This window comes from Lagenorhynchus albirostris, chromosome 16 (genome assembly GCF_949774975.1).
Source record: "Lagenorhynchus albirostris chromosome 16, mLagAlb1.1, whole genome shotgun sequence".
NCBI lineage: Eukaryota > Metazoa > Chordata > Mammalia > Artiodactyla > Delphinidae > Lagenorhynchus > Lagenorhynchus albirostris.
Window position 1 is genome coordinate 42,160,949 of NC_083110.1, and position 288,358 is coordinate 42,449,306.

A 288,358-nucleotide genomic window follows, 5' to 3' on the forward strand; every position below is an offset into this window, starting at 1 on the left:
TGCAAATATCTTCCAGACTTTCCTTTTTATTCAGTTTAAGGTGTCTTTTTTTTTTTTTTTTTTTTTTTGCGCTACGCGGGCCCCTCACTGCTGTGGCCTCTCCCGCCGCGGAGCATAGGCTCCGGACGCGCAGGCCCAGTAGCCATGGCTCACGGGCCCAGCCGCTCCGCGGCATGTGGGATCTTCCCAGACCGGGGCACGAACCCATGTTCCCTGCATCGGCAGGCGGACTCTCAACCACTGCGCCACCAGGGAAGCCCTAAGGTGTCTTTTAAAGAACAGGATTTCTAAATTTTCATAATTCCAAATTTTCATTTATCTCTTTTTGGGGGAAAAAAGACTACTGTTGTAGTCTTATTTATGAAATCATGACCTAACCCAAGGATTTTTTCTATGCTTTCTTCTAAGAGTTTTATTATTTTAAACTATACATTTAATTCAATGATCCATAAGAGTTAAGTTTTGTATATGATTCAAATGTAAACCATTTTTCTGCATATTGGTTACCATTTGCACTGTAAAAAAATTCCCTCAAAACTTAGCAGTTAAAACAGCAATTATTTATTATTTCATTTTCTGAAGGCTAGGAATTTGGGACTGGCTAGCATGATGGCTCTAGCTCAGGGTTTCTCATTGGGTTGTAATCAGGATATCCTCCAGGTTGCATTCATCCAAAAGCCTAACTGAGCAGGAGAATCCATTTCCAAGAGCCATACTCACAGGACTGTTGGAATGAGGCCTCAGTTTTGCCAAACAGAAATTTAGACTGTTTAGGACTGCTTTAGTGTCCTCATGACATGACAAGGGCATTTCCCAGACTAAGTGATCCAAGAGACTTGTCAAGGAGGAAGCAACAATGCCTTATGATGTAGTATCAGATAACACACACCTTCATTTCTGTCACATTTATTTGATAAAAATGAGTTTCTAAGTGCAGACCTCATTCAAGGGGAGAGGATTTAGACCCCAATATTTTCAAATAAGGAGTATCATTAAATTATTAGATATATATATATGATAACCATTACACAGAGGAATATTTATTTTTCTAGCATCATTTATTGAACAGACTACCACTTTTCCATTTAACTGCCTTTGGATTTGTACAGAAGTCATACATGTATGTATTTTAAAGGCATTCTATTCTTTTCCATTAATTTATATGTCAGTCCTTTATTCAATATGACACTCTTGATTACCGTAGGTTTGAAATCAGCTAGTTAGTGTCCTCCAGTTTTGTTTTTTCTTTTAAAAATGGATTTGGCTCTCCTTGTTCCTTTGCCTTTTTGTGTAAATTTTGTCAATTTCTACAAAAATCCTACTGGAATTCTTATTTGGGTGGCATTGAACTATAGGTTACTTTGAGCACAAGTGAGATTTTAGCAATATTGAGTCTTCCAATCTATAAGCACAATATGTGTATATGTTATATACATATATTCATCTAGTTCTTTATTTCTTTAGTTTGTTTTCAGCATATAGACAGTGTGTATATTTTAGAAGAGTTGTACTTAAGAATTTCATGTTTTATTATGCTATTATAAATGGTATTTTTTCAATATCAATTTCTAATTGCTCATTTGATTTCTGTTTAAATCAGTTTAAGCAATTGATTTTTTATATTGATCTTGTATCCAGCAAACTTGCTTAACTTGTGTATTAGTTCTATTAGCATTTTATTAGTTCTTTGGGATTTTCTTTCCAAATAATATGTGTCTTCAAAGAGTTATAATTTTGCTTCTTCCTTTCCGCTCTTTATGTCTATTATTTCCTTGCTTATAGTGCACTGGCTAGGATCTCCTCTGTGATGCTGAATAGGAATAGGAAGAGTGGATGAACATACTTGGCTTTTCCCAGACTTAGAGGGGAAACACCCAGTTTTTCACCACTAAGTATTATGTTAACCACAGTTTTTTGGTTTCTTTGTTTAAGATACCCTTTTTCAGATTGAGGAAGTTCCCTTCTATTCATGGTGTGCTGAAAGTTTGACATCATGAAAGAATGTTAGATTTTGTCAAAAGCTTTATCCAGGAAGGTCCAAGGGACACACTCTTCACCAAAGCACTGTAGAATTTACTAAGTAGAGGGGTACCAATATTGTTTATAAGGACAAAGCTGTCTTTCCTCTATAGGCTAGGGTTACTCTCCGGGGATGCTTCTATTGTCAATGGCAACAGTAGCATTCCAGAATAGCATAAGGCAAATAACAGTACTCACATGACAAAGGCAAAGTGACATAATTACTTTAGTGAGATAAGATGGCAGCTAAGAAGAGCATTGGTTGAATTACATACAGGAAAAACTTTAACAGTTGGTGAATAGAAGAACAAAAGTTATCCATCATAATAGAAGATCAAAATTTCTCTTTCAATTTTCCAGACGAGCAAGTTCTCAGACCTAGAGTCAGTCTATAGAAGGGAAGCCCAGTTATCTTAAGAAAAGTCCCAGCAATGCCACAGCAAGCATGTAAAATAACAAATTCATGAGTCCTTTTATCAAAGAGACCTATGGTCATTTTCCCAAAAAACTGTACACTGATGAAAAAATATATAGCTCTTGTGAGGCTTATGGCATACAGGTTCTGAGCTGACACTGGTACCAGTGGAAACACAGTACCATGATTGACCCCTTTAAAAAGTTGACTGCATCTTTATTATGAGGAGTAGATTAGAAGGAGGGGAACATGGATTAGATAGAGTAGTTAGGAATCTACACCTGTAGTTTATTAAAGATATGCATGTAACAGACAAAGTTGGTGATAATCAAAATGGAGAGGAGTAATTGGATTTGGTAGGAGGCAAAATTGACAGGAATATGTAGACTCAAAGTACTTTGAAGTATACCATGTATAGGGATAGATAAAATCAGATAAAACTATAGGTAGGAATATTTTCCCTTAGAAAGCTCATACGGTGCAAGCATGAACAAAGGTGAATGTATATTCAGGTAGGGCAGGGAGAATGGAATACAAAGGTCTTATATGAAATATTTCTAACCTGTAAATATTTAAAGGTAGAGAATACCCCTAACTGTCTTTGTAATACTTACATAAAGAGGACCCAGACCCACTGAATCAGACTTTTAAGGAGGGAAGTTAAGAAACATGTATTTGAATAAGCTATAAAGAAGAATCTCAGAGAGCACACTGCCATTGATCTACAGAAAAGACTCTGGAACACAGCCCTACATGACCTATGAAGTAAAAATACTAAATGAATATTACATTGAAATACACATTCTAAAGGAAATATTTAAGAGGAAATACATGTAAAATACATTACAGAAATAAACTCCTAATATTTATACTTAACGTTTGGGCCTTTAAATTTAATGTTTATATATATTAAACCATTTCCTCTGTAGTCTGATAATGCTTATATTCAAAATAATGAAAAAAATTTGCTCAGAATTATAATATGACCTTACCTTAGCAGAGCTTCCACTCAGAAAACATCTGCATTTATCGTGCTGTGGTGTATTCCCCTTGACACAGTACCCAAAATACTATTCACGGAGGAAGTAATTTCACACTAATTTGAGTACCTGGAGCGTAATGAGAACTATAAGTACAATTCAAAGGATTCTTTCTAGTGCCTATAAGGTTGGTTTGGAAAGAATGCTTCAATTTGTACAGTTGGGACACATACTATCAGCAAGCAAATCACTTCCTGGGACCTGCTTTTGTTAAGGCAGGAGAAACTTTCCAAAAGGAGATTTTATGTTTTCTTCTCTTGGGATTTTAAAGAGGAGGGGTGGGAACACTTGAAAGCATTTCTTTCTACAATCACACTCATCTTTGTAAGATATAAATCTGATCATATTTTCTTTCATATAGTTCCACAGATTCCGCATTGCCTGCAGGATAAATTCTGAAAATTAAAAAATTACTAGAGACTAAATTTACTAGTTACTAGACTAAACTAGTTACTGCACAGACTCAGAAAGAACAGATATGCAAAGAGAAGGGCCTCTTAGAATCCAGACCCTCTAGAGGCACAGCTTCACTTTCTGGGTGTTCCTCAATTCTATTCGATCATTCTGTCTCCTTATAATCAAATACCTGTTTTGATTAAATATCTTGAGTGAGTTTGCACTTTTTCTATCAATGTTAGTGTAACCATACAAAATGTTTGCCTTTGAGAATCCCAGTTACAGCTATAGTTCTGCATCCCATTCAATTCAGCATCAGCATCTCCTGGGTTTCCAGTTTGAAGAACATATTATTGTTCAAAAATTATGAAAATAACCTGTGATGGGTTCCACAGGACTCCACTTTGTACTTTCCGCTCTGCCCTTTCCACTCTGCTTTTGTCTAATTAAGCATTTTCAGTGAAGATGGCTGTCAAAAAAAAAAAAGATGGCTAATTGTGCAACTCTCTTTCCCTCAGCTGTTTTACATGCAGCATTACAAACTCCTTCCTTACAAAAAAACATTATGCAGGGTGAGCTCAAAAGGAAAACTAGAGAAGTATTGAATGCTGTTGAGCCTGATGGATGTTTGCTGGATGTTTGGCAATGCTGTCATGGCTTATCCTGTTCCTTTCAAAATGCCCTACCATTCTAGATTGCTAGTAGATAGGGTCAGGAAGAGATGTGAGAAATTGTACTTTAGGGTGTACACAAAATATGCTCACAAAATGGCTGAATAGTTCTACTATAGCACTTATAAAAATTATTATGAGCATTCTTGCTACTGAAGTTGATTTTGGTTTTTAGGAACACATTTTTATTCTGCAATAAACACTTTTAGAAATAATAAGTTGAAAATATGATTTTAATTACTGCATTTTAAATACTCAAAAAGGTACCAATTAAAGTATAATTTTCATAAAATATTCACTGACATGTAACACTTACCATTGGGACTGTAGTGATAATAGTGATATCACAGAAAAGATGAAAATAAGAATACATGAATCTTTTAACAGCAGTAATGCCCACACCAAAACTCAATAATCTAGAAGACTATACTTGAAAACAATGGAAACAGATTCAACTGCAAAATCTGGGTTTACCTGTCACAATGAGAAGCCTGACTTTTCATTGAGAAAAAATGACTGTCCTAGAGCACAAATATAAGTGGAATGATAGCATTTAATGTGTTAGCACTGTTAGCAGAACTACCTAAATATTTAAATTATGCTTGACTTACGTCAGTTTCAACAGATGTTTTGAATAGATTATCTCCAATTAAGGGTTCTTTTTTTATACAAATCTTGGCAACAGATAAACTTTTAGAAGTTGATTCCATAAAGGTAAAACACCTGACATAATTTTAATGCTATTGTAAATTCATTTAAAAGCTCAATATTTGGAGAAAATAGTTTTGTGACAAAATTTATTTTTGGGTGGAACACAATATTGTGGTTAAAAATGTTCATAGGAAATTAAGACATTCATGAACACAAATGTACTTGGAATTGGTTATGGAGACATAATTATATCAAGTAAGCTATGATATTTTATAAATCAAAATAGAAGTTATAGACTAAGTTATAAATGTTTTCAATATACAAAGATTAATTTTACTACCACATTTGTTAACAATTCTCATGTTAAAATAAAAACATACACCTTGGAATACACCCATTGACTATTGATCATCTACCATCAGGTAGACTTCAAAATTATTTGTACCTTTGCAGAGCTACTTTGTAAATCCACATAACTGTCCTAAGATGATGTTGAACTGTTTTTGTAAATGCTCTAATTTTAGTTGCAAAAGTTAGCTGAAAATTTAAATCAAGTATTCAATGTATACAGAGGTTTGCAATCTTTTTTAATCCAAAATCTGGCCCCTCTCAGACAGTTTCTGTTGCCTGTTTTTTATTTGTTTTTTCTTTGTTGTTGTTGTTTTTTGATTGTCTCCTTCCTGAATACATCCAGCTGTACTGGATGAGCAGTGCTCAAGTAATTGACAGGGGATTGCTCTATTGTTTGCAACCATGCCCTGCAGCATAAATTACTGCACAGACAGATCCAATGATATACTGGCTCCTTTAAAGGGGTTGTTTTTGAGGTTTGTTCTGATTCCAGGAAGGCTTTCTTAGCCAACTCTTTTCCTGTTTGTTTCTGGAAAACTTGCTGGGCTATGGTTTAGTTTATATCTCCCATAAAGCCACTATCCTCCACTTAAATGCTTTCCACTAAAACCACTGTTTTTGAGAGTGTCCTTAGGCCTGAACTTTCTCACATTCTCTTTCAAATTGGGGAGAGCTATAGAGCTTCCTATTAGCATATCTCGCACCCTGGGCAAAAACTCTGAGGTATGGCTCTGGAGCTGATCCTGGGATAGTGGCTTGTTTCTGAGTGGGCTGCTGCTTTAGAAGCAGAGCTCTGGGTAGGTGTGACAATCTGTGTTTTTTTGTTCGCTTGTTTTAATTTCCTTTTACCTTTACAAAGAGAAGAATGTAACCTCTGCTCTAAGAATCAGCTGGGGCAAAGGCAGTTGGTCACCAGTATTCTCAGTGTGTTGCACCTTTGCTGGAGCCTCCGATTCTGAGTGGTGGTCTGCCTAGAAGAATGGAGCCTCCAACTCACTTGGAATTTAGCCTCTACAAAAGGTAACTGGGTAGAGAGGATGAGAAATATCGTTGTCCCACACCCCTCTGGAACATGTCATAACCTTCAACTTGGAGGTGGGAGGACAATTTCTGTGTTCTAGTTGCACCCACCTGGAGTTGAGTTTCCATCTTACTGGGCTCAAGAAGGTATGTGGGAGGGAGGGAGTAGCTCATGGTTCAAATGCCAGTGACTCTGCCTTACTGAGTGACAGTAGGTTTTCTTGAATAAATGTTTCTTAGACTGCAGTTTGTTCTTAAGACCATTTCATAAGACTTTAAAATGTTCTTTTTTATTGTTTTTTCACCAGTCGCTATGGTCTAAATGTTTGTTCCCCTACTCCCCAAAATTCATATGTTGAAAACCTAACACCCTGTGTGATGGTATTAAGAGGTGAGGTCTTTGAGAGGTGCTTAGGTGATGAGCCTGCAGGAAGGTGATTAATTCCTCTATAAAAGAGGCCCTACAGAGCTTTCTTACTCCTTCCACCATGTGAGGGTGCAGGGAGAAGGCACTGGCTATAAACCAGGAAGAGGGCCCTCACCAGAATTCAACCATGCTGGTGCCTTGATCTTGGATTTCTGTTCTCCAGAACTGTGAGAAATAAATTTCTGTTGTTTATAAACTAGCCGGTCTATAGTATTTTGCTATAGCAGCCCAGACTACGAGACTAGTTATACCTGCATCAGTGGGGAGCATATCTTGACAAATTTTGCCTGGTACTATTAATTTATTGTGAATTATATAGAGTACAGTATGTATGGGGTTAAGATAACTGATTGGGCAGACCATAAAAGTGCAGAGAAATGAATGAAACCTGGATCACAGACCAAGAATGCTGGGTTTACAAGTTAGGTAGTCATTAACAGGTCAAAGTTATCCAAAATGTAGTAGAGAATACTACAGATGCCTTAAAATTAGATCTTTTAAAGTATTTTTGTGGGGAATTCCCTGGCTGTCCAGTGGTTAGGACTCTGTGCTTTCACTGCCAGAGCCCAGGTTCAATCCCTGGTCAGGGAACTAAGATCCCACAAGCCACATGGCACAGCTAAAAAAAAAAAATTGTGAAAAATTCATGTGTGTGTGTGTGTGTGTGTGTGTGTGTATATATATATATATATATTTATTTATTTATTTATATAAGAACATATATGTATGAAATTCATATATAAATGTATATAACAGATCTATAAAATACAAAACATAATTCATATATAATTCCTATAAACAGATTATTTTATATATTTATATATAAAATTTCATGCATATCATCTCCATTTTATATATAATAATGGAGATTATTTTAGTCAATCTAACAACCTATCATCAAGATTTAACAAATTTCAACATTTGCCATATTTACTTCTTTTACTTTTCATTTACTGAAGTATTTGAATCAAGTATGCAATCATGAAATGATAGTGTACATCTCTTAAAAGAAACAGTTATTTAATATAACAGAATTTAGAAGTCTCTGAATTCATCTAGTACCCAATCCACATTTAAATTTCTTTGATAGCTAAAGCAAAATAGTATTTTTATCATTGGATGATTGAATCAATATCAAAACAGGTTTGTTTTAAGAGAATTACCATTTGTGAATATTTCTTAATTTAAGACATTGGCTTGGAGAGAGGACATCCATTTTCCTTTACAATGTTCAGAATCCTAGAAATCTGATTGCTTCTTTGTGGTATGATTTAACTTGTTCTTATATTTCTTGTGAATTTAAAAATAGATGCAAAGGCTTCAGGAAATTTTGTTTACCATTTTTGCAAGACCATAAAAATAGGTAGCTGTATCTATTTAATTTTACCTTAGGTCATGCAGCACAGGATGCTGGAAATTCCACCTTGAGTGACTGATCATCTGGTTCAGATGGTGACAGCCTGATTCCTCCAGTGTAAATTTATCGTTTTCTCCTTACAATGAGCAGATAATTAGGATAGCAATGCTTTGATATCTTGTGAGTGTACAGTCCCCAAACAAGTTTTCAAGTACCTGTTTTAGCATCTGTTGATAATTATTACATCTTTAGGGAGTATAAAAAGGCAATTTACTGATATAATTATTTACCTACATTTTAAAAATCAGAATTATAATGTAGTAAAGCCTATTTACTCAATCATGGCCTTCTAGTTGTCCTTACAGACAGTTGGATCTGTAAAAGCTTAATTCTTTAATTTCTCAATTTTCAGAGTCAGTATTTGGTGAAGTAGCTATTTTCAATAGTGACAAATTTTTTTTGTTTGTTTTTTGAAAATCATTTTGAAAATCATTGTGAAATCATGGACTTTCAGATAATCTATATGTCTCAATCAGTTGCATACTTTGTTTTTTGTTTGTTGCTGAAATTATCACATCTTTGCCCTGCCCTGTGGGATCCTTTTCAGATGTACAGCATGCCTTTTTGTTACAACCATTAGTCTTTCGGTTTTTTTTGTTTCTTTGTTTTCTGTCACGAAAAATAATGTTCTGCTAATGCCCATCTTATGTTTCCTGCCTCAGACCTTAATTCAACCGTTTTTTCCAAGGAGCTCTAGTTCTTTCATTTGAAAAGGAAACTTAATGACAAAAATATATACATGATTAGAGTACATATCATTACTGGCAATTGCTTCCCAGTAATCTTTTCTTTTTGGTACTCAAAATTATGAAATATGCATTTAAAAATAAATAAAAATGAGTTCATACTGCTATTTCTAATTCTCATTTAACATTATAGAGTTGTACTCATTTCTTTTAGATTTTACTTGTGTATATATATATATATATATATATATTTTTTAACCAAGGACATTATTTCTAACAACATTTTGTAATTTTTAATTTAACACAATTTCTTACAGAATAAATGCAGTTGTTTAAAAATCACTTTGAGGGCTTCCCTGGTGGCGCAGTGGTTGAGAGTCCGCCTGCCAATGCAGGGGACACGGGTTTGTGCCCTGGTCTGGGACGATCCCACGTGCCGCGGAGCGGCTGGGCCCGTGGGCCACTGCCGCTTGGCCTGTGCGTCCGGAGCCTGTGCTCCGCAACGGGAGAGGCCACAACAGTGAGAGGCCCGCGTACCGCAAAAACAAAAACAAAAATCACTTTGATAGTTATTTTTTGACCTGAAACATTAAAATGTCTGTACCCTAGAAAATAAGTGAAAATTATAACATAGTACAGAGATCAGGGTAGGGAATTTTCTAGTGTTCAAAATTGAAATTCAGTAGGTAAAAATCACAGTATGAACAATCTACACACAGAAAAAAGTTTAAATCAGAATTTTTTTCCTCTAATGAGTAGTTGTTATCAACTTTACTTGCAATAGAGATAGTGGGTAACATGTTTAGAATAAACATTTTCTTGCCTCTACCCATAGTTTTTGTATCAGCAGTTACAGGAAATCAAAATTATAAGAAGCTTCTCAGGTAATTTTGAGGTACATGGTATACCAGACCATGCCTTGACCGATACTTATCTGAAAGCTTTTTGATACTGCTTCTTACAAAAATGAATTACCCTGTGTAGCTAGTGATAGGTAATTCTCATGTAAGCTCCAAATTGTTGTTGCTTGGAGAGCTGCAGGTGTGCTTGAGCCAAGACTAGAGTCAGTAAAAGGAAAGCGAGAACCAGAGAAAGAATCCTATGCAGAACTCCTTAATGAAACAAAGCATTCTGATTCTACAAAACATTGCATGTTTCAGTAGGCTGCATTTAAAAACAATTTTGGTTCAATAAATAACGGTTTTGTTATAGCACACTAAATCTTGTCATCCTTGGCAAGATTTAAATCAAACTTATGTTCCTTGAAAAAAAGTTTGTACATCTCCAAACAGATAAAGACCTATCATCTGGTGACAATGGGAACCAATATTCATAATGCAGGGTACCTTAATTACAAAGATAATGAAATGACCAGAGTCACAGCTAGCTGGCCTAGAGTTTGGGGATCTAATTACAAATTCACATCTGTCTAGGAACACTGCTATTTGGCCCTATCTACATATATATTTTTGTTTGCATTTTATATATATTTATATATATATATGTATGCATATATGTGTGTGTGTGTGTGTGTGTGTGTGTGTGTGTTCTGTTTGGCCCTACTTGCTAATACATATTTTACTTAGTATCAGTAAGGATAATTCTGTCTTATGGATGGATGGCACTTCCAAGACAGTGGCAGAGATTCCAAGAATGTCCCAATTCATTTGTTCCAATTGTATACTCCTGATCAGGAAACATGGAGCCAGAAGAATATGGAATGTAGGGGTAACATCTGACTCTTTCCCCTGGAACAACTCCTGCCCACCTGACAGAACAAGCCTCTATTTGACAACAGCAGTTGGGCAGAGGCTTGGAGTCAATCCCAATCGTATTTCTGTAATGCACATCAAAGAAGTTATATTATTATGGTCATCTGACTTTGTGAAAATAAAGTGGACTCTCAAACTTGAGAGAGATTGGTTTTAATACCAGTTGTATTAGAATATTTGCTTTTTTAAATCTTGAAATATTATTTTACTGAGCTATGAAGAAATTTAGAACTCATTCACTGCAACCTCCTATTTACAGATTAAATGTGTACATTATGTCAGTTGCTAGAGTGATTAAGTGACTTAACCCAAGCTAATTTGTAATGTGTAGAACTGGAACCCAAATATTTGTAGTTGTAATTCAGTGCAAACATTAGGGAAGTGCAATTTAATATAGCTGCTTTGTAATGCAAGTCAGCAGGTCAGCTCAGTTTGTAAGAATAACTCCCTGTCTCCCTAAAATTATGTCCTTTCTTACTTGTATAGGTAGGATTTTTAGCTCATACTTTTTGCACTGCTACTTTAGCTTATTAAAGGCAAAAAAATACCAAAACAGTTAAACTTATGGTAAATAACATAGCAGGATTTCAGATAAACATTGTTTTTCCCCCTTTCTCTGCAAAGATCTCATCTCCTCTGGGTAGCATGAGTAGAAAGGAGAGAAATGATTAGGAAGTAATTGATGGTGATCAAATGGGACTTCCTTAGTTCAGTTATAGACTGCTTGTTATCTTAATTTCATTCTTTTCTTGGTGACACTACAAACTGATTAAAATCTTGTGGGGTTGTTTCATAATAGTGTGAGCCTTTATTTTATATAATTAAATTTTTAAACTCAGTTTCTTACATGAAATTTCTAGGTAGACCAAGGCACCAACAGAGCTAATGCCACTTTGCTGATGATCAGCTAATCTACTGAGGCATTACACACTTCAAAGAAGGAAATAACTGGAACAATCAGAAGTATTAGTACTGAGAAACCATCTATGGGGGTAGTATGTGTCATATCAGCAAAACATTTAACATAAATGAGGGTAGCTAGGTAGAGACAGAGGTGAGTAGAGGAATGACTGAGGGAGAGAGGTCTTGTTTAAATGCTTATTTTTAAAACCCCCAGTTTTAAAGATACAATAATACAGAGATGGTTTCCAGAACTGAGTACATTCAGTGGAAATGAAACACAAAATGACCTCAAGTTTCCTGTACTTTCATAGTGCTGAGATTTTTTTAAATGTTATTTTGTTTTTTTCCCTACCATCTCATCTTAATTAAGCAAATCTTTAACTAATTTCTAGAATAATGAAAGTATAACCCATCATCATCCTCTTCAGTCAAGCAGAAAATATTTTTGCTCGACTTTTGTTTGCTTAAAAACTTATTTAGCATTTAAAATCATGCAAAGGTATGCAGACACACCATCAACAAGTCCACTCTCTTTATTTATTTATATTTTAAATTATTTTTGGCTGCATTGGGTCTTTGTTGCTGCGCGTGGGCTTTCTCTAGTTCTCTAGTTAGTGAGTGGGGGCTACTCTTTGTTGTGGTGTGCGGGCTTCTCATTGCGGCTTCTCTAGTTCTCTAGTTGGTGAGTGGGGGCTACTCATTGTTGTGGTGCGCGGGCTTCTCTTTGTTGAGGAGCACGTGCTCTGTGCACATGGGCTTCAGTAGTTGTGGCACATGGGCTCAGCAGTTGTGCCTTGTGGGCTCTAGAGCGCAGGCTCAGTAGTTGTGGTGCACGGGCTTATTTGCTCCGCGGCATGTGGGATCTTCCTGGACCAGGGCTTGAAACTGTGTCCCCTGCATTGGCAGGTGGATTCTTAACCACTTCACCACCAGGGAAGTCCAAGTGCGTGGTCTTTAAATGTCAAACTGACCTCAGTTTTTGAAATCGGAAAGCTGGTTTTGTATTGCCCTTTTTGAACAGTTTGTGATTGCCATTCAAGAAAGCAGTCATGCATACTGCACTGCCAAAGAAGTAGAAGCCTCAAACCAGTCTATCCATTGCCATCCAAATTATTACACAGTAAATGGAAGCAGTGAATGCAACCATAGTCCATTCAGGTATTGACACATAGCTTACAGAAAAACTTCTGAAATATGGACAACTCAAAATTACTCAGTTGAAAGTATTTTGTACAGAATTGTTTGGTACTTTTGGCACTCCTGTAGCCCAAATAGATGACTGTCATAATACCCATATCCATTTTATTCCTGATTTATGAGAGGATAGCTAAGGTATAAAGCACCTTTTTGAGCATATTTATCATCGGTTAAATGGAGAGTCTCAAGCTATTTGATAACTATTAGAGTAAGTAATTGAAGTTTGAAATCTTGAATCTCTCTTTCAATATTGGCCAATAGTTTATAAGCTGAGTAGCTCCCTGCCCTTAATAGTACCCCTGTCCTTTCTGGTATTAGAAAGATGGATTAGCTTTGTAAAGCACTAAAATAAAATGGACAAATTAAATAATTCCACATAGTATACATGATTGATAGTCTTTCATACATTTCACCCATTTGAACCCAATAATAACCCCATACAGTGGAAAGTGTATTATTTTGCAGCAGGAGCACAATGTGGGTCTAACCTGTTTGTACATCAGAATGTCAGTATGTCCAGATATGTCTGGTGCACTAGTAAAACAGGCCTAATAGGAATCTGTTTAACTGAAGGGTCAAAGAATTTCCTGAGAAAGATGTTTTTGGAGGGAAAAGAACAAAAGTTGCCAAGTTTATTTCAAAGACAATTAATCAGGATCAGTGGAGTAGCATATTTACAAGTGTAGAACTGTGTTTATTTCAGATTTTCCTGTGAGTCAGGAACTTTAAAAATATGTCCAAGTCATAGGGCAAGATGTTATATCTAAAGTTTCTCATTATCAAAAGTTTTCATGAGATGTTGACTTTGTAGGCTATCAGAAACATCAGTTGCATTAGCAGTGGAGTAAGCCAGCAACATCAGTGAAGACCTGATGGCAGGTGCTACTAAATAGTTTTTGCAAAGCTGACTTCTTGCTTATATTAGATAGCATCCTCCTTTGTTTCTTAATTTGCTTTTTATTCTGAACCTATCTGTAGAAGGACTTCATTTTTCCTGTATGACTGTCATGAACGTAGGGCCTGTTAGTGAGTTTTTTCCATACCAATGAAGTTTTCTTTTGCTTTGTCAAGTGCACTGGGATATCACCAGTCCAGATAATTTTAAAATTATTTTCTGAGTTTGCCTATTCCAGAACCTCAAGAATAATGTAAAGGGCTTCCCTGGTGGCGCAGTGGTTGGGAGTCCGCCTGCCGATGCAGGGGACGCGGGTTCGTGTCCCGGTCCAGTAGGATCCCACGTGCCGCGGAGCGGCTGGGCCCGTGGGCCGTGGCCACTGAGCCTGCGCGTCCGGAGCCTGTGCTCCGCAACGGGAGAGGCCACGGCAGTGAGAGGCCCGCGTACAGCAAAAAAAAAAAAAAAAAGAATAATGTAAAAAGTGATGCCTAAATCCACTCTAAGTGCAAGCCCTTAATTTTGAGTCTTCTGGGCTTTTATTCTCCTTTCATTTAACCTGGAGTCTTCAGAATAGATGTTTGTCATCTTTCTGGGCAAATAGGTGAATTTTCTGTCGTTTTACATTGATGGTATTGGGTCTTATAGGGGGTAAGTTCATACATAATATCCTTTTTTTGTCCTCCTTTCTTTACCTAGCATATCTGTTAATATAAAAGCCCTCATTTTGAGTGGAACCAACCAAGAACTCTGGATCTAACCCCAAGAGCAAATTCAGTGTCTTTTCTGAAGGTACTCTTTCAGAGCTCACTTCATTAATGGAAACTGAACACTTCCCTTTTATTTAACAAATGTAGATATGTATTGCATTCTTGTCATTGCTGTAGATATATGTTATGCAAAGTATGGTATGTAGTGTTTGTAGCCAGACACTTCATTAGTTCAGCTGTCTTCCACTTTTGGGAAATAGAAGTATTTGTATTTGTCTTCCCCCTTCCCATTCTTTAGTCCTCAGCCAGCAGCTATTTCAGGATATCACACCCTGAACTACTTCAATATTTCTCATTACTGTACGTTTTTCATTAAAGACTAAAATCCTTAATATGAACTGTAATGTTCAGCCATTTTTGTCCTTTACTTGCTCCTTCATCTTGCATCACACTCTTACTCACTCTTTGTACTTCTGCTCTACTGGTCATCTTTCAGTTTTTCTACCATGCCATGCTTTCTCCAGATGTAGAGACTTCACATGCATTATTTCTGTTGTCAGATTGCAGTACCCCTCTTTCTTAGCCTACTTAATGCTTTAAAATCTTTCAGGTTTTAGAAATGTATCACTTCTCAAAGAAACTTTCTTGATTTCTCTTCAATGTCAAGTCTCATAATCCTAGCTCTTGTCACAATTATCAGTGTTATAATTTTATATTTATTTTGATTGTTATTTGTTACATGTAAAACTTATCCTCCCCACAGCACCAGACTGGAAGTTCCAAAATGACAGAGGTTTTTGCTCACAATTTTATCCCCAGCACCTAGCACAGAGCTTGGCACAGAGTAGGTATTCTGTAAATATTTTTTGTATCAGTTAAATAATTTATTAGTTCAATATTCTCCAGATTTCACTCTTTTGTCAACACAATCCACATAACAAAAAATCAAGCGTTGAGATATTGCCTCCCCAGTGTCTTAACATTTTTTAAAAATCACTCAAATTTCCTGACTTTCCATTCCTTTTATACCTAAGTCTGATGTAATACTTAAAGATTCCTAGTCACAAAATATTTGCATATAAAGAGCAGAAGCTAGTTTAGCCCTGAATATGGAGGGAAAGCTGCATATATTAGAATAATACACTGAAAGTATAAATGAAAACAGAATAAGTTTATGAAAATACAGAGCCTTCTTACATTGTGAATATTCAGGCTCAGGAGAGAAATAATGAGGAAAAAAAATTTTAAATCCTCTCTGCTTCAGTAGAGAACACTTGGTTCTGATAGACCATTTTCCTTGGAGTCCCTCTTCTAACATATTTTACCTCTCCAAATCTTTCATCAAATCTTTAACAAGTTATATCAATTCTTACTTCACATTTTCTTAGGTATGTCTCTAAAGTTTTATTTCACAGTCAACAAGTCTTGTCAGGGACTTATTTTCTCACACATATCCCTGCAGTAGCCCCCTAACTCAATTGCCTTCATTTGATATCTGTAGCAATCTATTCTGCTTCCACTGCCAGATCAATCTTCCATTACACAGTTTTTGTAGCATCACTGTTCTGCAAACACAGGAGCCACACAAATACAATGTGATTACTTAAGAGATAAAGTAAAAATACTAAGATCATGCAACACAAATTTTTTCTGTAATTGCCCAGGCTTCTCAGAGACAAACACTTCCCCCAGCAAGATAGTCCATCAATTCAGTGTCCTGCGAATTGAATATTAGTTGCTTTTGTCTCTGCAGGAATCCTTTCCCTCTTTTGATAAAAGCAACCCTCTTTTTGGTGAAGAGCCTATTCCATGTGATTCATGTAGGTCTCTCCCCACTCAAGGCATGAAGGATGAACTCATAGTCTGGTCCATGGCAGACTATTTTATCTCTTAGATCACAGTGACTATTTCAGTGATTGTGTTAAGCAGTCTCAAAGATGACCACCAATGATCCCCACCTCCCAGTATCCAGATCCTGTATCATCCTCTGCCCGGACTTACTGACACTGACTTTCTTCCAATGACTAGAATAGGGTAGAGGTCATGGTATGTCACTTCCAAAATCAAGTAACAAAAGGATTATTATTTCTGTCTTGGTGTCTCTCTCTCTCTCTCTCTCTCTCTCCCCCCCCCCTTTCTCTTCCCCCTATCCCCACCCTCCCTTGGGAGGAAGCAAGCTATCATGTTGTGCTATCACATCTCCATGTTGTGGAGAGACCCATGGGCAAGTCTGAGACCAAGACTGTAAGTTAACAAGGGCCAGTAGTCTGCTGAAAACTATGTGAGTGAACTTGGAAGTACATCCTCCACAACCCAAGCCTTGAGATGACTTCAGGCCCTGTTGACTCCTATATTGCAGCCTTATGAGAGACCTGAACAAGAGGAGCCTAATGTGTGCTCCCAGATTCCTAGTCCATAGAAACTGTGAGAAAATAATTGTTTGCTGTTTTATGCCATCGAACTTTGGAGTAATTTGTTATGTAGCAGCAGATGATTAGTACATGTGCTTTCAAGAAGAGTAGCTCGGTCTTTTGAAAGTTGTTATATACAGTGGGCCCTTGGTATCCACGGACAGGGTAGACCAACTGTACTGCACCATTTTATATAAGAAACTTGAGTATCTGTGGATTTTGGTACCTGGGGAGGTTCTGGAAGCAATCCCCCACCCATACTGAGAGATGACTGTATTGGAGGGAATCTGTAAGGGAAATCTAGACCTGGGACTGACAGCAGCCATATTTTCTGCTGTTTAGAAATAGTCCATCTGAGAATTAAATCAGTATACGTAAAGAATCAGAGCCCAGAAATGGAAATACAGACAGACCCCTGACCTCATTTGAGTCCCTGGATTCAGCAGTGCCTCAGAATTCTTAATTATGTGAAGCACTTCTCTGCTTATGTTAAAGTTTGTTGTTTGCCCTTTGTAACCAAAACAATCTAGAATAATGCATCCTCCAAACTTACTTAAAGCCTTCACAGAGCTGCCTTTTTACTCAAATTTTACCTCTCATCTAAGATACCATCCTCTCTTCACTCTGATAAACCAATCACTAGTGATGGTTAATTTTATGTGTTAACTTGACTGGCCATGGGATGCCCAGATTAAACACTGTTTCTGAGTGTGTCTGTGAAAGTGTTTCCGGATAAGATTAACATTTGAATCTGTGTCTTCAGTAAAATAGATGGCTCTCCTCAAGGAGGGTGGGTAGCATTTAATCCATTGCGGGCCTGAGTAGAACAAAAGCAGAGGAGGGAGGAATTTGTCCCTTCTTGCCTGATTACTTGAGGTGAGATGTCAGTCTTCTCCCTACCATGGTGATACTGATTTTAAGTCCTTTGGGCTCAGTCAGTCAGAATTACCGCATTGACTTTTCTGGGATTCCAGCCTGCAGATAGCAGATCATGGGACTTCTCAGCCTCTGTAATTGCACGAGCCAATTCCTTGTAATAAACCTCTCCCTGTATATAAATCGTATCAGTTCTGTTTTTCTAGAGAACTCTAATATGCTAGTTATCCTTTAAGACTAATTAAAGATTTTTTTTTCGTCTGAAGACTTTTCCAATTATTTCAAACAAGTCCACTGATGTATCCCCATTGTTCAGACAGCCTATTTCATGAATTAAGCTCTTAGAATACTGTATTAGTTTAACTCTGTATGTGTGTCTGTTTTGGTGTAATGGCATATTTTTGTAACTATATTACAGATATTTGAGGAAATCAGTGATTTTATATACTCCTTTGTATTAGCCCTAGTGTCAAAAATACTGTCATGAAATAATATCAGTCAGTCATTCATTAGATAGTAGTTTCTCAACTATCCAAAAGAAGAAAAGCTCATATATGATCTGTTATTCAGGGAAATAATTATTCTTCTATATGGAACTATAACCCTTTGTCATCAGTAACTTAAAAGTACCATCATTTTAGGGGCTTCCCTGGTGGCGCAGTGGTTGAGAGTCCGCCTGCCGATGCAGGGGACACGGGTTCGTGCCCCGGTCCGGGAGGATCCTGCATGCCGTGGAGCGGCTCGGCCCATGAGCCATGGCTGCTGAGCCTGCGCGTCTGGAGCCTGTGCTCCGCAACGGGAGAGGCCACAGCAGTGAGAGGCCCGCGTACCGCAAAACAAAAAAAAAGTACCATTATTTTAAAGTCACTGGTGCCTACCAGGTAGAAATAATATGTTTTATTTGTGGGACATGTGATATGTATACAATTATTAAACGTGTTTTACAATTTTTAGACTATCATCATAATTAGTAATATATATATATATTTGCCAGATGTCTCTCAATGACATTCAAAATCATAGCTAGCTGGGTATTTACCTTTTTATGAGCACACTGAAAATAAAGATAGAATGTTCTCCTTTTATTCAAGCCTTATTGAAATAAATACTTCTTCAAAACTTAACAAATACCTGGCATCTTCCTTGAATTAAAACATGCATGCTTTGCTGCATGTGATAAGGACATAGAAGCAATAAACAGGTCAATTTTTTTCACATTTCATGTTCTAGATTTTAAATATGTGTCAAATGCTGATGGTAGGAAAGAGCAATAGAGCTCAATGATTCCAAAATAAAGAAAGCCTTTCTATAGATAGAGACTGTGAAAACTAGTATGCAGCTAAAATGGCATGGAAGCTACTCATCCCTACAGCATGTCTTACTGGGAAACTGGAGGAAAAATAGCACAATTTTTAACCTCCAAAACTGTCATCATGTCCCTCCAATTCCTCCAGTTTACTTCAAATAAAGGTATAATCTAACGAACATAATTGAGTAAATAAAATATTTGAGACTTCTAGAAAATTACTAGGTCTCTCTTCCAACAAAATCAATTCCCCCTATCCTTCCTACATAGAAATTGTGGGGCTTCCACTCATTTGGTAGAAATTTGGTCACAAGATATTTGTTAATTATCTCAATGAATAAAGGAATAAAAGAAGAGAGCCAACGGAGAAGGGAGGTAAGGAGAGAAGTTTGGAAGTTAAGAAAGCAAGCAAGATTATGCAAAAAGTACAGAGTATCAGAATCAAGTATTAGGAAATATCAGTTATGTATTCAGACTATATTGCCTAACTCTTTTACAAGGTAATTTATTTTTCCTCCTGGAAATACAGCAGTACTACATTTTTCAGCTTTCTTTCACGTTAGTTAGCTGTGGCCATGTTTCCAACTTCTGGCCAATGGGATGTTAGGAGAAGTAGTGGCACCTCATCCAAACTGGGAGACTGGGCTCATTAAAACATCCTGTACCTAATTTCTCATGGTCTTTTCCTCACTTAATATTGATGAACATGGGCACTGTGGAAGCTTTAAGTTAAAATAAATCTGTGTCTCTGATTCCTCACTTAGAACCACTTAAAAAACGGAGCAGGAACAATCACTGTATTTGGACTTCATATGATCAAAACATAAAATTCTCTATTTTGAGACATCTGGGGGTTAGTATGTTGAAGCAGCTAATGTTGCCTTAAGAAATATGCTTCTTCTGGTGAATATGCTTTTTTTATGTCTCATATAAAAGGCCAGAATTGCTTAGAACTTAGAGAAGAAATTCACAATAGAAATGTAAAAATTAAGCCAATTAAATCACACCTCTGCTTCTGTGAATCCATTTCCAATGTTCTGGGTTACCCTAATAGTTATTTTCTCCAGGACTATCTAAAACTAATCTAGGAATCGAATCTACTAGCATTTTATAGAAAATAATCTTTATCTTAAAATCACAGCAAAATCAAAGTAGTAATCAGCAAAACCCATTATTCACCCAGTTTTCATAGTTCTTCAGTACAGAAATCTTAGAGAAGAGCCTCTTGAAACTATAGTAATCTGCTGACTCAAGCAAGCAGATTACTTTTGTGTCATCAACAACTGTGTATATACCTCCAAAACTGAAAAGCTAACACAAGGTGGTGCTGACCCTGCTGTGATTATTTCAGGAAATGGATACTTCATTATTCATCTGTTATTGAAGATAGTTTAAGAAACTTAGGTTTATATATAAAGACCTGTAACAGAAACTTCCATAGGACAGGTAGTGTTCCCCATTTTGGGGTTTATACTACTTTTTTTTTTTTTTTTTTTGCGGTACACAGGCCTCTCACTGTTGTGGTCTCTCCCGTTGCGGAGCACAGGCTCCAGACGCGCAGGCTCAGCGGCCATGGCTCACGGGCCCAGCCACTCCGCGGCATGTGGGATCTTCCCAGACCGGGGCACGAGCCTGTGTCCCCTGCATCGGCAGGCGGACTCTCAGCCACTGTGCCACCAGGGAAGCCCGGGGTTTATACTACTTTTATTGAAAGTGAAGAAAGGGATGATGGAAGTGAGGGCTGTTTAAAATACATCATTTGTTCATTCATTCAACAAATATTTATTATGCACCTGCTCTGTGGCAAGCACTGTTGTAAGCACTGGTGATTGATGATTCAGCAGTAAAAAAAACAGTTCTCACAGAAGTGATCTTTGGATGGAAAATTTGGCTTCTGAAACTGCAAGTACTTACAGGTTTAACTCAGCTGTGAAAGCCTGAGCTCTCAGTTAAGCAATTGTGATTTCCAAGTTTATATCACAAAAGGTCTTACAGAAGCTTTCTCAATGGACCAATGTGATACGCCAATCACTCTATTCTAAGTGCAAGGATGGAAATATAAACATTTTAATTAAAATAGATATGTTTGCAGAGTATGAATCTGAGGGAACTTATTTATTGTAACGTAGAAACTCTAGTCTCCAACAGAACTTCGCTTGGGAGCTGGTTTGGTTAATGGAACAGAGGTAGGTGGGCCCACTTGAGAGTAGTTTTGAGAGGGAAGTATCTAGCTTGTGAAGAGCACAAGCCAGTATGTTAGGCAGAAGGGATGGAGAATATTGGTAGACTATTTAGGTGAGGTCTTAGAGCCCTACCTTTTTTTATGGGATATAATGAAGACAAATATGGTACACTAGAAATAGCAATGAGTTTATAATCAAAAGGTACCAGAACCAATCCTAGCCCCAACAGAAATGTTTTATGTGATCCTCAGACTTCTGAGTCTCTACTGCCTCAACTGTAAATAATGTTTTAAAATTCTGTGGCAATATGAATTACAACTCATATTGACCTGTATTATTTCTTACAAATGACTGCCTTCCTGCAATGTAACATGGTTGTTAAGCACATGACAGAAGGGGGTTTGATTCTTGGCTCTACCTCCTACTAATTGCATCACTTTGAACAAGGAATTTAACTCTTCAACATCTCAGTTTCCTCATCAGAGAAATGACTATGATATTGTTGCCCTTACTATAAGTTTTGTGACTATAATATGAAATAGGCATGTATAATAACCAAGGCATTTTAATTGCTGAAGAGCTGTGGCTTACTATGATTTTTCGCATGAAAAGCGAATCATGAAAAGCAAATTAAGATTATGTGAAGAAAAGCACTTTAACATCTGTACAGATATTTTACACATGCAAAATATAATCATTTAGTCTGGTTCCAGAAAACCAGGGTACCACATAATTAAAACGCATGTGAAAAACATACTTCAATGCAGTATTTAATGGGCTTCTGAAGTAGTATCCCCATTATCCAGGAAATTTCTCTTATTCTCCAGCTTCTAAGTCCATGCTTCCTTTGAGCATTCAATTGTTGAGTGTTGATCTAGTATTTATCAAAGTATTAATTGAAATATGTATTCTTTTCTTTACATTTGCATGTGGCTTTAGAGCCTATTAGCTAAGTTTGTTGATTAAAGAAAGGGATGAGTATTTCAGTTTGCTGCAAATGAATCTTAGAAGCTTCAATGATTACACATTTCAACTATAATTGCTTTTATTTCAGTGACTAATTAAGTTTTCTGAAACTCCCTATGAATCTATAATGATATACAGATTGGGGAACAAATGAATTTTCAATGCCTAAACACTATTTAAGTTAAATATTCTTAAAGTTATGGAAGTTTAGTTCTGGAAAGAACTATAAGAACTATCATCAACTTTTCCCCTTAGTTTAACCAGCTAGAAAGCTGAGGTAATGGAGGGAAGTTGATTTGCAACAGGACCTGATATTGAAACTAAGTTCATTTCTCTTTCCATGAAAATGTATGACCCCTATTATACCATATATTATTTGAAATCATAATACAGGAAAGATTTAGTGTGAAGTGAAGAAGAATAATTCACAGAAATATAGAAAATCCTGAGTTAGAATTTAATGTGATTAGGTAAATAATCAATAATTGGTCTGGTTTTATTGACACAAATATGATTTTCCCCAAATTAAATTATATTAGTCTCTTCCTCTCTGAATTACCTCCCAAATACCAATATTCTAGGATGAATTTTAAGATGAAAACTAATATAATTCTCCAGTTTAGTTACTACTAAGGATGTTATTAAGAATGTTTGGGAAACATATTTAAACTATTTTATGAGTGACTGATCACTACTCATAGAATTAGGGAAAGAAATAATGTCCTTCTACCTGGTAGAGTTCTTGGAATTTGGTAGATAATAAATGATTGTTGAATGAAAGACTAAATAAATGAGTAAATGAACTAATGGATGACCTAAGGTAATAATTTGTTGAATAATGCTTTCTTAATCTTATGTAGTTAAAGCACTTTTCAAAATTAGATGGGAAATCGCCAGGGAATCATTATATGCTCAGAATATTAATTTCCCATGCATCCTTCTAAAGCAACTACCAAAAAGGTTATCTTACAACTTAGCAAAATGAATATGAGAGAAGAGAAGGGGGAAGTAGAGAGAAACAGTAAGAGAGAGAGGGCAAGTGCTATCCTCTGCATTCTGTTTCTGAGGATGCTCATTATTGTGACTGGACCCATGTAAATACCTGTACACTAAGTAGAATTGTGAACAGCAGAATAGCTGAATGGATGGATACATTCTCTTAATATTATGGATAGATTCATTCCCAGAGGATAAATTATAATAGCTACCAGAAATTATATAATAGCTATGTAATAGTTGCATGAAATGCTCATGATAGTTGTTGACATGTAATAAAGTTACAGAAATTCCAAGTAATGAATGAATAGAATAAATTATGAAAGCACGTTACATACCTTAGCTTATTATGTTTCTTCCGAATTTTAATTCACTGTAGGGATCTTAAATGGTTGAATGGCTTCCACATATGCATTTCCTTTTACTTCATTCACTAACCCATTTAATCGTTAAGGCTATTACTGCTAGTTCACTACCTTCTTTGTACCCCATCTACTTCTCTTCTCCAGCCCCTTATTAATCTCACAGGGATTTAGATTCCTGCTGAATTGAGCTTGTTAAAGTTTGAGACAATTGAAATCTTTATAACCATTTCATACAGAATATACAACTCCAGAAAAGATCTACTTAAGCCCTCACTTCCTGTTATACTTTGGGGAGAAGTGGTTCCTCTGTTTCATACATACTTGTGCCAAATGTGCTGTTTTAAGATGAGTTTGAGAGGTCAAATTACTCTTCTGTGTGAAATCTCTTTACATCAGAATATAAAAGAATTTCCCAAATGACTGTAAATCTGTTTCGTCTTTGTCTTTTATTTTCTAGGTTACTCTTGGACACTTGGAGTTCTGGATAAAGAGTCTCTGGCTGTGTTAGTAAGTGATCATTCATTCTGGTCTCTACCTTCTTGTTGTAGGGTTTACAAAAATGCAAATACACAGAGTCTCAGCCACCTCAAACTTCACTTTTGAAAAGGCAAATATAGATCCAGTATCTGTCTCAGTCACAGTATCTGTGACTGTCAAAGTCCCATGGGATTTTACTGTCAATCCAATTGCTGACTGGCATATTTCAGAACAATCTCAGAGATCCACCAGCACAACTGTATATAGTTTAAGTCATTTTACTGATAGTATCTTATTAGATTCATGAAAATGAAATAAGTTGCAATTTAGAAATAACAATGCACTGAAGAATGGTATTGCTATTTTCTTTCTTAATTATAATTCTATTTATAGTCTTTTCATTCTTTTTATATACTAAAAATGTGTTTTCTATACTTATTTTAATAAAAATTTGATTTTTGCCCCTTACTAATGATTATAGACTCCATGAGAGTAGGGATCATATTTATTTTAGTAATTGCTGTATTCTTACTGCTGGATAAGTGTCTGACACATACTAGGGGCTCAATAAATATCCCAGAATGAAAAAATTATAACAGAAGTGGAAACATTTATACCACATGTTTGAGAATAAAACTGTTGAATTGCACTTGCTTAGAGGGGAGGTGTAGATCCAAATGTGTGTAAGACTTAGTTTCTAATCTGACAGTTTTCACATGTGGTGGGGAATATTGACATATACAAGACTCACTATAATATAAGGCAATCAGTACTCAATAAGATAGAGTTAAAATTGTTTTTAGACACACGTTTCAATACTATTTTACTAGCACTGTTACCTTTGGCACTTTATGTAACCTCTTGAACCCAGTTTTATTATCTGTAGTTAATATCTGTTTATACTGTAGGAATATTAAATGAGATAATGAAGATAAAACATCTAGTTTAATGCTTGGCTCAGAGTAGGCAATCAGTATAAATTTGATATATAAATTTACAATAAAATAATTTATTCAACAAATATATTTTTAAAACCTACTAAGAACAGCATACTGATAACTATGTCAAAGATCAAAAAGAAAAAAGACATGAGTTATGCAATTGAGCACCTCACATCTCTATGCTGTTACAGGTGTTGAATGCTGTAAATCCCTTTCATTCAGTCATTATATATAAATTGAATACCTACTCTGTGCAAAGCTCTTAGCTTGGAACTGAAAACAGTATGAAAATATAGTTAATTGTATGTGTTTATGTGTGTATGAGAGAGAAACAACATTCCTGGAAGGTGAGGAGCCAGCACTTAGAAAAGCCCTGAGTCATGGAAGTGTGGCATGAATGAAATGAAAGATCTGAGTTGCCAGATTATTGCAAGTAAGGCATAGTGGTGTGAGATAAGGTGGTATAGTTAGGCCAATTTATACAGAGCCTTTGATAATTGTGTCTCTGCCTCAAGAAAAATAAGTAACCATCCAATAATTTTATGTATGATTGAGGAGATGTGCATTGTATATGTATGCTAAATATTTCGTTTAGAGAAAAAAATGTTGCAGGGCGAACAACTTCTCTGAAATCTGGAGAGCTGGGTGAATATATAGAGAATCAGGCTGGGAACAGGAGCCATTGGAGCCATAAACTGGTCGAAAGAAATAAGTAGTAATTGTGAGGAATTGCTAGAGGCCAGGCATAGAGTACAGTGAGAGTGAGAAATTCCTAGGGACCACAGTATTATGGGGTGCCCACACTTTCATGAGTTTAACCTCCAGGAGCTCCACAAGAGTCTCATGATGAGGAATCAAAAAAAAAATCCCTTCAGGACTTCAGCAGGAGAAAGGGAAAATGACCAATTTACAAATATTTCTAGAGTGTTTTCCATAAGAAAGGCATATTCTCCAAAGGTAAGACTTTATTAAAACCTTATCTTACCAAGGGAAGGAACATTGACACAACTCTAACAACATCTAGCTTTCCTTTATCACCTAAGAGGAAAGGGGAGAGCTAAAAAACCTTGTGAATTTCATAGCCCCTGGACAAAAGACAACTAAATGACAAATATTTAATTGTAAGATTATAGAATGTTTTCACTCCACCATACTTTACCACCACAAAAACAGGACATCACTATAAAAACAGTAAATATCAGCTGAAAGAACTGGAAGGTACAGACTTTATTTAAGGAAGAGTTCTTAGGAAAACCCAAATACAGCAAGAACAATAAAAATTTTGAACTCTCTGACAATTGTAACTGCAGCAAAGGTGAACAAAGAAAAACTCCTAGCCAGATTAACATAAAACCTCACACTATAGGCCATTTACCTCAGTTCCTATTACTCAATACATCATGCCTGGCTTGAGCAACAACAAAAGTATTCAAAGCATTGGAAAAAAACAAAAAAAAACAAACAAATCAGTCTGAAGAGACAAAGCAAGCGTCAGACCCATACTCAGATATGGTTCTAATGGAAAAAGCAGACAGCATGAAAAAAAGGTTGCGTAAAGTAAACAGAAATGGAAACCCTATGACAGAATCAAAAGTAAAGGCTGGAAATCAAAACCAGTGCAACAGAAATGGAATATGCCTTTGATGGGCTCTTCACTAGATGGGAAATGGCTGAGGAAAGAATCAGTGACCAAGAAGATATGTCAATAGAAACTTCCCAAACTAAAACTGAGGAAGAAGAATCTAAAATCAAAACAAGACAAAAACAGAACAGAACATAATACCCCAAAACTATGGTGCAAGTTTGGATGGTAAAGGATGTATAGTAGAAATACCCAAATAGAAGAAGGAGATAGGGGAGGAAAATTTAAAAAGTTGAGAATTTTCCAAAATTGTTGAGTTGTACAAAACCACAGATCCAGTAATATTAGAGCACACCAACCAGTAAATACACTTTAAAAAATTACAATTAGTCGTATGATATTCAAGTTGCAGAAAACCAAATACAAGTAAAAATAAACCTTACTATAGAGGAATAAAAAAATAAAAAGAATTACATCAGACTTCTCATCAGAAACCTTGGAATCAAGAAGAGAGAAGAGTGGAATATATATTAGAACATTGAAGGGCAAAAACCCTACAATTCTGTACCCATTGAAATTACCCTTCAAAAATGAAGAAGAAATACTCTGACAACAAAACAAAACAAAAAAACCCAGAGTATTTATTACCAGCAGAACTGCCCCATTAGAAATACTGAAAGAATTTCTTTAGGGAGAAAAAAGTCATGTGGTCAGAACATTTACATAAAAAAGGAAGAGATACAAAAATAGAATAAATGAAGGTAAAATTAAATCTTTTAATTTACTTATTCTTAGTTGACCTAATAGATAATTGTGTGTTTAAAGTAATAACAGTAGCAATACCCCCAATAATAGTAACAAAAACTTACATGGAAAGGCAAAAGACCTGGAATTAAAACAAAATTGAAATTTCACACTGCTGGAAAAGAACAAAATTGGGGAAATAAACAATTCAATTAAAAATGGCCAAAAGATCTGACTAACCACTTAACCAAAGAAGATACAGAAATGGAAAATAAGCATAATAAAAAATGCGGATGCTTAACATAATTTTCATTTGGAAATTGCAAATTAAAACGGAAATGAGGTAATACTACACAACCCTCGGAAACGCTTAAAAAAAGAAAAGACAAACCAAATGCTGGTGAGGATGCAACACAAACCTTTTGTGGTAATACAAAATGGGGAAGGCCACTTTGGGGGATAGTTTATAGATTACTATGGAGCTAAATATAGAGTTACCATAAGATATAGCAACCACTATCCTGCATTTTCCCCATTCATCTGAAAACCTATGTTCATACAAAAACCTGCATGTGAATATTTATAGCAGCTATATTTATAGTCACCAAAACCAGGAAACAACTAAGATGCCTTTCAATAGATGAATGGATAACAAACTGTGGTACATTCATGTACTGGAATAGTAGTATATAAAAAGATGTAAAAATAATTTTTTAATTAAAAAGACATAAAGGGATCTTAAATGCATATGGATAAGTGAGAAAAGTCGTCCTGAAAAGACTAGATACTGTAGGATTCCAATTATATGACAATCTGAAAAAGTCAAAGCCATAGAACCATTAAAAAAATTCTGACTGTCAGGATTTGAGGAAGGGGAGAGGGAAAGAGAGTTGAATAGGTGAAGCACAGGGAGATTTTAGAGCAGGAAACTATTCTACATGATACTGGAATGATGGACACATGACATTATGCATTTGCCAAAACACATAGAATTTAAAGCAGTAAAAAGGAACCTTAATGTATGTAAAATTCAAACAATCATTTAGGACTCTGGGGGATTCTATAAAGAAATGCAGACTGTGACAAAAGTATCTAAGTACTTTATGAATATATGAAACAATGGTACTGAAGGTTGTTCTAAGGTGTTGAACTAAGTACCTTTGGAAATGAGTGGAATCTGAAAGACTCAAGGCATAAGGAACAGTACTTGATTTCCATGGGCTATGCCTTCACAATTCTGATACATGTACACATGTATACTGCAACTGAACAGTTAATTAAAGAGATGGTTGATGGTGGGGGTAAGATTTCTCACTGTTAGAGTCTGAATTTATGGATAAGCAAGGGGAAAAAGCTAGAATAATCTATTTGGTATGAATTAGAATTAGAGAAATCAGTATTAACTCATATTTAGCTTAACATATAGATGTTACATATATATAAATAAACATATATATGTATTTACGGATATGTGTGTATACAGATGGTTATATATATACATATAGTCTCTTTTTCAGTCAGCTGAGAAGACCTAAAAGCAACCACACCCCATTAGCAATGAGCACAGCTAATACCCAGATCTTTGTTCCCAATACCATTCTCCATTTAAAGAAACCAGGGCTCCTCAGAAAAAGGTCTCATTCTGGGACTGAGGCAATATCTATATTAGATGATACTGCAGCATCTTGTAGTATGAAAAAGTAAGAAAGTGCTAAAAAAAAATTAGATGTGCCGAAAGGGCACAGGAGTCAAACTAAAGGAGGTCTTAGTAGCCAGAGCTAGGACAATTTGAGCAACAAAATAAAGTAGTTTTGGATTATAACCCAAAGAGTAAAGTAAATACCCATAAGTCCATACTGGTATAAATAAATTATTTCTACACGCTTGAAAAAATAATATAATGTAGAAAAAATTTTAATATGGACCCAAATTCAAATTTCTTAAAATACCTAAGTTTCTCTACAAAAATAACAACTATTGCTTGCTAAAATTATTTTAGTGGAATAGTCTTATGACACATCAGAAATGTGCATTTTAAAAAGCAATAAAAATAAATTATTGAATACATAAATAAGTGGGGGAGAAATCACATCTCCCATATATAAGTATTTCAGAAAATTTCTGTAGATAATTCATCCTCAAAGAGGGGGAACATCACTCCCAATTCCATAAGTTTAAGCTACACATACTACCTTCCTTCTAATTCATACAGTAGGAAAAGAGGGAGAAAAAATAATGACTTTACAGTAGAAAAACCTGGCAAACACTGCCTTAGGCAGGTGATCAGGGTCAGCATCAGCAGTGATTATTAGGCAGGTTGATAGTAAGCATCCTTGATATGTGATGAAAATAGTACTTCCTCTCTGTAATCTTCTTCCCCAAAACCCATAACTACAGTTTAATCATAACAGAAACACCAAATTCCAATAGAGGGACATTCTACAAGTACTACTCAAAACTGTGAAGGCCGTAAAAAACAAGCCTGACAGCCAAAAGGAGCCTAAGGTGACATGATAACTTAATGAACTATAATATCGTGGATGGGATCCTGGAACAGAAAAAGGACATTACTTAAATATTAAGGAAATCTGAATAAAGGGTCAACTTTAACTCATAATAATGTATCAATATCAGTTCATTGATTTTAACAAATATATCAGACTAATGCAAGATGTTAAAAATAGGGGAAATTGGTTAAGGAGTATATGGTGCTACTTCTGTGCTATGTTTTCAATTTTTCTGTAAATCTAAAGCTAACATTTAAAAAAGATTTGAAAGATATCCATTCGGGCTCCTTAGGTCATCTTGACTCTACATTTTGAGATTTCTGTGTTGCCCATAAACCTCAACTAGGAATGCCCATCATATTTGCAATTCCTTCTCTATTTTATGCTGCCTTCACCCCTTTCACTGAAGGAAACCACCTTCTCTCTTCATAGTTTTTCTCTACTCTTCATCACTTTTGCTTCTAGTAAATCTTTTTTTTTTTAACATCTTTATTGGAGTATAATTTCTTTACAATGGTGTGATAGATTCTGCTTTATAACAAAGTGAATCAGCTATACATATACATATATCCCCATATCTCCACCCTCCCTATCCCACCCCTGTAGGTGATCACACAGCACCGAGCTGATCTCCCTGTGCTATGTGGCTGCTTCCCACTAGCTAGCTATTTTACATTTCGTAGTACATATATGTCAATGCCACTCTCTCACTTCGTCCCAGCTTACTCTTCCCCCTTCCTATGTCCTCAAGTCCATTCTCTGCGACTTTATTCCTTTCCTGCCCTAGGTTCTTCAGTACGACATTTTTTTTTGGATTCCATATTTATGTGTTAGCATACGGTATTTCTTTTTCTGAATGACTTCACTCTGTATGACAGACTCTAGGTCCATCCACCTCACTACAAATAAATCAATTTCATTTCTTTTTATGGCTGGGGAATATTCCATTGTATATATGTGCAACATCTTCTTTATCCATTCGTCTGCCGATGGACACTTAGGTTGCTTCCATATCCTGGCTATTGTAAATATAGCTGCAATGAACACTGTGGTACATGATACTTTTGGAATTATGATTTTGTCAGGGTATATGCCCAGTAGTGGGATTCCTGGGTTGTATGGCAGTTCTATTTTTAATTTGTTAAGGAACCTCCATACTGTTCTCCTAGGAGGTGGTATCAGTTTACATTCCCACCAACAGTGCAAGAGGGTTCCCTTTTCTCCACACCCTCTCCAGCATTTATTGTTTGTAGATTGTTTGATGATGGCCATTCTGACCAGTGTGAGGTGATACTTCATTGTAGTTTTGATTTGCATTTCTCTAATGATTAGTGATGTTGAGCATCCTTCCATGTGTTTGTTGGCAATCTGTATATCTTCTTTGGAAAAATGTCTGTTTAGGTCTTCTGACCATTTTTGGATAGGGTTGCTTGTTTTATTGATATTGAGCTGCATGGGCTGCTTGTAAATTTTGGAGATTAATCCTTTGTCAGTTGCTTCATTTGCAAATATTTTCTCCCATTCTGAGGGTTGTCTTTTTGTCTTGTTTATGGTTTCCTTTGCTGTGCAAAAGCTTAAGTCTTATTGTGTCCCATTTGTTTATTTTTGTTTTTATTTCCATTTCTCTAGGAGGTGGGTCAAAAAGGATCTTGCTGTGATTTATGTCATACACTGTTCTGCCTATGTTTTCTTCTAAGAGTTTTATAGTTTCTGGCCTTACATTTAGGTCTTTAATCCATTTTGAGTTTATTTTTGTGTATGGTGTTAGGGAGTGTTCTAATTTCATTCTTTTACATGTAGCTGTCCAGTTTTCCCAGCACCACTTATTGAAGGGGCTGTCTATTCTCCATTGTATATTCTTGCCTCCTTTATCAGAGCTAAGGTGACCATATGTGCATGGGTTTATCTCTGGGCTTTCTATCCTGTTCCATTGATCTATCTTTCTGTTTTTGTGCCAGTACCAAACTCTCTTGATTACTGTAGCTTCATAGTATAGTCTGAAGTCAGGGAGCCTGATTCCTCCAGCTCTGTTTTTCTTTCTCAAGATTGCTTTGGCTATTCGGGGTCTTTTGTGTTTCCATACAGATTGTGAAATTTTTTCTTCTAGTTCTGAGAAAAATGACTTTGGCAGTTTGATCGGGATTGCACTGAATCTGTAGATTGCTTTGGGTAGTAGAGTCATTTTCACAGTGTTGATTCTTCCAATCCAAGAACAGGGTATATCTCTCCATCTGTTTGTATCATCTTTAATTTCTTTCATCAGTGTCTTATAATTTTCTGCATACAGGTCTTTTGTCTCCTTAGGTAGGTTTATTCCTAGGTATTTTAGTCTTTTTGTTGCAATGGTAAATGGGACCGTTTCCTTAATTTCTCTTTCAGATTTTTCATCATTAGTGTATAGGAATGCAAGAGATTTCTGTGCATTAATTTTGTATCCTGCAACTTTACCAAATTCATTGATTAGCTCTAGTAGTTTTCTGGTAGCATCTTTAGGATGCTCTATGTATAGTATCATGTCATCTGCCAACAGTGACAGCTTTACTTCTTCTTTTCTGATTTGGATCCCTTTTATTTCCTTTTCTTCTCTGATTTCTGTGGCTAAAACTTCGAAAACTATGTTGAATAGTAGTGGTGAGAATGCACAACCTTGTCTTGTTCCTGATCTTAGAGAAAATGCTTTCAGTTTTTCACCATTGAGAACAATGTTGGCTGTGGGTTTCTCATATATGGCCTTTATTATGTTGAGGTAAGTTCCCTCTATGCCTACTTCTGGAGGGTTTTTATTATAAATGGGTGTTGAATTTTGTCCAAAGCTTTTTCTGCATCTATTCAGATGATCATATCTTTTTCTCCTTCAACTTGTTAACATGGTTTATCACATTGATTGATTTGCATATATTGAAGAATCCTTGCATTCCTGGGGTAAATCCCACTTGATCATGGTGTATGATCCTTTTAATGTGCTGTTGGATTCTGTTTGCTAGTATTTTGTTGAGGATTTTTGCATCTATGTTCATCAGTGATATTGTTTCTTTTTTTGTGACCTCTTTATCTTGTTTGGTTATCAGGGGGATTGTTGCCTCGTAGAATGAGTTTGGGAGTGTTCCTCCCTCTGCTATATTTTGATAGAGTTTGAGAAGGATAGATGTTGGCACTACTCTAAATGTTTGATAGAAGTCACCTGTGAAGCCATCTGGTCCTGGGCTTTTGTTGGTTGGAAGATTTTTAATCACAGTATCAATTTCAGGGCTTGTGATTGGTCTGTTCATATTTTCTATTTCTTCCTGGTTCAGTCTCAGAAGGTTGTGCTTTTCTAAGAATTTGTCCATTTCTTCCAGGTTGTCCATTTTTTCCAGGTTGTCCATTTTATTGGCATATAGTTGCTGATATTAATCTCTTATGATCCTTTGTATTTCTGCAGTGTCAATTGTTACTTCTTTTTCATTTCTAATTCTATTTATTTGAGTCTTCTCCCTTTTTTTCTTGATGAGTCTGGCTAATGGTTTATCAATTTTGTTTATCTTCTCAAAGAACCAGCTTTTAGTTTTATTGACCTTTGCTACAGTTTCCTTCATTTTCATTTCATTTATTTCTGATCTGATCTTTATGATTTCTTTCCTTCTGCTAACTTTGGGTTTCCTTTTGTTCTTCTTTCTCTAATTGCTTTAGGTGCGATGTTAGGTTGTTTATTTGAGATGTTTCTTGTTTCTTGAGGTAGGATTGTATTGCTATAAACTTCCCTCTTAGAACTGCTTTTGCTGTATCCCATAGGTTTTGGGTAATTTTGTTTTCATTGTCATTTGTTTCTAGGTATTTTTTGATTTCCTCTTTGATTTCTTCAGTGATCTCTTGGTTACTTAGTAGTGTATTGTTTCGCCTCCATATGTTTGTATTTTTTACAGAATTTTTCCTGTAATTGTTATCTAGTCTCATAGCATTATGGTCAGAAAGGATACTTGGTATGATTTCAATTTTCTTAAAATTGCCAAGGCTTGATTTGTGACCCAAGATATGATCTATCCTGGAGAATGTTCCATGAGCACTTGAGAAGAAAGTGTATTCTGTTGTTTTTGGATGGAATGTCCAATAAATATCAATTAAGTCCCTCTTGTTTAATGTATCGTTTAAAGCTTATGTTTCCTTATTTATTTTCATTTTGGATGATTTGTCCATTGGTGAAAGTTGGGTTTTAAAGTCCCCTATTATGATTGTGTTATTGTCACTTTCCCCTTTTATGGCTGTTAGCATTTACCTTATGTATGGAGCTGCTCCTATGTTGGGTGCATAAATATTTACAATTGTTATATCTTCATCTTGGATTGATCTCTTGATCATTATGTAGTGTCCTTCTTTGTCCCTTGTAATAGTCTTTATTTTAAAGTCAATTTTGCCTGATATTAGAATTGCTATTTGAGCTTTCTTTTGATTTCTATTTGCATGAAGTATCTTTTCCCATCCCCTCACTTTCAGTCTGTATGTGTCCATAGGTCTGAAGTGGGTCTCTTGTAGACAGCATTTATACTGTGGGTCTTGTTTTTGTATCCATTCAGCCAGTGTATGTCTTTTGGTTGCAACATTTAATCCATTTACATTTAAGGTAGTTATCGATATGTATGTTTCTATTATCATTTTCTTAATTGTTCGGGGTTTGTTATTGTAGGTCTTTTCCTTATCTTGTGTTTCCTGCCTATAGAAGTTCCTTTAGCATTTGTTATAAAGCTGGTTTTGTGGTGCTAAATTATCTTAGCTTTTGCTTGTCTGTAAAGGTTTTAATTTCTCCATCGAATCTGAATGAGATCCTTGCTGGTTAGAGTAATCTTGGTTTTGGGTATTTCCCTTTCATCACTTTAAATATGTCCTGCCACTCCCTTCTGGCTTGCAGAGTTTCTGCTGAAAGATCAGTTGTTAACATTATGGGGATTCCCTTGTCTGTTATTTGTTGTTTTCCCTTGCTGCTTTTAATATTTTTTTCTTTAGATTTAATTTTTGATAATTTGATATGTGTCTTGGCATGTTTCTCCTTGGATTTATCCTGTATGGGACTCTCTGCACTTCCTGGACTTTATTGACTATTTCCTTTCCCATATTAGGGAAGTTTTCAACTATAATCTCTTCAAATATTTTCTCAGTCAATTTCTTTTTCTCTTCTTCTTCTGTGACCCCTGTAATTCGAATGTTGGTGCGTTTAATGTTGTCCCAGAGATCTCTGACACTGTCCTCAATTCTTTTCATTGTTTTTTCTTTATTCTGCTCTGCGGTAATTATTTCCAGTATTTTATCTTCCAGGTCACTTATCCATTTTTCTGCCTCAGTTATTCTGCTATTGTTTCCTTCTAGAGAATTTATAATTTCATTTATTGTGTTGTTCATCATTGTTTGTTTAGTTCTTCTAGGTCTTTGTTAAACGTTTCTTGTATTTTCTCCATTCTATTTCCAAGATTTTGGATCATTTTTACTATCATTACTCTGAATTCTTTTTCAGGTAGACTCCCTATTTCCTCTTCAGTTGTTTGGTCTGATGGGTTTTTACCTTGCTCCTTCATCTGCTGTGTGTTTTGCTGTTTTCTCATTTTGCTTAACTTGCTGTGTTCAGGGTCTCCTTTTTGCAGGCTGCAGGGTCGTAGTTCGCATTGTTTTTGGTGTCTGCCCCCAGTGGCTGTTTGTTTCTGTGTGTTGTGTAGGCTTCCTGGTGGAAGGTACTGGTGCCTGTGTTCTGGTGGATGAGGCTGGATCTTGTGTTTCTGGTACGCAGGACTGTGTCCGGTGGTGTGTTTTGGGGTGTCTGTGACCTTATTATGATTTTAGGCAGCCTCTCTGCTAATGGGTGCGGTTGTTTTCCTGTCTTGTTAGTTTTTGGCATAGGGTGGCCAGAACTGTAGCTTGCTGGTCGTTGAGTGGAGCTAGGTCTTAGCATTGATATGGAGATCTCTGGGAGCGCTTTCGCTGTTTGATATTACATGGAGCTGGGAGGTCTCTGGTGGACCAATGTCCTGAACTCGGCTCTCCCACCTCAGAGGCACAGGCCTGACACCCCGCCGGGGCACCAAGACCTTGTTCACAACATGACTCAGAAGAAAAGGGAGGGAAAAAAAAAAAGAAAGAAAAAAAAATAAAATAAAGTTATTTAAAAAAATTATTAAAAATTTAAAAGTAAGTAAAAAGAAAAAGTACAGACAGAAGCCTTAGACAAACGGTAAAAACGAAGCTATACAGACAAAATCACAAAAGAAGCATCCACATGCACACTCACAAAAAGGGAAAAAGGAAAAATATAATATATCTATATATTAAAAAAAAGGAAGAGAGCATCCAAATCAATAAACAAATCTACCAATGATAATAAATTCTAAATATTAAACTAAGATAAACCTAAAACCAGAAACAAATTAGATGCAAAAAGCAAACCCCAAGTCTACAGTTGCTCCCAAAGTCCACTGCCTCAATTTTGGAATGATTCCTTTTCTATTCAGGTATTCCACAGCTGCAGGGTACATCAAGTTGATTGTGGAGATTTAATCTGCTGCTCCTGAGGCTCCTGGGAGAAATTTCCCTTTCTCCTCTTTGCTCGCACAGCTCCTGGGATTCAGCTTTGGATTTGGCCCGGCCTCTGCGTGTAGGTCGCCTGAGGGCGTCTGTTCTTTGCTCAGACAGGACGGGGTTAAAGGAGCCGCTGATTCGGGGGTTCTGGCTCACTCAGGCCAGGGGAGGGAGGGAGGGGTACAGAACGCAGGGCGAGCCTGCGGCGGCAGAGGCTGTCGTGACGTTGCAACATCCCGAGGCGCACCGTGCATCCTCCCGGGGAAGTTGTCCCTGGATCACAGGACCCTGGCAGTGGCGGCTGCACAGGCTCCCGGGAGGGGAGGTGTGGAGAGTGACCTGTGCGCGCACACAGGCTTCTTGGTGGCTGCAGTAGCAGCCTTAGCGTTTCATGCCTGTCTCTGGGGTTCGCACTGATAGCCGCGGCTCGCGCCCGGCTCTGGAGCTGGTTTAGGCGGTGCTCTGAATCCCCTCTCCTTGCACACCCCGAAACAATGGTCTCTTGCCTCTTAGGCAGGTCTAGACTTGTTCCGAGACTCCCTCCCGTGTAGCTGTGGAGCACTAGCCCCCTTCAGGCTGTGTTCACGCAGCCAACCCCAGTCCTCTCCCTGGGATCCGACCTCTGAAGCCCAAGCCTTAGCTCCCAGCCCGCTCCCGTTCTGGTGGGTGAGCAGACAAGCCTCTCGGGCTGGTGAATGCTGGTCAGCACTGATTCTCTGTGCAGGAATCTCTCCGCTTTGCCCTCTGCACCTGTTGCTGCGCTCTCCTCTGTATCTCCGAAGTTTCCCCTCTGCCCATCCCCTGTCTCTGCCAGTGAAGGGACTTCCTATTGTGTGGAAACTTTTTCTCCTTCACAACTCCCTCCCAGAGGTGCAGGTCCCCTTCCTATTCTTTTGTCTCTGCTTTTATTTTGCCCTACGAGGTACATGGGGAGTTTCTTGCCTTTTGCAAAGTCTAAGGTCTTCTGCCAGCATTCAGTAGGTGTTCTGTAGGAGTTGTTCCACGTGTAGATGTATTTCTGATGTATTTTTGGGGAGGAAGGTGATCTCCACGTCTTACTCCTCTGCCATCTTGAAGGTCTCTCTAGGAAATCTTGGACTGTTTTACTTTCAAAGTTTGTAAAATTATTTGTCATTTTAATAACCACAGTGGTTCAGCATTCTGGATACAAGAGGCCATGACAAAAAGTAATTAATACCTTAGAAAATAAGGAGAAATGCCAATAATTATCCTGACCAATCCTGAATTCCATGTTTTCTTGCCTACAAATGTAAATCTCACAGACAGTGTTGGACTCTTGAAGTGAGAAATTCATGATTGGCCTCACTCAATAAACTGAAAGGTAGCAGCATATAAAGAAAATGAGACTTGGGACCCAAGGAGTCAAGAGGCTTAAGCTCTGATTCAGTCTCTTCCACAGATGAGAGTAGTTCAATCTCTTCCACAGATGAGAGTAGGAAAATCAGTGTGCAGTGTTAATCTTTTTGGGCCTAGTATTTCCACCTATGAATTTGAGAGGGTAGGTCTATATTTACCACCTGTTTTTCTACCATTTATAGTGCTCCATGTATTTTATGGATCAACAAATAATAGTAGTGATGCTTTAAAAGTAAAAGAGAAAGGAAAGTGTAGAGATTAACAAAAGAGAGATTCTAATTTTCTGGGTTTTTGTTACTGCTTGTATTCTGTACCCACTCCCAACTATCCTTCTCACAGAAAAACAAGAAAAATCCACATTTAAAACCATTTAATGATTTAACACTGAACTTATAATATAACATCAACTCATTAAGTATCTTAAAAAGTCCTGCATGATCTGGCTCCAGCATCATTTTACTCATTAGTGGGAGTTTTTTTTGTGTGTGTGGTACGTGGGCCTCTCACTGTTGTGGCCTCTCCTGTTGCGGAGCACAGGCTTCTGACGCACAGGCTCAGTGGCCATGGCTCACAGGCCCAGCCACTCCGTGGCATGAGGGATCTTCCCGGACCGGGGCACGAACCCGTGTCCCCCGCATCAGCAGGCGGACTCTCAACCACTGCGCCACCAGGGAAGCCCATTAGTAGGAGTTTTGCCAGCTCCCCTTAATTTCTGCCACACTGGCCTTCCTCCAATATGTGGAGCTCTTTCCTGTTTCAGGTTTTACACACATTACTGGAAAACTCTTTTTCCAACTCTTTGCTTCTGTAGTTCCTGTTCATAATTCAGTAGTGTTTTAGGTCACCTTCTCTGAAAAGAATGCCCTTACCTTGAATCTAAACTAGTTCTCTTTGTTATTCTAGTTCATCATACCTTTTACCTTTCCTCCAGAGTACTGATCACATTTTTAATTAATATGTATGAAGGGGTTTTTAAATGTGTTTCCCAAAATCTTTGACATTCCTTCTATTGAGAAGTGAGTTAGCTGTTCACTTCTTCTTGAATACAGGTCAATTTTAGTGATTCACTTGTAACCAACAGAATGCATCTGAAGTGTTGAAAGATAATTTTGAGCTCAGAAAAGCCCTTTAAATGTAGTGCAGATTCTGACTCTTTAGATGTTGCTCTGGGGAAAGTCAAGCACTATGTAAGAAGTCTGACTAGCCTGAGAAAATCATGTGACAGAAACCACTGGTAGGAATTTCAGTCAGTAGCTGAGCTAAGTTTCCAGCTTCCAGCCATGTGGAAGAGTCATCCTGGAGGTTCAGCCCAGGAGAATCATGAGATGACTGGAGTCCAGCCAACATCTGCCTGTAACTGCATAAGAGACCCCAAGCAAGAACTGCTCATTCAAATCCCTCCTAAGACCATGACCCACAAAATAAAATGGTTATGCTAATTTTGGAGATAAAGTATTGTGCAGCAATAATAACCAAAACAATAGGTGTGTATGTGACTATGTGTTTGATATCTTCTCCTCTATGCTGCAATATGTGTATATGCAGAGAGGCTGTGCCTATTTGTTCACTGCTGTATACCCAGTACGTAGGATGGTGCACTTAATATATTAATGTTAAAAGAATGATACTAATGGGTAATAGTTTCACAAACATTTAAAATGCTTATAATAAGACATTCATATAGTACACTCAATATTAATCCTTTTATGAATATGCTAAAACATTTTCAGAGGGTTTTAATATAGAGTACCATTTAGAAACATGTTTGTTTTTCAGAATATATTTGAACTATATCACCATGGATTTTATTCTTTCAAATAGCTTCAACTACATTCTAACCTCATACATTGCTGGTTGGATTGTACATTGGTGCAGCCACTTGGGGAAAAAGCCTAGAAATTTCTTAAAATTTTAAACATAATTTGTTAAATTTATTACATGAGCCAGCAATATTACTCCAAGATATACAGAAAAATGAAAACATATATCCATACAAAGAGTTGTATATGAATGTTCATAGCAGCATTATTCATAATAGCAAAAAGCAGAAACAACCCCAATGCCCATCAACTGGTGAACAGATAAATGAAATGTTATATATCCATGCAATGGAATATTATTTGGAAGAAAAAAAGAATGGAGTACTGATGTATGATACAAGATTAATGAATTCCAAAATATACTAAGTGAAAGGATCCAGAAACAAAAAATCACATATGGCTTGCTTCCATTTATATGACATATTCTTAAAAAGCAAACCTGTGCATATAAAAAGTAGATTCATGGTTGTCTGCAAGTTGAGAGAAGAAAAAGGAGTGTCTACAATAGGAAAGAATGTTCTTCTTGGGGTCATAAAATGTTCTAAAATTTGATTGTGATGATGCTTCTACAACTCTATATTTTTAAAATATACATATATATATTGGATTGCAAAAATAAAATGAGTGAATTTTATGGTGTGTAAACTATCCCTTAGAGAAAAGAAAATGTGCCATTCTATAGCACCAAACTATTTCAGTTTTTGAACAAGACTTTGCAGACGTCCAATGCCACTAGTTTTGAAAGAAAGAGTTCTTAGAATTGTCTGAGTATTTGCAGAAACATATTTCTGAATGTGATTTGCCTCATGAAACAATTTATAAAACTTTTTTGGGGGGTTTCCCTGGTGGCGCAGTGGTTGAGAGTCTGCCTGCTGATGCAGGGGACACGGGTTTGTGCCCCGTTCCGGGAAGATCCCACATGCCGCGGAGCAGCTAGGCCCATGAGCCATGGCCGCTAGGCCTGTGCATCCAGAGCCTGTGCTCCACAACGGGAGAGGCCACAACAGTGAGAGGACCGCGTACCGCAAAAAAATAACAAACAAAAAACAAAAACGTTTTTTTGGTGAGTATACATAATGACATAAAACAGCAAGCTAAATACAAAAGAAGGAGCTAAAGCAAAGAGAGAAAGACAGAATGCAATGAGTTCACTGAAAAAAATAGAAGCATTTGTAGCAAATGGAGAGGAAAGGAAACTTAGAAAAATCAACAATATATCAAATGGTGCACAAACTAAAAGAGTAGCCAGAGTTTATTGTTGTATAAACTGATTTACGACACTTTCAAAAGTCCTGTGGTGAAAAATATATTAAGAAAGTGTGATCCACCAGAGTAGAAAAACAGATACCTGAGTACATCTTGAAACCAATGAAAATAAGAAAATTGATCGGAACAATGAAGTCTCGTCTATGTGATAGATCAGTGATACTATTTCTCTCCAATAACAACTAAAAATTAAACACATTAACAAATGCACCTGACAAAGTTAATTTCCTATTGTAAAACATGACTTCCCTTTCTGATACATATTATGGTATTGAACAAGATAAATTTAGAAAACAATAATAAAGTAACCAAGATTATAGACATTTTATGAATTGTAAGGAATTTGATTTTGAATGTATTCTAACTCATGAGTAATTTTTTAAGCCTTCTGTACAGACTGCTAAATTCAATACTAGCCAATTTTCACTTAAACAGAAAAACAATGCAGATTACACAAGCTGTTACTGTTTTGTAATGCTACAAGATTAGTACATTTAAAAAATGCAATTGAAATAATGAAATAAAACCTCTTTGGGAGCAAACATCACTGAGCAGTGATCTTCTTTGAATAGTGATCTTTCCATATCTGCTGAGGTCTTTAAAACTTGAAATTCATTTGAATGGAAATAGGCCTTCTTTAATAAACTTTATATTGGTCTGAAGTTACTGCTTCTTGATGTCTCTGGATCACCATTAAACCATATATAATTTTTCAGGCCAGGGATACAAGGATCCCTTGTATTCATGGGCAATTTGAAGTTTTTGAATTATACTAAATGGACTCATTTTCATCTTCCAGAAATTGCTGAATAACTTTTCCTTTAATATTGGTTTTTATTTCTTGTTTCTGTCATGTGGCTTATATGAAGACAACCACTCACATCCTGCCTCTAAACTGCCTTCTAATATGAGTTAGAGCTAAACAAAATATCAGGGTAATAGGAGAAGTAAGGATAATTTAATAATTAAGTGTAACATCATTTGGCATGAAATCAAGAGGGTATGGATGGATGGTCAGAGTAGCCTCTCCCCTTGCAATGCAATAAAATGCATAGGACTTAATCCAATATTCAGAAATTTTGTGTGACTTACTTTTATATTTTTATAGGTTGAGCTTGGTAGAGTCTGAATATTTGAGAAGTGTTACTTTGTCAATGCCCTAAAATTTTCAGAGGTGTAACCTATTTTCCATTCAATCTTTCAAAATACTTTTCTCAAATCAGATTAAATATGTGAAAAATGTACTGTAACTTCAATTATTTTCAAGTATTTACCCAGTTTCTATATTTTTATCTATTATATTCTGTCCTTCAATTTGTATTCTTTGTTATTTCCCCAGTTTGTATTTTCACTTTTCTCCTGAAACACAATTTTCTGAAGTCAAGAACAGTAATCAATAAGGACCTGAATGTCAAATTATTGGGAGTATTTTTCCCTTCCTCCTACTCATATAGCTTATGTTGAGTATCATTTAGAGTGTCCTGAATTGTCTTCCTAGTGTTTGAGAAGTTTTTTTTCTTACTCTATAAGAACGGGAAAAGATAATTCTCAGCCAGTAATTCAGAAACCTTGAGGTTGTTAGAACATAGGGAAACCCTGAACTGGAACCCCTGGCTGAGAATTGCCCACTGTGGACATTTTGAGACCAGGACTAGTGTCATAGTGTCAACGGTAGAGGAAGAATACTGCTCTCTGCTCGTTCATGTAAATCAACTGCAGTCAAAAATATGTCTCAATGAATCAATTTATTTTTTTATTCAGTTTCTCCATCCACCAAACCAACTTCCTCAAATGTCTTCTTAAAATCCCAGGATTAGACTATTTTAGACCATCTTGTCTAAACAAAGGAGACAATTTTGAAAGATAAAAGTATGAATGCATAAGTAAGAACATAAAGAAAAGATCTGAAGTAAACTTCTCATTGAGGACTCTCTAACTTTTAAATATGTATTATTTTAGGCATCCTTTTTAGAAAAAAAGTAGTTCAAGAGTTTCCTATTTATTGTGTTATGAGGAAATAGTCTAGAAAACTTCCTGAAACATCAATTTAACATGCTAATTGAGAAACAAAAATCCAGATATTCAAAAGAGCAAGAGCTACTATCAAGTAACATTTTTGTTTCCTCTTCTCACTAATGAATCTAAAGTTATTATAGAAATGAGAAGAGCTTGCATATTTTGTGCTTAAATTTTTGTCATCCAGATTGTAATAGAGCTCTTAAAATGGAAACCAGGGGATCTACCTTAAACCCTGAAAGTGGAAATTAGGTGAATTTAAGTCATGTCCTCCATAGCACATAGAAGAAATAACTGTACATAGTAGAAAGACTGGAAAAATTAGCCTTTTTACTGTCTTCTCAAAAGCTGTACAAAGTGTTAATGCCTGTGAATAAATGCTCTGAACTAGCCAGTTGGTATTAAAAAGAACATTTTAAATGAGAACTTGCATGGAAGTTGAGGCCCAACATTTGTTCTCTCTAATTTTTATGAGTCACATAACAAATGACAGTTCTTTAAGTGAACTTAGCAAGAAGAAAAAGACAGTTCAGGAAAGAAATGCCATAGAATTTGATTCTCTTAGGTCCAGGTCTTTTCATTTGCTACACTGGATTTGGAAAACTGTAAGTGACAACAATATCAGTGTGAAAAATTTGTAAATGCTTGAAGTTCCTGTGGCAGAGACTATGACGCGTTCATCAGAACCTATTTCATTTTCCTACCACATACTCTGTTAGGCTATATTTTATCATTTTCCTTGCACTTAAATGAGGTAATTTCCTGAGTTCTGGCCAATAAAATGTAAGAATTGTTATCTATGTCTATTTCAGGACAAGTAGTTAACATAGGCATGTTCTTTCCCAACAGTCTTTCTCCCTATCTTCTGGGAGAATGATGAAAACATTGAGGACCTAAAGAATAGTGGCATCACAAGAAAGGAGTCCAAGTCCCAGAGTAGTCAGATGGAAGGCGAGAACGCCTACATTGCACTGTGACATGAATGAATAATAAGCTCTTATTTTCTTAAGCCATGGATAAGTCAAGATGTATTTACAGCAGTGAGTGATAACTAAGCTAATAGAGAAATTAGTTCTTTCGAGTGGGATGCTACAATAAAAACCTATAAAATGTTTGACATTGGTTTTGCAATTGGGCTTTTAGCAATGAGATAGCATTACTGGAAAACTAGAAATCCACATTGTAAAACGCAAAATATTTAATGAAATCTTATCTATGATAACCTGGAAGGCAGAGCAGGTGACTGTGAAGCAGGTGGTCGAGGAAAGTGGTAGGAAAGGGTAGGCATGTTTGTGTGTTTTTGACATTCTTTGCCTTCCACGAAGTACAACAACAAAGAGCTCAGGCAGAAAGGGGCTGGTTCTCAAAATATTAAAGGCAATATAGACAGACTAGAGAGCAAGAACCTTTAACAAACAGAAAATTGTTTTAACATTCACCTACTCATACTAACATTTTGCCTCTACTCCACAGTTACTTAAATACTTCTATTTATACAGTGCCCTTTTCCCTGGCAATATTAGTTACATGCGGATATTTTTTAATCAAATAATAGATATCAGGATCTGGCACATAATAGCTCCTTAACTAAAGTGCAAGAACATTGTTTGTATTGCTTTCTCAAGTGTTGCCAAGTGCACAGATGAGGGTCCAGCATATAATAGGCACTCAGAAAATATATTTGCTGAATATATTTACATGTTTAATGTACTAAATTAAAATAGGTTAATTAAGGAGAAATGAAAGTTTAAGTTTCTATTCTGATAGTCTCACATAAACACAAATCTCAAAAAGAAAGGAAAAGTCACAAATAAGTCAGTGGATTACAAAGGAGCCTTGTATGTTTACAAAGTGTCATATATGTACAGTTTCATATATGTGCAAAATCACTACTTTGCAAAGTCATGCAACTGCCCTTTAGTCAAAGATCATTAGGAGCACCTATATGGGCAAAGGAGGTTTAGTTTATAGGTTCATTGCAACAAGGAAGATAGCCTACCATGGGGAAAGAGGAAGCATCTCAGCAAGAGGGTATTAGTAGGACGTTGTTATAAGATATTAGCTTCTGTTAGATGATTTTGGAGACAGTTCAGGAAGGCAGTGTTTTGCTTTGCATTGAATGCTGTTGGAAAGCAAGGGTAATTCTAGGATTGGATAGGTTGACATGTTTTATTTAGATGATGGCTGAATTGGAGCAGATCTAAAGCCATAATTGATAAAGAAGCATCATTAACTCATGTTATCATGAAAAAGGGAATGCTTGGTCATTTTTGTGGTTTGGACAGAGTTCTTATTTTTGTCTGTGCTTAAACATGATTAAAGAGTGGTTTTGCTTTTGTGTCTCATGACCTCTGAAATTGTTTATGTTCAACAGGAGAAAACCATGGCTTACCTCTTAAAGCCAAACCCACTCCTACCTAATAGCTATCAGGGACTACCTTTCTCGAACACATGTTTGCAAATGAAAAATGATGATTGATTAGGTAAACTACAAATATAAAAATCATAAAATCATTGTCATTTTCAAATAAGGTGGGAAAATATCCATATGTTCTGGTCAGGAGAGAAGATAGGGGTTCTAATATATTAATCATAACTTTAAAATATCCATAGGTTTCAGTTTGTCTTTTTCTGAAGTTATTCTCTTCTCAAAAATAAATAATAGTAAATATATAAAGTGGACTTTGGTTACTGCCAGTCTATTTTTCTTCAAAGACAATTGTGTCTGTTCAGAACAACTTTTTTTTTTTTACAACATGTTAACAGAGCCATTGGACCTTCCCAGAAGAAAAATATATTTCTCTCCTTTATTTTTCCAGTATGAAATTTCATACTAATGAATGTAATTTTCTGAACCAAGTAACCAGAGTATAATGTAAGTAAGCATACTTGGCTTCCCTTCCATTACAATTCAAAATAGTGCTTCAAACTTAAAAATACATCTATGTCTCTATCTATCTATGTATCTATCTATCTATCATCACTAGCAAATGTGGACTCCAATGCATGAAGATAGATAATATTTAAAATAAGCCAGGCAAAATTTCATTAAAAACCTAATACATATGAAACAAATTTTTCAAATTAATGATGCATTTCATCAAGTCAGTGTCAAAAATGATGGGATAATACCTTAGTGACTTTTTGAAGAATTAGACAATGCCTCTCTGCATTGTATACTGATAGGTACTAAGGGAAGACTATTAAAGCACAATAGACGTTTGTCCCACAGGAGGCCAAGAATGAGATTCAAGATTAGATAAAGATACATGACCTAAAATTTCCCTGCATATCTTAAACCACAAAAATAACTTGGCCCTTCTGAAACCATATACAGATAATATAGATAAAAGCCTCTCTGCAGTTTATACTTTGATAACATACCAGCACATAGTTGATCTAGATTTTGTAATTCTATCTCACAGAAGAATCCTAATGCCTTAGGAGCAATGTTTATAGAAAGTCAGTTTGGGTGATAATCATGAAAGACTGAATTCTGATAACTGGGTGGTAAAACAACATGGTTACAGAGCGCTGCGATCCTTGGCCTTCTTTCCTCTAAATGACAAGCAAAAATAAAAATTTTAGAAGTATCCTCCTTGTTTTTTTTTTTTTTTTTTATCTGAAAAAGATATTAACTGTCTTTTAGTCAAATGCTAACCTGGTAAAATATTTACTTTTCTCATAATTTTTTAAAATAAAACAGATAGAGACCATTTGACTATGTGCATAGAGTACCTCTTTATTTATTTATATGTTTGACATTTGGTAATTTCCTTCCTCTTAATTACTGAGAGAAAAATACAGTAGTGGAATCTATACCATTGAGAACTTTCTAGTAGATTTAAATTGGAGGATTTTGTGCCTAATTATTGAATTTTTATCAGGCTTGGAGATGGTGTTATTAGGTCATAATTACAATTTAAAACAAGTAATATATTTATTTTTAAAATATTTTGATTTATGTCATAAGTCAAGTTTATGTCTAAATAAGTGTTACATCTAAAACTTTATTTCGCAAACAGTTTTACTTTTGGAAAGCAAAACCTTGATCATTAAGATCTGCATGTATTAGAAATCCTGATTGATTTTCTTCCCGGGTGAAAGTGAGATCATATCAAATAAGACATCATAGCAAATTGTAGTTCATATGAGTTTTTAAGGCACTATAGGAGGGCTAAGAGTTGGTAAAGTTTGATTGAAAATTAAATTTGCTTTAAGAGATTGTCCTCCATTCTCTATGAATAAATTGCAAATAGATACCTTACATGGAACAGGAAGAGAAGTAAATCATTTGAAAGAAATTTTGACACCAAATTTCTTAAGACCCTGTCAAGCCAGAGATAGAGACATGGTTATACTGGGAAGGATTCTGATTCTAATGAAGTTCACCTTAGCTCATTGTTGCTTCCGTTTGGAATTTAACGAAAGAAGATACCTAATTTTTGTAGCTGCTCTGTGTGTGTGTGTGTGTGTGTGTGTGTGTGTGTATGTGTGTGTGTAAAATTAGATTTGCTTTAAAAATGTCACATTAGCATAAAATAATTTATACCTAGTTTAAGAATAGATGAGTATAAAAGTACACTAAACTAAGCATAACAGTATTTCGGTCATAGCTCAAAATCCTCGTGATACTTTCACCAAAATATATAGGCTCTTGACAACTAAGTCACCATGTACACTCAAACATATAAAGAAATATGTTTATTTGATCAATTAACAATCACTTTTTTAGATCAATTAAGAATAAAAAATATAAAAGTCTTTATTTGCATATTTCTTCTTTAATGCTTTTTCTTTCTTTATGTAAATCCAAATTTCTGACCTATTCATTTTCCTTCTTTCTGAAGAACTCTTTCTAACATTTCTACAAATCAGTTCTACTGGTGAAAAATTCCCTCAAATTTTGTTTGTCTGACAACATCTTTGTTTCTCCTTCACTTGTTCTTTGAGCTTCCTGGACCTGTGGTTTAGTGTCTTATATTAATCTTGGGAAATTCTCAGTCATTGTTGCTTCAAATATCTCATCTTTTCCTTTCTCTCTTTCTTCTTTTCCCAGTATTCCCATTACACATATGTTTGAGGACATTTAGTATGTTTTAGAATGTGTCCCAGTGCAGATTCAGTTCAAGTAAGGGAACCTGTCTGAGTCTCATTAAGTAATCCTTGAATAGATTGGAAAATGCTGTATAAATAAGTTAGTAATGATTGGCTAACTCTTGGGACATTGGATCTTATTAATAATAGCATATTTCATGGAACTTAAAAAATACTGGGTTAGTCATGGAAATTAATTGTTTTCTTTATAATGTATGTTTACTATATTCCATTTCATTATGTCATATAAAACTAGAATGATAATGACAAATGACAGAATTTAATAACTTTGCATTCCCATTTATTTCTCAATTACTGTCTCAATTTTGGTATATTAAGGTAAGATATCTGCATTGAAATTATTAATGAGAAAGTTAATCCTCTCTACTTATTTCACTGTCTAAATATATTCTAGGATTGTTCCAAATTGTACATGTATTAACAGACTTAACAGAAACTCCATTTTAATTGTTTCTCCTCATTGTAATCCACCATGTCTTAATCTCATTGGGCTCTTTACTGCATTCCTGTAATTTAGGAGGCATCACAGCACCATTGTTAACAAGAAGAGTACATTTAATAATAGTGTCTACCTCTCTGGACATCCATTCTGCTAATAGGCCTAACAGAAAGCTAATCATCATTAGTGTGATCATTTTATTTCAGAAACTCCTAACCTCCCTGTTGAATTATGGTATTAGCAATTGCAAATTATTAAAAATTATGGCAGGAGGACTAGGCTTATTATGATCTAGCTCTTAAAGAAATCTAAGTCACTGGGAGACGTGCTGCAATAAAAATAGAAACAAATCTCTTAGTAGTAAGCATAGAGTAGGTAATGATAAACACATCACCAAACCACCACATGCACAGAATATAATCCTTTAGAGGTAATATTTTGTTTGAATAGCTCCTACTTATAAGTGATTCACTCTATCTCTGTAAAACTTATATATTTGTTTCTTTTCTTTTACTCCAATAATTTATTTAACATAACATGGATAGAATCACACAGCTAAGTGACAGAAACTGGATTCATCATAAGTAGCATGGTTTCAAACACTGTGCTCTTAACTAAGATAACCTGTAATTTAAAACATTTCTCTGATATATTTCTTAGTTTGACTCTATAGTCTTAATTTAGTTAATTTTGGTTGCTATTTTAATATGTTTATTAAGGTATATATGCCCATTTTTGAAAATCAAACACTTTATTTTTTATTATTATTATTTTTTGTTCGGTATGCAGGCCTCTCACTGTTGTGGCCTCTCCCGTTGCGGAGCACAGACTCCGGACGCGCAGGCTCAGTGGCCATGGCTCACGGGCCCAGCCGCTCCACAGCATGTGGGATCTTCCCGGACCGGGGCACGAACGCGTGTCCCCTGCATCGGCAGGCGTACTCTCAACCACTGCGCCACCAGGGAAGCCTGCTTACTCTCTTTTTAAAATGTGGCATAATGGACTATCCTATGTTTTGACCATCAGAAAAACCTTGGTTAAAATCTCATTTTCCAATGCATTAGCTCCATTGAATTCTTTCTGCTGGTCAGGCAAATTTTAGATGCTGAAGTCAGACTCCAATTTTTACTGAATCTTGTCCTAGATGGTTAAATCCTAATGTTTCAAATTTGCATAATGCCGTCACAAAGTGTAAGCTATTTTTTAATATATTAACCCATTCTACTATGAGTTAATGAGCCTGAATCTATTCCCAGAATGGAACCCCAGCTGAACTATTTATAGATTTGAGTTCCCAGCACTGTTTTGTTTTTTTTTTTTTTCCTTCTTACTCATCTTCCTCAGTCATTTGTACTGTATTAACTCATGGGTTGGTTGCAAACCAAGAGGCCTCTGGGGTCAGAAAAATAATGAAAGTGGTTAAGGAATGCAGGCTTCATGACGTAGTAGCCACCACTCATTCCTGGTGGTAACAAGGTATGACCTGTAAATCATTTAAATGATGATAAGCCTATGCCTTTCTTCCATAAGGCAGCGTCAGTTAACTGTGACAATAAATCTAGCAATCAGTGTAGTCAATTCAAAAGGAAAAGTAAGAAAAAAAAATTCAGACAAATGTAAGTTTCACTCATTTTCATGGGAAAAAATTTAAAATTAAGCAAAAGTAAAAATCAATTATGTTGCACAGTGACTCAAACAGAAAAGAAAATTAACACTTGAATATTTTGAATGTTTAATAACTATAGACTTGTTACATTAGCAAAAATACTTTAGCCCAGATTATGTCTTTCTTTCTAGTAAAAGTAAGATGTTGTGAAAGAAATGTCTCTTTTTAAAAGGGTTTCATCTACACTCAATTTTGTTTCTAATCTGAAAATATATAAATGTCAAAATTTATTTTTTCTCTACATATTTTTAGAATAGTTTTACCTAATTGAAGTATTTAATTTAGAGAAACTCATTTCTGGAAATACTTAGTGATTTTATTGTATGTAAAAATACAGATACTAAGAAAATCATTTTAATGCTACAGATAGTTTGAAATGAATCCTACTTTTCTTTGAGTTAGACAGCTATGATGCAAATAACTTCAATAATGCATAACAAAATTGATTAAAAGGGAGTGAAGTGTTTTCTACATATCAGAGCAACACCTTGTCCGGAAGTTAGATTTTTTTTTCCCTCGCCAAATATTCACAATAGGCAAAATGCATGTTGTCATGTCAACTGGATGGTAAATTTAGCCTGAATAATTTCTTAATATATCAAGATAGAACTTTTTGCTAGTATTTATAGTTTTTAAACCATGGCCTTTTTTCCTATCCCTGATTCCTCAAAATACTGCTTATTTATATTTCTAAATAATTTACCTAAAATATATTCACTTTTCCGGTATTCAAATATATACTTTTATATGTTTAAGCCAATTATATTTTTTGCATTTATCAAAACATATAAATGTTTGAAAAAAACTAAACATTTGCAGCAGCATAATCTTTTTTTAGATGCTATTTTGTAGGCATTCCTAAAATGTTAGAGTACAATATTTTCATACAGTACCTATCCAAAATTTTGCAACAGTACTTATACTAAAATAATTTTCGATGTATTTAACCTAAATAGTTGATAGTCACCTAATTATAACATTTTCACAATGAGATAATAGAAAATGAAAATTAATAATAGAGAAATGAAATAATAGAGAATAGAGAAATGAAAATTTATACTGCAAACAACTTTCTCTTTAATTATATACTGCACAGTCTTTAAAATTGGGATATAAGTATTTTAATATATTGTAATAAGAAAGGTACCTGGAAAATAATTTTGTAAAATGTATATTCATTTGGGGAAGCATTTTTTAATTTAAATGAGAAAATGTTACATAATGAACACCAATATTTTAAAAAAATTCTTCAGTATTTCTCAGTTAACCTTAATTTTCTCTAACGTGATTAGAATAATAATAATAAGACTAAGAAGTTGGTATGAATACACTGACTCAGTTAATGTTCACTAACACAGTGTGGGATCAGCAATTTGCCACAAATCATATAACTGGAATCTGCAATACTAGGATTCTGACCTGGATCTTTTTGACTCCAGACCAGCACTCTTAATCTGTCCTTTTGCAGCCTTTGTTGTGGCAAATGAACGAACAATTAAGCTGAAAACATTGCAGTTAGTCTTCAGCTGTACTGAAGGGCATAGTTTCTTTTAACTTGAGTCAAGGACTTGGAGCAAAATTAAAACTAGCCCCAAATAAACAAAGTTTTCTTTTATGGTTACTTACCTGCAAGGTAATTTTAACACTTAAAACAAAATTAGGGACTTCACTGGTGGTCCAGTGGTTAAGAATCTGCCTTCCAATGCAAGGGACGCAGGTTCAACCCCTGGTCGGGGAACTAAGATCCCACATGCCAGCGGGGCAACTAAGCCCGTGCGCCACAACTAGAGAGAAGCCCGTGCACCGCAACAAAGAGCCCGTGTGCTGCAACTAAGACCCGACGCAGCAAAATTAAAAAAAAAAAATTAAAGTGTTGTAATTAGGAGACACACTACTAATTATACAGAGTATCCCCTCAGAATCCCTGGGTTAAGCTCATAGACACATAGGGTAAAATTGGAGACTCTAGAGAGACATGCCACAAAACTAAAATCCACCCATATTTCACCAGGCAGGAGAATTATATTAGAAATATAAGTGTGCTTCCTATCGCTTAAAAAATTTAGTGAGAAAAAAAAAAAAAAAAAAATTTAGTGAGCTCACATGTGTGCATTTTCATGTGTGTGTTGGCTTAATGTTGAAAAAATAGACATTTTTTAGAATTTAACATCTATCATGGCAATTTCCCCATTCCATTATATATTAATTGTCAACAGTTTTCCTGAACTCAAGGTAATCTTGCTATTTTATTAAGAGTATCTTTGAGAGTAACAAGTTTCATGTAAGAAAACGTCAGTTATATTAAAATAACAAGGTACTTTTTGTTAATCACTATTTGGTTCTATATCCAGTAGATTATATAAATTATTTTTCTGGTATTTAAATTTTTTCTCGAATGTTCAAGAAGAGGACCTGTTTTCATTGGTGCCTAAAAATCGTAAGCACAAAAAGAATGAACTATGCAGAATTGCACATGTCCTTCCTAATATGTTAGGAACATTCACAACATATGAGTTGCTCTCCAAATTTAATTAGAGACTGTAGATTCATTAATATTGCATATCACAGAGAGCTCATGTACTTAATAAACTGTCCTTAAGCATGAAGATGGAAATTGGAAGAGTAATCATAGAGCTGATCCTAGTAGCTATCAGACACTATATTGTTAAATGATAAAATTTACTTCAACTTTCCATGACAGATCAAAACTTCTCTCTAATTTCTAGAGAGAAAAAAGAATGTGACATGAACTCTCCACCTTTCTACTCACTGATATATCTAATTAGAGATTTGGGGAGAAAGTATGAGAATGTGTGGATTAGCCTCTTTTTCTCGTGTTTTGACTTACTCTGTCCTCAGAATACACAGTTTTCTCTGTTACCTCTGTTAGGTGGCCTGCCCTTATTCTACAAGTGGTCAGATGTTCACCTTAATAATGACTAGATAATACTTAGGAAGTCTCCCTAGCCATAGACCTAAGACATATTCTCTAATTATATTTACTAGAAATAAAACTTTAAATATCAAATCATAACTCAGGAAGAGAAAGAAGAATATTTTTATCTCCTCAAATTCCTGCCTATATAAACAGCAGAATGAGAGTTCATATGTCATGGCACAAACATTATCAGAAGCTTTCCTAAGCTAATTATATTTTCTCATGCAACAATGGATTAACTTAAGCAGGAAAATATTTGATAATAATGCTTTATATTTCAGTGCTTCACAGTTGAGGCCAAAGATAGTGGAAATGGCCAACTCTGATCATATGGGTGTTTCTGTGTATGTTTGTAGGACTGTGTGCAAACTGACTGTAGCTAGTAGCAAATTCTACTCAATAAGATGAATCTAATTAAAAAATAATAACTGCTGCTTTACATAAAAGTATTGAATTAGATGTGGTGTCCTGAACTACAGGAAAATGCACAAATGCTGTGGTCTGAAACCCATCCTGGAGAAAGATGAATGATGGCAGCCATAGATTCAGGGATGGGATTTGGGAGTAGCAGGGATTTGTCACTTAAGAAGTAAAAGATTATCTTTTCCTGCTGCTTTTAATTTTCCTCTTTTCAACCCAAGGCTACTACCTACCACAAGAGTGAGAAGTCAGAAACTCAAGCAAAATGACTAACAGAGTGAAATATATAAAACATTGAAAGGAAAAAATTCCCAAAACCTGGAATTCTGTATCCAATGAAATTATCCTACACAAATGATGCAGAGATGAAGACTTTCTCAGACAAACAAAAACTGAGGGAATTTGTTGCCAGTAGAACTACCTGGCAAAAAATGTTTTTGAATTTCTCTCTGAGATAATTTCTAACTTCTCTCTGAATTTCTTTAGAGAGAAGCAAAATAATATGGATCAGAAATGTGGATCTACGTAAATAAAGGAAGAGCATTTGACAAGGTAAATCTTTTATTTTTCTTATTCTTAAATGATCTATGTTCAAATTAATAATTGCATAATGTATTGGATAAATATAACTTATAGATAAGTGAAATGAATGGCAGAAATATAATAAGAGATGGGAGAAAGAAATTGAGAATAAATTGTTATAAGGTACCGGCACTACCCATGTAACAATATACTGTTGTTTGAAAGTGGAAAAAAAATTAGTAGTAAATATATATCATAAACTCAGAAGCAACCACTGAAAAAATAAAAATAAGCATAATTAAATGCTAATAGAAGAAAGAAAATGAGATCACATTAAATTATTACAATAAATAGCAGAAAAAGAGTGAAAAGAAGCAAATAATAAGGGTAACAACTAGGAAACAGTTAAAATATGGTCACTATTATTCTAACTGTATAAATAATCAAATGAAATATGAATGGAATAAATACACCAAGTCAATGATAGAGATTGTCAGAGTGGATCAAAAAACAACACCTAATTATATGTTATCTACAAGAAACCCACTTTCAGTGTAAAGATACATGTAGACTAAAAGTAAAGGAATGAAGAAAGATATACCACACTAATGCTAATCAAAAGAAAACAGGGATAGCTGTATTAATATCCAACATAGCAGATTTCAGAGCAAGGAAAGTTATCAAGGATAAAGACAGGCATTACATGATAAATGGTCAATACTCCAAGAAGAAATAACAATCCTTAATGCATGTGCCTAACAACAGAGCATCAAAGTATGTGAAGTAAAAACTGATAAGACTGCAAAGAGTAATAAACAAATACATTATAGGTGGAAACTTTAACACCAGAAATGAACAGAGTTGACAGGTAGAAGTTAAATAAGATGTGATACCAATTTCTCTAGAATATATTTTAGAAAACAGAAGCAAAGGGAACACTTCCAAATTTATAAGGACAGGTATGCAAGGCTGGTTCAACATTCAACCATCAATTAAGGCTGTTCACATCATCAGGCTGAAAAAGAAAAATCATATGATCATATCAATAGATGGAGAATAAGCACTTAAGAAAACACAACACCCATTCATGATAAAAACTCTCAACAAGCTAGGAAAAAAATGGAACTTCCTCAGCATGATAGGAATGCTTATCAAAAAATTACAGCAAACATTGCTCTTAATCTTGAGAAACTAGATGCTTTCTCCTATGATCAGGAACAAGGCAAGGATATTCTCTCTCACCACTCCTATACAACATGGTACTGGAAGTCCTTGCTAATACAATAAGACAAGAAAAATAAAAATTATATAGCTTGGGAGTGAAGACATAGAAATGTCTTTGCATATGAGATGATCATCTATGTAGAAAATTCCAGAGAATTAAGAAAAATACTCCTGGAACTAATAAATGATTGATTATTGCAAGGTTACAGCATATGTTTAATATACAAAAGTTAATTGCCTCCTATATACCATCAATGAACAAATGGAATTTGAAATTAAAAGTGCAATACCATTTACATTAGTACTCCCAAAATTAAATGCTTAGTGTAAATGTAACAAAATATTTACAAAATTTATATAAGGAAAACTACAATACTTTGATAAACAAAGAAGAATTAAATAAATGGAGAGATACTCCATGTTCATGGATAGAAAGACTCAATATTATTATAAAGATGTCAGTTCTCAACTTTATCTACAAGTTGAATGCAATCGCAATAAAAATTCCAGCAGGTTACTTTGTGGATAATAACATGTTCTAACTCTTATGTGGAAAGCAAAACGCCCAGAATAGCCAACACAATACTGAACAAGAACAAAGCTGGGGGACCAACACTACTAACTTAAAGACTTACTCTAGAACTACACTAATCAAGACAATGTGGCATTGGTGAAAGAATAGATAACTAGATTCCTGTAACAGAACAGAGAGCCCAGAGAGACCACACTAAAATATAGGGAACTTGTCTTTGACAAAAAAGGAAAGGCGATTTGGTGGAAAAGGATAGTCTTTTCAAAAAATGGTGCTGGATCACCAGTACATCCACATGCAAAAAAGTGAATCCAGGCACAGATATTACACTTTTTACAAAGATTAATTCATAATGAATTGTAGACCTAAGTGTAAAATAAAAACTATAAAATTCTAGAAAATAACATAGGATAAAATATAGGTGACCTTCATTTGGCAATAATTTCTCTGGTAAGAGAATGAAAAGACAAGCCACATACTGGGACTGTGGATTTGCAAAACACTATCTAATAAAGGACTTTTATCAAAAATATACACATAATACTTAAATTCAACAATAAGAATACAACCTAATTAAAAAGTATACAAAATACCTGTACAGATACCTCTCCAAAGAAGATATACAAGATGGCAGATAAACATATGAGATGATACACAACATCTTTATATTTAGTAAATTTCAAAACACTGACGACACCAAATGCTCAAGAGTATGTAGAACAAGGGACCTCACTAATTGCTGGTTACAATGCAAAATGGTACAGCCTCTTTGGAAGACAACTACATTTTCTTACATAAGTAAACATACAGATTATCATCCACCAATTGTGTTATGCAAATAAGTGAAAATCTTATGTACATATAAAAACCTGCAGACAAATGTTTACAGAATTTTTAGTCATAATTGTCAAAAATTAGACTAAACCAAGATGTCCTTCAGCGGGGTAATAGATAAACTGTGGTACACTTATATAATAGAATATTATTCAATGATAAAAATAAATGAGCTATCATGCCACTAAAGGATATGGAGGAATCTTAAATGAATATTTTGAGTCTAAGGAGCTAGTCTGAAGAGCTTACATACTGTATTGGTCCAACTATATGATACTATGGAAAAGGCCAAACTATAGAGACAATAAAAATATCAGTGGTTGCCAGGGAGTCTCATTTGGGAGGTGGGGGGCATGAGTTGGGTACTGGATGAATGGCTAGAGAAGATGTGATATTTAGAGCAATGAAACTATTCTATATGATCCTATAATGTTGGGTGTATGGCATAGAAATTTGTCAAAGCCTACAGAACTGTACAAAACAAAGAGTGAACTCTCATGTATTATGGAATTTAGCTGAGAACAATATATCAGTCTTGGTTCATCAACTATAACAAATGTGTCAGACTCATGCAAGATGTTAATAATAGAGGAAAATTTGGGGGAAGGGATATATGGGAACTCTCTGTACTTCCTGCTCAATTGTTCTATAAACCTAAAACTCTGCTAAAAATGAAGTCTATTAACTTTAAAATCCATGGCAGTGATAAAATTTGTATTATTCTTGAGGTGAAGAGATAAGAATATAATTAGGAGAGATATATTTAGGCCTTCAAACTATTATTATGTACTATTTTTTTAGGTAGATTGTGCATAGCTGTGCATTTATTTCTAAGTATTTCATATCTACAAAAATCATTATGTGTATAAAAATTAAGAAGAATAACTTGAAATAATGATAAAGTTAATTGGGTTTGTAAGCTTCTTAAATTGTTTACCAATATCCCTTCAACTTATCTTCTCCAATCTTATCCTTTAGTAAACCCTAGCTCTTTTTCTAAAATGATAGATGGAAGCATTTTTATTTGATTTTTTTTCCCTCAAAAATACTAAATCAAGAGAATTTTAATGTCTATAATGCAATTCTATGTTTTGAGGTTTTCTGGGGTTTTTGCTTTTTTCTAATAACTGAGAATTTCTCTTTTCTACATTGAAATCATTACATATGACTTTTTATTTTAGCATGGACATGTGTACTATTGAGCAATGAAATATCTATCATATTAATTTAATTTGTTATTAAAAACCCATGTTGTATTCAGAAATATTAACATCCATCAAGAAACCAATGATCACCAAATTACCATATTAAAATAATATACAGCATAAAGTCTCCTTGTTCTAGGTGGAAATTAATGAAAGAGTAGATATCCAGAGAGGATACAGCATATTTAATTAAACTAACCTAAAATTTATTGATTTTATGTTTGAAAGTAAGCATTAAGGTTTTTTAAGGTGTTGCCTTCATTGGTCATACATCAATTCTGGTGATGCCACCTTTGCCAAAGTATGTTTGGCAGCTATATTTTGTGGATTTGCCTTCACATTTTATAGCACATTTGTCTGAGTGTACTTAATCTTATCAAATATGTTTCTGGTGTTTGTGAATAGTGTGGGTGGGATGAATAAACGGGATGATAAAGTTTTTATTAAGATATAAATGTTGATTATAAAATGATATAATGTGTGTGTATTTATGTGTTGTGTGCTCTCATGTATTAGTTCTAAAGTTGTATCCAAAGAGGGATTCTAAAATGTTTGGGAACAATAAAATCATCATCAAAACAACATGCAACACCTAGGTTATCGCAAAATAGTCATTTATATGCATAGGATTTGAGAAATGTGTTAAGTAAAATATTTTAAACCTGCATTTAAACATTTATATTTCTTCATAGAGCTATTTTTATCATTGAAGTAAATAAAATATATCAATTGAATATTCGGTGCCTTAAGATATAAAACTCTTGAGATAGCCTCCTCCAGTAGAGGGCAGACAGCAGAAGGAGGAAGAACTACAATCATGCAGCCTGTGAAACAAAAACCACATTCACAGAAAGATAGACAAGATGAAAAGGCAGAGGGCTGTGTACCAGGTGAAGAAACAAGATAAAATCCCATAAACAAAACTAAATGGAGATAGGCAACCTTCCAGACAAAGAATTCAGAATAATGATACTGAAGATGATCCAGGACATCAGAAAAAGAATGGAGGCAAAGGTCGAGAAGATGCTTTAACAGAGACCTAGAAGAATTAAAGAACAGACAAACAAAGATGAACAATACAATAACTGAAATGAAAAATACACTAGAAGGAATCAATAGCAGAATAACTGAGGCAGAAGAACGGATAAGTGACCTGGAAGACAGAATGGTGGTATCCACGGCTGTGGAACAGAATAAAGAAAAAAGAATGAAAAAAATGAAGGCAGCATAAGAGACCTCTGGAACAACATTAAATGTAGCAACATTCGCATTAGGAGAAGAGAGAGAGAAAGGACCCGAAAAAATATTTGAAGAGATTATAGTCGAAAACTTCCCTAACATGGGAAAGGAAATAGCCACCCAAGTCCAGGAAGTGCAGACAGTCCTATACAGGATAAATGCAAGGAGAAAAACACTGAGACACATAATAATCAAAATGGCGAAAATTAAAGACAAAGAAAAATTATTGAAAGCAGCAAGGGAAAAATGACAAATAATATACAAGGGAACTCCCATACAGTTAGCAGCTGATTTCTCAGCAGAAACTCTACAAGCCAGAAGTGAGTGGCATGATATATTTAAAGTATGAAAGGGAAGAACCTATAACCAAGATTACTCTACCTGGCAAGGATCTCATTCAGATTCGATGGAGAAATCAAAAGCTTTACAGACAAGTAAAAGCTAAGAGATTCAGCACCATCAAAACAGCTCTACAACAAATGCTAAAGGAACTTCTCTAAGTGGGAAACACAAGAGAAGAAAAGGACCTACAGAAACAAACAGAAAACAATTAAGAAAATAGTGATAAGAACATACATGTCGATAATTACCATAAACATGAATGGACTAAATGCTCCAAGCAAAAGACACAGGCTTGCTGAATGGATACAAAAACAAGACCCATATATATGCTGTCTACAAGAGAACCACTTCAGACCTAGGGACACATACAGACTGAAAGTGAGGGGATGGCAAAAGATATTCCATGCAAATGGAAATCAAAAGAAAGCTGGAGTAGCAATACACATATCAGATAAAATAGACTTTAAAATAAAGAATGTTACAAGAGACAAGGAAGGACATTACATAATGATCAAGGGGTCAATCCAAGAAGAAGATGTAACAATTATAAATATATATGTACCCAACAGAGGAGCCGCTCAATACGTAAGGCAACAGCTAACAGCTATAAAAGAGGAAATCGACAGTAACACAATAATAGTGGGGGACTTTAACACCTCACTTATACCAATGCACAGATCATCCAAACAGAAAATTAATAGGGAAACAGAAGCTTTAAATGACACAATAGACCAGATAGTTTTAATTGATATTTATAGGACATTCCATCTAAAAACAGCAGATTACACTGTCTTCTCAAGTGCACATGGAACATTCTCCAGGATAGACCACATCTTGGGTCGCAAATCAAGCCTCAGTAAATTTAAGAAAATTGAAATCATATCAAGCATCTTTTCCGACCACAAAACTATGAGATTAGAAATCAATTACAGGGAAAAAAACGTAAAAAACACAAACACATGGAGGCTAAACCGTATGTTACTAAATAACCAAGAGATCACTGAAGAAATCAAAGAGGAAATCAAAAAATACCTAGAGACAAATGACGATGAAAACATGATGATCCAAAACCTATGGGATGCAGGAAAAGCAGTTCTAACAGGGAAATTTATAGCAATAAAACCCTACCTCAAGAAACAAGAAAAATCTCAAATAAACTATCTAACCTTGCACCTAAAGGAACTAGAGAAAGAAGAACAAACAAAACCCAAAGTTAGCAGAAGGAAAGAAATCATAAAGATCAGAGCAGAAATAAATGAAATAGAAACAAATAAAACAATAGCAAAGATCAATAAAACTAAAAGCTGGTTCTTTGAGAAGATAAACAAAATTGATAAAACCATTAACCAGACTCATCAAGAAAAAGAGGGAGTGGACTCAAATCAATAAAATTAAAAATGAAAAAGGAGAAGTTAAAACAGACATCACAGAAATACAAAGCATCCTAAGAGACTACTACAAGCAACTCTATGCCACTAAAATGAACAACCTGGAAGAAATGGACAAATTCTTAGAAAGAATTCATTCCAAGAATGAACCAGGAAGAAATAGAAAATATGAACAGACCCAATCACAAGTCACGAAATTGAAACTGTGATTAAAAATCTTCCAACAAACAAAAGTCCAGGACCTGATGTCTCCACAGGTGAATTCTGTCAAACATTTAGAGACGAGCTAACACCCATCCTTCTCAAACTCTTCCAAAAAATTGCAGAGGAAGGAACACTCCCAAACTCATTCTTGAGACCAGCTTCACCCTGATACCAAAACCAGACAAAGATACTACAAAAAAAGACAATTACAGACCAATATCACTGATGAATATAGATGCAAAAATCCTCAACAAAATACTAGCAAACAGAATCCAACAACACACTAGAAGGATCACACACCATGATCAAGTGGGATTTATCCCAGGGATGCAAGGATTCTTCAATATACACAAATCAGTCAATGTGATACACCATATTAACAAACTGAAGAATAAAAACCATATGATCATCTCAATAGATGCAGAAAAAGCTTTTGACAAAATTCAACACCCATTTATAATAAGAACTCTCCAGAAAGTGGCATAGAGGGAACATAGCTCAACATAATAAAGGCCATATACTACCAACCCACAGCAGACATCATTCTTAACGGCGAAAAACTGAAAGCATTTTCTCTAATATCAGGAAGAAGACAAGGATGTCCACTCTCACCACTATTATTCAACATAGTTTTGGAAGTCCTAGCCATGGCAATCAGAGAAGAAAAAGAAATAAAAGGAATACAAATTGGAAAAGAAGCAGTAAAACTGTCACTGTTTGCAGATGACATGATACTATACATAGAGAATCCTAAAGATGCCACCAGAAAACCACTAGAGCTAATCAATGAATTTGGTAAAGTTGCAGGATACAAAATTAATGCACAGAAATCTCTTGCATTCCTATAGACTAAGGATGAAGAAATCTGAAAGGGAAATTAAGGAAACACTCCCATTTACCATTGCAACAAAAAGAATAAAATACCTAGGAATAAACCTACCTAAGTAGGTAAAAGACCTGTGCTGAGAAAACTATAAGACACTGCAGAAAGAAATCAAAGACATCACAAACAGATGGAGAGATATACCATGTTCTTGGATTGGAAGAATCAATATTGTGAAAATGACTATACTACCGAAAGCAATTGACAGATTCAATGCCATCCCTATCAAATTACTAATGGCAGTTTTTACAGGACTGAAACAAAATATGTATAAATTTATGTTGAGACACAAAAGACCCCTAATAGCCAAAGCAGCCTTGAGGGAAAAAAACGGAGCTGGAGGAATCAGACTCCCTGACTTCAGACTATATTACAAAGCTACAGTAATCAAGACAATATGGTACTGGTACAAAAACAGAAATATAGATCAGTGGAACAGGATAGGAAGCCCAGAGATAAACCCACACACCTATGGTCAACTAATCTATGACAAAGGAGGTAAGGATATACAATGGAGAAAAGACAGTCTCTTCAGTAAGTGGTGCTAGGAAAACTGGACAGCTACATGTAAAAGAATGAAGTTAGAACACTCCCTAACACAATACACAAAAATAGACTCAAAATTGATTAGAGACTTAAATGTAAGACCAGACACTATAAAACTCTTAGAGGAAAACATAGGCAGAACACTTTTGGTCATAAATCACAGCAAGATCTTTTTTGATCCACCTCCTAGAGTAATGGAAATAAAAACAAAAGTAAACAAATGGGACCTAATGAAACTTAAAAGCTTTTGCACAGCAAAGGAAACTACAAACAAGACAAAAAGACAGCCCTCACAATGGGAGAAAATATTTGCAAATGAATCAACGGACATAGGATTAATCTCCAAAATATATAAACAGCTCATGCAGCTCAATATTAAAAAATGAAAAAACAACCCATTGCAAAAATGGGCAGAAGGCCTAAATAGACATTTCTCCGAAGAAGACATACAGATGGCCAAGAAGCACATGAAAAGCTGCTCAACATCACTAATTATTAGAGAAATACAAATCAAAACTACAATGAGGTATTACCTCACACCAGTTAGAATGGGCATTATCAGAAAATCTACAAACAACAAATGCTGGAGAGGGTGTGGAGAAAAGGGAACCTTCTTGTACTTTTGCTGGGAATGTAAATTGATACAGCCACTATGGAGAACAGTATGGAGGTTCCTTAAAAAACTAAAAATAGAATTACCATATGACCCTGCAATCCCACTACTGGGCATATACCCAGAGAAAACCATAATTCAGAAAGACACATGCACCCAAATATTCATTGCAGCACTGTTTACAATAGCCATGTCATGGAAGCAACCTAAATGCCCATCGACAGATGAATGGATAAAGAAGATATGGTACATACATACAATGGAATGTTACTCAGCCATAAAAAGGAACAAAATTGGGTCATTTGTAGAGACGTGGATGAATCTAGAGACTGTCATACAGAGTGAAGTAAGTCAGAAAGAGAAAAACAAATATCGTATATTAACACGTATATGTGGAACCTAGAAAAATGGTACAGATAAACTGGTTTGCAGGGCAGAAATAGAGACACAGATGTAGAGAACAAACTTATGGACACCACGGGGGGAAAGCGGCGGGAGCGGGTGGTGGTGTGATGAATTCGGAGATTGGGATTGACATATATATACTAATATGTGTAAAGTGGACAACTAATAAGAACCTTCTGTATAAAAAAATAAATAAAATAAAATTCCAAAAAAAATATATACAGATAGCTCATACAACTCAATAACAAAAAAACAACCAACCACAAAAAAAAGGTATGAAACTCTTTTTACTCAGAATATATTACAAATCTTGGCAACTTCAGACCTGCTAGGAATAGAAATTTAAATGTTCATATAAAAGCCTTGTCTTTTTGGTTAGTTTTATTGTTTCCTACGATATTTTTCAGAGAATTTCCTCCCACATGGACATATGTTATTTGTAATTAATTTAAAGATAATTGTTAATTTGCATTGAATATTAAAATTCATTTATTCAACAAACATCTATTAAGTACCTACTATGTACCATGTACTAAGAGCCTTATATTTATTATTTTCAATACTTATAGCAAACCACTATGAAGTGTATTCTTTTTTATTATAATTTTCAGATGAGTAACAGTTATTAGAGAACTGAAATAATTTTCCAAAATGTCACCACAATGTTACAAAGTAACCACAGATTAGAAAATCATTTCTCTTTTATCTAGTTCCATTATATATAGCCATGTAAGATCATTTTTGTATGTGATTTCATTTGAGCTTTTAAACATATTATGTTCAAGTTGTTGTTTTCTGAATTATAAGAATCTGCTCATGGTAAAAGTATTGTCATTTTGAAAAAAATACTCTTTAGAAGGGTAATTTTCTTTTCTTTTGAAACACATTTAGCTAATTAGTCTTCTTTATATTTTCACATGAGCTTATTATACATGTTTATACAAGCCTTTCTCTTTCACTAAAGATTTCATGTTATGACTTAAATAAAAATAAAAGTGATCTAAGAGGGAATTATGGTATATGGATAATAGCTTAGGGACAATCGAGAACTTTCTACTTGCAGATTCCTCTTAACTTAGCCCACAGAAGTAGCATGTTACCCCTTTAGAAGATGTTTCCCTTTTTCCTTGTTTGAAGATCATGAGCGTACCTTACAAAACAAAGCTTTCCTGCCTTCGGATTCACTTTTTTGTCCATTCTAGGCAGCTAGATCAATAACAGAACTCAAACCTAGCATAGCCTGGCTGAATTGAAAATGGGATTTCAAAGGGAGGAGAGGTAATGGGAAAAAAAGTTTCAGGATCTGGTTAATAAGTATTTTCAGGAGCTGTGACTGGATCTTGAGGGTGTTTGATAGAAAAGGGAAAACATAAAGTTGATAAAAGGGAAAGTTTGCTGATATGGGAATATCTTCCCATGATACAAAATTTAACACCCTGAGAAGAATTCTGGTAGGTGGTGCCGCCATGCTATTAGGATTTCTCTTTTAAGCTTGGATAAAGTGATGACTCACGTTATATGAAATAGAAATGCCAATATTCTGTGATAGTGAAGGAAAAGATCATAGTATTAGAGAATTGGGAATTGTAAAGTAAATGTACAGCATAAGGTTAGAAATTCCACTGGCCAACAATATTCCACTAATGAGCCTAGAGGATACTCCATTTACCAAAGTTATAACAACAAGAACAAAATGTGCTGATGAAAGGTGCATCACCATCTTTGAGTGGTGGCTCCTTCTTGTAGGTCAGGGCTAACCGCAGGTGATGCTGTAAAGGAATTGGTCCCCTAAGAGGTCAGGTGGTGGCACTTAAATGTCAAAAGCCAGGTGGGCACAATATTTGCAATGAACAGCAACATCAGAGTGGCAGTTGAAGGGGCTTATCTTCAGAGGGTCTTGGAGATGACTGATGTATTGCAGTCATTTCTAGAAGGAAGAAACATGAAGACTCAAAAAAATATTGCTTAACCTTTCTAATAACTCAGATTATCCAGGGATTATGAGGAAATCAAGAAAAGCAGCCCCAAAATAGTCATGGTTCATGGTCAGTTACCAAACCTGAGCCATTTCTTAGACTATGAAACCACTGAAAGAGAGCCCACATTCCTATTTGAAAGGACAATGGAAAATCATGGCAACTATCATTAGCAGATATATATTCTCCCACAAAAGACCTACATTAATTTACTTAAGTAATTTAATTGTTTTAAGTTAGGTGTAGAATAGAAAACAAAATCTGCAGGAGCTCCAGGTATTTGTGCCATTTGGACCATAGGACCCAATGGACCCTCTAATCTTATAAAGATATCATTAGTAGGAAAACAATTTGTATAGAACTTATGGCCAGCCATAATGGAAGAGGACGTCATAATGTAAACCCCTAAGGTTCTGAATCGAGATCATGGAATATGCCTGAGAGAGAACACGCCATACTAAAAGCAGTTTCTGTCCTCACTTGAACTCTCGACTCATGCATCTAGTTACCTGATTTTTTTTATTTGTATGTCTCTTATTTCAACATTATCATGCACTGCAGTGAGCTCTCCATTTCTTTCTACCACAGTTATTTATGCATACATAAGTCTTCTCCATCTTACTACTTGGTAGCACCATCTATCTACTTACTAAATTTCGAAAACAAGGATGTATCCTAGATTCTTAATTTCTCACAACCCCCATATCCAGGATATCACCAAATAAGTTTTTTCATCCATCACCCCAATCGTTCTCTACATAATAGCAAGAGTGAAACATTTAAAAATGTAAATGAGATCATATCATTCCATAGCTTGAAATGCTTCAAAAGCTTCACATTGCATTTAGAATAAAATTCATACTACAGGCCTTTGAGTTTCTGTATGATCTAATCATTTCTCCAACCTTAACTAAGACCACCCTGCATTTCACTAGTTGTAGACCACAGTCTTTTACAATTCAGAGACTACACCTGCTTTTTTCTTTTTTTTTCCACTGACCAGAATGATTCCCCAAAAAGTTCTTCACTGACTATATTATTTAAATAGCCACCTTACACCTTTCTTTATCTCAATCCCTTATTTATTTCACATGATACAAAGTTTTTGTATTTGTTTATAACCTTTGGCTACCTCCACACTAAAATGTGCATTATGTGAGGGCAAAGAAGCTATCAGTCTTCTTCACTGTGGTATCTGAGGTGCTTAGCACAGCTATGTGCTTAGCACATAGTAGGTACTCAATAACTAATTTCAGATGAATTAATTAACCTAAACTGAGGCCATGGATAGTTTCTGTATATGCATATATCTCATATGCAATTACAACTTGAGTGCAAGACAATAATTATTTCTGTTTATTTTGTCTTCTGAGAAGAACGGCTCCTTCTATAAAACTTGCCCTACTCCAGACAGTTTTGCCCACAGTATAACCTTTTCATCCTTCCATTATTCCAGCTAAACCTTGGCCATGTGTAAGAACCAAACCCAAGATGGGATAACTAGAAACTTTATCTAAGATTATAAAATTTGAAATCAGAAAAGGCTTAAGATGTAAAATAGAAACTTTGAACCTGGTGGTTGCCAACTTTCCATCATGTAGCAAGAAATATGTAAAAAACTAATACACCCAACACAAGTGGAGAAGACCATATTAGATGAACCAGTCAGTGTTTGAGATCCAAATGTATTTTTGGTCCAGGTTCCTCCCTGCCTTTCTGTTGATTTGTTCAATGAATTGGATGTATTTAGCCAATAAACTTCACCCCAACCTTAGCCCTATATTACTTAGATTAGGATCTCTGATGTGTTTAACTGAAAGTCCTAAATAATTAAAGATACATTTGGATTCTTCAATGGCAATGCAGAAAATATAGACCACTAATTGTATGATTGCTTGAGGATTTAAACACTTGGTGAGCCAATGGCCAAATCTTGAAAACTTTTCTGAATGTCAGTACCAGATAATACATCTCCCCAGTTGAATTTAATTTGTCTTTCACAATCCAAATTTCAAAGCCATTCATATTTTCTGCATTTTCTCAGTATGTTGTCTCTGTTGAATTTTATTGATGGTTTAATTTAGCATTCAAATTTCTTTTCAGATGGGATTTCAATATTCTGTTAATTAAAATAAGAGCCTTTTAAAAGTAGCATGCAAATGTAGACACAAGATAAATACCTTTGAGTATTTGATTGTTAATAGATGACAACATATATTTTTGATATCTTTGGTATAATCCTCATTAAGATTACTGTCAGCAAGCTACAGTGCATCATATCAAATGGCAATGTAATGCACAGTAATTTCTATTTCTAATTCTACACTGTTCTTTAAAGCCCTATCATTCCTATTTTATTACAGTTGTTAAGCAAGACAAGAATATGTCATGCAAGCCAGTGTTTTACTAAACCATTTCACAGTGCACACTTAGTTAGAGTAATAATTCATTTTTTATGGCCTTAATATATATTATGAAGGCTATTTTGCAGAATGACAATTTTGTTGGCAGATAAAATAAAATTATGCTTTAATTTAAGTTGTGATGCAACAAAAAAATAAAGGAAGGAGTCTGATTTGATTATCAGCCATATCATTTGCATATGTATCTTAAGGGAAGCTAGTTATAAAATTGCATATTTATATGTGGTTGACTAAGATGTTTGGGAACTTAGACATAAAAATATGAATATATGATACTCTTGTTTCTCCAAAATCTTGTTAAAATTTTAGGGAATATAATATTCAGGGATATAATACTAAACTGAAATAATTTATAGTATTCAATAGTCTACTTTTCTTACCTTTGTATTACTAAACCTAATGAAAAGAGAAAGATTTCCACTCTGTGAGAAATAAGGTTAAAGTATTTGAAAATAATATATTTTTCAACTCTGATCATAAAATATGATTTTAAAAATATATTCAAGATTCAGCACTAATTCTTATAAAGGTAAGTTACATGTAATTAATGTAATTCCCACAGACTTCATCTTGATTCAAAACAGGCATCGATGTGTGAAAAGGTATACCATTGGGGCAAATACTTTAGGCTCACTTATGTCATTTCTTTCCTCTGGATCTCAGGGTTCTCTTCCATAAAATGAGAAGATTAGCTTAAATAATCTCTAATTCTCCTTTTGCTGTTGACATTTAAAAAAACCAATATGTATGCTCTCAGAAGGAGTAAAATAATTGAGTCTACCAGGATGTTTTAGATTTGGAGAGCTTTAATAACTCAGAAGATGCAAAGACTTTCAATATTTAGAGTAATAAAAATTTAGAATTAGAACGCATCTGAACAGCTGGATATAAAGAATAGGAAAGTTTTTTTTTTTTTTCTCACCAAATAATTTTTTATCCTCATTCTATGTCTGTACCATATGTATATTTTGAGGAACCGGTGATATATAAAAAGCAAGATTTAAAAATATGTATATTTATTAACAATATTTAATCCCCTGTCTCTTCCCCCATTTAAATTTGTAAACTGATCTCTAATTCATTACTTGAGAGGAGGCAAATGGGAAAGCAAAAATTAGAAGTTGCCTTTGTGTCTGGTGTGCTTTTCCCAGCAAAATGTCTAAGCTCAAAAAAAAATCTTGAAAGTAGTAAAGATAAATGAAGGGAGAATAATAGCATAATATCTTTTTTTTAAAACATCTTTATTGGAGTATAATTGCTTTACAATGTTGTGTTAGTTTCTGCTGTATAACTAAGTGATACATATACATATACAGTTATACATATACATATATCCCCATATCTCCTCCCTTTTGTGTCTGCCTCCCACCCTCCCTATCCCACCCCTCTAGGTGGACACAAAGCACCGAGCTAATCTCTCTGTGCTATGCGGCTGCTTCCCACTAGCTATCTATTTTACATTTGGTAGTGTATATATGTCCATGCCACTCTCTCACTTTGTCCCAGCTTACGCTTCCCCCTTCCCGTGTACTCAAGTCCATTCTCTATGTCTGCATCTTTATTCCTGTCCTGCCCCTAGGTTATTCAGAACCATTTTTTTTAAAATTTAGATTCCATATAAGAGCATAATATCTTGAAGGGGAAAAAATAGTCATGAAGCTAAAAGGGATATTAAACCTGGTTGGGTAATAGGAGGAAAATAAGGAGAGTTGTAAAGGTCCTTAACACAGAAGTAACAATAAGCCCTGGTGCTTAGGATCACTATGAAGGATTGATGGAGGTGTCAGATAGAAATTCCTGAATAACACAGCTAGACATGGGGGATCACAGATGATCTCAAAGAAGACTCCTGTAACCCAGTCATGGCACAGAAGTAGCAGGTTATTTCTAGACCAAAAGGAACAATGAGAGCAGGAATAATAGACATTTGAGCCACACGTTTATTAACCTGTTACTAAGGCTCAGATGCAGCCTCTCCTGATTGTTTTCTGAATTATCCTAGGATAATGAAACAAAAACAGGTCAAGGAAGAAAGGGACTTGAATTCAGAGCTAGTGTTGCGATACAGAAAATACGTTATTTTTTAATGTCATTGTTCTTGCACAACTAAATCTATGGACTAAGATTCATTATCATTGAATTAATTTTTAAGGTGGCGTGAGAGAATGAAAGGCAAGATTCAAGAATTTTCTAATGAGCTGCATTAAAAAAATACAAACTATACTATGTACACCTACATGAATGAATTGCAGAAATGTACAGTAATTCTGAAAAAAGAAGAAAGACATTAAAATCTTTATATACTATGATTTTATATACGTAAATTTAAATATAAGCAGTATTAAACCATGGTCCTCGATAACAGGATCATAGTTACCTTGGATGTGAAGTAATATCTGGGAAGGGGCATAAGAGAGAGGACCTTTCCTTTGTCCCACTAGTATTCCTTTGCTTCATCTGAACATTGATTATGTGGGCTTTTTAAAATTTGTGATAAATTAATCCAGTTTCATAATAATGATCTATATTCTTTTTGCTTGTTATTTATGTTTTGGTAAGTATTTTGGTAAAGAAGGTATGTTGTGTATTTCCAACTAGGGTTTACTCTAAGAATGCGAGAATGCTACAATTTCAGGAAATCTTTAAATGTAAGTCATTACAGTAGTAATTTAGAATAGAAAAATCATATAATTATAAAAGTCTAATTAAAACTCCAAATTAAAAATAAATAGAAGCTACATTCATAATATAGAAACACTTTGCATTAAAATGACATCAACTTCTTCTAAAGTATAACTCATTTTATGAAAAATGTAAAACTATATCACTTCAAATATTTCTGGCTTGGTAGGGATTTGGGGGTGAGTGATCCTTCGGATCCCTCTTGATAGTCAATCCCAGCCCCACACAACCCTGCATAGGTGCTGGGAACACCAGAAACTCTAATTTCTAGAAGAAAAAATAGAAACAGATAAGTTTGAGTTCATTAAAAGGAGGGGTCAAGCTGTCATCATGGGCAGAGCTGAGAAGCAGGCACCCAAATTCCATCTAGAAGGCCAAGCTAATGCCACAGACTGATGCAGGAGTCACAACTGCCTGGGCTCCCTAAGTAAGGAAAGGGCAGGGGCAGTGAACCCCTTCTCCAGGCCCCTGAGGCAGCGGGTAGACAAACTTGGCTTCTTGTAGCCTAGAGGCAGGAGGAGGTCCATCCTGGAATGTGTGGGGGTGTGTTTATATGTATCTGTGTATACACTGAATTAGGGAACACTGAGCCACTATTCCTAGGGAAAATATAGAATTCACGTCCTGGGAGACCTGGTCACACACTTCCACCAATAAATCAACACATAACCTTGTTTTTAATTGAAGTATAGTTGATTTACAATATTATATTAGTTTCAGGTATACAACATAGTGATTCAGTATTTTTACAGATAATACTCCATTTATAGTTATTACATAATAATGGTTATAATTCCCTGTGTTGTACAGTGCATCCTTGTTGTTTATCTATTTTAACATAGTAGTTTGTATCTCTTAATTCTATACCCCTATCTTGCCCCCCCATTCCCTCTCCCCAAACTAGTAAACATGAGTTTGTTATATCTCTGAGTCCATTTCTGTTTTGTTATATTCGTTCATTTGTTTTAGTTTTTTAGTTTTCACATATAAGTGATAACATGCAGTATTTGTTTTTCTCTGTCTGGCTTATTTCACTAAGGAAAATACTCCCTAGGCTCACCCACCTTGTTGCAAATGGCAGAATTTCATTCTTTTTTTATAGCTGAGTAATATTCCATTGTGTATGTATGTGTTTGTGTGTGTATCTCACAACTTCTTTATCCATTCATTTGTTGATGGACACTTGGGTTGCTTCCATATCTTGGCTATTGTAAATAGTGCTGCTGTGAACATTAAGGTGCATGTATCTTTTCGAATTAATGTTATCATTTTTTCTGGGTATATACCTAGGAGTGGAATTGTTGGATCACATGGTAGCTCTATTCTTAGGTTTTTTTGTTTGTTTGTTTGTTTGCAGTACATGGGCCTCTCACTGTTGTGGCCTCTCCCGTTGAGGAGCACAGGCTCTGGACGCGCAGGCTCAGTGGCCATGGCTCATGGGCCCAGCCGCTCCGTGGCATGTGGGATCTTCCCAGGCCAGGGCACGAACCTGCGTCCCCTGCATCGGCAGGCGGACTCTCAACCACTGCGCCACCAGGGAAACCCTATTCTTAGTTTTTGAGGAACCTCTATACTGTTTTCTATAGTGACTTTACCAATTTATACTCTCACAAATGGTGTACAAGGGTGCACTTTTCTCCACATCCTCTCTAACATTTGTTATTTGTAGACTTTTTGATGTTAGCCATTCTGACAGGTGTGAGGTGATATCTAATTGTGGTTTTGATTTGCATTTCTCTGATGAGTAGCAGTGTTGAGCATCTTTTCATGTAGCTGTTGGCCATCTGTATGTCTTCTTTGGAAAAATGTCTGTTCAGGTCTTTTGCCCATTTTTTGAATGAACTGTTTGGGTATTTTTTTTATATCGAGTTGTATAAGCTGTTTATATATTTTGGATAGTAACCCCTTATTGGTCATATCATTTTCAAGTATTTTCTCACATTTAGTCGGTTGTCCTTTTGTTTTGTCAGTTTCATTTCCTTTGCTGTGCAAAAGCTTTTAAGTGTAATTAGGTCCCATTTACATAACCTTGTTTTGTGTATTTCTGTTTAGACAACTTGTTTAATGTATATTGTTGACTTATTACCATTGAACTCACAGCCAACAACACTATAACTCATGCCTGAACAAACCGTATCTAACAAGCATATTTTCTCCATAAGGCACATCACAACCTTCTTGCACTTAGGAACACTAGAGAGCTCTTCAGTACTATTCTGGCGGGTGGGGTGACACTTAAAATAGCAAAGTCACCAACAATAAGCAAAAAGTGCAGAAAACATGGTATTAAATAGACCACAAAAAGGATACCTGTATAGACTTGAGAGATGAAACAAGAAGACAGGGCATCGAATTTTTCAGCCTCATCTGGTGTGCATTGGGCAACTCAAATTTTTGCTACTGTGTGCGTGTTTCACGCATGATGGCAAAATCCCCTTGAGTATTGATTTAGGGGTTACAGATAAATTTTAGTAAGTTCGTGAATTCACAAATATGGAATCCATGAATGAGTATTTACTATGTTTAATTTGTTTAAGCAGCTTAAAGGGAATAAGGGCATAATATCTTTTTTTAAAAAACATCTTTATTGGAGTATAATTGCTTTACAATGGTGTGTTAGTTTCTGCTTTATAACAAAGCCAATCAGCTATACATATACATATATCCCCATATCTTTTGAAATGTATAATTTTTTTAAATCAGCTGTACTTATTTATTAGTGATTTTGTTTTATTGAGAGTTTTCCTTGTTTATTCACATAAAACTTTTTATCAAAAAAAAATTTACTTATAATTTTTACATGAACAGTGTAAAAAAAAAATCAATAACTTAGGGCACATTTCTTCTCAAACAGCAGAAGCCCACTCAAGTTAGCTTAAGTAAAAAAGAGATTTGTATAAGATTTTTATGAGATTTTTGTAAAAGATTTTTATTAGGCAATCCTCAATCTCACAGACTTTGGGTCAAAGCACGTATTATTTGGAAGGGAAACAGGCTAAAGAATTGATTCTGGACATCATTTTATAATTAAATATATGACTCTAAAGAAGAGAACAATATGAAAAGTTCCTATAGATAATAAAGAATACCTTAAAACAATAATAATAAAACTATTAGAAAATGGGATAGTACTGGAAATAAAAACCACTTAATGGAAGAAAATAGCAGAAACAACATATATGTAGATGTCTAGTCTTTGAAAAGGTCGCATTTCAAATTGTGGACAGTTAATCAGTCAATCTGAATAGAAAGTGTTGGCTGAGTTCCAGTTTGGCACCCTTGATCATCCATTTTACATTTCCACTCTAATAGACATCTCAACCTCACAGATCCAAAGTAGGGATCTTGTTTCCCCTCAAGCTAGCTCTTTCCATTTCAACCAATGACAAAACTCTCTACTTGATTACTCAAAATGAAAATCTTATAATCTTCCTTGATTCCTCCCTTTTCCTTAATCCTAATACTAGCTAAAGTAATTGCAATAAAAAAGAAAACTATGCTCCCATTAAAATAATGAAGTAGATCTATAAGATTGTATACAAAAATTACCCTGATAAGAGTTTTAAGTAGTATAAGCATGAAACAAACAAAAAACATAATCATGTTTATGTATAATTTTATAGAGAGCATAATAAAATAAATGTAACTAGAATTGAATACAGCAGATTATTATTAGTAATTATTTCTGATGTGACAGATGTGATGGTATGTGCTTAGTTTATCACTTTGTCTTTGTGGATTCACAGGAAGACCACATTTCTCAGTCTCACTTTGAGTCATAAGGAGGCTAGGTGGCTTAGTTTGTTTCTAAAATGGGGTCATAGGGTGAGAATGATTTAAAACTCTTCCAGTACTGGCCCCTTAAAAACTTCAGATGCAAACCTCCAGTAATAACCTTTGAGGCCCTATATTACAAATCGAGAAGTTACAAGATAGATGAGGGCTACACTAACTTACATCAAAGTTTGGGTGAGAAATAAATATTTATTATGCTAAGAGACTGCTTAATATACCTTTGAAATAGGTTAATGAGAACCTATTAATTCTTCTAGGTGTTTGTTCTTTAATTCTTCTAGGTCTTTGTTAAAAATTTCTTGCATCTTCTTGATCTTTGCCTCCATTCTTTTTCTGAGGTCCACCATCATCTTCACTATTATTATTCTGAATTCTTTTTCTGGAAGGTTGCCTTTCTCCAGTTCATTTAGTTGTTTTTCTGGGTTTTTTTCTTGTTCCTTCATCTGGTACATAGTCCTCTGCCTTTTCATTTTGTCTGCCTTTCAGTGAATCTCGTGTTCGTTCCACAAGCTGCAGGATTGTAGTTCTTCTTGCTTTTGCTGTCTGCCCTCTGGTGGATCTATCATAGTATTTAGCATGTTGTTGCAATTATTTTCTTGTCTGCACTTTCACTAAATAGAACCAACACTTTCGTATATATCATTTTACTGACTACTGTGTTGGCATTTGCTCAAGCATGTTATATGCTTAAAAATTTTGTTCTGATTTATTTAATGAATTCTTCATTCATTCTTGGAGGTTCTTTATGTCTTTTGTAATAAATGGAAGGATATCCTAGGCTTTTACCAACAGCTCCATTATTAATATAGTTTGTATTACAATAAATGTTAAAATATTTCCATGATTTGACTAAATGAGTATGTTATAGGATTCTTAAATATAATGTATATGTAGCTGGAGCACACAAGATTATTCAGCATCTGTGACAATGTCTTATTAAGACAAATAATTTTGAAAACATCCTAGCTTGTACTTTCTTGACTATCAAAAATATTTTTAATGCATTTATATGCATAGTATAGAGCTATTCATTTTTTATTTGAAAAATTAGAATTTTAAATTTCTTTTAAGTAGTAAAATAAGTTTGATTCATTCTTACCTGCCATGCCCCCCTCAAAATTTATTATTTTTAAGCCATTCCCTTCATATGCTTCCCTGTTATTTCTCTACTTGTCAAAGTAATAATAACTATAAAAACGATTGTCTCTTTCTTCACACTGCATCAGCCATGTTCTGTGGAATTTCATGGTAAAACTCATTTTGAGAAATTATGTTCTGACTGATTCATTCGGATAATTTGACCCATCAGGATATAACGAAGAATGAATTTTGGAAATCAGAGACATTGTGCAGTATTGAAGCCATCTTTTTTTTAAGGTCACAATGAATTATGCATGTCATGCAGAAGACTTTCTTTTAGATTTCCAGATAAATGAATCTATTACTCTAAAAAAAATTTAAGTTTATTACATATTGTATGGGTGTTTGTTTAGCTGTCTAATTACAATAGAAATCTGAGAGAAGTCCCTTTCCCTATACATTAAACCCATTTCAATGAAATCATAGCACAGGGAGATCAACTTGGTTCTTTGTGACCACCTAGAGGGGTGGGATAAGGAGTGTGGGAGTGAGATGCAAGAGGGAGGAGATATGGGGATGTATGTATATGTATGGCTTATTCTCTTTGTTATAAAGCAGAAACCAACACACCATTGTAAAGTAATTATACTCCAATAAAGATGTTAAAAATAAATAAATAAACAAAAGGAAATATAATTATAGTTGTTCTAATATTTTCCCTTGTAAACATTTTGTTACATTGTATTGCTATGCAATTATACCAACTTTTAATATAGGTAACTTTTAACTTCTTTTGAGATCTAAGGACTCTATCCCTCCAAAATAATACATGGGGGTATTGCTTTTAAAATTTATAAGACTGGTATATCTAATTATCTCAGTTTCTTTTAAAAATGTGTTGGAAACAGAAAGGAACAATTGAATGAAACTGACAATTGAAGACAAGGACAGGTGTCATATTTCCTCTATTTCAACAATCAAGCTTGAAAAAAAGTGGTGATATCAGCTAATTTAGAGAAAAGGAAAGATGAAGTTAGTCAGTAAAAAGCTATTTTGCCTAAAGTATTTCTTCTTATTGAGTAAGGACAATTTTTATCTCTGCCCTTATCAATTGTAGCTTCAGACCAAAAAAAAATGATATACCTTACATTTATGAAAGATTTAAATGCTAATGCATTTTGAGATCAAGAAATGGAATGAATGACTCAACCTCACTAACATATATAGATAAAAATTGGAATTCTGATGATTGAAAATAACCAAATATAAGCTGCATGTCATGTTTTATCAGTCTGAATATTTAGAATATGATTTTCCTTTTTTAAAAATACTTGTAATAAAAATTTCCATTAATGTATTACTGCCCAGAGTCAGAACTTAAACCAGATTTTCCATTCCTGAGATCTTTAAAAATTACTGGAGAACACCTTCATTTTCCATACATCCATTCTGTGTGCCCAAAGCCCCATCAGAGGCAGATCTAATTTTTCTCTTTTGTAGTGTACCTGCTGCATTCTTAGTTTGGTTTCCATCGTGTTTTGGCTATCTTCTTGTTTGCGAGTCATGATTCTGTTCCTAGTGTCAGCAGCTGATCATTCCACTGTAACTTTAGCAATGGAATACTGATCATAATTTATTCTCAAAAATAGGATAGGCCTAATAATAGTTATTAAAAATAGTTATTCTTGAAAACTAAATTGCAAATATACCCTGAGGGTCTTTTTCCAGTCTTCCTGCCCAGATTCACAAGGCAGGCAGCAACTCACTGACTCCCTTCCCCCGCCACCACCAGGGATCTTTAGGGAATTCCTTGACTCATATCCCAAGCCTAATTGGACATTTGGCTCTTATGATGGAGTTTTTATTTCCCAAGGTTAGTGAACACAATGAACAGATTGGATCAATTTGCTGTAAGGGATGGACTGTGAAATAATACTTAAAAAAAATTATCTGTGTCCCCAGTTCCTGTTAATATTTGGCCTTTGACACCACTTCCTCTCATGGAGTACCTAAAACCCTTGTAATTTCCTGAATGATAGAAGCATCTGACACTGAGCTCCTAAATCCCTTGGAATTTCTTGGATGATATGAGCATCTTTTGTTCTAATGAAGTGAAACTTAATGGGCTTCTGGATGGCAGCTGGTCACTAGAAAGAACAAGCCATGATTAGAAGCTTGGAACTTTCAGCCCTATGCCCCCACCAAGAGAGGAGAGGGGCTGGAAATGAGTTAATAATCAATCATGCCTATATAAATATCCCTAAAGTATGGGATTTGAGTAGCTTCCAAGTTGGTGTACACATCCAGTTGCTAAGAGTGTAAGGTACCCCATCTCCAAGGGGACAGAAGCTCCTGTGTTCAGTACCCTTCAGGACCTCACCCTATGTATCTTTTTATCTGTATGTTCATTGCATCCTTTAAAATGTCAATATCTTTTGTAATAAATTAGCGGTAGTAAGTAAACTGTTTTCCTAAGTTCCATAAGGCACTCTAGCAAATTATTAACTCTAAGTAGGGGGTCATGTAAACCCTGATTTATAGCTGGTCAGTCAGAGTAACAGCCTGGACTTTCTAGAAACCTGGACCTTTGGCTGGCACCTGAAGTGGGGTCCAGTCTTGTTGGATTGAGCCTTTAACCTCTGGGGTCTGCATTAATTCAAGTAGTGTCAGAAGGGAATTGTTGGAGGACACCCAGCTGGTGTTAGAGAATTGGTTATTGTGGGGGAAAAAATCACACATCCAGTATGAGAAGTATTTTAAGTGTGAGAGAAAGTAAAGGAAAACACAGTGAGTTTTTCTGTACAATAAGGGATGTTTGAATATCAATGAAGAAATCTGTAGAAAGAGGAACTTATGCTAAATATGGGTGGACCTATTAGTGAGACTATTTCCAGAGGTAACTCGAAAAATACAACATAAGCCAAATAAAATTGTGGCTATGGTTAAAGAAATTTTCATTCAGAATGTCAATAGTGTCAGTTGGCTTCTTTTTGCTACTTTTGGTATGTTGTTTTAAGAAAGAGGTGATTTATTAAAGAGCTATTCATTTTTTAAGCAGAACTTGTAGAAATATGTCTACCCTAGAACTTTGAGTTGAAAAACAAAACTATTTTTCATTCTCAATCTTTCCAGCTGGTAACACATTCTCAAAGCAAGAAATAACCTCAGGGAAAAGATTAAATCCAGGATGCTTTTAGTAAAATATGGTCTTAGGCTTTAGATCAAATTATGGGTGAGGCTATAGGGCCTTTTGTTAAGACTTCAGGATGATTTAAAATGATGCTCATAAACCCTCTTAGAGCATCTACAAAGTGTAAGTGAATTGTTTTAGAGCATTCTGACTTTCAACCCAAGGTAGACACATAATCTTTTGTAAATCACCTCTCTGTGTGCTCTCAAGTGAATGTGGCCACATGAGTGACTTCAGCTACACTTTGTAGAACAGAAGAAACACCCACTGACCGTAGTCAATTCATATTTAATAGAGAGTTACTGAGGTGGTTTGTTCCATAGTATTAGATAAATGATACATAAGTAAAATCAATATAGAAAAATATGAGAAGTTAGTAGAAGTGTATGGTAGGTGTGAGTGCTCAAAATTCTCTATACTTTTTAGCAGATGTGAAATACTGCATCATAAACCATTTTTAAAGAAAGCTGTAATATAACCCTATATTAAGTTTAAGTTTTAATAGTTGCCACGTGAATGATTTTCTAATCATCAGGTTATTCTTATAATTAGAGGAATGATGATTTACAGCTAACATTTATAATAGAGAATTTCTGTATTCCTGTAGCATTGAGATTAATATTCCAGCAAGAATTTATACCTCTAATAAAAAATTCCATTTATGTAAGAATACACACTGAATGTGTATTCAGTCAATGTATACAAGTTGAACTGTACTCTTTAATAATTAAAAAAAATTATAACACAAACATAATGCACAGAGACTGTGTCAAGGCCATTTGTATAAGAGCTTGCTTGAGATCATTCCCCCTTTTTAGAAAATATTTGTTTACAACATTATGCCAATGATAACCATTAACTCTAGATCTTTACATTTGAAAATATAGTATCATTTCACTACGTTTAAACATTTAAAAAACGTATTCATCTAGTATATATTTATTTTTGACAACTTTTTTGGGCATGAGTCTTTCCTATTTATGTAATTTACTTTTCCAGTGCTAATTTTTGTTTTTCAGTTTATTTTAACTAGTTCTACTCTGAAACTCATCTAACATCAATAATACTATTTTCACACTTCCTCAGTAGTTAAGTTTATTTTAACAAATTCAGTAAAGTTACAGGATACAAAATCAACATACAAAAATTGATGGCATTTCTATATACTAACAATGAATTATCCAAAGAGGAAATTAAGAAAATTCCATTTACAATAGCAGCAAAAAGAGTAAAACTCTTAGCAATAACCTTAACCACAGCTGTGAAAGACTTGTATACAGAAAACTATAAAACATTGATCGAGGAAATTAAAGAGGACACAGATAAAAAGATATCTCAATAAAATTGTTAAAATATGTAAAGCTATGCAAAAAGATACACATGAAAGCATTATAGGTTAAAAAAATGTAAATCTTAATATATCCGAGTAACCTATGGAAGGCAGGGAAAAGAAAACAGATATGAAAAAGAAAACAGAGATATGAACAAACTGAAAACAAAAAATGACTTCAATATTCATTCATGATAAAAACTTTCATTTAAGTGGCGATAGGAAACATATCTCAACATAATAAAGGCCATTTTTATGGCAAACCCACAGCCAACATCATACTTAATGGTGAAAAGCTGAAAGCCTCTCTGCTAAATTCAGGAACAAGACAAGGATTCCCACTCTGGCCACTTCTATTTAACATGCTATTAGAAGTCCTCACCACAGAAATCAGACAAGGAAAAGAAATAAAAAGTATCCAAATTGGAATGGAAGAGGTAAAGTCTCACTATTTGAAAATGACATGATACTTTGTGTAGAAAACCCTAAATTCTCCACCCAAAAACTATTAGAACTAATAAATGAATTCAGCAAAGTTGCAGGATACAAGATTAATATACAGAAATCTGTGGCATTTCTATACACTAATAATGAAATATCAGGAAGAGAAAGTAGAAAACAAACAAACAAACAACAATCCCATTTAAAATTGCATCAGAAAGAATAAAATACCTAGAGATAAATTTAACCAAGTAGGTGAAAGACATATACTCTGAAAACTATAAAATATTAATGAAGGAAATTGAAGATGATACAAATAAATTGAAAGATATTCCATGCTCTTGGATTGGAAGAATTAATATTTTAAAATGGCCATACTACCCAAAGCAATCTACGGATTTAATTCAATCACTTTAAAAACACCCACGGTATTTTTTACAGAACTAGAAGAAATAATCCTAGAATTCATATGACACCACAGAGACCATGAATTGCCCAAGTAATCTTAAGAAAAAAATAACAATACTGAAGGTATTACCTTCCCAGACCTCAGACTATACTACAAAGCTACAGTAATCAAAACATTGTGGTATTGGCACAAAGACAGATATATAGATCAAAGGAACAGAATAGAGAGCCAAGAAATAAACCATGCATCTATGGTCAATTAATCTATGACAAATTAGGCAAGAATATGGAGTGGAGAAAATACAGTTTTTTCAACAAGTTGTGCTGGGAAAACTAGACAGCTGCTTATAAAACAATGAGATTTAGAATGTTCCCTTACACCATATAAAAAAATGAACTCAAAATGGATTAAAGACCTAAATGTAATACCTGAATCCATAAAACTCCTAGAGAAAAACACAGAATACTCTTTGACATAAATCATGGCAATATTTTGGTGTATCTGTCTCCTAAGGAAAAAGAAATAAAAAATAAACAAATAGTGTCCAATTAAACATAAAAGCTTTTGCACAGAAAAGTAAACCACTGACAAAAACAAAAAGACAACCTACTGAATTGGAGAAAATATTTGCAAATGATATGACCCATAAAGGGGTTAATTTCCAAAATATATAAACAGCTCATATAACTCAATAGCAAAAAGCAAACAACCAATCAAAAATAGGCAGAAGATCTAAACAGACATTTTCTAAATATCACATACAGATGGCTAACAGGCACATGAAAAGATGCTCAACATCCCTAATTAATAGAGAAATGCAAATCAAAACAACAATAAGATATCACCTCACACCTGTCAGAATGGCTAACATCAGAAAGTCTATAATTAATAAATGTTGGCGAGGATGTGGAGAAAAGAGAGTCCTTTTACCCTTTTGGTGGGAATGTAAATTGGTACAGTCACTGTGGAAAACAGTACGGAGATTCAAAAAAACTAAGAATAGAGCTACCATATGACACAGCAATTCCACTCCTGGGTATAAATCTGGAAAACACAAAAACACTAATTCAGAAAGATAGATGCACTCCAATGTTTGTAGCAGCACTGTTTACAATGTCCAAGATATGGAAGCAACCCAAGAGCCCATCAACAGATAATTGGATTAAGAAGATGTGAGATATATACATATCATGGAATACTAGTCAACCATAAAAGAAAGAATGAAATAATGCATTTTGCAGCAACCTGGATGGACCTAGAGATTATCATACAAAGTGAAGTTAAGTCAGAAAGGCAAATACCATATTATATCACTTGTATGTGGAATCTAATATATGATACAAGTGAATTTATTTCCAAAACAGAAACAGACTCACAAACAGGTAACAAACTTATGGTTACCAAAGGGGAGAGGGAAGGGGGGAAGGACAAATTAGGGATATGGGGTTATCAGATCCAAACTATTATTCATAAAATAGATAAGAAACAAAGATATATTTCACAGTATAGGAAATTATAGCCATTATCCTGTAATAATTTATAATGAAGTATAATTTGCAAAAATACTGATTCACTATGCTGTACTCCTGAAACTAATATGATATTGTAAACCAACTATACTTCAATAAAAAAATAAAATAAAATGACAGACAATTTTTTACATGTCAATAATTATGTTAAATGAAATTGGTCTAAAATTACAACTTAAAGGCAGAGATTGGCAGAGTGGATTAAAAGGAGCAATCAACTATATGCTTTCTCCAGTAAATTCACTTCAAACATAATGAAATAGGAAAGTTGACATTAAAAGGATGCAAACGTCACATCATCATACACACTTTAATCAAAACAAAGCAAGATTGGCTATGTTAACATCAGATAAAGTAGATTTAGAATCAAAGAAAGTTACCAGGGTCAGAGAGGGACAACACATGAAGCAATCATCCAAGAAGACAGCAATCCAAATGTTTGTGCAATATATAATAGTGACAAAGTATATTAAGAAAAGCTAATAGAATTGAAAGAAGAAATAGATAAACCCACAATTATAGTTGAAGTCTTCCATATCCCGCTCTCAAAAATTGATAGGACAACTAGATAGAAATATAAAAGAATTAACCTCACCATCAATCAAAAGGATACATATAAAGCACTTAAACAACAATAGTAGAATACACGTTCTTTTCAAGTGTCGATGAAACATATACCAAGATAGACCATATCCCATACCCTGGCCCATAAAACAAAGCTTGATAAATTTAAAATAATTGCTGTCATACAAGGTGTACTGTGAGGCCACAATAGAATCAAACTAGAAATCAAAATAGAAAGGAATTGAAAATTTTCCAAAGATTTCTAAACTAATCCCATAGTTCTACATAATCCATGGAGCAAAGAGGAAGTATCAAGGGAAATTTTAAAATACAGTAAATGAAAATGAATATACAACATATCAATATTTGTGAAACACATATACTCACTTTGGGGAAGAGAAAGCACTTCAAGTCAATAATCTAAGGACAGAAACCATGGATATTTAAAGCAGAAATATCAATAGAAATGAATTAAAGTGAATAAAAAACAACATTGGAAAGCTCAATAAAATTGGTAACCTTTAGCAAGACTGACAAAGAAAAAAAAAAGACACATTATGAATATCAGGAAAGTGCAGACTCTGCAGATATCAAAAGGACAATAAGAAAATACTATAAACAACGCTAAACACATAAATTTGACAATTTAGATAAAACAGACCAATTCTTCAAAAAGTAGCAGTTACTAAACTTTCTCAATATGCAGCAGTTAATTTGAATAGCCTTGTAACTCTAAAGAAAATTTAATTCCTAACTAAAAGTCTGTGTAAAAAAACTTCCAGAGCCTAATGGTTTCACTAGTGAATTCTACCAAATATTGAAATAAGAATTAAAACCAATTCTATGCAATTTCTTCCAGGAAATAGGAGAGGAGGGACCATTTCCCAATTTATTTTTCTGAAGCTTGTATCACTCTGATGTTAAAAACAGACAAAGACAAAACAAATGATAAATTACAGACAAATAATCCTTGTAACTATAGACACAACAACCTTAACAAAATATTAGTAAATATAGTTTCACAACAAATAAAAATAATTATACACCATGGCCATGTAGGGTTCCTTCCAGTGATGCAGGGTTAGTTCAATACTCTAAAACTGATCAATGTAACCGATCATATCATCAGAATTAAGAAGAAAGATCATATCATACCAACTGAGCACAAAAAAACTTGTGAAAATTCTTTGTCATTTGTGAGTCAGACTCTCAGAAAAATAATACAGAAGAACATTCTCTACTTAGTAAAGACCATTTAAAAACCCTACAGCCAGCACTATACTTAATGGTCAAAGACATAATACTTATTCTAAGATTTGGAATAAGGTAAGGATGTCCACTGTCACTACTCTTATTTAACATAGTACTGGAAGTTGTAGATAATGAAGAAAGGCAAGAAATAAAAAATATATAAATGAAACAGAAGGAAAATTTTATATATATATATTTTTTTTTTTCAAAAACTCAACAGTAAAAAGAAACTAATTATCTTGTAAAAAAAAAATGGTCAAAATACGTGAACAGGGCTTCCCTGGTGGCGCAGTGGTTGAGAGTCCGCCTGCAACGCAGGGGACACGGGTTCTTGCCTCGGTCCGGGAAGATCCCACATGCCGCGGAGCGGCTGGGCCCGTGAGCCATGGCCGCTGGGCCTGCGCGTCCGGAGCCTGTGCTCCGCAACGGGAGAGGCCACAACAGTGAGAGGCCCGCATACCGCAAAAAAAAAAAAAAAAAAAAAAAAAAATGAACAGACATTTCACCAAAGAGGATATACAGATGGTGCACAAGCAGATGAAAAGATGTTCAAAATTATTAGCCATTTAGCCATGCAAATTAAAAACACAGTGAAATATTACTACACATCTATCAGAATGTCTAAAATAAAAAGTTATGACCACACCAAATGTTGGTGAGGACACAAAGAGGTTGGATTACACATGCACTGATGTTGGGAATGTAACATGTTACAACCACTCTGAAAAACAGTTGAGAAGTTTTTGAAAGGAACTAAACATGGAACTGCCATACAATCCAGCAATTGCACTCTTAGTCTTTTATCCCAGAGACATGAAAATTAATGTTCACATAAAGACTTGTGCATAAATGTTCATAATAACTTTATTCCTAATAGCCAAAAACTGGAAACAACCCAGATGGTCTTCAATAGCATTGTTTCTTACAACTGCATGTCAGTCTACAATTATCTCAAAATAAAAAGTTTAATTAATAATTAATATGAATCAAATTGCTAATTTTAGTCAGTCTGAAATTCTAATTATTGTATACAATGAATAGAAAATAGAATATTTACAATAAATATAATATATACAATAAATATATATAAAATGAATAAAATCAAGCAAAGCAAAACAAATTCAATAAATCTAAAATTGAAAAAATTACATTTTATCTAAAATAAGACTCAGAAGAGGAAGAAAAAACAAAATTACTCTCCAAGTCACGTGAATATTTATTTTGTTGAATTCTAGTGTTAGAAAGTATTTGTATAGTTACATAATAAAATTTTAATATACACAACCAATCAACTTTCTCTAGACTGTATCACTCTGAGCAGTACTTAGAGTAATCATTCAATTATTTTGAAAGATACTGTATATCCTTTTTTCTGTAAATATATTTTTAAAAAGAAAATTTCAAGAATATTTTGCCAAGTGCTGAGAGGGATGCAAAAATAAACCATTTGGGTACTTGACCTCAGAGTTGACTAGACATACAAATATTGAGAATATACTTTTACTGAATTCTTTTTACTTACCAAAGCATATATTATTTTTGCCCAGTATCCTATCATTGAAAAATTAATCATGAATAACAAACTCGATCATTAACAATTGCGAATGCCTAAGGTGTACAAAAGCCATCTTTTACCAGATAACTTATTAAAACATAATTGACAGGAATTTTTCTTATATTTTCCAGTCTCTACCATTACAAATATTGAAACATATCCATTTGTTGTTCCCTGATTAACAGCTTATTTTTCTAGACTGAAAACATAAACAAATTGAAGAATCAGCTTCTTCTTTTCTTTAAAAACACTAAAAAACACCCACTGCAAAGATAATCCTAGGTGTCTTTTTTTTTTAAATGAGGTTTAGTTGATGTACAATATTATATAAGTTCCAGGTGTACAACATAGTGATTCAAAATTTTTAAAGGTTATATTCCATTTATAGTTATCATAAAATATTGGCTGTGTTCCCTGTATTGTACAATATATCCATGTAGCTTATTTATTTTATACATAGTAGTTTGTATAAAATTTTTTATACAAAATTTTAATCCCCTACCCTTTTCTTGCCCCTCCCTCCTCTCTCCCCACTGATAATCACTAGTCTGTATCTCTGTTAGTCTGCTTCTTTTTTGTTATATTCACTAAATCATTTGATTTTTTAGATTCCACATATAAGTGATATCATACAGTATTTGTCTTTCTCTGTTTGACTTACTCCACTTAGTATAATATCCTGCAAGTCCATCCATGGTGTTGCAAATGGCAGTTTCATTCTTTTTTCTGGCTGAATAGTATTTTGGGTGTGTGTGTGTGTGTGTGCGCGCGCGCGTGCGTGTGTGTGTGTGTGTGTATATATATATATGACATCTTTATCTGTTGATGGACACTTTTGTTGCTTCCATATTTTGGCAATTGTAAATATATGAACACTAGGGTGCATTTATCCCTTCAAATTAGTGTGTTTGTTTCTTTTTTGGATATATACCCAAGAGTAGAATTGCTGGGTCATATGCTAGTTCTATTTTTAATTTTTTGAGAACCCTCCATACTGTTTTCCACAGTGGTTCCACCAATTTACATTTCCACCAAGAGTGTACAAATGTTCTCTTTTCTCCACATGCTTGCCAACATTTGTTATTTGTGTTCTTTCCCATGTAAGCCATTCTGACAGGTGTGAGGTAATATCTCATTGTGGTTTTGATTTGTGTTTCCCTAATAATTAGTGATATTGAGCATCTTTTCATGTGACTGGTGGCCATCTTTCTGTTTTATTTGGAAAAATGTCTCTTCAGTTCTTCTGCCCATTTTTTAATTGGGTTATTTATTTACTTATTTATTTACAATGTTGAGTTGTATGAGCTATTTATATATGTTAGATATTAACCCCTTTGGGGTCATATCATTTGCAAATATTTTCTCCCGTTCAGTAGATTGTCTTTTTGGTTTTGTTGGTGGTTTCCTTTTCTGTGCAAAAGCTTTTATATTTAATTAGACACTATTTGTTTATTTTTCCTTTTATTTCTTTTGCCTTAGGAGACAGATACCCCAAAATATTGCCATGATTTATGTCAAGGAATATGCTGACTAGGTTTTTTTCTAGGAGTTTTATGATACCACATCTTACATTTAGGTCTTTAATCCATTTTGAGTTTATTTTTATATATGGTGTTAGAGAATGTTCTACTTTCATTCTTTTACAAGTACCTGTCCAGTTTCCCCAGCACCACTAACTGAAGAGACTGTCTTTTCTCCACTGTATATTCTTGCCTACTTTGTAATAGATTAATTGAGTATAAGTGTGTGGGTTTATTTCTGGGCTTTCTATTCTGTTCCATTGATCTATATGTCTTTTTCTGTGCCAGTACCATACTGTTTTGATTTCTGTATTTTGTAGTATAATCTGAAGTCAGAGAGTGTGACACCTTGATCTCTCTTCTTTCTCAAGATTATTTTGGCTATTTGGGATCTTTTATGTTTCTATACAAATTTTAAAATTATTTCTTCAGTTCTGTGAAAAATTCCCTTAGTATTTTGATAGGGATTTCATTGAATCTGTAGATTGCCTTCAGTAGTTTGGTTACTTTTATGATATTAATCTTCCAATCCATGAACAGAGTATTTCTTTTCATCTCTTTTTGTCATCCTCAATTTATTTCATCAGTGTCTTATAGTTTTCTGAATACAGATCTTTTACCTCCTTAGATAGGTTTATTCCAAGGTATTTTATTCTTTTTGATGCAGTTGTAAATGGGATTGTTTACTTAATTTCTCTTTCTGATAGTTTATTAGTATATAGAAATGCAATAGATTTCTGTTTATTAATTTTATATCCTACAACTTTACCAAATTCATTGATGACTCCTAGATTTTTTTAAAAAATTTTTATTGGAGTAGAGTTAATTTACAGTATTGTGTTAGTTTCTGTTGTACAGCAAAGTGAATCAGTTATAAATATACATATAACCACTCTTTTTTAGATTCTTTTCCCATATAGGTCATTACAGAATATTGAGTAGAGTTCCCTGTGCTATACAGTTGGTCCTTATTAGTTATCTGTTTTATATATAGTAGTGTGTATCTGTCAGTCCCAATCTCCCAATTTATCCCTCCCCATCTTTCCCCCCTGGTAACCATAAGTTTATTTTCTACATCTGTGGCTCTATTTCTGTTTTGTAAATAAATTCATTTGTATCCATTGTTTTAGATTCCACATATAAGTGATATCATGTGATATTTGTCTTTGTCTGACTTGGTTCCCTTAGTATGATGAGCTCTAGTAGTTTTTTGGTGCCGTCTTTAATTCTTGGTGTCTTGAAAGTAGAAGTGAGACGTCAAAGTATTTATGAAAGCAAGGAAATTGATGGGGCTAAATTCTACTAGAATGGAGGGGGTAAATTCTTAGGAAGTTTGAGAGCAGGATACTTCCATTGTCCTATGCAGTGCCCTGACAACGTAGCAAGACCCTGGGAGTTGGCTTAAGGAGGCAAGCTATCAAAGTAACCTCCCACATACAAATCCTAGTAGAAGTATTTCCTAGTAATAAAAATTTGCATTAGTCAACAAAAGCAAATACCTCAGAGAATTCATAATTTTGTAGCTGTTTTGCATTTACTACTAAAGAATGTTGTTTGATTTCTATTTTGAAATCTGATGGTGCTATTCCAGTATAGTATAAATACATATATAATAAATTATATAATGTATAATTTAATAAATGTAATAATAAACATAGAATTGAAGTATTCTTGACAAATTAATAGATTTAACTTATGAAAGAAGCATAAAGCTATCTATCTTTTAGTATTTTGAAAAATAACTTTTTATTACAGTTGTTTCTCTCTTCAAATAGGTATAGCAAAAGAACTAAAGGCAAGAAATAGCCACTTTTAAAGATATATGGAAATATATCTTTATTAATAAAAACAATTTCTTTTACACAGAAACCAAAAGTACTAGTATAATGCTGAAACACTGTTCATGTAAAACTGGTATATAAATGTCAGCATGTGGTGTGAGGTTTCTGCTTTGCATTTTTTCCTTTGTAGATCTGTTCTTTTTTTTTTTTTAATTTATTTATTTATTTATTTTTGGCTGTGTTAGGTCTTCATTTCTGTGCTAGGGCTCTCTCCAGTTGTGGCAAGTGGGGGCCACTCTTCATCGCGGTGCACGGGCCTCTCCCGTTGCGGAGCACAGGCTCCAGACGTGCAGGCTCAGTAATTGTGGCTCACAGGCCCAGCCACTCCGTGGCATGTGGGATCTTCCCAGACCAGGGCTCGAACCCGTGTCCCCTGCATCGGCAGGCAGACTCTCAACCACTGCGCCACCAGGGAAGCCCCTGTAGATCTGTTCTTGATTGGTATGTTGGTGACAGAGCCCAGAGGTGAAGGTTAATACTAGAGCAGTCTCACTCTAATTGGGTTTCTCTTCCAGACTTGGAGAAGAGTGATGAAAAACATTCCATAGAATTTTACAAACTTACCACCTTTTCAAGGCAATCTATATAGGCTTGGTTTATCAAATCCAGAAATGGAAACTGGATATGGCATCTACAATTAATGTAATCTACAGATTTAGATAATTGTTTGCATTTAATGATTAAAAAGGCACATTTTAAATCTGATATTTCCCTAACACATGTAATGGAAGAAAATCTGACTCTTGATGTTCAGCTTTTTGTAGAAAAACTACATTAAAACAGATATGTGTACAAATGATAAATGTATAGCTCAATAAATTTTTCAAAAATTAAACGTGAATCCAGAATAAAAGACAGATAATGCTGTATAATTAAGGTGCTGCCCTCCTGTTTCCGTTTCATTCTCTAGCTGCATCCATGAAAGAAATGACTTCTGTTAACATTGAATAAATGTATCTCTTTTTGAGGTTTATATATATGTAATCATGTTATCTGAATTACTTTGTTCAACATTATGTTTTTGACATTTTTTCATATTTTGTGTCTAATTATGACTAGTAAATTCTATTCATGGATATTTTTCTGTGGTATGAATATAATACAACTTATTTATGCTCTTAATGGGTATTTAGATAATATTCCATTATAGGATATTGCAAATAAGTTTTTAAAAAATATTACAGTCCTTTTTACTGTTGTTGTTGAACATATGTATGCATATCTGTTGCGTATATACTTAGGGATGGAAGAAATGTCTGGTTTGTAGAATATATACATTCAGCTATAGTTGGTAGGGCTCAACAGTTTTCAAAAGTAGCCAAATCAGTTAACAGTCTCATCATTAATGTATGAGAGTTCTGGTTGCTCCATGTGGTCATCATCATTTAACACTAGTATTTTCCTTCTTTTTTCATTTTAGCCATACTTGAAGGTATATAAATATATCACTTTTTGTTTTGCCTTTCTCTAATTCCCATGTTTTCTTTTTAAATAAAAATTACACAAAATCCACATTTAGTAAGCATTCAATAATATACTTTGAAAATTTTGTATTTGTGTGTATACATTTATATATCTCTATACATTTACAAAAAGTGACAACAAATCATAAAATTATATTTAATGTCATATAATGACTCGACATACCATTAAAAATCTCGTGCTTCTTCTCATCTTCTTATACTGCATTATATAAGGCAGAGAAAGATCTTGAAATTAATGGTTTTCAGGAAGTTATTTTGAACTGATTCACAGCAATCTTTGAGAAGGCAGTTAAGGACTCATTGAACTACGTAAATGACCTTTGATCAAGGGATGCCAGTTTTGCTCATCTCAAGTTTTGTTTGTATGTTTGTTTGTTTTGACTTATCTGTGGCACATAGGCAATAGCTGCCAGATTGTGAGTCTTTCTCTGTTTGAAAAGTCTTTCTTGAGTCTTCATCAGAACCAGTTATCTAATCTTACAAGGTACACTTGCACTTTAAAATTCATGAGCCAACTCTTATTTCCGTTGAAATTTCCTTTCCTTGATCCCTTGCCATATTGATCTTTCATAGAGGCAAAAGAAAAAGAAAAGTTTCAAATTTTGGCAAAAAATACTGAGATGGATCCTGAAGTCTGAAACATTGATTATTTCCATTTTAATCACAAATTCTGCATGTGACTTTACAAAAAATATATTGTAATTATTACTTTTTCCCTACTTGTTTTTAATTAACATATGTTAAACATTACATAAATCTGAAATATAAAATATCTTAATAAAGAAATCATACAATATTTTCTGCCACGGCAATGCCTAAATTTATGTGGAAGTTTTAGAGATTTTAGGCATTTATTTTTATAAGTAGAATTTTATGTTTTCACGGAGGTCTTGGGGCAGAACATTCTAACTTACAACATTAGATTTGGGCCCAATAAAGGCTTTAGACTTGAAAAAATATTAAACTAAGAATAGCAGTAAGTAACAGCATGAATTGCAATTGTAGCTGACTACTATTGGTACCATGAAAAAACAAGAGTAGTTTTAACTTGCTCAGAGTAAAAAATGCAGATTACCACAGATATATATGGTTATAGTTATAATATGTAAAAATTTTTTCTGTTTCAGGCTTAAGATTTATGGTATATAAGGAAAAAGCATTTGTCATTAATTTTCTGCTTCCAAACTCCAATAACAATATAGTATTTAATTACCTCTGATACAATTTTTAAATTATTTGATATGGTTTTATTCATCTCTCTAACAAGAGTCTTGGAAATCTTCACAAAACATTTATTTATTTATTTGTTAACCTCATCAGCAAACACAATAACAATAAATAAACAATTTTATCCCAGTATACAACTTTAAAGTGATAAACTCTTTTGGAACATAAAGAAAGCTTTCACAAACTTATTATTTTCTTTTAGTGAAAAACCAAAGTTAAATTAGGTCAAAAGTATTTTGGTCATTTATATTTTTAAGATTTCTATTTCATATCATGTGTATTACTATGTAAGTGTCTTTTAATAATAGTTACTAGAGCTGTAATATGATTTTTTAAATTTTATTGAAGTATAGTTGATTTACAATATTGTGTTAATTCCTGCTGTACAGCAAAGTGACTCAGTTATACATACACACACACACACACACACATATATATATATATATACTTCTTTTTCATATTCTTTTCCATTATGGTTTGTCACAGGATATTGAATTTAGTTCTCTGTGCTATACAGTAGGACCTTGTTGTTTATCCATCCTATATATAATAGTTTGCATCTGCTAATCCCAAACTCCCAATACTTCCCTCCTCCAACCCCCTACCCCTTGGCAACCACAAGTCTGTTTTCTATGTCTGTTAGTCTGTCTCTGTTTTGTAGATATGTTCATTTTTGTTGTATTTTAGATTCTACATATAAGTGATACCATATGATATTTGTATATCTCTTTCTGACTTACTTTGCTTAGTATGATAATCTCTAGGTCCATCCATGTTGCTGCAAATGGCATTATTTCTATCTTTTTAATGGCTGAGTAGTATTCCATTGGATATATATACCACATCTTCTTTATCTGTTCATCTGTCAATGGACATTTAGGTTGTTTCCATGTCTTGGCTATTGTAAATAGTGCTGCTGTGAACATAGGGGTGCATGTATCTTTTCCAATTATAGTTTTCTCTGAGTATATGTCCAGGAGTAGAATTGCTGGATCATGTGGCAACTCTATTTTTAGTTTTTTGAGAAACCTCTATACTGTTTTCTATAGTAACATGCTTTAATATTTAACATTTAGTATTAGTTTCAATTGCTGATGTAACAAATTACCACAAGCTTAGTGGATTAAAACAATATAAATGTATTATATTACAATTCTGAAGGTCAGAAGTCTGACAGGTACCTCACTGTGCTAAATCCAAGTGCCAGTAGGGAGGGCTGCCTTCCTTTCTAGAGACTCTAGGGATTATTTATTTATTTATTTATTTATTTTACCATCAGGAGTTGCTCTGGTTTCTTGACCATGGCTCATTCCTCTGTCTTCCAAGCCAATCAATCTCCTTCCACACTTCAAATCTCTCCCTCATCTTCTTCTGTTGTCACTTGTCTTTATGTTAAGTGGGCTGAATTTACTTCCTTAAAATAATTAATCAAGTCTATAAACAAGCTATTTTTGGAGCAGAAGCTTTTAAAATTTTGAGTAGTCCTTTTAAGAAGAAAACAAACAAAAATCTTCTTTTTTATATATCTCCCCCCCCACCCCCCAGGAACACACACATGCAGTTCTGGGCTCATAGAGTTCTACAGATTTAGTTTCATTGTCTATGTGGTTAATATGCTTCTCTTCAAGTCAGAGAATCTTTCCCACACTCTTGGTCCAGAGTCCTCTTCTTAGAGCCAGCCATGACTGAACAAAGGTCAAGTAAATAAAAGTCAGTAAAGGTCAAGTCATAGTCTCTCATATTCATGGCTATTTTAATTTGATAGTACTGTTTATATTAGAATAGAGGTAAAAGACAGGTATTTATGGGAGTAAAAAGGTTATTAATAACCTTGATTGACTTAAAAAGCTATTCACACTCAGTGGCCATGTAAGGTCTCTCTCTGGTCTGCAAAAGCCCATCTTTCTATGGTAGAGGGACACAGTAGTAATGATTTATAGAAGACAGTATATAATATTCTCTTTGTGTTTCTTTATTGCTCTGCCTCAATGCCACATGAGAACTTTGATTACCTTAGAGTTTTCTGACAAATAGTCTTAATTTATACTGGTACTGTGATAGGTCAACATAGCTCCCAATGATTTTCCTCTCCTGGGATTCTATCCCTTGTGTAATCCCCCTGAGTGTGGGCTGTACCTAGTGATGTGCTTCTATTAAATAGAATAGAATTAAATAGATGAGATATCACTTCTGTGATGAAATATCACTTCTGTGATTAAGTTACAAAAGAATATGACTTTGGTCTTGCTGGACTCTTTCTATTGCTTTCTCGGCTTGCACATTTTAATGAAGCAAGTTGCTATGTTGGAGAGGCCCACATGACAAGAATTCAGAAAAGCTTCTAGCCCACAGCCCGCAAGAAACTGAATCCACCAACGAAATTTGAGTAAGCTTGGAAGCACATCTTTCCCCAGTCAAACTCTGAGAGGACTAGAGACCCAGCCTTTTTTTTTTTTTTTACCACCTGTGAGATTACTTTTGTTCTTTAAATCAATTCACTTTTTAAAATACCTTTATTGGAATATAATTGTTTTACAATGTTGTGTTAGTTTCTGCTGTACAACAAAGTGAATCAGCTATACATATACATATATCCCCATATCTCCTCCCTCTTGCGTCTCCCTCCCATCCTCCCTATCCCACCCCTCTAGGTGGTCACAAAGCACCGTGTTGATCTCCCTGTGCTATGCAGCGGCTTCCCACTAGCTATCTATTTTACATTTGGTAGTGTATAAATGTCAGTGCTACTCTCTCACTTCGTCCCAGCTTCCCCTTCCCCCCTTGTGTCCTCAAGTCTGTTCTTTATGTCTGCGTCTTTATTCCTGCCCTGCTACTAGGAGGTGGATGGACCTAGAGTCTGTCATACTGAGTGAAGTAAGTCAGAAAGAGAAAAACAAATACCGTATGCTAATGCATATATGTGGAATCTAAAAAATCAGCCAACACTTTGATTGCAGCTTTTGTGAGACACTAAGTAGAAGACCCAGCTAAGCCACACCCAGATTCCTGATCCACAGAAACTGTAACCTAATAATGGTGGTTGTTTTTAAGCCACTAAGCTTTGGGGGTAATTTGTTATATAGCAACAGATAACTAATACAACTGCTTTTGAAACTTAACATTTCACTTTGTATTTCAAATATTTAACAGAAAATTTGGGGATGGATAATCAGATGGCTCCGATATTACTAACATGATCAGGACCTTTTTTGTAACTCTAATAGGTTATCTTCTGAATATTACAATTTTGTAAACACAATTCAGGTAATTATTTAATTACATCACTAAATGCTTATAATGTCTTTCAGTATTTACTGTCAATCCTTTTCTGCCATAATTCCCTCATTTCAAGTTCTTAATTATATTTATTTCAGTGTAATCAGGTGATTCTTTCAAGAAGAATGAATGGTAATACAAGGACTTCTGCTGTTACCCACAAATAATGATCAAAGCCAGAACCTCATGGTTTCCATACATTTTGCAAAAATGTATGCAAATATTGGATATATACATTTTCTAAGACTAGGATTCATGGATCCCTTCAGGTTCTCTCAAATATTAAGGACCTAAGAAAGCCTAAGCAAACTAAGGAATATATCATAAAATTGTGAGAACTATGACACAATATAGGGGAGCTTATTTATAAGATACAAACTAAAGGCCAATATTTTGAATGTTATTATAGATTTAGTTATTCACATATTCAAAAATATATGTATGGTGCCTAGTGTGCTAGATAATTGAGATACTTGGTATTCTAAACCAAACCCTAACTCTACCTCTTGTGCTTACTCTTTTTATCCCAATCTTTCTTTACAGATCTTAGTCTGCAGTGGGTTAGACATGTTATTATCCCAATTATTGTACATTAATATAGTAGACTGTAAGAAGTGCTGTAAGAGGAATTCAAGGCACAATGGGCATACCTGGGAAGGGCAGCTAATGTAGACATCCACAAGAAACCAAAACCTTAGATGACCCTGGAAGATGAAAAGGCAAGCCGTAAAATGGAAGAAGGAAGGTGGGTTGTTTTAGCAGAGAAAATGGCAAGTGCAAAGATAATAGAGAATATGTTAAAAACTCAGAACTCAAAGACTTAGTGTGATTTGGGCACAAATGATGGATGCCACAATAATTTGGCATCCATCCATGAACAAAAGCATGCATGGAGGGAGGAATTAAAATGACATGGAATTGACAGACAGAGAAAACATTATGAAGGGTCTGCCATGTTTATTAGTTCAAATTTGTTTGCATTAGGTTCCTAATAGAATAAGAAAAGCTGAAAATTCCTAGCTTCTGATTGAAAACAAGACTCCTCTTATTTCTTTTAATTAGAAATAGGTCAATGAATTGAAAAAGTACACAGTACTTTTTATACCTTTTGATGTTATGATATTTGATTAATTTATTATCTTAATAATCTTAATCTATATAATCTTGTTTTTGGCACATGATCATATATGCCTTGTTTTATCAAATTCTATTTTATACACTTGTCAGTTAATAAATACATTTAAATTTTACATAAAAAATAAAAGCTGTTGCTCCTGAAAATATGATACTATATAACTTAAACCCTGAATAAATGGAAAATACTCTTAAACTGAAAAGTTCCAAATAATTTAGACTAAAGTACTCCTGAGAGATTCAAGGTATGAAATAGCTTTTTAAGAATGTTGAGGTTTCAAATCTTAAATATATGATTTTATAATCATAAAACAATAATTGCTGTTTATTATGTTGTGGGTTTTTTTGTGGTATGCGGGCCTCTCACTGTTGTGGCCTCTCCCGTTGCGGAGCACAGGCTCCGGACGCGGAGGCTCAGCGGCCATGGCTCACGGGCCTAGCTGCTCCGCGGCATGTGGGATCTTCCCGGACTGGGGCACGAACCCATATCCCCTGCATCGGCAGGCGGACTTTCAACCACCAGAGAAGCCCTATTATGTTTGTTTTAAAATTTGTTCCTGACAGATAAATAAATCACCAGTTACCTCAGTGTTACCATTGACCAATCTAATTACTATATAATATATACACTCTCTTTGCTTCATTAATTACATGCAAAACCTTTATTTTAACACTCCTGAGAGCTTAATTTGCACTTAAATCACAGCACTTCAATTTATCTTCTTCATTTCGAGTTGCAGGCCTTTGAATATCGAATATGTTATAATATTGCAGGATAGCTCACTACACTAAGAAAATTACATTCCTTATCTCTTCCTTTTCAAAGCTTTTGTGCCATGAGTTGTTAAGAAGCATCCCTCCTTTGTTGCAACAAGACTGGTAGATGAATGAGTGCAGGGACACAGAAGATATCAATAAATATTTTAAAAGAGTAAATCAATGATTGAATAAATAAATTAGTATTGTTTGAAGAGTATAGCTATCAATTATTTTGAACACTGACATTCAGAATTATATAAACAAGAACCACCAAAATAAGACCACATGCCTATAGGTGAGATATCATTTTAATAACTTTACCACGTATCAGGAATTGACCTTCTACTTGGAAGACATGGATGTGAGTTTTTGTCAAATCCTGCGTGGCTGATACATGCTTTAAAGTGAACTCAGAAAAGAGTGAAATTAGCAAGATGGCCGAATAAGATGTCCCTTACTCCTGTCCACCTCTCAACCACAATAATTTGGCATCCATCCATGAACAAAAGTGCCTGCATGGGAGCTTTAGAAACCAGAAGACTGTGAAACCTCAGTGCAGTTCAAGACCAAGGAGAGTCATTTTTAGAAGTCAAGCTCACACCCAGGTCGTTGACTCACTGACCATGGTCCCAACTACAGACCTGGAAGCAGCTCCATACCCTGAGAACTCAGCTACAGCCCCATTGGCTTTGGTTCTGTCGCTGGCACCATATGCCAAGGGGCCTGGGAAGGGTCAGGCCCATCTGTGAATCAGGTGATAGGCATATAGACCTCAGCCCCAGCTCTGCATTCCAAAGTGGCCCATGAACCTGCTCCAGCCCATCTCAGCACAGGCTGGAAGCCCCTGGAGGTTGGCCCACCAAACCTGGTCAGGTCAGACTGTAGATTCTGAAAGGACCCTGTAACTGGGCTCCAGCACATCCCAGCTGCAGTCCACTGACAGTCTTTTTGGTACAGGGACCCTGCAGCAGCCACTCCCATCTGCACCTTCAGAAAACCTGAAAGAACCCCATAAGCAGCTCCAGCTTCCTCAAGCCACAGTCTGCCAATAATCCTGAGGGTCCAGGGTCCCAAGAGGAGACCCTCCCATCTCTGTGCCCAGATGTCCTGAAAGAGGCCTATACTTGACTCCAGGCCCCTCCCAGCCACAGTCTGTGAACATATTGTTGGCAAAGAGACCCAGTAAGAGACTCTCTTAGCTGTGCCCCAGGAGATACTCAAGGGACCTATACTCAGCTCCAGCCCCTCCAACCACAGTCATGAACTAGTCCAGCCTTCCCAAGGACCTGTTAGACATGCTCATCCTTGCCTTCAGAGCCAGGTCTGAACACCTCATTTCTTGGCTGAGGAACTCGAAACAACCAGGAGGCTCTGTTACTGCCCCTCATAGCCACAGTCCAGGGCCAACCAGACCTGCCCACCCAAAGATCTATCCAGTGAACAGACCAGAGCCCTCCAAGTGACCTTGCGGGAGCCACACCTGTCCACACACCCAACAATAGATGCACTGTCTGAAGACCCAATTGTGGACCCTGAAGCAGACCCTAGTCCCAGAGCCTACTGAACAAGATACTGCAGGCAGTTTTATCCACCCTGGAACTAGAGAGGACCCATGCCTGCCCAAGCCCCTGGTGACAAGCAATAACTGCAGACCCCGTTGTATACCCAGTGACAGCCTCATAACTGACTCCAACTCAGCATAACTTCAGTACCAGAGTTAATCTGATCAGCTCAGGGAGCACAGAATATTTTCAAGATAGTGAAAATGCTTTCTGTGATACCATAATGATAGATACATGCCATTACACATTTGTCCAAACCAATAGAATGGACAACACCCAGAGTGAGCTGTAATGTAAACTGTGGTCTGTGTGTGATTATGATGTTTCAATGTAGGTTCATCAATTGTAACAAATGTACCACTCTGGTAGGGGATGTCCATAATGGGGGAAGCTATGCAAGTGTGAGCATAGTGGGTATAGGAGATATCTCTGTACCTTTTCCTAAATTTTGCTGTAAACCTTACACTGCTCTAAAAAACAATAAGGCCATAATGATAATAATTTAAAAACCTTACAGCAATATAATTCCATTTACTCCTGCCTGTATTTCTTATCTACTATTTCACATCTTCGTATTTTGTAAGTTCGCAACACATTTTTGTTAATTTTTCATGAACTACTCCATGTATTTTAAGAAAATTGGAAGCAAATTTGTAATAAAATGCTATTTTGTACTCACATATTTATATCAATATTTTCCAGTATAAATTCTTCATTTTTCCTTGCATTGTTGGGTATCTATTGGTTTCATTTACTGTCAGTACTTTAGAATTTCTTCTCATGCCAGTCTTCTGGATACAACTTCCTGCAAGTTGTCTCTGTCTGAAACATCTTTATTTATATTAATTTTAAGGGTATTTTTTAAAATATAGAATTCTAATGGACTTTTAAATATAAGCACTTTAAATATATAATTCCATTGTCTTTTTTTTTTTCTGATGAGAAGTCAGTGCTTTTTATTGTATTCCTATGAGTGCAAAGTATCTTTTGCAATTTTCTCTAGGGTCTTTTAAGTTGTTGCTACTATTGTTAGTCTTAATTTTGTTATTGTTGTTTTCCTCTATTTGTGTCTGTCAGCAATTTTACTGTGATGTATCTCAGTGTGGATTTCTTTGTATTTAGGCTACTTGGAGATTGCTGAGCTTCATCAATCTCTGGGAAATTCTCATTCATTATCTCACATATGTTTTCTGACTATTCAATATCTGTGCTCATTCTAAAATATAAATAAAATTATGTTCTTCCTTTTTATGTTATCCCATATTTCTCAGACATAATTTTCATTTTTTTTTCTCTGTACTTCTGTTTTCTGTTAATTTTTATGAACCAGTATTCAAGGTAATTGATAATTTCTGCAGCTAAGTCCAGTCCATAGTTAAACTCATTGAGTGGTATATGCATTTTCAATATATTATCTTTTAGTTCTAGAATGTTGAGTTAGTATTTTATTTTTAAGAGTTTCCCACATTCTAGGAAATTCCTCAAATGTTCACAAATTTTTTCCCCCTTTCTATGAATCCCTTCTACAGATTTATGATAGTTATTGTAAAGCCCTTATGTGGTAATTCCAATATTTGGGTACTTTGTGGATCTGCTTCTATTGACTTTTTGTCCCTTAATTATATGTAATATTTTATTTTTTCTAATATGTTATATTCTGTAATTATACCCTGGATATGCATAAAAAGATAATAGAAAGTGTAGAAAATAATATTCACACACTGCATGGGGTATGCATTTACTCTTATCAGGCCACTAGGATTAGGTGAGTCCATCTAATGCATTGTTTAGCTGGATCTAGGCTTTGTCGCAGCTTTATTCACTACCACTTTCAAATGTTTCAAGAGTAGATATAACTCTCCCTTCAGCAGTGTCTGGGATCTGATCATCAGCGAGATGTCAGAGTTCTACTTTTCAGCTCAGATTTTAGGCAGCTGGGATGGGTCCTTTTTTCTCTAGTGTAGCTCCTTTCTCTCTGTACCTAGGAAAAAATTTCCAATGTGATGACTTGCTCCCAAACTTTTGTATGCTGCTGCTATAACCTGCTGAAGGTCCCTAGCTATTAGTATGCCACCAGTGACTCAGTGAAGGCCTTGAGCTATTATCTGGTTTTCTACCGCTGTCCTGCCTTAAACCGAGCCTTCAGGACACCACTCTTAAGCTCTTTAAGACCCTTGCAGTGGTCTGAATGCTTGTGTCCCTCCAAAATCCATATGTTGAAAACCTAATGCCCACAATGATTAAATTAGTACATGGGTGCCTTTGGATATGATTAGGTCATGTCATGAGGGCTGAGCCCTCATTGATGGAATTAGTGCCATTATGAAAAGGATCCCAGAGAGATTTCTTGCCCTTTGCCATGTGAAGATGAAAATGAATAGTCTATGACCTGGAAGAAGACCCTCTCTTGACCATGCTGGAATCTTGATCTTGGACTTCCAGCCTCCAGAACTGTGAAAAATAACTTTCTGTCATTTGTAAGCCACCCAGTAAGTGGTATTTCATTATAGCAGCCCAAAAGGACTAAGATAATCCGATATGCTGTTTGTATATCTTTCTCAGGCCTTTTGCCCTTTCCCCAACCTTCATCACAGTGCTTTTGTGCCCTCAGTAAATGGCATGTGAGAAAGAATTAGCAGTTGCCTTCAAATCAGATCTGTGAGGCTCCTCTGGATTCTAATCCAACAGGCTCACTCATGTGTCACATTAAAAATTTGCTAAAATTTAAGGCATTTCTTCTCATCACCCTGTATGGTGTATTTACCTTTCCTAATCTCATACCACCAGATGTGGAACTTATTTCTCTCAAGAAGTGCTCATCCCTTTTTGGAATTTAGTTTTTTCAGATTTATTGCATCATCAGATTTCTGGGAGGCTCCCTATAGCCTATAGAATTTCGACTTCCTGACTAGAGTATAATTCATTTACTTGTTTTCAACATTTGATTGCCCTTAATTATTAGGTGCAATTTTTGTAAGAAACACAAGGAGTACCCCCTTTTTAAATCTGTGATGATTTTCCTTTTTAATGATTTATGCACTTTATATACTAACTTCACTCCAGACTCCTTAATTTTGAATTCTTATTCTATCCTTTGATCTCTCCCTTATTTTGAAAGTCTGTTTTGTGTCCTAGGTTGTGTGCTTAAATATGTAATTTTCAGAACAAGGCAATCTGATAACTAATTAACTAGATAAATAAATAATTTAATAGCCCATGTGATTTTTATATAAAGTGATTTTTTGTTTTTTGCAAATTGATTGCAAAGGTCATATATAAGTGTACTTCTGACCTATATCCTCTGCAAGATGTATGTGTATTCATTAGTGTAGAAGAAATAGAATCAGTGTCAAACCTCCCCTGAATTCTTTTGTCTCCAAAGAGTTCTTATTTGGTCCTTGTAGATAACCCTCTTCTCACCCAAAAAAGTGCAGGCATTAAGAGTGAGGGTTCTGATTCAGAAAGACCTCAGTCAGTGTATTGCTTTCCTATTGCGCTGTGAAAAATTACCACCAATTTAGTGGCTTAACTACAGAATATAATATTGTATTCTGTAAATATAATATTTACAGAAGTCTAACATGGATCTCATTGGGCAGAAATTAAGTTTGGCAGGGTGCATTCATTTCTAGAGGTTCTTAGGGAGAATCTGTTTCTTTGCCTTTTCCAGGTTCTAGAGGCCATACCATTCCTTGGCCCATTCCCTCAGCCTCCATCTTCAAAGTCAGCAAATGTAGGTTGAGTCCTTCTCACATAACATCACTCTAACCTCCTCTTTTGCTTCTCTCTTCCACTTCTCAGGACGACCACAATAATCTATGATAACCTTTTTTATTTTTAGGTCAGCTTTTTGGCAATCTTAATTCTATTGTCAATCTTAATTTCCTTTGCCAGGAAACTTCACATGTTCATAGGTTCCTGGGATTAGGATTAGGATGTTCGTTGGGGGACAGTCATTTTACCTACCACAGTCACATCCTGATTCCAGACCTGGACCACAATCACATCCTGGCTCCGGCTCTTAGAATTTGTCCATAGTATTATGCCTTCAAAAGCTTCAATTTCCATATTTGCAAAGTGAGAATAATCATCCTAGCTGTGCTTATTCGTTGTTGGGAAATAATGCGGTGATATATGTAAAGTGCTTAGGGTTGAACCTAACAAACAAGAAATAGTAAATAAATGTTAGTTATACTGTTTTTTTTTTTTTTTTTTTTGTGATACGTGGGCCTCTCACTGTTGTGGCCTCTCCCATTGTGGAGCACAGGCTCTGGACGCACAGCCTCAGCGGCCATGGCTCACGGGCCCAGCCGCTCCACGGCATGTGGGATCTTCCCGGACCGGGGCACGAACCCGTGTCCCCTGCATCAGCAGGTGGATTCTCAACCACTGTGCCACCAGGGAAGCCCTACTATTATTGATAATAAGTACAACTAAAGGATAAGGACACAGGATAACTATCCTGAAAAGTATACATATTTTTATCTATTCCTCCTGTAATTTGTAATTTGCTGATTAGCTATAAATAGTTAGTGTAAAGGTACTTGGGGAATGCTTATATATTTTTGGAAAAGTATGTCATTAACACCATTTTTACAGTTTAGTACTATAGACAAAACTGATAAAAACATTAGATTGTTTAACAATATTTCTATTACTGCAGAGCTTAACAGCATAAATGGGCCCACAGAATGCTCATCACTGTCCAGACAGACCCTGTGGACATTTCAAGGATCCAGTTCCACCCTGGCATCAGCCATGGAAGCAGATGCTATTTGCATCTGTTTCCTATGACAGTCACTGAAGGTGGCAGAAAAAGAAAATACATTTTTAACATAAGCTGCTCAAATATTCAAGAACATATTTGGCTTGTCAAGATACTTTTAAAAAATTATTGTAAGAGATGAAATTTATAGGAAATACAAATTTTAAGCAACGAAGAAATATATTTTTCTGAATTTACCTGTGAATAAATATATTGTGTATGATTTTTAATCAATTGCTGTCACTAAATTCTGAAGGACAATATTTTTAAGCAAAAGGAATAAGTAAAGGAAATAATTGTTCTTTCATTTTAAAACTTACACTAGTATTATTGACCAAATCTACCATATACTAAGTATCTGAAACTTAGGGTTTATGTAAGATATATAAATTAATATAGTTCCCTCTATTTTTAAAGCGTATTTTCCTTGTAACAACCTTGTTAACTTAGCTCCAATCCCATAGGAATTTTTAAGCAAACTCAAAGATATGATTGCTTCTCAATCAGTCTAATTTTCCCAGGGTTCCTGGAAAGTGATTTTATCAGTCCTGGACAGCAGAAGGAAGATTGCCATAGAAATTATTTAAATGTTCACCCAGTCCAGATATTCTATATGTAAAAATAACTAGAGGGAACTTTTAATGTTGGGACATTATGACAATTAAAAGTAGGAGAATAACTGTACATGCAGAGCAAGATTTTAAAGTTGATTTAAACATAATTTTATACAATAGCTATAAAGAGGATATAATAGACTTTATTGTATGACATTTGTTGGTAAATAAGAAATTATTTCCCCTTTAATTTGATAGAGCTCATTCCTACTGGACGAGATATCCTAAGTTTGCAAGTTGTGTCAGAATGTAACTTTCTTGTAACATTCTATTTGCATATTATGCTTACAGGAAACAGTCTCTGCATCTGGTATTTTGTTCAATATCCTTTTAATCATCACTGTCTAAGATGGTTATTGCTGTCAACATGATTTGCAATAGTGATTCCTCTTGATTATATTTAGCTCTAGAAGTGGCATCTAGATGTATACCAGTTTGCATGGACACAGAACAGTTTAGTCTAAGGATATTTTGGGCTTTTGTGGACATAGTAAATCCATAATTGCTGTCCAAATAGAAAATAGTTACATCTCTAGGGAGGGCAAAAAGAAAGATAACGTGCAAGTTCCTACAGAAAATTTTTATAAGTGCCATCTACAGCAACCTGTGGTTGGTCACAGATCTTCCTGTTTAACTTTTCACCCAAAGAGTCAGATTACACTGTGCACAGTGTAAGGATGTCCTTGAGAAAACTGACATTAATTAGGAAACTAAACATGTATTATATAAGCAAAGCTCTCTGTATTTTTAAAATTGGGGATGCAAAGTTTTCTCAAACAAAATATAATCCAAACTCGATTATTTGAAACATATAAACCCATAAATACCTCAATCAAAATTTATCTGAATCTCTTAATTAGAAAATATTAAACTAAATAAATTGTCCCATATTTAATGTGGATTGATATATTTTATAAATATATTCTTCCTCTCTTTCCCTCCTGGAATTGTATACATATATTTGACAAAACTGAACTTTATTATATAAGATGCATAATTATATAGGGCCCTAAAGTCTTATTTTATCATTCATTTAATCAGATTATCTCCTAGTGTGGAAAATGTACAATCTGAGATTAAAATAATTGCTTTAGATCCGGAGCCTGTGCTCCGCAACGGGAGAGGCCACAACAGTGAGAGGCCCTCATACTGCAAAAAAAAAAAAAAATAATAATTGCTTTAGAGAGAGAACAAAGTAGTCCAGTAAAGAATGTCTTAATTCTGCTTGGATTTGAAAGTGTGTCAAGATATGAACCTCATATATGAATGCAGCACAAACAACAATGCAAAAGAATGCCCTACTAGAAGTATAATTGGGCCTATAATTGAACACACATATATTTTAATTGTTTTCGTTTATCAAATGAATTGCTTGGTTTTTTCTAAAGTTGGATTGGTTGAAGTTTTCATTGTAGTTAAAATAAATAAGTTTTTCTGTTTATATGTAGAATATTTGATAGTAACTTTAAAAAAGAAGTCTCAGATGCTCATTATACAGATATATTACTTTTCCCTAATATGTGAAATATATTACTGTCAACAGTTCAGCAATAGGTAAAATAAGCCACAACTAAATAATATTTTGAAATATAGAGCAAGTAAATCAGGAGGATAGTTTTCATAATTAATACAGAGTAGGAAAAAATCATGACTTACCAGCAAAATTCATATATTGATATTGAGAATTTCAGTTGTTACATGTGAATTTCCAAACTATGAAAGCTATCATTGAGACAAGATAATAATATATAAAGATACACACACTCACACCCCAAACTTAACAACTACTGTGCAACAAAGGACACAATAAACAGAGTGAAAAGGAAACCTACAACTGGGAGACAATAGTTGGAAATCGAATATCTGATAAGGGGTTAATCCAGAAAGTATAGAAAGCTTCTACAACTCAACAACAAATAACCAGATTTAAAAATGGGAAAAAGGGGCTTCCCTGGTGGCACAGTGGTTGAGAGTCCGCCTGCTGATGCAGGGGACACGGGTTCGTGCCCGGTCTGGGAAGATCCCACATGCCACGGCGTGGCTGAGCCTGTGAGCCATGGCTGCTGAGCCTGCATGTTCGGAGCCTGTGCTCCGCAACAGGAGAGGCCACAACAGTGAGACGCCCGCGTACTGCAAAAAAAAAAAAAAAAAAAAGGGAAAAAGACTTGAATATTTTTTCAAAGATGATATACAGATGGCCAACAAGCATATGAAAAGATGCTCAAAATCATTAATCATTAGAGAAATGCAACTCAAAACTACGAGATGTCACCTCACACTTGCTGGAAAGTATATTATCAATAAAACAGAAAGTAACAAATGTGGGCAAGGATGTGGAGAAATTGGAACCCTTGTGCACTACTGATAGGAATATAAAATGGTGCAGCTGCTGGAAAGCAGTGAGGTGATTCATCAAAAAATTAAAAGTAGAATTAACATATGTATTAGTCTGCTCAGGCTGTCATAACAAAATATCACAGACTGGGTGGTCTTAAACAACAAAAATCTATTTCTTACAAATCTGGAGGTTAAGAAATTAAAGATCAATGTACCATCTGATTTGGTTCCTGGTAGGAACCAAAAGCTTCCCTGGCTTTCAGATGGTTACTTACATTCAGAAAAAAGAGAGAGATAAAGAGAGGGGCTGAGAAGAGGGGAAGTTGTTTAATGAGTATAGAATTTCATTGTTGCAAGATGAAAAAGTTTTGGAGATCTGTCAACAATAATGTACATAAACTTAGCACTGCTCAGTAATGTACACTTTAAAATGGTTAAATGGTAAATTTTATGTAATGTACTTTTTTACCATAAGTAAAAATAAAAATAAGTTTAATTAGGTTCCATTTGTTTATTTTTGCTTTTATTTCCTGTGTTTTAGGGGACAGATCCAAAAAATATTGCTACGATTTATGTCAAAGTGTGTTCTGCACATGTTTTCCTTTAGGAGTTTTATGGTATCCAGTCTTAAATTTAGGTCTTTAATCCATTTTGAGTTTATTTTTGTATATGGTGTTAGTGAGTGTTCTGATTTCATTCTTTTATAGTTGTCCAATTTTCCCAGCACCACTTGCTGAAGAAACTGTCTTTTCTCCATTGTATATTTTTGCCTCCTTTGTTGTAGATTAATTGACCAGAAGTACCTGGGTTTATTTCTGGGCTCTCTATTCTGTTCCACTGATCTAAGTGTCTGTTTTTGTGACACTGCCATGCTATTTTGATTTCTGTAGCTTTGCAGTTGTTGGGCTGTACCCCACAGACCTGCAAGGCCTATACTTGCCTAGCTTCAAGACCAAAGAAAGAGCCCAGGGTCAGCAACAGAGACATCAATGGTTTAATGGATAGGGGGATCTTATATGTCTGAAGCAAGGTCCTGGAGTGACACTGCACCATGTGTGGCAGATGGTGGGCAGGACACGATGGCAGTCTTCTCTCCTGGGGGAAGGAAGAGGTTACCAGTTATAGGGGGAATTGAGTTAGGTTGGCTCATGGGTTACCAGGGAAACTAGGAGAAGGGCATGCCCCTCACTACCTCTTTGATAAGTTATTATGGTGGAGATGTTCTGACCTAAAGGTTAGAACAGTCACTAGCTGGGGCGGGAGCAAGTATGTAGGAAGGTCAGTCATGTGAGTAGGATGTAGGTGAAGTAGGGGATGTACAGGGAGCAAGAGAACAGCCATCTTAAGTGAACTGACCATACAATAGTATACTCTGAAGTCAGGGAGCATGATACCTCCAGCTCTATTCTTCTTTATCAATATTGTTTTGGCTATTCAGGGTCTTTTGTGTTTCCATACAAATTTTAAAATTATTTGTTCTAGTTCCATGAAAAATGCCCTTGGTATTTTGATAGGGATTTCACTGAATCTGTAGATTGCCTTGGGTAGTATGGTCATTTTAACAATATTAGTTCTTCCAATCCATGAACACAGTATACCTTTCCTTTTATGGTCTTCAATTTCTTTCATTAGTATCTTATAATAGTTTTCTATGCACAAGTCTTTTACCTCCTTTGGTAGGTTTATTCCTAGGTTTTTATTGTTTTTGATACCATTGTAACTGGGATTGTTTCCTTAATTTCTTTTTCTGACAGTTTGTTGTTAGTATATAGAAATGCAACTGATTTCTGTATATTAATTTTGTGTCCTGAAACTTTACCAAATTCACTGATGAGCCCTAGTAGTTTTCTGGTGGCATCTTTAGGATTTTCTATGTATAGTATCGTGTCACCTGAAAACAGTGACAGTTTTACTTCTTCCTTTCCAATTTGGATTCCTTTTATTTCTTTTTCTTCTCCTTTGCATGGCAAAGGAAACCATCGACAAAACGAAAAGACAACCTATGAAATGGGAGAAAATATTTGCAAATGATATGACCCATAAGCAGTTAATATCCAACATATATAAACAGCTCATACAAATCAACATCAAAAAAAAAAAACACCCAATTTAAAAATGGGCAGAAGAACTGAATAGACATTTCTTCAAAGAGGAAATGCAGATGGCCAACAGGCCCATGAAAAGATATTCAGTATCACTAATTATTAGAAAAATGCAAGTCAAAACCACAATGAGAAATCACCTCACACCTGTCATAATGGCTATCAACAAAAAGAACACTAATAACAATGTTGGTGAGGATGTGGAGAATAGGAAACTTTCAGACATTGTTGAAGGGAATGAAAATTGGTGCAGCCACCCTGGAAAACAGTATTGAGTCTTCTCAAAAAACTAAAAAATAGAACTACTGTATGAACCAGCAATTCTACTTCTCAGTATATATACAAAAAAAACCCTCCAAAACACTAGTACTAAAAGATACATGCATGTCCATGTTCATAGCAGCATTATTTTTGGAGCTGGTGCACCTCGGGGCATGGGGGATCCCAGTTACCTGACCAGGGATTGAACCGGTGCTCCCTGCAGTGGAAGCGCAGAGTCTTAACTGCTGGACTGCCAGGAAAATCCCATATAGTAGCATTATTTACAACTGCCAAGATATGAAAGCAACCGAAGTGTCCACCAACAGATGAATGGATAAAGTAGATGTGGTAGGTATACATACAATGGAATACTACTAAGCAATAAAAAAGAATGAAATTTTGCCATTTGCAGCAATATGGATGGACTTGGAGGGCATTATGCTAAGTGAAATGAGTCAGACAAAGACAAATACTGTATGCTATCACTTATATGTGAAATCTAAAAAATAAACTGGTAAATATAACAAAGAAGAAGCAGACTCACATATATAGAGAACAAACTAGCAGTTACTAGTGGAGAGGGAAGGGGGAGGGGCAACATTGGAGTAAGGGATTAAGAGGTACAAACTATTAGGTATAAAATAAACTACTTTGATATATTGTACAACATGTGGAATATAGCAAATATTTTATAATAACTATAAATGGAGTATAACATTTAAAATAAATTTAAAATAAAATAAAAATGTTAATATTAAATATCAACTCTTTAAAAATATAATAGATATATATATAACAAAGAAAATATTCAGTTGCAGACTATTTCCCTAAATATTTCCCTCCAAATGCCCATCATTTCCCCAATATCTTTTTGATATTTATTTTTAGCATTCTCAGTCAGGATCTCCAAGTATCATGATTTAATCTATAAGAACATTAATACACATAAAATGTATTTTTAAATGAATGATACTTTAAAGGTAGTATTTCTGTTTTAATGTTATAGATGAATTTTTTCTAGATCTAAGGAAATGATTTGTCTTAAGATTTTTTTAATAACTAAAGGAGATTATAATAAAAGGAAATTCAATACTATTTACTATCATGCAAATTTAATCTAATTAATTCCTGTTAATAATATGTAACTCTTTTACTGTAGGTATTGCACCAAGATATTTTCACTAATTTAGGACAGAAAATAAATAAAATTTATCATTTAGCTTGTAGAAGCAAAAACAATTGTTAGTCTATCCAATACTACAAATTTTGATTCTTTGACTTAAAGCACGAGGGAGGAAAAAAAAAAAAAAGCAAGGAAGGCATGCTTACATTAATTAGTGAAGGAAGCTTTGCTCTCACTGATCACAAGCCCCAGCAGAGAAGGCTGATCCTTTAGGACATATTCAAGAGGAAGTTGTTTCCTAGAGCTTTTGGAAACCTGATCCTATGATCCCTGGATCTACAGAAACGGTTCTCACGCTAGTTAGTGCCCATCCTGTTGTTCCACCCTCTCTAAGGTCGCCTATTAACTCGGGGCGGGGGTGCAGGTGAATCCGGGTCAGATTCAAAGGAACAAGCAGGACCCGAGGATTTGGTTGGGATGCGGAGTCGGTGTCCCAGAGGGAAATAGGGAAGGAGGGACCTCATACAAAGGCGCGCGGGGCTCCTCCCTTCACTTAGGCTCTTCCGCAGCGCCTGCCGCTCAGGCCAGGAGAACAGCGCGCAGGGCGGGCGGGCGGGAGAGGGCGCCCGGGCTGCAGTTCCTGACGCGCCCGGCAGCGCGGGAGACGCCCTCGTCCCGCGTTTGGTGGCCCCTCCCTCTATGCTAGCTGGGCTGGCTCCCCTGGGGAAGGCAAGGTCGCCCAGCGCCGGCTCCCGCAGTTCGCGGAAGAAGCTATCCGGCATTTGTTTCCGGACGCCTAAACTATAGCCGCGATCTTCCCGGCGGCTGGCTCCGGCCGCGCGCTCCTGTCTGCCCGGCAGATCGTGACATCGCGCGCAGAGGCTTGGCGCCGGGGCTCTGCTCCCGGGCAGCTGCGGGTGTTCGCCCGGGCCGGGGCCCGTTGGAGGGAACAGCAGAGAGCGAGGCCCTTTCTGTTGTGGGGGTGGGAGTGGGGTGAGAGAGGGAGCAATGTTGCGCGCTAGAAAATCTTCCTGAGCGTTGCTGCCTTTGGGAAAGCGACTCAACTTCTAGGACAGCGACTCAACCTCTACGTGAGGACTCGGGTTTCGTACACACAGGCCGACTTGCGGGTAGGCATAGGGCTGACTCCTCTTGGCCAACGCGACCCTTCTCCGCCCACCTGGCAAAGGGCGCCGCTGGGGTCCGGCCTTTAGGCTTGTGACGATCCCTAAGGGGTTGAGGTGTCTCTTTCCTTCCAGTGAACCAACACCGACCCGCCAACTGAGGCCAGGGCACCCTGAGGCTCCTGCCGGGAAGGGGGTTCCCACTGAGTGCCTTCCGGGTTTGCTTCCTCCCCACTGGAGGCTTGGATGCGTCCATGTCTCCATCTCAGTCCCTGTTGCCCCTCGCCTCATACCCTGACTCTGGAGTCAGAAGAAAACTGGGGGATTCTCCAGATACGCTTGCCTGCGCTGGCCACAAGTGACGATCCCTGAATTCACTGGCCGCCCAGAAAGCCACGAAAATCGTGGAGATGGGGGGTGCGTAGGGACCGTCTTGGTTCCAGGGAACAACGGCAGGCGGACACAAGCCTTCACTGTTTTTACTGTGATGAAGCCCTCCCCCCAACCCAAAAGCTTTTAGAGGAAGCGCTAAACTTGGAAGACGCTGTACCAAGCGGGAGTGCAGGGTGTAGGCGTTAACAAAACAAATTAACCTGACTTATTAGTAAGTTTCACTAGAAATCTGATTATTCGAAGAAAATCTAGTTGGTTTATGTTGTTGATGCTTTTCTAAACCCCTTCGATGTTCAGCCCCCCTCCCCAGTTCCAACTTCTATCTTTCTGGGTATATTCATTACGAAGAGCGTAAATGCTGTCGCTGTTGCCAGTTTCCAAAGTTTCCAACGCGTTTACAGCAATGCCTCTAGGTGAAGTTTAGTCAGACCCTCCCAACTCAGGGCCAACGTCTGAGGAAGAAACCAAGCTCTAGAAGTAACGCTAGAGCTGCAGCGTCCAGGCGAATGGTCCTAGCTAGGCCGAAGAGGGGATTATGGAGAGCCAACAGATATCTGTGGGTTCTCTCAGGGATCAACCCTCCCACACAAACCGGCACGCACGCACGCTTGCGCGTATACACACACACACACACTCCGGCACGCACGCACGCTCTTGTGTCTCACACACACACACACACACACACACACACGAGTGTTTCCCTTAGACGGCCGCTAGAGGGAGGACCACCAGGCCGTCGTGCGCGAGGGTGCAAATATGGAGCCTGCTCTGGAGGAGTTTGTATTTGTCGCTTTTTTTTTTTTTCCTTCGGTACGTGGGCCTCTCACTGTTGTGGCCTCTCCCGTTGCGGAGCACAGGCTCCGGACGCGCAGGCTCAGCGGCCTAGCCGCTCCGCGGCATGTGGGCTCTTCCCGGACCGGGGCACGAACCCGCGTCCCCTGCATCGGCAGGCAGACTCTCAACCACTGCGCCACCAGGGAAGCCCTATTTGTCACTTTTAAAAGACTTGGAGTGACAGTGATCAAGGGGAATCTACCTTGGTTAGGTTGGAAATGCACAAAGGGGAAAAATGTTAAGTGTTATCTTCTCTTCACAACCACAGGTTCTTTTGGTCTTGGGACTTTCCATTCTCTTATACCTTCTTCACTACTCTGGATACTGCCAAGTCTCAAGGTGCCCAGAACAGAGCCAGGACAACTACTCCCCTAATAAGTGCTCTCAGTTGGTAATTTATTTTTCCTGAAGGGAAACTTAGGAGAGGGCTGTGGAAATGTGAATCTTGTTTCTGAATTATTTTTCCACCTCCGTTTAATCTTACTCTGTAACTTCAAAAATATAGCTGATACACATTACATCATTGTTCAGGTAAAAATGTAAAACTCAGTTGTAAACATAATTGATTATTTTACAAAGGATAAAGAAAAAGAATTCCCTTTTCATCACATTTCTGACTTTGAATTTGATTCCTCACTGCCAACCTGGAAATAGTCACAAAAACATTGGAAAATGACACTTAGAGTAACGTAGAAATACTACTTCCTTGTGCAAAGGCTCTTTAAGTTCCTAATGAGTATCTAAGCATACAAATCATCTAAGAAAAGGAGTAAGGGTCATTTTCTACACGTCAAATAGTTACATCCATTGTAACTCTGAATTAGGAAGTAGGTAGGCATGTGGGGGTAAAGGGAAGATTATTGTCTTGATTGGAATTTCAAGATCGAAAAATTTAATTCCCTTTATGTAAAAGGCGTCTCGGTGTACTTCAACTAACTTTGAGAAATGAATCAGAATGATGACACAAACCATAGCGAAAGAGGGAGGTGATTTCCCTTAAAACGAGGTGTTGAGTGCCTTGGTGACCCAATACTGGGTGCGTGCAGAGTGGCCAGATCTCTCTCCACGCAGCTCTGGCTCTGTTCAATTCGGTAAGCACACCTACGGCAGTAATACCATCGGTATACCATTTACGATGATGGGCTGAGGGGTTGACACTCCGCAGCGCCACTAGCGCTGTTTTCTACTCTAAGTCAGTCACTCAACAGCGCAAGCAGGTCGCCCTCTGCGCGCTACAACCTGCGGGGCGGGGAGCCTTGGCGTTCACCCCTCGAGCTCAGCTGGTGCTGACGTCTATTCAGGTCCTTAAATGTGTCCGTCCCTGCGCAGGAGGGAACAGACTTTGTAGCAGTCACTTTGCCTGAAGGGAGTCGCGCCTCTGCTCTTGCAGGCGGCAGCTCCGGTTCTTCTCGCTCTTCCTGGGTCTGCGTTTGTCTCTGTCCTCTTTGCACCGAGTCCCCGCCAGCCTCTCCAGCGGGAGGCGCATTAGGTATTTGCACCCCAGGAGAGAACCAACAGGGCTGCACATGCCCTGTGCTTTTCCGGTGGACTCGAAGACCAGAGATTACGAGGTGCGCTCGGGGATCGCTCAGGGAGCAGGGAGCTTCCTCTCCCTGGTTTCAGTCGGGGGTGATTTATCTCAGCTGGTGAAAGCGTCCTCCCCGCCCCTGGCACCTGCAACTTGTTTTGGTTTCTTCTCAGTCCTGTGTGTGCGGTTCCAACATCAAAGTTTTTCTCCCTTACCCGAAAAATCTATCCGTTTAATCCATTCTCCTCCCCCTGCGCTGTCTCTGCCAGGCCTCCTCGCTGTGTGGTGAGTGGATAGCGGGGCGCGCAGTGTGGCAGCGGCGGCGGCGATTGGAGCGATCAGGCGGAGCAGAAAAGGAGCGGCTGCCAGGGGCTCCCAGGTGCCTGGGTAACGCTTTGCCAGGAGAAAGAGCTGGGTAAGAGTACAGAAGAAGAGTCGGAACCTTCTGGGACGCTGGTGCCTAAAAACTGGATTTTAACCAACATCCTGGTTGCGCGTCTCTGTCCTTTTTCTCATTTGGTAAGTCAAGAGAAGCGCTTGTTACGAGCGCTCTGCGGGACGCAAGCTCCTGGTTGCTCAGGATCCTTGTGTCCGCTGCTGCGGAAGGAGCGGAGGCGAGGAAGCCGGCGGCTGCTTACTACTGGAGCCTGGAGGTAGGCAAGGGGGTGGGATCCTGATTCTAGCACTCAGCCCAGATTCCAAAAGGGTGTCTGGTTTCACCGAGCGGAGGCATTCTTCTCCCCTTCATTTCCCATTGCACCCTCCCCTTTTCGGATTCAGGCTTAAGAACAAGCAGATTCACAGCACTCTCAAGGTGGACTGCCTTCCGCCGCTCATCGCCGGAATGCCTCGCACTTTACATTTATTCGATTGTGTTGGGGGCATTTAAGCTTTTCCAGGAAGTTGATAGCTTGCAGATTTTTTGAAAAGGTCCAACTTGATTTTATTCAGTTTCTTAACGGATGTGTTTCCTGTGGGCAAGAATTATGGGAAATAAATATCAGTGTCATATATAAATGCAATAGCAGCTTGGAAATCACCTTCATTTCCCCCGCAAAAGTTTTCCCCATGCAAGTTTTCTTAATGCCCAGAAGCAGTGCATGGAGAGTTGGCTTGTTTTATTAAATGTAAACTGGGGAGGGGGTTCCCCTTCTATTTTTAAAGTGCACGATATCAAGGACATTGTCGTTTTCTTTCATTTCTGATTTTCCCTATGCTGCCCATGTAACAAAGCACTGTGAGTGTAGAGAGAATGGAACACGTTTTAAAATCTGCAGGAAAGATGAAGGACTTTGCTGTTCCCAGCCTTGCCTGAAGTTTTTATTTAAATACCTGATCGTTTTTAGTTGAGAGAAATAATTTGGGATAAGACTGGGGTAATATTGTGAGTGCAATTCAGCATGGTAAGATTTTGCATGTAGTGTATGTAATTGATCCCTATAGTTGCACATTAGCTATGGCAGAAATTGCATGCGATGATAGAAACAGCCCTTGAATTTTTTGGCAAACAATATTTTTGGACTGTGGGGAAATTTTTTAAAATCTGTATTAAAATTTGTGGCAAGAATATGGATACATTGATGAAAACAGAAAGGCAAGGTAACTTTAAAAGGGTGGTTTACTGAAAATCAGTGCCTGAGATTTCACATCCTCATATGGTAATCAGTGAAATAAATGAACCAGTTAGTGTTCCACACTTGCAATACTTGGCTCTGTAGAAAAACTGCTGTTACATTTCATTTCCAATCTCGTTTGTGGGAATAGAATAATGTTGGATGGGTTTATTAACTTCCTCACACATGTGTGCTGTCGATCCCAGGATGTCCTGTAAAGCAGAGAGAGACAAGGTCCAAGATCTGGCCTCATTACTCCTTGCTATCTCTCCACTACAAGGTATTCTTCACATAATCTGCAACTAGTGGAATCTGGAGCTCCTTCCTTTCCTTCTTCTTTTGCTCTATACACTTGTAGCTTCCAATTTGGACCTAAATCTCACTGCAGTAAGCCCTATCACTCATGTATTCTTCCTCACAGGGCAGCTCTGAGTTGGGGTTGCTCTGAACTGAAATAAGTTAACACCCCAATAATAAATTGTATGCAGTTGTTGGATAGATACTGAATATACCCAGGCCTCCTGTTAAGCCAGGTGGGAGGAGAGGGTATAGGGGGAGGCTAGAGTACAACTGAAGTGGTGAGACCGTAGCTAAGAAGATGGATTGTACTTAAGGAAAATTGGGGTAGTGTGAAAGAGAAGGAATAATGCTAAAATCTGAGGGTGTGTGTGTGTGTGTGTGTGTGTGTGTGTGTGTGTGTGTGTGTGTAGAGGGATGGATTATCTTCAGCAAAAATCAACTTTTATCTTAGATCTGCATGGGCAAGTTTATCTCAAAGGTCAGACTCCTTGCTTGATAAAAGCTTTAAAGAGGATTGAGAATCCTGAGAAAATAAATAGCTCTCATTTGTAGTTATTGACTTTCAAATAAATTCTTCAGTTCTAGGGTCTAAAACAGTTTTTCTGAAATTTTAGTGCCTAAGAATGCATAATAATTATTTATGACCCCTAACACAGGAGAAGTTGGTTCAAGAGGATCCAATTAACTGCATGTTTAACACTATGGGTGATTCCAATTCTCCTAGTTCAAAAATTATCCCGTGAAAAATATAAGCTTGGTGCTAATGAACTTTCTTTTGTTAGGGACGGTGTTGTACACTCATATTAGTCTAAAAATTTTTCTTAGTATTTATCTTTTGAATTTTCCTTGTTTTCCATTATCAATATCATTATTATTGTCACGTCTGTCCTGTGAGATAATGGCTATTCTCAAATACCAACCTTCTATCATTTGTGTATTTGAAGTGCTGGATGGTGGCCATTTGAGATTAAAACTAGGAGGCACTAAAACTGAGGTGATGGAAATGCTTCACAATTACTGAGCATTAATACGTTTAAAAATATCAGTTTGTTGATGGGTTTGCTTAAAGGATATCTTTAAGTAAACATTATGATTACCTCTTCCTCACTGAATGGAGGACAATTTTTAAAAGGTTTAAAATCTTTAAAAGAGTTTAACATGCTGATCTTTTTATTTCATATATTTACATGTTTTCCTTACAGCGCAAAGTAATTCAAGTAGCTTACATGAAATTATAAAAAGAGAAAGTAAAATCCCTACAGTTTTTTTCTATTAATTCTCTGTGTTTTCACTAATCAAACTTCATAAATGTGCCATAAAAGTGAAGGAAATGATTGATGAAATCCTGAACCCAGTGGTAAAATTGGTCATTTCTTTTGGGTCTTTTTTTTTTTTTTTGCAACTGACATTTTCATGAAATTCTTAATTTCTCTCATTCTTTCCAGGTAAAGGAAGTTGGTCATTCATTGTTGGGGTCATCAATATGTGTGGTATTCATTGACTTTCTGGTATCAGTGTTCTGATTTCTTTATTTTATAGTATTTTCTTATACAGTGCTGCTTGCACAGAACATGTTTTCACAATAGTAAACATTTACAGCCTTTTTGCTACTTAAAAGGTTTGCACAAAACAGCACAGCATCAAATATAGATAGAGGAAGAGTATACTGTATTTCTTATTTTGTTTAAAAAAAAGAGACACTTTTTTCAACTGCATATACATTGGTTAACTACTATTTTAAACTATGTGCATGTTGAAATTAAGAAATGCAGGTTGCATGCTTTAAGAAAATATGACCTCTCAAGTAATACAGGCACATATTGATGTGAATTATATGCTAATTTTTAGGTGGAGTCTTGTTTTCTTTGAAACTCCAACAACCTCTTTAGCTATTTGGTTGATTACACCCTAAGAAGTGGGAAACCTGAGAAGGAAATCCCCAAACTAGTTTAATCCTAGTCTTAACCTTAAAAAAGGAATGTTTTTGCTTTATATTAACCCCAAATAATAGGTGTTATGATTGAGATTGAAACATGATGCCACGTGGTACAGGATTCCTGCCACATTTTAGACTTTTTGTAAAGTAATGACATCACTGATAGCAAAGACAATCCACTTCTTTGTACAAAAATATATAGCATTTTGCTTGGAAGTTCTAGATACTTCTTTTTCTATTATATAACCCCTGTCCCCATGGTGGTGAGAGAGAGGGGATCTTTGTGGAGCCATTGTGATGAGTAATATTTTGCATAATTCTACCCTTGAAACATCTTTAGCTACCATCTATACCAAAGGAAACATTGAATTTTCCCCTAATGATATATTTTCTGACAGTTTTTTTCAAAGTAATATACTATTAGAAAATCTGAGTATCCATTATTGCCAGTTTTAAAAAATGATTACCCAAGCTCTGTCCAAGAAAACCTAAAAGCTGTGACTCATCTTTTCCCCACTCTCCCCCTCCTCTGTGCTCTGATATAAAACACATCATATCTTTAGAAGATATTATCTCTTAAAGTGATTTCACAAATACCAGATAAATATATTTTTTCATCAACTACAGTGTTATATACATTCTCATCTCTGTTCTATAGTCTTAAAATCAGAATGGTTCCTCTCCCACATACACCATTTGTGTTTACATTAAATTCCTCCATGCTACCTGAGAAAATCCATTCACACTAAGTCAGTTATTTAATGGATTCCTTAACAGGTTGTTTTGCATTTTAATAGAGGACCATTAGAGAAAGACAAATCCAACACGTGTTTCCAGTGAGGGTTTTAAAGTCCTCAGACAAAAACCCCTACAATTAAAAGTCTCACAAACCACAGTCACATGTAGATAAGGCCATCACTACAACCTGTTTGAGATCTGCTGGTCTCTGCTGTTTAATATCTCATATCTGGAGTGCCAAAGTCTGTCCAAAGACTTCAGGTGCAAGCAAGATACAACAGCTTGAGTACATAAATGACCTTTGGATGAGGAGAAAATGACATTATTGTTAATAAATCTAGGGAACAGAAGATGGGATCCAGGGACTAGAGACATATCAGGTAAGCGGACCACAAGTAAGATTCTCTTTCTTGGTTTGCCATTGGCAGGGGGGTTACCAGTGGGATCAGACTAGAAGACAGAATTGTGGAACAGAGAATAAATTCAAGAGGCAGGAGAAATCATAGTGCCTGGGTCCAGTCAATATTGTTATCTCTGGGAGTGGAGGGAAGATATTTGCCTGCCTGTTTCTTGCAGTTCTTCTTTCACCAGACAATTTGAGAAATTGTTTTATGCGATGTCAACTAGAAGTTTGATTCCTGGTGAAAAGTGATTCTTTGTTACTTTTTTTTAATTCTTAAAACTATACCATAATTGTCTTCTAAGAATTATATCTCCTTGGGTACTAATCCAGCAAAATAGCCATGGTTGGTCGACCACATAATTTAAATAAAATGACTTATAATTTATGTAAAAATACTCTTACACTGAATTGTTTCTGGACTGTATGCTACAGCTGCATAAAATAGGGTGAAATATAAATATTGGCTTCTGTTTTAAAGATGAATAAAACATTAGAAATGATTTATGTGACTTTAGGTATTTTGTAACTTTCCTACAATTTTTATTTGTGAATTACTCACTTAAATCCTCACCTCTTTTTTAGTGTTGTATTCCTTTCAGGTGTGAAGCAAGGAAGCAAAAGGAAGTAAAACTGTCAGTTTAGACTTGAGATATTTAACTATGAATGATGTAAAAAAAAAAATACAAGGTTATTTTCTCATATTGCTGTTTTTCTTACATACTTCAAATAATAAGCAAACTATATATGTTTATGCATGTGTGTATATATATATATATAAGAATTTTCTCTTAGATTTATTGAACTTTTTATTCTAATTACCATGTCTATCCCTTTTCACTCTGAAGTCCTTTCCCCATTGCTATTATGGACAGATTTTTCAGAGAAATTAAATAATTAATTAATTATTAATTAATCTAATGTTTTGATTCAAAATCCCTTTGTAAGAACATTTTTAAAAGGATAACTAAGAATCAAATAGGTATAAGTTAAAAATCCGTATTGTCCCAGTTCTTATTTTATTTGCTAAAACACATAAGCCAAATGTTATTCAAATAATTATTTATACTGTACATTCTTATAGAGTTCCATATACTTAGAAGAGTAAAAATTGTGTTCACCTATGTTATGATTTAATCATTTGATGAGTCAATGGAATCTAAGTACTGTCTAAAAATAATTTTGCATAATTAACACAATATGTATTATTCAGAACAGTTTTAAGGTAATGCATGATGTATTAAGTTAGCATCTGCATAACATTTTATGCTCTCTTAAATGGGTTCATAAATGTTAAACATAATTTAAAATTATTAAAAGGGTCTTTAGCTGTGAAGATGTATGTATAAAGTTGAGCAGATATCATTGATTGCAACATATTTTATACAGTTTAATTTTAAAGTGCTATAGGTATTGAGTCCTGAAAATAATACATTTGAAAAATAATATATTGATTACTCTACCATTGCTAAATTACATATTTCTTTTGACTTTGTAATAAACCTGAAAACTAATAATCCAAGTTTTCAGTTGTTTTATTGTTTTCTCTAAGAAATATTTTACTGACATTAAAAATATTGTGGTACGTTTTTAGGAGACATAGCTATATATATATATATATATATACATATATATACACATTTATGTATGTGTATATATATGTGTATTCTTGCTGACCACTTTGTGGGGATGTGAGGGAGTGTAATTTGATTTTATATTTTTGTAACCAGAACTATAAAAATTATAACCCTATGCAGATGCATACAACACATACACAAGAAAAACAAGAACACTGATTTTTTTTTTTACATCTTTATTGGAGTATAATTGCTTTACAATAGTGTGTTAGTTTCTGCTTTATAACAAAGTGAATCAGTTATACATATACATATGTTCCCATATCTCCTCCCGCTTGTGTCTCCCTTCCTCCCACCCTCACTATTCCACCCATCCAGGTGGTCACAAAGCACCGAGCTGATCTCCCTTGTGCTATGCGGCTGCTTCCCACTAGCTATCTATTTTGTTTGGTAGTGTATATATGTCCATGCCACTCTCTCACTTTGTCACAGCTTACCCTTCCCCCTCCCCATATCCTCAAGTCCATTCTCTAGTAGGTCTGTGTCTTTATTCCCGTCTTACCCCTAGGTTCTTCATGACATTTTTTTTCCTTAAATTCCATATATATGTGTTAGAATACTGTATTTGTCTTCCTCTTTCTGACTTACTTCACTCTCTGTGACAGACTCTAGGTCCATCCACCTCACTACAAGTAACTCAATTTCATTTCTTTTTATGGCTGAGTAATATTCCATTGTATATATGTGCCACATCTTCTTTGTCCATTCATCCGATGATGGACACTTAGGGTGTTTCCATGTCCTGGCTATTGTAAATAGAACTGCAATGAACATTTCATAACATGACTCTTTTTGAATTATGGTTTTCTCAGGGTATATGCTCAGTAGTGGGATTGCTGGGTCATATGGTAGTTCTATTTGTAGTTTTTTAAGGAACCTCCATACTGTTCTCCGTAGTGGCTGTACCAATTCACATTCCCACCAGCAGTGCAAGAGTGTTCCCTTTTCTCCACACCCTCTCCAGCATTTATTGTTTCTAGATTTTTTGATGATGGCCATTCTGACCAATGTGAGATGATATCTCATTGTAGTTTTGATTTGCACTTCTCTAATGATTAATGATGTTGAGCATTCTTTCATGTGTTTGTTGGCAGTCTGTATACCTTCTTTGGAGAAATGTCTTAGGTCTTCTGCCCAGTTTTGGATTGGGTTGTTTGTTTTTTTGATAGTGAGCTGCATGAGCTGTGTGTAAATTTTGGAGATTAATCCTTTGTCAGTTGCTTCATTTGCAAATATTTTCTCCCATTCTGAGGGTTGTCTTTTTGTCTTGTTTATGGTTTCCTTTGCTGTGCAAAAGCTTAAGTCTTATTGTGTCCCATTTGTTTATTTTTGTTTATATTTCCATTTCTCTAGGAGGTGGGTCAAAAAGGATCTTGCTGTGATTTATGTCATAGAGTGTTCTGCCTATGTTTTCCTCTAAGAGTTTGATAGTTTCTGGCCTTACATTTAGGACTTTAATCCATTTTGAGCTTATTTTTGTGTATGGTGTTAGGGAGTGATCTAATCTCATACTTTTACATGTACCTGTCCAGTTTTCCCAGCACCACTTATTGAAGAGGCTGTCCTTTCTCCATTGTACATTCCTGCCTCCTTTATAAAAGATAAGGTGACCATATGTGCGTGGGTTTATCTCTGGGCTTTCTATCCTGTTCCATTGATCTATATTTCTGTTTTGTGCCAGTACCATACTGTCTTGATTACTGTAGCTTTGTAGTATAGTCTGAAGTCAGGGAGCCTGATTCCTCCAGCTCTGTTGTTCGTTCTCAAGATTGCTTTGGCTATTTGGGGTCTTTTGTGTTTCCATACAAATTGTGAAATTTTTTCTTCTAGTTCTGTGAAAAATGCCATTGGCAGTTTGATTGGGATTGCATTGAATCTGTAGATTGCTTTGGGTAGTAGAGTCATTTTCACAATGTTGATTCTTCCAATCCAAGAACATGGTATATTTCTCCATCTCTTTGTATCATCTTTAATTTCTTTCATCAGTGTCTTATAATTTTCTGCATACAGGTCTTTTGTCTCCTTAGGTAGGTTTATTCCTAGATAGTTTATTCTTTTTGTTGCAGTGGTAAATGGGAGTGTTTTCTTGATTTCACTTTCAGATTTTTCATCATTATTGTATAGGAATGCCAGAGATTTCTGTGCATTAATTTTGTATCCTGCTACTTTACCAAATTCATTGATTAGCTCTAGCAGTTTTCTAGTAGCATCTTTAGGATTCTCTATGTATAGTATCATGTCATCTGCCAACAGTGACAGCTTTACTTCTTCTTTTCTGATTTGGATTCCTTTTATTTCCTTTTCTTCTCTGATTTCTGTGGCTAAAACTTCCAAAACTATGTTGAATAAGAGTGGTGAGAGTGGGCAACCTTGTCTTGTTCCTGATCTTAGTGGAAATGCTTTCAGTTTTTCACCACTGAGGACAATGTTGGCTGTGGGTTTGTCATATATGACTTTTATTATGCTGAGGAAAGTTCCTTCTATGCCTACTTTCTGCAGGGTTTTTATCATAAATGGGTGTTGAATTTTGTCAAAAGCTTTCTCTGCATCTATTAAGATGATCATATGGTTTTTCTCCTTCAATTTGTTAATATGGTGTATCACGTTGATTGATTTGCATATATTGAAGAATCCTTGCATTCCTGGAATATACCCCACTTGATCATGGTGTATGATCTTTTTAATGTGCTGTTGGAGTCTGTTTGCTAGTATTTTGTTGAGGATTTTTGCATCTATGTTCATCAGTGATATTGGCCTGTAGTTTTCTTTCTTTGTGACATCTTTGTCTGGTTTTGGTATCAGGGTGATGGTTGCCTTGTAGAATGAGTTTGGGAGTGTTGCTCCCTCTGCTATATTTTGGAAGAGTTTGAGAAGGATAGGTGTTAGCTTTTCTCTAAATGTTTGATAGAATTTGCCTGTGAAGCCATCTGGTCCTGGGCTTTTGTTTGTTGGAAGATTTTTAATCACAGTCTCAATTTCAGTGCCTGTGATTGGTCTGTTCATATTTTCTATTTCTTCCTGGTTCAGTCTTGGTAGGTTGTGCATTTCTAAGAATTTGTCCATTTCTTCTAGACTGTCCATTTTATTGGCATAGAGTTGCTTGTAGTAATCTCTCATGATCTTTTGTATTTCTGCAGTGTCAGTTGTTACTTCTCCTTTTTCATTTCTAATTCTATTGATTTGAGTCTTCTCCCTTTTTTTCTTGATGAGTCTGGCTAATGGTTTATCAATTTTGTTTATCTTTTCAAAGAATCAGCTTTTAGTTTTATTGATCTTTGCTATTGTTTCCTTCATTTCTTTTTCATTTATTTCTGATGTGATCTTTATGATTTCTTTCCTTCTGCTAACTTTGGGTTTTTTTTGTTCTTCTTTCTCTAATTGCTTTAGGTGCAAGGTTAGGTTGTTTATTCGAGATGTTTCCTGTTTCTTAAGGTAGGATTGTATTGCTATAAACTTCCCTCTTAGAACTGCTTTTGCTGCATCCCATAGGTTTTGGGTCGTCGTGTCTCCATTGTCATTTGTTTCTAGGTATTTTTTTATTTCCTCTTTGGTTTCTTCAGTGATCACTTCGTTATTAAGTAGTGTATAGTTGAGCCTCCATGTGTTTGTATTTTTTACAGATCTTTTCCTGTAATTGATATCTAGTCTCATAGCGTTGTGGTCGGAAAAGATACTTGATACAATTTCAATTTTCTTAAATTTACCAAGGCTTGATTTGTGACCCAAGATGTGGTCTATCCTGGAGAATGTTCCATGAGCACTTGAGAAAAATGTGTATTCTGTTGTTTTTGGATGGAATGTCCTATAAATATCAATTAAGTCCATCTTGTTTAATGTATCATTTATAGCTTGTGTGTCCTTATTTATTTTCATTTTGGATGATCTGTCCATTGGTGAAAGTGGGGTTTTAAAGTCTCCTCTATGATTGTGTTACTGTCGATTCCTGCTTTTATGGCTGTTAGTATTTGCCTTATGTATTGAGGTGCTCCTATGTTCGGTGCATAAATATTTACAATTGTTATATCGTCTCCTTGGATCGATCCCTTGATCATTATGTAGTGTCCTTCTTTTTCTCTTCTAATAGTCTTTATTTTGAAGTCTCTTTTTGTCTGATATGAGAATTGCTACTCCAACTTTCTTTTGGTTTCCATTTGCATGGAATATCTTTTTCCATCCCCTCACTTTCAGTTTGTATGTGTCTCTAGGTCTGAAGTGGGTCTCTTGTAGACAGCATATATATGGATGTTGTTTTTGTATCCATTCAGCCAGTCTGTGTCTTTGGTGGGAGCATTTAGTCCATTTACATTTAAGGTAAGTATCGATATGTATGTTCCTATTCCCATTTTCTTAATGGTTTTGGGTTTGTTATTGTAGGTCTTTTCCTTCTCTTGTGTTTCTTGCCTAGAGAGGATCCTTTAGCATTTGTTGTAAAGCTGGTTTGGTGGTGCTGAACTCTCTCAGCTTTTGCTTGTCTGTAAAGGTTTTAATTTCTCCATCAAATCTGAATGAGATCCTTGCTGGGTAGAGTAATCTTGGTTGTAGGTTTTTCTCCTTCATCACTTTAAATATGTCCTGCCTGTCCCTTCTGGCTTGAAGAGTTTCTGCTGAAAGATCAGCTGTTAACCTTATGGGGATTCCCTTGTGTGTTATTTGTTGTTTTTCCCTTGCTGCTTTTAATATGTTTTCTTTGTCTTTAGTTTTTGACAGTTTGATTAATATGTGTCTTGGCGTGTTTCTCCTAGGATTTATCCTGTATGGGACTCTCTGTGCTTCCTGGACTTTATTGACTATTTCCTTTCCCATATTAGGGAAGTTTTCAACTATAATCTCTTCAAATATTTTCTCAGTCCCTTTCTTTTTCTCTTCTTCTTCTGGGACCCCTATAATTCGAATGTTGGTGCATTTAATGTTGTCCCAGATGTCTCTGAGACTGTCCTCAGTTCCTTTCATTCTTTTTTCTTCATCCTGCTCTGCAGTAGTTATTTCCACTATTTTATCTTCCAGGTCACTTATCCATTCTTCTGCCTCAGTTATTCTGCTATTGATCCCATCTAGAGTATTTTTAATTTCATTTATTGTGTTGTTCATTGTTGCTTGTTTCATCTTTAGTTCTTCTAAGTCCTTGTGAAATGTTTCTTGCATTTTCTCTATTCTATTTCCAAGATTTTGGATCATCTTTACTATCATTATTCTGAATTCTTTTTCAGGTAGACTGCCTATTTCCTCTTCATTTATTAGGTCTGGTGGGTTTTTAATCTTCCTCCTTCATCTGCTCTGTGTATTTCTGTCTTCTCATTTTGCTTATCTTACTGTGTTTGGGGTCTCCTTTTTGCAGGCTGCAGGTTCGTAGGTCCCGTTGTTTTTGGTATCTGTCCCCAGTGGCTAAAGCTGGTTCAGTGGGTTGTGTAGGCTTCTTGGTAGAGGGGACCAGTTCCTGTGTTCTGGTGGATGAGGCTGGATCTTGTCTTTCTGGTGGGCAGGTCCATGTCTGGTGTTGTGTTTTGGGGTGTCTGTGGACTTATTATGCTTTTAGGCAGCCTCTCTGCTAATGGGTGGGGTTGTGTTCCTGTTTTGCTAGTTGTTTGGCATAGGGTGTCCAGCACTGTAGCTTACTGGTCGTTGAGTGAAGCTGGGTGCTGGTGTTGAGATGGAGATCTCGGAGATTTCACTGTTTGATATTATGTGGAGCTGTGAGGTCTCTTGTGGACCAGTGTCTTGAAGTTGGCTCTCTCACCTTAGACGCACAGCACTGACTCCTGGCTGCAGCACCAAGAGCCTTTCATCCACACGGCTCAGAATAAAAGGGAGAAAAAGTAGAAAGAAAGAAAGAAAGAGGATAAAATAAAGTAAGATAAAATAAAATAACATTCTTAAAATAATTATTAAGAAAAAAAAATTTTAAGTAAAAACAAACAAAAAAAACGGACGGATGGAACCCTAGGACAAATGGTGAAAGCAAAGCTATACAGACAAAATCTCACACAGAAGAATACACATACACACTCACAAAAAGAGGAAAAGGGGAAAAAATAATAAATCTTGCTCTCAAAGTCCACTTCCTCAATTTGGGATGATTCGTTGTCTATTCATGTATTCCACAGATGCAGGGTACATCAAGTTGATTGTGGAGATTTAATTCGCTGCTCCTGAGGCTGCTGGGAGAGATTTCCTTTTCTCTTCTTTGTTCGCACAGCTCCCGGGGCTCAGCTTTGGATTTTGACCCGCCTCTGCGTGTAGGTCGCTGGAGGGCGTCTGTTCTTCGCTCAGACAGGACGGGGTTAAAGGAGCAGCTGACGCGGGGGCTCTGGCTCACTCAGGCCGGGGGGAGGGAGGGGTGCGGATGCGGAGTGAGCCTGTGGCGGCAGAGGCCGGCGTGACGTTGCACCAGCCTGAGGTGCGTCGTGTGTTCTCCCCAGGAGGTTGTCCCTGGATCATGGGACCCTGGCAGTGGCGGGCTGCACAGGCTCCCAGGAGGGGAGGTGTGGATAGTGACCTGTGCTCGTACATAGGCTTCTTGGTGGCGGCAGTAGCAGCCTTAGCGCCTCATGCCCTTCTCTGGGGTCCGCGCTTTTAGCCGCAGCTCACGCCCGTCTCTGGAGCTCCTTTAAGCAACTTGCTTAATCCCCTCTCCTCGCGCACCAGCAAACAAAGAGGGAAGAAAAAGTCTGTTGCCTCTTCGGCAGGTCCAGACTTTTCCCCCGACTCCCTCCCGGCTAGCCGTGGCGCACTGATCCCCTGCAGGCTGTGTTCACGCCGCCAACCCCAGTCCTCTCCCTGCGCTCCGACTGAAGCCCGAGCCTCAGCTCCCAGCCCCGCCCGCCCCGGCGGGTGAGTAGACAAGCCTCTCGGCCTGGTGAGTGCCGGTCGGCCCTGACCCTCTGTGCGGGAATCTCTCCCCTTTTCCCTCCGCACCCCTGTTGCTGTGTTCTCCTCCGCGGCTCCGAAGCTTACCCCTCCGCCACCCGCAGTCTCCGCCCGCAAAGGGGCTTCCTAGTGTGTGGAAACCATTCCTCCTTCACGGCTCCCTCCCACTGGTGCAGGTCCCGTCCCTATTCTCCTGTCTCTGTTCATTCTTTTTTCTTTTGCCCTTCCCAGGTACGTGGGGAGTTTCTTGCCTTTTGGGAGGTCTGAGGTCTTCTGCCAGCATTCAGTAGGTTTTCTGTAGGAGTTGTTCCACGTGTAGATGTGTTTCTCGTGTATCTGTGGGGAGGAAGTTGATCTCCGCGTCTTACTCTTTTGCCATCTTCCTCCTCTCTCTAAGAACACTGATTTTTAAAGAATGCCCACAGTTCCCAAACTCCCTACAGTTATGCACTCTTTAAAATATATGGTGTGTACTTAACTCCGGGAATGATTTTCTATTGACATTTCGAATTCATCTGGGCCATGATATATTGATAACATTTGGAATGTATCAAGGAATTGCAGACCCACTTGTAAATATTCTGTTTCCTGAAATAACAGGTTAAACTTGGTGAAAAAGCACAGTAAGTCTGTATTATTAATTGTGCACATATTATCAGGTAGGAGCATACTGATAAACAAAAATAGGGTGGGGGAAATCAGTAGTACCCTTACTCATCCTTTTAATGGGAAAAGAAAGATTGTGGTCTTAGGAATAAAATATTAGGAAAGAAGACTTATTACTCTAGGCAAAAATTTAATAAATAAAAAGTTGACTAGTGAAGACTTACCCTAATGAGCTTTAAACTGATTAATAATTATGGCAGTCCAGTATTTGTAAAATAAATATTATATATGACTTCTATATTAAGTATATATGATAAAAGTATGATTCTTTTGGAAAGCTATATTTTTCTACATGATAGGTAATGAAAAGCATTTTAGAAATTTACAAAATATATGTAATAGTTCTATCTTCATTAAAATATGCTTAGCCTAAAAAATATAGATTAGCAAAATAATAAATTATAATCCAGTAATTATTTTATGCAAGTTATTACTTTAAGTACTTTACATTTATTAACTCATTTAATCCTTATAACCTCATAAAATACATATTATTATTTTCCCAGTTATAAGAAAATGTCTGTTCAGTTATTCAGTATGTAAAAGATGGAATCTGGGTTCAAATTAAGCTCCAGATACTATGTTCTTGATTCTTACACTTTAAGGGCTTTTGATGGCATTTAAAAAAATTGCTGTCAGCTATAATTTTACGACTTTTGATTAATCTTATTAATTTCACATTTAGCAGTATATGATTGCTTGTTGCCAGCACCAATTTTACTTTGAGGATTTTTTATTCTGATGTAGTTTCACATTTGTTACATTTATATATATATATTTCCCTAACTTTCAAGTCTATATTTTATATTCTTAGAAATTAATTTTATGACTATTTGATGTTTTTCTTTCTTCACTAAAAGAAATATATCTTATTTTTAGCATTTAAATAACAGGGATTATTGGGTTTGATGCATCAACATAAGTGGGTGCCTTTTTTATAAGATATGGATAGCTTTTCTTGAAAAGAAAGTTTTACCTGCACAGTGTTAAAAGTATAAATGTATTATTGTGCTTTTATTATTTACACATATTTACCTTTTAATTTAATTCCAAACTCTACTGAGTTCCTTTCTGTCTTATAAAGTGCATTACAAGTTCTTCTTCCTGATTTTTTGGTCATCTTGTTAGGCATGTTCTCTTCATGTGTATTCATCAGATTAGGATATTGGAGGCCAAACCACATTCTTTAGATCATGCTTCTAATGGATTGACCTCCCTCTAGGCCTTTGTAAGTCAGTACAAAAAGTGGTTAATGGTACAGGGTCAGTAGTTGAACTCTAATGTTTAGCTGCTCTGAAGCTGGACATTTTTTCCTTGAAGTTTCTTTGCTTTGCTTTCCTCACTGCTAGTACCTCCTGAGTATTGCCAGGCTTCGATGAGATAATTCAAGTAGCATGTTTATGGTAGTGCTTGACACACAGTTCAGGCTCTTTAAAGGCAAGGGTTTTGAACAAGTATTTGGGAGGAGAACAGTGGAAAGGACAATATCAGATATGACCACTTGATAGTTTCAGGTGTATAAAAATATCTTCTTATAGAATTAAAGTGTTTGTCATGATCCTAAAAGGGAAAATGTGTATTTTTATATATTTAAATAAAAATGAAGTTGAAATTTTTCATTTGTTTTTGCTATTAGGACACTCTTAGGAATATTAAGCTTTCCAGAATTAGGAAAATAGATTCACAGATAAAAAACTACAACGAATTAACAACTGCTTTAATCCTGTGAGAGGATACCTGAAAAGTCTTACCTAAGTGAATTTTCCTACTGAATGACTAGTTCAGTTAAAAAAATGAAACAACAAAACAAAACAGATTAACAGAGAGATGGTAGATTTTCTGGTGTTCAGCGTTTTTGGCTTTGAGTAGCTACAATTAAAAAAAAAGCAATACAGGTTAAAAAAAACCTATGACTTTCTTCTGGGATTGTGTTTATGCTACGTCACAGAAAGAAGGACATGTAACACCTTTCTTCATTTGTTTTTCAGAACAAAACAGTGGCCTTCAGTCTCCTATACTACTCAGTAGCATCAATTAAAAGAGTAAGATTAACCTAAAAGTTTAGATGGAAAATACAGTCATAGAATTGTGTTCAATTCTAAAAGCTGACTACTGTGAGAGGGAGAGCTGTCTCTCAGGTTGAGTCTCCAGCTTAAGATCTGCAGCCAGAGTCTTACCCGCTGCCACTCTGAACTGAAGGGTGTAATGTAATCAGAGCTTTCTCAATTTAAATGGTCATTATCAGACAGATAATTTGGAGGATAAAAATTAAAAGGGAGCACCAGAGAAATTATTAGACGAATTCACTCTAAAACAATATGGAATCAATACTACCATTTCTCTGAATATGTGTGCGTATTATTAGAAAGAGAATGTAATTTAAATGCAGGTATTACCCTGTCATGGAACTATCTGATTCTGTCAGTGAAATATTTGATGAAATTCTGCTGACACTCATTGATCTATTGGACTAGTCTTTTGCTGTTTTGTAGTTTCTCTTCAGCAAAAATATGGGCACATAATTGGGCTTTTATGAACACACTGTGTATTACTTTAGAGTCTTTTATTCCTTGCAGTAATTGTAGTGATTATACATTTTTATAAGAAAAGTGTTACTGAGTGTTCCATAGTGTTACATCTCTCCATGGGAGTCTCCTCTTGATCTAGAACTTACAAATAAAATCTATCTGCTCTACCTCACACTCAATGTATAATATGAAACAGGGACAGAGTAACTATTATAAATGCCCCTATTTGGAGTGAAAAAGGATGGGAGATGTATCTCAGACAGTGATCTTTGTAGACTATATTCCATCCTAGTCCTGCTTATAAACTGGCCATTTATTTACAAGGTCATCTGTTTCTTGTAATACCTCCCTAATGCAGGCATCAACTATCATCCAATACTAATATTCTGTATTCTTACTTATGCTTACTAACACTAGAACTTCATTAGGTACAGCTGTACTTCCCAAGTTACCTCAGTCCACGGTGTTATCAATCTTTCAGTTCATGCCATGCATGCATCAGGGGTCACCATCTTCCCAGACTCATAATTTCCTTGCTGCCTACTAGCTGACCCCTAGATAAGATTTTGCTACAACACACCATACTTCTCGGTACACATTTCTATATTACTCAGAATGTTACTTTTGCTTTTTCTAATTTCAGAATAATACTTCCTAATAATGAAAACTTGAAAAATACAGAAAGAAAAAATAGATGTCATCAGTTCTACTATTGAAAGATATCCCTGTTAATTTCTAGTTGCCTGTAATTCTCTGTCAGCCCATTTTAATTTTATTTTATGGATTTTTAAAAAAAAATTCTAATTGGAGTATAGTTGATTTACAATGTTGTGTTAGTTTCTGCTATACAGCAAAGTGAGTCAGTTATACATACATATATATCCACTCTTTTTTTAGATTCTATTCCCACAGAGGTTATTACAGAGTATTGAATAGAGTTCCCTGTGCTGTTCAGTAGGTTCTTATTAGGTATCTATTCTACATATAGTAGTGTGTATATGTCAATCCCAATATCCCAATTTATCCCTCCTCCACCCTTTACCCCCTGGTAACCACAAGTTTGTTTCCTACATCTGTGACTCCTGTTTTGTAGATATGTTCATTTGTGCCATTTCTTTAGATTCCACGTATAAGTGATATCATATGATATTTGTCTTTCTCTGACTTACTTTGCTCAGTATGACAATCTCTAGGTCCATCCATCATTTTTATTTTAAATAAGGTAGACTACTTTTTCATTTATAAATTACTATGAACATTTTTATGCCAATATTTTTCTATCATACCATGATATTACCAGTATATACGGTTCCATTATATCTAATGTTGCAACTTGGTAGCAGGTTGAATTTAATCCAATGATGTATTTTGTTGTTACTGATCACAATTTTTAAAAGTTGATTTTTATATCAATACTTGTATTTTGAAAATTTTTAGAAATTTCTGCTTCTGTTGAAAACATGGAAGATTCAGAAATAGTTGAGTAACTTTGCTGCATGGTAGTGATGGGCTGCAAGAGAAGCTGTTATTTCACCTACATAGGTCATGCTAACTCCAATTACAATTGTCACCAGCCCACCTTAATCTTTGTACTCCTGCCTTAACGTGACATTGATTGTGAGTACTATACATATTGCTTCTAGAAATAGAGACATACCTTTATATACCTTTGTGCATATACTCAATTATTTTCTTATTATGTATGTCTAAGGGTAGAAAATTATTTGGTTATAGTATATCCTGAAGAGAGGAAGCAATTTGTACTTTTTCTCAGTAATACATTTTTCCTTTTTTTTTTTGCTGTTTTATATTGTTTTTTAAATGGTGAGATTGATTTTAAATATATGATATTTTTTCATTGATGTACCTCCATTTCTGAAGCAATTTCATGTCATTTTGAAGTTTTTTTAATGAGTGACTCATTTTTATCACTTGTTATTATTTTTTATAAGTTGGCATCTTCAACTTTTGGTGGTATATTTGAATGTATGTATTTATTGTTTAAATTATTATGTCAAGTCTATTGATATTTCCCATTACTTCTGCCTTTCATGATTTGTGTAAAAAGATTTTTCACTGTATAGTCATTTGAATATTCACATTTGTCTTCTATTTTTAAGGTTTTTTTTACATTCAGTTACAGCTGAGTTAATTATAAGATATTAATAAGCATCTAATTTTTAAAAATAATTTTCAAATAATTAAACAATTATATAATGACCATTTATTGAACAGTTTAAATTATATTAGAAGATAGCTCCAAATTAATGTTGAGGGCTTTCTATAAGAGGAAAATTATTTCATGTTTCCTTAAAACGCACACTTTGCATTTGTATAAGACGTCTTGTGTATTGTAACCAGATGTTATTAACAGCATTATATCACCCTTCTACCGAGATAACCTTGGTTGTCTTACTAGCTTAGTATGATTAACATAGTATTGCTTATTAAGTCATATTTGACCAAAAGGTATAGAATTCCCCTAGGATGCATACTTAGAAATAAATTAAGCACTTTGGGTCATTTAAACAGTGATGGCTTGAGGTTGATCATACAGGAACAGTGAGTAAACTACTTGAACAAAATATATATCAGCAAACCTCTAACATCACTAGAAAATATTATTCCTTCAAAGGTCATTCAAATTCATATCATAGTAATGTGCTATTTAAAGTTGTGTTCAAATTTTATGTGGAAATCACCTTCAGAAGAGGGAGTATTTTGAATTATTTTACTGTAGGTCATTTCTGTTATAGAAGATCCTATTAGAATGAAACTGTCTAACAAAAATATTTCTGTGTCTTGCTTTACCACCCATGCATTTAAAACAGTAGAACAAATTTCTTCTCATCAAGTATCAAGATAAGTACTTGGTATTCTTTCCAATAAGATAAATGTTTTTATGTTTCACTGTGAAACTAAAAGAGCTGCTATAAAGTTAATGAGTATGCTTGAATTCATTACAATTCCTAAGAAGAATGGCTCCCTCTGTCTGCTGGTCTCTATTTCAGAGGTGAGTTTAGGAGAATAAGCATCCCTATTTTGAGTAATGTCTACACAGAGATTGAGTTTACTATATACTTCCCAGCTGTTAAATAATATACATTTGATATTTCAAAATTAAAGTAAAATTTCAATAATAAAAAAGTTTTAAAGTTAATTTTCTTTTTTCTTTACTTTTCCTACTGGAATAGGAATATATAGCATTCCTGGAATACATGCCATTTATATCAGTAATGGGCTGGAAATATATTTAATAATTGAAACTTTCATTAAAATTTGTCCTTTGAATAATGTGTGTCTTTTCTATTCTGCTTGAGCTACTTGGGTAGGACTTTCTAGAGGATAGGGAAGAATAATGCTAAGAATTTAGAATAGAAACTTTTACAGAGTCATTCAAGATACTTAGTTTGCAGAGCATCAGCAAGTTCAAAAAAGCAGAAGGAGAAATAAGGTTCATGGTTGCATTTATCACAGATTATATATATGTGTATTATATTTTGCTTTCTCCCAGATCCTTTGGATAGAAGGGAAGAGGAGTATTGTTATTATTGTTTGATATAGAAGCATATCTGTTTGAAAGTTGAATGTCTGGAAGTGAATTATTGATTCAAATATTATAAAATGGGATATATATTCCAAAGTATTAAAGTCGTATATATCCCAATTATGCTTTTTGTTGGTGCTGCTTCTATGTGCCCAAATAGTCTGGTGAGAAAATTCAAAGATGACTAGGAACCCTGGATCTCAAGGTGGCAGCCAAAGATAGGCTACAGTGTCACTAACTCCCTTCAGAAGATTTAGATAACTGACCCATCGTTAACTTGGAGTTCAAGATAGAAGGTTAACAGGAAGGAGGTTAGGCCATCTGAGGCAAAACTAGCTATGAATTGCCAACAAAATCCATCTGGGAATTCCAAGAGAACTCTGTTTTGGGAGTAAATATGTGTTGGAGAGTCTCAGCTTTCCCAACAGGGAGGAACTACCATGATATGATAGCTTGAGAGCATTATTCCATAGCATATGTAATGAAACTTAGGTGATTGTTTCAAAGTATGAAGTGTGCATATTTGAATTCAGTGAAATCATATGGGAACCAACTATGTAGTTATTAAAAGCAATGCTCAAAGGGTTTAAGTGAATTACACTAGATTACAAAGTTGTGAATTGGCAGAGACACCAAGATTTCTGACTTTTTAATATTTATTAATACTTTTTAATATTTTTGCCTTTGCACAATTCTACCATTTTGTATACTAGAATCTAAAACACATACTATGTTTTGCTAATTTGACAACTTTTTTTCCAGAAATTCAACAAAGACCTTTTATATCTTATTCACTTTAGATCAACTCCACATTTTGAAGGTTTTAGGTTAGTCATAGAAATTCAGTATTCTGAGAGTGATAAGAACCTTTTTAGAATATCTATTTTTTTCTCCTAATAAGATCTTACACAACTGATTAGAAAAATATAAGGTTATATGCAGCAGTACCCCAAATCCCTATTTTTTAATGATGTATTTTTTTGACATGTTATAGTTAATTTTAATTTCCAGGAAGCACTTTGGCATGATAGAAAGAAAAACAAACATCTGAATTAAGAGCTTTGGATTACTGACTCAGCCCTGTCTTTTAACTTTTTAATCTTGGATAAGCCTATTAAAATGTCTGAATCTCAGTTCCAAATTAAAAAAAAAAAAGCAAAACCTGATTTAAATGACCTCAGTATTCTTTCTAACACTGACATTCTTTGATTCTACAAATATGCATTTTATTATTCAAGAATATCTTCTCTTTTGTAACTTGCATGAAGTGCTTAAGTATAATTTTACTTCTTTTGGCCAAAGTTCCAAATTGACTTTAGGTGCATTAGGCTAACACCCAAATGTTCTATTCATATGTTGCAGTGACAGAATTCTAGCAAACTGTTTAGTATGTGGGTTGTTGTCACCTCATAAATACTCAGATCCTTAGACATTTTGATGTCGTGCTAGTTTGACTGTGGGGGCATAATTGAGTCGTCATTGAGCACGGTCAAAATAAACGTCTAATCACACCATTCATTACGTTGACTGCTGCATTCTAAACAATACCTTTTAAGCTCTTAAGTAAATACAACAGAAAAGTCTTAGCCCTTCATTTAAATAGCTGTAAGATTTGAAATAGCATGAGGAATTTTTTTTTTTTTTTTTTTTTTTTTGCGGTACGCGGGCATCTCACTGTTGTGGCCTCTCCCATTGCAGGGCACAGGCTCTGGACGGCGCAGGCTCAGCGGCCATGGCTCACGGGCCCAGCCGCTCCGCGGCATGTGGGATCTTCCCGGGTCAGGGCACGAACCCGTGTCCCCTGCATCGGCAGGCGGACTCTCAACCGCTGCGCCAGCAGGGAAGCCCTAGCATGAGGAATTTAATGAAAGCTTCAGCAACTTGAAATGTCTTGTACTTATCCTTTACCATCTACCAAAATGTTATTTCCCCCAGCTTTAACACAGTCTGTAACTGAGATTGGAAGTTAAAGTTAGATGAGAACCAGTGAGTCAAAGCCAAGCTAAGTCATTAGGATAGCTTTTTTCTCCTTTCTGTCAGCTGAACATATGAGTAATCACATGGAACCTAAGGGTATAAAACTTGTATCACAGTGAGCAATGAATGATTTAGTTCCAATTAAGAAGTTTCCTTTTAAAAATAACAAGTGTAATGGCCCTCTTGAATAAATTAAAGTTAGTTCGAAAACATGGTTTTGTTAAACAAATTTGAACTGCTTTTCCTTCACTTCTGGGGAGCCCCAGATATTGACTGTTCAGCCTTCCAGCTTCAATTATTTTAGGGCTTGCAAATTCCCCTTGATGTAGAGTTAGCCATGAAATCTCCAAGTGATAAGTTCAAACTAGGATTTTGTTAGTTTGTGGTCTTATAAGTACCTGAGCGATATCTCTAGAAGTTTTAGTATAAAGTACCTTATTCTATTCTGTCTAATTTTTAAGGATGGTTTGAATTTTTGGCTCCTTATTATGACAGTTTAAATATTGATTACAGAGCTATTTCTGCTGGCTTTTGTATTGCAGTAACAATGTCTGTTCAGTGTTTATTTTCCACGTCTTACTTTTATAGAGCAGTGCTTTCTCAGAGCAATTCTACACATGAAACCTCTGTGTAGAATAGCAATATTATTTACAATGTAAAGTGTTAGGTTATGTCATGATTTATTTATTATTTCATATGTATGTTTGGGCATAAGTATACTATTAGAGCATGGATTATTTTTTTAAATTTTTCATAAGTATTAATTTTGCATATACCATGTTATGTACAGTGTACATCTGACTTAAATATGTGATGATAATATACAGTATTCTTATACATAAAAGAAAATGTTTTTCATTTTAGACAGATAATTCCAATGGTGAGGTATACAGGGATATGTAAAGATCTGAACAGGGGGTACAAATTTTAACAGTACTTAACAGTACTTTACAGATTACAAAGCACTTTTTAATATATTGCCTTACATAATTATTATGAGAGCAGTGAGGATATTAGGGCAGGTATAATTATACCTATTTAAAGATATAAAGACCAAGGTTAGAAAGCATAGTAGGAACCCATATTCACACAGTAATCCTAGAATTGCCATTGAATGCCACTTCTTTTAACATCTGGTATAGTGTTCTTGTTATATAATGCAATACATTCAGGTTGGTTAAAGTCATCTGAAAAACTGCAAATTCTCCCTCATCTGTTTTGCATATATAAAAATTGCAACTGCTCATAATCAGGTAAGATTCCATTTCTACCTTCAGGAATAGCCTAATATGAAGCATTTAGGAATGAACATAAGTCCAGAAAAGAAAGTCATCCAAATATTGTATGTGTGTGTGTGTGTGTGTGTGTGTGAAATATGTATATTTGGATAACTTAATATACATAATAGTTGGAGATATATATATATATATACATATATATACATACAAATTATTTATTAATATCTATAATTGAAATGGAACTCTTCCTTGATTCCCAGGAGTCAGGGCATCAAAATGTAGTCTTCCTGAACTCCCATGTTTTGGAATGTTCCCTCCTCTTCAATTTTTGAGAAGGATTGACATTAATTCTTGTTTAAATGTCTGCTTGAGTTCACCAGTGAAGACATCTGGCTCTGGGCTTTTTCTGTTGGAAGACTTTTGATTACTGATTCAATGTCCTTACTAGTTAAAGGTATACTCAGATTTACTATATTTTCATGATTCAAACTAGGTTGTATAGTTCTAGGAATTTATCCATTTCTTTTAGGCCACCCAATTTGTTGGTGTATGATTGTTCATAGTAGTCTCATAAAATCCTTTACATTTCTGTGACATCAGTTTTATGTCTCCTCCTGAAACCATGGGTGATCATTAGTCAAATCCATTTCACCTGCTTATACTAATCAAGGTCATTTTACTTACTGCTACAAAAGGCTTGCATGTCCTCCAAGCTGCAGGCAGCCTAAACAATAAGATGTTTGTCCAAGTCATTTTCCAGGAACTTGGAGTCAGCTGTGCCTAGTTTGAGCTGAGCTGGTTAAGACTGTATAGAACCACTGACCCTCCATCTGGGCATGCTTCAGTGTCTGCTTGGTGACTGTTACCATCAGAGGGCCGAAAACTCCACCTTCAGATCCTGCTAAGGGCCTCCATTTTTGAATGTGTAGCTTAGTTACACCTGCGCAGAAGGATGATTACCGCACCTTTTTCCAATCACCTTTTCCCATGCTCCCCATGCTTGCTTCCCATGCCTGCTTCTTTGTTCTTTATCCTATAAATACCTCAGCCCCTTGCCTTTGGGGAGGCAGATATGAGATTTATTATCCAGTTTCCTCCCTTGGCTGCCTTGTGAATAAACACTCTCTTTGCCTCAAACCTCAGAGACTCAGCATTTCAGCTTGCTTCAGGTCAGGCAAAATGAAACTGGTTCGGTAACACTTTTATTTCCGACTTTATTTTAGTCTTCTTTCTTTTTTTGTAGTATAGATAAAGATTTGTCAATTTTACTTATATTTTCAAAAAGAAGTTCTCAGTTTCATTAATCTTTTCTATTTTTCTAGTCTATTTCATTTCTTTCTGCTCTGATCTTTATTTCCTTCCTTCTGCTAACTTTGGCCTTGGTTGTTCTTTTTCTAGTTCCTTGAGGTATAAAATTAAGCTGTCTATTTAATATATTTCTTTTTTTCTTAATATGGGCATTTATTACTATAAACTTCCCTCTTAGAACTGCTTTTGCTGTATCCCATAAGTTTCGGTATGATGTGTTTTCGTTTTCATTTGCCTCAGATATTTTTTGATTTCCCCTTTGATTTTTCAGGACTGTATGTTTAAGTTCCACATATTTGTTAATTTTCCAGCTTTTCTCCTGTTACTGAGTTCCAGTTTCATACTATTGTGGTTGGAAAAGATACTTGATATTATTTCATTGTTCCTAAATTTGTTAAGACTTTTTGGTGACCCAACATATGATCTATACTGGAGAATGTTCCACATACACATGAGAAAAATGTATATTCTGCTGCTTTTGGAGAGTGTTCTGTATATGTCCATTTGGTCCATTTAGTCTGAAATGTGGTTTAAGTCCTGTATTTCCTTATTGATTTTTGGTCTGTATCATCTATCCATTGTTTAAAGTCGGGTATTGAAGTCCCCTATTATTATTGCATTACTGTCTCTTTCTGCCTTCAAATCTGTTACTCTATGCTTAATATATTTAGGGCCTCTGATGTGGGGTGTATATATATTTAGAATTGTTATATTATTTTGATGAATTGACTCTGTTATCATTATATAATGACCTTATTATCTTTTGTTTCAGCTTTTGGCTTTGAGGTGTATTTTATCTGATACAAATATAGCTGTTCCCTCTTCTCTTTTGGTTTCCATTTGCATGGAATATCTTTTTCCATCCCTTCACTTTCAGCCTATGTGAGTCTTTAAAGCTGAAGTGATTCTCTGTAGGCAGTGCATAGTTTGGCTCTTTTTTTTTTTTAATCCATTCATCCACTCTAGGTTTTTATTTAAAGAACTTAATCCACTTTCATTTAAAGTAATTACTGATAGGTGAGGACTTTGCCACCTTATTGCTTTCTGACTTTTTGTAGTTTCTTTGTTCTTTTCTTCCTCTCTTGCTGTCTTCTTTTGTAATCTGATGATTTTCCATAATGGTATGCTTTGATTTCTTTCTTTTTTTGTGTGTATCCACTATAGGTTTTTGCTCTTTGGTTACCACAAGACTTACATAAGACATTTTATATTTAAAACAATCTAACAACTTGACTTCAGTTGTATACAAAAATCACTGTTTGATTCACTCCTTCATATTTTATGTTTTGGATGTCACAGTTTACATTTTTTATATTGTATATCCATTAACAAATCATTGTAGCTATATTTACATTTAATACTTTAGTCTTTTAACCTTTAAACTAAAGTTATATGATTTAGACCATCATTACAGTATTAGAGGATTCTGAATTTGTGTATATACCCACCTTTATCAATGAGCTTTATATTTTCAAATGTTCTCATGTTACTAATTTGCACCCTTTCATTTCCTTTTAAAGAATTCCTTTTAGCATTTCTTTTAAGGTAGTTCTAGTGGTGATGATTTCCCCCAGCTTTTGCTTCTCTGAGAAAGTCTTTATCTCCCCTTCATTTCTGAAGGACAGCTTTGCCAGGTAAAGTATTCTTAGTTAGCAGTTTTGTCTTTCAGCATTTGAATATATCATCCCATTCTCTCCTGATTGCAAGGTTTCTGTTAGGAAATCTACTGATAGCCTTATGGGGTTGTCCTGGTATGACCTGATATTATTTTTGTTTCTGCTTTCAAAATTGTCTTTGATTTTTGCTAATTTTATTACAATGTATCTAGGTGAAGTCCTCTTTGAGTTAAATCTGGATGGGGACCTATGAACTTGAGGTACCTGGATGTCCATATCTCTCCCCAGATTTGGGTAGTTTTCAACCATTATTTTTTAAAATTTGCTTTCTGCCCCTTTCTCTCCCTGTCTACTCCTTGTGGTGCCCCCATAATGTGAATATTGTTTTGCTTGCTGGTATTTCATAATTCTCATAGCTTTCTTTACTCGTTTTTTTTTTCTTTTATAATTTTTCTCCTTTGGATAATTTCAAATGACCTGTCTTTAATTTCACAGGTGCTATCTTCTGATTGATCCAGCCTTTTATGGATATACTTCATTGCATTCTTCATTTCATTCATTATGTTCTTCAGCTCCAGAATTTCTGCTGATTTGTTTTTATGATTTCTATATCTCTGTTAAACTTCTTTTTACAATGTTTTGTTTTCCTGGTTTTGTTGAGTTGTCTGTGATCTCCTGTGGGTTCCTGAGCTTCCTTAAAAACAATTATATTGAATCTAATTTTTAGATTTTCCATTTCATTGTAGTTGGTTACTGCAAAAGTATTGTGTTCCTTTGGTGTGATGTTTTCTTGATGATTTTTTTTTCATGTTTCTTATGGCCTTGTGTTGATCTAGATGCTTGATGGAGGAGTTACCTCTTTCTGACTTTATGGACTGGTTTTAGTGGGGAAAGACTCTCACCTGGGGGTATATGAGGGTACTAGCTGGGTAGAGTCTGGTGGTTCTGCTCCAGGAAGGACCAACAACATAGTCTCCATGGAGCTCTGTCAGCTGAGGTCAGAGTCAGTAAAGATGGTAGGGATCCTCAGAGGCCAAGGTGTGTGTGTCTGCAGTCATGTCAAGGGCTGTTGGGGTCTTTGTGGTGAAGGCTGCTGGGGACCTCCTGATCTTTTTTTTTCAGGGGTGATGTCATGGCCAAGGGGATCCCTCTTGGCACCAGTTTGTCTAAGGCACCCTCATGTGGTGATAACACATGGGGCAGCCATGGGCCTGGGTTTTGGAGGTGGGCGCTTGTGGAGTGACAACAACTCTGGGATCTGGGGCTCTGGCTAGACTACAGAAGTGGTGAATCCAGTGCCTGAGACATGAGTAAATGTGGAGCGCCTGTGAAGCCAGGTTCTGAAGTACAGGTATGCACAGAGTGGCTGCAGAAATGGGCTCTGTGGTCCAAGGCAGATGTGGGGTTGGGGTGTGGCAGCCCTGGTCTTGGGGTGGAGCAACAGCAGCTCCTCCTTGGGGGATGTGTAGCAGCATTTTTCTTTATCCGGGCAGTGAGTGGCAGTGATGGCTGTTGGTTACCTTCATTGCTAAAGCTGCCAGTGTCTTCTGCAGAACAGGCTGCTGGGGTCTGCGCCAGTGAACGCTATGGGATACTCCATTTTGAAAGCTGTGGTAGTCTACTGCTGTCATAGGTGCTGTTGAAGTCCTCAGAAGGAAAGGCTGCCAGGGTCCTCTGCAGAGCAGGCCACTGGGGACTGCAGCGGCATCTGCTGCAGGGCTGCTACTGAGAGTCGCTGCCCATCTTCTTTACTCTTAGCCATCTCCAGACATCTCAGGTAAACCAATCTCCCCAGGCAATCCTTTCCAGGATGTTATTCTCCATATGTTGTTCCACTGTGTAGTTGTAAGTTTTTAATTAGACTCTTGAGCCCTCCTGGGGCTCTTTTCAGTCATCTGTAGCTGCCTAATTTGTGTGTGTGTGTTGGGGGGGAATGATAGCTGTTATCTCCTACTCTACCATCTTGTTGTTGTCCTTAATTCCTCTTTTTTACTCAGGTTATGGCAATGATATGGAGAATAACTATCATCTATCTAATCATCTTTCTAGGCATTGCTATTCCAACCACTTGATTAACATCACTGACTTCTCATTGATTGTAGTATATTGTATAAAAATTCTAGTCTTGTATATAAATCTGCATAATCTAGTCTAAACCTACTTCTCGCAGCTCATGTCTCTTATTATTACCATCTGTGCCTCCCCTTCAACCAGTGACTTGTCACTGAAATCACACTTGTAAGGGTGACTTTGGTTATGCAATTTCCATAGAATCCTCTTCTAATTCTCTTATTAAATTTCTCTTCCTAAAAGATCCAGTTCAAATGCCATCTCTTTTTTTTTTTTTTTTTTTTTTTTTGCGGTGCGCAGACCTCTCACTGTTGTGGCCTCTCCCGTTGCAGAGCGCAGGCTCCGGGCGCGCAGGCTCAGCGGCCATGGCTCATGGGCCCAGCCGCTCCGCGGCATGTGGGATCCTCCTGGACCGGGGCACGAACCCGTGTCCCCTGCATCGGCAGGCGGACTCTCAACCACTGCGCCACCAGGGAAGTCCTCAAATGCCATCTCTTATGGGAAATCTTTCCTAATCTCTCTAGATAGAATTCAATATATCTGTATATGTGTTGTCACACCATTCTATTAACAACTTTCTCACAGTATTTCTGCATTTTATTGACATTTTCTTTGCCCACTTTGTCCCCCTAATATTTTGAGAGCTCTCGGTGGGGGGTGGGGGGGGAGGAACTGTGTATAATACCTCTATGAAGTCCTTGCACATAGTACAGTGTAAGGGATTGTAAATGCTCCTAAATAGTTTACTGAAGCAATAAGAAGTCATGGAGAAGGCAAAAGAAGCTAATTCTTCACTTTTATTACTCACAGACCTCAGGTGAAGTGGGAAATTGCCATAAATATGAAAAGTATCCTAGCTTCCATTTTTATTGCAACTCTCGAGCTGAGTCTGTATTTAGAGGCTGAGAGTAATGGAAAAGGGCAGTGTGGCTTGGTAGAAAGCATAATGGCCTGGAATTCATGAGCTCTGGTCCTGCAATGCCACTTAATAGCCAAGTAACTTAACCATTTTCTTTATCTATTCTCTATCTACAAATGAAAGAAATGGATGGTAAATATTTCCATGATGGCACTCAAATTTTCCAATGTATATAGGAAGAAAAAGGTAAATTGTTTAAAAAGTTTGTCATCTTACATAGAAACTTGCTTCAAGTTTATCTTAGATATTACAAAAGTCATTTTTTGAAGTTTCTAAATTTAATGGTGTCTTTTTTCCTGGCATGAATTGGTGAATTAACCTAAGCTCCTATGGCTTATATATAGTAGCATAAAATATATTAATTGATGAATAACAAACTAATATTAATGTCAAATGTAATCGTACATTTTAAAGTAACACTTTGAAATTTATAAAGTGATTTTCTCTCATATCTTATAATGATCTTATGGCATAGATGAAGTAAATATTATTTTTCTTGTCTTACATGGCCTGAAAATGAGGGAAATACATTAATTGATTTTTTTCCAGCATTAACAAGCTACAGCATTATAGAACTGAAACTTGACTAATTATTTGCAGTCCATCACAATTTTTCTAAATTGTTGTGTGGATGAGGGTTTGAATGTAATACTCAACTTTCCTGGGACATTTCTCAAGATACTGGTTTATCCTATTGTTAAAACAAACAAAGCAGGATCAAATTAGGCAAGCCAGAATGTTTTGGTAGTTTTAGGATATCTCAAACAAATTACCTGAAGCCCAAAAGTGTTACATTGTTTTTCTTTTACGAGGTTTAAATTTTATTAATTTTGGTATCTCTGGAGGATGGTATAATCAACAAACCTCAGATAGTTCTAATCACAGTCATTTAACATAATTTTAGAGTAAGATTTGAACAAGAATTAAACAGTTCTTAAAACTTTAAATTCCTGTCTGTAGTTATGACTCCATCTCTAGATGGCTGAGTATGAAACTAGGATTAAGAATAAACCATTTTCGAGGTAGTGCTTAGCAGTGTAAAAATTATTATTAGAATTTCTTACTGGGCACTAAAATATAAATCCTGATTGAGGTTACTTATTTCAAAATGGAAAACCCTCCATGGATGAGAGCTAACAAAAAATAGAATTGTATGTTTAAAATAATTTTATAATTTTTGAAATGAGATATATTTTTTTTTATTTTCCAAAGAGTCAAAATAAGGATGAACATTAATATACTCGATATTTACAGGAAAATGTAGATACAAACACCTCAATTTCCAGAACTTTTACAATTTCAACTCTAGAATGAATTCTCAACATCTGGATAAATTGTCATAAACTTGCTTTACTAAAATGTAAAAACATCAGTATCAACTCAATGATTCGAGAAAAAAAAAATTTAATTTTATTAAAGTCTAGTTGATTTACAATGTTTTGTTAATTTCTGCTGTACAGCAAAGTGACTCAGTTATACATATATGTATTCTTTTTCGTATTTTTTCTAACATCTTTATTGGAGTATAATTGCTTTACAATGGTGTGTTAGTTTCTGCTTTATAACAAAGTGAATCAGTTATACATATACATATGTTCCCATATCTCTTCCCTCTTGCGTCTCCCTCCCTCCCACCCTCCCTATCCCACCCCTCTAGGTGGTCACAAACCACCGAGCTGATCTCCCTGTGCTATGCGGCTGCTTCCCACTAGCTATCTGTTTTACGTTTGGTAGTGTATATATGTCCATGCCACTGTCTCACTTCATCCCAGTTTACCCTTCCCCCTCCCTGTGTCCTCAAGTCCATTCTCTAGTAAGTCTGTGTCTTTATTCCCATCTTACCCCTAGGTTCTTCATGACCCTTTTTTTTTTTCTTAGATTCCATATATATGTGTTAGCATATGGTATTTGTCTTTCTCTTTCTGACTTACTTCACTCTGTATGACAGACTCTAGGTCCATCCACCTCACTACAAATAACTCAATTTCGTTTCTTTTTATGGCTGAGTGATATTCCATTGTATATATCTGCCACATCTTCTTTTTCCATTCATCCGATGATGGACACTTAGGTTGCTTCCATGTCCTGGCTATTGTAAACAGAGCTGCAATGAACATATTGGTACATGACTCTTTTTGAATTATGGTTTGCTCTGGTTATATGCCCAGTAGTGAGATCTTTTTCATATTCTTATCCATTATGGTTTCTCATAGGATATTGAGTATAGATCCCTGTGCTATACAGTTAGACCTTGTTGTTTATCCATCCTGTATATAACAGTTTGCATCTGCTAATCCCAAACTCCCAAACTCCCAATACTTCCCTCCTCCACACCCCTCCCCTTGGCAATCACAAGTCTGTTCTCTATGTCTGTGAGTCTCTTTCTAACTCACAATTTTCTTTTTTAATCTCACTTACATAGAAGTTGAATTTATCACTCTTTGCAATGTTTCTCAGTCTTGACTATACCTAGAGTTTTAAAAAATACTGATGTCTAGAGCCTAGGGCCAAAGATTCAGTGTGAATTAGGCTGGGATATGGCCTGTTCATCAGGGGCTTCAAAGTTTTCCAGTTTATTAATGTGAAGCTAAATTTGAGAACAACTGTTGTATTGTTTTGTAATGAGGCCAGGTTAAATATAAGGTCTTAAGGTACAATGCTTTAAATTTGGGAGATGTTTTGGTCACAGAAAGCTGGTTAATACAGCTTTAAAGGAAATAGGCTCTCATTTATCTGATACACAAACACTCTATAAGAAGCAAGATGACTTTAAGATAATTTAAAAGAGAAAAAATTTCAGAATATTGAATCTATAATGATATGTTTCATCTTTTCAATATTATATGATCTTGGTTGATGGATAGATTGAAATTCTGAAGAATCTGAAAGATACCCTAGCATACAAAATTATATTTGTATAATTTTCATGTTCAACATATTTCAGTGACTTATAATGACTAAAAATCAATAATCCATGGATGATATATACCATAATTCCATTGCCAGGACTGTTTTATTAAGTGAAAGAGCCATTTCTCAATAGATCTGGAAGTCAGTGTTGCAATCTGAAGAAGGCTCCTAGAGCCAATCTTGGTATGTGCATATATAATGTTTTTATAATCTTCCTACTACAGCAGTTCAGTTCCCTGAAGACCTTTCTCATCACATCATCAGTCCAGTGAGGTAGAGCGCGACGCAAGGGAAATATTAACAGTTCTCTTTAATAGTCATAATCCATGGTAAAAATGATTTTTTGATACAGCATAAATTATTCAGACTTATTTACTCTTCACATAACATTTGATTGAATAGAAAATGTTTACAATAGTCATTTGTGCAACATTGAAAATGCCCTATGCTTTGATTAATCCCAACTTCTTGCAGTCACACCTGTATAATATTTATGTCTCCAAATTACTATTTATGATAATTAGCAGTTTTTCTATTGCAATTAGCCAACTCCACCCTCCAACATTGTCTGAGATAGCTAACGTTTTTTCCTCAGTTGAAGTATTTTAATCTTTATTTTACTTCATTTTTTTCTTTCACTCTTCTTGGAATCATAAAGAGTTTTGAACTGGGTCTTATTTGCTATCAAGCAACTCTAAACAACATACATTATTAGCATGCTCTCCATTTGAATAAACATGTTAATAAATCTGTATTAACCCTTAATCACTTCAACAATTAGGATATTTACATGCACATGTACACACATACTCCGTTTTTAAGAGTGTTTAATATTATTTATAAACTGGAAGAATATTTTCAGATTGGCTCATTATTATATGTATTTATATCGTACAAGTTAAGGCAATGACTAGGATAGCATAGACCTGAAAAGAATAGAGAAGAGGCACTTTGAAATTCGAGACTTCTAACACGTTTTTCAGGCTAGGACACAAGCACTCTAAAGCTATTTATGCCATTCTCAGATCTGGCATCTAATGCGTATGTATTTCTTCCAGTGAGTACTAAATACATGCACAGAAATTGCCATAAACTGAGCTGTATGATGATGCTAGTCTCCAAAGGACAATCCAACCACCCAAATATTTAGATTGTTCAATTTCCATTAAATAAGGTGAATCTAGGCATCTTATAAAGCTCCCTAGAAAGCTATTTGCCTAATCTTAGGTAATAGTTTTCAATACTCTGGTGAAAAATCTTCACAGAACTCTTCAATTTTAAGTAATCTTTTGAAATTTTCTTTCCCAATCGTTGATACAATTCTTTTGTCAAAAAAGCTAAAACAGTGAATTATCTTAATATGTGTTAGGTATTCAGTGCCTTTTATTTCCAGATCTACACAATAAATTCCTTTTATAGCTGGGACCAGAGGAAAAATTGTTTCTCTCCATAAACCATGGAGTCTCTCTCATCAGATAAGGGGGAAAGTGAAACTCATTCTTATCTTCTCTCCTCTGTTGTGTGACTCCATTTTCATTTTAAAAGTTCAACTTATTGATTTTTATCTTGATACATACATTATATATTTTCAGTACATATAATATAAATAATAGGAAAAAGTAAAAAAAAACTCACAAATTTAGGAAAGAGAAATTCTATTTTAATAAAATTATTACCTAAAAGTATCTGTTTTCCTAAATGTCATAAATCTCCTATTAATATACACTTTCCAAAAAAATCCTATTCTGTCTCCCTTTAGAACATACCTTTGTTTCCTTTTCATTTATTTTGAGCAAATATTTGGGGCACTTAGTGTTATTTTAAAAGCATAGGTTTTTCCGTTAGTGTTCTATAACTGGCAATTAAATTTAGGCATATAGATTTATTCATTTCACTTTTAAAGAACGGTTAGATTTAGCTACAAGGATATGTAACATAACGACTCATCCAAGATTATTTCTTTAGAATACATTTTCAGAAGTGGTATTATTTCTTGACTGAAAGGGTATAAAAAATGTTAAGTCATTTGACTTATGCTTTTAGAATCCCCTGTAGAAAATGTCAGTTCTTTTTTTTTTTTACGGTACGTGGGCCTCTCACTGTTGTGGCCTCTCGCGTTGCGGAGCACAGGCTCCAGACGCACAGGCTCAGCAGCCATGGCTCACGGGCCCAGCTGCTCTGCGGCATGTGGGATCTTCCCGGACCGGGGCGCGAGCCCGTGCCCCCTGCATCGGCAGGCGGACTCTCAACTACTGCGCCACCAGGGAAGCCCCTTGTCTGTTCTTTTAATTGGACAATTTTTTGTATGTCTTGTATCATAAATTGCATCAAATATGGTTTGTTATGCATGTCATACACTAGAAATGCAAATGTAATTAGGTAAAGCAACAGATATAATACCTAATTATTATATAACAGATTGACATAGTTTTAAGGGTATTTTCCCCCCAATACTATGGTAAATCCCCATCTAGGCAGTTTCTAAAGAAGTTCTTGAAAAAAATAGCAAACAAAGTATTCAAATTTCCAAATACTGTGGATGCACACTCAGGTTTCCAGTAAAAAACTGTTGGTATAATCAAATGTGTTAATTTGAGAAGCATATAATAAAGATGTGGCATTCTATAGGGGACCCACACAAGGATAGTCTAATAGCGCTGGATTAGTAACTAGTAGCATCTCTAGTCCTATAAGGTAGAGATAAAGAAGTTACCAGAACTCTTAGACAGAAGATTGTGAGAAAAGGGCTGCGTGACAGGATCTGTGACTTTTGATTAAGCTCTTTAGTGTTAGCAGTCCCTGAAGGAGGAGGGATCCAGGAGCATAACTACCCAACCTCACTGTCTTTTCTCCACCCAGCTTCCTGCTAGTGTTTCCCATTGGCTGAACCCAATTGAAGCCAGACCACATGGGAGGCTGAGAAACAGTTTATTATATGTACAGCCTCCTGGGTGCACAAAGTAGGTTTGAGAGGAATAGTGATTGGGTTTGGAGGAAGAAATGAAAGATATCTAGCACAATAGGAAATCTTCCTACAGTAGACATATTCCTCCTTTTTTTTCTCATGACTACATCTAGACTGGCAAGAGAATTTTCCTACTTGAAATATTTCATCTATATTTGAATATTATTTTATCTATATATGTATATTATTTTCACTCTCACAGTGATTTTCAGTGAGATCTGGAAAATCCTAATCATTTTAATTTACATGGATAGAATTCAATGTCTATAAAACAAAATTGACCATATGTATGTATATATGTATAAATATAATATATTTGTATTATATTTAATACATTATATAATCTAAATATTAATAATAATATGCAACCTCAAGCAACATATAAACTTAGAATATACACATATTCCTTTCTAAAAAAATTGTATTACTATTTGCAGCTATTTGTATTTATTGCAGCTATTTATATGTATTACTATTTGTATTACTATTTGCAGCTCAGTTTGGCAATTTTTTAGATGATAAAGCCTAAACACCTTACTCTAATAGATTATTATAAGTTTATTATTTATAAAATAAATGAAATTAGATTTTAACATCAACTCCTCTAGCCAACTTTACAGACCTATTCATCACTTACTTACTCCTCCCTGAAAACTCAAACATTTTTTCAGGTGAAATTTTTCAGAAAAGGAAAGCAAAAGTTTGTAAAATAGGGTATTTCTTTAGATCTTGGATTTGTTTTAATCATTACAAGTGGTTAAATTTTAATTGTTGTTTAAAAATTTATTTACCATAATTATTACTTTTCTCTTTACTGAAAAATGTAAGTGATGGCAATGCCTATCATAACTTTAAAGATTTTATGATGTAACACATGGAGAGTACCAAGGAAATGTCTAAAAAGAAAACTGTCTCCTGTGTTTTAGTGGGAAATTAAGTGTTACTATTTAGTTACCAGGTAACTTTACAAAGATTCCATTACTTCCTCAATTTTTGTTATTTTATTCCTTTATTACTAATAGTATTTCATAGTATTATTAGAACAAAATTTATGATATTCCACTTTTCCTGGCTTTTTTTTTTAATGTCCCTATTTCCCCTAGATCTAAAGAAATCTTTTTTTTTTTTTCAGAAATTATAACATGGCAAAGGTTTGGTAATATTAGGGTTCTTTTCTTGTCTCTTTTCTTTGAGCATCCTCAAATGTTGGCATCCTCAAATGTTGGCAGCACATGATCATTATGACTCTCATCCTAATGAAGTTATAAATTGAAATTTAACTAACTTGTTTTATTACCAGAACTAAAACACATAGCCTCATGGGCTTCTGGCATTTGTGCAGGCTTTCTTCTTTAAATTTTTTTTTTAAATATAGAAACCAACACTCATTGAGTATTTAGGTAGACCAGCTATAATACTGAGTGATTTTGAATTAATATGGACTTTCTACAATAGAAATATTTGGTAGCAATTAATTTACAAATCTGAGTGTTTGTAGGTTTTGTACCATTCAGATAAGTGAAATAGATGTTAGCAACTCATATTCTGGAGTTCTTACTTAAATATTTACCAGTTGGTCAAAAAAAAAAAGAAAGAAAAATAAATAGCCCAGCTTTGTATTTGTTAATTAGGTGTCAAAAGCCAATGACAAGGCAAGACCAAGTAACCTAACATCTCCACATATAAAGTGTTATGTGCTTTAAAATCAGGGATTGAAGTTGTTCTGTCCATTAGAAAAGGTCAGCCTAGATTAATCTCTTTCCCACTTATGTAATTGCTTACACCTTAGGCATATACTGTAGATTCAGAACTTGTGAAAGTGTCAGAATTGGAGCTGTTCTTTTGGTTTGCTTTATTTCTCTTCCTTATCCTTTTTTTGATGTGACACATTACTTCAGTTCAATTTAACAAACATGTACTGAGCATCTACTTTTCAGGTGCTCTGCCAGATGCAGGCCTCAGGGAACTAGAAAGCTACTAGCTTACCCCTTAACAAGAAAATCTTGAGGAAGACACAATAGGATAAAAATCTTCAAATCTCAATAAGCCTTTTTTCAAAGTAAATATATCTGAATTGTCTTTTTATCAAAACCACTGGTGTGAAATGCACTCTTCAAAGTTGTTAAAACTGAGAGGTCTCTTTTTACTGTTAATCTTTACAAATATTTCTTCTTCTATTAATTCTGTAAGATTTTGATGACCACAATTATTTCTGAAGGATAAACTAATGAAATATTATGGACACCAAGGACAGTGGATTGGGGAGAGGCATGTATAACCCTGAGACCATAGCATTTAGTGGAACCCCTGAAACAAGGGAGCTAACTGACATCTTCGCAGTACTAGAACCAACTACTACTAATGCTAATAACAATCATTTATTTAGCATTTAATATATGTCAGGCACTGTGCAATGCATCCATGGGTAGTAACTCATTTAATTCACACAGCAACTTTTTGAAGTAAGTGCCATGACTATTCCTGTTTAGAGACAAGAAAATTGTGCAAACAATGTCTAAATAACTTGATCCTGATTATACAGGTAGCAGAGCCAGACTTTGTACCTATACAGTCAGGCTGTAGATTCCACAACTTTAACCATCATTGAAATTAATGTAATTTGCTACCCAATGACTTCACAAGTAATTCTCTCAAATAGTTGATAAATAACATAACTGGGTATTCAGCTCTGTGTGACTGCAAATTTAAGTTTAAAATAAAAGAATCAGTGTTCTTAAATACAAAGTGCAGGTCTCTAATACAAAATCCAAATCTTTTATGGTGTTGCAAAAACAAGCCCAGGGAGTATACTAAATAATATCTCAATTTTGTCGAAGAAAGGTTGTAGATCTCATCACACTGTTTCCTCTGATTGTATTAAAACAACAAATAAACTATGTACCCCATATCTCTGTAACCATTGGGTGAGGAACTATGTGTGAAAGTACCTAGCATGACAGACAGTTTTGGATGCCTTCTCACTGTGTAATCAAGATTAAGTGATAAAAACCAATTTATATTTAAAATAAAATATAGACTATTCATTGTCAATACTGAATATGGTGAATTCAAACCCATTTAAATAACAATTAAAGGGCCTTTAATATAAATATTGTTACCATTCACGTTGATTTTAAATAGAATACAACATAAGTAATTAAGGAGAGTTTCCGGATAAATTATATAACCTATGTCTTTATTATATGACCATATTTGTATTGAAGAATTGTGATTATAACAACGTTTATTTCCAATATATAATCTTTTTATGATATATGAAATGTATAATGTATGGAATGCCTTTCTATGTTCTCTATTAACAATATGTTAATAGAGTATGTTCTCTATTAACAATACAACAAAGAAGTATGTACCTAATTAAGTCTTATCTTTAATTTAACAGCCAGGAAGCTTAAAAACAAATTTTAGTTTTAACACTGGCAAAGCATTGGCCTTTGTTATCATGGTACTTCTGTCCCACTTTAACCTTTTCTGTAGTTTAGATTCTGATTTCCTCTGATACCTCTATTGTCCACACTAAATTTATTGTCCACACTAAATTCTTTCAAACCCTTTATTCATTAAGAATATAAATACATGAATAAATGCATGTTTATTGCAAAGAAAATAAAAATAGAGGGAGAGCATATAATTCTTGAGAGGTAAATTTTTTGAAAATTTTGTGCACAATCTCTAGTCATAGCAGCAAAAAAATATTTCCCATAGTGTAGATTATTAGTAATGGACATTTATAAATGCAGCCAACCATATGTTTAGTCAACTTAAAACACATTTTGAAGGACTTAAACTTTGCTACATAAATGAAAGAGTAATGAAGTTAGTTACAGACTTTTTGGACACATTTGCCACTTTCTTTAATTAAGAAGATTAGTAATATTAACATTTAATGCTACCTTATATTTTCGAAGGGCTTAGCTCATTAAAGATTATAAACTTCCCTGGCATCTCTGCAATTATTATCATCCTCAATTTTATAATGAGGGAATTTGCAGAAAAGAGTTAAGTACTTGGAAGAGATTTTGAGTCCACAGGGTTTCAGTTAGAAGACTGGTCCAGGGTAGTGCCAGGAACTGGTGGCTTACATTCATCATAGAAAGAAAAGGCAAGGTGTATGAGCTCTAATCAAATCATTTAAAATGCAGTACAGAGTAATGTTTGAACTCTGGGGTTTTCAGTCATTTAGATAAGAGTTCAAGCACCAGCTTTGCCACTTTGTAGTTATATAATATTGTGTGAGTTACTTTTTGAGTCTAGGTTTCCACATCTATTAATAAGGGTAATCATAGTACCTGTGTCATGGGATTTTGGTACTGATTGAATCAAATGACCCTTTTTGCACAAGACTTGGGACATAGCAAGCATTTGATCAAGTTGAATAATATTATTTTGATGATGATGATGACCAGATAGATGAGGCTGTCATCAGGTACATAAGAGAGACCTGGATAGAGATTCTGGTATCTGGTGAAAAGGTGGTTTTATAGTATTCTGTGCCTGTAAAGGAAGACAAAGCTGAGAATCTGTTTCCTGAGAATCTAAGAAAACATGAATTTTTATTAAGGACATTTGGTTTCTGTGCTCTAAATAACTACCCTAGGAGAAGTGTACAAAACCATTCCAGTAATTCTTTGAGGCTGTGGGATTACCACTTTTCAGTTGCTCCCGAAGAGTTACTCATATTACTACTTGATTGGTCATAAGAAGGAGGAAAAATAACTATCAACGTTCCATAGAAATAGAACACAGAAGTTAGTTTATAGTTAGTCTTAATAGTATAGAATAATTTGTAATTATCCATCATCTGAATGTACTGTGATAAAATTTATCTTGCTTATTAATAAGGGTTTAACAAATTGATGTCAGAACTTTCCAGGGATAGTAATAGAACTACTTATGAATCAAACAATTACTATCAGGTACCTAAAAATTTACTTACATATAATATATGTGCAAATATAATCACCTCTATATTTGTAGCCTAACATTTTATAAAATTTCGAATAGATCCAATTCTGATCTTCAACAAAATCCTTATTATAAGTATATGACATTTATATCTATATCTATTTACAAATGAGAAAACTAAAGTACTGGGATATTAGTTGATTTTTCTTAGGAAGTTGCCAGAATTAAAATTCCAACTCTGCCACTTTTTACATCATTTATCGTCTACTTTATTTATTTATTTTATTTTTTAAATTAATTAATTAATTTATTATTTATTTTTGGCTGCATTGGGTCTTTGTTGCTGTGCGCAGCTTTCTGTAATTGCAGCGCGCAGGGGCTACTCTTCGTCACCGTGCGCGGGCTTCTCATTGCAGTGGCTTCTCTTGTTGCAGAGCTCGGAGTCTAGGTGTGCGGGCCTCAGTAGTTGTGGCTCACGGGCTTAGCAGCTCCACAGCATGTGGGATCTTCCCGGACCAGGCTCGAACCCATGTCCTCTGCATTGGTAGGAGGATTCTTAACCACTGCACTGCTAGGGAAGCATACCGTTTACTTTAATCTGACTTTCTCACACTCCTTTGACTAGGTCTGATTTTCAAGATAGCAAGCAGTTGCAAAATCAGACAAACTCACTCCGTAAAAATAATGAAAATGGCATTTAGTTTTAGAAAACATATATAAGCATAGATAACATTGCTTTTCAAAAGATGCTTATAAAATGGTTTCAGAAATTTGTTATATTATGGTAATTTTTTCTGAAAAGGTTAAGAAGATTGGGTTTATGAAATTGATGATATGAAATTTGTCAATAGGGTTATGATCAAACAGAACATTCACTTCACAAATTTCAAAAATGAGAGCTTATCAGAAGCATTATGGGTCAGAATGTATTCTATTGAAGCCATTTAAGGTAATGAAACGCTAAAGATGCAAAGTCTTTATATCTGCATAATTTCTCCTGTGAAAACTTTAATCACTGGACTTAATATTTCAATTTTACTGTAAATATGTGACTGGTTTTTATGCCTGTTATACTCGTTATGTTTGCACTGTGATTAATGTGCAAAATAATCAGAGTGAATGTTAAATTTTTATAATTTCATTTTAATCATTCATGGAGATTCATAATTTTTCATTAGAAGTGTACCTCTTTTCATAATGAAGTAAACAATGGTTATAGGAAAACTATAAATATATTTTGATATTATGATAATGGTAGCAAAATTTATGGAGAATGAATTTGCGATCTGACAATTTATGTCAGTTGCTTCATAATAACTAGAGAGAATTTTAAATGCCTAATAATATTTCATGGATTTATTAATGCCAATTATATTTAAACTACTAAAATCTGATATCTGCATTCAATTTAAAATGTGATTTTAGATAATTAGTGAAATATACATCAATGACTTTTTCTCCTCATATCTCATTATTGAAATCACCACCTGGCATAACTGTTGCCTATAGATTTTCTTAATATATTAACTCTTCAAGTCCTCATCTTCAAATGATTAGAGATGATTTAATAAGTATATTTTTGGCTTGTTTATCTATGGACCAGATACTATTCTAGGCTTATCAGATTTAGAAAATAAAAACACATGCCCAGTTAAACTTAATTTCAGATAAACCACTAACACATTTTTTAGTGTAAATATATCCCATATTTTGGTATAAATATATCCTTATATTTTTTCTGACAACCCTCGTTAAGGCACATAATACTCCCAATTCCTTTTCACTTTTCCAAACTAAAAAACTGTTAATCTGGTTACGTCAAGTAACCAGTAGCATCCCCTCACCTCCCAGATGTGATAATCAAAAATGCCTTCAGAAACTGCCAAGTATCTCCTCGATTTCAAAATAATGCAGAGTGAGAAACATCTGCCTTTGTGTTTGTGTATGTGTTTAGATTTGAATGGATTTCTTCCTTTTGTTTCTAGAGCTTTAGTCTTTTTTGTGTAGAAGCACAAACACCAAGCCATTTGGACAGATGTCTGGTAAATGTCTTTTGTTTAAGTTAATCTTTTATTAACATACCTTGACTAATTCAGAAACCAAACGAGATATAATTTGCATTCCATTATTGAAATCAATCGTAACATCTAATATTTATATTTATTCTCATAAAACACTTATGCCCAGCATAAAAACTTAGCATGCTAAGATAAAAGCAAAGTTTACTTTTTTAAAAAAGCAAGTAATAACTCTTCCATGACACTTATGTAGTCAGTGGTTGAAAATGAGATTGAAATATTTTATTTCAATTTGGGTAGGTATCTACTAACAAATGCATGTTTTTCTGAAAATAGTTTTTTTTTTTCTGTAATGGATTTTATTCATTTTCCAACTTTTTCTATTACTTGGTTCAAAAATTAGTCCAGCTTTGGAAATGATTTTTCTTTTGATTATTCCATGTAGGATTATATCATAAAACAAACAACAAAACAGTTTTTAAATCTTAGATTGTTACATTCCTGAAGGGGTTGCTGTCTCTATTTTTGGCCATTTTAAAAGTCATTCTTCTTAAACTCTTTGTAAGGTTATAGGTGTCAATGAAAATCATGAGGCCAAAAATGGTATATTATGCATGTACAAAATATTGTATAAACTTTCAGCACATTTCTGGGTTCCAAAGGAACCAATGACTCCTGGTTAAGGACCTCAGATCCAGAGAATTGAATAAACAATCAATACTACTGCAGTTTTCACCTAGAAGAAAAGAGAAAAAAAAAGGAATGGGATTGGAGGTGAGACATTTCTTTCTTATTGATGGAAATTAGATTTCTCACCTGTAATGGCTCATGAAACTCAACAATGTATGTTCAACACTAAACCAACCACCAGATTCCCGTGCAACTTTCCTCAAGCCTATAGCCAGTGAGGACACAGAATCCAACAGTGTGGTGCTGGGAAACAAGAACTTTTACTAGAGACAGTGGAAGGTTGAGGAAAATAGGCAACTTTACCTGTTAGAATGGAACAAGCTTTTGATTCATAGGTATTTATGCCCAGTTAGGGAGCTCCCAGGGAAGAGCAGTAGTGATAAATTATTAAATATTAGTTAACAAGGACATTCATTGATACCCCAAAGATGTTTATGCTTCCATGAAGGAACATTTATGGGAATGTTCACTATAATCTTGTTCGTGGTGACAGGGAGTTGGAGGCAATTTGAGTGTCTGTCATTGGAAGAGTGGATAGAACATTGAGAGATAGCACCATACATAGAGGATTATGTAACAGTCAGAAAAAATATACATACATAGTAAATGTATAGACCTTAAAGGCATGGTGTGTAGTCAAAAAAAAAAAAACAAATGAAGTATATAAAATATAATTTATAAAAGTTAATTTGAGTGCATTTTAAACAGTAATACATACTTTACAGGAATACTTATAAACAAAGAAGAGATAAATTTGATTTAAGAATGGTGGTCTATGAACAGAGAGGAAAATAACTTGTGGGGATAATGACAAAGGGACTTTAACTGAAAATGTATTGATTATTGATTATAAATTCTTAATAGTGTTTGCTTCCCCCCATGTAAATATTTTGACATGTTAATCATTTACCAGTATTTCCACACAGATTTTATTTTTTCAGAAACATTCATTGAATACCTATTTTGTGCCAGGTCCTACAGTGATTTTATTAGTTGCTAACAAAAAGGCATAAAACAGAGCATCTGCTCAGAAACGTGAGGGACAAAAAGTCACCTAACGGGGCCATATAAAACACAGGATAGGGCTTCCCTTGTGGCGCAGTGGTTAAGTCCACCTGCCGATGCAGGGGACACCGGTTCGTGCCCCAGTCCGGGAAGATCCCACATGCCACGGAGAGGCTGGGCCCGTGAGCCATAGCCGCTGAGCCTGCGCGTCCAGAGCCTGTGCGCCGCAACGGGAGAGGCCACAACAGTGAGAGGCCCACATACCGCAAAAAAACAAAACAAAACAAAACAAAAAAAACAGGCTAAGTGTACTTGTAAAGATAAGCTAAACAAGGACAACTCAGGCAGAGGCTAGATCCAAGGGAACTATAGAACAAATCAGGGATGACTTCCTGGAGGAGCTGATGGTTAAGATATCTCAGTCCTTTTGCAACAATTTAAAATCTTAATTATTCCTATGGTGACCATGTTATCTATTACCAATAACAAGTCCATTTATAATTCTTTTCATGGCTATTGTTACCCATATTTAAAGTGAAATTTAGACAATATATTTATAATAGTATGATTTATGATATTTATAATGCAGTCTGATACTTTTGTGTAATTCTATTTGCATTGAAGTAACTGGATATAAAAAAATAAACAAGCAAACCTCCTCATAGTTCACATCTGATATATAAGAAAGTTATTTAATTAATTAAAAATATTGACAAGTCTCTTTTGCTACCAAAACACTAAAGTTTAGAAAATAATATTTAAAATTAAAATCTAAAATATCCCTGTGCATATTCTCTTATTTTCACATAAAATAAACCTAAAAATCAATATCAGTGAACATACTGTTGGTATAATTCAACTAAATACAATGACTGATACACTGGAAATTGTCACTTAAAAAAATTGTATTTCAAGGTCATTTGACCTTTTAATACATTTGGGCAACTCAGAACACCCTAAACTACTTGTCATATTTATTGAAATCATGGGTTATATCAATCTTACCTGTTTAGATTCATAAGATTAAACAAATTTAGGAAGCAGTTATTGGTGTTTTCACTTTTACCTTATTACCAGAGACTAAATAAAAATAACACACACTCTCCCCCTCTTCTACCTTTAATCATACTTTAATTAAAAGATTGAATTTTTAAGAAAGGATAAAATTTCCCTTTTCTCAAGGGGCTCAGAAATTCAACAGTTATTGAATTAACTACTGTGAAAGGATTCTTTATTTTTAAAAAAAATTTATTTATTTTATTTTATTTTATTTATTTATTGTTTCTGGCTGCTTTGGGTCTTTGTTGCTGCTTTGTTGCTTTTCTCTAGTTGCAGCAAGCGGGGGCTACTCTTCGTTGCAGTGTGTGGGCTTCTCATTGCAGTGGCTTCTCTTGTTGTGGAGCACGGGCTCTAGGCACACGGGCTTCAGTAGTTGTGGCACATGGGCTCAGTAGTTGTGGCTCGAGGGCGCACAGGCTCAGTAGTTGTGGCGCACGGGCTTAGTTGCTCCGCGGCATGTGGGATCTTCCTGGGCCAGGGCTCGAACCTGTGTCCCCTGCATTGGCAGGTGGATTCTTAACCACTGAGCCACCAGGGAAGCCCAGGATTCTTTCATTTTGATATTTATTTTTGTGTGCAAAATATCATCAAGTTAACAACCTAATTCATGTTAAAGTATTGCTAGACCTAGGTTAAATGGATTGACCTCACAGGTGAATTTAACATTAGCCCTTATCTGCAAAATCAGTTTTTACTCAAACTACTGATAATTGATTTTATTCTATTTTATCCTTCATATGGGTATGGTGGTTACCCATGAGAACGGTGTTTTTATTCATATAAAAAATTGCTATGAGAAGTCTTCAAAATAGTTACTACACGGACAATAATTTACATGAATTTAAGTAGACTAACAAGTTCTTGAGATTAGAGCTAGAAAAAATAGTTGTAAGTATGTAATCGTATAATTTTTCCTTTTTTTTCTAATGTAATACTCAAGTTGATGTTAAATGTATACCTACTGTATAAATTTAAGTATCTAAAAATATTTCTAGATCTTCATCATATATTTGTATATATAAGAATCAATTCTGAAGAATAAATTTTGGCCAAGTTTATACATACCATCCAAAATATTTTCAGAAAAATAATTTTTGAATTTCTTTTCTGAAATAGAACTATTTAAATACGTGTGTGTGTGTGTGTGTGTGTGTGTGTATGTGTGTGTGTAAGACTAGTTTTACCTTATGAAGGATTTGAAAAATTCTGTAATTTCTTTGCAGATGAGATGAGAACAAGGCATATTATAAGAAAGTTTCAGTAAAATAGGTACATAATATTTTCATTATTTCTGTCCAACTCTGTTTCCATTTTTAAGCATTTTTAGGCTTTTTTATTTTATTTTTGGTATAGACATGATAGATCATGACAAAATCTATATTATCAGGGTCTTAGTAAGGGCTGCTATAACAAGATACAATAGACTAGGTGGCTGAAATAAAATAGAACTTTATTTCTCACAGTTCTCAAGGCTGAGAAATCAAAGATCAGCATGGTTTGGTTGTGGTGAGAACCTCTTCCTAGTTTACAGCTGATCGTCTTCTTGTATCCTCACATGACAGAAAAGAGAGAAAAAATTATCCAGTCTTTTCCTATAAGGGCGCCAATCCCGTTCGTGAGGGCACCATACTCATGACCCATTTACCTCCCAAAAGTCCCACCTACTAATACCATTACATTTCAGATCAGAAATTCAGCATATGAATTTTGAGAGAACCCAAACATTCAGTTCATACTGAATATTTAAGTTTTTCTAATTGCCCAATCATAATGAATATTATGAATCAATGAATATAATGAATATTTAAATTTTTCTAATTGCCTATATTTATTTGAAAGTAAAACTATCTTCTTGTAGATGAATGGAGTTTGTTGTTATGATTATAAAATTTACAGAGAATTTTACCATTGCTTTGTTTAAATATTAAATGCATTTTGAAGTATAAATTTGGATGTAGCATTGCATCAAACATGCAAACACACATTATCCTTATCACAAAGTGTAACATATTCAAGTTAAATAAACTAAGATCCCACATGCCGCGGAGCGGCTGGGCCCGTGAGCCATGGCTGCTGAGCCTGCGCGTCCGGAGCCTGTGCTCCACAACGGGAGAGACCACAACAGTGAGAGGCCTGCGTACCGCAAAAACAAAACAAAAATGCTTAAAATTTAGCATAACTTAATATGCTAGCTTTTAGGTTGTTTATATTTCATAAAAAAGTCCTACTTTCTAAATCCTTGTATTAATATTCTCAGAGCTAGAAACAAGCATGAAGGAGATAGAATGTACTGGATCTTTTCCAGTATCCACTATATATTATATACTATAATATAAATTACTTTTATTTTATATTAAATATTATAAGGCAGTCCTTTTATGAATATGATTTAAAATAGTTCCAGAGTATCTGTGCCTCAAAAGAATACAACAAAATTCCCTAACATTGCTTCTGTGTATCTAAACTTAACAGCAGTTTTATTTTGCTGATTGCAAAACTAGTTTCCTAAGGGGGAACACTGCTCTAAGGAATGCATAAAACAAGTATTTATCGTACTGTCATTCCATGGAGATATTTTACAACTTCTTAGAATATTGAAAAAAAAAGATGTTTTAAATTAAAATCACAATTCTTTGGAGGAGGTTTATAGCACGAAAATGGAAGGTAAAGAATATCCTAGTGGGGCTTCCCTGGTGGCGCAGTGGTTGGGAGTCCGCCTGCCGATTCAGGGAACATGGGTTCGTGCCCCGGTCCGGGAGGATCCCACATGCTGCGGAGCGGCTGGGCCCGTGAGCCATGGCTGCTGAACCTGCGCGTCCGGAGCCTGTGCTCCGCAACGGGAGAGGCCACAGCAGTGAGAGGCCCGCGTACCGGAAAAACAATAAATAAATAAAAAAATAGAATATCCTAGTGGACATATGTCATACTTGGTTCCCTACATACACTTCTATTGCTTTGCAAAGATATAATGCATAAGATGATAGACTATATATTTTCAAAATCTAGGGCAAGTTGGCAAAATTAATTAAGCTCAGGCTTCTGTAAACTGGAATATCTGTGTCCTATTCCTGACTATAGTTTCTGAATATCTATGTCTAATTCCTGACTACCTTCCGTGTTATTTTTGTGTTTATCTGTTTGTAACTCAACCTTCCTCTATTTATGTTTCAGGCCATGCAGCTGTTTCATGTGTGCAATGATTTCAATCTAAAAGACAATGGTTTACTCATAAAATAATTATTTTTTACCTTATATATAATTTTGAAAGATTAGTAACTAATTTGAAGATGTTTGTTTTCGTTGATCATTTATGAATGGCTTCTATGGTGCACTTTCATGTGTTATGCAGAAGACCTTCATTGTGGAGTTCTTAAAGTATTACCTGATAATAACAAGATACTTATTAATTACCTGTTTTTATATTTAAGATTTCTGTTTATTATTTATATAAGACCTAATAAATCCATCCACATTTAATTTTATAAAAAGTATTTAGAGAATTTTGCTTTGGGTGTTGCTTTTCTAATAGTGGCCTTTGCAAAAATGTTTTAACATAGTGGAAACATCTAAAAGTAATGACGATTGCCTTTGCTAATGCCAAGATACACAAACAATGACATTTTGAAAGAAGAAATAATTCAGCTCAGGTAATAAGGAAGTGGTGACAAAAATTAAGTAGGTTTTTTTAAAGTCAGTTTTTGTAGTATAGAAATGGAAATCAATAGCATTTGAAGACATTTTCTGCTTTGCCCACATATTTACTAGCATACGCACATATATATGTTACATGTACTTTATATAATAGTAGATTACACACTATAGTACGAATCACTATATTCCCAGCATAAGTAAATACATATTACTTTATAGAAAAGAAGCTTACTTAAAAGTCATATATAAACCAGACTTTATGCTCTCTGAATATCAAGCTATATTTTCCCACTGAATGACAGTGTTATTTCAGAGGTGTGCTCCCAACAAAAGAAAAAATGTCTCCTGAGCCTCCTAAAATGTCATGGTAGACTTAAACCTCTTATAATCTTAAATTTTAAGATAAATTATTATTTCTGTAATAAAATGTATGCAGTAAGACAAGTCAAATACTATGCCTACATTCTGGTACGGTATTGAAAACCTATGAAGATTGGATCTAAATTATGGAGAAAGCAGCATTAGCTCACATAAAATTAATGTCTTCCTAAAAATTACTTAAGAACCTTTTTATAGTGTTTGTCTCTGTTTATTTCATAGTGGCTCTATTTGCTCACTTACCAAATCTTTTCTAGACATAGTGCAAATTTAAGATGGCTCCAGCCAACTTAATTTTTTTTTTTTTTTACCAAGGTAGTAAATGCTGTTTATGACTTCTTTAAGTTTACGTAGTGCTCCAATATATTAATACCCTGTGAGCTTCGAAAAACCAAATATATTTACAGTAGTATTATCAGTCACCAAAATGAAGGGAAAGGAAACTTTACAATAGTGAGAATGCAAGTGTTCTCATTAAGGCAGTATTGACCCAGATGATCATTTAGTATCTGTCACCACAAATGCCTCCCAACTCTGGAATGCCCACTGTGACAAACATGTGTCGGCACACAGTATTTCCTGAATTCTTACACGTTCTTCACTTTCCAATGTATCTGGTGAACTGGGAGTAGGAAGTTGGTCATAAACAATGTGCGCTCCCTCCCTTGTCTACCCAAAACTTGAAGCAGTCACATCCACTGCCAGGCTGACTGTAGCCTTGGCCTCTTCCTCTGACGCAGCCAACCGAGGATTGACTTCAACAAGATCCAGTGCTGAGAGCAACCTTGTATTGTGTATTTCCTCAGTAATATACATGCCTTCTCAATAGGTCAGTCCCCCTGCAACAGGGGTTCCTGTGGCTGGGTGCAGTGGTTAAGAATCCTCCTGCCAGTGCAGGGGACACGGGTTCAAGCCCTGGTCCGGGAAGATCCCACACGCCGCGGAGCAACTAAGCCCGTAAGCCACAATTACTGAGCCCGCGTGTTGCAACTACTGAAGCCTGAGTGCCTAGAGCCCATGCCCTGCAACAAGAGAAGCCCATGCACCGCAACAAAGAGTAGCCCCCGCTCGCCACAACTAGAGAAAGTCCACGTGCAGCAACAGACCCAATGCAGCCAAAAATAAATAAATAAAATGAATAAATTTAAAAAAAACATGCTTTATTCAACAACCCAGAATGTAGATTAAAAATAAAAATTCTTACTGAAGAATTCTTCAGTAAGAATTTAAGATGATTTTTTTTTTTTTTTTTTTTTTTGCGGGATGTGGGCCTCTCACTGTTGTGGCTTCTCCCGTTGCGGAACACAGTCTCTGGACGCGCAGGCTCAGCGGCCATGGCTCACGGGCCCAGCCGCTCCGTGGCATGTAGGATCCTCCCGGACCGGGGCATGAACCCGTGTCCCCTGCATCGGCAGGCAGACTCTCAACCACTGCGCCACCAGGGAAGCCCCAAAGATGATAATTTTTTTTTTTATTATCCCATGTTTGAAAACAAAGAACTCTGTTTTTCCCAAGTTAAAACATAGCCATGTCTTCTGGTTTATTCTGAGCTTTAGCTTTCTGTGAGAAATAAATAGTCCTTTTAATTACAATGGCACTATTGACTTGTATTTTTTTTTCTGAATAATTATTGTCATATTCCCTCCTGCTTCAGAATGGTAATCTTTGGTTTAAGAAACATTTACTAGTATGAGGGTGATGATTCATAGACATTGGCAGAAATAGGTTCATGCTTGCCAGATTATTCTGAATGTGTTTTATGTTAGATATCGTATCTTTTATAACTGTGTTTTTCTAAGGTTTGTTTTCTATTATTTCCAAAAATAGATTCGAGGAAAATAGGGCTGAATTTAGGAATGTAGAACATAACAATTTGCCCATATTTCTTCGGAAATAGAATAAAATGATCTGAAGATATTCTCATGGCAGGGTTTCATTTGAAGTGGTTGTTTCTTTTTGTTTGTTTTGACAAAATTATAAGAACAGTCAGAGATAAACATTTAAGTTTTTAATATAATTTGGAAATAATTTGTTTGGGTTTTTTAATTTATTTTTTTCTTAAGAATTTAAATGTCTGCAAGTGAATAAGTGGACACTTTTCTGGTTTTGTTTGCTTAGAAATTGAGCGAGTGTGGGTGAGAATAATACATAACGTAGTTAACTTATACAGGGCGGTCATATCTGACCTGAGAAGCTGAAGGTTTATCTTGCAACATTTCCATCTGCAATAAAAGACTTTTCACATCTTGTTTCGTAATTTTGAAGGCATTTAAGCATTTTATTGCATAGGCAATTTTACTATACTTGTGACCAATAAACCGTATATAATCTTTTTTTAAGATGAGAAAAAAGAATTAAATATTAGAAGCCTGTAGGATAGCCTGTAGAATTACAGGGGCTTCATGGTTTTTTTTTTGTTTGTTTGTTTTGTTTTTCTTATTAATTTGTCTCAGCAAGTTTTCCATGTCAGTATACTAATATGCATGTATTCACTTCATTCTTTCAAATTGCTTCATGGTATTTCATGTTATGGATGGGTATTAGTTATATATTGCTGTGAAACAAACCACCCCAAAACTTAGTGGTTTTAACAAATCAGCTGCACAGTTCTTTTAGTCTAATCCAGTTTGGTTTATCTCTGATGGGCTTTTTCATGCCTCTGTGGTCAGCTGGCAGGTCACTTGGTAGTTGTGTTGGTCTAGGATGGCCTCATTCACACTCTGGAGGTTGACAGCTATCAGCCAGTATGCCTCAGTTGTACACATGGCCATCTTCCAGCAGGCTGGCTCAGGCTTATTCACATGGCGGTGTCAGAGTTCCAAGTACAGCAAGAGAACAGGCTCCAGTGTGCAAGTATTTTTCAAACTTATGCCTGTTTCACATATTGCTAATTAGACAAAGGAAGTCACATAGCCAAACCAGATTCGAGGAGTGGAGAAATAAATAGACTTAAGCTTTTGTCAGGGCTATTTGCAAGATCACACTGTAAGGGCATAGATGCAGGGAGGGTAAGAATTTGTGACCACATTTAGAGTCTACCACAGTATGAATCATATTTTATTTATTCACTCCTTTATTGATGGCCATTTAGGTTGCTTCCAACCCTTTACCACTACAAGAATTGTTGCAATGAACATCTTTTTTTTTAAAATAGTTTTTTTAGAGAAGTTTTAGATTCACAGCAAATTTGAGTGGAAGGTAAAGAGATTCCCCATATACTCCTTGGCTATAGCCTCCTTCATTATCTACATCCTTCACCAGGGTGGTACCTTTGTTATAACTGACCCTATATTGACACATCATTATCATTCAGTGTCCATACTTTACATTATGGTTCACTCTTGGTGTCATATATTCTATGGGTTTGGACATATTTATAATGGCTTCTACCCACCATTATACCATCATACAGAAGAGTTCATTGCCCTGAAAACACTCTGTGCACATTCTTCTTTCCCCCAACCCCTGATCTTTTTACTGTCTCCATAGTTTTGCCTTTTCCAGAATGTGATATAGTTGGAAATATACTGTAGGTAACCTTTTCAAATTGCTTTCTTTCACTCTGTATTATGCATTTAAATTTTCTCCATGTCTTTTTATAGCTTGATAGCTCATTTTTTTTAGTGATGTATAATATTCCTTTTCTGGATGTCCCACAATTGATTTAACCACTCACCTACTGAAGGACATCTTGGTCACTTTCAAGTTTAGGAAATTATGAATAAAGCTACTATAAATATCTGTGTGCAGATTTTTGTGGGCAAAATATTTCAACTCTATTGGGTAAATACGAAGGAGCATGATTGCTGGATTCTGTGGTAAGAGTATGTTTAGTTTTGTAAGAAATTGCCAAACTCTCTTCCAAAGTGATTGTACCATTTTGTATTTCAACCAGCATTGAATGAGAATTCCTATTGATCAGCATCCTGGTCAGAATTTGGTGGTGTCAGTGTTCTGGAATATGGCCATTCTAATATGTGGGTAGTGGTGTCTCATTGTTTAATTTGCATTTCCCTGATGACATATGATGTGGGACATCTTTTTAGATGCTTATTTGTCATCTATATACTTTCTTTGCTGGAGTGTCTTTTATTAGTTAAAGGTCTTTGGCCCATTTTTTAACTGGATTCTTTTTTTCTAATTGTTGAATTTTAAGTTGTTTGTATATTTTGGATAAGAGTCCTTTATCAGATGTATCTTTTGCAAATATTTTCTCCAAGTGACTTGTCTTTTTATTCTCTTGACAGCTTCTTTTGCAGAGCAGAAGTTTGTAATTAATGAAATCCAGCTTATCAATTATTTCTTCCATGGGTTGTGTCTATGGTTTTCTAATTCAGAAGTCATATCCAAGGTCTTCTAGGTTTTCTCCTATGTTATCTAGAATTTTGATAGTTTTGAGTTTTACTTTTAGGTCTGTGATCCAATTTTTGTGAAGGTATAAGTGCTGTGTTTAGATTCTTTTCTTTCTTTCTTTTTCTCTTCTTCTTTTTTTTTTTTTTTAACACAGGAAATTCCAGTTGTTCCAGCACCATTTGTTGAAAAGACTGTCTTTGCTCCTTTGTACTGGCTTTGTGCCTTTGTCACAGACCAGTTTACGTGGGTCTATTTGGGGGCTCTCTATTGTATTATACCAATCTATTTGTTTGTTTACCCTACCACACTGTTTTGTTTGGTGTAGTTTTGTAGTAAGTATGGATACAGCTACTGTCAATCCTCCAGCTTTGTTCTTCTCCTTCAACATTGTGTTGATTATTCTGGGTCTTTTGCTGCTTGTAAAACTTTAGAATGAACTTCAGAATCAGTTCCTCTGTATCCACAAAATAATTTGCTGGATTTTGATTGGGATTGCATGAAATCTATAGATCAAGTTCAGAAGAACTGACATCTTTACATTATTGTCTTCCTTTCTATGAACATGAAATACCTCTCCATTTATTTAATTCTTTGATATTTTTCAACAGTTTTGTAGTTTTTCTCATATAGAAGAACACATATTTTGTACATATTTTCTTAAATATATACTTTTTTCTATTGTTGCTGATATAAATGGCTGTTTTTAATTTCAAATTTTACTTGTTTGTTGATGGTATATAGGAAAAAATTGACTTTTGTATATTAACTCTGTATCTTGAAAACCTTGCTATAATTGCTTCTTAGTTCAAGGAACGTTTTTGGAATTTTTACATAGACAATAATGTCATCTGTGAGCAAAGACAGTTTTTTTTCTTTCTTCCAAACCTGCATGCCTTTTATTACATATAATCTTTAAAAGGAAAATTTGTAGCAGGATATTAGTAGCCTTGGAGCAATTAGGTTAAATAGTGTTACCTAGAGTATGGTAGATGTGTAATGCATAACTAGAAGAATGGTGGATATGTGTTTCATTGCCCTAATCCCTCAACATGTTCAGTGAAGAACGTGTTGCCCGAGTGTTAGAGAACCCTCTATGCAGATATTCTTTAGATGTCAGCCACCTCTTCCTTCCCTAGGAGATTTCCCTCAGCATCAGAGAGCTCCCTTCCCGAAGTCATTCCCTCCCAGGGAAGCCCACATGCAGTGTTGATGGGGGACATGGTTTAAAGGCCTGGGCATCTTTGCCCAACACTGGACAATTTGAGATTGTTTTAGCTCCATGCTCTCCTTGTTAATGAGACTGTGTGCAGATGACTCAAAAACTTACATTTCCTGTTCAAATTTCTCTTCTGAGCTTGGACTCTATGAATGACAATAATAATAATAAATGGCATTAAAACAATTACCATATGCTGGAACCCATTCTAAATAATTCTAATATATTGACTCATACTATCCCATTAGCTATTTGACATCCTCTTTTGGATGTCTCAATGATGTCTCCAGTTCAACTTGTTAAAAGACAAACTCATAATTTCATCCTTTAAAAGCAGGCTTTTTATAGTGTTTTAATGAATAAGATCACCGTCCATTCATTATAAATAAAAAACCTAAGCATCCTTCTCTTTATCCCTACATATCATTCTTCACAAAGTTCTTTCAGTTTTAATGCCAAAGTATAACTTAATTATATTTAATATTATTTGAATCTTTTCAATTTTAACTTGTAATATCACTTAACTAGTTTTATTTACTACTATTGAGTCCTTTCTATTTTAACTTATAAGTATTGCTGAGGTTTTTTTTAAACTATTGTTTGGGTGCCTACATACTGATGAACACTGATTTCTTGTATATTATCTTACTTAAATATTTCAGCAACCTAGTATACCCAGGCATACCTGTGAAGACACTGGAGTTTAAAGAAGTTCAACATATTGCTCAGCTTAGCAGCAAAAGTGGGTTTTGAATACCAATCAACTTGATTCTAAACTGATTTTGTTACACCAAAATGCCTCTCATTTTTTTTTCTGGAAAATGAACTTTAGATTATTCTGAACAGAGCTTTGAAACTTTTATAAATATATATTTGGAAAAGAATACAATGCAAGTTTTCTTCTATCTAATACATATATGTATTTCTAATATTTAAAACATATTATTTGGTTTAATCCTTAGAACAGCTGTACAGAATAGTTAATATTCTAGTTTTACTGACGAGCAGTGTATAAACCAGTAAATTAGGGGCAACAATGACATTCAGATATGAATTTCCAGCTAAACTGAAGTTTTGTGTTCTTAAGTACTTTGTTATAATACCTCCTTGGAAGAATAAACCTTAAAATGCTGAAGCAACAATGCATTGTTAAAATTAAATCACAAATATTACTAACCTTGAGACTGTAAGAATGTAGAACCAGAGCACTGAAAATATGACAGAAAATCAAAGAATGTCTATGGGGAATATTTATAAGCTTAAATAAAAAGCACAAAGGTGGAAGCTTGGTCAACTAATGACTTAATAAAATGTTAATTCTTAGTCCTCTGAAATGTCCCCCTGACTTAAATTCACAAAATGACATTTTGTCTCTTAGTTGAAAAATTAATTTTAAACTAGGGTAATCTCTGTAACTAGCAGATGTTATATTGTAATAATATCAGGCTTATTTCTTATTTCATTAACTCTACTACATGCTTTTCTTCTTCTCGTCCCCCCAAAATGATTCCTAACTTCAACAAGTTAGAAAAGTGGCAGCTATTGGCATCTGGGAAAAAATATGCCTCTTTCCTTTTTCCAAAAGTATACTCTAGTGTTCCTATGGGATTATTAATTTAAAATATACATTGTAGGAGAGTTACCTTAAGGCAAACAGTTGATGCTAAGTTCATGGAATTTGTTTATGTAATAAGAAATGGATTAAGATGGAACAGGTACATCTTATACACAGCCCTCAAATCACATTTTCAGAATTGTGCTTTTTCAAAGAATAGTACTAAATACACCTGGAAAAAAATCATACTTGTCATTTATGAAACTCATTGTACTGTTCAGAAGTGTAAATAGAGACCACTTTGGATAAGTATATGCTGGCATTTCCGTGTTATTTTCAAGCAGGTATGATGATGATGTTTGGTTGGTGTTATAGAGAAAAAATGAGACTGGTTTGCCTAAAAATCCAAGAGGTTTATATTAATCCAGTTTTAAGAAGTGTAGCATGTGTGTTCCTGACTTGGCTATAAAATAAATTTTATATAAAATGTTTAATGATGTGGAGAATTGTTGACCTCAGTCTTCAAAGGTCACTTCAGACTTGTACTTTTACCATGCTTTCTTCTTAAAGATTAATTCCTCAGCTTTTGTTATATGAAAGTGTTTTACTCAGATTTTCAGGTTATTCCATAAGTAATACCTGAGCTCTTTCTTCAATACATATTCTTTCTTGTTTCTAGAGTTTTTCTAAATGACCATTCAAGAGTATCTTAAATTAACTGTTTATTAAAAAAACTAGAAATTTGGCCAAAGAAAACATATTCCTTATTATTTAAAACATAAGTGAAGTTGAACTTACTTTTTCACCATTATTGTAGCAAAAAGCTAATATTATATTTAATTATATTTATTGTCCTATAAAAAGGAACAATTCTTTTTTATAGTTCAAGAGTTTTGTGGCTTACTGAACCTATATTTATTAGCCCAAAGGTGTATTATCATTGGCTAGAAAAGGTATATGATTGAATTTAAGTGTAATTGGCAGAAATGGTACAGAGCTTAAAAGTGGGAATTCATGTGATACAGATGTCTACTTATGGATATTGATCCAGCAAGCTGACAAACATTTTAGCAAATCGAATCCAAGATATACAAAAACATATCATAGCTAGATATTATTTTAGTACCAAATATTGGAGAATGAAAGCACAAACTGTAAAAATATGGATGAATTTGACTATATTAAAGCTGATATAATAAAATTATAAAAAGGAATGTTAAAAAATTGGCAGAGAATGTAGACAGCAGATATTAAGGGTCCAGAATATTCACAGAACTCCTAAAAATTAATAAGGTAAAGAAACCTCTCCTCTGACAAATGGCCAAACAATACAAAAAGGTAGCTCAATAAACAGGAAACCCACGATTAATAAAAAAGGTCATATATTCAACTTTGCTAGTTGTCAATAAAATACAACATAAGTAATTTTAAAAGTTTGTTAAAAAAATAATGTATCTCGTATTTCCAAATTTGAGGAAGAGTTTAGAACATCAGAAGTCAACAGCAATTCCCACTGCTGTTGGCAGTGTGAATTGGCATAAGCATTTTGGAAGGCAGGGTTACAATATTTAATAGAGTCAAAGATATGTGCTGTAATATTTTATCTCAGTAATTCCATTCTTCACTGTAAATCCTTGGGCCAACAAGAACTTTCTTCTATGGAAACAAGGTGATATGTGTAACACTTTTCATTATAAGATGCTTTAATATGAAAAATTTTGGAAAGTCTAAATGTTCACCAGTGAGACAATGAATATTTTGTGGTATAATCATAAAAAAAATGAAAATTTATGAACCAGAGCTACATACACACACACGGGGGCTGGGGGGTGGGAGAGGACAAGATGTATTAGAGTATTAAAAGAAGTTCAAAGTTATATAAAGGCTAACACATGCAAAAGTAAATGTTTTAAGACATATAAACATAAGGCAAAATTATTAAGAAAGATATCTGAATGATAACTAAGAATAAAGGAAGTGATTAGGTGAGAGTAAGGCAAAGTGTAGGGAAGGAGAATAATACAACTATGGAGAGCTATAGAACTACATAATAGTTTTTTTAAATTAATTGTTTTTTCTTCAACTACATGGTGGATATTCTGGTATTCTTTAAATTATATAAATTTTATACCTTCTATATGCATCTGAAAATTTTAGACTACATTCTTTGAAATCACCCAAATGGAAAAAAAATCCATGAAACACTCTCACTACTTCCAACATGTCATTCAAAGTTTTCAGAAACTGGAGGGTAAGATATTTTCTACTACAGTATTTCCATGTCTCCTTAATATTTAATTTCAAATATAGCCCATGTCAAATAAATGATCTTCAATCACTTGCTCCGCTTCCTTTAAGTCAAAAATTGAGAACAGGTATTCTCTAGGGAGTAACAAAACACCTAGTTAGGGGGAAAAACTACACCACATGACCACTGCCCATTACTAAATTTAGAATTGAATCAGTTTTAAATATTGAAGAAAAGAAATATGAAATAAAAAAGAAAAATTTGCTTATATTTCAAGTGCTATGTAGTGTAGTGATTGAAAACAGAAGTAAGCAAATTTATGTCTCAGTTCTGTCGATTATAAACTATGCGACCAAGAGCAAATTACTTAATTGAAGGGCCCATTTACACATCATTCTGAAAACAGGGGTAAACTGATCTGTCTTTTTTGGTCATTGTGAGGATTAAATGTATTAGAAAAATTTAGCACTTAGTTCTTAAAATTAGTAGCTATTAGTATTAACTTCAATTCAGTTTATAAATATCTAATATGCCCCAAAGGTTAATTAATAAGTAATTTTAAAATATTATTAAATAATTTTATAGAATTTAGATACATAATAAATTTAGATAGATAATTATAAGTAATTTAAAAATATCTTAAAAGTAGAAAACAAGTGTCAATTATGGAAATACTGATTCTTAAAAATGGCAGGGGAGGAGTAATTGATATCTTGTATTGAGGAAAGAGTTAATTAAAAACTTTTCTAGACCCCCAAACCCATAACTCCAGACTTACCATGAAGAAAAATCAGACACAGTTTACTTAAGTAACATCATACAATATACCTGACCAGTACTGCTTAAAACTACAAAGTTCATCAAAAACAAGGAAATTCTAAGAAACTGTCACAGCCAAGAGGAGCTTAAAGAGGCAAAATAACTAAATGTTGTGTGATATCCTGGATGGGATCCTGGAACAGAAAATGGGTATTAGGTAAAAACTAAGGGAACTTGAATTACATATGGACTTTAGTTAATAATAATGTATCATTATTGGCTCACTAATCATAACAAGTGTACCATAACAGGGTAATATGTTAATAGTAGGGGAAACTGCAAGAGGGTATGTGTGAATTCCATACTATCGTCTCAGTTTTTCTGTAAACCTAAAAATGTTCCAAAAATAAAGTTAACAGATAGAAAAAAAAAAAACTTCTAAAACTTTCTAGAGTATTCTTACATGTTCTATCATGTATTATTTCATAGTTGTATTGTAAAAAGGAAGAAAAGTACAGTTATGCCCAATTTAAACACTGAGAAACTGACATAGAAATAAATTAACAGCTCATCAATGCAGAGTTGACACTGGAGAATATATCCCAGTGTTCTTGAAAATCACTTCATATTTATTAGATCACTCAGTGATCTAATAAAACCCAGAGTTTAGAGTTCTTGGGGTTGTTTGAGGGAGTGGGAACCAGCACAAGTTTTGCATATCATTTTGTATGTATATAAACATGCATTTTCCTGTACACAGAGTCCATATCCTTCCTTCTGATCCCCCAAAGGTTTTAGATAGTTCTTTGTATGAACTAGATATTAAACTTGGTTCTGACTCTTCAAAGGCAAATCTAAAAAACATGTATTTAACTTTTCCAAAGTAACTCTCTTTTCCAATGTCTTGTGTGGTCAGTTTCTTTAAGGCAATATAGGTATCAAAATCATCATCATCACCATAATCAGCACAACTATACCTGACATTTATTGATAACTTAGTTTGTAATAGACACTCAACTACATATTCATTATATGTGTTAACTAATTTAATCTTATAATAGTTCTGTGATGTAGATGAAAGTTTCATCTCCATTTTAGAGATGAAAAAGTTTGAGATACAAAGAGTTATGTCACTTATCCTTGTTCTTATAACTAATAATTGACAGGCCCCAAACCCAAGCCCAGGAAGCAAACAAGTTCAGAGATTGGTTTGAAATAGACTAGAGCCTAGTGTTATATATCACCCAGGAGAGAAAGCTGGAAAGAAACATGCTAAAATGACAATTAATATTCATTAACTGTCTCCGAACGCGCAGGCCCAGCGGCCATGGCTCACTGGCCCAGCCGCTCCGCGGCACGCGGGATCCTCCCGCACCGGGCAGGAACACGCGTCCCCTGCACCGGCAGGTGGACTCTCAACCACTGCGCCCACTGCGCCACCAGGGAAGCTCTACAACTCTCTTTTGAGTGCATAGCTCTTACACAGAGTCTGAACTACAGGAATTAGAAAGAAGATATATTGTGATGTTTACTTGATGTAGCCCCATCTTAAAAATACATGATTTTTAAATTTTTGTATTTATTTTCTTTTAGCCAAAATTATGTTATTTTTTTGTTTTTTTCAAGTATATTTAAAAGGTTATAAACAAGTGAAGTTGACTTAAACCACCTGATATCTGAGAATGCATTGGACTTATATTTCTTGCCAATCTTATTAGAGGATATGTTTTGGTAATTCAAGCACTGAAAATCAGTAATATGAATAATTTGAATGTGTTCTGGAAAAAAAAACAAACCCTTACTCTACCTTAATTAGATATGGCAGTTTTTCTTCAGCAAAATGAATTGTAGCTGTATTCATTTAGGCTTAAAGTTAAAATGAGATGATTGAAATGTGTGTCATCCACTGTTAATTTAATATGAAATGTTTTTTTCATATTTTAGCTTTTCTGGTTCCAACCCATGTAATCAATGTATTAAATAGATTAAATATGATTAAGTAATCTTTTTTTGTATTCTAAACATTATTCTTCCAAGGCCTCTTTGATTTTAACACTTTATCACTTCTTTTACTGAAATCTTCCTTCTCTTTTTACTGCTTCTCTAATTCCAGCTGTCATTATCTTACCCATTCTTCAAGCCCTACACACGAATTCCACCTTCTCCAAAGGTGTCTCCTACTTTCTCTACTTCATTTCAATTCCCAAAGTTCTATTTATCTACTTCTCCTGACCCTTAAAACTTTCCATACTGTGCAGGAAGTACTCATGGAGAAGACTTGCTGTGCACTCTTATTAAAGTATAAACTTTTTGAAGGCAGAGACTTTTGTCATTATGTTTTCCACCCTGGCACCCAGCTTAATGCCTTTCATACAACAGACATGAATGACAAGGCAACCTCCTGAGTAGTCTCCCTTTGAAGATTCACTGCCTTCTAATTCACTATCTATAAATTACCTAGTGTGACCTTTCAAATTTTTTTATCAGACTCAGTCATACTTAAGTTTGTCCTTTAATCATTCTTCATTGCTTTCAGAATAGAATTCAAGCACCTTGGGATTGAAACAAGGCCTAAACAATGTAGCCTTAGTTGATGTTTCAGACATTTTCTTCTTGCCATCATGTCTGTCTCAGCTATCTATTGCTGTGTAACAAATCACCCCAAAGCTTTGTGGCATAAAGCAACCACTGTTTCATTATGTTCACAATTTTTTTGTGTCAGGAATTTGGGGAGGGCTTAGCAGGGACAGTTTGTTTCTGCTCCATGTTAACTGGAGTCTCAGCTAAGGTAGCTCAAAGAGCTAGAGATAGATGGAATGATTCAACTGAGGCCATATTCTCAGTCTGGCTTTCATCTGAATTTCTTATTTTTCTTCATGTTATGATCCTGGAGCTGGAATCCCTTCCCAGCTCACATGTGGCCTCAACTAGGATGGCTGAACAGCTAGGGTTCGTCAGGTCTCTCTCTCTCTCTCTCTCCACACACACCCCAGTTATCCTTACGTTGTTACCTTGTGCTTCCTCACTTCATGGTGATATCTTGGTAGCAGGATCATTCACAAGGTGTCTGGCTGCACTGACAGTGAATATTTCAAGAGGACTGGATGAACCTGCAATGATTTTTATGCCCTAGCCTCAAAAATTCTGGAATGTCACATAATTTGCATTCCATTGGTCAAAAAAAACAGTAAAGCCAGTCCACCTTCAAAGGGAGGAAATTAGGTTCCACCTCTCAGTGGAAATAATAAAAATATACCTGTGTCCATCTTTGATCTTTAATGTTTTTAAATTTCAGTCATCCAGAATTGAAAAATTATGTGTCATTAGTAGATTTCACCTCACTCTTTTATGCTTCAGCCTTTTTTTTTAAGTTTTTTTTTAATTGAAGTATAATTGATTTACAAGGTTGTGTTAGTTTCATATTCTTTTCCATTATGGTTTAGTACAGGATATTGAATATAGTTCCCTGTGGCAAACAGTAAGACCTTGTTGTTTATTCATTCTATATATAATAGTTGGCATCTGTTAATCCCAGACTCCCAATCCAACCCTCCCCCAACCCATCCTCCTTGTGCAACCACAAGTCTGTTCTCTATGTCTATGAATCTGTTTCTGTTTTGTAGGTAAGTTTATTTGTGCCATATTTTAGATTTTACATATAAGTTATATCATATGGTATTTGTCTTTCTCCTTCGGACTTACTTCGCTTAGTATGATAATCTCCAAGTCCATCCTTGTAGCTGCAAATGGCATTATTTCATTCTTTTTTATGGTGCTTCAACCTTTGTATATACCATTGGTGTTGAATGTCAAAGACTTTTCCTTTCTCTTAGAAGAAGACTTTTCAAAATGTTTCCCTCCTCTTTCATCTGGTTTAGGCATCCTTTCCATGTATCCTGAGAGTATCCTACTCTAATGCTTATTATACATATGTTTATGATCTAATTATTTATCTGCTACCCTTACCATACTGTGAACTTGTGAGTAGAGATTATATTGTTGACATTTGTGATAACCATGGAGGGGCTCCTCTCTTATATGCCTTCGAAGGAGAACATGCTGTGTAGTTAATATACAGCTTCCAGCTGCTGCAACTCTTGGATCCACTGTAGCATCCATGTTAAAGCCATTTTCTCCCTGAGCTGCTCCTTGCCCATGACTGATGGCAGTGTGTACCAGAGCCAGGCCATTTCTGCCTGAACAGGGTTCCTCTGGGCAGTCTTTTTTCTGTGGCTATCAGTCTTCCTGAGATTTTTTTTAAATCTGAACTGCACTGTATTCTCTTTTTTTTTCTTCAGTTTTCCTCCTTTTTCTTTCTTCTTTCACAGATATCAGACCTGCATCACACACTGAAAACTTCCCCTGCCTTCTGTATCCTTTCTCATTCATCTTTCCCTGGTGCTTTTTTCCCAATAAATTTCTTGCCTTTCTAATTCCTCTTTCCATCTGATATTTAGAGGACCAGAACTGATATATCACTGCATCCCAGTGCCTTGCACTATTCGTAGGACAATATGGGGGTTCAATTCATGATATCAGTAAAAATAATTAAAGGAATGAATATATAAATGGGTAAAACTATGTCTCCCCTCTATCATCTGCATAAAGTCTAGTCAGAGAAAATATTCTGCTGTTCTAAACCAGTGAAGTTGGCACTGATAACAACCTCAGATTACCTTTTTATCCATATGTTGTATTTGTAAACAAAGCCTCTAATGAATTATACTATGTATACTTAAAATTATTTTGAATTTACATTTCCCTCCGCAAACCTTTCTCTGTAATGAAGCTAATAAAATGATAAGCGATGTTCTTACTGATAGTTTATAATTTATAATAATTTATGTCTATTTCTAGGTAGGCATCACATATTATCTTAATAGAAGCTAAGTGCATCTTCCATTTTATTTATATAGATGTGTAATTATTCATCAAATAGTGACAATAAGAAATGGTATCTGTATAAGTAACAATATATTCTTTTACTAACTTGTATCAGGAAAAATTACTACCCCTGGCAGGCAGAAATATCAGGTTGTGAAAAAATAATGTTTATTATTTTTTAAGGTCAGTTGTACACTTTTCTTCCCTCTATGTACATTTCTGTCCCATGTCAAAACAATTTTGTTCTAACTATGATCTAATAAGAAAAATCTCACAGGTTCATCATTTTGCTTGTGAGGTGAGTGATATTTACATCTATATATAGGTTTACACTGAAAGTTACAAATGGTCACTCAGTACCTTGTGAAGATACTTTGCCTGAAGAGATAATGTTCATGGAGTTTTCTCTTTGCAGACACTTATTTTATTACTTAAATTTAAAAACTTTTTCAAACTTTAATAGTTTCATTGCATCATTTCCATCCCCTTCTGGTATAAAATATTAAATGTTGAGAGGAAGTGATAGGGGAAAATAAGGGATGAGGGATATTGATAAAAATCTTACATAATATTCACAGTAGTTTTTAATTCCCTTTATATTTATTCTGCTTTTCCTGATAGTTAAAATTAGATCTTAAGAAATGAGCATCCTTCTTATTTTTCTGCATTGGTGGGAATTCTTATCTTCCTCCCAGTTCTCTTTTTGCATGAACCCACTGTAGTGACTTGGAGTGACCCAAATTTAAAGTGACTGCACTGATTAATTTTATGTTGATTCTATGCTACTTATGTCATTGTAATCTTCTTTAATGGTTCATTTGATTCCATGGACCATTTTGTCCCTCATTCCAATTCTCCATTTTCTCTACCACATCTTCCCACTCATGGATCTTTGCTTTAAATTAATGTGAATTAAAATTTATTTTGAGAGGGCTTCCCTGGTGGCGCAGTGGTTGAGAGTCCGCCTGCCGATGCAGGGGACACGGGTTCGTGCCCCGGTCCGGGAACATCCCACATGCTGCGGAGCGGCTGGGCCCGTGAGCCATGGCCGCTGAGACTGCGCGTCCGGAGCCTGTGCTCCGCAACAGGAGAGGCCACAACAGTGAGAGGCCCACGTACCGCAAAAAAAAAAAAAAAAAAAAAAATTTATTTTGAGAAAAAGAAGATAATTGGATACACTGAGTTGTCAACAGGGTCAATGGTCAGTGGTTTAAAATATTAAATTTGTATTCCTAATTTGACCACAACATTCTTTATTTTTAGTTTTTTTCTCCCCTTATTTTTTCTATGATGTTATTTTTCATTTAGATTTGCCATTAGTCCTTGTGGTTTTCAAAATAGCCAAAAATTAGTTGTGCCATCAGCTATTGATTAGCATCTAGAATTCTTAAGAGAAAACCACCAATTAAATTTGATCAACAAAGGAAAAATGACAATATACCTCTGTTGACCAACTCTTGTAAAAATGTAAAAAAAAAAAGCTCGTATTTAGAGAAATCTCACTGCCATTTCTTTGAAGACAATACTTTTTTTTTTCTAACTGTAGTGTGTTTACAGTGTTTTATAGAAATTTTTATTTTTCTCTGTGAGTTTTGTGGTTTCAAGATTGGTTGAGTCATGGCCTATGAGATACATCTTATACTTAAAGATGTTTAAGACTTGATCGTTCCCTTCAAGAAAGGGAACTCTACTCTGATTTACATATGAAGTTTCCATTTCCTCCCTTGCTCCAACAGTTTAGTGTGTGTGTGTGTGTGTGTGTGTGTGTGTGTGTGTGTATTTTGATGAGAAAAGATACACTAGATTAAAATTAAAACACCTGTAATACTCTGCAATACTCTTTAACAGGGTGTGTTGGAAAATTTTCCTCTTCTTTTCTGTATGGTGAAGATTGAGTATAAGTTGTAAAAAGAAGAGGAACAAATTTATTATTATGAAGAAAACCTTCCTAGTAATAAGGAAAAAACAAATTCATAGAATGTAATTTTTCTAAATCCAGAAGATAAAACAATTAATTATCTTCATGCCCTCATTTTGATTTAATGTTAGAGAACATTTTGGAGGAAAGACAGTTAAAAATGTGAATAGTTCAGTTTTTCAGATAAAAAAATATCAGCCATTTTACTGTTGTATCTCCTTCACTATCACCATTTTAAGATAAATCTGATTTGTGAAGAAATCCAATATTTTGTTCAGCCTTAAATGGCATAACAGTTTTGTGATATCTCTCCATGCTAATAGATTAACATGGGAAAATTTTAGTAACTCTTCACAAAGTTTGTCTCATTGTTCCATCTCAAATTATTGTATTTTTGTGACTCATTTATTGTAGCCTAGTAAAGGTAAATTAATCCATTTAAGATACTTGAGATCCTACAGTGGAAACTTTCCTCTGCCTGTGGTTTGGACAAATCACTTCTTTAACTCTAGCTTTTGAGGGAGGTCATTGGAGTCATATCTTAGATCTTGGTATTATGACTTTAAATCCCTTCTGAGCACCTTTTGGCAAAAAGAAAAATTTAATTAAAGTGAATGAATGAATGCATGAATGAAAAAGAATCCTGTCACTTTGCTGCTTTAAAGAACATTTGATTTCAGTCTTGCTTTATTGAAAAACCTGTTGATAGTTTTTTAGCAGATTCAGAAAATGTAAAGAATGTTGAATCAAAGTAAAACTATGGTAAGTAATTTTATTAATATATCAAATATTCTTTTTTATGTAGAAAAATGTAAATGAAGTGAAAATTTAAAAGATACATCAAAATGTATGCAATGATTGGACGGTTGTCAAATGAGAACCATGTAACACCTATTTTTCATTCCTATTTTTTTTTTTTTGGAAAAATAGTAAGAAGATGTAGATTACTTTCCTCTCTTCATTAAGGGAACTTTTAATATGATCATAAGACTACTGGGTTTTTTTAGGTTAAATAACAGGAGAAATACCCAGGGATAAAGTTTACACCAGAATCAGTATACCTAGATCTTTGATTTTTTTTTTTCTTTCTTAATGTTGGCTTTCTTGATTAAAACAGCAGGGGTTCCCATGAAGAATGTTTGAAAGTTTATTAGTGTAAATGATATTCTACATTTAGATGACTTTAAAAAACGAAGTAATGAATATATTCTTCTTAGTCTTTAGTTACTAAGTTACCTATTTATAAACCTTTCACTGCTTATCAATTAACAAATATTTATCAGGCATCCATTCTCTGCAAGTCCCTATGCCAAATCCTAGGTAGACATACAAAAGAAATGAATAAATACGGTAAATTCCCTTTAATGAATTTTTTTGGTCTAATACAGACAGATATTAACATGTGATCACAAGGAAAGTTTAATAACTCAAGCTTTATCTAACAAGAGCAGCAATTCCACAGACGTCATATTTAATACTTTGAATACAATACAAACTACTGTTGGTGTTAATATAATTAACTCTGTATATGTTATTTATGAAAGTTAAGAGAGTAAATCCAGAGGGCTCAGCCCAAGGAAAAAAATAATTCTTTTTCTTTCATTCTGTATCTGCACGAGATGATGGATGTTCACTAAACTTATGGTGATAATCATGTCATGCTGTAAGTCAAATCATTATGATGTACCCCTTAAACTTATACAGTGCTGTCAATTATATCTCAGTACAACTGGAAGGATAAAAAAAACTGCATGTGTAAAACCTTGTAGCTTACTTCTTTGCCTTCTCCATCAGTTTAAGCACAATATGCTACTTCATGAGCTGTAGTAATCAAATAATTTGGTTCAAATAACATGCTATCTCATTCAGAAATATTTGGGGAAACATTAGAATTCTGGTATGTTAAATAAAATGGTGACAAGTTGATCCAGGAATGCCTGCCTTTTGAACAAAACTCTATCATATTTCCTTAGGAAACTTTGATAGCTGCATTTAAAAATTTTTGAATAAATCTAGAATTATTTATCTTGCATATTCCTTTATTCTCAGCCTGGGCCCATGTTTCCTGAGAGCCCACAGTGAATTGCAACCTAAAGGACATTTTCTCATGTAGCATGGTCATTTGGATTTTATGAAATACAAAGATGCAAACTTTCCCTTCTCTCCGTCATTCTCTACTGCAAGCTCAACCCTGGGATCTCTCCATTTATCACTTGTTTCATTCTATTCCTCAGTATGCTTCATTCTTATCTCATTTTAATTTGCTGGATAAGACAAAGGCATCATATTTTTTGAAGTAGGGAATACAATCCATTCACTCTGAAGCTTTCTTCTTAAAACTTTTGATGGCCTCACTTCATTATATTTTTAGTCATCAAAAGTCAGTCCATCAAAAATTTGCCTAAAATTAAAAATGAATTTATTTTTAAAAAGTAAACTCGGGACTTCCCTGGTGGCACAGTGGTTAAGAATCCGCCTTACAATGCAGGGGACGTGGGTTTGATCCCTGGTCAGGGAACTAAGATCCCACATGCCTTGGGGCAACTAAGCCTGCGCACCACAACTACTCAGCTCGCGCGCCTCAACAAGAGAGCCTGCGTGCTGCAAACTATAGAGCCCACGTGCACTCTGGAACTCATGCACCACAACTAGAGAGCCCATGTGCCCAGTAGTCTGTGTGCCACAACTAGAGAAGAGAAAACCCGCACACCACAACTAGAGGGAAGCCCGCTCGCCACAACGAAGGTCCCGCATACCTCAACAAATATGTTGCATGCCACAAGTAAGACCTGATACAGCCAAGAATAAATAATAAAATAAATAAATAATAAAATTAAAAAAAAGTAAACTCACAGAAGATAATCTCCCCCAACCCACAAATTGGCCATACATTTGAAGAGTTAAGCTAAGTCATGCTCTAAGCTGTATCAGTCCATGATCACTTTTTACTTTAATTCATGCATGTTTAGAAACTTAGTTAAGAATATAAGTTCTGCAGTTTGACTGCCTGGAATTAAATCTGAGACCTACCGTTATGTAATGTTGGGTAAGTATTTAACCTCTTCATGCCTCAGTTTCCTGTTCTGTATAGTTAGTCTAGTGGTAGTACCTAACACATAGAATTGTGAGAATTGAATGTTAGTATCTGTAAAGCATATACTATAGTACCTGGGCCATAAATGGCACTCAATTCATGTTTGCTGTTATTGTGAAGCATACGAAGAAAAAGCATCCCAAGTTACTGGAGATATGGTTTGAAAAATTAAACATTAAAATATCATATGTCATTAAATATTTAAAAGTTAAGAGATACAGTATGGAAGCTCTAAATATCCTTATTTCAGTTCTTTAAAGATCAAATTAATTCTGAAAAGTGAGAGAGGCAGGTGAAAATGCACTTTGGAAAAAAGAATATTATTCAGTGACCACTATCCAGAAACATTATTGAATATCAATTTGCATATAATGCTTGAAGTTACATGAAATTGCAATATAAATTCCAATTTATTTGGGGGAATCCTATTAAACCATTTTATTTCTTTTTAAGGTACTGCCTAAGGTGTTTGTATATGCTTTTGAAAAATCTAATCAACTTAAAATATATTTTGGACTAAAATTTTAAGACATTACAATACTCTTCAAATAATTATATAGTAGATGTTCAAGAACTGATAATGATATCTATGTAAATACCAAGATTACTCCCATTTTTATTGAGAAGAAGAAACTGATGCCAGGTTTCTAGTTAACTGACTGGGTGGCAGTGATAAAAACTATCTATTACTTTGAAAACACTTGGTTAATGTTCATTAGGGTTAATATTTGAAGGAAATGTATCAAAATAAATATAAAGGGAAACAATAGTATGCATATTAAATGAAGTAAGGGAGGATGGAAGGCAAGAAGGCAGGAAGGAAAGAAAGAAGTAGGGGAAGAGGGAAAACCTTTCTAATCATGTGAAAATTCTTAGCCCCCAAAAAGTCTTTATGTAGCCTGGAAGGGGGGTTGGATTTAGTTAAATGTCTACTATATGATGAATATTTATTTATAGTGAATACTATTAGGGGATAATTGTTCCACCACTAAATGTTCAAATAATTCTGAGAACTGCATTGGGACTTAGCCTAGGAGGTTTTGATTGTGGAGCTTAATCCTGAGGTAGAAGGTGAGGTGAAAGTCACCTGTGATCCTGTGGACTATTATCATAGGGCTTGAGCTGTGCAGCTCTTGATAGGGGAAGATGATCTGATCCTGGATATCAGCTTTTTCTCATGTTATCATTTTATGTAATGTTTTCTAATTTTGAATTCAATTGTGATAGTTGATTCAAATATAATTTTATCATTATGAGGCCTTCAGACCTCGGTTTTCTCAAAAACCCCAGAGCTTCAGTGTGTATTTAAAACTAGAGCCATATCTTTTAAAGGTAGAACAAATAGAAAAAATAAAACACAAATATGTCCTGTCTTCAGGTCTGCTGCAGGGCTCTATGTCACAAGTATAGGAACTCTGAAAGATGTATTTTAATAAACATCAATTTATTTCAGGGTCAGGAGAGCTCTAATAATAATGAAAATACATAGTGGTTATAAGTGACAGGTGTTCACTAGTGGCTGTGCCAGTGTAGGATTAAATGCAATAAAGAGACAACTATGCACATAATTTAAGCAAGAGAAAATATGATAGCACAGAATAAAGTTCATGATAAAATTATTTATTTTTAAAAACCTGTACTTAATGTGAAAACATATTAGGGGTTTCTCTTTCCATTTATTATTCCTTGGGGGTATATTGCTATCCTTCTCCTTCCTAGTTTTATCTTTCAGTGTGGCTTCAGTGCAGATAAACAAAGGTATTTGTTTTAACAATGATTTCTAGTCTCTGTTAGCCTAACTTAAAAGATTGTGCCGTTTCCAATTTATCCAAAGGAAAAGGTGACATCTTTACCACCTTACTGTTCATTAATGATATTATAAACATTTCATGTGTTTTCTACATGTATATGTGAATCATGTTTTTACTTTTCGAAAATCCACTTCAATATAATTTATTGGGTTTGTAACTGAGAAAGAAGATTTGTAGGAATTGATAAATTAATGTCCTCAGAAACCATAAAGAAATGTTAAGATTCCAAAATGGTGGTTAGTTCAGTTTTCTTGAAGCATCATGATTAATCATGATTAATCAAATCGAGTAATGGCAGGGAGACTATGAACTGGAATTCTGATGAAGGCAACATCTGTGGTGATTGCTGTTATGGAGGAGATTTTTAAGTAAGGATGTTTTACCCTGCTGGCAGAGCTGTAGAAAGCCATATGTATAGGTATACCTCATTTTATTGCTCGTTGCTTTATTGCACTTCACAGATATTGTGCTTTTTAGAAACTGAAGGTGTGTGGCAACCCTGTGTCCAGCAAGTCTGTTGGTGCCATTTTTTCCAACAGCATTTGCTCACTTTGTGTCTGTGTCACATTCTAGTAATTCTCAAAGTATTTTAAACTTTTTCATTATTATTATATGTGTTATGGTGATCTGTGATCAGGGATCTTTGATGTTGCTATTGTAATTGTTTTGGGGTGTCGTATAAGATGGAACTTAATTGATAAATATTGTTTGTGTTCTGACTGCTCCATCCACCTCTCCCTCTGTCCGCAGGCCCCCCTATTCCCTGAGACACAACAGTGTTGAAATTAAGCCAATTGATAGCCCTACCATGGCTTCTAAATGTTCAAGTAAAAGGAAGAGTTGCACCTCTCTCACTTTAAATCAAAGCTAGAAATGATTAAGCTTGGAAGACATGTCAAAAGCCCAGATAGACCAAAAGCTAGGCCTCTTGTGTCAAACAGTTAGCCAAGTTGTCAACGCAAAGGAAAAGTTCTTGAAGGAAATTAAAAGTGCCACTCCAGTGAACACATGAATGATAAGAAAGCAATACGGTCTTATTGCTGATATGGAGAAAGTGTTAGTGGTCTAGATAGATCAAACCAGCCACAACATTCCTTTAAGCCAAAGCCTAATCCAGAGCAAGGCCCTAACTCTCTTCAGTTCTGTGAGGACTGAGAGAGGTGAGGAAGCCGCAGAAGAAAATTTGAAGCTAGCCGAGGTTGTTTTGCGAGGTTTAAGGAAGGAAGTCATCTCCATAACATAAATGTGCAAGGTAAAGCAGAAAGTACTGATGTGGAAGCTGCGGCAAGTCATCCAGAAGATCTTGCCAAGATAATTAATGAAGGTGGCTACACTAAACAACAGATTTTCAATGTAAACAAAACAGCCTTGTGTTGGAAGAAGATGCCATCTAGGACTTTCGCAGCTAGAGAGAAGTCAACGCCTGGCTTCAAAGCTTCATAGGACAGGCTGACTCTCTTGTTAGGGACTAGTGCAGCTGGTGAGTTCAAATTGAAGCCAGTGCTCGTTTACCATTCTGAAAATTCTAGGGCCCCCTAAGAATTGTACTAAATCTACTCTGTGCTCTATAAATGGAACAACAAAGCCTGGATGACAGCATATTTTTTAACAACATGGTTTACTGAATATTTGAAGCCCACTGTTGAAACCTACTGCTGAGAAAAAAAGATTCCTTTCAAAAGAGTACTGCTCATTGACAATGTACCTGTTCACCCAAGAGCTCTGATGGAGATGTACAATGAGATTAATGCTTTTTTTAAATTAAGGTATGTACATTGTTTTTAAACATAATGCACACTTAATAGACTGTAGTATACTGTAAGCACAACTTTCATATGCACTGGGAAACCAACAAATTCGTGTGACTTGCTTTATTGTGATATTCATTATTGTAGTGGTCTGAAACTGAACCCACGATATCTTTGAGGTATGCCTGCATAGGAATTCTCCAGTCAAATAACTCTTCACATTCTGATGTCAATCATCAAAAGCTACACCATCCAAGGGGCTTCCCTGGTGGCGCAGTGGTTGAGAGTCAGCCTGACGATGCAGGGGACGTGGGTTCGTGCCCTGGTCCGGGAGGATCCCACATGCCGCAGAGTGGCTGGGCCCGTGAGCCATGGCCACTGAGCCTGCACGTCTGGAGCCTGTGCTCCGACAACGGGAGAGGCCACAGCAGTGAGAGTCCTGCGTACATCCAAAAAAAAAAAAAAAAAAAGCCACACCATCCAGCCATTTCCTCCTCACCTACCAGAATTGCCCACTGGCTGATAGGAAGGAGGAACAAACAGAAGAATAAAGCTGCTTCATTAAACCTGTATGGGTTTAAACTCTTCTTAATTACATTTGAATTTAGGGAGCCCTAAATTACTAGAAAAATAGCTTCAATAAATAACTAGTCTCCCACTTCAATGAGGACAACTTTTAAAAAATTTGTTTTGTTTTATTTACCTTTGAATCTGCAGCATCTATTAAAGTACATAGAAGTCACTCAGAAAATCGTTAGTCTTTGAGACATATAGTAGTTCCTCTATGAATTCCCTTTCATTAAACTGCTTTATGATAAACAATAAATTTAAAAATAGCCACTCATAACTCTTGTTCATAATCTTCTAGATATTTTAGTCATCATTAAATCTTATTGTATATTCATTTTGGTAAAGGTCCAAAACAAAATTGCGATAGCACAGATCTTTAATTTTATCAAAAAAGTATGTGTTTATTCTTCATATTCACCAAGGGTCTTCAATAACTTTTCTGCTAGTTTTCCTTTCTATATATAATCATTTGCTTTCAAAATGCTAATTGTTTTAAGGGATCTCTTATACCGATCTCTATATAAACACTTAAACTGCTATCACTTGCTCTATTAATTAACATACATAAGATTAACCAAGTGATGTCATAGTTTACAAAATAATGCTTTGTGTTTAGTAGTTTCTTATTTACATGAATGTGAGAGAATGAGTTGGCAATCTGGCTTTAACATCTGTTGCTCAATTGCTAGCCAGAAATAATTCTGCAGATTGCAGTGTCTTTAGTCGGTGCCCCAGGTGTGGCTGTTCTTTCTTATCAGACAAAGGCCTTCTTAAAGAGAGATATTCAGAAGGTCAAGTTTGAGTTGTAAGAATGGAAGGGTACTCATATTGCTAGTAGAAAAATCTATAGTTGTCAGAATTAGTTTCTATTTTTAGAATAGAAGTAGAATCTCTTGGACTTCAACTCCCAGACATTATGATTTTTTTTTTTTTCTAACGGGGGGACGTGCACAATGGTAAACAGCCCTTTAGGCTATTTTAATATATAGTCGTAAGTAAGAGCTATTTACTTAAAAGTTTATCCATATTTTTTATAGCGAAAAAACATGTTTGAAGAAAACTGTTCTCTAGCCAATAAACTCAAGCTGATGTAAGGAAGATAACATTTGATTCTAATGCGTATTCAGTCTATTCCTTCCGCTAGCACACCAATGGAGTTTAATGTTGCATTACAAGGATAAAAACCAAATGCCTCCATTGAAAAAAAAATTGTCAGTATATCTCTTATCTTACTTTGATTTGTTAGCAAGTTTTATTTTTTTTTAATTTTTATTTATTTATTTTTTTGCGGTACGCGGGCCTCTCACTGCCGTGGCCTCTCCCGTCGCGGAGCACATGCTCCGGACGCGCAGGCTCAGCAGCCATGGCTCACGGGCCCAGCCGCTCCGCGGCATGTGGGATCTTCCCGGACCGGGGCACGAACCCGTATCCACTGCATCGGCAGGCGGACTCCCAACCACTGCGCCACCAGGGAAGCCCGGCAAGTTTTAATTTAATTGATTCGAAAATAGCTGAAGCATTGCAGTTAGCAACTAGTAGATGCTGATTGCTATTGAGACCAGTATCAAATCATTTGTCTGTGTTTCCCTTTTAAAAATCTGACTGTGCTCTCAAAAAAAGAGTCCTGATTTGTAGAATTTTCGCATATTCATGGGGTAAATACTCCCACTACAGCTGAAAACAAGCTATTACTACCAACATGACATTACTGAACGTAGAGTTGGGAATAACTACACAAACTGTTGGAAACTTAAGGGCCAGCAGCTCTGGCACATCACTTATAAAGTTATTTGCTCAAAGAAACATGATGTTTACTTCTTCCTTGCTTAGAATTGAATTAAGTATGTTTGGCTAGCTTAAAATAATTATTTTTCCAGAGAATAGCTACAAAAGGAAATTTGGATGGCATTCAGACCCCCCAAAGTCTAAAAATAAACCAAAGAAAATATATGACATGTATTCTTATCATATGGAAGTCTCTCATTCCCCATATTTTGCTCTATTAACTCAAGGCCCTATGTAGATTATTTTTATTAGCTAGGACACCATGATTTAATAAAGATATTAACAAAGATTTTAAAGGCAAAAATGCATAGTTGTTCTCCTGTGGATCTTTATTGTAGCCATACAAATAAAAAAAGTCATTGTAGCTGCAGAATAAGGATGGGTCCCCTCTCAAGATTTGGTTTAGGTGTTTGTACTAATGATGCCACACACATACACACAAAGAGGGTATGAAAATATTTATTATTCTTGGGAGAGGATAAGAGGACTCCAAACCTGATAAATGGAATAAGATGAATTAGACTGAAAGAGATGAAAAATCATGAGGCATGCTCATTTTAATAAAGATGACTTCACCTGCTCATACTCCTATTGAAGTCAGAGGGAGGTGTCCAGTTAACTTTTCTTAATCTTGAGGAAATTATGTTGAGGAACCTGCTTCAAAAGGAAGATATACTTTGGGATACTCTGGATAAGCAAATGAAATTTCAGATCTCTTAATTTTACTATTTCCAGCAGAGTTTTAGGATCTGTGATTATCAAAAAAATGTAAAGGTATTTCAGGTAGATAATACATACCTTGCTGCTGAGGACCCAGTAGTCACATGGGGGCGAACAAGTGTCAATATTATTAGTAAAGAACATCAGGAGAATTTAAAAGATCAATCTTAATATATGTGATCCTAAAAGTAAAATGATAAAAACCGAGTGCAACTATTGAAATAAAATGTGTCACTATATCTCTTCCATGGATTTGTTAGTAAATTGTAATATAATGGATTTAAAAATAGCTAAAGCACTCCAGTTAGCAGCTAGTTGAGACCAATATCAATGCTGTTTTCTCTCTCCTCCATCTTCAAACAATGCTGTTAATTCCTGAGTGTTATGCGCTCAGACTAGTGTCTTGAAGTCCTTTCCTTTGAATTCTGCAAGTGTTCCTCTCTTTAATTAGGAAATTGTAAGTTTGAGAAAATTTAGTGACAGGTCTTAATGACACAATCATGAGTATAGATTATAAACCTGATTATGCTGTTTGAGTGTGTTAGGCTGTCAAAGACTCCAAATCAATAATAACAGAGTTGTGGAAAGATACACTTCAGTAGAAGATGAAAAAACATTGCTAGATGGAAAGTGCTCACGTATAACAGTGATTTTGTATTTTAGGGAGTGTCCCACAATAAGATGCTGTGCTAAGGAAACATTAATATGGGAATATGCCAGATATGAAGAAAGCAGAGGTAAATATTAGCTATCATATTCCAGGGCCAGTTACACCTTAAATAACAGGTAAAAAATAAATTACTGTGTAAGTATTTGGTTAAAGATGCTAATAACTATTTTGAGATTTGTTATCATTTAAATCCACAAAGATTTATTGATCATATCCTGTTTTCTAGTCATTGGACCTACACGGATGAATGTGTCTTAATTTTCATAAAGATAATGCTGATTTTGATAACACCAAATGAATAAATTAGAAGCATATTGATTATCTCTTAGAAGTCAATGCTTAGAAGATTAAATAGCTAATTTATTAGTTGAGTACAACCATAATCTTGTCTATTAGTAGCACAAACGTATTCCAACCCAGGACCATTTATTATAACCCAGTAATGCTGTTAAATGAAGGACACTGAATATATGAGGAGGAAATAATTTTAAACAAATTGCACATGAATTAGTTTGACTGTAAATTTAAAATGCATATTTATCGATCCTGACAGTTCTCAATCTAACAACTCATTTTCATGAGATAGTGTCTTGTCAGGATGATTAACTATTTTGCAAGATGCTGTCAATCACATAAATCCTGAAGGTCTCAGCTTCTGTTTGCTTCTCTCTGATTTCCTGTGCTGTTTTCTACCACCACATTATTGATTTCATCTTATTTCTGCAATGATGACTAGTGAAATTCTGAAGACAGATTTAGGAGTTACTTTGATTCCATAATATGAAAATACTTCAAAACAGCCTGCTATATTTCTAAATGCATTTCACTTCAAGAAAAATTATATTGTCTACCAAATTGCAAAGTTGTATTTTTTGGGGTTTGGGCAGTTTAGATAAGTTTTGACATTGTTTAATATCCCTTAAATAAGAAAGTCTTTCAATTTACAAAAAGAAATATATGGAAACTAAAGGTAGACTTCCTTATGAGGCAAAATATGTTTTAAATTGAGAAATATTACAATGTCTATCTTGGTAATAAATGAGTTTGTTATGAGAAGTGAACAATTTAGTGTTTTAATATATGTAAGCCTCATTTTGAATAAGTGCTTATACTCAAATCATTTATCTACCTAGTTACTTTTTTCCTGATATAAAAATTATGATGAGAATAACTTATCTAAGAAGTGAAATATATCTCCACATATTGTTCATAGCTAAGCTAGTCAGTTACAAGGTTTCTAATAAAAACATTTCACACAAGACACTTGTCTATCAGAATTCTGAGATATTTACAATATTCCATATGAATTAAAATTTAATTTCCCTTGCATAAACTCACAATGCCAAAATCCGAATGTGTTTTACTGTTGCTTGTATCTCTCTATTTCATTCTAAATATTTCTCTAAAATCAATCTACTGTACATTTCAGAGTCCTACATTGTGTTCTTCTTCTCTTTCTGGGTGACAGTTACTCCAATCTAGGTCAAATTTTTTTTAAATGTTAAGGTCATGGGGTGTTTTAGGGTGGTGGTGGAAGTTAATATGCAAAAGTAGAATCATTTGACAAGAAATAACTTCTTAATTGAAGTCTGTAATTAAATCTAAAAATCTGAGTTTAATTTGTTAAAAGATATTGTTTAAAGACATGTTAGAAGTTGTTTTACAGAACTTAACTCATTGCTTTACTGGTTGTTTGGACTAATTTTGTCATTTTAAAAGTGAAGATAATCAGAAACTACTTTCACAGCCCTTATCGAGTGTCCACTGAGTGCCAGGCATATGGCTATGCTTTGAGAATAATAAATCAGCTATGATCAGTGACTCCAAAGAGTTCATTGCTTGGTGAGGTATTAGAAGACACACATACAATTCACCGTCCTACAGTAGGATGAATATTTACAAGGGATATGGATAAAACACTATGGCAGCACTCCTCAGTAGAAATGGTTTGCAAGACAGGCATATAATTTAAAATTTTCTAATGGTTTCATTAAAAATGTAAAATACATATTTAAGATAAATTCTAGGAATTGGTTTATGTAATTCAAATATCTAACATGTAATTATTATAAACATTTAAAATATATTTTACCTTCTTTTTCATACTAAGACTTCAATTTCTGGTGTGTGTAATACACTTACAGCCACATTTCAAGTGCTCAGTAGCCATATGTGACTGGTGGCTACTGTAAAGGAGAGCTCAGCACTATGGAACTGTAGAGGAAGGAGCAATTTACTTAGACATAACTGTGTCTTACCTATCCTTTTGTTTTCTATTCATATTACCAAACTTTGTTGTCCATCTCCTTTAAAAATAGGCCAAATTTAAACAAATACTGAAAGCAAATCAGAACTTGGTGCAACACATACAGAGAGTAATATTATTTTGAAATTAGTTAAATATATTGTACAGAAATCTAACAATTCCCTCCTACACTAAAAAACCTTGGGCCATGAGAATAGTACCCACAAGAAAACCAGTACTTCCAACTTACAGCTCTATACAGGGTGACTTCAACAGTGAATATTTTGTTGAATCAGTCATTTTATCCTCAAAGAACTACCTTATAATCTAAGTTCATATATCTCACATATACTGATTTAGTTAAGGAGGCTCAGAGAATGCAAGTAACATACTCAATACCACACACCTGATATACATCATATTATTAGGTCTTACGTGACAAAAAAACGGGCTCCTTGACATTAACAGTAAAAGGTTTTGAATATAACAACAGCTCTTTAAAAATAATTTCACACCTGAAAATTGAGAAACTGTAAAACATATATATATGTAATAAAATCATCTCTTTGTGTTTTATATAAATACCCTTAAATGTCAAGGATATTTTAACTTTTGGAGAAGACCTATTGCAATTTTTAAACATATAACCCTATAAGATTTTTATTACCATAAGTGTATTTTAATTAATGTTTTTAAGATTTGAGTTAATTGCAAATTGATTTAAAGTTATAAGAAATACTACAAAATATCTGATGTACACTTTGCCCAGTTTTTAGCAATGGTAACATCTTACAAATCTGTAGTATAGTATCAGAGCTAGGATATTGACACTGACATAGTCAAGACACATGACAGTCCAATCACCACAAGGGTCTCTTATGTTCCTTTTTTATAACCACACCCACTTCCCTCCCACACAACCCCCGAACATCCTCTACTCAATCCCTGGAACCCCTAATCTGTTCTCCATTTCTAATGTTGCTATTTCAAGAATGTTATACAAATGAAATTTTACAGTAAAATTGGGATTGGCTTTTTTTTTTTTTTTCACTCAGCATAATTCTCTGGAGATTGATCCAGGCTGTTATGTGTACTGTCAAAGGTAAATAAACCCAGACATTAGTTAAAGTGTTAAGGACAAATTTTAATCAGTAATATACTATAGCAATAGAAATAGTGTCCAGTGAGAACTGAACTTCTCTTTGTACAGAAATGACTGGGAGTTTCAAGGGAGAATGAAGGAATAGGGAGTGGGATGAGTGGACATCAATGGAGTCAGAGAAGTGAAAAATTACAAAAAGCTGAAAGGGGGTGTTAGTCCATGGGGAAACCATTTGGGTTTGCTCACTGACACTTATCTATAAGTTAAGCTCTGACCCTTCCACAGAGACTGGGAGACAGGGCCCTATCTTCAGGTAAGAACAGGCTTAACTCATTAAACTCATTTGGTGGCCTTTAGTTTTCTCAGGCACTTTAAGGGGACCTAGGGTCATCCAAGGGATGTGGTCTTAAGCTGTTGGAAACTATCTTAGTGTTTGTTCAAGTCTTTATAGACTAAGCTAAGGCTTAGTCCAGAAGAGGACTCAGAGGAGCCTTGCTAGAATTTGCTCAAAGAGAGAATCTTTTTCAGTATCAGTAGTTTATTTCTTTTTATTGTTGAATATTTCCTGATGTGGATTAGCACAGCTTGTGTAACCATTCACCTGCTGAAGGGCATCTAGGCTATCACCAGTTTTGGATATTAGTAATAAAGCTACACTGAACACCTGTGTGTAGGGTTTGGTGTGAATCTAAGCTTTCAATCTATGGAATAAATTCCAGGAATATTATTACTGGGTCACATAGTTGCATGTCTAGTCTTGTAAAAAATTGCCAAATTGTATTCCAGAGTAGCTGTATTAGTTAACATTACCCCCAACAATGTATAAGTGATAGAGTTTCTCTGCATCGTTACCAGCATTTGATTTTGTCATTTTTTTTTAATTTAACCATTCTGGTAAATGTATAGTGATATCTCATTATAGATTTAATTCTCATTTCCCTAACAGCTAACAATGTTGACATCTTTCCATGTGCTTATCTGCCATCTGTATATCCTCTATGATGAAATACCTACTCACGTTTGGGCTCATTTTAAAATTACATTGTTTGGTTTTTACTGTTGAATTTTGAGAGTTCTTTATATATTCTGGATATAATAGATTTATACAAAAGGTTATCATTGGAAATCTTCTAAGATTTATTAAGTTTACTGTTCACTTTAATGCTAAAATAGTGAGAATGGGGATATTGTGAGTAAATAAATTCCACAAATAAATCTTCATCAATTTGATACAGATTGCCATAACCATGAAAATTGGTAAAATATCAATATCACTGTTGAATAATGATCGTTTCTGTTTTGTTTATTTGGCCATTTTTTTTGTCTATTCATTTCTACCATTCTATTATCCAATTCATAAACCTTTATCTGGGTGGATATAATTTTAATAAGACGTAGAAGAATGAACCATGGCTGAAAGTGAAAACCAGGTGCCCAAATCTTGACTTTGGAGTACACTGGTCTCATGTGCTTCAGCTATCTAAAAGAGAGTTATAGAGCTTTCCAGTGAAATATACTAAAAGTGTTTTGAATCCTAAGATAATGAAAACTACCAGGACTCAAATGCTCAAACTATGTAATATTTAATTAATTCATATCCCACTTTCTTCCAGAGGTAGAACAAAGGATAACAACAGGATTGATCTTGGCCAATTAGCAAGTAAAATGTTACTTGAAGGAGCTTGCTGGTAGTTGACTATTAAATTTGACTTTCCAATTTTCATGAATTTTACACCTCTTTCTTACCTCTAAAATTATGTTAAACTCATTTTATTCAACCTCTTTGTTTATGAATACTTTGAATACTCAGTATACTTCAAATACTCTTATTTCTTGAGCTAGTTAATTTTTGCTTTATTCTTCTAATATTTCCTGTAGAAATTTAATTTGCCTTCACAAGATTTGTACTTCTGTATTCACTGAGTGACAATCATCAAGTTTTTAGTGTCATTTTAAACTTGAGTATTTATAGTTGGTAGTTTACATAGTCTTCATTAGCTGATATAATATTGCAGGTGAGAAGTTACTGAAATACACAGTCTATGTGATCAAATTCACACACACAAAAATTCTAAAATCATTATTTCCCAGAATGGATGATCTAGACGATTATATTAAATTTTGGCTTAACTTGCAGTACAAAGCACTAAATATCAAATATTATGAACCCCTAGACATCTAGTCAAATATTCCTATAAAATAACTTACTACCTCTGATCCTTCTTCTCTCCAATAGATTCTAGAATTTATAGAGAGAGTTGAGTGGTAAAAAAGTTAACAACTGTATGATTTGCAGATGCTGTGAATCTAGCAGAAAAATTTTAAAAAGCTTTTAACTTTCCTTTGCAGTAAACTAGGGAACATAGGGAGATTTAGCTGTGTAAAAAGGCAGTGGCCTGAGTTATGTTCCTCATCTTTCCACCTGAAGTTGTGTCCTTTAGTTCTTGATTGTTGAGTGGTTAAAGATGCATGCATAAAGTAAGGCCTACAGAAGCCAATTAGTATGAACAATATATAATTATATCAATGAATGAAATCAAAATGCATACTTTTCAGGGAGATAAAAATGTGTGGAGCTTAAGATTGAAATTGAAGGTTGCTCAGTGTTTTAGAAACTTGAATTTCTTCAATACAAGCAAATAAGGACTATAGGTATACTTTTGAAGATCTTTTTAAAAGTTATACAAATGCATATAAGGAATAGTAATTCACAAACTTTGGGGCATAATCAGTTGTGTGTATTAAATATAGCAGAAATAGCTACATTATGATGCTGAGATGCATATGTGAGTTTCCTTGATTTGCATGACAGCCGTTTTTGGGGGGGGTTTGTTTTTGTTTTTAGTAGCAGTTCTCAAACTTTTAAATCTCAGGACCTCTTTTTAATTCCTAAAAGTTATTGGGGACTTTCATATAACTTTTGTTTATGTGGGCTATTCCTATTAATTCTAACCAGATTAAAATTTTTAATTGTGAAATTTTATAGTAAATATTTAATTTAAATAAAATAATACTAAACCTATTATTTATTATATAAATAAATATTTTAATGAAAAATATGATTATTTTCAAAATAGTAGTGGAAGACAGCCAGATTCTCCTATCTGCTTCTGAATTCAATCTTTTGCAATATGTACTTCTTCTTGAAATACATGAAATAAATTTAGCTTCCCATAGATCTGTAGCTGGAAAAGAAAGGGGTATTTAGTAGCATTTTTAGATAACAGAGAATATTATTTTTGGATACTTCACCAAAACTCATCAAGTGGCAGTTTCTTAAAGGTAGTTGCAATGGAGAATCTGAAACCATATAAAACAACATTTTGCATTATGTTTTGCTGAAATGCACTTGTAAGTCTTGTAATTTGAATGCATCTTATAACTTTGTGTATCAGTCATTTGGAAAATATTAGTCACTGTGTTATTTCATATGTTGAAATATGTCATTATACAAAATCATCATATGTCATGGATCCTCAGGAAATTATCACTATACACTCTTAGACAAATGGGAGTGGGAAAAGTAAATATCATTTATTAATATTATGGAATTATTTTGCCCTTAAAGACTCCTCAAAAAGGTGACAAGGAATCCAAGGGGTCTTCAGACTACCTTTCGAGAATAATTGATTTAAAAGAAATACGGAAATATTTTGCATCTGAGATGGGAACTGTGAATATTTCAATGATTTGCCACACCTTTTTTTAAAGTGAAGTTGGGGATAGAAGATTGGGTCCAGGCTGCAAAAGATAGATTTTCAGTGGGACTCCTTACACATAATGTATTCTCAAAAATAATAGTGTCTTGGGCTAAGATAGAGTTTATAATAATTAGTTTCTTTTTTAAAATTTATTTATTTATTTTTGGTTGTGTTGGGTCTTCGTTGCTGCGTGTGGGCTTGCTCTAGTTGCGGTGAGTGGGGGCTATTCTTTGTTGCGGTGCATGGGCTTCTCATTGTGGTGACTTCTCTTTGTTGTGGAGCACGGGCTCTAGGCACACGGGCTTCACTAGTTGTGGCACATGGGCTCAGTAGTTGTGGCTTGCAAGCTCTAGAGCACAGGCTAAGCAGTTGCATGGGCTTAGTTGCTCTGCAGCATGTGGGATCTTCCCGGACCAGTGATCGAACCCATGGTCCCCTGCATTGGCAGGCAGATTCTTAACCACTGTGTCACCAAGGAAGTCCTCATATAAATAGTTTCTAGGTATCTTATCTGCCTGAACAAATATGAAAAGCATAGTCCTATAGAGAAAATGTCAAAAAACAAGATTTATAGCTACTGTTCTTTATCCATCTGTATATGAATTTTAAAATACTCTTCTAATAAAAACATATATAATTAGTAATATAGAATTATCCCATTAAATCCCATCAAATGCAAAGATGCAATATTAAACAACTTATTTACTTTTTTCAACTATTTTCTTCTGTTTTATAAACTGGGATATAATTGAGTGTGTTTATTCCCAAGTACTTCTAATGTTTGTTTCTTTTATTTTTTTATTATATTTAATAGGATATAATGTTCAAATCATGAGTTTTAATTAAAATCAGAGTTGTATAAGCAAATATAAGACATGAGTAATACTAGAGGACACTAGATAGATGACCAAGGTTGAATTTAAAGCAGAGGAGAATGTTTAACTTCTGTTACCAGAACTGAGTACAAGGATGGAGTTTTGATTTCACCAGTAAGACAGAGGCACAATCTATATATTTATGTAACTGAGTCAGAGACTACCTACAGCAAACATACGCCCTTTCTTCTCTATTTATTTATTTAATTTGTTTCCCAAATATTTTTATGGGGGTGGACTGTTGGCTTCTCTAAGTTTCCACAAAAAACACTGTCAATCATGTTGTCTTGAAATCTTCTCAACTATTAATTTTTACTCCTTGTTACTCTTTGCCAATGATTATCTAATCACTCCATTAGTCACAAATTTATTAGGTGACAAATATGTATAAGATATTCTTCCAAATGAAGCCAAGTATACACACTGGCACTTGGTAATAGGCTGCTGTAAAATGAGTTCAAGATTTAGGAATATCCTCTAAGATTTATTTCTCCCTTAATTGCTCCCTTATTTCCATAAGTTAACAAATTGCCATTGTCATCTTGGTTTCCTGTAGAGGAGGAAGACATTTTATTTAATTACTTCTCCCTCTGTTCTTTCTGCTTTGGGAAAGCAAGTGACTGAGGATGACAAAACACTGAACCAAAAGTCTGAAGAACTAGGATACACTAATTCTTCCAGTGGCTTGGCCTGGACCCCTGTGGTTAGAAAAAAAAATTTAAATTTAATACGCTTCATTCTTCCAACGGCCAATTGTATTTACAAAAGGTGTCAGGGTACTTGAACTAAAAGACTCTCTGCAGTAACTGAGCAAGAATAAACTAGTGATTTTCCCCTCCATCAATTCACTGGAAGAATTCTCAACTATCTGTTAGTCATTGACCTAGGTAGAGGTAGATGGTCCACGCAAATCAAAGTGGAAGCACTTAGGTTGCCTGTGGAAGGAGTCTATAGCTACAATCCAAGTTCCAAATGCTGCCTACAGCCACATTTTATGAAATGCATTCTAGGAGCATTAATCCCACAAGATATCCTGGAATAACAAAAGAATTCCTCACACAAATGAATTTAGAAGATTCTAAGTATTATGTTCATATCACAGATGATTGATAATTTATTAAATTATCTTAGACATATTTAAGTAAAGAAACCAGTTTATCATTGTTTAACTAGTAGTCCTCAAACTTTTGACTTTATAATTAAAGAACCATTTAAAGTTCCACTAGTCCGTGTTCTGATAAATACCACTTGGGAAAACTTTTACTTTTTTATCTAAGAAAATGGACTTGTCCTAAGTAAAGTCAATCCCCTTCATTTTCAACACCCCCTTTTATTGCATCTTCTTGAATATTCTTCAGTACATTAATGGTAACATTTTTCATCCCTCATCAAAATGTTTTCCCCTCAGAAAGAATTCTGAGATGAGATGTTAATAAGTATACTATCCATGAGTTAGTGTATTGTAAGCTCTATCCAAATCTTTATAAGACTGGCCACTGTTTCAGTGTGGGTGGTATTTATTTGGCCTGGTATTTATTTACCTTGATTAACTGAACTAATATTTATAGTCAGTCTCCTGTAGATGCTAATAATAGCAGTATTTTAAATGTCCTATATTATCTTCATGTACAGAAAAGTGGCAAATATACAACTCTGAAGTATATAAAGTTTGGATTTAGGCCTGGTAAAAGAGATGGCTTTATAAGGATAACTTTGCACTGAAGTGGACAGAAATATAAATACCAAATCTGATTATTAGCTATTTAAAGATGATCAAAATTATCTTATAAGTCCACACCAAATCTTCACCTACTGTAAAAACATGTTTTTGGAAAATGTAGCTAAACTCCTAAAAATGTAATGAATACTTTCCAAATGGCAGATTTTATGTTAATGTCTGAAGAATATGTCTGAGGACAGAAGGCCTCTAAGTATCAAATTAGTGTTTTGATAAATTTTTTGAACTAAAGAGGACAAAAGTTAAACATGATATTATATTAGTGTTCTTCTATATGGTGGACACCATGTCTGATTTGTGTCTGTAAATACGATTTCATCTTGCACATACAAGACATTCAATGCACACAACATACAGACTTGGTTAAAGTCTGAGAAAGAAACTTAGCATCTGTTGCCATAAAAGAGTTTAATTTTTTATATTTTTTTTATTTTTAGGCTTTATTTTGTCACCCTTATCAAACAAACACACATCAGAAAGCATATCAACAGTGCATCTTATGGTAAGTCAGTTTATAACAAAACTGAACAAGGCAATTGTGTTTACAGATAAAGTTTTCAGCTAAAAACTATATGCAGTACAATTAATTGAAACACAGTGTCCATACTTTTTAGGTATATAGGAAAGTGGAAAATAAAAGTTCTTTGCTACTCAGCAAGAAAAAACAGGTTTAAAAGACTTGAATAGAAATCAGAAATAAAGGGATTTGAGAAAAGAACTTCTTGGTACTGATACACATCTACATTTCTAGTCCCACTTAGTTATTAAAAAAAAAATCACAAAATATTAAGACATCACCAAGAACAGAGAATCATAGTGCCAAGAAATGCCAAGACCAAATATGCTATTGAAACAACTGGTAGAAATGTTATAGACAGCTATTCACTATGTACTGTAATATTCTTGTAGTTCTGAGGTGAAGGTAAACCAACAGGAGAGAATACTCCTTATAACTGGGTTTGGTTTAAGTGATTGTTCACATTTTTTCTAACCATACCTTCTAATCAAAAACATAGCAGTTACATGTTATTGAGGGTAAATAGTAGTAGGTTTTAATATTCACAACCAGCCACTCCAGTGCTGATATGGGAAGCCATAAAATGTTAAAAATCTATTAATCATAACTGGATTTCAAAGAGTGACCAAAACATAACAAAGATGGAGCCCTTTGGGGGAAAAAAAAATCCCTTCTACCCCAGATTTGCCACTGTTAAGAGGATATAAAGGAATGTTAAATTACTTAAGATTTTTTTTTTCAAAAAAATTAGGAATGAAGGAGTTAAATCCTGCTGGAAAAATATATGACAGCTTTACACTCTACAAAGTAAATGTTCTACAGAGATGCAGCTTAACATTTTTTTTATTATAATAAACACTACTTCATAAGGTGCTATAACACTGCAGCTAGTGCATACTAATGTCAACCACTGTATGCACTGTGCAAAGGGAAATATGGAGATGGCTAATCCTGTTTCTTTCTGATCCTTGATTTGCATAAATGTTGATGTATACCAAATACACAAAAGATGGAGTTTAATTTAAATATTTATTTTTAAATAAATATTTAAAAATATCAGATTATTTTTCTCTCCAAAACAAATTTTGAGACAATAAACATTAAGGGGAAAAAAGCGATTTATGTTGTCATTAATGTGTACAATAAATGAATATATATGCTTATAGATGCTTAAATTATTTTTAAAAAGAGAAACAAGAAACTAAAACTGTTTGACTCAAGAAGGAGAATTAAATAACTTGGGGTCTGAATTGAAGGAAAACTTATTTTCTAATATTCTGCCTTGTTTTGCTTTTGAATTTTGAAGAATTTTCTTACAAGAATAAGCACTTTTAAAAAAACTATATGATTAAAACAAATAAGCAAATGCCCCACATCTAGATTCATCAGAAATTAGCTCATCAAGTCTTCTAATAAGAAGTTAGACTTTTAAGAATAGGAATGATGAGTATTGAAATGTATATAGGTTAGAAACTTTTTTAAAGATTAAAGGGAGAAAAATACATTTAACTACTGATTCTAAACCATTGCTTTTCTGGCATTTTTTTCTATCAATTCCATACTTCCACATTTATAAACACGTAAACATTGTGACTCAAAGAAGCTGAATTTGGGGGTGGGGGGAACCACCAGTTATTTAGTTTGGGCTGCAGGAGTATATTATCTCAAATTAATATATGATTCTACTATATGAAGAAAATATTTGACTTTTTCTCTTCCATATTTTCAAAAATATACTGTAGTTATTTAAGCACTATCTATAAACACAAATGACATTGCTATAATTTATTATCAGAGAAAATCAAATACATAGTTACCCTTAAAAATTACATTTCTTAGAGTTAAGAGATTTAGTTCAGTAGAATCTTTTGATGCCTATTTAACAGATCAAAATACAATAAATTGTCTGATGTTAAACTGTTATATATCACGGGAAGCAATAAGTCATAGTAGAAGGTAATAGCAAAGTTCTCATTCAGGAGTCCCAAGACTTAAGTTCCAATCCTGCCATCACTGTTAAACTGCAGGGCCATCTGACAATTTCCTCATCTCTCTAGGTAGCTATTTCCTCATCTGTAAAATTCTTATAGTATCTCCAAGGTATCTTCCAGTTGGGAATTTCAGTAGTTCTATGATTTGTGACTCAGAGGTATATACAATTGTTTCTCATGAATCATAAATCATGCTTTGTTGCTACCTTATGGCTTGCTAACTTGAGCCCAATTTTCTACAAGCTTAAAATTAACTTTGCTGCCTTATCAAATCAAATGTGGAGAAATTGAGAAATCATGATAAAAAAAGAAAAGTTAATATACACCTTACCATACTAAGGTTGTTGACAATTCTAGAAAGCAAACATCTATGTAAACTGTTCTCAATTGGTGTGATTATTTTAATGGAGCAGCCATATAAATCACATTTACATTTCTAAATGGTGGATTCTCTCCTAATTGAAGGGCAGAATGTAGGTAAACTAGAATTTTATTAGTTACTATAACTTTGAAGTCTTTTTTGAGTTATGCTCGAGATATTCCTGTAAAGTAGGTGATATTGTAAATCAGAGTGCCTCATTTGGCTTCCAGATCTGCTTGTTGTTTTTGGATTTGTTTTGAAGTTTTGGTTTAGGTTTAGGTTTTGGGCACCCTTATTATTTTTAATGTGGAAGCATGTACTCTTACAGTTGATCACCCTCTTCACCTTTCAATACTGTGTTGCATCAGGAAGTTTAACACGTTGACGATTGCCTGGATGCTGAAAGCATTTGAGTTTCAGATCTTGACGCTTGATTTTATTTCTGAATTAAGTGCGACCTTTAAGTATGTGCAAACTTTGACATATTGCTTTGACTTCCCTCTCCGTACCTTACTCCAGTTTCTTAAATAATCAGTTTATATGATTTTCTCTCTCATGTATTTGTATCAACGTTACTCCCAAAATAGTATATTAAATGTATTTGTGTTTTATGTATTTTAAGCTTTTACCTTATGGGTATAAATAATGTTTTGTTTTACTTTGGTTTGGTTATTTGGACCTCACGTATGAAATTTCAGTGTTTAATTATGTAGGATAATTTGACATGCATTTTGCTTAATAGTTTTGTTCCTGGCCTTTCTTTACAATTTACCTCTTGTTTATCTGGCTTGTTTATTTTAATTATTAACTTTATTTTATTACATTGCATACAGTATAATGAGGCATGTAATACCCTTTGGGAATAAAGTAAGGAATTAAGTACAGGGAATTTTGAGGAAAGACCAAATAATACAATTTCCCCAACCATTTTAGAAAGCCTGTGGCTTTGGAAATGTTCATGTCAACTCATAAAATCTGGTTATGTACAGAGAAATGTCATAGAAAAGTGGTTCAGAGCTATGAACATGATTCCTCTCCTCTGCAGTTTTATACATTCTAGTTCGAATTGAAGGCCGGATACAACTTTGAATTAAACAAGCTGACATGATCTGACTTTACTTAGAAATACCTCATCTGAGTAGTTTTTGGTTTGAATTTCACTGCTATGTTAAAATGTGTCAGTGCTTCCCAAACTTACAGAAGTGAAATCTGCTGTAATTTCAATTGATCGTCACATAGAAGCCTTGTGTTAATTTCTTGGTTGGGAAGCAATAACTAATGGTAGAATATGTGAAAGATTGTTTAAATAAAGAATAATTCTCAGGCTTCCCTGGTGGCACAGTGGTTGAGAGTCCGCCTGCCGATGCAGGCAACACAGGTTCGTGCCCTGGTCCGGGAGGATCCCACATGCCGCGGAGCGGCTGGGCCCGTGAACCATGGCCGCTGAGCCTGCGCGTCTGGAGCCTGTGCTCTGCAATGGGATAGGCCACAACAGTGAGAGGCCCGTGTACCGCAAAAAAAAAAAAAAAAAAAAAAAAAAAAGAATAATTCTCTGCCTATGCTAATTTCATTGAATCAAACAATATCACAGTCCTTACATAATACAACCATACATTTATATTATTTTCTAAGTCATGTCTACTATGGTGCAGCCATAACATGTAAATATATAGCCCACTTTAATTGTGCTCTTCTCCACTAAGTCATAATAACATCTAATTTTTAAAAACTTATAAGAATAAAACCTTAAAAATTAAGATTCCATGATTGTCTGCTAAAAAGAGTAGGGGTGCATTTGTTCTGTTTGATTATCAAAATCATTAAAATTACAAAGCTCTGATATTCTACCTCAGTTTGTATATATTGTGTATGTCATTTGGGATATTTTAAATTTTTTAAATGGTTCAGTGACCACACTAATTTTTTAAGTAGCTAGAAGAATTTTAATTTGGATACCTTAACTTGATCATGATTAAGAAATATACCTTAGCTATTGCTCATGTCTAAATCTGAAGTGTTCTATATGAGTAACCATTACCTTTTCTATGACTAGGTTTTAGTATTTAAGTGTTTGTTGACCTTAAGTTATTAAAATGTCTAGTCATTTTATAAATAACTTGAATCAATAAAAACCCAAGGCCAGCTGGATCAGTTTTTCCAGCTGTAACATATAACAGTGTTCATGTTCAAATGGAAAGTTCAAATTATTAATACTTGCATTTCTTTATTCTTTTGAAAATTTTTGTTACTTTGGTTTTCTAGTTTATATTTTAATATTTTGAGGAAGGATATCTAAGTCTGTTGTTTCCAGTATCTGGACTTAGCTCATGTGTACATGTGTGCACACACTAGCACACGGATGTGGATGATAGCTGTTTACCTCTCAAGAAATATTATGCATTATAACATTAAAAAGGTGGTCACATATTTTATGATTTCAATGAAAACTACTATTTTTTGTGAGAAGTAAAGGTTATATTCCATTTATATTTGTTATAAGATATTGGCTATATTCCCTATGTAGTACAATATATCCTTATAACTTCTTTTATACCTAAGTTTGTACTTTTTATTCCCAGTTCCTATGTTGCCCCTCCCCTCTTCCCTCTCCCTACTGGTGGCCACTAGTTTGTTCTCTGTATCTATGAATCTGCTTCTTTTTTGTTATAGTCACTAGTTTTTTTAATGTTTTTTTAGATTCTACATATAAGTGATATTATACAGTATTTGTCTTTCTCTGTCTGACTTATTTCACTTAGCACAATGCCCTCCAAGTCCATCCATGTTGTAGCAAATGGCAAAACTTCATTCATTTTTATGGCTGAGTAGTATTCTACTGTATTTATAGACCATATCTTCTTTATCTGTTCATCTGTTGATGGACACTTAGGTTGCTTCCATACCTTGGCTATTGTAAATAATACTGATATGAACATTGGGGTGCATGTGTCTTTTTGAATTAGTTTTTTTTGTTTTTTTCAGATATATACCCAGGAGTAGAATTGTTGGGTCATATGGTAGTTCTATTTATAGTTTTCTGAGACACCTCCATAGTCTTTTCCACAGTGGCTGCATGAATTTATATTACCACCACCATTGTACTAGGGTTTCCTTTTCTCCACATCCTTGCCAACATTTGTTATTTGTGTTCTTTTTGATAACCTTTCTGACAGGTGTGAGGTGATATTTCGTTGTGGTTTTGAGTTACATTTCCCTGATGATTAGTAGGATGTTGAACATATTTTCATATGCCTGTTGTCCATTTGCATTTCCTCTTTGGGAAAATGTCTGTTCAATTCTTCTGCCCATTTTCTAATTGGGTTGTTTGGTTTTTTTGATGTTGAGTTGTATGAGCTGTTTATATATGTTGGATATTAACCCCTTACTGCTCATATCATTTGGAAGAAAACTACTATTTTTGAGTTTTTTGTGGGCACATGGTAAATGCTTTACATCCAGTTTTACCTTTTCTTTTAATCTTCACTATAACCAGTTGACTGGGATTATTTTGTAGAAAATTTTACAACTTTGAGTCTATGCATCCTCAACATAACATTTGTGTTATGATATGGTAAAATACATAGATTCTGTGGTTAACTTTTTTTAAATCCATATTTTGAAAAGTAATATGGGGACTTCCCTGGTGGCGCAGTGGTTAACAATCTGCCTGCCAATGCAGGGGACATGGGTTTAAGCCCTGATCCTGGAAGATTCCACATGCCACGGAGCAACTAAGCCCATGCACTACAACTACTGAGCCTGTGCTCTAGGGCCCACGAGCCACAACTACTGAGCCTGCATGCCACAGCTACTGAAGCCTGTATACCTAGAGCCCATGCTCCACAACAAGAGAAGCCACCACGAAGAGAAGCCTGTGCACTGCAAGGAAGAGTACCCCTGCTCACTGCATCTAGAGAAAGCCGACGTGCAGCAACGAAGACCCAATGCAACCAAAAATAAATTAGTTTTGAAAGTAAGGAAATTGAAGTGAAATATTAGGTAGTAAAAAAAAGAACTAATATATACACATACTAATTTAATTTAACAAATATTCCATTTCTTTTATGCACTATATTACTATTGCATGTGGTGATCTATTCAGTATTCTCATGCAAATAAGCCTTTAAGTACCCCTCCCCCCATATGATTAATAATTGCATTAGTTTCCTAGGGGTTCTAACACAATCTGGGTTTCTTAAAACAACAGAAAATTACTATCTCACTGTTCAGAAGGTCTGAAATCAAGGTGTTGGCAGGGCCATTCTCCCTCCAAGGCCTCTAGGGGACGATCCTTCCTTGTTTCTTCCAACTTTGCATAGCCCCAGGTGTTCTTTGGCGTATAGATGTATAACTCCAATTCCTACTTCTGGTGTCACATGGCAGTCTTTTCCCTATCTCTGTCTTCTCTTCTTAGAAGGAAACAAGTCATATTTGATTAGGGCCCACTCTAATGACCTCATCTTAGATTAATGACATCTGCAAAGACCCTATTTTAAAATAAGGTCACATTCACAGGTATGAAAGGTTAGCACTTCAATGTATCTTTTGGGGGGGATACAATTCAACCCATAACAATGACCAATTCATTCATTTTGATCGTAAGATCAACCTCACTTTGAAATACATTGAGACATTTCTCATATAGAGTCAAATAATCAATATATATTTGTTAAATATTTTTTAAATAGCCATAGAAGCAATAATAGACACAGAATTCTTAATTTATATACATTCAAAGATTTTACCTCTTGTTCAGCTGATTCATAATTCACACAGGTTGCCCAAAGATTCAGAGGGTTGGGGTAGTGCAGACACAGCATCTCTGATCATGATTCCGTAGGAATGATCTGAGGCTCCCTATCCTAAGTGGAGCCACTAGACCAGTAGCATTTACATCACCTGGAAGATTATTAGAAATGAAAATAAGTTCCTGCTCCTGTCCTACTGAATTAGTATCTTCATTTTAATGAGTCCTAGGAAATGCATACTCATACCAAACATAAGGAAGTGCTTCTCTAGAGAATTGTATTGTCTTTTAACTAACTATGATGTTATAAAAATTCTTGTTTCCTGATAATGTGTTTTGCTCACTACCTAATATAAAAGATATAATAATAGGCTAATCAATGTAAATATCAAAAAAAATAAAGATAATTATAGTTTTGGGTAAGTACTTAAATAGCTTAGTTTTCCCACATATTCCAATCTTCTGTCGAACATACTTTGGTCAAATTTATTCTAAAGTAATTGTTGTAACCATAGGAAATTTTAAAACATCAGGCATCCTAGTACCAGTATTCTTTTCCCCAGTCATTTTCCAAAATTCTGTTCTGTTGTTCTTATTTGATTTATTAACCTATATACAATTTTAAGAGACCATTCCCATAATCATCATTAACAATTGCTTTTTTGACTATTAAAATAGTCATATTACACTATGACTCACTGTGGCTAACATATTTATAATAGATATTATATTTTCTAATACCTTTTCTCATTTAATAGAGCACAAATGTCTCATAATTTGCAAAACTGTGTGCCTTTTTATTCTCATGTAGTAAAATCACTCAGTTATTTCAATGTATTATGTGGATTTTTAAAACCTCTTTCATATTTACTTAGTCTAAGCTACATGATAATTGAAATCTTTTATTCTAAAAGAAACTATCACTAAACAAATGTAATTTTATTAATTTGGACTATTCATTTTGATATTGCACAAAAACAAATTTTGGAGGGTTTATATTTTAACTTGCTGTTCTAAAACATTACAAATTAAGCTCAATTTCAAACTATATTTCCACACAGAATATTTTTGGGCTACTTGCCTAGAAATCCTAGGGAATTAATTTTTTTTTTTTTCTTTTTTTTGTTGTGGGACGCGGGCCTCTCACTGTTGTGGCCTCTCCCGTTGCAGAGCACAGGCTCCGGGCGCGCAGGCTCAGCGGCCATGACTCACAGACCCAGCTGCTCCGTGGCATGTGGTATCTTCCCGGACCGGGGCACGAACCCGTGTCCCCTGCATCGGCAGGCAGACTCTCAACCACTGTGCCACCAGGGAAGCCCGGGAATTAATTTTTAATTGGATAATCTTTCATCTATACTTGGACAATTGACTTGGACAATTAAACCGAAAGATAATGTAGTATAAAGTATAAACAAAATGATTAAGAATTTTTTTTGAGAATGAAGCTTGATAAACCTGGAATAATGAGACATGATGAAAAATGCAATATTATTTATATATGTGGAGCAACACTAAACAAAGAAGACAGTTTAAATTTCCCTTTTGTGATCGTTTCAGGAAGACTGATAGCATTTTGTTCTTGTATTCAAATGTATTTTTTTCTCCAGGTCATTGGAAAATCGTATTAAAATTGCATTAGTTTTCTATTGCTGCAAAGCAGATTACCACAAATTTAGAAGTTTAAAACAACATCCATTCATTATCTCTTCATTTCGCTGGGTCAGGTGTCTGAGTATGGGTACTGAATCTTGTGTTCAGGGTCTTACCAAAAGGAATTTAAGATATCAGCCAAGGCTGTGATCTCATGTGAGGCTCTAGACCTCTTCCAAACTCATTGATTGTTGGCAGAGTTCGGTTCCTTGTGCTTGTAGGATCAAGGCCTTTTTTTTTTTTTTTTTTTTTTTTTTTTTGCTGGCTGTCAAATGGAGACCATTTTCAACTCCTGGAGAATGCCCACCATTCCCTGCCATGTTGCTCTGTCTACATTATGGCAGTTTGCTCCTTCAAGGCCAACAGGAGAGCCATCTATTGCTTCTTTGAATATCTCAATTCTACTTCTGACATATAGATTCTTTTCTAAAAGGGCTTATCAGATTAATCTCCCATATTCAAGGGGAGACGGTTATACAGGACATGCACAGGGAGTAGGAATTTGGGGAGCCATCTTGAAATTCTGTCTACCACAAAGGTCCATGTCAGCTTCTGCCTTAAGATTCAAAAAGGTTCAAGTGTAAGTTCATTCCAAGGATTGCAACCATCTATAGTAGCAACTATTTATCTGGTACTTCGTGTATTGCAGATTTAGTGTAATATAACTCAGTTTTCATTGTGCTAGGATACAGAATGCAGTATTCATCAGTGACACTATGTATAACCAAAATTCATTTGTCATTTCAGGGTATATTAGACACTTGGCACCATGATTATATGCTTCAGTTCTTGTTTGGAAGTGCCTTGATGAAAAGTAAATGTTGAACTTCTAAGAGGTTCTTTGGTTTTATTTTTTGCCTTTGAGATAAATGGACAGGCATTATAAAATTGGTGTTTTTATCTTTTTTTGCTGGGCACAGCCACACTGCAGAACTTCATGCCATTTTAAAAGCACCCTAGTTGCCAATTCTTCAGAAGTCTCTTTAGTTCATAAGAAGCTGTCTAGGCTTATATATCTCCATGGCGAATTAAATAGCCTGTGCTTTTTTAGAAATTTTCATCATTTCCTAATCTCCAATGAGTCAATGAGACCCAGAAGGAACCTCAAGTGTAATCTTGACTGTAAAATATAATCACTCCACCTGCCTGAATCTGTTTAGAAACATGTAGGTGGAGATAATTGCATTCTGCACTTAGTCATTTTACAGTTAAATAAGGAACATGGAATCTTTGGAAACCATTTCTTTCTTCAAAAGTATAAACATTAATGAAGCTGCACTTAAGAGTAGATATAGGCTAAACCCAACAGATTTATACTTAACCACAGATAAAAGAGAATTTAAATCAAAAAACTCCAGCAATTACCAGTTAATCTTGTACATTTTGAACTTGATGGAATTTCAAGAGTTGACTCTGGTCATTTAACATCTTTCCACTTACATTTATCTACATGTAGATAGAATCATCCTGCCAGATATTTGCTGTAAGCTTTTGTGAAAACTGAATTCAAATAGTGGGAGATGAAGCAGCATTCAGAGAGCAAGATTCTAATAAATGGTCTAAGAAAACTTAAGGTCTTTATTTTTCCAGAAATAATTTTGGTAAGGCATTTAGAAACACTGGTTTTATTTTATTTTGATTTGCTTTCTTTGATTTAAATGTTGTTACATTTTTTTAATAAAATTTTTATTTTTGGCTGTGTTGGGTCTTCGTTGCTGGGCACGGGCTTTGTCTAGTTGTGGCGAGCAGGGGCTACTCTTCCTTGGGGTGCGCGGGCTTCTCATTGTGGTGGCTTCTCTTGTTGCGGAGTGTGGGCTCTAGGCACGTGGGCTCCAGTAGCTGTGGCTCATGGGCCTAGTTGCTCCGCGGCATGTGGGATCTTCCCGGACCAGGGCTCGAACCCAAGTCCCCTGCACCAGCAGGCAGATTCTTAACCACTGCACCACCAGGGAAATCCCTAAATGTTGTTATTTTTAACAACATGTTTAATATAAAAATGTTTGTCCAAGGAAACATTTAATTGGATGGAATTTTATGAAATTATATTATTGATGTGATCAATTCTTCAAAGCTTTGTTACTATTACTTGCAAAAGATACAGCCAACCCAAATTTTAAAAAATGGTTTAAAAAAAATACATCTTTCTATGTAGATAAATGTAAGTTCGTATTTTGTTACCTCCTTTAGGTTTTTATTTCATCATCTATCTGGACTAATTAATTCTAGCCTATCAAATTTTTCCCATGAAAAATCTCTAAGAAAAATATTCTGTGGTCAAATAAATCCCAGTAAAGTGTATATTTTGTGCAAATTTGGAGATATATAAAACAAATTATCTTATTAAAGTCAAGGAGAAATCATGCAGAAATTGTTAATTTATTAACTTGCCCTTTTCAAAAATTAATCAACAATGAAATCAGATATATTTCCTATATTACATCTGTCAAAAATAATTGAAACATTAATTTAAAAAATATATAGGTCTTATTGATCTTGTACATTTGGCTTTTTCTTCTCATTTTCTATAGTGTTATTAACTTATATATGAATATGAATGTATAGTGTGTACACATATATAATATATATACACATATATAACTAGTGTATTTATATATATTAACCCATATGCGTACACATATCTATAAATATTTCCATAGTTTTCTGAATATATTAACATTAAAATGTGTTCAAACTAATATCTCAGACTTAAATTCAGCAATACAGGATTTATTTTATGCTCCCCTCTTGCTTATTTGTTATGTTTTCTCTGACAGTTAAAACTTGGCTATCTTTATTTACAGCTTATTTACTTAATTATATAACCCTAGGGTATATGTGTGTGTGTATGTAAATATAAATATGTAGGGGTTTTATTTTATTTTATTTTTTGGCCTGCAGTCCTTTAAAGATATTGTTCCATTATGTCTGGTTTATGGAGCTTCTGACAGTCTGTGATTTCTTTTTTATATAAGTTTTCTGAGATATAATTCACTCATAATACATTTCACCCATTTAAAGTGCCCAATTCGAAGTTTTTGGTATTGAACAGTTCACACAATTGTTGCACAGTCACCATAATCGCATTTCAAATTTTTCATTCCTTCCCCAAAAAACCACCCAACTCTAGCAGCCACTGCCCATTTCTCACATCCACCCACCCCCACCTGCAGGGATTCAATAATCTACTTTCTGTCCTGTAGATTTGCTCATTCTAGATGTTTCATAAAAATGAAATCCTGCAATATGGTCTTTTGTCATTAGCTTCTTCCACTTAGCACATTTTTAACACTCATCCATGTTGTAGCATGTATCTAATTCATTTGTTTTTACTAATGAATAAGATTTCATTATATGGCTATTCAACATTTTATTTTTTCATAAATCAGTTAATGAATTATTTCCACTTTTTGACTGTTACTCATAATGCTGGTATGAACATTCTTGTACAAGTTTTTGTGTGGGTATGTTTTCATTTTTGGGGGGTGTATAAGTAGGGGTAGAATTGTTAGTCCATATGTTTAACATTTTGAGAAAATGAAAATTGTTTTTCTAAAGCATTTGCAACTTTTAAATTCCCACCAAATTGTATGAGTATTCTAATTTCTCCACATTCACCAATACGAGTTGTTATGTGTTTTTAAATACAGTCATTCTAGTGAATGTGAAGCTATGTTTCATTGTGGTCTTGAGTTTCATTTCCCTAATGATTAATGATATCGAGCATCCTTACATGTGCTTTTGGCCATTTGTATATCTTCTTTGGAAAAATGTCTTTTCAAATGTTTTCCCCATTTTTAATTGGTTTATGTCTTTTATATTAAATTGAAAGCATTCTTTATAAATTCTGGATAGAAGTCTCTTATTAGAGATAGGACTTTCAAGATTTTCTCCTGTTCCCTGATTGTCTTTTTACTTATTGGTAATATTTATGGCAGAAAAGTGTTTAATTTTTACAAAATGCAATTTATGTATTTTATCTTTTGTTGGTCATAATTTTGGTGTTGAATCTAAAAAACCACTGGCTAACCCAAGGGCATAAAGACATACATCTCTGCTTTCCTGTGAGAATTTTATAGTTTTAGCTGTTAGCTAAACTATAGTTTCATGTGGTCCCTTTTGTGCTAACTTTTGTTTATGGTTTGAGTAGGGGTCTAATATCATTTTTTTTTGCCCATGGATATTCTGTTATAACTAGCACCATTTGTTGAAAAGCTATCCTTGGCACTCATGTAAAAAATCAATTGACCATAAATGCAAAGATTTATTTGTGAATTCTATTACATTTCTATATGTGTATATTTATGATGGTACATTACTTCATCAATTACTGTAGCATTGCATTAGTCTTGAAATTAGGAAGTTCTCCAACTTTGTTCTTTTTCAAATTTTATACGCACAAATGTAAGATTAAATGAAGAAATAATTATAGCAAACTGTTGAGTTATATATATCTTACATATTTTCCCCTGTGCATTGGTCAAACTTTCTTGTCTTTTGTTTGTTTTTGTTGTTGTTGAAAACCAAAAAATTTAGGTTACATATTGGAATTCTTGATATGGACACCATCTCTACCCACACTTCTTGAGGGTTGCTATTGTTGCTCACCCAGCCATTTACTTATTTGTTTAGTGATGTGGTGGAACTACTTGAGTGAAGTCTATTTCCCCTGTAGTCTACAGCCTCTGATGTCCTTGTTCATATTGTTTTCCCTTATCATTATCTTTTATAACGGTTAACTAGAAATAGCCCCTGGATTGATGTAAACCATTTATTGGTCAAAGACTGCACCTAAGTCCCCATAGCCAGTTAGAATTGTACATTTACCATTACATATGTTGGTGATTTGGGCAGAGGGGCTGCTTTCACAATCTGAGGATTTATGTTTTTGTCCCATGTCCTTCTAGTCCCTGGGACTAGAAGACTGTATATTCCCTCTCTGATTATTTCTGAGCATTTGCAGTTTGGGTCATTCACACATTCTTCCAGATGGCCAGGAATGACTATTTTTATTTTATATTCAAGCTTGTTTCCTAGGTGTCATCCCTAGGTCAGAGTTATTGTTCAGTCAGTGTGTGAGCAGAGGTAGTGTTTAAATTCCTTGAACCAATGAGGCTTTTGCGCTGTAGTGATGGTTTTGTGTGCAGCTTGGAGAATGATTTCATGTAAGCTAACATGTCCTGCTGTCGTTGTCCCTAAGTGGGTGCAGCTCAACACACATGCACAGCCTTCTTTACCAGAGCTGAATTTGATTCCGGGAGACCTATTCTTAGCTCTCTTCCTCATTCTCTTCACTAAACTGGCCACTCTGCCATTTTTATTTGTGTTATGGAGCTAACATCTCCTCCTAATTGCTCTCCACCAAGATTTCCACTATTTTTAACAATGGTCATAAAAATAGAACTTTCCATATTCTGTTTCAAATAAAAGCAGCCCCTTCCGATTGAGCTGCACATTCTTTCATTCTTCTGGTCTGTCTCTCTCCTTGGTTGAACCCCTGCACCATTGCAGGAGACTGGGCGAGGGTGACAGCCCCTGTATTCTTTCCCCACCCAACTCACCTTATGAGCAAGTGGGGCCAGGGGCAAAAGCCAGGGCCAATATTCTCAGCATGCTGCACCTAGCGTAGAGCCTGTGTAGAATAATTGGATGGGAGAAGTGAGACCCAGTATTCTCAGCCACAACTGCCTAGAATTCAACTTCTGCAAATGAGGCTAGAGGCAGAATGAAAAATACTGGCAGTTTGCTCCTCCCTGGTGAAATCAGACACAGACTGAGGGGCAGGGGTAGAGGAGGCCTCAGTCTTCTTGGCCACACCTGCCAGAGGTAGAGCATCCAGGTTAGAGCTTCCAAAACACAGATCTGGAAGATGTGGTAGGGGAGCAGATTGTGGCTCAGATACCACAGATTCTCACTATTTTTACTGAAATTTGGTAGACTTTTGAAGAAATGTTTCTCTTTTTTCTGTTTGGCCTTCAGAAAATTTCCAAATTTCCAAATTTCCAATTAATTATTCTTAATTATTCTTAATTCTTAATTATTCTTAATTCTTAAGAATAATTTTCACCAGTTGTTATTTTACTGCAGAGAGGGTCCACTGAGTTTTTACCTGCAATTCCAGCCCTTCTATGATTGGGTTTATCTTTCTTCCCCTGAATAGAATGCTTATTATAGAAGGTTTTTCAAATTTTTTTTAATCTTAGTTTATAGGAACTTCATTTTGACATGTCTTTATGTGATTTTCTTTATGTTTATCCTCCTTGGGCTTTATTGAGCTTCTTGCATCACCAGTTTATATTTTTTTATTGAATGTGAGTTCTTAAAATACTTTTTCTGCCTTTTACCCATTCACCTCTGGCTAACACAGTTATACACACGGTAGACTTATATCTAAGTCAGCTTGATTTTTGTGTGTGTAGTTCTTAGCTTTTGTAGGAAAAGTCTGAGTTTCCCTTACTCTAGGGCTAATTAGCTCTGCTACCAATGTGTAGCCCTTCTTGGGTCTCTAGGCAAATCCCCCTGTACTCAATGATGTCACTTCACCCTGGCTAGTGGGTGCTCAAAAGATTTCTATCACTTTTTGAGATCTGGAAATTGTTTAGCTTATAAGTCCACTGTAATGTTTCTTTCCTTAGCACGTGTTATTTGCCCAGTCTCATGGAATTTAATATGCAGATTGTTATTCAACCACAGATTCAAGGTTAGCCATTGGTCTGAAGCTCTTTCTGGAGCTCTTTCTCTTTACAGCTCCTTCTTCTACAGTTCTCTTACAAATTCTAGGAACCTTATATCTCTGAAGTCTGATCTGTGTCTCCTCAGTGTGGCAAAATCTCTGATTCTGTGTGTTTTCCCTTTCTCCCCTGTAGTTGTTAAATTGCCTCCTGGCAGAATGCTAGGAACTTGGCCGATTTACCTAGTGTATTTCCCGTCTCGCATGGATCTTCTGCTGTCTGTGGCCTAATGTATGAAAAGAGCTGTTTCATATATTTTTTCCCAAGTTTCTTTCTGTTTATTTTGGGAAGGGTGGTTTTACAATAGTTTCATTGATAAAAACATGTTTTTAAGCAGAAAAACAACTTTTGAAATTGTTAGCAAAGCTTAGTTTCTTTTATTTTTAATCTTAGACACTGCTACCTAAGTTCATCTAGTTCCATTTCTTTTACACTTGCAAGTCATTAATTTCTCATATTTTAGATAACATCTAAAAAGAAGTTTAGTTATTTGAGTCTGTATTTGTATAGCTTTAAATTGATGTCAGTTATACATTGACTAATATTTGCTGCCCAAGCCAATATAATATTTCAATGCTCTAGAGATGGCAGAAGAAAAATAAAAGACCATGTTTTTGCTTAGTCTGTGGTTAAATATGAACTTTAGGAATTTTGAAAGGAACATTTGATGTTAATTATTTATTTCTCTTTGATAAGAAGATATAAATGGAAGTGTTTCTTACTTGGCATGTGTGAGAGATTTACTGAGATAACTTCCCACACCAGAATTATTCATGGGGTAAAAGTGGGAAGTGGATTCTGCATTAGGAAGCTAAGTACTGCCTGTAAAGTGTAAGAACATATATTTTAAAGGGAAGATATTCTCTGAAAAAGTTACTACAAAAATGACATTATGGGATTCCATATTTATTTCTTCTCGGTAGATTTTTTTTTTTTTTTTTTTTTTTTTTTTGCGGTACGTGGGCCTCTCAGTGTTATCTGGGTTTTGATTGGGTTATTTTGATTGGGTTATCTCCCACTGCGGAGCACAGGCTCCGGACGCGCAGGCCCAGTGGCCATGGCTCACGGGCCCAGCTGCTCCGCGACATGTGGGATCTTGCCGGACCGGGGCACGAACCCGCGTCCCCTGCATCGGCAGGCGGACTCTCAACCACTGCGCCACCAGGGAAGGCCCCTCAATAGCTTTTAAATAAAATTTTATGGTATATCAAGACAGCGATAGTTTTCTAACTGCTGGAATGGTAAAGCTAACCTGTTCTCTTTCTGCCACATTTATCACTGGCAGAAATAAAATTCTGCAATCACTATTTAGGTGACAATTTTTAGATGATGTTGAATGATAAGTAATGCATTAACTTTTTGTAACCCATATAATTGTTTCAGTAGATAATTATCTTTCTTTTAAAAGAAAATAAAAATTATGGTGGTTAAAGTATTTCTAATGCATTATTTCTAATCCATTATTACCCTTTTCTTATTTTTAAATTTTTCTTACATACTTCCGCCTCTCAGTTTGCATAATTAATTTATTGTTAGTATAAATCACAGAATATAAGTATATTCTTAAGTATATGGAATATATCAATTATTTTATAATTAAATAATAAAATTCAATTTGATTTGAATGTATTAGTGCCAATGTCTTATTAAACACCATTGATGCTTCTGTGAATCTTAAACTATTTGAAATATCTCTTTAAAAAATTAAAACACCTTTTAATGCATTACTTTCTGAATATTATTCTAGTGTATTTCTTAACTCATTCTGAAATGAAAAACATTTCAGCTTACAAAAAACTTTTTTTTGTGCTCTGAGTGTTCAATATCATATGCAAATTTTCTCTATTGGTAAATTAGAATATCTAAAATTGAATCGTTTTATACTTCTCATGATAAATTTTAATTTGATGATGATGATTCAACTGATCTTCTTTATTTAAAAATTATTTCAATAGTGGATTAAACTAAGTTTCTTTTCCAGTTTTTTTCCTAATTGGGTCTGAATGTTCTGGTAATACTATACAAATAGGGCTACATATGAAATTCAATATTTAACTCATAATAATGATCTCAAAGATAGTTTCATCAAGAGAAATGGTCTGTCTAATATTTTTATCTGAAATGTCTAAAATTAAAAATAAGCTTTTCTTCTGCTTTTAATGAAAAAGTTCAGTTCAGTTCTTCTGCCCCAGAGAATCAATGTGACTGCCTAAGTTGCCGTTCATAGACTGATAGCAGGATAAGTTCTTCTGATGTGTTTAACTGCTGTTCTGTTTAGATAACTACATTGCAATGTAGACAATCTCATATGTAGGGATCAATTGTTTATTGAGAAACTAAAAACCTCACCTATAAGAATATCTTAAATTAATCTCAGCCAAATAATCACATTATGTTAAGAAAGTATAAAGCCACACTTCAAATTTTGAAATATTTTTAATTTTTAAAAATTATACTTTCAGTTAAAATATGGTGGGTGGGATACTTGTGACTTGGAGAAAATTACTATGTATTTATTCATCTCAACATGAATTGGCAGTGATCTATTTGGAAATTCTACCTTTACTAAAATAAATGACACATTTGATTTGATCAATCCTGCCGGACTGAACCTACTTACATTTGAAATAATTATTGATACTATTTTTTTTTATCTAAAATTAAATTTCTAATCCTTGATTGTGACTTTGAATTTATTGAAACATTATGTTTGCTTCTTTTTGACTCGAACACAAGTTTAACTATACAGAGTTGTGAAAACAAGTATCATAAATTAAAATTATATGTGTTGGTTGAAGTCAGTCTTACAGAACAGACTCTAAAAGACTTTTAGGATCCAGAAGTGGACCCTACAAACATGTAAGTTTTTAATGCTCAAATACATGTTGTTGATGATATGTAGGAAAATCAAATAATAAATAGACACTTGAAATTAAATGTTATACATTATTGTGGTGTCAAATTTCATAGCAGCTCTCAAAAATGGTAAATATGACAGCTGGACTTAACCAGTTTATCAGAGAGCATTCAATAAAAGGACAAAATAGCAAGAATGTTATGAGCTCTGGTTGTAGAGCAGTTAGATATGCCTCAGGGAGATGCTCTGAGAGGAAGGAAATAAAGAAAGGTAGGGAAGTGACATAAAAAGTAACTGGATGGAATATCTCAATTTTTTTGTATACTTGACTAATGGGTGTGCACGTTTTAAAATTCAAGGGGTTTTCTCTAGATATATGCCCAGGAGTAGGATTGCAGGATCATATGGTAGTTCTATTTTTAGTTTTTTAAGTAAGCTCCATACTGTTCTTCGTAGTGGCTGTACCAATTTACATTCCCACCAACAGTGTAGGAAGGTTTCCTTTTCTCCACACCCTCTCTAGCATTTCTTGTTTGTAGAGTTTTTGATGATGGACATTCTGACCAGTGTGAGGTGATATCTCATTGCAGTTTTGATTTGCATTTCTCTAATAATTAGTGATGTTGAGCATCTTTTCATGTGTTTTTGGCCATCTGTATGTCTTCTTTGAAGAAATGTCTATTTAGATCTTCTGTCCATTTTTGATTGGGTTATCTGTTTTTTTGATATTGAACTGCATGAGCTGTTTGGATATATTGACGATTAATACCTTGTCAGTTGCTTTGTTTGCGTGCTCCCTAATATTCATTGCAGCACTATTTACAGTAGCCAAGACATGGAAACAACCTAAATGTCCATCAACAGAGGAGTGGATAAAGAAGATGTGGTACATAGAGACAGTGCAATATTATTCAACCATAAAAAGGAATGAAATAATGCCATTTGCAGCGACATGGATGGACCTAGAGATTGTCATACAGAGTGAAGTAAGTCAGAAAGAGAAAGACAAATATATGATATCACTTACATGTGGAATCTAGAAAAATGGTACAGATGAATTTATTTGCAAAGCAGAAATAGAGTCACAGATGTAGAAATAAACTTATGGTTACCAAGGAGGGGAGGGAGGGGTGAGATGAACAGGGAGACTGGGATTGACTTATATACACTACTGTATATAAAATAGAAAACTAATGAGAACCTACTGTATAGCACAAGGAACTCTACTCAATGCTCTGTGGTGACCTAAATGGGAAGGGACTCTAAAAAAGAGTGGATATATGTATATGTATTACTGATTCACTTCCCTGTACAGCAGAAACTAACACAATATTGTAAAGCAACTATACTCCAATAAAAATTAATAAAAAATAAAATAAAATAAAATTCAAGGGGAAGGTTCAAGAAAGCAAATGTTGAATGCTAATAAGGTGGAAAGCATCTGATAATGACAAAGCTCTGGTGTGGTTATGGAATTGTGTCAATTGTGTCACTGAACGTGGGTGAAGGTGGAAGATATTAAAGCTGAATAGAGAAGGGCTCAGAGCTAAGTTTCAATGCTCTGTTCGACTGTCAGTGAGTACACCAGCATTTCATTGAAGCCATGAAGAGCACCCATATATACCTGAATAATTGATCAGACAACATGACCCTAATGGTAGGCAGGATTTGGGATTATGAATAGAATATAAATGATTGAAATTACTGTAGGCAAGGTAGAGAAGATTATATTTGCTTGCAGTCTTCATTCTTTGTATGGTCTTATAAAATAAGCATTAAGGAGAGTGCTTTTATTTTCTGATGAAAGGGAAAATGCATGTTTCATTGAAGTCAAGCATGAAGGACAGCTATTTTGTGAAAATGCTGAGGTTTTAGGTGGTAGGAGAGGTTTTTTACCCAGTAAAATATTAGTTCTAAATATACAGTGAAACTGCCTAAAAGGAAAATCAGCAGTGGGGAGATGCCTCAGAGAGGAGGCAGAGACTAATACAAATGTCAGAGCCTATGTATGAAAACATATATAGGCCTGGGAGTTCCATCTTAATGGTATCCTGGGATGACAGGAAAGGAATCAATTGTCATTTCTTTCTCCTGGGGACCATGTATGAACCAAGACTAAGGCCCTATGTTTAACATTTTGAGAAACTGCCAAATTGTTTGTCAAAACAGCTGTGCCACTTTGCATTCTTACTGGCAACACACGAGTTAAATTTTTTCAACATTCTTGTTGACACTGATAATGTCAATCTCTTTAACTTTAGGCATTCTGGCATTGTGTGTTTAGTGGTTTCTTATTGTCCTTTGAATTTGCATTTTTTCCAGTACATTTTGTCCACTAATGTATCTTCTTTATAAAGAGTATTTTCCCATTATGTTAACATGATATTTTATTATTTGTTTATTTATAAGAAATTAAAAAAAATTTTTTTACATATACAACTCCATTGTCAAATATAGGTTTATGGATATTTTCTCCCAGTCTGTGGCTGACCTTTTTAATTTTTTTTTCTATTACATCTTCCAAAGAACAAATGCTTTTAATTTTAAAGTACATTTTATCATTGTTTTTCTTTTATGAATTGTACTATTTTTTAAAAAAAATCTTTGCTTTAACCAATGTCACAAAGGTTTTTTTCTATTTTATTTTAGTAGTTTAATAGTTTTAGTGCCTATCTTAGGTCTTAAATCCATGATGTGTGTCTGTGGGTTTAATGCATTATGAAGTAAAAGTCAAGGTTCATTCTTTTTCCAAACAGGTGTCTAGTTTCTCCAGCATCATTTATTAAAACTAGTATGTTTATTCCACTGACTTACCCAGACACTTTTGTCAAAAGTCAATTGACTATATAAGTCAGGATCTGTATCTTGACTCTTTTCTATTGATCTGTACCTCTCTGCTTATGCAAACAAGGGATTCCATTGATTACTGCACCTTTAGAGTAAATCTTAAAATTAGGTAGTGTAAGTGCTCTAAACTTTTTCTTTATGAAACCATTTTGGCTATTCTAGTTTATTTGTCTTTCCATTTAAATTTTAGAATCATTTTGTCATTTTATTCAAAAGTTCTCTTGTGAATTTTACTGGGAATGCATTGAATCTATAGATCAGTGTGGGGAGAATGTTGTGCCCAGGTTTTATATGTGTGTTTTGGGGGGTAGTTGTTAAAAGAGTATTACTTATCATTACCAAGAATGGAAGTCATGATCTATGTTATTAAAATATAGACATTTTCTGAGTTTTAAAAATCCTTTTATAGTTATCTTTACTGTGTGTTTGGGAAAATGTAAATGAAAAACAAATAGGAAGTCTCCCTAACTTACATTTTATCATATTCTTGGTCAAGTTAACCTTTGTGCCTTACCTTTTGTGTGTGTGAAATCCAAATGACACCTGATCTCACTAGTTTATGCATAAACAATGATACAATATTTATTTTCATGCACAAATTACATGGACTCAGTCTTGATTTGGCTAAAGGAAGATTTGCTTCAACATGGGAATCAACAAAGAGTTTCTTGCTTATATCCATAGTTAATAGCACCCATCTGACTAGGAAGGGTCCGCATGTAGTATGTTCCGTATTCTTTCTCCTCTGTTAAGGCTTGCACTTCATTCATCCATTCAACCTGTATTTATTGGGTACCTACTTTGTACAAAGTATTGTTCTAGGCATCTGAGTAGAGCATTGAACTCAGTAAGCACAGCCTTGGCCCTCACACATTATTGCATTCTAATCATCTAAGCCCAAAAAAGCCACTTGGAAACCCTAAATGATGGCATGCTAATGTCATCTCTTGTGATACCATGTGTTAGTACCAAGCACTTTGTTTCTGCCATGCTCCCCAATCTATACTCCACAGCATCTCAGAGCATTGATGAGTTCTGGACTGGCATAGAGGAAATGACCCTTTTCCACTCTGCCAGACTATATCCTCTAAGCACTGAAGCAACCCTACTTATGATCAGAATCTAATAATTCTCTTTTGAACAGTTTTTTGACTTGGTTCTCAAATCGTTGTCCTTAATCTCATACTTTTCTCCTATACAGACATTGTGTTTGAGTTCTGGCCCTCTTCCATTTAAACACAGATGTTCAAACCCAGTCCAAGGAGCTATACTAAAGAGAAGCTTCACAATACATTTAAGGCTTCACTTCTGTGCTCTATTCCTCTGCTGCAACCAAATGCTTTTCTCCTGTCTAGGAGTAAAAGAGATACTGAAGCCCAACAAAAAGAATGATAACTATATTCTAATATTTGGATCTGTGGGAAAAAAAAGGAAGGGAAGGGGTATATCTTCTCAGTGAATCTGGGTTCTTTATCAGTCAAGGATATACAATATACAGAGATAATTTATTGTTTCACATTCAAGTACATTAAAATATAAGTTGATGGTTTGCATGCTGTTTTACAAAGGAAGGATTTTATTCTAGGGTTAAAATTTCATGAAAGGAATGTAGGAATGGATTTGTTTTTCTTAGTTTATGAAGGGAAAGATTGTTAGGCAGTTCAATAATTAAGGAAAAAAGATAATTAGGGGGCAATCTACAGAATATTTATTGCCGTGAGTAAGTACAATTGCCATTCTCTTATATTTTTAATACAAGATAGCTTAGAAGAAAAATTGTAGAGCTTTAAATTGCCATAATAAGTAAGCATTAAGCAGATTAAATAAAATGGGATTAACTTTCTTCATGTTTAAATTTTTTGATAATACAGACAGATAATACAGCAATCAACCTGAAATTTCTTTTTCTGCATGTTTCTTTACTGTTCCTTTTGAAACTAGATTTTCCAAGTATATACTAATGGAAAGTCATTCTATCATTCTTTCCATAGCTGTATTGTATTTTATATGAAGGGCAAAGTTTGGAGCATTCTCCCATTTCATTTGAACTTCCTAATGCATAAGACAATATTCTTGGAACATTACCAACTTTTGTCAACTAAAATATCAAATTTTCAGAAGATCCTGAGCTACCAACTAGTTTTGGAGTTGGCTATGTGATGATGAAGTGAGAGGCCGAATTTCTGGAAATGACTCATTTGCTGCTTTATCTTATGCTTCAGATGCTTCTCTTTTAAATTCTGCTCATGACTGAAATGAATTCTGTGGTTCCATTCTCATAGGCAGCCACTGAAATCTTCAAGTATCTTTTGGGTAGTGGAAGATTTAAATGACCAGGAAATGGATCCCTTTGAAGCCTTCTTAGAAACATAATTCATACCCTGGCATGTTCCGTAGCAATCAAATCCATTCAATAATTGTTTTTGCATATATATATATATTGAGCTCCTGGTATTATTGCTCTGGATAATAAGTAGTGAACTAAGCGAAGTTCTTGTCCTTATAGAGCCTACATTGTAGTGCGGTCATAAAGTCAACAAATAAATGAATATGTAATTGTGAAATGAAGTAAAACCCTGAGACAATGCACCTGAGATAACTTGTATTCAAATATAATGTGACTGACAGTTAATTGTCAGTCTGCCCAGTTTTGTTCTCCAATATGGGCTGGCTAAATTTCTGAGCTTCTAAGGGGTGGGAGATGAATGTAAGCTAGGATTGTGTAAGCTAGGATTGCCTTGTGACTGGGACTTTCTTATTGCAGTATACAATTTCTGCCAATACAAACCACATCTAAAAATGATGCTTTTCAGTAGCCTCACAATAATGTGATTCCTTAATAATTTTGGATGTTATTTAGTATTATTACAAGGTTTTACTAACTAATGTGAGTTAGAGAATATTGCTGAGTGAAAAAGCAGGCCAGAGGTTAGAAAGTAATGTTAGGGGGTTACTAATTTTAATAGGATGGCCAGGAATGACCCCTTTAAAAAGGTAACATTTGAACAGACAGCTAAAAACCCAAGGAAGCAAGCATGGGGAAAGAGTATTTTGAAGGTAGAACCAACAGGATTTCCTAATGGAAATGAGGTCCATTATGAAAAAAAGAAAAGAATTAAGAATAATACTAAGGGTCTTTTTTAAACTTAAACTACTGTTTTATATTTCAGAATCTGTTAGAAGGATAGTTTTAAGCATCAATTAATTATGGCCAATAATATGATTGCCAGTATTAAACTATGTCATTAATACACTTCAAATAAAAAATAAGTTCCGTATTTCAAAATTCCTTTTTGAACTTATGACTTCTGACCCTGACTTGAACCTAACAACCAAAGTTTAGAGGCAACAAATTTTTAGAGTCAACATTCCCCAGCCTATCTGAGAGGGTGACATTTGATTACTGTTTGTGTTTTTTTACTTAACATTCCTTTAAATTGTATAAAGACATGCTATTATTTAAATTAAGTGAATTATAACTTTTGTTTTGAGAATGTTGTAATAATTAAAGCTGTGCTGAGACATACAAAGTCAGGGATAAGGATAGATTCCTATTTCTGAATAAGAGAAAAACCCATCTAAAAATTTAATATGTTGCCATCCTGCCAAATAATACATATTTCAGAAAATTGCTAAAATTTTTCACAGAGAAAAATAAGCTTTTCATGGGAAAATAAAGATGCCTCTATCTCAACTTCTATTTCACATTTCTTCTAGTTAAAGTAGATAAAACAGCACATTAAAAAGAATATATATTGTTAAAAGGAGAAGACATTCTTTTCATATGAATATAGCATGATTAACTTATATAGTAAACGATTACAATGTCTTTAAACTTAGTTTAGTATTAATAATTTCATTGCCAATGTCATTTACACATGAGTAACTTTTATCTACAAAGTATAATCCATTAGAAATATAATTTAAAAAAAACGTTAAAAATATTAATACTAACATAAACTATCTCTGAGTAAATGTAATCAGCCATGTTTACTACAATATATTGGGTTGGCAAAGAAGTTCGTTCAGTTAGTGAATATGTTGTTCAGTAAAGTTCTTGGTGAAAATGAAAAATGTGTTTTTTATTGTTTCTTAAAACCGAACAAAATTTTTGGCCAGCCTAATATAATGATATATATAAATTATTCGTAAATTATGTGATTCTACCAAATTCTACATGATATAGTCTCTTCATTTGAAAATGTTAGTACCTAATAAATTATGTTCAATCACACCCTAACAAATTAACAATACCTTTATAATCATTAAAATGGAATGAAAATTGGTTTGAATATATGAACATACAAACTCAGATATAAAATTTTGTGGGGAAAAAGAGTAGTGAAATAAGACTAAGATTATGAGCTATTGAAACTATTGTTAAAATATAGAAATCAGAACAGCATATTGACAGACAGCCTATTTGAACAAAATAAATAGCTTGAAGAATTTAAGAATATACAGGTTTCTATTCATTTATCAAGCTAACAATGAAATGTTTAGTAAGTGGGGTGGGTACAAATATTTAACTATTGAAGAAAAGGGGAGAAATTGGATTGGCATCTGCTGTCTTAAACCAAAATATATTCTAGATAGTTCAACAATTTAAATGTTCTTAAAAAGTGGAAAAAATAAAACCGTAAAGCCCTAGAGGAAAAGATGCATAAAACTGCTTTAATATCATAATATCTCGAGTTTAATATTTTATTTTATATCATGGCTTTTCTAAGTGTGGCATAATTGCCAAAAGGCATGAATAAAATTTTTAAAAATTTGAGCAAATGAAAACAACTTGGAGGAAAATAGTTGTTTCAATATAACAAAGACCTAATATTCATAATAAGTGTATTATTCCTGCAAATTAAACAGTAAAAAGATAACCTTACATGTAAAAACAGAAACCTTGAAAACTTTTAACTTCACAAAGAAATCTGTACAAAGATGATAAAATTCACAGCAGTAATTGTTAGGGGAAGAATTAAGACACAAGTTAAATTTTCATCAATGGGTAATAATTATATATAACATAGCAATGTTAACACATATTCAATATCAATATCAAATAATAAAGTATATGTATGTGGGTTGTAGTGAAGAAGATTCTAACATACTGGCAAGGGATAAAGCAGAATATTTTCATTAAAAATTGTGAGGTTATGTACTCATGTAAGTATATAAGCATATATGTACATACGTGTATATTCCTAAACAATTTACTTAGAAATAATGTGGAGAAATAACCATGGAGCAAATTGTTGCAAGTTAACGAGCTAGAAGATAAAAAAATATATCATAATGCCTAAATGTGGCAAAACCAGGAAAATGAAAATTTTCCATATACATGTTTTCATGAACATTTTTTCCCTTAAGCCATTTGTGGCCTCCATATTGTGTTTCCTTTCCTCCAGTGGTATCATTCACAATCCATGTTCCTTCTGCCTTTGCATTTTAATCCTTATAAACATATAACTGTATTCATTCTATATATCTCTTTCATTGTTTCTTTTTCTTTGGTTCCTAAGATGACGGCGTGAAAAATTAATCAGATTCCAATGTATCAGTTTTTTTAATCCAAAACTGTTTTCTTTGATTCACAGTGACAGTTGATATTTTAGCAGCTTGTAGTTGATGAATGAAAAGCTAATTTTGATGATTTAGGAAGAGAATCAAAGCACAATTCCCCACGTTTTTGAAGAAATTAATTAGGTGACAGTGTGTGAAAATAAAAAAATAATTGTTATGCTTTTTCTCATGCTTCAAAGCTGGAGATAATGTAGGTTAGAGTTTTTTTGCTTAAATTTTGGTAGGTAAAAAGGCCCTTTAAATGTGTTAGGTACATTCATTGGCTTATTTCCCATCTATAAAATCTTGAATGATATCCAAATATTTTTAAAAGTAGGCATTTTGTTATTTTGTCACTGAAGACTAAACCCTGGATAAAATATGTAGCAGATGACAGCAATTAACAAATTATGAAAAGTGCTTCAGTTACATTCTTTATATAAATATTTGCTTTAATTACATTTTATTAGGTCAATAACATGTATTTTCATTTTAATATTAAGATAAATTCCACAACCTATGTTCCATAGCAGGGAACGTGCCTTGAAGCAATTTTCACTTTTCAATTTCCGGTACACACGACAAAATTTAAACATACAGTGACCTTTTCCTGGTGGAAGCTTAAGCTTAAGCAGCTTAAGCACTGCTCAGGAATTACCTTTTAGCATAAAATTCCAGTCAAAGTTTAGATTATGCTGGAAAAAAAATCGATATCCTAAATTCCATTTCCCTCTTCCCTTCTTGTGGCCTGATTTCTTTTTTAAAAAATTCATTCATGGGCTTCCCTGGTGGCGCAGTGGTTGGGGGTCCGCCTGCCGATGCGGGGGGCGCGGCTTCGTGCCCGGGTCCGGTGGGATCCCGCGTGCCGCGGAGCGGATGGGCCCGTGGGCCATGGCCGCTGGGCCTGCGCGGCCGCTGGGCCTGTGCGTCCGGAGCCTGTGCTCCGTGGGTGGAGAGGCCGCGGCAGTGGGAGGCCCACGTACCGCAAAAAAAAAAAAAAAATTTATTCAGCAGACCCATCTGGATTCTATGTTTGGGAACCTTCAGCAATTGATCTCAGTGTTTTCTTGAGAAGCTCATCCTTAAGAATCAAACAATTTACACATATTCTATCACTGATTTTTTTTAACACTTGAAAAACTGCTTCTTTAATAAGTGATTTCTGACAATCAACAAAAATCTTCATTTATAGATTTTATGGCAAAATTTCTCAGTTAAGAAAGTACCATTGGGTTGATGGAAAGGGTCTGAAAAACTCATTTATTTTTAATTCTTGGTGAAACATGTTGCTTTTTTTCTGATTATTTTGTTTACTCCTGAACAGAATTAGGATTAAAATTTTCTGCTAATTTCTAAGATTCTTTTACAGGAATTTAAATACTGTTTATTTGACAGCAATAGACTATGACTGAAAATGAATTCATAACACTAAAATGTATATTTAAACCATATATATATATATATAAATATATACATATATATATATGTTTTTGTTTTCAAAGGAAAAAAGGTAAAAGGCAGACTGGTACTAATGAAACAGCCCTTCTGGGACTGGCAGCAGGATTAGAAAAAGGAGGATTAGAAAGCGAATATATTTCTTTACAGAATACATTTATGAATTTATTTTTTGTTTAATGTGAGTTTATATCAGTAAATATGTATATATATGTACATTTCTAAAATATTTGCTTAGAAAAATGTGGAAAATATAGATGAGTGTTTTCTCATAGCTTTAAAACAAATTTTGTAATTCAGTCATATTTTCACATTTCAAATTTCATCATGCTCTAGATTTGTGAAGGATTTTATAGTTCAGGCAAGATTTATACTTCTCTTAGACATCTCAGTGTTGGGAGCCTCTGCTACTTTGTGAAGAGCCAGGATGCCTGACTTCCCAGGTTTAACTGGTTTTCTTTCCCTCCTCCTTTCCTTCCAGCCTCTTTCCATGATAGCTAGTGGTCAGTCTACCTTCTCTCTGTTCCAATCCTGCGGCCCACTCTGGAAATCCTACTTCACTAGCCCCATTCCGTCTTTTCCCCTCTTTTTCTGTTTTGTTTATTTTGTTTAGTGTTTTTGTTTTTTAAACCTTGGACATTGTCCTCATTGGAGATTCATTCTTTTATTGAGCAACTTGGGACATAAATCTCTGTAAGACTGGAACTCTGAGGGTACATACAGTCCCTGAGAGGAGACAGGTTTGCCAATAAATAAAACTCCAGTGACACAGGAGTGACACGTGAAAAATGTTATGAGAGTCAGCAGATAGGCTCTGGCAGAGAGCCTGAAGAAGCCTCCCAGGGGAGAGGTTAAGAAACATTCAGCATGGGCAAGAAAGGGGAAAGAGTACAGCTGGGAAAACAGGCTATTTTTCTCTCTAGGGATCATGGGTGAAACACTAGGCAGTTATAAATAGGTGTGCTTGGGACTTCCCTGGTGGTCCAGTGGTTAAGAATCTGCCATCCAATGCAGGGGACGGGGGTTCGAACCCTGGTTGGGGAAATAAGAGCCCACATGTTGTGGGGCAAGTAAGCCCGTGCGCCAAAATTACTGGGCCTGAGCGCCTCCACTAGAGAGCCTGCGTGCTGCAACAAAAGATCCCACATGCCTCAACTAAGACCCAACACAGCCAAAAAAAAAAAAAAAAAAAGAAAGGTGTGCTTTGTTTGGATAATACACTTGATGAAGATTGCTTTCGGTATAAGATACTAGAGAAAAGTAGAGGAAAATAAGAGTGGAGAATCTGGGGAGAGTGGGAAGCATTTTGTATATATTCTTTTCTGGGTAATTTCAACTCCTCCCTATACCTTCCAGGGTCATCTTTATGTAAATGATCAGCATTTCCATGTCAGACACTTCTTGACCTCTTGTTCTCAGTTCCAGTTTTCCCTGTTTCCTATTTTCATTCTAATTCTGCCAGTAATTAGCTGTATAAGAGACAATTTAGTTAATATTGTATACCTTGGTTTCCTTGTCTGAAAAATGGTAATTACCACTCATACATGTTATGAGAATTGAGTTCATAGATGTAAGTGCTTAAACAGAGTTTAATATGTGGTGTTAAACAAATGATAGATGTTGTTATTATTTATCAAGCATCATCATATGATATTTCACTCATCTCTAATGTGGTAGTAACCTCTTTCAATGCATGGATTATATCTATATCATTCACAGGTTTTAATATAAAAACTAGGCCAAAATAGAGATTTGATGAATGATTGGTAGCTTTAATTTATGTTAATTAAGCTTATTAGTTTCATTTTCACTACGTGACATTTTTCATGTTGCTTTTCAGCATTTTATTCATGTTTATGATTTCCTTGGACTACATTACTATAAATATTTAAAGAAATGTAAAGAAATGAATATCATGGATTTCACATTGTTTTAATTTTCTTGCACTTAGCAAAATGTTTCAGCAAACTGTTTTGTGTATAAGGTAACATATCAATGTCAGAAAGGGAATTACTTTGGGTGATTTACCACCTATACCTAGGAATGCTCTGGTAGCCCTGGGCCAACACTGAAGGTAATGTGATGCTGTATAGTCAATTCGTGAGCTAGAGCAGTGTTTGAGTTTATATCTCTGATATATAGGGATGGCATACTTTCCCTAATTATTTCTAGAATAATCTCTTTTTCCTTCAAAAGTGGTTTCCAAAGCTGGGTGCACATTAGAATCACCTGGGGAGCTTTCAAATTAAGGCTGGGGGGAGGGGTCGCTATTAGTAGGTTTTAAAAGCTCTGTAGGTGACCCTAGTTTCAGTCAGGTCTGAGAATCACTGCACTACACACACCTGTATCCTCTCCTCTTAACCCCCAATACAACACACCTGTGCAGTTACGCAGTTGCCCTGGGAACTCCACGAAGTGCTTAAATAGGCCCCGCAGGAAATAAATTCCAAGAAGGAGACGTTTTTCCTCCATACTGCTCGTCGATTCGAGGCTGCAACTGCGACTCCTCCCTGGGTCTCCAGACTGCCGGCCTGCCTTGCGGATTTCAGACTTATCAGCCCTACGATAGCGTGAGTCAGTTATTTAAAATAAATTTCTCTCTCAGATATCATATTGGTTCTGTTTCTCTAGAGAAGCTGACGAAGCTTTAGTCGGACACAGGCTTTATCTTTAAACCTTAGTGCCCAATTTACAGGTGGGCAAACTAAAGCCTGGAAAGATTAAATATCTTGTCCAGATCTCTCAACTAATGAAATACTGTGAGTTGTCTAAACTGTCTGGAGACAGAGTTTTGTTCATAGCCCTTTATGGCCAGTGAGAACATTTGGGAAGCATTGTGTGATATGGTACAAATTTAAAATGAAATAGACTTGTAGTGTTTTGAAGATATGATTAAAGGTGTTATGCTCTCCAGTGCTCAAACCCACCACTGGGTTTGAATTTACCCCAGTGACTTGTTTAGAGGAGCTGACCCTTCAATGTATCCTTCTTCTTGATAGAAAACACTGCAATGTCTTTATTTTGATGACAACACATTCATTACCACTATTTCCATCTTTTAAACTGTGAAAAACCCAAGGGTTGGGATAATAAGGATTAAAATAAAAGAAAACGCTTAAATAGAAAGGACGACCTCGGAACTAGTGGGCTTTACACAAGCACAGTTTCTCTCAATACGTGCTTGATTATATAATTTTTGCCCCAACTTGCTGTGTTAGGCCATTTTTACAGCTTTTGAACCAACATCTTCGAAGTAGCCTTGTGTTTAGCTGCCTTGTGGAGTAGAGTTGTTAATTACCTCATTCACATACCTATGCTATGCGCGGGTGAGCCCTAAAATCCCCCAGGTGGACCCAGGCCATCTTTTTTGCCATCTGTTACTCAGGTGCTCTGGGGCACTTATCTCTCTCTTTTTCCTCAATATATTCCCCATTGTTCTCATTCAGAATGGCATTTACATTTTTATTAAACTGCAAAATAACAATAAAAACCTAAACAGCCCCTCAGAGGAAAGCATTCTTAATCATAACAATATTGTACAATCTTTATTCATCCTTATGAGGTTCCTCAGCGTCATTGTTTTGGTGTTTGTTTATAAATGCCTACTTGCTTTGTAGTTAATTATAAAGCTATGAGAGTCTCCTGGTTGACACTGTTGACTGCAAGCTCATTCCCAGTTCCTTTCTTTAAAACTTAAAAAAAAAACTGCTGCCTCTATTAAAAATGAGTTGATGAAGTGAGGGGTGACATAAGGATTACAATATTTATATTCTGGTCTTTGACTTATTATGGATTTTTGAATGAGTTGAAAATATATTTGTATACTCAAGCAATGGCTCTCACATTTTTCTATGTATTTCTTCTGGGAACAATGATGTTTAAACAATGCAACATTGATTGATCCAGTCTTCAACAGAGAATCTTCTATTTATGTCCCAGTTCTCCCACTCTTCCCCTCCCCAAATAGGCCAGAATACATATTATTGGGGAATAAAATATCTACAGGATGATAAACATTATGGTAGATTTCCTATCAGTGTAACTCTACTCTAGTACATGAAGTTAAGTCTGAGTAACTTGCGTTGTTCACATTTGTTCTAGAAAATTGGGCTGATCTCATTCAGTCTAAAATGATTGAATTGTAGTTGATGTCATTGCCAGTTTTCTGGTTTTTGGCTTTTTGCTGCTGGGTCCTGACCCTTCTGTTTGATTTTCAACTGTATTTGCCCACTCGTTTGCTCATGTTTGCTCACATGCAGACAGATGAAGGTAGCAACTGTGCACAGTGAGAATTTTGCCTCAGATCAACACATACTCCATAAAACATCCATACACAACCAGAAAAGAATAGTCATCTGTATATTTCTCTTAATTTAAACCAACTCATCTTGAAAAGAAATACAGACTTTGTATCACTTGTGATTCTAGAAATATTATGGATTTAGTATATTCTGTATTCCTTGCACTTACTACAGTTGGCAAACTTGGCAACCTTCAAGGCTTATTAAATTTGTCGAAGCCTAAGGAAAAGAACAAATATATTGATGAAACTAGACTTTGTAGAGATCACAGGAGATTGCAAATGTAATTGAGCCTCACCTAATGAAAAAAAGTAATGCTGGAGTTAAGATTGAACAGGTGTAATACATTTAGCAGCCTGGTTTTCGCAAGCAGTTTTAACCTCCTGGTGTTAGGTACATTTCCTTTGGTTGCATACTGGTTACCAACCTGAGATGACAATATTACTGATTGAAATCAGTTATGAATGCTTTAAAGCAGCAATGGCATTACTGACACTCTGTGTCGTATGTGGAAGAACTTCTAAATGTTCCTGACCAGTAAAAATTCTTTTACTCTACCTTTAAATTGTTACTTTCTAGAATGAATGAGTGACATTTCCATTTTTACTTGCCCATTGCATATGTGTGATGTGTCATAGGAAAAATACCAAAGGACCTGTGGTTTGTGGGCTAGTGACCTCCTTGAAGTAAGAGCTGAGTGTGAGTTATATCCTAGTTCTGGCATAAAAATGAGCACATCCTAAGAATATGAACACATATATCACAAATTCTATATGTCAGTTACTTTTGGAAATATATAAAACTGTAACAACATATTTTATGTCCATGAAAATTCATTATATTCATCAAGTCTTTAATTAGTAAAGTGGTTCTACTTGTGGTAGTGAATCTATGTTGAGATCAATATATATTTATCTTTGTCTCATAGATTCAATAAAAAGAGCAATGTCTTCTTTACAGACATAACAATGGTCGTCTTGGCCATTAATGAGTGTGATTGAATTTTCTAAACTTGGCAGTGGCATAGTGATGTTTCCATGGTAAGAGGATGACTACTTCATTAGACACAGCAATTTCACCTGAGATGATGGATTCGGAATATGGTATTTTTGGCAAAGTCTGTTTCTGTTATGTGCAGAAGTGAGAAATTATACTGAAAAATAAGTCCTAGGAGTCTTTGAAACTATGAGTGCTCTGTTATATTAGAAATCTTAAAAACTTGGTTATTGTTACCTTGAATGTCCTATAAAGTAAATAAGCAACTGAAAATTTTATATTTGGGGTATTTCATCAGAGATACCTCTGTATGAATGTTAATTATATATGACTTTAAAATAAGCCCCAGAAAAATAAAAGAAAGAATAAAATCAACATTATGTGCTTCCTGATGACATATATTAAGAAATATACAGTACAACCTATAAAATAGTCTTTCTAAAAGAATTAAATTTAATCAAGTTCCTGGATCTCACCATAAAGGATTATAGTACTAAAATAATTTGATGTGGAAGCTTTCTTGGCTAAAATAGAGTAATGGGAGCTAGATTTACCTTCCCGCCTGAAACAGTTAGGTTATTTCCCTGAGAGTTACTATAGTGTTACGGGGAAGAGCAACCCAGGCAAAGCTGTGCAGACTCCCTGGGTTGAGGAAGTTGATGCTGAGGGGAGGAGGAGAGCCTGAGGAAGCTAAGGTAGAGAGATTTCATAGGGCAGAGTACTGAAGAAAAGACAGCTACACAGAGAACTCCAGGGATCTTGAGAGAGCTACCTCAAGTATCCACCTGAGTATTGGTCAGTGTGTATATCTGAGGAAACTATCTGAAGCTGAGAACAAATAACCCAAAAGATTAGAGATAATAGTGCCTGGTGCTCACACTGTGCTGAGGATGGTGACTTTTCATATCCACTAGAGCAGCAACCTTATAGGGAAGGCTCTTGCCTCAGCTGTGGGAAATAATTGAACCTAGATAAGCATTGCATGGGACCTATCTATGTAATTTTAATGTCAAGTCCTGAAAATATTGAAATTGTTTATTTTAAATTGCTCCCATATTTCTAGTCTTGCTTTGCTCCAGTCTCCTCATTTCAACCTTGCTCACAAATCACAGATGAGATAATGACACTTTTTAGTTAAAACTATTCAAATGGTCCTCATTTTTCTCCAGAGAAAATTCAAACTACATACAAAGTTTAGGAAGTCAGTGGCTGGCCTGTGCTTAACTTTCCAGTCCCATCTCTTTCCTATCACATCATGTATTGTAAATGACTTCACTTAAGCAGGAGGAAACCATACTCAGATTTAGCCAAGGATTGAGACCTTTATAGAAATGGAATAGCTACATAAATTGGGGTCCACATATAGTGGAGATTTTACAAGGTTTTTCCTTGTCTCCAAATTCTGATAGGGTACTTAGCTACTAACTTCCCTTTCTATTCATGTGGGGTCCACTTTGAATTAAGAATGAAAACCAATTATTGCCTTAACGTCACTCTGTTGTACTTAGGTTTGCATCATCATTCCATAAGAGCTTAAAATAATGATCTCTTGTACTTCTACTTATCTGGTTCTTAAACCAAACTTGGCACCAACAATTCTGCATCCTTATCCTGCAAAAGAAAGCAGAATCACTGTGTAGCTGTTCTTCAAAAACATGTCTGCATCCAAAGTTACAGTCCACATTGCCCGCAGTACTGTATTGCATGTTTTTGTAGTTAAAAATTTTTGAAGACAGCTATTTTACATACTATACTTTTAGTCTTTTACTTTTTTCATCTTCTAGTCTTACTAGTCTTTTACCGTACTATCTACCTAGCAATTGTAGATAGCACTGTCTGTGTTTTAGCAATTAGCATTTTACTAAATATTTGATTCATGAATGACGTTTCCTGCAAAGGAACTTTTTTCTTCCTGTTCATTTTGTTCCTTATCTTTTGATTGCTTCTGATTCTTGGCTTATTGATTTTACTCTTTAGGGATCTTAGTCTTGTATTTACCTTATTCTTCCCTAGAAATGCCATCTTTATAGTTTAGGATCTGAATCCTGAGATGTTATAGACACTAGGATTTCTGAATTATCTGCTCCCAATAGGACACTAATTATATTGAATGAGGCCTTAGCCTATTTTTAAGACCATGCCATAAGTTCATATTTTCCTCTAAAACAAATTTAAATGCTATCAAGTGGGATCATAAGATTATTTATAAACATTTTATAGATAAGGAAAGTTAATTGTCTTTTTCAAAATCCAGTGACTTGTTTGCGGAAGAAACAAGCTTAGGTAAACCCTTTCATTGTGCCGTTATTATATGTTCTTGTATTTAGTTCATGAGCAGAACATAGGAGCATGGATTCAATAAGATTTTATTGAGTTCTGGGTATGTTATATTTGAAAGTGAAGATATTCAGAGATTAATGATAATACATTTGGGATTTGTGATCAAGCCACACAAAAGCTTACCTTATATATAATTCCTTTAAAACAAGTTAATGTTGGAAAATACATATGGAAAACTCAATTTGGTTATTAGATCACTAGTAATCTAGTAAACCTGTTTTTTAGTATCTAAAAAGCATAAGAGATTTCTGTCTCCTAAATAATCTAAGAAAGTAGTTTTTAGGTGATTAATATAGAGACATAGTGACATTTGATGCATAGACTCCAAATGTAATTTTTCCTTTGATTATGATTTATGGGAAATAATTTGAATGACTAAGATTAACTTCAAAGTAGTTGAATGATGTTCTTCAGTGTATCAATTACCTTTATCAAAATAATGATAGCAGCAAATCACGAAGACCATCTTTGTGACAGCTTAATAACTAGGATGGCCTAGCACTCAAAAGTTACTTTGTTTTTCTCTTTTTCTATAACTGAATAGGTACAACCGAGATTATCTTAATGAAAGTAGCTGGCAAATAGAATAATGATCCCTGTTCGTGTTTAAGGACTCTAAAGTAGTTTGACACCTCTGTACCATACCCATGGGTCCCTTCCAAGTCCTGAGAGATGCCCCAGCAATGCCTTCACATAAGCACATGTTCGTATTTTAAATCTGTAACATAATACTATGTCTTTTCTCATTTAAATAATCACTTTGATACCCAAATTTGTTTTTATAAGTTTATAGTCTTTTACACCCTCCCCCAAAACTGAGGATCCTTTAGCATCTCCAAACCTGAATTTACCCGATTGTGTATATGAATTGTGTGGCAAACATTGCTATTTAGCTGCGTAATATCTCTTCCTCCCTTCTTACTAGCAGAACATGGATTTTGTTTGGGAATGAAATAAATTCTGTTAAATCTACATTCTGCCCCTCATTGCTATTACAGATACATAGGTAACAAAAGTTGAGCTCAAAACCCAAGGGAAGTTTTCTGTGGATCCTGGGTAATCAAAATGAAAAATCAACTTCTGTCTTGTTTCTTATTCTTGCCTAGCAGTAGGAGGCAGTAGATAAAACAGTTGTTTTCTTATAAGGAGACAACTATGAGATTGAAAATCTCATACTAAGCAAAGTCATAGGGATAAGGAACATCAATGAGCCAATACACCTATACTGTTTCTCTCCAGGCTTTTTATTAAGTGAATAAATAAATGTCCATTTGGGTAAGCCAGTATAGTTGGGTTTCTATTAAACACAGTGCAATGCAAGACCAATCTATTACAAACTGCTCTTTAACCTTTGGTTTCTCTGTTTTGCAACTTTCAGTTTTCCCATGACTTGACAGTGTCAGTCTAGTGCAGGGATTTCAGTGGCCCCAAATCAAGCAAGCTTATGTTAATTGAATGCAGAATGTAATTACAAGGTAAATACAGAATTTTGCTTCTGCCCCCTTACTACCTTGAAAGGAAAATGTTTTGACTTTATAAAATAATGTAACTTACTGGCTGGCCTCTTTGCCTATGAAATATTAAATATTCAGTGTTAAGGTTATAACCCAAATTTACTGTAACATCAGCTAGGTTACACAGGGCAGATAAATTGGACAAGGACCATAGCATTTGGTTCAAATATTTGACCCTGGGACGCTTTAACAGTGAGCGTAGGAGTGCTACGCTGGATATTTAAATTATGGATATTTAAAATTATGGTTGGTTATTTAAAATTATGCCCCATTACTGAAACTGTAGAAAACTGAAATTCAAAAGGAATGAATGTTAGTTAGTGCCATGTAAGTTAGCTCCATATATATTGCCATGGCTGTGTTTTTTGCAATTATTAGATTTAATTCTTAATTTTACACATGTGTGAATAGAATCCATTTTAGGCTGGGAAGGAAAGATTCCTAAAGCCAAATATTTCTTCTCTCACTGTATTAATACTGACAAATGTTAACATATTTGGTAAACACTGGCAAACTGAGCAAAGGCTCAACTATGATGAAGTTATCAACTTGGTACATGTTATAAAGACAATCAAATTCTGAAGAGAAAGATCTGAGAGACACAGCTAAGAAGTTGTGACTCAGTTTCCATAAATACCTTGACACGTATCAATTGATGGATGAAATCTAGCAAAGTGTAATGAAAAATATTGAAACCAGCACTTGAGTTAAAATAACAAGCCCAGTGATAACGAGAGAAAGTCAACATCAGTCAAAAAAAAAATCAGTTGAACAATACCATCTAAATATGTAAATACACATAAAATGCCAAGCCATTACAGTTTGGAGACCTTGTGAGTTAAAAACAGAACATAGGGAAAACACTTGGAGACTTGGTTGGTTGCCAGCTCTGTTTGACTCGTCAGTGTGGGGACTGTGAATAAAAAAAAAAAAAAATCAAATGTGCTCTAAGGCTGATTTAATAAAGAACAAGGGGAAGTTCAGAGTTATTCTCTAATCCAATCTGGTGGTCTCAAAGTTCATTTTGCCAGATCATCAGCCTCAGTAAAGTCTGGGAAATTACTACAAATATAAATTTTTGCCGCTACCTCCTCTCCCTGCCTACCAGGGAATCAGAATCACTGTGGGTGGGGCCCGGCCATCTTCAGTTAACAAAAGCCCTCCAGGTGATTCCTTTTTTAAATTTTATCATTATTTTTAATAGATCTTTATTGGAGGATAATTGCTTCACAATACTGTGTTAGTTTCTGTCGTACAACAAAATGAATCAGCTATATGTATACATATATCCCCATATCCCCTCCCTCTTGAGCTTCCCTCCCACCCTCCCTAGCCCACCCCTCTTGGTTGTCGCAGAGCACCGAGCTGATCTCCCTGTGCTATGCTGCTGCTTCCCATTAGCTAAGTATTTTTACATTTGGTAGTGTATATATGTCGATGCTACTCTCACTTCGCTCCAGCTTCCCCCTCCCCCACACCATGTCCTCAAGTCCATTCTCTGTCTTTATTTCTGCCCTGCCACTGGGTTCATCAGTACCATTTTTTTTAGATTCCATATATATGCCTTAGCATACAGTATTTGTTTTTCTCTTTCTGACTTACTTCACTCTGTATGACAGACTGTAGGTCCATCCACCTCACTACAAATAACTCAGTATCGTTTCTTTTTATGGCTGAGTAATATTCCACTATATACATGTGCCACATCTTCTTATCCATTCATCTGTCAGTGGACACTTAGGTTGCTTCCATGTCCTGGCTATTGTGAATAGTGCTGCAGTGAACATTGGGGTGCATGTCTCTGTTTGATTTATGATTTTCTCAGGGTATATGCCCAGTAGGATTGCTGGGTCATATGGTAGTTCCATTTTTAGTTTCTTAAGGAACCTCCATACTGTTCACCAGTGGCTGTATCAATTTACATTCCCACCAGCAGTACAAGAGGGTTCCCTTTTCTCCACACCCTCTCCAGCATTTATTGTTTGTAGATTTTCTGATGATGGCCATTCTGACTGGTGTGAGATGACATCTCATTGTAGTTTTGATTTGCATTTCTTTAATGATCAGTGATGTTGACCCTCTTTTCATGTGCCTTTTGGCCATCTGTATGTCTTCTTTGGTGAAATGTCTATTTAGGTCTTCCACCCGTGTTTTAATTGGCTTGTTTGTTTTTTGGATATTGAGCTCCATGAGCTGTTTGTATATTTTGGAGATTAACGGTTTGTCCATTGTTTCATTTGCAAATATAAGGAGGCAAAAGACCTGTACTCAGAAAACTGTAAGACACTGAAAGAAAGCAGAGATAACATAAACAGATGGAGAGATATATCATGTTCTTGGATTACAAGAATCAACATTGTGAAAATGACTATACTACCCAAAGCAATCTACAGATTCAATGCAATCCCTATCAAACTACCAATGGCATTTTTCACAGAACTAGAACAAAAAAATTTCACAATTTGTATGGAAACACAAAAGACCCCGAATAGCCGGAGCAATCTTGAGAAAGAAAATCGGAGCTGGAGGAATCAGGCTCCCTGACTTCTGACTATAATACAAACTATACTCCAGTAATCAAGATAGTATGGTACTGGCCTCCAGGTGATTCTGATACATACTGAAGATTGAGAATCACTGCTGTGCTCCATATTTTTCAGTAAATGAGTACATTGGGGTAAGTGGTCCTAGCAGACAGAGTATGTTCATGGGATAGAACGAGTCACTGGAAAAAAAAAAATTTAGCCTGGGAAATTTATAAATTTCACACATTTTATGATTTTTTCACAGAAAACACCACCACAAGAAGCACCTTTTAACTCAACATAAGGAGATCTTTCAAGATCTTTCAGTTGATGAGAGGCAACTCTTAAATTTTAGAGTACATAAAATCCACTTAGAGAACTTTTTAATAATTCTAGGGAAGGTTCTACCAACCAACATTTTTCTAAGTACCAAAGTTGTTTCAGAATCAGGTGGTTTCCTAGGGATCCTTTGAGAAATAACTGTAACTGCTGGGGTGACAAAGTTACAGGGGTTTTTATGAGAAGTGGGGGGGTAAGCCTTGTCTCTAAAATCCACTGCTATGTTAAGGTGTCATGACTATGTGGAACTAAGATTTCATGTAGTTGAATGTAGGTAACATTTAAGTGTTGATCAAGTCAATCAAAATAGCAGGTTTGCAGAGCTGATGAGTAACAAGCTTTCTTAACTGATTGGAGTTTTTGACTAATTTGTCCAGGTGTCAAACAGACACAAACGTGGTCTATAAAAATAGCAGTTTTTCCTTGAATCTGGTTGTTCAAGGAAGATTCAAGGAAGTCCCTAGCATTTAGAGCAATATGTCTTAGGTTCAAGTTCTGACCATGCTTCTTATTACCACTGTGATTTTGGGAAAGCAAGCTTTGGATTTTTCTACTTTATTGACTCAGAATCAGGCATTGAATAATATCTACATTATTGTAAGGGTAGCAATTCCTGGAAAAATCCTTCTTGGCAAAGTTCTAGACTATCCAAGAAACTGCATTTTTAAGGTAAAAAATCTTCCTTTGTTAAGCCTCTGATTTTCCCTAAATTAGGCAATGTTGGTGATGATACGACATGTTACAGTGTAAGTAATTAGAATTTAGGGATTCAAGACACATTTGACTTAAGACTAGTGATATTTTGAAAGGGAATGATAGGCTAGCTGGGTTGACTCAGCATGCGCAGTCTAGCTTGGGAAGGTCTGATCTCTTTATGTAAAAATCATAATGAAACCCACTAGGCTTGTAGACAGAAGGTATCAACCCTCAGGACTATCCTGGTATCAGGTCATTCACCCTACTGATGGTGCTTTTGTTTTTGATACCTGTTGGAACTTGCTAAATTAATTGCTGTCTCTCTCCTTATGACATAAGAAAGGCCTGACCTTTCTTGGAGAGCTGGGGCAGTCTCCAGAGAACAATAAGTGGAAGATTTTAATTCTAAAAACTTCATGACTTTTCTGATAACTGTCTCCTAGTGAAACGTGCTGATGTTTTGAATCAAAAAAAAATCTTTTCAAATGTATCACACTTGGACATTAAGCATACATGATTGAAGAGTACATGATTGAGTACACACACACAAATACATATGTATACATATATACGTATAAAACATTATGGATTATTACTGGTTATGTTTAGTTATATATTAATGCAGATAAGTACAGGTTACTTCAACAGGTTATTAAATTTTATTTGATTAATTTAACTGACACCAAGCATGGGATAGTTATTGATTCCTAGTTTATTTAAAAATCTTGTATTGTTCTGAGTAAATAGCTTCAGTTTTATCTAATTATATTGATAATGTTTGCTTTTCATAGGATATCTAAGTGTGAATACCCCCCACCCTCATACCCAACCCCTCTTTGAATAGCAGTGTGTGATATGCCTTTTCATGTCTCTTTTTTTTTTTTTTTTTTTGCGTTACGTGGGCCTCTCACTGTTGTGGCCTCTCCCGTTGCGGAGCACAGCCTCCAGACGCTCAGGCTCAGCAGCCATGGCTCACGGGCCCAGCCGCTCCGCGGCATGTGGGATCTTCCCGGACTGGGGCACGAACCCGTGTCCCCTGCATCGGCAGGCGGACTCTCAACCACTGAGCCACCAGGGAAGCCCTTCGTGTCTCTTTTACTATCACATTGTATGTTTGTATATTTCTGGATTTGGGTTTCCAATAGTGTATTAAAAAGACTTTTCCACAATCTGGTTTTTTAGTCTTTACCAGAGATCCACTTAAGCCCAGTAGCATGAGTAATTTGTAATTCCATTCAGAAAAATTACTATTCTTGTATTTTGCTCACCAAAAATGATAAAGCCTCAAGTGCTAATTACCAATTTACTTCTCAGGACTTTCACAAGATGCAGTGTTAATAGAACTAGACTTGACAGCATTATGATCAGCCGTTTCAGTTTTTCCTGTAAAATCCAAAAATGAGCTAGGGCACATTGTGGTGAGAATCAGGCAAAGCTGTCATGCTAAACTCTGCTTAGGCATACCTAAATTTCCTGATCTCTGGTAATTCAGGTCAGTTTCAATGAGAATTTCAAGTAATTCTATTTACATCTAAAATGTGTTTTTTAAAATACTGTGTGATTAATGTTATGGATTGAAAATATTCAAGAAGGCATTCTTCCAACATATTTAAATTGAATCATTGTTATATTGAGTGGTTCATGCTTCTTCAGGAGGACACATTCTACCATAAGCACGAGATAAAGAATTGGGGAATTATTTTTTTTGTTGTTATATATACTTCTTTTTTATTGAGGAGATATTCACATATAATCACACATAATTCAAACATAACATGATTTTTTAAACAATATTTATATATTTTTATTTTTTTTAAACATTTTTATTGAAGTATAACTGCTTTACAATGGTGTGTTAGTTTCTGCTTTATAACAAAGTGAATCAGCTATAATATACATATATCCCCGTATCTCCTCCCTCTTGCGTCTCCTTCCCACTCTCCCTATCCCACCCCTCTAGCTGGACACAAAGCACTGTGCTGATCTCCCTGTACTATGCAGCTGCTTCCCACTAGCTATCTATTTTACATTTGATAGTGTATATATATCCATGCCACTCTCAGTTTGTCCCAGCTTACCCTTCACCCTACCTGTGTCCTCAAGTCCATTCTCTGTCTGGGTCTTTATTCCTATCCTGCCCCTACGTTCTTCAGAACCATTTTTTTTTCTTTTTTTAGATTCCATATATATGTGTTAGCATACAGTATTTGTTTTTCGCTTTTTGACTTACTTCACTCTGTATGACAGACTCTAGGTCCATCCACCTCACTACAAATAACTCAATTTCATTTCTTTTTATGGCTGAGTAATACTGCATTGTATATATGTGCCACATCTTTATCCATTCATCTGTTGATGGACACTTAGGTTGCTTCCATGTCCTGGCTATTTTAAATAGTGCAGCAGTGAACATTGTGGTACATGTCTCTCTTTGAATTACGGTTTTCTCAGGGTATATGCCCAGTAATGGGACTGCTGGGTTGTATGGTAGTTCTATTTTTAGTATTTTAAGGAACCTGCATACTGTTCTCCATAGTGGCTGTATCAATTTACATTCCCACCAACAGTGCAAGAGGGTTCCCTTCTCTCCACACTCTCTCCAGCATTTGTTTGTAGATTTTCTGATGCCCATTCTGTCTGGTGTGAGGTGATACCTCATTGTAGTTTTGATTTGCATTTCTCTAATAATTAGTGATGTTGAGTAGCTTTTTATGTGCTTCTTGGCCATCTATATGTCTTCTTTGGAGGAAAGTCTATTTAGGTCTTCTGCCCATTTTTGGTTTGGTTTTTTTTTTTTTTTTTTTTTAATATTGAGCTCCATGAGCTGTTTATATATTTTGGAGATTAATCCTTTGTCCATTGATTCGTTTGCAAATATTTTCTCCCATTCCAAGGGTTGTCTTTTCATCTTGTTTATGGTTTCCTTTGCTGTGCAAAAGCTTTTAAGTTTCATTAGGTCTCATTTGTTTATTTTTATTTTATTTGTTTATTTTTATTTCCATTTCTCTAGGAGGTGGATCAAAAAAGATCTTGCTGTGATTTATGTCAGAGTGTTCTTCCTGTGTTTTCCTCTAAGAGTTTTATAGTGGTGTGGAATTTTGTCAAAAGCTTTTCCTGCAGCTGTTGAGATGATCGTATGATTTTTCTCCTTTAGTTTGTTAATATGGTGTATCACATTGATTTTGTGTATATCTGTGTATATTGAGGAATCCTTGCATTCCTGGGGTAAACCCCACTTGATCATGGTGTATGATCCTTTTAATGTGGTGTTCGATTCTGTTTGCTAGTATTGAGGATTTTTGCATCTATGTTCATCAGTGATATTGGCCTGTAGTTTTCTTTTTCTGTGACCTCTTTGTCTGGTTTTGGTATCATGGTAATGGTGGCTTGATAGAATGGGTTTGGGAGTGTTTGGGAGTGTTCCTCCTTCTCCATTTTGGAAGAGTTTGAGAAGGATAGGTGTTAGCTCTTCTCTAAATGTTTAATAGAATGTGCCTGTGAAGCCATGTGGTCCTGGGCTTTTGTTTGTTGGAAGATTATAAATCAGTTTCAAATTCATTGCTTGGGATTGGTCTATTTATATTTTCTATTTCTTGCTGGTTCAGTCTTGGAAGGTTGTGCTTTTCTAAGAATTTGTCCATTTCTTCCAGGTTGTCCATTTTATTGGCATATGGTTGCTTGTTGTAATCACTCATGATCCTTTGTATTTCTGCAGTGTCAGTTGATACTTCTCCTTTTTCATTTCTAAATCTATTGAGTCTTCTCCCTTTTTACTTGATGAGTCTGGCTAATGGGTTAACAATTTTGTTAATCTTCTCCAAGAACCAGCTTTTAGTTTTATTGATCTTTGCTATTGTTTTTTTTCATTTATTTCTGATCTGATCTTTATGATTTCTTTCCTTCTACTAACTTTGGGATTTTTTTGTTTTTTCTCTAATTGCTTTAGTTGTAAGGTTAGGTTGTTTATTTGAGATGTTTCTTGTTTCTTGAGGTAGGATTGTATTGCTAAAAACTTCCCTTTTAGAACTGCTTTTGCTGCATCCCATTGGTTTAGGGTTGTCGTGTTTTCATTGTCATGTGTTTCTAGGTATTTTTTGATTTCCTCTTTGGTTTCCTCAGTGATCTCTTGGTTATTTAGTAATGTATTGTTTAGACCCCATGTGTTTGTGTTTTTTACGTTTTTTCCCTGTAATTTATTTCTAACCTCATAGTGTTGTGGTCAGTAAAGATGCTTGATATGATTTCAGTTTTCTTAAATTTACTGAGGCTTGGTTTGGGAGAACAAGAAACAAAGTCAGTATACAGTGGAAAAACCAGATCCAGAATTCAGTAAAAGAAAGTGGCCAAGAAAGTGAACAAGGATCAAGAAGGAGGTAGGCATGAGGACTTAAAGGAGCCATGAGGCTTCAATGAGGAGGTTGGCTTTCAGTTATATTTCATGGGTAAAAGTAGCTTCCTATTTGGTTTCTTTTATATTTCCAGGGAAGAAGGTCTTTATGCATGTTTAGGTGTCATGTCAAAACACTGCAGCAAGGAACCTTCTTTTTTTAATGTCTACTTTTCAAATCATAAGATGTTAGTACTGTGAGAGTGCATCTAATCCATTTATCCGTTGGCTGATGTCATATTTTCATGTGAGATGTCCCAACAATCACCTTTACAGAACGCAGAGACTGGAAAAGCAAATTGAAGGCCTAGTACTAAATACTTTATATGCGATAATATATCAGCTAGTTTAACCCCTAAACAACTCTACAGCTCTAGGTGATAATATCTTTCTTTCTTTCTTTTGCATGGAAATGGCCATATGTAAAGGCACTTAATTTATTTATATTTATTGGTATTTGTATAGTTTCTTGAATCTAACTATAAATTCAACAAATGCAGAGATAGTGGTTTAAATTTCTTGGGGTCTCTGCCCATTGCCTACCATTACTGTTCTATATTCCAAGGCCCCTCCTGGGTGAATCCTCCTATGAGTTTGATATTTTTGAAAATGCACAGTCTTTGAGTAGGGATGCATTTGGGGATATCAAGGTTGATTATATGACCCCCTTCTTTATCCCCAAGGTTTCTCACTTCTCTATTTCAATAGCAAACTGAGTCACAATGCACAAATGCTAGTTCTTGTGGCTATATACAATTAACAAGATGCCAATGGGAAAGCTTTGTTTGTTGGAGTTTTTTGTATGGTTTTATTTTTTAAGTCCATATCTGTGTGCCAAACTCAGAAGTTAAGAATTTTGAATGCAGTATTTCAGATTCTGCATTATATATCACAAAGGGACATGATATATTGATATGAAAAATGCATTTCAATTATTTTCTGAACAGAAGAATAAATTATTCACTATTAAATTATTCAACTGTACACTTGGTGTCAGGTTAAGAAAAACTGAAATCAAGATTTCTTTAAAAAAAAAAAAAAAGGGATGTAGTTGGTTATTAAAACAAACCCCCCTAGGTGAATTCAGGATGGGATAAATACCCTAACCTTGGCCCGCATATGCTCTATGGGGTCCTGTTATTTTGCATTTTCCTGAGTTAGTTTCTGGCTATGGGTTAAGGTTGACATGCAGGACAACCAAGTAGCTAATTAGGTTTACTTTAGAGACAACCTAACACAATGCTGAGTTATGCTCCAGTCTTTGGGTTTTAAGAGTGACTCATAAAATGCAGTTCCAAAGGTACCTGAAATAGGCATGTAATCATTTTTCAAACCTTATCCTCTTTCAAGAACACTCTTGAATATATCTGTCTAAATCAGTGTTATGTCTAATACTAGAGTATGCAGTAATGGAAAGAAAAGAATCATCTCCTCACCCATAATACAAATGTTTCTTAAAATGCTGTGTAGCAATAATATTTTAATATATTTTCTCACACCTCATACAACTTTACAGATAAAACCTTATTCTTAGATACCTAAGAATGTGTTGTGGTATCTTCCCTTTATTGAACATAGGAATAGAGACATATCTGGGAAGACAGCTTAAGCTGTATAATTCTAAGTGTTCAGAACCAACCAGATAACCATTAAACATAGATACATAGGTAGCTATATACATGCATGTAATTTTTGTTTGCATTTTCACATAGTGTAAGTATGTTGACTCAGTAGCAGCGTTAGAAATAAGATAGATTTTCTCTGTCACAATCATTTTGAACAAAGCAACTTATCTTTAGTCTCAGATCCTTGATAATACTGTACATGATTCACACTTTTACTAAGGAGTCCACTTTTACAGCATATGGTCAGATATTTATGTGCCACAGTATAAGCACAAACTGTTTTCTTTTAGAGGCAGAGGGGATTGGAAGCGACACTTAGGCCAGGGCAGTATAGCATAATAAAACACGTATGAGCTCTGGATTCAGAAAATCTGTATTTGAATATCACTCATGTTGATTCCTGTTAGCTGTATGGCCTGTCATGTCACTTTCTCCGCCATCTCCTTTGCAAGACTCAATTTAAACGTTAGAAATAGCTTATGTAGCAGGTTTGGGATCATACCAGGTACATAGTAGATGCCCCTTATTCCATCTACCTTTTTCTTTAAAATATTTTCACTATTCTTTTTGATGTTTTAGAGACCTAGAACAGTTGTGTGTCAGAGGAATTGGGGGGGATGTGTGGGATGGATTTGCCTGTTTGTGGGAACCAGTCTTTCAGTGTTAAGATTGATAAAGCTTACACAAGGCAAAAATAGGTTGCTCAGTAAAGTATATACCTTAGCAAACAACCAAGAAAACACCTGTACTTGAAAAGAAAACCTTGAAGTGTAAATCTGTACTCTTCCTGAAGGAGCATATCAAGACTCGTATCTATACAATAATAAGTAATTACTGAAAATTCTAGTAACATTGAATAGTTGACTAATTTGAAGAAGACAATCCCAGAACATTTGGTGTCTTAGATTATTCTCATTAAGCTCCAAAAGAGTTCTGGCTGCTTGGCTCCTGTAGATAGGTGCCCAAGAGGGCTTGACTGAGCTGAAGTTTAACTATTTGTTACCTCCTGCCGATTTCATGGCTGCTGCCACTCAGCAGGGCCTGCAGGCTGTTTATAATTTCGCTCCACTTGTTGTCTTAAACCATCTCCTGAGACTGCATGTGAATTGTTACCCAAAGTGACAGTGCCTCTCATCACTGACAATTTTTTTATTCCTTCAGACTGAGAATGATAACCTTTTCCCCTGTATAAATGAGCCTGAGAAGTAATTCTATTTTATGATGGCATTGAGCTGAGCTGTCCATTCATTCCCAGATTGTCTCAAGTTTCATTCCTGTAGGGAGATGAACTTCCTTAGTTTCTGGCGGCCTAACTAGATTTTCCAGATTACATTCGATGGCATTACCTACATTATGCATTTAGCTTGATAATATGGAGCTCTATTGTATATCCCCTTAGCATCCTAAAAGGGACAGAAAACATTTCTACATGATAAGAAAATGTTGAAATAGAGGAAAATACTTTAAGTCAGTCTGGGCCATGCATGTCTTTTCCGTTTGTTTATATCTTTCTGGAGTCCTCAAAAATACCTGTGCTCAGAAAGATTGGCTTATTTAGTCAATTCTGTCAATTCTCATCTTTATACTGGGGGCGTGGGGTGACAAAGCCTACTGAGAACTTTTCGTGACACAAATACTTACTCCCTTGTAGAAAAAATTGGGGCCAGCAAAATTTATGAACCAAAGTTTAAAATGAGAAGCCTAGAAGACCTAAAATGTTGCCATCAAGTAAGAATAATTAAAAGGATGTACTGATAGTCCTAAGAGGTTTCAGAGGTCTTTAAAATTAATACGGAAGTCTATAAAACTTTATTTTTTCTATTGTATATTCTGCGTGTAAATATTTTTACTGGAGCTTTCTGTCTTCTCTCCATGTCCAGGTTTATATGCAATTTTAGTTTTCTTTAAAAAATTGCATTCCTCTGTTATTTTGCATATATCTTCCTAACCACCATATTTTTTTTCGAGGAGATTTTCATGGCGTCTTTGTTTTTCCTTTTTCCTTTTGGTAAGCATATGCATCTTGACTGTAAAATGTACATATGCCATTGTACGGTAATGGGGGAGGCTCTGCTGTATTAAATAGAAATGCATTGCCCTTTATTCTCAAGAGTAACCTGGTATAGTTCATTTGTTTCCTTTCTGTGGCATATGCATTGCCATGCAAATTGTTAAATTAGTTTTTTAGCTGCTTGTTATTTTTCTTATATACACTTATACCTTTATTATAGTGATCCATATTGATTTCAACTTCTGTGCATTTCTTTCCCATTCTTTTTATTTCTCCTTTTAGACAGGACAGTCTGACATCTTTGGTATATGTGGATAGACACTGCATTATAGGTGTACTCTTAAGATAAGTTTCATGTGATTTAATATGTTAAACTCTGTACTGCCTTGATTCCTGGAGTAATTGAAAATCAGCATTTGTTTTTAATGCAACCAACATTGTACAAGATAGTAAAGAGAATTACGAAGTCCTGAAATAATAGGCATTGGTGCCGTCTATATAGTAAAGCTGGAGAGAATATGAAGTAAATAGAGGATTGGATTTAAAACAATCTGTTGTAATTGAAATGAGATGATTAGTCAAATTTGTGATTTTTCTTTCCATTTAGAAGTATTTAGAATTACTTTATTCACTCTTAGAATTAATATTTAAGTCATTACTCTGGGTTTATCAATATGATGCATATTTTATTATAAAGATATTAAGCATATTCATTGATACACACTGGGGTTAAATGTAAAATGTGGGATCTAGAATGTGATTGCATAAGATTATGAAATCAAATCTGGTGAATAAATTAACCATTCTGTTTAATTTCACAACCATTTGTGTGTGGGGTGGGTACGCGGACCTCTCACCGTTGTGGCCTCTCCCGTTGCGGAGCGCAGGCTCAGCGGCCATGGTTCATGGGCCCAGCTGCTCCGCGGCATGTGGGATCCTCCTGGACGAGGGCACGAACCCGAGTCCCCTGCATCGGCAGGCGGACTTGTGAGCCCCATTCTTTGATAAATAGGGGATTATTTTGTGGGTACAAACTAGTCATATAACACAAATCTTCCCTGGACATGGAAGAAAAATATTTTTAAAGAATGAATTTGCAACTTGGAAATGCAGAAATCTTGATCCATCTTATATAAGTGAGCAATTCATTACAAAGGTTTATGTTAATATACAGCAAAATATGACTCACTCTCTGATTTTGCTGAGCTTAGTTTTTGTGAAAAAAGCAGCTTGTGTTTGATTCCTGATGAGTGAGGATGGTAGGAGCAGCCTAGCCAGATCCTTACATCCCCTTTGGAATTATGTATCTTTTTTATTAATTTTATTTTTTTTAGGTAAAAACTATATTTTGTTCTTTTTAAATTAAATAGTTGCCTTTAGTTGTCTTTTTTTTCTTCCTTGATGTCTTTACTGAGTGTAACAATAATGTGGCTTATAAGAGGGCAAAGTCATAATGTACTTGGAAGAAAACGTGCAGCCAGTAAGTCACGGGAGAAACGGAGACTGAGTCAAACCAGCGTGAAGCAGTTTCTGATTGCCGCTGTTGATAACGTTAAGGAAAGTTTATTTATGAGGAATTTGTGGAAAAAATGATTTGAGGCAAATTCCTCAAAGTTAATAGGGTCATGGTTGACTTGTAAATCAGTACTTAAAAATCTTATCTGAGGCATTTTCTGTACTTTACACCCCTAAATCTCATTATTTTTTCTCAGCATGAAGTAGGTAGTAACATACCATCTACTGATGCCAAGGTAGTCAAAGGTTTTTCCTGCTTTGTTGCTTCATTTTTAAAAGCATTTTTATAGGGCTTCCCTGGTGGCGCAGTGGTTGGGAGCCTGCCGATGCAGGGGACACGGGTTCGTGCCCCGGTCTGGGAAGATCCCACGTGCTGCAGAGCAGCTGGGCCCGTGAGCCATGGCCGCTGAGCCTGCGCGTCCGGAGCCTGTGCTCCGCAACGGGAGAGGCCACAACAGTGAGAGGCCCGCGTACCGCAAAAAAACAAACAAACAAAAATTTTTATATAATTTTTAAAGGTTATACTCCATTTACAGTTATTATAAAATATTGGCTATATTTCCTGTTAAACCATTGTCGTTTTTAAAAAATAACTTCTCTCCTTTGTTGGATGTTCTCCTTAAGGAGTTGACCAAGGAAGCAGGTTTACGAATTAGGCATTCTGAGGTATTACTTATCTAACATATCTTGATGCTACTTTCACCCTTGAGGGTAGATTGCCTGTAATAAAATTCTGAAGTGAAAATAATTTTCCCCTCAAATTTTGAAGTCATTTTGTTGTCTCATAGGTGCTTGTTGTGATTCACAAATTTAATTCTTAATGATTTCTGGCTTTTATACTTTGTATGAAAATCCTTACCAATTTTACCCTTAACAATGCTCTAAGAAGATACGGCATAATTTCTTAGCCATTTTGTTTAATATCATAATTATGTCATTGGTTCATATTATTTATTGCATTTGACACTTAGTTGTTGCCTTTTGAACTGAAATATTACACCTGCAGTTCTAGGAAGTTTCCTTTATTATTTCTTTAATTTTAAGACTTCCATTTATCTTCTATTTTAGTTAGCAGTTGCTATGTAGCTGCTGCATCTTAAACAGCATATTAAAGCAATGCTCATTTATTTTTTCTCACCTCTCTGCTTTCCTACTGTGGCTTGACTGACTTGATATGGCTTAGCTGAATGGCTCTGCTTTATACTTAACAGGTCTGTGAGTTAGCTACTGTGACTGTGTCTCTGAGTAGCGGGCTAGCTAGGTGTGTTCCTCACACAGCAATGGCAGATAAACAAGCAGGCTTAGAACCAGCACACTTTAATTTCCACCCTATAACAGTGGAAGAGAATTGTACTTTGCCCATGATGAGACCATAGCAAATCTGTGCATGTGGAGGACGAAAGAATCAGGGCCAATAATGCCACCCACCATACTTTAGAAATCATATACATTGGATCTTGTATCTCCTCCTTGATTGTTTACCCCTCCACCTTTTTTCCATTATGCTACATGTTGGGAGATTCCTTTTGCTTTTCTCTTTTAACCCTTCAATTGAGTTTTTCTATCATTTTTTAAAAAAATTCTCAGGAATGCTTTCTTCTGTGAATATTTTATTTTTGTGGGATCTTGTTTTATTTTATGAAATATTTTTGTCTCTGAAAATGTTAATTGTGTGTCTATACATATATATTTTGAAGTATGTGTGTGTAATACATATATTTTTTTGTGTTACTCTTGCTCTTGAACATGACTGTTTCTTCAGGGTTTCTTTTTTCTGTTTCTGTTGGTGTGGATGTTACCTGTCTTTCATGTTAGAGGTCATAAGTATCTTGTGATGGTCATTAATTCATTTGCATTTAAGATTGAAAGAAAAAATGTTAATGTACACCCTACATATAGATATGGTTGCCTACTGGTGTGTGTCTGGCAGAGATGTTTGCAGGTAAAAGTTGACTACCAGCATTCTAGGTGGTATGGAATGGAAGGAGTGTTTGGCATCCCATTGTTCAACATAAATTCAGTTAAACCTCTTACTTCTAATATGTCCCCTCTGTTGAGTCTGGCAGGCCTCAAGTTCAAGTATTCTCTGATTCAGTTGTTGTTCCAAAAAATAACTTTACGCAGATCTCCTCTTAAGGTGGAAGAGGGTTAGTTTTATAACAGCTTAGAGTAGATCAAATAATTATGAAGTCCCAAATACAAAGTTGCACTGGACTTTTCCTGTTTTCAGGCCCAGCTCCACATCCTGTAATTTGGAGCATATCACATCTTCATTTGTGAAGTCCTTGGCATTTTAATATATTTTTAGTACTTATCACAAGAATACAGTCTTATTTCAGCTGTTCTGTAGATTTATTTTTCTGTGTCTATTTTATGTGATTGTGACTTTGGTATATAAGTAGGTACTATTAATATCTCTATTTTATTTTTTTTAACATTTTTATTGGGGTATAATTGCTTTACAATGGTGTGTTAGTTTCTGCTTTATAACAAAGTGAATCCGTTATACATATACATATGTTCCCGTATCTCTTGCCTCTTGCGTCTCCCTCCCTCCCTCCCACCCTCCTTATCCCACCCCTGTAGGTGGTCACAAAGCACCCAGCTGATCTCCCTGTGCTATGTGGCTGCTTCCCACTAGCTATTTACCTTACGTTTGGTAGTGTATATATGTCCATGCCTCTCTCTCGCTTTGTCACAGCTCACCTTCCCCCTCCCCATATATCTCTATTTTAAAGATGAATGAACAGAGATTCAGAAAGGTTGCATAACTTGCCCTTGTGTCTCAAGCAAAGATGAAACTGAGACCTGATTCACATTTCCTTTTCTGGTGATAGAAAGGGATTGAATGTTTTTTTTCTCTGGTTGGGAACTCCCTCCCTTTTACTCACTGTAATTTAGGTAATTCTCCACGGAGGCAGAAAAGAAGCAAGAAAATCAAGGTGTTCAGACACCAGTCTAGAAGCTTAAACAGACTTCTCTGCCTCATTAAGCAAACATTGAGGAAAAATAGAGAAAAAACAAGCCATTGACACCGACATTTCTATGTTCATAATTTCGACATATTTTCCAACTCAGACATTCCAATAGGTGTGATTGGGACTTTAAATATGAATGAAGCTGTCAAAAAAAGAGGGAAAAATTAATCTCTCTTTTTTTTTTTTTACTCACTTTTCTGTCTCCATTAAATGCTATGCATTCTTGCCTGTGATACAACTATAGAATATTGAAATTTTAAACCTCTCCAGCTTAACTATTTTTCCTCTTCATCAGCCATAGGATGGACATGTGTTTAAACATCGTTTGGTATAGATATGAATGTTCTTGAGTATTTTCAACTAAATTTCCAACTGATATGTTATTCAACAGTTTGCCAATTTTAAACAAATTGATAGAAGAGGACTGCCCCATTTAATGTTCAAATCTCCAGCCAAATGAGAGACAAATCATGGAAAATATTCAGAACATTTCCATTTTCTTCACGATAACAGTGCTGGATTTTAGATTCCCTCTTTCTGTTTTGGGAAGAGAATCTAATTTCAATAAACTTTGGCAATTTCTGTGTTTTACTTTAACCCAAAGGAAATGTTTTATTTATTTAATTTTACTTGAATTAAATACCAATTAATGATTTTTTATTTCTCTTTCAGTATGTTGACTATATGTGAATGGCTGATTCTAGATTTATATTGCACATAAAATATAACTGATTTTAAATTAACAGGCCATCAAAATTAATCAGTTTTTAGAAAACAGGTGAATTTTATTAGCAGCCATGTGTATATGCTTATAAAAATAGAAAAGGCTTTAAAAATTAAAAAAATACTACCACTATCCCATCATTTTCACCAAAATAATTAGTAAATTCTAAAATGTTGATTTCTCTATTTATCCTGGGTTTTCTCTCTTTATGCTGGATTTCATATTACAATAGCAATGCCTTTTTTTTCCCCTGCTGTGGAATATTAATTCCATACTTCTGCTTCTTAATATTGGGTTAAAGTGTGTTATAAGATTATCATTATAGTTTTAATGATACCAAAATCTCAAATTATACTTTTTAATTTAGTATTTTTTCAAGCATATGTAAAAGTGGAAAGAATAGTACAATGAGTGTCTGTATATTCACAATCTAGTTTTAACTATCAAAATTTGCCACATTTGCATCATCATCTAGATGAATAAATACATGGATTTATACTTCCGCTGATTTAATTGAAAGTTACAGAAAATTCATTTTGAGTCATAGTTACAAAGACTTTCCCCATTTACAGATTATAAATATAAATGAATTCATCACAAATTCACTTATGACTTTCTAGTAACTGTGCTTTTGTGTTTATATCTTGGATCCATTTGGGGTTTATTCTGTGTATAATATAAAGAATAAATAAAATTTTGTCTTCCTATGAAGTACAATCAAGTCTCTAAAAACCATTTATTAAAATTACTATTCTCATATACTAAAGGTTTTTTTTCTAGAATTTTTTGCAATTATAAATTTGATCACTTCTTCCATTGTATTATCTCTTTGAGGTTTTTTAATATATGCTAACTTTTGACTTTCATATATCAACTAATCATCATGCTGCTATACTGAAATATTTTTCAAATTAATTTTTCACTTGTTTTTCCAAATTTATCAAATCATTGTAAAGAATATTACCTTTACCTCTTCTTATCCATCACTCAGTTTTCTCTTTTCAGACTGAATTGAATAATACCCCAAAATAAGTAAAAATAGTAGAGATTGCAAGTTAATCCTTGCCTTTGACCTGACTTTAGATGTCATACTGATTTGGGGGTTGAAATGTTTTCAAGTATGAAAACATCTGTTTCTATTCTATTGAGTTTGTTAATCCAGAAATTTTTATATATTTTTGGCAACTCAAGGAAAGGAACATATGGCTAGATAGGATTTTTTTCTATATCTCATAAACATATTAATGGATTTTCTAATGTGAACCATTCATACAATCCTAGAATAAATCTCACTTAATCATGGTATGCCTATTTTTAATCTGTTGATACACTGTTCTTTTTAACGTACTCTTTAAGTTTTTACATTAATATTGTTCTGTAACTCTCCCTTCTTCTTACCATCTTTATCACGGTTGGGTACTCTGTTAGTATCCTATGCCTGATATAACAAACTACCACTAACTTGGTGACAACAGGCACGCACTTACTCACAGGTCTGAAGGCCAGAATTCCAAGATCAAGCTGTTTGCACAGCCACATTCCCCCAGCGGTTACAGGAGGAGATAAGCTAGTCCTTGCCTCTTGCCCTTCCTGCTGACTGCCAGCATTCTTTGCTTTGCGGCTGCATGTCTCTCCGTCTTCATCGCTTTCTCCTGAGTATATGTCTAATTTCCCTCTGTCTGTCTCTTAACTGAACATTTGTGATGGCATTTAGGATCTGCCTTGAAATTCATTAAAATCTCATCTCAAATTTTTTAACTTAATTACTTCTGCAAAGGCCCCTTTTCCAAATAAGGTCACATTTATAGGTTCTAGGATTAAGACATGGACATAACTTTTTTGAATCACCATTCAGCCTACTACAGGTACCACCATTGTTTCACCATTGCTGTGTTTCTTAAAGTAGCATTAGGATTATCTAGTTTTTGAAGGTGTGGTGGAATTCCCCTGTGAAAATATGAGACTGTCTTTTTTGAGTGTGGGTAGGGTATAGTTGTTCTTACATAAGTTCCACCACTTCTTCTAAGAAAATTGGAATTTAAACTTGTATATCTCTACTGGATTCAGTTTTGGTGAATTATATTTTCTTAGAAAAGTAGTCAGTTTAATTAAGCCCCTCCCTTCCTCCTGTCCTTCCCCTTCCTCTACTGCTTCCTTTCCCTTCCCTTTTCTTTTTTTTCTTCCCCCCCTTCCTTTCTTCTTTTTGGTATTTCTAAATTTGTCTCTTTAAATTTTGAATGTGTCAATATTTATGTACTCTTGTTTTTGTTTTTCTGCCTTCTCTTTAAAACAATAGATTTTTCAAAGAAGCAGCATATTTATCTACTTAGCAGCTTTGTTTTTTCTATTAAAATGCATTATTTCTGCTCATATCCTAATTTCTTCCTCATTTTATTGGTTTACTTTATTGTTGCCTCTCTAAACTTTGAGATAAGTGGTCAATAAATATACACTAGAACTACCTCATTAATTATTGTTTGGCTCCTCTATATCCTTATGTATTTTTTATCCACAGGCTTTGTTTTACACAGAGGTGTATGAAGGTTGCCTACAATTACTGCATCTCTTTTGGTATCTCCTTTTATCCATTATAATTGTGTCACTTTATGAAGAGTGTTGCTCATTGCTGTTTAATTTGGTATCCTGCTTTGCTTCACTTTATTTTCTGTGAATTCTAATTCATCAGATATCCATATCACCACCCTAATTTCTTTTTGTTTGCATTTGTTTTGCATGTTAACTCTTCATTTCTTTTAACCATTCTGATGGTAAATAAAATACATCTCTCTTATAGAAAGTAGATTGAGTTTTATTCTGTATGCCAATAGAAAACATTTTTCTTTTAATACGTGAGCTGAGCCTGTTACCATTTATCTATACAACTAAACTTTAGTCTGTTCTTCAATAACTATTTTGTTACTCTGCATGTTGCATTCTATATGCTCTGTATCAACTGTTGTCTACATTACAATTTAAAATTTTAGTTTTGTACTCCTTCTTAATAAGTTCTGCTTTATTCTGATTACATTTATACTAAAACCTTGATATAGTGCCCTATTTCCCTTCCCTTTATTTCATTCTGCTACCCTGCTTGTCAGCTCTAAATGAGATTCTAGTCTTCTACCTATTACCTGTCAAGTAGTCAGTGAGCTATTTTAAGTTTTTCCTTCATTCATGTTTAAGTTATATTTTTCTAGCTAGTCGTTATACATACTGACTCTAGCCCTCACCTTTGTTTTAATCTTGACTCTTCAGCTACATGTATTCAAATTGATTTTTGTCTGTGCTTCCTTAAGCATCTTTTATGGAATGAGGGCCATTCTCTAGCAGAATCTCCAGGATGGCTCTTGGGCATAGCATTCATTGAATGGTGACATATTAAAATGGTATTTCTGTAGCTTTGATCTTAAAGCCACTTGGGTAGATATATGCTTGTCTGATATTCCTTTCATTGGGTTTCTTGTTACTCCACTACTGTCATACCCTGTATGTTACTGTCCAAAATACTGATACATAGGTTATTTTTCTTTACTTTGTATGTGACTTGGTATTTTTTGTTTGGAGGTCCATATATTTTCACTGCTCAAGGCGAATTTTCCCTGGCCTGAGGTGGAAACTTTCATTATGTACATTTAAGCCATCACCCCATTCCATGAAGGTGTTCTTGAGTTAATGGTTTTAATAATAATTTTGTTCAATACCAGTCTTCAATATTCATCATCCTTTCTGTGACAACTTAAAACCTGTGCCATTGTTTCTATTTCTTGGCCCTTTCTATTTCTATACTCAATGTCCCTTACTGTACTCTTAGTTTTATCTATTTATGCTTAGGCATCTTGCAATGTTTTTCCTGTGTTGAATCACCTACATTTCACCTTTTCTTATTGTTGGCCCACTTGTTGGAAATAAACCTGCAGCAGTTTTCTCAGGACAGTGTGACCAATGGCATGAAGGCAAAAACATATTACTACAGCAATTACACTTTAGACTAATTAGCAGATATTTTTATAACAAAGATATAAAACAATATAGATACTGAACTGATTATTGATGTTTGTACTTCAATTTCTTATTAAAGTTTGCTTTTATATGCTTCTAATGCTTTTTAAACTAGTAGAAAGATTTTATATCCTACATATAATGTTAATAGTTGTAACATATGCTTAGCTGACACAGCAAAATTGTATTTAATAAGTACTTGAGTATTTGTGTGTGTGTGTGCAATTTACTTTTTTCTTAATTGCTTAGAGATGAAAATTATATTGGGTCTACTTTCTACCGCTTATGTTCCAAGGGAGAAGTGCAGATTCTCTAATAAATGGTGCTTTCTGTATGTCATCTTTGAAATATTTAATACTTGTAACAGTAGAGCCCTTTATTTCTTTGTTACCCTTTATCATGCAAACTAGGGACATCACCATCCAAAAGTGTCCTACACGAATTGTCATTTCGAGCCTACACACTTTCCAAGCCCCTTCCTTATAGCTTCCTAGTGATGATAATTCTGAATCTCCAGAACTCAAATGTGCTCTTAGTATTTCCCACCTAGATGTGCTGGATAACCTTCTGGTGGTAAACCCTAGGTATATTTTCAGGGTTTAACCGCTAGTAGAGATCCGCGACACTCTTCTGTGTAGGCTCTGCCTGGTACTCTGCTATGGGGCTGACTCAGCTAGTCTTGTCTTTTCCTCCAGGCACAGGTATATTGAAGCTTGCAGTACTGTTATCTCTTATTCACTCTGTAAACTTGAGATATGAGTGGTAGAATTTGATTTCCTTATTGACAGGTATGGTTTTTAAAAAGGAGGTGGGAATATTCAAGATGGCCACCATTATCCTCATTACATTTTAATATTACTGTAAATTCCAAACTTGGACAAAATCACATGTACAAATCAACAAGTAACAAATTATTCTAGCAAAGTAACCATTCTGGTCTGAAATAAAATGTATAATATAACATAATGTAATATAATTCAGAAACTAAGATTTGATGGAAATTAAACAACTGTTTTTAACATTAGAAGATCCTTCATAGTGTTTACTACAAGAAAGACAGAGGTCCCTTTCTTTCTAAAGGATACAATGGAATTTTCCTAGCACAATAGATAGCCCCACTTATAATCACCTATCCCCAGAGTTACCAATTCCAAAATTTACTTATCTGAACAGAACTGCCAGTTCTTCAAATATGTTGAAATTTCCATACGTGCATAATAAGTACATATTCTATATGCAAACTCAGAAAATAAGTGTCTGGAGATTTACTTCTTTTACACACTTACACTATTATTAAGTAGCATGGGGTCTTTGTGAACTGAACTTAAGACTTCTCATTGATGGTAGTTAGGATCGCCTAGGGTAACTTCCTTTCATCTTCCTACATAATAAAGAATTCTCTGAAAATGACCTGCAAGCTAAGAGAAAACAAAACTAAGCAAAACAAAAGCAAAAATAAACCCACAGCCTACTAGACTCTATACAAGATAATAAATAAGTTATATATCTGTAATGCCGAAAATGTTTAAATGCAGCATTGAGATTGCTGTTGTATTAAAATTAAAATAGGTTTTTAATTTTTTTCTATTTTCTATTTTTTAAATATGGCCGAACTAAATAAATTTTAAGTCTATTTTAAAAGTACTGACTCTTACCATTTTATTTTTCCATGTATGTTTAGAGGAGTTTATTCTTGTGTTTATCTTCTGCAATGTATATTTTAAAGACTTGTCTAAAGGAATTTTAAAATAAGGTATTAAAAATCTAAACTCTTGCAAACAAAATATGTGTGCTTGAGGTGAGAGGCTCAGTGCTCTCTTTGCAGTAATATCACTGAACTCCTTAACTTGGTTGAATGTAAATTAATTTGATTCATTAATTTTAATAATTAGGAATTTTCACCTTTGGATCAAGAACAAATAATTGTGTTGTGGGATGTTTTAACACATTAATTACACATAACTTGATTGATAAAATTTGATAAGAAGAACTATGTTTGCCATATACTCAACTATTTCATGCCAAGTTAGGAAATATGTTTCTCAATTACAGGAAATTTTTGCAAAGTTCTTTTTCCTTTATTAATTTTTCTCCTTATTAATATAAATATATACAGAGTCCCTGCTAATGTACTCTTTCTAGTTTTTCAATTCTAAGCTTTACAAGCTTTCTATTTCCCACCCTTTTTTCTCTACTTCTGTCTCATTTTAGTTGACCCTGGTTAAATGGTTTTCCATTTTCCTCCCATCCTTCATATTTTACTTTTGAATTTAATCAAGGTGCTGTTTCCCAGAGTAGGAGGATATAGGGGGTAAAACAGTGAACCTCAGCATCCTTAATCTGTATTTTTTTGTATTAGGGAATATATAAATTAGATGAAGTAGATGAAATCATGGTGATGATTCCAAAAGTATAAGCAACAGCCTTGTTAGCTAATGGCCAGCTGCTACCAGATGCGCTAATGATTAATTTACTTATTTGCTAATTTTCTAAGTAACAATACATGATAAAAATGCAGATAAAAATACTATTATATTAAAAATAATGATCTCCACTTCTTTCCCAATACCTTAGTAATGCCACACTCTCAAGTAACAAATATTGATCATTTGTAACAGTATTCTCACATATTTATCTAAGTTTATATCAAAAAAGTATGTACCTATATAGTATTTGTAATTAGGAACACTTGTATCTTATTTATTTTCCCCACAAAATCATCACACTGAGCTTATTCCTTTTTTTAACTGGATCCTTTTACTTACTAATTTTTTTTTTAAATTTCTTAACATGACACATATTCACCTCCCCTTTCTGACCAGAACTTGGCTTCACCACATCTTTCTACATAATAATACACCAACTTAATGTGTTGCTGTTCTAAAAGTATATGATTATTGGTTTTTATGAGATATATCTTAAATAGGAACCTTCACTTTTAAAAGTGTTGGGTTTAAATATTATAAAAATATCATGACTTTATAAAGATAATTGAAAAATTAAAACATGCTTTTGAAAGACATTAATAAACACATAGCAATACTATTCCAGTGGATGGTAAATCTTACATCATTATGTCAGTAATCTCTGTATTTTAACCTATAAGCTCACTGAAATTTTAACTAAAAATGACATTAATGATACTTGGCAAATTATGAATCTTATTTGAACCTGAATGTGGAAACATAAATTTCCAAGAACAAAAACAATACCACTTTGAAAAAGGGAGAAAAGATTTCTCTCTATATTCATACTTATCAAGCTACAGTAAATAATTGAGTAATATGATAAAGTATAGGTAATGACCATTGGAAGAAATTATAGAGCCCAGAAATAAATTACTCAAATATATATAAGCTTCATATATGACAGCAAAGGCATTGCTTCTTAATGAGAAAAATGTGGATTGATTAGTAAATGGTTCAGGGATAGGTGGTTGTACATATGAGCAAAATAAAGTCAGATCTCTGCCTTAAACCAGACACAAAGGTAAACCCAAATTGAATTAAAGTCTTAAACAATAAAACCTTTACATTTTTATATGAATGTTTAGGGAAATGTCATTTTGTTCTTGGAAGAAGATGCAAAAATTACAAATCATAAAAGATGCATTTTTAATATAATAAAAATTAACATTTGTCCATCGAATGACTCCATAAAACACAGAAAAGTGTATCTTTTAAAGACGTCTCATATACCACAAAGCCTGTGAACTATTCCCTCATATTATACCCAGAATCTCTCCGATTCATATCCTTCATGTTCTTCCAACTTTACCAGTTGATCCAAGTCATCATCAGTCATCTTTTGCCTGCATATTTGCAATAGTCTCCAAACAGGTCACCAGGTGTCCATTTCTCCCTTTCTATAGTCCGTTCTAAACAGCTGCCAGAGTGGTTACGTGAAGTGTAAATTGAATGATGTCAATCCTCCACTTAGAACCATGCAGTGCCTTCCATTCAGGATAAAATCTAGGTAAATTTAGAAGACATGTTGATCTGCAAACCCCCAATGTTTCTATAACTTCATATCTCCCCATCACTCATTTCACTCAGTCACAATAGCCTCCTTATTTTTCAAACAAAAGAAGAATGCTCTGGTTTAGACCTTTGAACTTGCTTTTGCCTGTAATGCTGTTCCCCAAGTAACCACATGGCTTTAACGTCTTAGAGTCTCTGCTCAAATAGTAACTGACCAATGAGGTCACTCATTTGATAGCTCTTCCTATCCCAATTACTCATTTTATTTTTCTGTTTTTCCACCTATCACAATCTGACAAAGCATATATGCATAAAACTTTTACAGTATTGTTCACTATAATCTCCCTAGAGTTTAGCGGAGTGTTTGTTGGGAATAATATACACAGGAATCTTCAGACTTAGGATAGTGGTTACCTCTGGGATGATGAGGAAGGAAATGGAATTTTGGAGTTATATAAGAGGTTTTAATAATCTATATGGGCTTTTTTTAAACTGAGAATAGTATTTGAGTATCAAATATTATCATTCTTCTCATTTAAATGGGATATTCCATTAAAAGAAAAATACAGTTTTGGAAAACAGACATAATGGCTCATTTATTAAATCTTTTACTTAGTAGAAAAACAAAATAACAGCCCTAACAATGAAAATTTAGTGTTAGATTTTGCTTTGTGCATTAAACACTTATTGCAGTTTTGAAAATATATTTTAACATTTTAGTGCTTTCTATGGATTTTTAAAGTAATTATCATTATACAATTGTTAAACTTATTTTGAACTGTAATAATTAGCTTTAACACAGATGCAATTTGTAAGAAACAGTCATACCTAGTATCCATTGGCAAAATCTTCTGGAAGCTGAAGGATGGAGCTGTAGTCATGACAAGGAGATTTTGTATTATGTAGGAAATAAGCTATTTGATTTTTGTTTCATTGTAATTTCATTTCCATACACCAAACAAAAGCAAATGAAAGAGAAAAATGAAATTTTATTCAGAGAATGAATATTCTGGACATCAAATGTTTCAACAAAAAGTAATTTTTACTTTAATTGTTGCATATATACATTCTTTTTTTCTAATCTGTTTAGGATTGATATCTAAACATTACTTAAAATTCTCACAAAATGGATTGTTTGGGCCTGAAACAGATTATCATTTTTTCTTTTGAAGAAGAAATGACAATTGTTTATTCCTTACTAAATAATCTTTCTAAATAATGGCAAGTAAATAAGTTCTAGCCAGTGATACCTAATCTTCAGAAACACATTTGAATTCAGCTGGGTGTGGAGTTTAGCATATTCAAAGTTTGAAATAATTTTGAGTCCTGTGTTACTAATATTTACTTTTCTATAGATAAACTAGGTAGTAGTGAATTTCTAATATAATTATTAATTGAAACCAGCTTAATAGGCAGTTGAAGTATCAATTGCTTTAATTTATTCAAAATAATATGACAGTTTAAATTTTTTTGACTTAATTAGAGCAGAACAGTAACTCTACCAATTTTTAAGTATTCTTTGTTTCATACCATTTTTATTTACTTTGATTGATTGATTGGTCATGCCATGTGGCATGCAGGGTCTTATTTAGTTCCCCAACCAGGGATCGAACCGTGCTCCCTGCAGTGGAAATGTGGAGTCTTAATCACTGGACTGCCAGTGAAGTTCCTTATTTAATTTTTTAAATTAAAAAAATTTTTTTAATGTTTTTGTTTCATACTATTTTTGATTTCATTTAATTATCTTTTTCCAGCTTTATTGAGATTTAATCAATGTATAACATTGTGAAGCTTTAAGATTTTAAACATGTCTTACATATTTAACATTTGTGTTTTAATATGATTTGATACACATATATTGCAAAATGATTACCACCATAGGATTACTTAACACCTGTAACACATCACATAATTTCCACTTCTTTTTCATTCTGAGAAAAGAGATCTATTCTCCTAACAACTTTCAAGTATATAGTACAGTATTATTAACTATAATACTTATGCTGTACAGTATATCCCCAAAACTTATTTATCTTATAGCTGGAAGTTTGTATTCTTTGACCATCACCTCCCCTTTTACCCCACCCTCAGCACCAGTAACTACCATTCTAGTCTCTGTTTCTACATGTTTGGATTTTTAGATTCTACATATAAGTGGAATCAAAGTATTTGTCTCTGTCTTATTTCACTCAGCATAATGACTTCAGGGTCCAGCCATGTTGTTGAAAATGTCAAGAGTTCCTTTCTTATGGTTGGACAATATTATATATATATATATATATATATATATATATATATCACATTTCCTCTATCCATTAATTGGTCAATAGACATTTAGGTTGTTTCTGTATCTTAGCTATTGTGAATAGTGCTGCAGTGAATGCGGGGCTGCAGATACCTTTTCAAGACAGTGATTTCATTCAGATAAATACCCAGAAGTGGAATTGTGGGATCTATGATAGTTCTATTTCTAAGAACCTCCATACTGTTTTTTATAGTGGCTACACCAATTTATATTCCCAGTAATCACAAGGGTTCCCTTTTCTCCAGAAACATTCTCCCCAACACGTATTATCTCTTTAATCTTTCTGATGTTTTTGATAATAGCCCTTCTAATAGGTGTTGGTCGATATTTCATTGTGGTTTTGATTTGCATTTCCCTGATAGTGATGTTGAACATCTTTTCATGTACCTGTTGGCCATCTGTGTGTCTTCTTCAGAAAAATGTTTATTCAGCTCCCCTGCTCATTTTTTAGTTGAATTTTTTGCTATTGAGTTGTATGATTTCTTTATATATTTTAGATATCAACCCCTTATCAGATGTGATTTGCAAATATTTTCTTCCATTTGGTACATTACCTTTTCATTTTGTTGGTTTCCTTTGCTCCACAGAAGCTGCTTAGTGTGATATAGTACCACTTATTTTACCTTTGTTGCCTTTGCTTTCAGTGTGGAATCCAAAAAAATCAGTGCCAAGACTGATATCAAGAGGCTTACCCTCTCTGTTTCTTTCTACAAGTTTTACAATTTCAGGTCTTATGCTCAAGTGTTTGGTCCATTTTGGGTTGATTTTTGTGTATCATATAAGCCAGGGTCCAGTTTTATTCTTTCATGTGGCTATCCAGTTTTCTCAAAACAGTTTATTGAAGAAACTAGTTTTCCCCATTGTATATTTTGGGCTCCTTTGTTATGAATTAATTAACCATTATGCATGGATTTATTTCTGGGCTTTCTATTCCATTCCATTAATCTTTTTGTCCATGTTTTTATGATCTGTGTGATCTGTGTTTTTATGCCACTACCATACTGTTTTGATCACTAATGTTTTGTAATACAGTTTTAAACCAGAGTGTGATGCCTTCAGCTTTGTTCTTCTTTCTTAAGATTGCTCTGGCTCTTTTGTGGTCTTTTGTGGTTCCATACAAATTTTATGATTTTTTTTTCTATTTCTATGAAATAGGAATGTTGTTAGAATTCTGATAGGAGATAACATTGAATCTGTAGATCACTCTGGGTAGTATGGACATTTTCACAATATTCTTCCAATCCATGAACACAGAATATCTTTGCATTTATTTGTGTCTCCGAGTTTTTCATCAATGTCTCATGATTATCAGTTTACAGATCTTGCACCTCCTTGTTTAAGCTTATTTCTAAGTATTTTATTCTTTTTAATACAGTTGTAAACAGAATTGTTTTCTTTGTATTTCTGATAGTTCATTTTCGTATATAAATCCACAACTCATTTTGGATATTGATTTTTTTTTGCATCATGCATCTTTGCTTAATTTATTAGTTCAAACATTTTTTGTGTGTGAAGTCTTTAAAGTTTCCTATATATAATTGTCATCTGCAAGTAAAGAGACTTTTACTTATTTCTTTCTGATTTAGATGCCTTTTACTTATTCTTGCCCAATTGCTCTGGCTAGAACTTACAATACTATGTTAAATTAGACTGGTGAGAGTGGGCATCCTTGTCTTGTTCATGATCCTAGAGGAAAAGCTTTCACCATTTTACCTTTGAGAATGATGTTAGCTGTGGGCTTGTCATACATGGTCTTACGTTGAGACATATTTCCTCTATATCCAGTTGGTTTACAGTTTTTATCATGAAAGCATATTGAATTTTGTCAAATGTTTTTCCACATTTAGTAAGATAATGACTTTTATTCTTCATTCTGTTAATGTGGTATATCAATTGATCGATCTGCAGGTATTGAGCCATCCTTGCATCCCTGGAATAAATCCCACTTAATCATGGTGTATGCTTTTTTTGGATGTACTGTTGAATTTGGTTTCCTAATATTTTATTGAATATTTTTGCATCTGTTTATCAGAGATGTTGACCTGTTCTTTTCCTGTAGTGTCCTTATCTGGGTTTGGTATCAGGATAATATTGGCTTTGTAAAATGAGTTTGGAATTGTTCCCTCCTATTCTGATTTTTGGACATGTTTGAGAAGGTTTGATATTAATTTCTTTTTAAATGGTTGTTAGAATTCAACCATGAAGCCATCTGTTCCTGGACTTTTCTTTGTCAGGAAGTTCTTGATTACTGATTCAATCTTCTTAATAAAAGTTGGTTTGTTCAGATTTCTAGTTCTTTGATTCAGTCTTGGCTGTTTGTATGATTCTAGGAATTTATCCCTTTCTTTCAGGTTATCCAACTTCTTGGCATATAATTGTTCATAGTAGTCTCTTATAATCCTTTGTATTCATGTGGTTTCAGTTATAATGTCTCCTCTTGAATTTACAATTTTATTAATTTGAGTCCACTCTTGGGTAAATCTAGCTAAAGGTTTGTCTTTTATCTTTTGACTAAAACTGAATTAAATTAAAAACTAATAACAGAACACTAGAATATCCCCAAATATTTAGAAACTAATGACAAACCTTCTATTTTAAATTTACTTTTTATTGAAGTATAGTTGATTTACAATGTTGTGTTAACTTCTGCTGCACAGCAAAGTGATTCAGTTATACATATATATATTTATATACATTCTTTTTTATATCTTTTCCATTATGGTGTATCATAGGATATTGAATGTACATCTCTGTGCTATATAGTAGGACCTTGTTTATAGATTCTATATATAATAGCTTACATCTGCTAACTCCATCATTCCCTCTTGGCAAACACAAGTCTGTTCTCTATGTAATGACAAAATTTCTGACTAATTCTGTGGTCAAAAAAGAAATCAAAAGTTAATTTAGAGATATTTTAAACTGGAAACACTAAAACACAGCATAAAAAAATAGGGGGCCACTAAAACAATATTTAGGGGGAAATCAATCACACTAAACACCTACACTAAAAGAGAAAGATTCCTTGACAAAAACAAACACACAAATGAAAACCAAAAACAAACAAAAAAACAAAACCCACAAACCACATTTTCCAAAGGCCACATTCACTTTGTTTCCTTATTTGGAGATTGTACAAATGTCTCATTAAATATCCTTCATACCTACTTACTTAAGGAAGCCCTTGACAGAAGTTAAGTAAGAAATAATTCGAATTTTTTTGTCATTTTTCAGTATGGTATGATTAACAAAATCAGTGAAGTTGATTGAGTTTTCTAAAGCAATCTTTTTAAATTAGTTTGACTTGATTAAAAGGCAGTTTGACATAACTTTCAACTACTATATTTTAAAAAGTAGACAAATACCAAAAAACAAAACAAAGCATGAAACTGAATATATATTCAAGATAGATATAGACATATCTATATTTGTCTATTCATACATACCTGCGTATCTATCTTTATCTTAAATAATGATTAAAAAAATGCATCTTATAGAACAGGAGCATAAAACAGAATGAGTTACTACTTTGGTAAGTTCAAGTATGTGATCACCTTTTAACATAAGTTTGGATGGGTGGGTGGTTACATAAAGTTATGCACAATAGTTATCAGATTTTTCTTTCCTAGATCAAATAGAAAACACTGAGAAGAAAATTATATTCAAAAGTAGACAATCTTCTTATGTAAATCATGAATCCTGCCCCAGAAGTCCATTAATCTTTCAAATAAATCATGACCATTTTTACTTTTTTTCCAAAGGTGTTTTTTCAGTTTTATTGCATTCTAAACACTATTATGAGGTGCTACTTACAGGAGTTAATAAATCAATGAGAAATGGATGTTTACATAAATTATTATTTAATAATATACCTTTTATTAATCTAGAACAATGTACAAAAGGTATGAGTGTAACTAATATTTGTCATTGCAGCAGATCACTAATTATGATGACCTAATCAAGATCTTTGCATTTTTTTTCTTGTAGTATCAGTAATGCTAGGTAACATTTTGTGTCATTGCAGTTTTAGTGTTTTAATCTAATTTCAATTTGAAGAAATTTTCCTCTTCTGCATTAGGAAGTGGAATTGTCAATAAGGTTTTAAAAATAATACCTAGATTCAAAAATACATATTTTAGGGCTTCCCTGGTGGCGCAGTGGTTGAGAGTCCGCCTGCCGATGCAGGGTACATGGGTTCGTGCCCCAGTCCGGGAAGATCCCACATGCCGCGGAGCGGCTGGGCCCGTGAGCCATGGCTGCTGAGCCTGCGCATCCGGCAGAGCCTGTGCTCCGCAACGGGAGAGGCCACAACAGTGAGAGGCCCGCGTACCGCAAAACAAACAAACAAACAAAAAACATATTTTATACATGTATAAGTGATAATAGAGTCACATAAGTTATCACAGAAATATTACAGAAGTAGGTCAATCCTATTACATAAATCAATCTCACGTAGATTTTTCTCTTAAAACAATATTAAGTCTTTTTCACAATTTCTTAATTTTGTCTTTCTAAGCTTTTTCCTACCTTGAGATGAGTTTTTAAAACATTTTCTCAGATCACTTTAATACTTTCTACAGTTTCATCTGTATTTTTAAAACTATTTGCAATTTTAGTACTCATTTTTTGCCAGTTGAAAACTGTTATGTATTTCTTTTTCTCTAATGTCACAATCTTTTGAATTTCCCTGTTTACTATTGCAATTATTGTGTTTATTCATATATAAACATGAAACCATAATTAAAACACAAGGCAAAGTACATTAATTGATTATTGGTACATTATTACAGAAGAATATATAGCATTCATTTTATCTAAGAGTAAGATTTGGCAAACTAATTTATTTTCTCCTACATAAGCATTTTCACCACTTAACTGTTTCCTGTATTCTATAATAAAACAGGGCCCAACAGTAGCAGTAGCACCACCCACAGGCCTTCACAGTATTGAGATGCAGTTGTCTTGTGTTTTGAGGACATGTGGCAAGTGACAGATAGCGTTTCTCTGCAGCCTGAAAGTTAGTCAACAGAGTGGATGCCTGGAGTTAGGGGTTGCATTGTGCCAGCAGTGAGAATCAGACAGAGGCACCCTGAGCTGTTTAATTTGTGTTTTAGTAGATTTGTAATACCTGAGACCTTTCATTGCACAAAAGCCACTTTTGCAAGGTCTAAGAGCTGTACCAGCCATTGGCCAACTTCCAACTTCTAATCTTGATTGGGGCAGGGGAAATAGGGAAAGGTATTAAAAAGGGTACAAACCTTCAGTTATGAGATGAATAAGATCTGAGAATCTAACATGTAACATGGTGACAACAGTTAGTAACTGTATAATTGATAACACTGAAAATTGCTCAGAATACAACTCAAATGTTCTCAAATACATACATAAAAAGTAAATATGTGAGGTGATGGATGGGTTAACTCAATGGGGGGAATCATTTCACAGTGTATATGTAAATCAAATCATCATGCTGTATACTTTAAGTATCTTAACATTTTGTCAGTTATACTTCAGTAAAGTTGGGAAAAAAGACAAACCAGGTTGGGTCTCAGGATACCTACTAACCTCATGAGAGTAGACAGTGCGATGCCTCAAATTCACCTCAAAGAGTGATCAAATCTACCCCAAACATACCCATAGCAACCACATCACATAATAAACTTATCTGTCTTAAAAAGGGGCAGCTGTTTGTCACCTTTAGTGTTCCTCTGGGGAATTCCATCGTCTTCTCATACCTTTGCTGTGGATGTTTGTTTGTTTCATAATACATAACATCTCTCAGTAAGCCCCATAAGAAAATAACCCCATGCAAAATAGATCTGGACAAAAAAGTTTAAAAGATTAGTTTTTCCACGTGTAGTTATATCTTAACTCTGTTGTATGACTACCAGAAATCATCATGGGTCATAAAGGCTTTTGAAAAAGAGGACTAAAGTACAAGCTGATGCTGCTCATAACCTGGTAAAGCTCCTTCCTTTTCTATTTAAAAACCACATTTTAAAAAACATACTCTTCCCAAAACTGTTTAAAACAAAGCTAATTTTATCCTTAAAATACAGAGCTACTAGTTTTTAGACTAGAAAATTCCTTACATGTGATCTCTTGTTTAATTAAAACCTTACTATCTGTCCAGCTTTGTCTGCCCAATGCACATCAAGGTATAAGTTGCATATTTATTCAGGTTCCTGTAAGATCAGAAAAATTCTAGCCTCTCTAATCCAGTAGGTGGTAAGGCTTCTAGCTTTGAATAGGCCCTCCATTAAAAAGCTTCCATAGAGAAAGCAGTTAACACCATTGGCTGTTAATCAGAGTTGTTCCTTTTGCCTCTATATATCAACTAATTAGCTCTAGAAACAGTGTGCACTTGCCTTGTGGTGCCTGGATGTGTATGTGTTTTTCAGATTTCCCTCCACCATGTATCTCATTCTAGTCTTGAAAAGCATATATGTATACTACATAGTTTCCCCTGTTTTCTATCAGGCAAACTTACCAATTGGCATGTTATTTTATTCACATGACAAGATTCATATGTTCCCTCTGCTTGTAGAACTCTACCTGATACCCTCCAGATATCATCAACTTTATCCTACTACTGGCAGTTCTATTGCTTATTCTTCATCATTCTCCTCAGGGCATTCTCATGGCCCCTCCATTGGTTTCTGTTGTCAGCTGAGCACTGGAAACGAACAGGAAATTGTAAGCCCAGGGAGTAGTGAGACAGAGAGTTAGAGCTACAAGGTTTAGTGTTAGAATTGAGTTTTAAGGTTAGAAATGTAAGAGGATTTCTAAGTAAATTTAGTATGTAAATTAGGGTTGATAAAGAGAATGTATAGACCTAAGAAACCAAGAGGCACAGGTTTTCAGAGTCAATGAAGGCAAAATGGAGTATTTCATAAGCAGGTAAAAGGTCAAAATACCAGTCAACAAAGGATTTAGCAATCCAAAAAAAAAAAAAAAATAGGAAGAGAAATCCAGGAAAAAGGTCTTTGCATATGTATAAGAATAGAGCCATTATTAAGGAAAACATAGGAAGATCCACATAAGTGTTTCTAACATACCCCATATATATAAAACGAAATTGGAGGTGAATGCAATCCATGTCCACTTTATCATCTGTGTTCCTTTATGTAAGTTCTGTTTCATTTCCAGAACTGGTTGAGTTGTATAGTTGGAATAGTCAGTGGAATTCAGTGTGAGAAGGGAGTAAAGAGGAAAGAGTTCCTGACATCTTATGATTTATTAGCAAAAAAATATTTTTAGCTTAATCCCACCCCCCATATCCCCTCAGACAAACTGAAATGGTATATATCTGCTAAAAATCTGTAATAGCATTAAAAATACATCTGATTTTTGAACAAAAGTAAATATTTAGAGTTTTGGCTTCATCCTCAATTTTAACATTTAAATCTGCCATACAATACAGTAAGCATCAAAGAAATCACTTTTTATCAAATACAATATAATAGCATTGCTATAGAAGACATTTGAACTTGCTGTTTAAGTAAGTATATCATTTAAAGCGTGTTAATGTTCTTTATTGTCTTCCCTGGGCCCCAGACAAGCATAAAAAATAAAGATTAAAAAATGATTACATAATTTACAGATTTAGGATAGTTTCCAGGGTGACCTTTTTGGGAAATGTAACAAATCCTTTAGGCATCACATTTATGCCTAGGTACAGTTTATAGCTGGGGAGAAATAAGATACATTATAAGTTCTGTGGTCCTCATTTTTAGTAGTCTACATTGTTACAATAGATCCATACTTTATGTTAAATAAAAAATCTTGACAGTTGCAGTAGCAACATGTTAACTGTCTTTCCTTTGATTTATAGAAACGGATGTAGGCAAAATTGGGAACTATTTGACATTTGTTTTCTTTTAGCCTTCTTTCTCATCTAAAAAAAGTTGTCTTATATGGTTGTTAGGATACATATTATACACTGAGTTCCCTGCCTCCTTCATTGCCGATTTTCCTCCTCTGACTCCCAGAACAGCATACCACTGAGTTGCTTTTATTTTTATTCCTCTGCCTTTTTGTCCCTAACAAAAACTGATATCCGTAAGCTTCCAGGTTGGAAAAGGTTTGTCAATTTCTTACTGTCACACTGGGGTATATGCTGCTAATAATGAATTAAGGTAGGATATTATTTTTAATCCTCAATTAGCTGTGAGACATCTTTTCCAGGAGAAAATTATTACACTTGACCTATAAATTATATCCAAGAGGAGATTATCCTGCTTATTTTAAATCATTTCCTACCAATATGACCCATGCCTATATGGAGCAATTCATGGTTTATCATTATTGGAATTTATAGGAATAAAACATGATGATTTCTCATGTACAACGAAATATGCTGCTTACCCTTTTTTATGTTAGCATCGTACAGAGTTCTCTTTTGTAAAATGTTCTGCTTACTATTCTTCATGATGTCCTTGAATAATTGTAGTTACAAGTTTTTTCTCACTAAATGAGTATTTACTCTCTAGGCTGTAATCGCTAGGTATAGTAACCCACATTTTCTATTTTAAATCACTTTTATTTTAAATCATTTTTGTGCACTAATTTTAACCCTCAACATACTGTTTTTATTGTATATTACACTTTCTATTTGTAAAGCTATCAGATTTGCCAATGCTTTCTATTTTCTTTATTAATAACCAGTCTCAGAAAAATGTTATCCAGTTCCTCTTATGATTCGGCCACAATATATGAGCTACATTGAGCATACTGTGAACAGTTGACTCAAGTAAGTCTACATTATCTTTTCAAGGAAAAAATAACTGCAAAATGCACCAGCTGATCTTCTGTTACAATTATTTAGCCTTTCACACTAATTGTGTGACTCAAAGTTCTCTAGTATAATGTGCTAGAGGCTAATATTTTCTGTCAAAATCTCTTATCTATATTAGCACACTTTACTATCTAATTATTTGAGTTATTGTTTAGCCAGCAATCAAATAAGGTTTATTGTGATTTTTAAAGATGTAATCTTATTCTTTTTTTAATATTTTTAACTAAATTATACATTGACATGATCCAAGTATCCCTAGCAACATCTTAACTCCCTCATTGTGTAACACAATTCAGTATCCAATTATATTATAGTGATTCAATGACAGAAGAATGGATTTCAGTCCCAGATCCATATACTGACAAAATTTATTTAAAATATGTAAGCTCTTTGCTTTCATTGTTCTCACTTATAAAATTGGAGTAAATTTCCCATAGCATTGATGTTAGAAGGTAGAAGTGAAGATAAAACTTACCAGGAAAGAGTTGGACAATATGTAAGTATTTCCTAAAATTAAAAAGAGTAACCCAATTAACTGAATGTGATGATCATCTTGCTTCCTAAATCTTACCTTGATTTTGATTTTGATATTGCACTGTGATTGTATTTAAAGAGTCTCTATTTTATAGGCATGTAATCTATTAAAAAGTTAACATTACCAAAACAACATATGGAATTCTCTCCCCCACATCTTGATAGTCCTTAAGAAGCCTTTACTTCTGGTTTCAGAATTAAGTTTCTTGGTTTTGGTCCTTGGATTTGTGTCTGTTACTCAAGGATATTTTAGAAATGAAATAATAAGTTACTAGAGAATTTTACAGTTTTAACTTTTCAGCAAGATAAATATGATGTTGCTTATTGTAGATCAAATATCTGTTAAATCAAATGAACAATTACAGGATCTAGTGGAAAGAGCATTTGAGGAGTCTTAGGACACAAATTCTATTTCAAGCCTTGCTAAAATTAGCTGTGTACAACATTAAGAGGGTGGGTGAATTTTAATTCATCTATAGAGTTTATTTCAGCAAAAATACATAAAATCAACAAACAAAAATATTTTTCAATTTGAAATTTTTTTAGAATAATGGAAGAGGTAATTAAATGTTTTTAATATAAAATTCAGGCATTTGTATAGAATAATATCCAGACTATCATAAATACCACTCAAATGACCAATTGTTAATTTTTCATATTTTTATCATAATAAAAATATTAACAAAACAGTAGTTGAAATATGGATGTTTCTCTCATTAGTTTCATTAATTAATTTACCAAAATCACAATGTAGGAAAATATCAGAGCCATGTTTTAAATCCAAGAAGTTTGGCCCAGAATCCATGCTCTTAACCAATTCACTCCACCATCTCTTAATTCATTAGTTTCCTTGTCTTTAAAAGAGGAAGTAGGCTCATAATATTGTCATTAGGATTAAAAGGAGATTTTTTAGCATAGAGCCAAGAACATAATAACTAGTTAATAAATGTTAGTTTTGATTCTTATTACATGTGCTAATTTTTACCCCTCACTTAGTTAGATAATCTATTCAGAAGAATAAGTATTTACCCCAAAGTCCATGGCCACTAGTTGACTATGTTCAATAGCTACTCAAGCAATGTGAATCATGGATCATGGCAAATACTTAACATCTAAGACATGCTTCCACATTAAAACTGGATTAGACTGATAGTAATGGGTCAGATCTCAGATGAAAGAGGGGGGAAAGTTACACCTTATAAGAAACAGAGAAAACTAGTAAACATGTAATTATTACTCAAACTTAACAGGGTACTGTGGTACTTAACTATGAACACAGATGAAAACCCATCTGTTATATTCTTTGGTAGTATATGGATAGGTCAAGAGTATATATCTCATAAGCCAGGAAATTTGGGTTTTCTTTGTTCATGTGTCTTGTTTTTCTTTAATTTTGTATCTATATAAGATCATGGATGTTTACCAAATTTATTGTGGTAATCATTTCACAATATAAGTAAGTCAAATCATTATGCTGTACACCTTAAACTTATACAATGCTGTATGTTAATTGCATCTCAATAAAAGTAAAAGAAAAAAAAGATACACCAACCCTAGCCCCTAGCTATCACTGATTTGTTTTTATTCTCATAGTTTGGCCTTTTCCAAAAATGTCATTGAAATAGAAAACATATATAACCCTTTAAATCTAGTTTATTTCACACAGCATAATCTTCTGAGATTAAAAAAAAATTTATTGGAGTATAGTTGATTTACAATGTTGTGCTAGCTTCAGGTGTATAGCAAAGTGAATCAGCCATACATATACATATATCCACTCTTTCTTTTTTTTAGATTATTTTCCCATATAGGCCATTACAGAGTATTCAGTAGAGTTTCCTGTACTATACAGCGGGTTCTTATTAGTTTTCTGTCTTATATATAGCAGTGTGTATATGTCAGTCCTAATCTCCCAATTTATCCCTCCCCTCCTTTCTCCCTTGGTAACCATAAGTTTATTTTATACATCTGTGACTTCTGTTTTGCAAATAAGTTCATTTGTATCTTATTTTTTTTAGATTCCACATACATGTGCTTCTGTGTCTGACTTACTTCACTCAGCATGACAATCTCTAGGTCCATCCATGTTGCTGCAAATGGCATCATTCTGTTCCTTTCTATGGTTGAGGAATACTCCATTGTATATTTGTATCACATGTTATCCATCCCTTCCTCTGTTGATGGACATTTAGGCCACCTCCATGTCCTGGCTACTGCAAATAGTGGTGCAATGAAAATTCAGACCTAGGGACATATGTCTTTTATATATTAACCATTCTGCTGTGGTTTTATTTTTCATTTTCCTGATGAGTAAAAGTATTGAGAACCTTTCTATACGTTTCATTTGTATATCTTCTTTTGTTGAATACCTCTTGGAGCTTTTGCCTGTTGAAAGTGTTCTTTATTTTTTATTTGTAGGATTTTATTATGCATTCAGGGAATGAGTCCCTGGTCAGATATATTGACTACAAAAATATATTCCATTCTATGGCTTTTTCTTTTTGGTCTTAATGGTATATTAATTTTAATGTAGTCAAATGTATTAGATTTTTAAAAATCTTTAGAGTAAAACTTTTTGTGTCTTGTTTAACAAAATCTTTGACACCAAAGTCATAGTTATTCCACCTTTTTAAAAATCTTTAAATACTTTATAGTTTTTCTTCATTTAAATCAATAATCATCTGGGACACATCATTGTATATGGTAGAAGGAAGGGGTCATGACTCATTTTTCCCATATGGACATCTAATTGATCCAGATAAATCCAGCTGATCTACAGTAGATTCCAGCAATCTGATTAAAATACCAGCATCTGTGTATATGTGTGTGCACAAATGCATGGGAGGGATTGATAATTTATATAAAAATAACCTTGGCCATTTTTGGCCTTTTTTATCTTTTAAAAGAGGAACAAACACAGAATTCTTATACCTTATGTTTTGATAACTGTTAGAAGTCTAGTAATTAAGACAGTATGTTGTTAGCAGAAGACCGTGGAACAGAATAGAGTACATAAATGGCTCTACATTTGGCAGGTTACCATATTCATGAAAAGGTGGCATCACTTTGTATAGGAGAAGAAAAGGTTTTTTTCAATAAATGGTAACTTTTGAGGTGACATTGGGAATTATACCTCATCTCCCAGTTATATACTCTATTTCAGCCTTTGCTAATACCTGTTATTTTAAATTTTAATGTTTATATTTCATTTATTATTTTTAAGTTAGCTCCTGTGTTTAGTAGACAAATCACGTAATTCTAAATGGATTAACATGATCTTGAGTACTAGTACCATATCTTATAATTTATTTTGTAGTTTGTACTTAGTAGGAGCCAAATAAATACGTGTTATTCAATGTGAAGATTATTTGCTACCTTATGTTAGAAGTAAAAAAAAAAAAAGAGGCAGCTGGTGATGAAGAATTGGTTATTTTAATTTTAGAATGACTTTTTTATTAGAGTGTTTTCCTATGTTAAAGAAAAAATGCTGATTTTTACTACTGGGAAATAGAAAAATGTTTTAGGAATAAATGCTATTAAAAAGTGGTGAGATCTGTAAACATGTCTGAATAACAATCTTAAGAAATTTCCACTAAAAAAATATTGATTCACTCTCAGTAGGAGGGATAGAGACAGAAGTATTTATAGTCTAAATATCTATCAATGAAGAAGCACTTCTGAAATGGTGCACTAGGGACCTCCAAAAATCTTCTAAGAAAGCATTGTTTTAGAAAATCAAAACTATCAGAACCAAGTTTTCCAGAATTCTGAAATTAACCAAAGGCTTAAAACAATCTGAGGAAAGTTTATTCAAAAAACCTAAATCAAACCAAAACAAATAACAACAAAAATCTAGCTGAATCCTGATAAGAATAGTTGGCTTTGCAGTATTTTAACTTGCCCTATCCCCAACCATATTTTTAACTCTGTGGTAGCCTTGAAAAATCGTAGCCTCAAAACCATGGTAGCTGTGAGAGCCATCATGGTACTGGCATAAGATTGGACAATCAATGGAATAGCCTTTCCCATTCCACGTGAAAGGAGCATGGAAGACCCCCATCCCTCTAAAAACGTGTATGAGATAAACAGACTGAAAAATCAGCAGCTCTTCCTGGATCCTTAAGAAAGGGGAGAACACGAGGCAAACCACTGTCTCCAAGATTATAGAGAGTGTGATGGCTTACCAGAGCAGACCCAAGAGCAGAAACCATAAAGAAACCAGTGCCAGGGTAGGAAAACTTGAACTGTGATTGACAAATTGCTGGAGGCTGAGTCTGAACAACTCTGAGAGTTAAAAACTCTCTAAGGATATCCCAACACAGGGGGACCCCAACAATATTGTGAGACTTACCTCCAGGAGCTCACAGAAAATATTGGCGAAAAATCTCCTGTGTTCTGCAGGGAGAGGGGAAAAATGAATTATTTGGAATACTCCAGGACTTAAGAGTCCCCTATATTTGAGTGTTATTTCTCCAGCTACAGAATTCTAGTTTAAGAATTACCTTATTTCTCAAAAGTTTGAAGGCAATTCTCTATTTTCTTTTAGCATCCGATAGTGCTGCTAAAACAAAACATTTTTTCCCCATTATGCCTTGTTTTGTTTGTTTATTGTAGGACAACCATGAGCAAATGTTTTCTGTAAGTAAATATTTTAGACTTTGCAGGCTATAGGGTCTCTCTCTCTGTTGTCATAGTGCTAACATGGGCGCTAATGCTAAATAAACAGTTGGTGTGACTGTGTTCCAATAAAACAATTAATAGAGAATTAATTTGAATTTCATGTAATATTTAAGTTTCTTGGATATTTTTTCAATTTCAGTATTTTTTAAAAAAGTTCTTAGCTGTTAGGCCATATAAAACTCTGGCATAGGGAATGGATTTGACTCATCTGAAATAGTTAACAGACCTTTATTTTGAAGCTTTTCATATCTTTTCTTAATGGCCATCCTTAGTAAATTTCACAATGTTGAGTCAGTATGTCTCTCCACTGCCTCCTCTTGTTGATCCCAAAAGGCACTATTAAACCCACAGGTGAAGACCTGTAAAAATGCAGAACCTCTGTTTGTTTTGTGGTGACATGACAATTGAGGGACCCTGACACAGATATCTTACCTTCAAAACTAAGTATCAGACTTTGAATTAAAAAGAGGATTTCACTTTCACTCTCTGTAGCAAGTGTCCATTTTAACTCAGCAGCAAAACCCTCAGGAGGGGCCTGAGGCCCATATTCACTGGACCTTGCTATTAATCTCTGAGTTTAGTTTTTGCTCAGACTTGATCCACCAGCTTGCTCCATGCGTTTTTTATCTTTCTCAATTTGTTGAATTTCTATTCTGCTGATAACAGAACACTGTTTTTTTCTCTTCACTGTTCATTTGTTCCTTTTCATGCTCTCAGAATTTTATTTCAGCTGCGTTGTAGATAGAAGGCACATATGTAACTATAGTCACCTTGAATTTAAAAAAATCAACAAATTTACAGTTAAATTACATTTATCCTTACATGATAATGTGATATCAAGCTTACTTAAAGTGGTTATAATTGTTTATTCATCTGAGTGAAGCTAGTATGATAGTGGCTCAAGTTCCAATAACAAATCTTGAGTATTTTATTGCTTTGTTTTGTTGGTGGTGGGGAGGTTGTTACCAGAGGGAAAAACAAGGATAGAAAATTTTGCATGAGATCTATTTTACTAATTATAATGGAAAACTATTGACATTATGTTTTAGTGTTTTTTATTTGTATTTTATTTATGTCTCTTTAGGGTCTAAGATCATCATGTCATCTTTAGAACATTTAACTGTGGATTCTAGCTACTGTGGAATGTTGGACCCTTTTCTGATACTTGAGTTCTTCTATTAGTATGATGAAATATAGATGCCTTTTTACAAATATCGCTAAAACAACCTCTTTGTAGAACCACCTCAAAGTGCCCTGATGCCCTTTATTATTCAGTTTCTATAATTAGCAGTGCATTTATGAATGCGAAAATCAATCTTCCCATTGAGATATTAAATCAAGGTCCTAACAGGAAGTCATTTCTATTTGCTTCAGTGTGATTTTTGAGAGTATATATAATAACTAAAAAATCTTGACGAAGTTATAGTTCCAATTATACATGGCCTTTAATATAGCTCACTTTGATAGAAATATTATATTTCACTCAGTCTTCCCATCCCCTGGCTTGATATATGTCAATGAGTAGTTAACTACCTTTACTTATCGGATACAAGTGATGGCCCTTGTTTATTATACTTAATCTCATTTCTTAAATTTCTATTTTTTAAGTCATAATCTGGAATTGAGAATAATGGTCAATCCCAGAACTTGATTTTATCTTCTCTGGTTTTAAATCCTGATATATGAAATATAAAACATGTATATTTTAAATGAATCCCAAAATAGAAGGGAATAATGAGAAGGTTGTTTAGCCTTATGTTTATATGATCAAAGAGGGAAATAAAGAGGAGTATATTAGCATAATTTGATACATTACAAGGCAGTAGTTTGTGGGATTCCTTCTCTGGAATATAAAGAATATTACAGCTGAATTATAATATTATTATAGCTGAAATCTTTGAAATTAAGAAAAAGAAACGTACAAACAAGCAAACATAGACCTAAGTCACTTGCTACCTGTAAAAGACTAGAAGGAATTAGTAATTCCCATTTCTTTGAACACTGATCCATCCCAGAAAGATGGATAAATCATTGCTATGTTGTTTATTTTATATATTTATTAAGGGTATAGTTATGCTCACATACTACAGAGAATTTTCATTCATTTCTGCTAAATGTCAGCAGTGATTTGGTTTAATAGTTCATGTGTTCATTTTTAAAGATAGATTTAATGACAAATACAATTCTTAATTTAAGATAAGGTAGAAGATGGTTTTTCTGGCACTGACACAGACATCTTAGGACTCTTTACTTACCCTGTCTGTAAAAAGTGAAATATAATGCTTGAGGATACATTTTGTTGACAGAAAACTAATGCTGTGAGGCTCTTGGAGGTTCAGCAAGCATGCACATGCGGTGATTATTTTAATCTTTCTTGATGCTTTGATTCACTCAGAAAATATAAGGAGGAGGTTTCTCTGAATCATACTTGTAAAACTGCAGAGTAGAGAGGTAACTTGCCGTAAAGTGTCTTTTTAATGCAGAAACAGGAATTGCTTTCAAACAGAAAAGAATCAGTTTTCCAACAGTAAGTGGTTATTGAAAGAAAGGATACATTTTATAAGTAAGTATTCCAGTGAGGGAATAACAATACTTGTGAGGACAGCACAAAGAGAGACACAGATGAAGAGACAATATTGATCATCATGCATCAGAATGATCTGAATTTGTATCAGACTGGTTTGAATCTGAGCTCTGCAGCTTACTGTTTTACCCAATCATGTTGCTGGGTCCTGTTTATCCTGTGCTACTTTATCTCTAAAATAAATTTAGCTGTGAATGCTCAATAAATGTTAGGTAATTGTATTATGTACAACTGACAGGCACAGAGTAAAATCCTGCTTAAAAGAAATACACTGAATAGCTTAGTACTGTCAATGCCCCACAGTGATTTTTCTTCCTTTTTAGAACCTGTGCACCACAGCATAGGAGAAGGGATACTCTATGGAATTATTTTGTTCAATAATATAAAGTACCCTCTATGTCACTCACCACAATTCTTCTGAATCTGCGGACCCTGCAAACAATTGCTTTCCCTCTCTTCCTTAGTTTAGAGCATCATTGTTATACATTGGCTCCAATGTCAGACGGCCTAATTCTTGGTGAAACGGAAAATTAAATGATCTCTGGATATCTAACCATTTTATTGTGTATTCAAGGTACCTCTTCCTCTAAAATGTTGTGGAATTATTACTTTGATACCTAGAAAGGGTAATCACATTTAATACTGGGCGAAAAAGTTAGCAAACATCTTTTTTATTTTTTTCCTATGACAAATCTCTTAGGAAAACTAAGTTTAGTAGGGCAGAGGATGGCCCATATACAATATCCATAAAGAAAAGCTATATTTTTACTTTTAGGAGTTCATTTTTTTTTTGAGCCAATTTGTAAAATACAACTGCTGTGCAACAATAGATAAATCCGGAAGAAACACTGGGGATGCTGTACACAGAGGAAAGACCAGTGAAGACACAGGGGAGAAGGTGGCAATCTGCAAGCCAAGGAGAGTGGACTCAGAAGATACCAAACGTATGGACACCTTGATCTTGAACTTCCAGCCTCCAGAACTATGAGGAAATACATTCTGTTGTTTAAGCCAAACAAAAACAAACAAAAACAACCCAATAGATAAATCCATATTAAATGATAAATAATAAAGGCATTCAGAATAAATTACTTGAAGTTGGCAAGTGTGAGATGATGATTCTTTCCCTTGTGAATTAATCACTGTGAAGAATTGAAGTGGCAATTACATTGGCTGAATCAGGACTGTGACTATAAACCAATTTATGGAATTTTTTTCATTGATAGTAGAAAGCATAATATCTGAGAAAATAAGCATTTCCAAACTGATGCATATATATATATATATATGTATATATATATCAGTTGAATCAGTTTCAACCCTCGAGGGTTCTATCCTTGATTTTTGAATCCAACAGGATCCAATCATGAAGCTACCCCTTCCAACCTGTGTGACCTTGAAAAAATGCTTAAAGGTGCTGAGTACATGTGTAATTGGAAATGTGATTAATTTTCCAGGGTTTAAAATAAAGATTAGGAATAAAATGCATGTATAAAAAAAATCACTAGACCTGTCCAACCTAGAGGTAAAAATAACTGAAATGGAAACCCTGCATTACAGCCCTCACCTGTATAACTACAAGGCCTTGGTCCCCTTATTAATGTGTTGTCAAGTGATTGCTAGGCATTTTCGGGTGACCTGTCTGTGACCTGATGTTTCCTCTGGAAATCCACTTCAGTCAAGCAGTGTTTGGTCAGAATGTTGCTGATTCAATTTGCTGCTAGAGATCGCTGAAGGAACTCTGCTTTCCTGTCATTTAGGCACTTCTCCATTATCTCTGCTGGGTGTTGGAGTGGGGGAATAAGAGATAATGACTGTCTCCCTGACCTTGTACCTGGTTTACCATAGATCAAAGCAGCAATGGCTGTGGCCTGAAGCTCAAATTTCTTTCCAGATCACAATTGGGAAATGACTTGTCCCAAGTCACACAAGCAGAATACAGCAGAGCTGGCCTAGGACTCAGTTTTTTAATCTAGACAATTAAGTGAGTTTATAGTACACTAAATCTCTTTTATAAGAATCTATACTCTCCTCCCTTCCCACTACCAACCATGTCCACCACTGCTTAAGGATTGGTAGGATGTGAAAAGAGACTCTTACATCCAAACGAAGATATATGACTGTACACAAACACCATTTTTCTCTATTAATGTGCTTAGTTTAACACTGAAATGAGTGCAAGCTAGATTTCTGTAAACAATTTTTTTTTCTGGTTGAGCAATTATTTTCATTACCTTTATTAAACTTTAGAATTCTTATCACTCACACGGATACTGAAAATAATTGTATCCCTGATTTTGTAGATGTCTCTCTTTATTTGCTAATTACTTACATTCTTAAAAATTTGCCTTTACAGATGGATCAAAAAAGATGAGCTTTCTTCACTTGCTGTTTGTTTCATATAGAAGAGAGCCTGAAGAATAGGGATTATAGGTGTGCTTTTCATTGCTATATTCTGATCTATTTTCTTGCTGTTAGTTTTTTTAATGACTTTACTTTTTAGAACAGTTTTAGGTTCACAGCAATATTGAGTAGAAGTTACAGAGATTTCCCATATATCCCTCCTCCTGACAAATGCATAGCCTCCCCCATTATCAACATCCCCCAGCATCATCTAGCACAACTGATGAACATACAGTGACACATCATTATCCTCCAAAGTCCATAGTTTACATTACCGTTTACTGTTGGCGTTTTATATCCTATGGGTTTACAGAAATTTATAATGACATGTATCTACTGTCATAACATACAGAGGAATTGTGTGGACGTGTTTTCAGTTCCTTTGGGTAAATATCAAGGAACATGATTGCTGGATCATATAGTGAAAGTGTGTTTAGTTTTGGTCAAAAAAAAAAAAAAAAACACCACCAGAAGGAAACCACCAAACTGTCTTCCAAAGTAGCTATACCATTTTGCATTCCTACCAGCAATGAGCTGGGTCTTTTAGTTTAATCTATTTTTATCCTCTTAATGACAAATCATGCTTAAATACATAGACATTAAAGAAGCAAGAAAATTCTGTTAAGAAAAGCATAAACATGTTTTAAAAATTGGGTACACCCCCAGTACTTGTCAGTTGCAGTATTTTGTCGTAATTATCTTCTTCAGGAGATCAAAAGAATTATTTTATTCCATTAGGTCATAACTGTCTGAGTGCCATACTTTCTGAGAAATCCCAAATGCTGCCAGTCCTGTAGTATCTATCTGTCCCTTGAGAGTTGTTATATTTTCTTACTCTGAAATTTATGCAACATCTTACTATTACATTTCTTCAACAAATGACTACATAAACGTCGTTTTTATTAACTTCTCTTTTATAATGTGAGTTAACTTCAAGCTGGATAGAAATTTGACTACCTTTCATTGAACTTAATTCATTCCATTTGCTCTAATCTAATAGGAAAATTTTTCAGGCCTAACTTTCATTCAGAAATTAACACCTTAGTCTCATTTAAGTCTGTTTACAGTATAATTCCAACACTTCTTATAAAGAGAGCTTGTAACTTGAAACAAATGCTTCATAAATCATTTAGTATCAAAATTGGACTAGACCACTGTTTGTGAGGAATAGGACATACTGTAAAAATGTACTGTTTGAGAAAGTGGTTATTTTTATCCAAAAATAGATATAAATATATATACGTAAATATAGATATACAAAAATTATACTTTTTGATGTCACATATGCCAAAGATCACTTTCAAATCACTTGGTAAAAAGTGTAAAATTAGGAGGTCAAAGAATAGTTTAGGCAAACTCTTAAAAATCTGTGTAAATACTAATTGATACAAGACCAAAGTGACAACTTTGAATTAACTCCCCACTCTCCTACTTAAACTTCATTTTGTACCTGAATAATGATACTAGGCAGTATCACCTATGTGAAAAATACCAGACAGCCTTTGTAATCCGGAATGTCTTTTATACAGTCTCTTTGGAATTACCTGTAGGCGATGTATTTGAAGGTAGAGTTAAAACCTTGTATTTCATTATTAACTCTATTTCAGCTGAAATTAGACAATTATTCAATAATAATGTAGTTTTAGGAGCCTGTTATAGACTAGACTTGTACTCAAAGTCACACTGAAGCAGTAAGCTTTCTGTTATAATAGCTAAACCAATATATTAAATATAAAGGCTGAAGAAGAGGTGCTCAGAGCTCATGGATTTATGGATGGTGTGGAGATAATACGCTTACAAAAGCCTTTGACTCCATCTCAAAAGCTCAGTGGTCCTAGAAACACTTGAAAATTCCTCCTTTTCCACTTTGGAGCAGACTTCATCTATTCACTTGAAATGTAAAGTTTGAATATCATAGTACTTAAAAAAAATCTAAACTCTTAACCTGTAGGCATCCTTTTAAAATACACTTAAATGCTACTTCATTTTCATGTATACTAGATACATAATTCCCATTTAAAACATAAGGTCCATGAAGATAGGGACATTTATCTTTTGTGTTCACTGCTGTATTCCTGGGACCAGCAATGATGTAAGATAAATAGTAAGTAGCCAACAAATATATGTTGAATAAATGAATGAATGTAAATTAATTTTGATTCCTAGCAGATTGGTAAGTATAGAAAGCATTTGTCTTAGTCTGTTCAGGCTGCTGTAACAAAATACCACAGAGGGGTGGCTTATAAACAGTGGAAATTTATTTATCACAATTCTGGAGTCCGGAAGTCAGAGACCAGGGTGCCAGTGTGATTGAAGGAGGGTCCTTCTCCTGGTTGCAGACTTCTTGAATCCATACATGGTGGAAGGAACTATAGAGCTCTGTGGGATCTTTTTTATAAGAGCATTAATCCGATTCATGAGGGCTCCAGCCTCATGAGCGAATCACCTTCCCAAGGCCCTACCTTCTAATACCATCACCTGGGGTTAGGATTTCAACATAAGAATCTGAGGGGACAAAAGCATTCAGACCATAGCATTGATCAAATTAGTAAATAGTTTTAAACTTGTGATGTGTTAGAATTATAACTATAAGGGTGTTAAAAAACATATACTGAATGCATTTAGCAACCTAAACTTTTTCTTCATAAAGGTTTAGTTATCGATTAATGATACACATTCTACCTGACGGTCATCATTTATAATGTATGGCTCCATCTCCTGCAGCTTCAGGGTAACTAGGATTTTGCATTTTAATTATGGGCTTCACTAGCCCAGTTAAGTCTGTTGTGTGTGTGTTTTATTATTATTGACTAAATCTTTCAGCAGGAATCTAGTTTTACCTGAGGAAAGAAAATTTAAACACGTATATATAGCAACATTTATTCCCAAAGTAGATAGAGTTGAAATTTGCTCAAACGGTAGTGAAAATTTGGAGTCTCACATTACTCTGGATCTAATGATTTTTTTTATCCTTATAGATATTGAAGTAGTTCAGCAATCATGAAATATTTCTTAGATTCTTATATTTCTCTCTCAAGTGCTCTTTTATACTCTAGTCATTCTTCCATGTTATCAATCCATCTACCTTATATCCAAAGCCATTCTTTATGTATTTCATGGCCCTAAAAACATTTTCCATTTGCTTTATTTCTTTAATACTTTATTATGCCATTCATTTTTTAACCCGACCTCCTTTTTAAGGTTTCTGTTTACATTTCCTTCCACAACTCCTAACACTTAATCACACTCCGCACTACTCATTATTTCACATGTGCAGGCATACTTTAGTCTACTACTCAGTCTAAGTACAATATTAAAGGACTACTGAGTTGTCCAGAAGTAGAAAAATTCTGAGATGTCAAACTATTGACTATGGAGATAAGAAATATGAAAATCAATACTTATTTACATAAATGTCCACAAAATGTATTACTATGCCAACTTAAAAACTGCAACTCAAATCTCTTACAGTAATATATAAATTCAGTGAGGGAAGTGGATGCAATTAATGGCTACTTGATGGGGGATGAGACTTGTAAAATAAGAGAACTTAGTCCAGAGTACTTCATAATGCTCGTGTCTGTTTTATTCTTTATTCTTTATTCATGCTGCTCTAATGATCTCATGTCTCCCTCTCTGACCATAATTCTTTTCATCTTTTTGTCATCTTTGTAAAAATGTCCACCTTCTCTAATCTTGAATGTCATAGGTTATGAAACGTTCTCTATGTTCCCCAAATAGCCTGCCATTCCCTTTAGCATTCTATAGCTCTTTATACATATTTTAATTTTGTTATCCTGTAATTATTAATTTGCCATACTCTTGACCCACGTGATTGTGAGGTTATTTAGGAAGGGCCACAAGGTGTGCCTAACATAGTAGGTCCATTAGTAATTTGTAGAATGAATCAAAGGCTGTTTACTATTTCTTTGACTAAGCCACGACCAGGACTGACTCAGTGGAGAAACAGAGAATATCTCTTTCTTCCTAGTTAATTTGCCTAGAATTATTGAAAACTGAGGGCAAACAGACCAACAATGGGTCATGGAATTGAGAATAAATTCCATATTAATGGCATCTTAACGAATTCATAGCCACTTAAAGATACTCCTTGACCAATACTGGGCCAAAAAGCCAGATAATATATTGGGGGAAGAATTGTTAACTATGCCTTGGGAGAAAGTGTAGCTTAATTACAGTAACCAAGAGGTAGTAATGATGTTGTAGTTATTTTACTATTTATTACTAAACAAAATAGTATATTACATATAATTAGTGATATTTGTTCATTTTAGTTCATAATTATATTTGATTCTCTTTTGTGCTAGATGTTATGATACTCAGTTTGCATAGGTAATGTCATTTACTTTTATTATTTTAGCAGCGTTGGGCACAATTTTACAGCTGAGTAAACTGAGATGTAGAGATTTTAAGTTAATTATGTAAGGTCAACTAGGAAGAAAGCAGTAAAGGCAAGATTCCAATTTGTGTCTCTAAAATTAAATCCTGTGTGCTTTACAACATAGAATTGCCACTCCAAAGATGCTAAATCCTTTTTATTCTTCATTTCTTTAATATTTCCCTTTCTTCAACTCCACCTTCTTCCTGACTGATTTTATTGAAGTCGTTTATAAAATATAAGTATGCACCCTGTTCAGTGCTTGGTGTTCTATTCAGTAAAGGTGTGAGGTACAACCAAAGGAATCACTGAACACTGGGAAATGCCTATGGAAGAACCTACGGGACGAGGAGGGATAAAGTGTACATAGATAGTAATTGTCCTAGAAAAAGCAAACACAGGCTTGCACATGGGAAATGAGACTGGGAGAGGCAGAAGAGGTCACTGTTGCTGCTGCCTTGCCTGACATTTGGGAGGAGTTTGTTTTCTGTCCTCA